This window comes from Apodemus sylvaticus, chromosome 16 (assembly GCF_947179515.1).
Source record: "Apodemus sylvaticus chromosome 16, mApoSyl1.1, whole genome shotgun sequence".
NCBI lineage: Eukaryota > Metazoa > Chordata > Mammalia > Rodentia > Muridae > Apodemus > Apodemus sylvaticus.
In genome coordinates, this window is record NC_067487.1 from 85702143 (window position 1) to 85987239 (window position 285097).

Below are 285097 nucleotides of genomic sequence, written 5' to 3' on the forward strand. Positions count from 1 at the left end.
GGAATTGTGAGCAGGAAAGATTTGCCTGAGCGTGAGTACCATGGGTCTAGGGGCATGGATACTGTAAGAGGAAGAAGGTGTGAAGAGACAGGCATGCCCAGGTAAGGATGTAACCTGCAGTGGAGTGGAAGGAAGCAGCACAGTAGGTGAGAGGTTGTGACTGCAGATGGCGGCAGTGATTCATTACCATTCCATTGCCCTTGCTGTAAGGTAGAACCCAGCTACCAAAGATTACCCACCCTTCTGATGTAAATTTGCAAGCACAGAATGACAACTTATATGCTTCCTTAACTCCTATTTCATAAATAAATGCATCTCTTTTCAAACACGCAGAGGGTGATGAGTTCTTGAGAGGCAGGCTGCTGAAAGGGAGCAGGACTGCGGAGCGCCTGCGCACTGTCCCGCTGCGCACTGTCCCGCTGCACAGACTTTTCTCCCTCTGTTAGATCTTGTTATAGAGCCATGACATTTTCTACTTCTTCGGTAGAATGTAGCTATTTCATTTTCAGAAGGTATATGTACACATGACAAAAGAGAATCTGAAAGGACTGGTGGACTGACCGCTATGTCAGGAGGCAGGTCTACTTCAACAGTCTAAGAAAGAAATGAGGGGAATCTATTAGCTGTCCGGGAATTTGAGGGATGTTGAGTGTGCTACAAACCCCAAGTTTAATTCTGTGCCACAACTACCATTCTTGTGGTTTTGAATTTGTTCTGTAATTTTGGTTTTCTCATGATCAAATGGGACAGTAATACTGCACCTGCCTTGAAGGTTACTGAAAGATGACAAAGAACATTTTGCCAGGGATTAAAAACTGGTCAAGGAAGTCTAAATGGATTCATGCTAGATACTAATCACAACAGAGAGATCAAACAACTTATTAGGTCAGTTTACTAGATGAAGCCAGGATTTTAACCCACCAGTCCAGAAAACTTACTTTAAACAGCAGTTTTTATTTTTTTTTAAACACAAGCAGATCACCTTCCATTAGAGTCTTATCTAGTGAAGACTAGACATTTACTATTAATAAACAGTATTTGACTTTCCCAAGGAAAGACAGGACCATGGCACTATTTATATAGCCCAGACTCATAAAGAATATCTGTGCTTCAGGACCAGATGGTTTCAGTGCAGAATTCTATCAGACCTTCAAAGAAGACTTAACACCATTACTCTTCAAACTTTTCCACCAAATAGAAACAGAAAGAACACTACCCAACATCATCTTCGAAGCCACTATTACGCTGATACCAAAACCACACAAAGATCCAACTAAGAGAATTTCAGGCCAATTTCCCTTATGAATATCGATGCAAAAATACTAAATAAAATTCTTGCCCACCGAATCCAAGAACACATCAAAACAATCATCCACCATGATCAAGTAGGCTTCATCCCAGGGAAGCAGGGATTGTTCAATATAAGGAAATCCATAAATGCTATCCACTACATAAACAAAGTCAAAGAAAAAAAAAACACATGATCATTTCATTAGATGCTGAAAAAGCATTTGACAAAGTTCAGCATCCTTTCATGCTAAAAGTCTTGGAAAGGACAGGAATTCAAGGCCCATATCTAAACATAGTAAAAGCAATATACAGCAAACTGGTAGCCAATATCAAACTAAATGGAGAGAAACTTGAAGCAATTCCACTAAAATCAGGGACTAGACAAGGCTGCCCCCTCTCTCCATATCTTTTCAATATAGTTCTTAAAGTCCTAGCTAGAGCAATTAGACAACATAAGGAAGTCAAAGGCATACAAATTGGAAAGGAAGAAGTCAAACTATTACTATTTGCAGATGATATGATAGTATACTTAAGTGACCCTAAAAACTCTACAAGAGAACTCCTACAGTGGATAAACAACTTCAGCAAAGTGGCTGGCTACAAAATCAATGTAAGCAAATCAGTAGCCTTTATATACTCAGAGGATAAGCAGACTGAGAAAGAAATTAGGGAAATGACTCCCTTCACAATGGCTACAAACAGCATAAAGTGACTCTAACCAAACAAGTGAAAGACTTATATGACAAGAACTTCAGATCTCTGAAGAAGAAAATCGAAGAAGATCTCAGAAAATGCAAAAATCTTCCATGCTCTCGGATTGGCAGGATTAATATAGTTAAAATGGCCATCTTGCCAAAGGCAATCTACAGATTCAATGCTATCCCCATAAAAATTCCAACCCAGTTCTTCATAGAGCTAGAAAGAGCAATTCTTAAATTCATCTGGAATAACAAAAAACCCAGGATAGCTAAAACTATTCTCAACAGTAAAAGAACTTCAGGGGGATTCAGTATCCCAGACTTTAAACTTTACTACAGAGCAATAGTGATAAAAACTGCATGGTATTGGTAAAATGTGAGGCAAGCGGATCAATGGAATAGGATTGAAGACCCAGAAATGAACCAACACACCTATGGTCACTTGATCTTCGACAAAGAAGCTGAAAACATCCAGTGGAAAAAAGATAGTCTTTTCAACAAATGGTGCTGGTTCAATTGGAGGTCAGCATGCAGAAGAATGCAAATCGATCTATTCTTATCTCCTTGTACTAAGCTCAACTCCAGGTGGATCAAGGACCTCCACATAAAATCTGACACACTGAAGCTAATAGAAAAGAAACTGGGGAAGACCCTTGAGGACATGGGCACAGGAGAAAAGTTCCTGAATAGACCAATAGCTTATGCTCTAAGATCAAGAATTGACAAATGGGACCTCATAAAACTACAAAGTTTCTGTAAGGCAAAGGACACTGTCAAAAGGACAAAACGTCAACCAACAGATTGGGAAAGATCTTCACCAACCCTAAATCTGACAGAGGGCTAATATCTAATATATACAAAGAACTCAAGAAGGTAGAACGCAGAGAACCAAATAACCCCATTAAAAAGTGGGGTATGGAGTTAAACAAAGAATTTTCACATGAACAACTTCGGAGGGCTGAGAAACACCTTAAGAAATGTTCAACATCATTAATCATTAGGGAAATGCAAATCAAAACAACCCTGAGATTTCACCTCACACCAGTCAGAATGGCTAAGGTCAAAAACTCAGGAGACAGCAGGTGTTGGCGAGGATGTGGAGAAAGAGGAACACTCCTCCACTGCTGGTGGGATTGCTAGATGGTGCAACCACTTTGGAAATCAGTCTGGCGGTTCCTCAGAAAACTGAGCATGACACTTCCTGAGGACCCTATTATACCACTCCTGGGCATATACCCAGAGGATTCTTCAGCATGCAATAAGGACACATGCTCCACTATGTTCATAGCAGCCCTATTTGTAGTAGCCAGAAGCTGGAAAGAACCCAAGTGTCCTTCAACAGAGGAATGGATATAAAAAGTGTGGTATATTTACACAATGGAGTACTATTCAGCCATTAGAAACAATGAATTCATGAAATTCTTAGGCAAATGGATGGAGCTGGAGAACATCATACTAAGTGAGGTAACCCAGTCTCAAAAGATCAATCATGGTATGTACTCACTGATAAGTGGATATTAGCCTAGAAACTTTGAATACCCAAGACATAATCCACATATTAAATGATGTCCAAAAAGAATGGAGGAGTGGCCCCTGGTTCTGGAAAGACTCAGTGCAAGAGTATAGGGGAATTCCAGAACAGGGAAGTGGGAAGGGGTAGATGGAGGTACATGGGGAGGGAAGAGGGTTTATGGGACTTATGGGGAGTGGGGACCCAGAAAAGGGGAAATCATTTGAAATGTAAATAAAAATATATCAATAAAAAAATAAAAAAAGAATATCTGTGCTTACAAGACTCATTTAAGTATGAATGAAAAAGAAAATACTTCAGCTCTTACTAATCCTAGCAAAGGAGAGAAGTATAGAGAAAACAAAATAGACATTTCTTCTGGATGACCTGCTGATGAAACTATTTCCTAATTTTAGAAGCAATTTCTTGGGAGGATGGTTTAACAGTTGAAGAGGCATTATATACATTGTTTCCATAAGCTGCTAATGCCAAATTGTAAGACATCTTGTTTTCTCCTTTAACAAACTCCATCAAGAGGAACACAACAGCTCTTATGTCAAGTAGCAGCTAGCCAAGTATCCAGTTAGCAGATGCTTTTCCAGAGAAGTTATACATTGTGCTCATAAGACATGTGTCCAGGGATAGAGTTCAATGGGCAGTGCCCACATGGTACTGGACAAACCCACACTTCTGCAACCCAACCACCTCTGGATCATGGACTTTTTTCTCTCTCTTATACAGTCTAACACTTAAGTGTTTTAAATAAAAGATTTGCACACCAGAAATGTGGACGGACAAATAGAAGAATAATGAGGTGGGGAACACACACATCAGCACTGCAGTGCAAAGACCATCCAACCAGTCAAGTGCTTAGGTCCTACACGATGGGGCTCAAAAGAACAGACCATAGGAATAAGCTAGAAAAACACAGAGAAGAATAAAGTCGATGAGGTCACCAAGGAGTAAATGAAACAACCTCCTTGCTTTGGCCTTCATTTTCTATAAAGTTCGTCTATATTCTATATCACTACATAAATTCACATTTACTAAGTGCCCTTGGAGGGCATGGCTTTCCTCTTCATGTTCCTCTCTGAAACTCAGGTTGTGCCAAATGGCTATGGTACATTCTTAATACAGTTTGTTAGGATAACAAAGGCAGACCCCCCCCCCCCACACACACACACGTTTCTTTTTACAGCAGTGAAGAGAAATAGCTGCCATTACAAATGGTCTTTTAGATAGATTCTACTTGCCTAAATAGACACATTTAAAGGTGAGCCTCTCTGATCCTTTTTGTTTCCACTCTAAAGAAGGAAAATGTGCTGCACAAAATGATGTGAGATTAAAAGAGTTTGGCACACAGTAGGAATTCAATCTATTTCTCCCCATAAGTTCTAGGGTACTAAAGGCCTGGTGGGAAACAGCTAATGCAAAATACTCATGGCTGGAGCTAATGACTGGCTACTATGTCAAGATACTATATCTTAATTCAGTTTTTCTAGAAGCTACTTGACTTTGAATAAGCACAAAAACATATTACTGGCTATTTCTTACTATTTACGTATTATTCAGCATTTCTCGTTGTGAATAGGAGTCTAGAGCGCTTACTTTAGAAAAGGCAATGACTTGCACAGCACTTGTCCCAAGGCTCTGAAGTGTGATTCCCTCCCTCCACCTCACAGTAGTGCTTTTTGTCAGGTCCAAAGTGTGCCCTGCCCCCAAGATAGCAGCGCTGCTGACAATGTCCTCAATGACAAGATGGAATCAGCCCAGGCTGGACTCGGACCAGATAAACAGAAGGATCACTACCAGATCAAACCTACTCAGCATTCCTCACAAACATTATAACGCAGGCAGGCAGGTTTCTGTTTGTGAGGATAAGCCTTTACTTCTGTATCCACATGTCCCCTACATTCAACTACCTCCAGTAGGGGCATCTGGTTTCCAATTAACACAAAGAGACCAAAGTCCTCATGCTAGTTTCTAGGGTGTTCTGGCCTGCACCCCACTCCCCTATTCTCTAACTCCCAGGCTGTTCTGGCTCACATGCCCCCCGCCACTACCTGTCCCCTTAAAACTGGCAAAGCTCATTCCCATTTGTTGCTCTTTATTTTTGAGAGAAAGTCCAACAGTCTGGATCCACAATAAACCTTTCTTCCTAACTATCTATGGAGTGGTCCTGTTTAATCTCATTGTACGTTGCTTACACATTATCAATAAAAATTTCTCTCAGCCAGTGTCTCCCCTTCCCCCTTTGTAACTTCTTTCTCCATGAAAAACCATCTGCTCCATCTGGGTTCTTCCTTGTGCCCAGACAAATTTGTATCACAAACAAGAGAAATTAGCACTTCCAGAAATGTCTGTACTCAGAAAAATATGTAATGCGGTCTGTAAGATAACCCTTTCTTTTCCTCATTGCCACCTGGCTTCGTCCTAATTTCCAAACTTCCAAGCTCCATGTTTACAAAAACTATCTCTTCTTTTATTTTCTAAAAACATTAAATACTGCAGATCAATTAAATCTTTTAAACTAGTGTATAGAAGTTTTCCAAAACAGTCACCACTGCCTATTATACAGCATGTTTTTCTATATAGAGATCAGTGACTAAAATTTTTTGTGATCAAAGGGAGGAAATGGCATTAAAAATGTAGGGGCTTAGAGACTTAAGTTATTTAAGATTTACAAAACAATGCGAATGGTCTATTTAATGTGTGTGATTTTGTAAAAAGCACAGTCTATTTTGGCATATTGCAAGAGTAAGCATATAATCACATTCAACCATTCATGGATGGTGGCTTTTGTGAGTGAGGACAATTTTCTTTCCTAGTCTTAGATTCAAGACCACTCCCCTACCTATTTCTGCCTTATAATAAAGGGTTTATCTTCTAAACTTTATAGGCACAGGGGTTGCAATAGTTTATTCTAGTATTTTGTTTCATTCATTTTGGCTTAGAAAACTTCAGGGCCCTCATTCGAATGTCACCATTAGAAATCTAGCTAAGATGCAGAATTTATAAATTCATAGACAATTAAAAGGCCAAAAAAAAAAAAAGTAATCGCAAATCTAGTCAATAATAAAACAGGCCTTAAAACCCGAGAATTTCATAGTGCATACCGTGCGTTTTGATCCTATTCTTCCCTCCCCCACTTTCTTCCCTAACTCCTCCCAGAAACCTTTGGAAGGACACACCAGGACCAAGTTCTCAGGCCACTGGAGAGTTGTTTGCCCTAGAGGGACGAGGGGCAGGAAATAAGAGACAAAGAAAACAGAGGACTGGGGAGAAGGAAGACGGGGAAGGAATATTCCTCCTGGAGGGACGAAGAACGGATTCTGGATAGAGAGGCGGACTGGAGGCAATGGCAGTTTATAAAGAGAACAGGGAATGTTAGGACGGGGTGTTTAATTCTGATTGAACATGTTAATTAGTTGAGCCAAAAGGAGTGCTTTGGATGCTGGACTTCAATACTTTGATACCTGGACCTTGGTGGTCAGCCTTGGGTGAACAACATAGTCCATAAGGGGACAGACTTGGCTGCTAGCTTTAGGAATGACTATATTGGCCATTAACTGGGGGGACAGGGAGGGGGCAAAACCTGCCGGTGCTGTGCTGCTCGCCATGTTTGGGCCTGCTAGAACCCTTCAACTGTCAACAGTCAACAGTACCTCAGCTAGGTGGGTAGAGGCTTGAGAAGCCCTTCTGGCTCCTTGCTGGCCTGCTCGATGGCTAGGTTGTGTGTTGGCAGCCACAGCCGCTGTGAGTTTATGAGAGTAGTGGTCCTGCCACGTCCAGAAGATGCTGGTATGCTCAGGTCGTCCCCAGCCTCCCTCCTGCTCTTAATGTCTTTTGACTCTCTCCCAACGTGGCCCTGATCCTTGGGAAGAGATATGTTCCATCTGGGCCTGAGTAATCCAGATACTTGTTCTCTGTATTTTGTGAATTTTTATATTAGTCTTATCCACTGAAATTTCTCTGTTGAGTTCTGAGATCTGCACTAATTTATAGATATAGAATAAGAATTTAAGAGGTTAGTTTGACACTTAGCAAAATATTACCGGTAGGTTCATCCCTTTGGTTTCAATCCATGGGATGGTTTTTGGCTAGAATTACAGCACCCCTTGTGGAGTGGTTCTTAAATCCAATCAGAAAGGTGTTGGTTACTCCAATAAAAATTTTGGTAGTATTACACGCATGGTTGTATCTTGCCATATTTATTGTATGTCACAGGCATCACAACTGGGTAAGATGATTTTCCCTCAGCAGCCTACCTAGCACCTTCCAGTACTATGAAAAGTAGCCAGGAAACCTCCTGTTCAGTACCACCTCGCATTCTCTAAGTCCCTTGATTAAGTGTGTGGTGTCTTCAGCAATAGCATCAGCCATCTGGTTCTGCTGGGCAAACAAGAGCACTGCCAACAGTCTGCACTGTTGGGGTTGCCCAGGGCCCTCTGACCAACAACTTGAAGGGAGGATTTTCATACCTGGCAGCTGAGTTTGTTAAGTGGCAACCTATGGCATCTGGGAGGTGCATTATTCCTTATGTAGCAACTCCAATCAAGTCCTTTATATAAACAATGTGTGTGCATATTTGGAAATTTTATGAAAATTACTTCTGTGTGCACAGTGATGTGTATATGTGGGGGCACATGCTCTGGTGCACCCGTGGAGGTCAAACTGTTAGGTAGGGAACCTGGGGTAGCAGTCCCCTATGACTGGATGGCTTTCTGAGCTTGGTGCAAAATGGAGGACTCCTTTACTTAGCAGGGTTTCCCTGACTCTGCTTTTGCCTGGAGTGTCCCTGAACACAGGTCATGTCTAAGAAGTCACCTTGTACAGAGCTAGGGCAGCATAACTCACACTGTGGCTTCCTGCCTGAATGATAATTTGGTGCCCTTCCTGTTCACTTGATATTATCAATTAACTCTTTCCACTTATACCCATAAAAAAGCCCTCATAGACCATATCCCTAAAACAACAAGTTAGACTCGTTTGATTGCGGCAGTCTGATTGGCAGTTTGATTGGGGTCATTCCGTCTGTACTCGCCGCCGCCTGAACTCTGCGCTCGCTCTCTGCTCCCTTTACCTTTTCAGGCTCGTGGCCAACGTCCTCCAGGGAGAAAGGTGGGAGTCACAGGAGAGGACAACTGTGAGGAGTTGGTTCTTTCCATTCAACTCAAGTTTCACAAATGTAATCCTGGTTGCTGGGTTATGTGAGTATAAATTAATGCATTTTAAAAAGAGAATGAGACAGAACTACTTATTGGCGAGGCTAGTTCACTTAATATAATTTTCTGACTCATTCATTTGGCTGCAAATTTCATTTTTCTTTACAGCCAATGTGTATATGTGCCACACTGCCCTGTACTTTTACTTAAATATTACCATACCAAAAAAAAAAAAAAAAAAAAAACCCAAAACCCTACAGCACATGACAGCTCAACACCAGGAGTTGTCAGTTGTGGTTATTTTCTAAACTAAAGGGGGTCGGGGTCATATACTGTAAATGATAGTATGAGTATTAATCAAGGGTAGCTAAATGGTAGGTTAAGAAAAGCAACAACAGAAAACACGCTCTAATCAAATATAGGAATAACAATGAAGTACTGAATATTAGTCCTTGATGAAATTAGCTTTAATTCATTTTTTCCACAGCTTTGTCATTCTGGTAAGTTTCAAAGTGCCTTGCTTTAAGAATTTTGTTTAACACCAATATTAAAGGAGAAGGTAAATGATCCCAAGTTTAGTACAAAATAACCTGCACACTCACATTCTAAATGCAAAAAAAGAATGAACTAAATGGTCATTGAAGACATTTTTTACTACCCTGATTTCCAGAAAACTCAGGGCCTTGGAAGCCAGAACTGGCAAAAGAATCCAAAGGTCATTGCTTAAATTTGTCAGACCTCCTCAGGCTCCATCAGAACGCTGAGTGCTGAGCCCTCCGCCCACCCTACGGTTTCTGATTGAATAACTATTAGTGATTATAATGTTCCAGCACAAATGGAAAAAAAACGAGGTTACAGTTGTGTCTAGGAGAATAACCTCTGACATACAGTTTAATTAAAGGATATTACCAATTCACGGGATTTTACAAAATAATACAATGAGCCTTCTGGCTGAGGAAAAAAACACATACAAGATTAATTATACTGCCACATACTCTGCACAATAAATGTTTATATCTGAAAAAATTTATTGAGACAAGATCTCACTACACAATTCTGGCTGGCTTGGAACTTTCTACATAGACCAGGCTAATCTTAAATTCAGAGATTTGCATGTCTCTGCTCCCAAGTGCTTTTGATCCCAAGATCAAAGGCGTGCACCACAGTGCCCACTGAAATATTTAAAATCACAATCGAAAGTGAGTGACATATAGGTTACTTAAATATATAAATTACATTTTGAAAAAAATAGGTAACTCTGCTTTTACGTTTTAAAATCTGAAACTTAAAAACTAGGTTTCATATTAATAATATGAAAAAATAAGACACTGATTTTTGTTTCATTTCAGTTCATGTCTTTTCATCATGAGCAAAAAAATTGCAGGAATAATTAAATATTATCAGCATTATTTTCCCCAAATTTTCCATTAATGTGTTTTTTAAATGCAATCACATAACTGAGCATTCTGAACTTTACAGGTATATCCATTAGCAGTCAAAATCTTACAAACATTCATATTATGCTTCTTCAATAGGATCTGAGATGGAACTAGCAAGACAGAGTACAACAACACGTAGATTTCACCAAGACTTGGTCTGAAGAATTCTGGGATTAAAAAAAAGAAGAAGAAGAAATTTTACTTTTTTATATCATTTGTAAAATAGCTACAAAGGTTCTATTGTAAGAGGCAACCTCCAAAAAGTACCCCATTATATCATACAAATGTAAAAACACAATAGTTTGTGCCGGGCCATTGTGAAACATGCCTTTAACCCCAGCACTCAGGAGGCAGAGGCAGGTGGGTCTCTAAATTCAAGGCCAGCCTGGTCTATAGAGAGAATTCCAGGGCAGCCAGGGCTACAAAGAGAAACTGTGTCTTGGAAACAAATAAACAAACAAATAATAGTTTGTAAGTAACTGTTAAATAATGAAGAATCAGGGTATTAACTTTCATTATGGACCAAGGCAGAGGTTTCAGGTTAAAAGCAGATCAAGGGTTTACTAGAAAGTTCACCCATAGCTTCACAACTTCAGTGTCTATAAAGGAAAAAATTAAAAAGGAGGGAAAGCAATGGATGATCAAAACTGTAGCTTTAAATTTCTTTGTTTTTATTTTTTATTCTTTTCAAGTTGGGAATTCATCATGTACAGATGGCTGGCCTGGAACTCACTGAGATCCACCCAGCTCTGCCTCCCAAGTGCCGGGGTTAAGTTGGTACAACCCCACACCCGGCTGATACAACTATAATTTTAAAATATGCTGTTCTGGTGGAACTCTTGGTTCATTGCCTCATCTGAGTTTTCTTCAGTTCCTTACTCAGGCCTCCCAATCCACAATCACTGTGCTGACAGCTTCCGGTGCAGCTCCAACATTCTTTTATCACCGTGAGTCTCAGCATGCCTCACCAACACCTGTGTGAAATCATACAGAAGTGAGGATGCAACTTTTAAAGCGTAATGCTGACTACATTGATGCAACTGTTCACGTTTGCTGTAATGAACTACTCAGCTAAAGTCAGCATATAAGCACTGTGTATTTGTAAAACTGCTGATACCTTGACTGCTCAAATGATCAGTTGTGCATAAAATCAAGGGCATTGCTTACACCTCTGTCACCCAGAACCCTGACCCAACATGCCAGCTTTCTGCAGAGTTGTCCCAACAGCAGTGCCTGCTCTAAGCTGTGGCATAAGATCTAGGCCCTAGGTTTCAGGTTTTGTCAGGAAGCTTGTCTTACTTCCGCCAACTCCACCTGATCAGTTGTTTTCTGTTTGTCGTCAAGCACTGAAAGAAATGCTCTACTAGCAAACTAATAAGATAGTATATAGCAATGTCAAGATTCTGCCTGATGACACAGGACTGCAACCGACCGCAACAGACAACTGGCTTCATTCATAGTGGTGCAGCTAGTGCATTGGGCAAGCTAGCTGGTGCAGTGCTCGAGAGCTTGCCCTTGTAGTGTGGGTACAGGAGAGCTGGTGGGCTGACCACTCAGCTGCCGCGCAGGCCCAGATCAGGGCTTTGAGTTGGCCCACCCAATATCTACCTCATCTATAAAGTGCTGAAGCAAGTGAAGGGGACAGTATTGATAGTATAGGAGAAGCCAGAGGCCTTGAAGCAGACCAGGGACTCATTACAATGGTCATTTGCAAGTGAAGAAGTATGGATGAAAGGGTATACACTGGGACACAGTGACACACTGCATTTTCCACAATTTTTGTTTGTTTGTTTGGGGGGTTTTCATTTTTTAGGGGGGAAGCTGAAGGGGTGCAGGGCAGGTACAAATGGACAGGAGACGAGTGGGTCTGGGTTGGATGATGTTCATAAAGACTAGAAAGTTGAATGAAAGTTGAATGAAATAGCCTGTAAAAAAAAAAGCCTGTAAAACTACACTGATAGACATGAAGGCGAGGATAACTTTTCATTGGTTGTTTAGGTTACCTTACACTTCATGCTCCAACATGGCTAACAATTTCATATTGCTACAGTAACAGAACGAAGGAAGTCATATATCAAAACACTCTTAAAGTAAAGTGATGGAAGTATATTTACTATTTCATGTGTGGGGAGGGATGATTGTGGATACATTCACAATAAACTCTTGATAGTCTGTTTTTCCTTGCGCTGTACGCAGCAGGGATCTAAGCCAGCTTTCACAGCAAGACATAGAGCATCTCGCTAGTTCCCATGAAGTTCTTTAGAACACATATCATAAGTGGTCTTGACAGAAGACTTTGAAAGCAATGCCTTTTATCATCAGGGTTAGACATTAGTTTGGACTTTGGACTCCAAAATAGCTATTCTCAAAGATAACTTCATATGACTTCCTGTTGAATCTACACTAAGCTAGTTTTAAGCATAGCTTCATATCTTAGTGTTTCATGCCAAAGAATCCTAGCTTCCAAGATGGGAATTTTAAAACAAATATATGTAAAACACTAACTACAATTTAACCTTCAAACCATGTATATAACTCTTTCTGTACTTTGAACGGATGTAACACTAACTGTATTTTCACCAAAGAAACTGATATTCATCTTTTAAAATTTCAATAATAATACAGTAAGTTTGAAAAGATAACTAATATTTGAAGTGAAGTTAACAGCTTACATCAATTAGTTCATGGTCATCTTTTGCATAGAGGTGTCGTAGGAGGTACCAACGAGCAGTTGATACAATTGAGCTGGGGTATCCAGTCTGGTACACTACTCTCTCCAAAAGCCTCCGTGTTTCTCTAGAAGAATAACATGTACAATTACGTCAAGCATGTAAGTCATTATGGGAGATTTCACGTACTAGTCTCATTCATACATTACTTTTCTCATTTGTTTAAATATCTTAGCTGATTATGATCTTTACTCTGATAAGAACAATAATTATTTTATTGTACATATTATATATTACTATTATTATTAAATGTTTACTATGACTATGCACAGAGCACTATGGCATTTAATCATACTTAATATCACATTTTCATACTTAATATCACAACCTTATGCTGTTTTTATTCCTACTGCAGACATGCAAATTAAAGCTCATTCAAAATACAACGGAAAGACTCCAAATTATATGAACACTCTGGGTATTCAACCTGGGATCTTTCTGACAAAAAAATTTTACAGAGAAATCAGCCAGGCATGGTGCAGCATGCCTGCAGCTCAGATCTAAGGAGGAGAACGGAGAAGCCTCCCAGGCCCAAGGCCTCCTGGGCTATACCATAAGACCCTATCTAAAAAGTCCACAGTGAGAAAAAAGTTCTTAAACAAGTAACTAACCAACCAACCAGCCAATAGCAGCCATGATCTACAGTGGACAAGAACGTTTATTACTGGCACAAGAAGCCATATTAGTAAAATCAAGCATTTAGTGTTTTCAAGGATATGTTCAATATGTGAACTCAACTCACATAATTACAAAATGATTTATAGTTAGTTATGTTCTGATTTGTTTCTCTTCTATCTTACTAACACTTATGATTCTCAAAACTCTTTAGTGGTAGAAATAACATAAAATAACTAACTTCAGAACTGCTAAGCAAAACAATCAAATAAATAGCGATTGGTTTGAGCAGGAACTAAAGTTGTCTTGAAAAAGTCCATGGACTGTGTAATATCATAAGCACAGTTTCTTCCTAGAGGGCATATTTAGGGTCTAATTTTTGGAAATGCTCTCAATGGTAAGAAGTATGGCAGAGCCACATGAGAGCTAGTGTTCTCATGTCCCTGGTGTGCACCAGCAGAAACAGCTCGTAGTTTACAGAGAAAGCATGTCTCTGCGAAGCCGCATCCCACCCGACCACAGACAGAGCCCCCTGCCAGGTGCGTATTATAAACGGAATTGGTGAATCTTGTAGAATTGCGGGATCTTAATTCATCATTCATTCTTATTTGTGCGGCTTGGCTTTTTGAGGGGGAAATGTTTATATATAGTGAGCTCTATTTCTATAAACCTATTCTATATTCTGTGTCAGCAGTGTTTATTTCTAAGTCGCTGGTTTAAATAGAGTTGACTTATTAGAACCAGATGCTATTTTTAACACTTTTCATCTCCATATATGACATCTACGTAATGCTCTTCACATTTGGGATCCCCATCCCCAACCTGTAATAAATAATAAAGTTGTGTTTTAATCTCAACAGCCATTGACGTTTCTAGACATGAATGTACATATTTACAAATAGGTTTATCTTTTCAATATTTGTTAATTTTTTCAAGCTTGTTAAATTAGCAACATTTCTATTAATATAATCTTGAGCCAGAACCATTCTGATTTTGTCTGCTTCTAGAACCCATATTACATTATAGCCTAAAATAGAAAATAAATTTTAAAAATCTCAAGGGCACCTTCTGGTGAAACGCTGACATGCCAAATCTGTCATATTTATATCTATGCATCATTTTTTGTTAAATAAATAAGAAATGTTTTATGCTTCACTGTAATACAGAATGAGATGGTCCTAAAGTAGAGACATAATATCCCAAAGCTTGATACACTAGTTTATGTCATTATAAATCTTTCTCATTTCATAGGAGACTTTATATCACCTGGAATTTCCAAGCAAACCATGAACACAGATGTTTAGTACCTTAACCATGAACACAGACGTTTAGTACCTTAACCATGAACACAGATGTTTAGTACCTTAACAGTGAACACAGATGTTTAGTACCTTAACCATGAACACAGATGTTTAGTACCTTAACCATGAACACAGATGTTTAGTACCTTAACAGTGAACACAGACGTTTAGTACCTTAACCATGAACACAGACGTTTAGTACCTTAACCGTGAACACAGACGTTTAGTACCTTAACCGTGACCACAGATGTTTAGTACCTTAACCGTGAACACAGACGTTTAGTACCTTAACCGTGAACACAGACATTTAGTACCTTAACCGTGAACACAGACGTTTAGTACCTTAACCGTGAACACAGATGTTTAGTACCTTAACCGTGAACACAGATGTTTAGTACCTTAACCATGAACACAGATGTTTAGTACCTTGCTCCCATTTTATGGCTGAACTGTAACAATGCTTGCAGGAAGACAGCCAGCGGACTGAAGCAAACCTTCAAGGCCTCACTTGTGGCTTCCTGAACCAAGGATGACCAGTGATCACCTGAAACATTAGCCTAAAAAATGCAAAATAAGCATTAAACTCTAAGTTTTGACATGTTCACTTTAAAAATTGGGGTCGGTCCCAGCACTGAAGAGGGAAAGTGGACATGATGAGCTCCTATCTCTAGTCCAGATGCTATCTCCATCAGCTTGCTTAGGAAACTTCTCTGGGAACACTACTCACACTTCAGGGCAGACCACGTGCCTAGGAGTATAAGGCTACGACAGGAACTCAATGGTGTTTTCATAGACTTTTTGTCTCATGTTGTTTTGTCTAAGCATTTTTTTTCTTACTGGTATTTTGCTTGTAAAATATGGTTTCCAATTTTGTTTTCTTTTGAGTTTTATTTGTGTGTGTTTGTGTACCTGAGTTTCTTGTGTCTTTTAATTGTTTTGTTTTACTTGCCTGTTTCTTCTCTCTCTCTCTCTCCCCCCTCCTCTCTGTCTCTGTCTCTCTCTGTGTCTCTCTCTGTGTCTCTGTCTGTCTGTCTCTGTCTGTCTCTGTCTCTGTCTCTCTCTCTCTCACAGTCCAGTCCTTCCAGTCCTTATCCCCGTCTTGGTCAGCCCTCGAGGGTTAGGTGAGGTCAGACCAGGCAGTCCTCTGCTGTATATCTGTCAGGAGTCTTGGACCAGCTAATGTATGTTGCCTGTTTGGTGGCTCAGTGTCTGACAAATCTCAGGGTTCCATGTCAGTTGAGAATGTTGGTCTTCCTATGGGGTCACCCTCCACCTCTTTGGCTTCTTTCATCCTTTCCCTAATTAACTACAGGGGTCCCCGGCTCCTGGCCATTGGTTGGGTGAAAGTATCTGCATTTGTCTCAGTCAGAGACTGAGGCTCACCAAAGCTACAGTGGCATGGTGTTCCTCTACTGTACACACGTTCTTTCATGAGAACTGTATTTCTAGGTCCTGAGCAAACTTTTGGAAGTTTATATTTGGCGAGTACTATAGTAAGAAGTGACATGGAGCTCTCCGGGCCTGAGAGATTTTAAAGTTGTTTTCCTTATGATTGCTTTCTCAGAGACTTTTAACTTCAGGAGCAGGTGCCTATCTGCCACACAACACTCAGGTCTCAGTACAAAATACAAGTGTTCAGAATTATTAACAAGTTTAAAGATGGCAAGTATAAATGTACCCCTATGTGGGGTAACTGTTTCTTCATTTGCTCCAGAACTATTTATTGGGAACTGATCACCCATCCACAAAGCATTGGTAAAGCCTAGGAGGGAAACAAAACATGGCCCATGTGTCTACAGCAACTCCACCAATAGGATTCACTCCAAAACTCTTTTCTTTCTTAATCAAAATATATAAAGTGAATTGATCATATTTGCCTAGAATAATTAGGTAAAAACAAGCTATTTCAGGCCTGCACAGGACAATCTTTTCTTTCTTTTCTTTTTGTTTTTCTTTTGGTTTTTTTTTTTTAGAGACAGGGTTTCTCTGTGTAACTCCAGCTGTCCTGGAACTCACTCTGTAGACCAGGCTGGCCTCAAACTCGGAAATTCGCCTGCCTCTGCCTCCCAAGTGCTGGGATTACAGGTGTGTGCCACCACGCCTGGCTAGGACAGTCTCTTCTAATCATGTAAAGTAGAAAGAAGAATAGCTCATCTTTTAACCATGAATTATATGAATATGATAAATATTCAAAATACTATCAAAGTACTATCAAAAGATATGATTAAAAAATTCTTCCTCATCTCTAAAAGCCCAGTTCTGCTATTCAAAGGAACTGTCATTCCAGTTTTTATGTATCTTTCCATGAATTGGTACCTATGCACTTCCATGCTTGTATATCTACAAACACACATAAGTATATATCCTGATTCTTAAATATATTATACCAAATACAAAAGTGCTCAAGTAGGATTATAGTATATAAATTGTTCTGCAGGTTGACTTCATTCTCGTGTACATGCTATCCTTAAAAATTTTCTCTACTGGCAATAAGACTTTTTGGTTAATACATGTAAAACTGGCATCAGAAAATAAGATATCAAGTCATAGGTCGCTAGAAATACCTTGAGGAATGCCAAATTGATTTAAAAAAAAAAGTTAAATACTGGCATCTTTGCCACAGTAAGTAGCAGACTTGAATTCTTAAGTTATCAAGAATATACTCGGTATGACTCAACTTTTAAAATTACAATCTTAGAGTGTCTGTAAACAATGTTCAAATTCTGTTGTAGTCTGTGGGTTTCTATTACTCTATGTTTCTCTAGAGCTCAAGGTACAGTTCACAAGAGACCACAGCAAAAGGCAACAAAACAATGGGGAAACACCACAGAGTATCGCTGTGTGAATGGTTGTGTAATTAAAAGGAACGGGTTTTGTGAATGCATCGAGTTTTCATAATTATAATAATTACAGCATGCTTACCATGCACACTTCCAGTGCAAGAAGGGCTAGCCTCAATAGACTCGAGAGCTTCCCGCTCCAGTTGCCCTGTTGGGAGGCCACTTGGAGACTCTTCCTGTAACACATCTCTGCAGCACCCATCATTCCTTGGGACTGATACACCTGTGCCAACCACTAAGGGGCAGAAAGGAAGACAGACGTAGAACATCTGAGCTTAGTACAGAGTCTACATTCCCTACAAATTCAACAAACTCTAATAAACTTAATTTTTTTAACTCAATTATTGGTATGTCCCATGTTTCCAAAAAGAAGGAGCATAGTTTAATCTGCTAGCAATACTTTCATAGTCCTACAAGCTGAAGTCTAAATGTCTCCAAAGATAAACTATGTAAACGCTAATCAAAAGAAAGTTTGTGCAGCTGTAGCACTATCCAACAATGCAGTCTTTGGGACAGCAACATGGAGAGAATAAGTTGATACTGTAACAGTACTCCTTCTACATAGGCATTTCTACATTTGCAAATACCTAACAACAGAATTCAAGAGAAAAGGATGACAGAAACCAATAGTAAACACGTTCCCAGGAACAGGTGATTTTAACATGCCTACTTCAGCATTCATATTAAGAAACACAGACACACACACACAAAGTAAAATAAGAATTCAGCATGCAGACAAAAGAGACAAAAAATGACAAGCTTGGTTACTCTACCTACTTAAAGATACAAACAATGATAAACTTGGTTTGCACTACTTACTTAAAAGACTAACAACTACAGAACACACGTTTTAAACTACACATGCAGGATTTACCAAATACGTCTTAATGTTGGGTTACAAAACAAATCTCAAGCCAGACATGTTGGATCATGCTACAAAGTCAGCACTCTGAGGCTGAAGCTGGAGGAGCACAGGACCCAGGAGGACACCCTGGGCTATTAGTGAGCCCCTATTTCAAAAGACTACCACAGAGACTACATTTCAACAAATACCACCAGCCTGAAATAATAAAATTACCATCTAACTAAATGAAATTACACTTGAAATTATTAACAGAAAAGTATCTAATATACTTTTATATTAGAAATTTTCAAAGCTTCAAACAAATTCCAACGATAAACAGCATTTTGAAATAACTGGTAATGGAAATGCTACACTAGAACACAAATTAGACAGCAGGGAAGCACTTGTGATGCAAGTAAAGACTAGACTTCAGAACCGAGCCATGTGGGCATAAATGGCACACTGGTAATCCCAGTGTCCAAGCAATGGAGACAAGAAACACTCAGAGCAGGCTGGCGTGTCGTACTAGCCAAAACAGTGAGCTCTGGATTGGGTGAGAGACAGAGCAACTGAGAAAGACAACCAACATCAATCTCAGGCCTCCACATCCATGTGCATACACACACATGCTCACATACATGGGCATCCACATACACAAGTGAAACTACCACAAATGGGTGCGCGTGCACATCAGCGCGTGTGCACACACACACACACACACACACACACCTGCATACCATGAACACATAAATACTAGGAAGGGGGAAAAAAACCCATGTTAGAATAACAAATTTCTGCCTCATGAAGTTATGGCAGGAAAAGCTAATCAACAGATTAAGATGAAATAAAACACAATGAAGAAACAGCAAAGAGAAAAAGCTAGTAACATGAAAAGGAAGCAGAACTAAAGACCAACACAGCAGGACATTAGTTTTCAGAAAATAAAGGACAAAGAATTAGGACCACAGATAAAAGTACTTAGCAACGAACTTACAGGAAATCAAAATTACAGCCTAGTTTCTCTTATGACTCCAGGGTCAAAAGCTCTACACATGAAAGCTGGAAACAGGCTTAGCAATTAAGGGCACTTGATACTCTTGCAGAGGACCTAGACTCAATTCCTAGCACCCACACAACAGCTAACAACCCAATGCAACTCCAGTTCCAGGGACCTCAGCAGCACAAGACGCACACAGAGCACGCACACATGCAAGGAAAACACTCTCAAACAGAAATATTTCTTAAAAAAATCTAAACATGGTATTTGAAAATGACAAATCACGCTGGGTGGTGGTGGCACGCGCCTGTGATCCCAGCACTCTGGGAGGCAGAGGCAGGCAGATTTCTGAGTTCAAGGCCAGCCTGGTCTACTGAGTGAGTTCCAGGACAGACAGGGCTACACAGAGAAACCCTGTCTTGTAGAAAAAAGAAAAAGAAAAAAAAAAAAAAGAAAATGACAAATCATTACATTACTGTGTCATGACTAAGTAGGACTTAAAAAGATTTGTTTACTTATTTTTTTCTCTCTCCTCTCTCCTCCCCCCCTCTCTTCCCCCCTCTTCCCCCCCCCTGTAATATGCATGCGTTCATGCTGAGGAGGGGGTACACACATAGAAACAGAGATTAACTCTCCGGTGTCTCCCACAAACACTCTCCACCTGCTCTGTTGAGCCCTGGGCCTTTTGGAGAGCAGTGACTGGCTGACTGGCTAGGGAGCCCCAGGAGCCTCCTGTCTCCACCTCCTTTTGTGTGTGCTGGGAATCCTGGCTCCAGTTCCCGTGGTTACACAGCAGGCACTAGACCCACTGAGCCACCTCCCCAGCTCAAGATTCATTCACTCTAAAGAAACAAACAAAAAACTCTCACTAAATTCAGAATCTGCTTAATGAAATGATTCATCAATATTAAAAGTTGGCATAAAATAGCATTCTAACAAGAGCCAAAGATGTGATGATATACATATATGTGTATATATGATATAAACTTCTAGAATGCAATTGCGTTTGTAAAATTTGATAAATTCCAGTAACTCATAAGTAATTCACTTATTAATCTCCTTAAGAAGGCAATTGAAAACTTATAAAAACGTGCGTCACAAAGAGTGTTTGAAATGTCTGTAGCATTTGAGAAGTTGCTCAGCATCATTAGTCATCAGGGAAATGAGAGTCAGAACAACCAAAAAATACTATTACTTACATAGCTAGCAAAAGATGAGAGAAACAACAATCTAGCAACACCAGCACATGGAGTGATCATGTGCATATAAACAGGTACACGCATACGGAAAAGTGTTTGACAAGATCTGACACACAAAATAAGACATCTAAGACACTCATTGTTCCACTACACACAATAACTCAAAATAACAACAAAATGAGATGAAGAAACATTCTGGCCACATGAAACAACAAAAGGATTCTCCCATAAATAATATTAAATTAAAATAGACAGATACAAATGAGCATTCCATTTTTATGAAATTGAAAACTACTTAAAGCTAGATAGAAATGAAAAAAGTTAGAATCACAGCTTCTCTTTTAGCATGAAAGAGTGCAGATGTGTGAGGCTTGGTCTTTTGCTATACATTGTAATGCTAAATACTGGTCTGCAAGGCCTGGTTGCCTTTTAGTTGCTCTTTATGCAAGATGGCACCTTAGCCAGGTAGGTCTGGGCCTGCTACCCTTTCTTTCCTTGCAGGGTAAAGCAGGAGGAGTCTCCCTGATGGCCCTAATCACCTTCATAACTAGAACCTCTCTTCTACCAAGTACCTTGGCTGTAACACTAAAGCTTTCTAGAGTACCTTTTCTTTCCAAACTGCTCATTTTGTATTTCTTTCTGTCCACTTGTTTTTTTCTTTATAGATCTGCAAGGAGTAGATTAATAATAACCATTCCACTGACTCAACATTATAAAGTATTGAAATTCTCTGCATTAATAAAATTAGTTAATCCTTCATTAATTTTTCATTTGCATCCTGAAAGTTCTCAGGACATGGGCAGAAAATAGCTGGATAATTTGCAAAAATGCAACTGAATGATCACTAACCCAGTTGCTAAGGCTGTTCCCCCCAGAAATCTCCCCTATACTCTGCTGCTAAGAAATGCCACCCAGTTTCACTTCTATAATTTCACATGAATGGCATCTTTAACTGCACTCATGTTCAAGTTTGTGGGGCAAACCCCACCCAAGTGTAGTGCGTTATCTTTCTTGTGCTGTTGGGTATACATGCTGAGGTTCTGTGATGAATTTCCTCATGGATGCTAGAGCTGACACTCCTTAGTCCTTTTCTGTCCTTGGAATGTCTCTGGCTTTATTTAGTACTGGAATAAATCTGGCTTCATAGATTATATTCAAAAGCATTTTCATCTCTTTGATTTTCAAGAAAATCGTGAATAGAATTGGTGGTATTTTTCTCCTTAAATGTCTGTGCTTTGGGTCAGTTTCAGCACTCCATCCTTCCAGACTCTTACTAGGATGGCCCTGTATGATCTACTTATAACATTGAAAACCCTTTCCAAAGTCCTGAAGTCTTCCACAACCCTTTACAAAATCCATGATCAGGTTCCTTTAAGCAACTGCCCGCACTCTGGTAACAATGTCTGTGTTAGTTACTTTCTGTTCTCGTGCTGACACACCATGACCCGCAGTGACTGCTGGAATGGAGTGTATTTGCTGTGCAGTATGGCAGGGATTGTGGCAGCTGGATGCAGGCGTGGCAACAGGAACAGGAAGCAGAGAGAGCAAACCAGAAATAAGCCAAGGCCACATAATCTCAAAGCCAACCCCTGAGACACATTTCTTGCCTCAAGACCGCATTCTTCAAACATCTCCAAACACTGCTATCAACAAGGGACCAGACTTGGAAAGGGTCCCTGCAGCATCCACCATCTTTGCTCCTGGATGGACCACACAGGCAACACCAGGTACACAGAGATATCCCGAGTTTAACATCTCCCAGGATACAGCCTGCCAGGCTTCTGCCTGTGGCCACGGCCTGGGCAGCTCTGCGGGTCATATGGGTGCCAGTCCTGACCTGGGATATTTGCCCTGCAGAGTGATCAGCACGTGGAAAGGCCCCCACAGCATCCGCCATCTTCGCTCCCAGAAGGACCAGACAGGCAACATCAGGAACACAGAGACAACCTGAGTATAACATTGCTTGGGGCAAGGCACACCAGGCTCCAAGGGAACCCAAGAGTAGGGCAGCACATCAGCAATCTGTGCCAGAGGAAACCCAGTCATCAAGTGGTGCAGAAATAGCCTTACAGTGGGCTCACAGGAGGTTCAAGCACCAGCCAGTGACAACAGGACCAACTAATGCCAGAGATAACCAGATGACAAAAGGCAAATGTAGGAACTTTACTAACAGAAATCAAGGCAATATGGCAGCATCTGAACCCAATTCTCCAACAACAGCAAGTCCTGGATACCCCAACACACCAGAAACACAAGATTTGGATTTAAAAATCACAGCTCATGATGCTGTTAGAGGAACACAAGAAGCTCTTAAAGAAATACATGAGAACATGAACAAGGTAGAAGCCCTTATCAAGGAAACACAAAAATCACTTAAAGAAATTCAGGAGAATATGGGTCAACAGATAGAACCCAATAAAAAGGAAACACAAAAATCCCTTAAAGAAACGCAGGAGAATTTGGGTCAACAGGCAGAAATCATGAAGGAGGAAACACAAAAATCTCTTAAAGGGAGGGCAGCAGTAGCAGTGGCAGTGGCAGCGGCAACAGCAGAGCAGCTTGTCCAGAGGAAGGGCTATCAGCAGTGGAACCAAGGTGACAGAGTCCAGGAAGGCCCTGCGCCCACTACCAATGACCATCACTGGCCAGCCGGACTGCAAGCTATGGATTTACAGCACCTTTCACCGCACAGAAGCCACATCAGAAATCTGCCTCCCGCCAGTCAGTTATGAGAGACTCGCCTCCATCTTGGTTCTCTGATGCCAGAGAAATCAGACAGTCTGAGGTACGCAAACATAACCCGAGGCCAACATTGCGGGGGGGGGGGGGGGGAGAGGGGGTCTAAGCCCGACAGGCATTGGCCTGAGCCCAGGCCCTGGGCTGTTCGGGGGGCCATCAGTGTGCCAACCCAGCCAGGAGGGTTTTTGCCCAGCCCGCCATTTTGACTATGGGATGCCAGAGAGTTCTAGCAGGCAAAGCCAGCTAACAGTCATAGCCCGAGGCTAACATAGCGGGGGTCTAGGCCCAACAGGCCCTGGACTGCCCCCAGGACCTGGGCTGCTCAGTGGGCCTTCTGTGTGCCAACCCAGCCAGGAGGTTTTGTTAGCCCAGCAGACTCTCCCAACACTTTTAGGGAGGGCAGGCACGCCCACCATCCTGGCCACCTGACAGAACCAATTAAAAGTCATAGCCCAAGGGGAACTTTGCTCAGGCCTTAGCCTGCCAGGCTTTTGCCTAGAATCTGGGCCTGAGCAGCTAGGCTAGCCTTGTGTGCACCAACCCAGTTGGGAGATCAGCTGCCCAGCAGTGATCAGCATGCGGAAAAGGTCCCCTTAGCAAACACCCTCAGCACTCCCTGAAGGAGCAAACTGGCACCGCCTGATTCACACAGACAACCTGGAGCAAGGCACACTAGGGCTGCAAGGGCACCCAAGAGGAGGACAGCACATCAGCAATCTGCAACAGGGGAAACCCAGCCATCCAGTGTTGCAGAAATAGCTCTAGAGCCTCACAGGAGGCTCAAACACCAGCCAGAGACAAGACCAACTAACTCCAGAGAACTAGATGGCAAAGGGCAAATGCAGGAACACTACTAACAGAAATCTAGGCAATATGGCAGCACCTGAACCAAACTCTCCAACATCAGCAAGTCCTGGTTATGCCAACACACCAGAGAAACACACCCAGGATAGCTAAAACTATTCTCAACAATAAAAGAAATTCTGGGGGAATCAGTATCCCTGACCTCAAGCAATACTACAGAATAATAGTGTTAAAAACTGCATGGTATTGGTACAGTGACAGGCAGATGGATCAATGGAACAGGATTGAAGATCCAGAAATGAACCCGCACACCTATGGCCACTTGATCCTCGACAAAGGGGCTGAAAACATCCAATGGAAAAAAGATAGTCTTTTCAACAAATGGTGCTGGTTCAACTGGAGGTCAGCATGCAGAAGAATGCGAATTGATCTATCCTTGTCTCCTTGTACTAAGCTCAACTCCAAATGGATCAAGGACCTCCACATAAAGCCAGACACTCTGAAGCTAATAGAAAAGCAACTGGGGAAGACCCTTGAGGACATCGGTACAGGGGGAAAGTTTCTGAACAGATCACCAATAGCGTATGCTCTAAGATCAAGAATTAACAAATGGGACCTCATAAAATTACAAAGTTTTTGTAAGGCAAAGGACACCATCAAAAGGACAAATTGGCAACCAACAAATTGGGAAAAGATCTTCACCAACTCTACCTCAGATAGAGGGCTAATATCCAATATATACAAAGAACTCAAGAAGTTAGACCACAGAAAACCAAATAACCCTATTAAAAATGGGATACAGAGTTAAACAAAGAATTTTCACCTGAAGAACTTCGGATGGCTGAGAAGCATCTTAAAAAATGCTCAACTTCATTAGTCACTAGGGAAATGCAAATCAAAACAACCCTGAGATTTCACCTTACACCAGTCAGAATGGCTAAGATTAAAAATTCAGGAGACAGCAGGTGTTGGCAAGGATGTGGAGAAAGAGAAACACTCCTCCATTATTGGTGGGGTTGCAAATTGGTACAACCACTCTGGAAATCAGTCTGGCGGTTCCTCCAAAAACTGGGCACCTCACTTCCAGAAGATCCTGCTATACCACTCCTGGGCATATACCCAGAGGATTCACCAGCATGTAATAAGGATACATGTTCCACTATGCTCATAGCAGCCCTATTTATAATAGCCAGAAGCTGGAAAAAACCCAGGTATCCCTCAACAGAAAAATGGATGCAAAAAATGTGGTATATAAACACAATGGAGTACTATTCAGCCCTTAGAAACAATAAATTCATGAAATTCTTAAGCAAATAGATATAGCTGGAGAACATCATACTAAGTGAGGCAACCCAGTCTCAAAAGATCAATCATGGTATGCACTCACTAATAAGTGGATATTAACCTAGAAAACTGGAATACCCAAAACATAATCCACACATTAAATGAGGTACAAGAAGAACGGAGGAGTGGCCCCTTGTTTCTGGAACGACTCAGTAGCAGTATAGGGCAAAACCAGAAGTGGGAAGTGGGAAGGAGTGGGTGGGAAAACAGGGGGAAGGAAGGGGGCTTATGGGACTTTCAGAGAGTGGGGTGCCAGAAAAGGGGAAATCATTTAAAATGTAAATAAAAAAAATATATCGAATAAAAAATACAAAAAAAAAAAATCTCTTAAAGAATTACAGGAAAACACAAACAAACAAGTGAAAGAACTGAGCAAAACTGTCCAGGATCTAAAAACAGAAGTAGAAACAACTAGGAAATCACAAAGAGAGACAACTTTGGAGATATAAAACCTTGAGAAGAAATCAGGGGTCATAGAAGCAAATATCAACAACAGAATACAAGAGATAGAAGACAGAATCTCAGATGTAGAAAATACCATAGAATATTGACTCAACAGTCAAACAAAATGCAAAATGCAAAAAGCTTGTAACCCAAAACATTCAGGAAATCCAGGATACAATGAAAAGATTATAGGTATAGGTATTATAAGGATTATAGGTATAGATGAGAGTAAAGATTTACAATGGAAAGGGCCAGCAAATATCTTCAACAAAATTATGGAACATCCCTAACCTAAAGAGAGAGATGCCCATGAATATACAAGAAGCCTACAGAACTCCAAACAGACTGGACCAGAACAGAAATACCTCCCATCACATAATAATCAAAACCCCAATTGTACTAAACAAAGAATGAATATTAAAAGCAGTAAGAGAAAAAGGCCAAGTAACATATAAAGGAAGACCTATCAGAAGCACATCAGATTTCTCACCAGAGACCATGAAAGCTAGAAGATCCCGGGCAGATTTCATACAGACTCTAAGAGAACACAAATGCTAGCCAAGACTACTATACCCAACAAAACTTTCAATCACCATATATGGAGAAACCAAGACATTCCATGACAAAACCAAGTTTACACAACATCTTTCCACAAACCCAGCCCTACAAAGGATAATAGGTGGAAAATTCCAATACAAGGAAGGAAACTACACCCTCTAAAAGCAAGATAGTAACCTTCTTTCATCAAACCCAAAAGAAGATAACCACGCAAACATAAAAATAACATGAAAAAACAGAAAGTAATAATCATTATTTCTTAATATCTGTTAACATTGATAGACTCAATTCCTCAATAATAAGACCCAGACTAACAGACTGGATATGTAAACATCACTATACATTTTGCTGCATACAGGAAACACACCTCATTGTCAAAGACAAACACTTCCAATAAAAGGCTGGAAGACAATTTTACAACAAATGGTCTCAGGAAACAAGCTGGAGTATCCATTCTAATATCAGATAAAATTGACTTTCAATCTAAAGTCATCAAAAGAGACAGAGAAGGACACTTCTTGCTGGTCAAAGGAAAAAAATCTACCAAGAACTCTCAATTCTAAACATCTATGCTCCAAATACAAGGGCACCCGCATTCATAAAAGAAACTTTACTAAAGCTCAAAGCACACATTGCACCTAACACAATTGTGGGTGACTTCAACACTCCACTCTCCTCAATGGACCGATCAGGAAAACAGAAACTAAACAGGGACACAGTGAAACTATATGAAGCTTTGGACCAATTGGATTTAACACACACACACACACCATTTCATCCTAAAGCAAAAGAAAAGGTGCTTTTTCTCAGCACCTCATGGTACCTTTTCCAAAATCAACTACATATTTGGTCACAAAACAGACTTCAACAGATATAAGAAGATCAAACTAATCCCATGCCTCCTATCAGATCACTATGGAGTAAGAGTGGTTTTCAATAGCAACACAAACAATAGAAAGCCCACATACACATGGAGGCTGAACAATACTGTACTCAATGATACCTTGGACAAGGAAGAAATAAAGAAAGAAATCAAAGTCTTTTTAGAATTTAATGAAAATGAAGGCACAACATACCCAAATTTATGGGATACAATGAAAGCAATGCTAAGAGGAAAACTCATAGCCCTAACTGCCTCCAAAAAGATAATGGAGAGAGCATACACTAGCAGCTTAACTGGACACACCTGAAAGCCCTGGAACAAAAAGAAGCCAATTCACCCAGGAGGAGTAGAAGATCAGAAATCATCAAACTCAGGGCTGAAATCAATCAATCAAACAAAGAGAACCAAACAAAGAATCAACAAAAGCAGGAGATGGTTTTTTGAGGATAGATAAACCATTAGCCAGACTAGCAAGCGGGCACAGAGACAGTATTCAGATTAACAAAATTAGAAATGAAAAGGGAAATATAACAATAGAAACCGAGGACATAAAAAAAAAACATCAGATCCTACTACAAAAGCCCATACCCAACTGGAAAATCTGGAGGAAATGGACAATTTCCTAGACAGATACCAAATACCAAAATTAAATTAGGATCAAATAGATCATCTAAACAGTCCCATAACCCCTAAAGAAATAGAAGTGGTCACTGAAAGTCTTCCAACCAAAAAAAATCACAGGAATAGATGTTTTAGTGCAGAATTCTATCAGACCTTCAAAGAAGAACTAACACCAATAATCTTCAAACTATTCCACAAAATAGAAACAGAAAGAACACTACCCAACTCATTCTGTGAAGCCACAATTACACTGATACCAAAACCACACAAAGATCCAACAAAGAAAGAGAACTTCAGACCAATTTCCCTTATGAATATTGATGCAAAAATACTCAATAAAATTCTTGACAACTGAATCCAAGAACACATAAAAATGATCATTCATCATGATCAAGTAGGCTTCATCCCAGGAATGCAGGGATGGTTCAATATACAAAACTCCATCAATGCAATCCACTACATAAACAAACTCAAAGAAAAAAAAAACACATGGTCATTTCATTAGATGCTGAAAAAGCATTTGACAAATTCAGCATCCTTTTATGCTAAAAATCTTGGAAAGAACAGGAATTCAAGGCCCATACCTAAACACAGTAAAAGCAATATACAGCAAACAGCAGCCAATATCAAACTTAATGGAGAGAAACTTGAAGCAACCCCACTAAAATCAGGGACTAGACATGGTTGGTCCCTTTCTCCATATCTTCTCAATATAGTACTTGAAGTTCTAGCTAGAACAATTAGACAGCATAAGGAGGTCAAAGTGATACAAATTGGAAAGGAAGAAGTCAAACTATCACTATATGCAGATGATATGATAGTCTACTTAAGTAACCCAAAAAACTCTACCAGAGAACTCCTATAGCTGATAAACAACTTCAACAAAGTGGCTGGTTTTAAAATCAACTCAAACAGAGCAGTAGCCTTCCTAGACTCAAAAGATAAGCAGGCTGAGAAAGAAGTTAGGGAAATGACACCCTTCACAATAGCCACAAACAATATAAAGTATCTTGGTGTGACTCTAATCAAACAAGTGAAAGATCTGTATGACAAGAACTTCAGGTCTCTGAAGAAGACTTCAGAAAATGGAAAAATCTTCCATGCTCATGGATTGACAGGATTAATATATAAAAATGGCCATCTTGCCAAAAGCAATATAAAGATTCAATGCAATCGCCATCAAAATCCCAACTCAGTTCTTCATAGAGTTAGAAAGAGCAATTCTCAAATTCATCTGGAATAACAAAAACCCCAGGACAGCCAAAACTATTCTTAAAAGAAAAAGAACTTCTGGGGGAATCAGTATCCTGGATCTCAAGCAGTACTACAGAGCAATAGTGTTAAAAACTGCATGGTATTGGTACATTGACAGGCAGGTAGATCAATGGAATAGAATTGAAGACCCACACACCTATGGTCACTTGATCTTCGACAAAGCAGGTAAAACCATCCAGTGGAAAAAAGATAGCCTTTTCAACAAATGGTGCTCGTTCAACTGGAGGTCAGCATGGAGAATGCCAATCTATCCATTCTTATCTCCTTGTACTAAGCTCCACTCCAAATGGATCAAGGACCTCCATATAAATCCAGACACACTGAAACTGATAGAAAAGTAACTGGGGAAGAGCATTTAGTACAAGGGCACAGGGGAAAAATTTCCTGAACAGAACATAGCTTATGCTCTAAGATCAAGAATTGACAAATGGGACCTTATAAAATTACAACACTGTCAATAGGAGAAAACTGCAACCAACAAATTGGGAAAAAATCTTCACAACCCTACATCTGACAGAGGACTAATATCCAATATATACAAAGAACTCAAGAAGGTAGACTCCAGAGAGCCAAATAACCCTATTAAAAAAATGGGGTACAGAGCTAAACAAAGAATTTTCACCTGAAGAATTTCGAATGGCTGAGAAGCACCTTAAGAAATGTTCAACATCTACATAAAGCCAGACACAATGAAACTAGTAGAAAATAAGTTGGGGAAGACCCTTGAGGACATGGGCACAGGGGGAAAGTTCCTGAACATCATCACACCAATAGCTTATGCTCTAAGATCAAGAACTGACAAATGGGGACCATAAATTTACAAAGTTTCTGTAAGGCAAAGGACACCATCGAAAGGACAAATCAGCAACCAACAAATTGGGAAAAGAAAATCTTCACCAACCCTACATCTGACAGAGGGCTAATATCCAATATATACAAAGAACTCAAGAAGTTAGACCCCAGAAAACCAAATAACCCTATTAAAAAATGGGGTACAGAGCTAAAGAAAGAATTTTCACCTGAAGAACTTCGGATGGCTGAGAAGCACTTTAAAAAATGTTCAACATCATTACTTTTTAGGGAAGTGCAAATCAAAACAACCCTGAGATTACCTCACACCAGTCAGAATGGCTAAGATTAAAAACTCAGTAGACAGCAGGTGTTGGCGAGGAGAACGCTACTCCACTGCTGGTGGGATTGCAAGCTGGTACAACCACTCTGGAAATCAGTCTGGTGGTTCCTCAGAAAACTGTGCACGACACTTCCGGAGGAACCTGCTATACCATTCCTGGGTATATACCCAGAGGATACCCCGGCATGCAATAAGGACACATGCTCCACTATGCTCATAGCAGCCTTATTTATAATAGTCAGAAGCTGGAAAGGTTCCAGATGTCCCTCAATGGAGGAATGGATACAGAAAATGTGGTGTATTTACACAATGGAATACTACTCAGCAATTAAAAACAATGAACTCATGAAATTCTTAGGCAAATGGTTGGAACTGAAAGATATCATCCTAGGTGAGGTAACCCAATCACAAAAAAACACACATGGAATGCAGTCACTGATAAGTGGATATTAGCCCATATGCTCTGAATACCCAAGACACAATTCACATAGCAAATGATTCCCAAGAAGAAGGAAGGAGAAGGAAAGGCTTGATGCAGCAATGAAGGGGAGTACCAGGACAGAGAAGTGGGAGAGGTTGATTGCAGAATGGGCGGAGGAAAGAGGGCTTATGGGACTTATGGGGAGGAGAGAACTGGCAAAGGGGAAATCATTTAGGATATTAACAAAGAATATAGAAAAGAAAAAAGAAGAAAAAGAGAAAAAATATGAAGTACAAACTAAACAAAATAAAAAAAATAAAAAAGGGACCAGGTGTTGAAAGACACTTTCATTCCAACCACCCTGGAGCCATGAGCCAACACAACCCTCCTCCCCTGTGGTCAAGGAAGCAGGAAAAGTACTAAGACAGTGGCCTTATTATAAAACCGAACATGCAGTTTGGTTACATCAACTCAAAGTAAAAGACAGGGTTCTGCCATCGTTTTCAGCTGAGGAAATTTACAACCAACAATTAAGAATGACTTAAAACATTACAGAAATAGATCCTACACCAATATTAAATTTCCAAAATACTCCAGATTTAGAAACTGGCAAATACAGTCTACCAGCAGGACTTAAATACAGATGGAGGGCACTCCTTACCTAGCATCACAGCGCATTTTGAATTAGGACTCACATGAGCAAGCAGAACACTCACCTGCCACGCTGGGACAGAGGACGAGTTGGACATGACTGTTTTTTGCAGTTCTTCCAGTACAGCATCGGGGAGGGGCTTCTGTGACTCCAGGAGTGATGTACACTGAACTTGTCTCAACAGTAAGATAACAGCTGGCTGATCAGGGTTATTTTTTAAATTCTAAAAAATCACAAACAGAAACATATTAAATAGACTCTAAACTGAAACAAGTAAAAGGCAACTACAACGTGCTCCAAGCTAAAACATTCTTTTCCCCTTAATTTAAAACTTTTTTTTGTCTATACAAAAAACAGGCTCAAAAGTTAAATAAACAAAATTCTACACAGCCTGAAAATACCAAAAAGTATACCAAAGCATACATACGTTTAAATAATCTTTCATATAAGTAATAGTGTTGTAATGCTTGCATCACTTAGTTTCGATTTATTAGGACTCATTACGTCAGGTTAATCTTGGGTGTTATAGTAAGGTTCTGAATGTAAAACTCACCCAAGAAATGTAAAAAGTAAAGGTTATCACTATTTCAGTGGAACATACCATACTGTATGATTAACATAAGTATGTGTTTACTTATGAAGTATAGTGCCATAACGTAGTACATATATTATGATCATATCAAAATAATTATAATTTTCATCTCAAATGTCAGCTCATAGGCTGGCAAACTCCCAACTCTTCTATACTCAACTCTTCTGTGCTGTTCCTCTTCACAGAATGCTTATCTATTTTTTCTAGTAGATCGCAGTCCAACATATATCTAAAGTGTATTTATAGGCTTTATTCTAAGAGAGACTAAAACTATAAAATGAAAAGGACAGACTCACAAGGCATTCCACATTCTAGCAGAGAAGACATTACAACTGCTAAATTATGTTTAGTAAGCATCCACAATACAGTTAACATACTGTCCTGGACTTAGACCAGATAGACTCCACATAAAAGAAAAAAAATATTATTCTGCTTTTCAACGAATTAAAGGACAGGAGTAAAAGTGTGCCTTAGGAAATGCAGAGAACACCCTAGAATAAGATCACTTGGGACTCAGTCTGCCAGGGCCCCACCTACACCCAGGAGCTGGGCAGTGCCATAGCCATCTGTGCACCTTTCCTGCAAGGGGACATCTGCCCAGCAGAGAGTCCCCCAGTTAGAGGGAGTCCTGAGTTTAGAGGTGAGGCCACCATCTTTGCTCCTGTGACTGAGCAGACAGGTGCAGCCAGGAAAGCAGGGAACACCTGAGTGTAAGATCTCTTGGGACTCGCTTAGCCAGGGTCCCATCTACAACCAGGAGCTGAGCAGCCCCACAGCACTCTGTGCCAGAAAGAGCTGGTCACCCAGGGGCACTGAGACAGGCTTGCAGGCACACAGGAGAGAAAAGCACCAGCCTGAGACGGCAGGACCAACTAACACCAGAAATAACCAGATGGAAAAAGGCAAACATAGGAACATTACTAATAGAAATCAAGGCAACATGGCACCATCTGAAGACAATTCACACACAACAGCAAGTCCTGGATACCCCAACACACCAGAAAAGCAAGATTTGGATTTAAAAATCACAACTCACTATGCTGCTGATAGAGGGCTCCAAGGAGGATATAAATAACTCCCTTAATGAAATACAGGAGAACACAAGTAAACAGGTAGAAGCCCTTAAAGAACTACAGGAAAGCACAACAAAACAAGGGAAAGAATTGAACAAAACCATCCAGAATCTAAAAATGGACGTAGAAACAATAAAGAAATCACAAAGGGAAACAACTCTGGACAGAGAAAACCTAGAAAAGAGGTCAGGAGTCAGGGATGCAAGTATCAACAACAAAATACAAGAGATAGAAGAGAGAATCTCAGATGCAGAAGATACCAGAGAAAGCACTGACACAACAGTCAAAGATGCAAGATGCCATAAGCTCCTGACCCAAAACACCCAGGAACTCCAGGACACAGTGAGAAGACCAAAGCTAAGGATTATAGGGATAGAAGAGAGTGAAGATCTCCAACTTAAAGGGCCAGTAAATGTCGCCAACAAAATTATAGAAGAAAACTTAACGAACCTAAAGAAAGAAATGCCCATGAACATACAAGAAGCCAAGAGAATTCAAAATAGATTTGACCAGAAAAGAAATTCCTCTTGTCACATAACAATTAAAACACCAAATGCACTAAACAAAGAAAGAATATTAAAAGCAGTAAGGGAAAAAGGTCAAGTAACATATAAAGGCAGACCTATTAGAATCACACCAAACTTCTCACCAGAGACTATGAAATCCAGAAGAGCCTTGGCAGATGTCATACAGACCCTAAGGGAACACAAATGCCAACCCAGGCTGCTATACCCAGCAAATCTCTCAATTACCATAGATGAAGAAACCAAGGTATTCCATGACAAAAACAAATTTCAACAATATCTTTCCAACAATTCCAGCCATTCAAAGAATAATGAATAGAAAAAAACAACAGCAACAAAAGCAGGGAAACTACACACTAGAAAAAGCAAGAAATTAATCTTCTTTCAAGAAACCCAACAGAAGATAACCACACAAACATAAAAATAACATCAAAAAAATAACAGGAAGCAAAAATCACTATTTCTTAATATCTCTTAACATCAATGAACTCAATTCCCCAATGAAAAGACTGGATACATAAACAGGACCAAACATTTTACTGCATACAGAAAACGAATTTCAGTATCAAAGACAAACACTACCTCAGAGTAAAAGGCTAGAAAATATTTTCCAAGCAAATCGTCCCAAGGAAACAAGTTGGAGTACCCATTCTAACATTCAATAAAATAGACCTTCAACCAAAAGTCATCAAAAGAGATGCAGAAGGACACTTTATACTCATCAAAGGAAAAAGCTATTAAGAAGAACTCACAATTCTGAAATCTATGCTCCAAATGCAAGGGCATTTAAAGTTTAGAAACTTTACTAAAGGTTAAATTACACATTACAGACCACACAATAATTGTGGGTGACTTCAACACCCCACTCTCCTCAATGGACAGATCAGTGAAATATAAACTAAACAAAGACACAGTGAAACTAACAGAGGTTTTGGATCAAATGGATTTAATAGATATCTACAGAACATTTCATCCTAAATCAAAAGGATCTATCTTCTTCTCAGCACCTCATGGTACCTTCTCCAAAACTGACCATATAATTGGTCACAGAACAGACCTCAATAGATATAAGAAGATCGAACTACTCCTATCAGATAATGATGGAGTAAGGGTGGACTTCAATAGCAACAAAAACAACAGAAAGCCCACATACACATGGAATCTGAACAATGTTTTACTCAATGATAATTTGGTCAAGAAAGAAATAAGGAAAGAAATCAAAGACATTTTACAATTTAATGAAAATAAAGGTACAACATACCCAAATTTATGAGACACAATGAAAGCACTGCTAAGAAAAAACTCATAGTTCTGAGTGAGTACAAGAAGCTGGAGAGAGCATACACTAGCAGCATAACAGCACACCTGAAAGCCCTGGAACAGAAAGAATGTAATGCACCCAAGAACAGTAGAAGGCAGGAAATCATCAAACTCAGGGCTGAAATCAACCAAAATGAAACAAAAAGAACTATACAAAGAATCAACAAAAGCAGGAGCTGGTTCTTTGAGAAAATCAACAAGATAGAAAAACCTTTAGCCAGACTAACCAGAGGGCACGAGACAGTATCTAAATTAACAAAATCAAAAATGAAAAGGGAGAAATAACAAGAGAAACTGAGGAAATTAAAAAAAATATATCAGATCCTATTACAAAAGCCTATACTCAAGACAACTGGAAAATCTGGAGGAAACGGACAAATTCCTAAACATATACCAAATGCCAAAGTTAAATCAGGATCAGATAGTCCACCTAAACGGTCCAAAAACCCCTAAAGAAATAGAAGCAGTCATTGAAAGACTCCCAACCAAAATGAGCACAGAACCAGATGGTTTTAGTGCAGAATTCTATCAGACCTTCAAAGAAGACCTAACAGAGATACTCTTCAAACTATTTAACAAAACAGAAACAGAAGGAACACTACCCAACTTGTTCTATGAAGCCACAATTATACTGATAGCAAAATCACACAAAGATCCAACAAAGAATGAAAACTTCACACCAATTTCCCTTATGAATCTCGATGCAAAAACACTCAATAAATTCTTGCTAACAAAATCCAAGAACACATCAAAACGATCATTCACCAAGTTCAGGTAGGCTTTATCCCAGGGATGCGGGAATGGTTCAATATATGGAAACCCATCAATGTAATCCACTACATAAACAAACTCAAAAGAAAAAAAAAACACATGGCCATTTCATTAGATGATGAAAAAGCATCTGACAAAATCCAGCATCCTTTCATGTTGAAAGTCTTGGAAAGCCAGGTGGTGGTGGCACACGCCTATAATCCCAGCACTTGGGAGGCAGAGACAGCCAGATTTCTGAGTTCGAGGCCAGCCTGGTCAACAGAGTGAGTTCCAGGACTGCAAGGACTACACAGAGAAACCCTGTCTCAAAAGACTACAAAAAAAAAAAAAAAAAAAAAAAAAAAAAAAAGTCTTGGAAAGAACAGGAATTCAAGGCCCATACCTAAACATAGTAAAACCAATATACAGCAAACCAGTAGTCAACATCAAACTAAATGGAGAAAAACATGAACCAATCCCACTAAAATCAGGGACTAGACAAAACTGCCCTCTCTACCCATATTTATTCAACATAGTACTTGAAGCTCTAGCTAGAGCAATGGACAACAAAAGGAGGTCAAAGGGATACAAACTGCAAAGGAAGAAGTCAAACTATCACTATTTGCAGATGATATGGTAGCATACTTAAGCGACCCCCGCCAAAAAAAAAAAAAAAAAACCTCCACCAGAGAAATTCTACAGCTGATAAACAACTTCAGCAAAGTGGCTGGATATAAAATTACCTCAAACAAATCAGTAGCCTTCCTATACTCAAAGAATAAACAGACTGAGAAATAAATCAGGGAAATGACACCCTCCACAATAGTCACAAACAATATAAAGTATCTTGGTGTGACTCTAACCAAACAAGTGAAAGATCTGTAGGACAAGAACTTCAAGTCTCTGAAAAAAGAAATCGAAGAAGACCTCAGAAGATGGAAAGATCACTCATGCTCATTTATTGGCAGGATTAATATAGTAAAAATGGCCATCTTGCCACAAGCAATATACAGATTCAATGCAATCCCCATCAAAATCCCAACTCAATTCTTCATTGAGTTAGAAAGAGCAATTCTCAAATTCATCTGGAATAACAAAAACCCCAGGATAGCTAAAACTATTCTAAAAAGTAAAAGAACTTCTGGGGGAAATCAGTATCCTGGACCTTAAGCAGTACTACAAACCAATAGTGTTAAAAACTGCATGGTATTGGTAGAGTGACAGACAGGTAGATCAATGGAATAGAATTGAAGACCCAGAAATGTACCCACACACCTATGGTCACTTGATCTTTGACAAAGGAGCTAAACCCGTCCAGTGGAAAAAAGATAACCTTTTTAACAAATGATGATGGTTTAACTGGCACCTAGCATGCAGAAGAATGCCAATCGATCCATTCTTATCTCCTTGTACTAAGCTCAAGTCCAAGTGGACCAAGGACCTTCTCATAAAACAAGACACACTGAAACTAACAGAAAAGAAACTGGGGAAGAGCATTAAGCACATGTACATAGGGGGAAATTTCCTGAACAGAACACCAATAGCATATGCTCTAAGATCAAGAACTGACAAATGGGCCCTCATAAAATTACAAAGTTTCTGTAAGGCAAAAGGACACTGTCAATAGGAGAAAACAGTAACCAACAAATTGGAAAAAGATCTTTACCAGAGGGCTAATATCCAATATATACAAAGAACTCAAGAAGGTAGACTTCAGAGAGCCAAATAACCCTATTAAAAAATGGGGTAAAAAGCTAAACAAAGAATTTTCTCCTGAGGATTATAGAATGTCAGAGAAGCACCTAAAGAAATGTTCAACATCCTTAGTCATCAAGGAAATGCAAATCAAAACAACCCTGAGATCTCACCTCACACCAGTCAGAATGGTTAAGATCAAAAACTCAGGAGGAAACAGGTGCTGGCGAGTATGTGGAGAAAGAGGAATACTCCTCCACTGCTGGTGGGATTGTAAGCTGGTACAACCACTCAGGAAATCAGTCTGGTGGTTCCTCAGAAAACTGGGCATGATACTATCAGAGGATCCTGTTATACCACTCCTGGGCATATACCCAGAGGATTCCCCAGCATGCAATATGGACACATGTTCCACTATGTTCATAGCAGCCCTGTTTATAATAGCGAAAGCTGGAAAGAACCCAGATGCCCCTCAATGGAGGAATGGCTACAGAAAATGTGGTATATTTACACAATGACACTACTCAGCTATTAAAAACAATGAATTCATGAAATTCTTAGGCAAATGTTTGGAACTGGAAAATACCATCCTAAGTGAGGAACCCAATCACAAAAGAACACACATGGTATGCATTCACTGATAAGTGGATATTAGCCCAGAAGCTTGGAATACCCAAGACACAATTCACATATCAAATGATGCCCAAGAAGGAGGAAGGAGTAGTCCCTGGTCCTGGAATGGCTCAGTGCAACAGTGTAGAGGGATACCAGAACAGTGAAGTGGGAAGGGGTAGATGGGGGAACAGGGGGAGGAAAGAGGGCTTATGGGACTTAGTGGGGGGGGGGGCAGGAAAGAGAAATAATTTGAAATGTAAATAAAGAATATATCCAGTAAAAAAAAAAAATGAGTGGGGGGTGGGGGGAAGAATTGAAGAACAAAAAGGATCATGAAAGACCATTTTTATCTCTCTGTAAAACTGGTTTCTCGATTAAACCATTTCTAAGAAAACAACATACTTGCTCTGGTATCTATGAAACAAAAGCATTCAGAAAAAAAGTCACGTTTAAAACTCTTCTTTCTAGCAGGTCCATGAAATCTCTAACTGATTAACTAATTGAATAAATATTTATTGAGTCATTCTATATGGCAGGAAAGATGCTAACAATCTACCCATAAAACATGTAAAACATGCCAATAGAGAGCCACACAGTCCTAGCCCAGGGTGATAAACATGTAGGTTCAGTCACCAGTAAGCAATCTCCAGTCATCTATTGCTTCAGAACTTGGAAAAGTGAACACATTCTTGAGAACAGTATTCTAAAAGGAGTGATCAGAAAGCAAAGTAATGATACTCTAAGTAAAATAAACAGTCTGTCAAGTCCAGGAGGGGGCTGGGAAGATGGCTCAGTGATTAAGAGCATACTGACGTTGAAGACTGAAGTTCAATTCCCAGCACCCATACAATGCAGCTCATAACTGCCTATAATTACAGCACCAGGATATATGATTCCCCTATGACCTCCTCATACACTGATACACATATACACAAATGAATGAATGAATAAATAAATAGAATAAATAAATAAAAATATTTCTTTTGCCAAAAAGAAACTATGATGGTTTTAGAAGCAGTATAGTAGTAGCAATATACTTCTAGCTGCTGTGAGCTTCTGGGCAAATACTTAACAAAAATGTATTTTCTCACTCATAAAAACACTGACAATCATAACCACATACATCATTGATTGTTATGAAGCCAGAAAAAATAATGCTAAATGGAAGGACTGACTTACAGTAAGCAGGAATGAATGTTGCTTGCTATTACCACCACCCTACACTCTATGAACTACATGCGAGAGTTTTACTTAAGACAGAAAACCTTGAATTTCAATGTATAATTCCACAATAGTACCTGTGTGCACAGAGATTCAGCTTCAGATGATTTTCCTGTGTCAATCAAACCAGTGACAGCTTGTTTGAAAGACCACTTTTCAAGCAACTGGTTGTAATTTTGCAAAATTTCTTTTTCCTTAACTGTAAAACAAACAAAAAAGAGATCAGTGCTACTATCTTCTGCCATGTACACTGGGCGCTCAACGGGAAGGATACTGGCTAAGATTTTCACAGGTACACTTTACATACGTTTTCTTAGAGACAGGGTCTATATAGCCCAGACTGACTTCACACTCACATTTCTGGAATCTCTTAATTACCACTACACCCAGTGCCTGGCCACCAGAACACCACAGATTTACTATGAATACTTCTGATTGATATTTTAAGTATATACCCTATATAAAACAACGAATATTCACCGAAAAACAATGAACAAGTTCCATAGTGTAACTAAAATAAAAGCAGCTGCTTGCACTCTGAAGAGTTCCTACTTATACACTGGCAGACAAACATCGCAGCAGAGCTAGGACTCAAGGCCACCATTACAAAAGCCCTCGCCTGTCCCTGTGTAAGCTCACCCAAGCTCCCTTAGCCTCTGCTGCTGGGAAATTCCACTCAGTTTCACTTCTATAATTTCACATGAATGGCATCTTTAACTGCACTCATGTTCAAGTTTGTGGAGCAAACCCCACCCAAGTGTAGCGTGTTATCTTTCTTGTGCTGTTGGGTATACATGCTGAGGTTCTGTGATGAATTTTCTCGTGGATGCTAGAGCTGACACTCCTCAGTCCTTTCCTGTTCTTGGAATGTCTCTGGTTTTAGTACTGGACTAAATCTGGCTTCATAGATTATATTCAAAAGCATTTTCATCTCTTTGATTTTCAAGAAAATCTTGAACAGAACAGGTGTTATTTCTTCCTTAAATGTATGGTAGAATTCATCAGTGGCGTCATCTAGTCTTACAGTTTTCCTCATGAGATTTCAGTCTCGATATCCTTAGTAGACATGTAGCTATTAATTTATTTCTGCTTTAGCAAACTTTGTGTCTTACAGACTTTCATTACTTTTTCTGAATTGTCAAATGTCAGGAAAAAAGTTGCTGTTGAAATATTAACATGTTAATAGCTGCAGTGACATACATTCATTCAAAGACTAGTTTCCTGTCTTCTTTTTCTTTGTGCATATACTGCAGATTTATTAACTGTACTACTCTTCTAAAAAAAAAACACATTTTCCTACTCTATTGATTTTTCTTTGTCTTATCTAACATATTCCTATCTTATCTTTCTCATTTCTTTATGCATCTTACTTTGGGCTTATCTTTTGTTTTTAGATTCCTAAGACAGAAGCTATTCTCCAATATAACTACTTAATATGATAAAACTCCTCTAAGCTATGCGTTAGTCATGTTCTACAGTTCTGACACTGTGCAAACTTTAACTCACTTAAAAATATTTCCTGGGCTGGAGATAGTTCAGCAGTTAAGAGCACTGACTGCTCTTCCAAAGGTCCCAAGTTCAAATCCCAGCAATCACATGGTGCCTCACAACCATCAGTAATGAGACTGACTCCCTCTTCTGGAGTGTCTGAAGACAGCAACAGTGTACTTACATATAATAAATAAATCTTTTAAAAAACTTCCTAATGTTCCTCAGGACTTGTTATTTGGTCTAGGTTATTCAGAAGTGTGCTATTTAGTTTCCAAATATTTAAGAATTCCCAGTTAAAAGTCTGTTATTTACTAGCAAAAGATGGGGAACTTAATTAGCCTTCCACTAAAGACTTACTGTGTAGAAGACAAAGATAGCCAGTTCAGCCACTGTAGGCAGCCTGTTTTGGCAAAGTGAGGGTAAAGGGCAGACTCAGAAAGCATGGTGATGCTCACAGATCAGTCACAGGCTCACTGAGACTGAGACAGCCTCCTCACAAGGCCAAAGAATGCATTCTGTATGCCACCACACCACCATGCCACCAAAGGTTTACAGCAGCTACATTAGCCTCCTCACAAGGCCAAAGAATGCATTCTGTATATCACCACACCACCATACCACCAAAGACATTGTGAAGGATGCTGTTTCTCTACTTTCTTTCTCAGCCCATTTATCATTTGTATAAAGGAATGCTACTGACTTTAGAAGTTCTCTGATTGACTTTTTGGGGTTGCTTATATATACAATCATATCATCTGCAAACAGTGATAACTTTTGTTGCCTTATTACTGTATTCAGAACTTCCAGAGTATATGGCTGTATATTGAACTACCAGAACTTCCAGAGTATATATTGAATAGATATGGGGAGTGTAGACATCCTTGTCTTGTCCCTGATTTTAGAAGAACTGCTTCAAGCATCTCTCCATTTAATTTTATATTGGCTGCTGGTTTGCTGTATGTTGCTTTTGTTACATTTAGGTATGGGCCTTGAATTCCTAATATTTCCAATACTTTTACCATGAAGGGGGTGTTGTATTTTGTCAAATGCTTTTTCAGCATCTAATGAGATGATCATGTGATTTTTTTTGAGTGTGTTTAGTGGAGAAATATTCCATGCTCATGGATTGGTAGAATTAACATAGTTAAAAATGGTGATCCTACCAAAAGCAATCTATAGATTCAATGCAACCCCATCAATATCCCAACACAATTCTTCAAAGATATGGAAAGAGCAATTCTCAAATTTATCCTAAAAACAAAAAAAACTCAGAATATCAAAAACAATTTTTAACAATAAAATAACTGCTGGGGGAAATCACCATCCCTAACCTCAAGCTATACTACATAGCAATAGTGATAAAAACTGCACAGTATTGGTACAGAGACAGACATGTTGATTAATGGCATAGAACTGAAGACCCAGAAATAAAACCACACACTTACAGACACTTGCTCTTTGACAAAGAAGCCAAAAATATTCAATGGAAAAAAGAAAGCATCTTTAATAATGGTTCACGTCTAAGTGGCTGTCGGAATATAGAAAAATGAAAATAGACCCATATTTGTCACCTTGCACAAAGCTCAAGTCCAAGTGGATCAAGGATCTCAATATAAAACCAGATACACTGAATCTAATAGAAGAGAAAGTGAGAAAGAGCCTTGAACTCATTGGCACAGGGAGAAATTTCCTAAACAGAACCCCGATGGGTTAGACTCTGTAAGGCAAAGCATAGTCAATAGGACAAATGAACAACCTACAGATTGGGAAAAAAAACTTCACTAACCCCACATCAGATAGAGGGCTAATATCCAAAATAAATAAATAAAGAACTCAAGAACTTATCCATCAAACAAAATAACCCAAGCCAAAAAAAAGTATAGAACTAAAGCAAGAATTCACAACAGAGGAATCTCAAATGGCTGAGAAGCACCTAAAAAAATGTTCAGTCTTTAGTGATCTGAGTGTGGTGTATGAACATTTGAATGTATATATGTCTATGCATATTTGCCTGTATAGAACATCTTAATTCTTCTCCTTTCCTTCCTCTCTGGTTCACAAAGAACCTTAGCCAGAGAAGCTTCTGTTGACTTACCAAAGAAAAGAGTCCTAGCGATAAATCTTTTTACTTTATCTGCTGTTTTACTTTGAGGTACTAAATGCCAGAGACTCTTGGTTTCTGCCCTCAGAGGAACTCACACAGGTCAGCTACCACTGTAAAGTAACTTAGACTTAAGACAGGTAAAGGGTTTATTATAGAAAAGGTGACCCTAAATATCTCACAAGACCAAATCTTGCCATGCTGATGCTCTTCCCCTTGGCTACCTTCAAGAGAGAACCCGAAAGAAGAACAACAGGGGCCCTCGGCAATTAATAAACTATACTAATAACAATCTACTACTGCTGCTGCTAAATGTACACTTCAACCAAATGACTCCTAAAGACATCACTATATCCATAGATCAGTGTGTATCATTCAACCCTCACCAAAGAAGCCTCTTCTTACAGTAGATAGTACTTAGTACTGAGACCCACAACTGTACACTGTAAGGGACCTTGGAGCACGCAGCTCCTAATGAGATGCCCTTATCAAACTCCTACCCTCAAGGACCAGAGATAATTGCAGAAGGGAACACAAAATGATTCTAAGAGCTAGAGGCAATAGATAGGATCAAGGAAAAGTGTCTTCTAAACCAGACAGGGCTAATGAAAATATGAATTCAGTGACTATAATAGCATGCACAAGACCTACACAAATTCAAGTCAGATCAAGACCAAATTCACAGGGCAGAGAAGGGGAAGTAGGCACCAAGTCTCACCCCTAACCACAGAGCTGTCTGCAACTGATTCCTACGGGAGAATCGCTTTCTCTAGTGCAGCGGCGTTGGCTATACCAACCACACTCCAGGGTAGGCCTCAGGCTCAGGAACAGTTGATCAAGACAAAAATGGACTCCATGTTTTTTTGTTTCCTTTTTCTTTTTTGTTGTTGTTTGGTGTTTTTCCCCTTTTTTTGTTTTTATTTTAATTGGTTTTTGTTTTGTTTTGTTTTGTTTTTTTGAGAGAAAACAAAGTTGGGTGGGTAGGGAGGAAGGGAAAATTTGGTGAAGGAAAAGAATATGCTCAAAATATATTATATGAAATTACAACATTTTAAATGTAAATACGTAAAAATAAAACTTACGTGAAGCAGCAACAGCAGACTGCAATGGCAAGTACAAATCTATCCTCTTTGGCTGAGTGTTACGGACCAAAGCCAATTTATCATCTGCATAGCAGGCAGCCATCAGCCCGGCCCAGACAGCAGGGTCATCTAAACAAGGAGAATAGTTAGAAGCCTTCTTCCTATCAACATGCTGTTGTAAAACTATCATAAATAAAAATTTATCTTTTCCAATAAAGTTAATTATATTTTTAAAAAATTTCATGACCTAAAAGGAAAGCTAACTTGTTTTCCAAAAACAAACTGGCATAGTTAACCTTCAAGATTTGTACATTTCTGAACATCTCATGAAGGAACTAGTTGAATAAGTGAGTCCCTTCCTGTGTGCCCCATGGCTGGCTGGCTCGGTCCCTGAAGAACTGTTATTACGGAGGTGCACACACTCACTAGACACGGAGGACAAGCTTCAGTGAGACACTCCTCCTTATTACTCTGCTCCTGTTTGAAAAGCTAGGTTTAAGGATAAACAATAAACACATTTTGACTCTGGTTTTGGATTTTGGTTCTTAAGAAAAGTGAAACTCAGAAAAAACTCAACACTGAACCTATGTTCTATCAAGAAAGCAGGAGAGAATGTCATGTGCCAAGCGGGTGCTGCATGTATGACTGCATGCATGTACCTGCGAAAGACAGCTGTGTGATGCTTCATTTCATCGTTAAGACAAAAGTATAAAACTCTGCTTTGTAACCCCACAAACGATGACCTTCTAACCTTCTAACATTTCTGGGAGTTAACAATGGAAACACACCTGAATGGCAATATTTATTTCTCCTTACCTGTATGGTCAACAGCATAAACATGGCACAGCCTGCTAGAATTAATAGTGTGCTAAAGTGAGGCTATCCATTTCTGACAGTCACCATGCCTGCCAGTTAGTCTTGCTAACTTGATAGGACTTAGAAACATCATGTTAGCAGTCCTCTGCGTATGTCTCTGAAGGTGTTTCCAGACATATCTACTTGATAGGACTTAGAAACATCATGGAACCGGTCCTCTGCGTATGTCTCTGAAGGTGTTTCCGGACATATCTATTTGAGGAATGGTCTACCCTGAATGCAGCAGAGCCATTGTGTGGGCTACGTTTCCAGTCCAACAGAAAGAGAGTGCAAGATGAGTGGCAGACTTCATCGTTCCCTATTCCTGACTGAAATGGATCACGATGGCCGTTCCTCCCCAGCACCGTGCCTTCCCCATCTTGTTAGATCGCTTGGACTCTCAAATCATAACCCAAAATAAACCCTCCTTCCTTTAGCTGCTTTCTCAGGTATTGTCACAGACACAGGAAAAGAAACACACTATACACATCGCATCCTAACCTTCTAGAGTTAACCACACACAAAAATACTACTTTAAGTATTTTAGTACGTACAGATAAACCGTACTAGACTAGACTGATGGAAAATTGAAATAAAATAGCCTGAAAATGTTATTCCTATTTTTGGTAATGAGAAGTAATGCCTGTGGGACCTCAGCCTTTCCTCTGGCTTACCATCTTTAGGGTACTAATGCATCCTGCAAAAAGGGAACCTTCCCCAAACACAATCCTGATGCTTCCCACCCCACCCCCAGCACGCTTCCCTAGCATTCCCCCCTTCTGCCTTCCCCCAGATGGACCATAAATGCCAAAGGGTTATTTCTATCCAGAATTGCCTAAGAGATAAGATACCCTCTGTGAATTGTACTAGATATTCTTTTTACAGCCTCCTGCTCCTGTGTGGGGTCAAAGATTAACCGAATTCCATTCTCCACACAAAAAGAACACTCCCCGATAAAACACATTAAACTCAGGAAACTCCAGGCAGATTTGAAGGTTAATGGTCTATAGATGTTAGCCAATGGGTTTTTAGTCACAATTTGATTGATGTATCCTGTACCTCTAAAAAGTATAAAAGCTGCCTACAATGTAACTTTGAGGTCTCCTCTGCAGCCTGCAGGGTGGCCACAACAATAAACCTCATATACATTGTAGCGATCTCAATCCCTTTGTCTTTGTGAGAAAGGATGCCCAGGAAACTAGCCCCTTTCAGGTCCAACAGGAACATAAAATCAAATATCTCTATGAAAACATTCTCATCAGTCTGTTTAAACAATTAATATGTTATAATTAACAAGAGTCACATTCAGATAATCAAGTAATATGCAAAACTTTAAAATACATTCTTACAATTTCTTATATCACGAAAATACAAACTTTCTTCTTTTAACCCACAAATGTAAGTTTGATGACATCCAGATTATTAAAATGGGTAGGTAATATATTCACCTGGAGAGAGGAAGGCTGCCTTCTGAATGGTCTTTAGAGCAGTATTGCTTTCATCTTCTGCTGTACTGCTTCCTATGGCCAACTGGTTCACTGCAGTATACAATAATGCCTTCTAGATAAGAAGACAAGGAGGTGTGTTTATCAATTCTCTTCACAGATCCCTCTTTCCAAAAGTAAAAGGCCTGTATTTAGAATGATATAAACCCTAAAGCAATGAGGAGCATTTTCTGACTCATTAATACCATTTAACAAGTTAAATATTTCCCTTGTATGAGAGTAAAAACTAACCTTCCCGTGATTCAAGTCCAGAATGTGAGCCACACTGCCAGCCACAGCACCTCCCTACAACAAAACATATCATTTACACAAATGCAAAGCTTTTCATGAAACCAAGACTAATAAAATCTTCCCTGCAAACCATTTGGGAAGCTCAGTTTTCAGTAAATTTACACTTGTAAATTCTGCAAATATCAATATATTATTAGAGCTTTAATAAAGAAATTCTGTCTATTTTGGTCATTTCACTTTTGTTATTATAATACTAAAAGTTCAAAAGTAAGATGATTTTGTAGGGGTACCAAGTAAATGCATGTGCTGCCTAACAATATAAACACTGAAAGAAAGAGCGGCAGAAAGGGGGTGAAGGGCACGGAATACCAAGCAGCACAGCTCACTCCTCGAAAATACAGAGCTGCAAATCAACAAACTGATAATAAAAATGTGATAGATACATAGATAAATGGGTAGACAGACAGACAGACAGACAGACAAATGATGTAATGGAACACTGCTTAGCTCTCAAGAACAATGGATTACAAATTTTACAGAAAAATGAATGGACTTAGAATGAATGCCATTCAATCTCAGAAAGAAAAAACATGTTCTCCTGTGTATGTGCACCCTAGCCTGCAATGTACACATATGCATGTAATCAAATGTACATGCGTGTAGAGTAGACCACACAGAAGGGAGAAGCTGGATGCTACCAGGTGTGAGACAGGTCAGAATAGAGGACAAGGACCTCGAGCAGGAAGAAGAGCAAAAAGCTAACTCTTTTATACCTTTCACTCTGTCATTGAATTTTCACATTTTTGTGGTGGATAAATGCACAAAAATGCAATCAACAGTGAAGGAGTGTGTGCTAGCTGGTTTGATGTCAACCCGACACAAGCAAGAGTCATCTGGGAGGAGGGTAGAAAATAGATCATATGGCCAACCAAATAACATGGCCACCATGAGATTAGACCATAGGAAAGCCTGTGGAACAGTTTCTTGATTAGTGATTGCTAGGGGAGGGCCCAGCCAGCCCACTGTGGGTAGTTCCATCCCTGGGCTAGAGATGCTGGGTTCTGTAAAAGAGAAGGTTGATCAAGCCAATAAAAGCAAGACAGTAATGAGCAAACCCCTCCAAGACCTCTGCACCAGCTCCTGCCTCCGGGTTCCTTCACTGCTCAAGTTCCTGCTCTGACTTCCTTTTCAATGACTAAAAACTAAGACAGAAAACAGGATTCTTCAAACCTCTATAGTTCTCAATACTAAATGTTCCTATGTGAGAAAGCTCCTTACTGTTTCAATAAGCAAATCAATTACTAAAAATAATAATAATAAAAGTAAATTATAAGAATGATTTTGCCAGATGTGGAGGCTCATGCCTGTAATTTTAACACTCACACAAAAGAACTGCCATCAATTCAAGGCCAGCCTGGGCTGTAAGAGGAAGACTGTCTCAAAAATATCAGCAGCAAATGCAATGGTTTCATCACATGTATTTTACACCTTAGATTTTATATTTCATGTGCACTGGGCTTCACATACAGAATGCTGAAATAAAACTTTAGAGGTATGTGAATATAAAATAAAGGTGGATTAAGAAAAAAACAGCATAGCAGAGTGTGGAGATTCCAGAGTTGGAGTGGATTGAAAACCACCAACAACCAAAATTTTCACAAGTTACTTAAACTCAATCTTCCTTCTGTAGAAAGTGAATAGTCATTACAGAAACTTTATACTACTGTTTAACACACACACAAGTGTACCAGAGTAACTCTCATACAATGATTAGTTTACTCAGTGTCCAATGCATCCTATGAAAATAGCTTAAAGCTATTCATAGTGGTCTATGAGTCAGGAGCATAGGCATCACCTGGGAGGCCGTTAGAAACATAGACTCTCAGCACTGAGCCTTGCTGAATTACAATCTGCAGTTAACACTACTAGGTGATGCCAACACACAGCCTGCAAACGTCCGAGAAGCACTAAGAAATACTTTAAAACGTGTTCCTAAAAGTACTGAATAACTGACAAGCTACTAGGATTTATCAAACTCAAACTGAGAGTTTAAAGGGGCAGAATCTAGTAGAGACAGGGAGATCATTTATGCCATTTGCAGATCCCAATACTGAGGCTCATCTGCAGTGGGCAAGCCCAGAACTCATACAGTGGATGTCTGTAGGAAGCCTTAGGAGCTGATGAACCTGTTCAGGGTGACGAGACCCAGGCACAGAAGAGCCTGGTTAACACAGAGCCCCAGTTATAAATGTGGCTGTAACACATCTCACAGAAACACGTACAAACTCTTTCATAGGAAGCTATTTTAATCCTGAGGTTCAAATTAAGTCTGCAAATAATGTTGCAGAAGATACCGTCAGTGTAAGACATAAAGGCACTGCGAGTGAATATCAGAACAATGGACAATAGAAACACATCTACGAAGACCCTGGATATCAACGTTAGTACTAAATATGTTTTCAAAACAAATTGGGTGTTGCTATTGTTTGCCAGCCACTTAAATGAAAAAAAAAGTAAATATTAATAGCAGAAAGTAATATATATATAGATACCTTAGGATAATGACTAAAATATATAAGTACTTACAAATGCCAGTGATTTCATGCTTATATTGAGATTTTCAGATATTATCAATGCTTTATTATTCTTATCTTTAGACAGTTTTAAATAAAATCATCTTTTAGAATTTAAAAATACAATCCCTAATGCCTATTTGTTATGCATGTTACTTACTCATATAGGCATTGAGATAATCTGTGTATTTTCCAAACACTTTTAGGCAAAGAACTTTAAAGGCATAGGATGAGCTACACTGCACAGCTCTAGAAGAAACTCCTCCTTTGTAGTGCTCATAATGTTCACAACAGCTTGTGAGTACATGGACGGTACTCAAGCTGGTATTCGTGCAAATCATCATTGATTAAGTGATCATGTTTCCTTCATTGTACTTACAATTTTTTAGTAAAAATGCTGTATTTTAAGAATATATTTAAGGTGGGTGTGGATGCGATGGCTGATGGCATTAATTCCAGCACTCAAAAAAGAAAGGTAGGCAGACTCTGAATTCAGTTTAGTCGACACAGAAAATTCCAGCCCAGCCACAGCTACACAGTGAAGCTTGCTCTCACGCTCCCTTGAGCTACCCCTGTGTGTGTGTGTGTGTGTGTGTGTGTGTGTGTACACGGTATGGTCTCTGTGTATATATCACACACACACACACACACACACACACACACATCTGTATTTGACACACCACTGGCTACTTGTCAGAACTGTAGGCATTACTCACCTTTGCACTCTGCTGAGTGTACTGAGCAACAATTCGAGACAGCAAAGACCACAGAGCAGGATCAGCAGGGTTACTAGAGGGAACATAAAACATAAACACCCTGCCTTAAAGATGGGAGTTACTTTAACCACAAAAAGCACAGCAAATATTTTAGGTTTAAAGTGTTTTAGACACTGAAGCAAGAGCAGATTGATTGCCCATATTTAACTAAAAATACCTTAAACTTTAGAAAACAAACTGTGTTTTCTATACACTAATCGTTCTTATATTCTTAAAATAAGAAGGAAAACAGTATCATGGTGGCAAAATTATGAAACAAAAACAGTTAAGGAAACTCAGCATGCATGCTCAGAACTGCAAAGAACGTCAAAGGCATAGGATGAACTGTATTACAGAGCAGGAAGATGGTACTCTAAGAGAAATAGTTCATAAGGAATACACTTCATGTTAATTCTTTTAGTCCAGCCATAGAGATGGCTCAGTGGGTTAAGACACTTAACTTAACCTGTGATTGAGGCTCTCAACCCTGTCATACAATTCCTCAGGGTGCAATGACCCTCCCAATAATAAAATTATTTTGTTGCCACTTTAAATAACTGTAAATTTGGTGTTATGAGTCTTACTGTAAACATTTTTGAAGACACAGGTTTGCCAAATTGGCTGTGAGCCATAGGTTGAAAACCCCTGATGTATGGAATCCACTGGGAACCATATGGGTTAACCATATGAGCTAAGAGAGAAGTGAACCCACAAATTGTCCTCCTATCCTCACAAGTATATGCTACGTGTGTGTACCCCACTAACCCCCTCAAAAATAAACATATCCAATCATCAAAGGTTATTAATATGAATATATGAAGAAATGAAAATAAACCTACAATATATTAAAATAAAAATAATTCCTGTTAAATATCATTTTGGCTTTTTTTGTTGTTGCTGTTGTTTATGTTGGTTCGTTTTGGTTTGTTGAGTCAAGGTCTCTCTGAATAGCCTTGGCTGTCTTGGAACTCTCTCTGTAGACTAGGCAGGCCTCAAACTCACAGAGGCCAGATGAGTCTTCAGATATGTTAATGAACTGACAACATTACAAACATAGGAATTACAGACTTTTATATCAAAATAAGTGGAACTTCTCTCAAAAATAGGGAAAACTTTATCAACTGATCAAAATAACAAGCAGTTTGATTTCCAAAACAAGACAAGTATTTCATTCTATTATCATAATAAAGCCTAAAAGTTGGACACAATCACATCAAACACAATTAGTCCCCAAATGCACACTCACCTGTGCACAGCCTTGGCCACCTGTCTTTGCACTGCCACACTCTGGCCCTGGAGTGCATAAACTGCTGATGTTAGAAGGCACCTGTGATAATCGTTTTTGTGTTTGATATGCTTCAGTAACTCCTTCAGCGCTGCTTTGGACAGTGTAGCATCCTGCATTGCCAACCCTAGAGCACATAGTGCTTGAAGACTTTGTGCAGTTGGTTCCTTTAAAATAGAGCTATAAATAAATATTTAGTAGTCTGTTAGCCTTTAGCACAGTGGTCTAATATCTATCAAGGGGTTTTTACTTAATACAAAAAGCTATTTACTTAAACACTCATTAAAATAAGCCAATTTTGCACTTATATAGCAATGGTCTTTCATAGTATAAACTGAGAAATCTCACTTCAAGTCATCATGTCTATGTTTTAGAAACATATAAATTGGCCTCTTCGAGTCTCAGTATTGGGAATATAATGAGAATAATTTTAGTAAAATGTTTCATTTTTAGTAAAATTCTATTTAATTAAAGGAAGATCAGAAGATGCAGATTAGAGACGCCAGCACACGGCTTTGTCTCCCCAGACTGAGCTAAGGAGGGAGCTGCTCTGTGGTAGGACAAAGTGTCAGGTAAGCACCGCAGTCCCACAGCAGTGCAGGGAGCACAAGCACCAGAAGCACCAGGTTTTAGTACACCATGGGTCTGGTGAGTGGCAGGTAGCAGGACGCTCTCCCTGACAGAGGAGCTACAGCTGAGAGACTGAGGGTGCTCCCTGGTCTCCGCAGCACAGAACCTGACCTAGCATGCTTCTAGTTTAAGAAGAAAGGAGACCCAGGGCCCACTAGGCTGGCCCTAGAGAATGAGTTCTCAGCACCTTCCCAGTGAAGTCACACAAGGCTGTGACTGGAAGCCATTTTCAGAAGGTCTTATCAATTTCCCTCACTGCTTAGAGGGCCGGAAGCCACTCCGTTCCTGTATATACAGCTCCAAGGGCCTTTTCTCATCGTGGCACGTCAAGCAGTCAGGACAGTGCCAGCCAGGGAGGAGACCTCCAGTGTAGCAGATGTTCCTCCCCTGGGGACTGAGGGCCAGCTATGGAGGCAATGTGTTGTTCCTTGTCACAGAAACCAATCTATGTATGGTAGTGGACCCCTAAGCTTCCTGAAGTGGGGAGGGACCTTCTGTCCTACGAGATTTGTACCACTCAAAAGACCAGCGAACCTGGTAAGCACTTTCTAATAGCCTGTATTAACCCTCTACTGCTCCTGAAGAATTACAGCCAACTTTTTAAAATAAAACAAACAAGCTTTAAGAACTCAACAACTACTGTATAAATAACTCCATTATCACAGGCTCTCATCTTGTTCTGAAACCAGAAGTATGTTATTTCTACAGGTATCTTTAAAGATACTTTAAATGAACCTTTTCTCCCCTCAGATTAACTTGAAGAGAAGAAAGGGAGGAGGAGATCCTCTTTGAGGATCTCAGCACCCGAAGAGTCAGCTCCATGATTCCTTTTACTAATGATTTAAGGTCCATGTGGTCAATTATTCTTGAAAATAAATAAGCAATATTGGACAGATACAAAGCTATGAATTAAGCCATGATATTTAATTCCACCTGTGACTGTCAGTTTAGAACAATGCAGGTCCAATTCCTGCCATGTACTTAAAAATTCCTAAAACATTTAAAACTTAATTTATATTATTCAAATCTGATCTCAGAGACTTTAAGGATCTGACTGGTAAGGGTTGAAGCCAGCTATACACACCATTTGAAGAGGAATGACTTGGCTGCATCCATTTTCCCCTGTTTATATTCCGTTATTGCAATAGCTGTCAAGATGTGAGCTCTGTCTTGCTCTGATTTACATACAGTCAAGGCTCTCTCATAGGCTATTACAGGGAAGAGGACAAGAAGCAAAATATAAAAGAGATTCTAACTAACAAAACATGGCCTGTTCCCCTCCCTAATCCTACTTCTCAAAACAGATGAAACAAAATATCCTTCTTCCTGGTTCTCTAGTTTTCAAGCAGACAGAATAAAACCCTACCATGGTTTGGCTATTCCAAAGTAACTCTGAGGAGACCTTTATGTTTGTTAGGTGACAATCCCTACCTTCTGCTTGCAGAATATACTTGGAGGTGTTAGTCACCTTAGGTAGAAAAGGAAACTAAGAAACACCAATGTCTGATCACATTCCTAGTACAGATCATCACCTTTATCAACCAGATAATATTTAAGTGTACAGTATACATAGCAGCAGAACCCATTTTTATCAGAATTTCTTCAGTTAAAATTTTTAGAAAAATAAAAATATATTACTAACAAAAGCTGAAGCTTTTGCTTATCAAAAAATTTCATTTAAGCAGAATAGAATATTATCTGTTTTCAAATGCTAACTAACATATCAACAAAGACTTGTGCCTCAGTCTCCTCAAATGTCCAAAGGATGCTCACTTTGAATTGTTCATTAGCATTATTTATCATCATCTCACACTAATAACACTTGAACAATGTTTTTTATGGCTCCTAACTCACAGTCAGATTTTAGTAAACACTGCAACCCCAGCACTGGAGATATGGCTTGGCAGTTAAGAGTATTGCCTGCTCTTCTAGAGGTTCAAGTCCCAACATGCAGACAATAACTCACAACTGTCTACAACTCCAGCTGTTCTCTTCTGGCCTCCAAGGACATTAGGCATACAATCATGAACTAACATACATGAATCTATACATATATATGTTTTAAATTTCCACTTATGAACTAAAATCCCACAACCCTATAACAATCTCATTATCGTGTTTCTCTGAAAAATTTCAAGTGACGTGATTACTTGCCTGAGCCGCTCTCCTTAAACAGGCCCTTCATAAACAATGCTAGTGCAAACCCGATGATGTCCCCCAGCTCTGCAAGGGGTGTCGACTTAAAGGCCTGGATAGCTCTGTCATAGTCACCAAGGGAGCTAAGAAGGAAGCACAACTTACTTTTAAGATACAAATGTTAATTTTGGTTTTACAAAAGTATACAGACTTACTCATTCAACTAGGTTTAATGACTTATCTACATGACCTTTTTTATAGTAATTTGGCAAATAAAATATATTATTGCTCAAGTTATAAAAAAGAATTAAAGTAGCAGGCACACATAGGTAGAGAGACTCTGACTGCACATTTTTCCTCGTGAATTACATGTAAAAAGGAATGGCTCTGCCAAACTCAAGTTATTCTCTTAAACACTGTTTCGTCTTAACAAACATTACTTAAATCCCATTATAACAATATCAGGTTGGCTTTATTTTTTAAAAAATCGAATTTTTATGTTTACTATGTTAGTTAAATATTACCCTAAGAATATAGATCTGGACTCTTAAGTAAGTTATAAATATTTAGTCAAGAATGGAAACCTAGCCTTCCCATAAACAATTTACCTATACACTTATTCTTCGGATGGCATATTGATACAGTAAGATTCTGAGAAAATTTTATTGTTTGGTGTTTCAATATATAGTCAGAAAAACTACTATGCATTACGGATGACAATAGTGAAATAGCTGGCTGTTTATCGTCCATGAATTCACATAAGGTCACTTGACATCACCTAATGATACCTCTCATTTATACATTTGTGTGTCTGTCTGTGTGTTTATGTCACATGCATGTGAGTGCCAGTGGAGGCTGGAAGAGGGCCTCAGATCCCTAGAAGCTTGAATTACAGATGGTTGTGAGCTGCCTCACACAGGAGCTAGAAACCAAACCCAGGACCTCTGGAGAAGCAGTGAGCCCTGTAACCTGCTGAGCCAAGTCTCCCGCGCCAGCTGTTATCTAAATTAATATTTCTGAGACTCTTCTACTATTTATCACTATAATCCAAAAGTTTCTTATATCCAAAAGTTTCTTATAAATGTTATAGAAATATTTTTATAAAACCCTATTGATCTTTAAAACTATAAATGGAAGTTAAAAGTCCAAGTAACCTTTGCTTAGAATATTAGTTTTATAAAGATGAAAAATATAAAACTAAGGTCTAATTTTAAAAGAAGGCTATCCTCTGATATAGTTAAATTATTTGTGTGTGTGTGTGTGTGTGTATACATATATATATATTTCTTTAAATGAAATATATTTCATTTATATATTTCATATATATATATATATATTTCTTTAAATGAAAATTTTCAGAAATGTGTCGGGAGAAAAGAGTACGGGAAGGAAGAAGGGACATTAGCTTTGTCTTTGAAACGGGAACTTGAAGCAAACTGACAGAATATTAACGTGTTACATGAGTGGTGGCTATTCATCAATTTACATACTATAGCTTACCATGAGCATCTGTGTTCAAGATATTTCAAAATAAACCAAGTGGGGGCTGGAGAGATTCTCAGGGTCAAAGCACACACTACTCTCACAGAAGACCCATGTCAGGGCCTAGCTCCCTCACTGGGTGGCTCAGGAGAGTCTGTTAACTCAGGTTACAAGGACTCCAAACCCTTTCTGACACCTCTGGGCATCAGACACACATGTTCCACACACACACATACATACAGATACTCACATACACACGTGAAATAAAAATAAATAAATATTTTTAAAAGAAAAGAGATGGCCAATTTTTTATAGAAGGTAAAAGTTTCTCCAAAGATATTTAGTCTATATAAAACATCAAACCTAAGAAGATGAAATGCTAGTTTCTTATTCTATGTATCCGCTGCTTCAACAAAACCCTGAAATTAACAGAGTTAATTCTACCAACTACTAAAATATAACTGCTTAAACAACTTAATAGGCAACCAGGAAAATTTCCCATGAATGGACTTGCCTAAGGTAAGGCAGGGACAGGAAGGACTGGCTACCTCATGCCTCCATGTGCAGCTCCTTAGAGACTAAAGACAGACCCGAAAGCACCAGGCTGCAATGTAATGTACTTCAAAATAGACCATTCAAATTTGGGGCAATTATACATCTAAGAAATCAGCCATGAGTCACAAACCCTCCGCAGCCATCTGTGCTCTAGCTAGGGGGTCTAGCCTCAACCCCTAAAGCAACTGTCTGCCTGCCCTTCTCAGTCAGAAGACTTAGAGAATCTAAGGGAATCCTAGCTCCATTGTCCTGAACTTTTTGTACTGTATCAAAGGAGCTCCTAGGCCATAATATTTATTTCCAATTTAAATATATAACCAATTTGAATGAACCCAATTCAACTAGCTAAGTAAGCGTCTACTAGAGAAGCCCTCTATCCAGTCCACAAAACCTAGGCTCTGACAGTCCCTCCTCACAAGGCACACTCAGGCCAGTCTTTAAGAGCGCAGAAAGTCATTCTGGCACTTGGGGTAAGGTATCCCAGCGCACGCGCGGGATAGTAGTCCCCACATCTGTAGGGACAAAATTTTCCCTAAGATATAGATACATAGAATTAATGAGGAAAAACAGCCTTACCATAACAATCTGCCCCAGTTTCTTACTGTAGCATTGTAAGTATGTTGGTCTTCCACAGAATGTAACAATGCAGCTGCCCTAAAAAAAGAAAAAGAAAAAAAAAAAAAAAGAAGGAAAAAAGTAAAAGGTATTTTTGAATTCTGTATGAGCAACATTTTGTTTTACACATTCCTCCTGAGCTATATCCACAGATTTATATTCATTTGTTTCAATTCTACTAATTCTTTACTGCTATTAATGGCCACTTATTCATATTTCAGTAAGTTCATACCACAAACGCACTTAAATATACTTAAATTCTAGGTTGTCAGTAAAAAATAATCTACTTACTCTTTTTTTACAAGTAAAGAAAGCATGTATTACTGCATGTGAGTTATAAATATTCTAAAATTTGCAATCCAAACAGAGGCAAAACCATATCCATGGTATATTTTGACACACCGATATTTACAATATATGCTCTTGAAAATATTCATGTAGGAAGGTAGAAAAATTGAATGCTTTCATGTGCTCTGTGGCTGCCCACACAGAAACACTAAAGACGATGAGCTAACAGAAAAGATGAGAGGCCCTGCTGGGCTTCGAATACATTTACCAAGAGCTAAAGGCAACTTTTTTTTCTCCCACTGTGTTCTCTGTAGGTTAGGAAAGAAATGTCCTAAAAGCTAACCTTTATTCTTCTAATGATTTCTTTCTTTTCTCTTTAAAGAGGGTCTACTAGGAGAAATATCAAGAAAGGTTTTTTATTTACTTGATGTTGCATGAAAAACAACTTGCTCAAGAAGCATAAAATGCTACAAGGATTAAAACTACACTTCTGGTTGAATTTACATACTATTTATGCTTCAAGCCTCAAATATCACAACACATAATGCAGTTGCTGTGGTCAGTCAAAAAGGCGTGGTACGTATCCACGTGAGTGAAGTACGGTGATGTCAGAGTCAGCAACATCTACAATAACAAGAGTACAGTAGAAAAAAAAAGGCAGCAGACATCGTAAGCTGTCTTAGTTTTATGTGTTAACTGTTATACTCTATGTTTTATTTACTCTAAGTTTACTGACATTGTAAGAAGAAAATTGTGGCGGTTTTTGTTGTTGTTGTTTTTTAGTAAACCTTCCATCAATTGAAAAAAATAACTTCATTGTATAGCCTCCAGTACCATCTAGTGATTATTCCTTTGAACTACATGGGAATCCAAGGATGTAGTTAAGTATGTGGGATACTTAATTACACGTAACTGGACATCTTGTTAATATTTACTTACATCTGAAACAGTGGCATGCCTTAAAGCTAGGCAACCAGCTCTTTTAGTAGTTATTTAGTAGTTACTCGTGAGATGAATAGCTATTTTCATGCTGACTTAACCATATAACCATTTCCCACCAGTCTCTAGGATAGTCATTACAGTCTTGTACATGGGTTTTGTTTGTTGACAAACTCCTTCTACTTGGGAGTACTTGCTGTCACTCGATCTAAAATGCATCTTCTCATTTCTCTGACCCTAGGCCCTAATTCTTCCTTAGCAACCATCTGTAAACAGATATTATTAGCTTATTGAGTATCTCCCATTGAGGAGTTCTATGAGAACAGGGCCTCTGTTTATTTTAATTCTCTGATAAATTTTTCATGCCAAGGAGACTACTTGGCACATAGTATCCAACAAACATTTATTTACAGTAATAAATATGTGACAGATAATAAGGTAAGTCAGGAAAATATTCATGTTGTTATTTCCTGTTTGACTACAGGGGATAACTTTTTTAAAGCAGAATCTTTGAGGATTTCTTCTGTGCCCTGATCTGACCCACCCCCTAGCCAATGGGACCCAAAATACAGCTGAGAACTTGGCCCTGCAGCTTTTCACCTTCCACAAGGCAGGTGGAAGGACCAGGAAAGGCGACAAAGATCGCATTAGTTCTTTTGTTAAGAGCCGGAACATTAAGCGTACTGACAACACGGTGAGTGGGCAAGGGGCACAGCTTACCTCCGGTAAGCCTCAGCCGCTTCGCCTTTCAACTGCAGATGCTCGTTTAGATAACCCAACATTGTGAAAGCTGGGGCCGAATTCTGAATTCTTTCTGGAAATTCACAAATATCTTTAATTTGTTTATTCATGTTGACTATATTCATAAAAATAACAGTTAAATTCTTCTTGTTTCAGTATCTCAAAATAGATTACCCACTGAGATTGATGGTATTATTAAGAAAAACTGTCTAATTTATCTTGAAATACCAGTGATCTTTGATAATTCTAAATCACTTAATAATATTGAAGCTTTACATGAGGTTTCTAGTTATATTTATAATGTAAACGTGTTTTCTTTAAGTCCTTGAAACACAGAGTTCTGAGATGTCTCCATCAGATACTATCACTCAGAGCTCAGAGAACCAAGTAGAAGAAGAGGAGAGAGTCTAAGGGCCAGAGAGGATGGAGGACACCAGAATGAGGCACTCTGGATTAACTAAGCAAGGCTCACAGGAACTCAGCAAGGATGAAGCAGCAAGCTCAGGGTCTCTCTCTCTCTCTCTCTCTCTCTCTCTCTCTCTCTCTCTCTCACACACACACACACACACACACACACAGACACACACACACCAGGTTTTAGCTTAGTGCCTGCTCTTGGGGCTCTTTTTCTTCTGTTGGATGGCTTTGTCCAGCCTCTGTGTGAAAGCTTTTGTTTTATCTTAATATATTTTATCTTGTCATGTTTGGTTAAAAAAGTAAAAACAAGTTTATCATAAAGTAAATTATTTGAAATTATAACCCGTTAAAACCAATTCTGACATTAAATTCAGGATTTTTACAAAATTTTTATTAGTTCTTATAGAATTTTATACTTTTTTGAGGGAGCGGCTAACCAATTAAACCTCTTATGATTTAATTTAACAATGATTTTTCTCTTGGTAGCTCTATTCCAAACTATATGTTATAAAAAAATAATTCAGTACTTCACACCGGGAACAGAGAAATGGATATATGCACTTTCAATACCATATTTTCCAATTTTAATGTTGAAAGTACACTGCATTGGACAAAGAAAACATTACCTTATCTAGTTTACTTGAAGGTAGTATTGAAGAACAGGTTTTTATATCCCCTATGTTGTTTTATGAAGTAAAGGTAAGTAAGAGTCTTACATGGTGGGTGGGATTTTAATATCAGAGGGAACGCTGACAATCATAGTCATTCTCTAAATCCCTAAGGTCACTCTACAAGATCACGACACCATAGGAAGGAGTTAGAAGCTCTACGCTGTGTCATGTGAACGCAGCAGGAAAGACTGGGATGGTCTACACACACTCATCATCTTCTCCCTTTGTTCTACTTCTCCTATGTGAGTGCTTCAGGCCGAGCACACAGCATCTACACAAGCCTATGAAAATAGTTCCATGTGTTAGAATCAGCTGTGCACATTTGTTAGAAAATTTTGTTCATCATTTTAGATATCTGCATTTTATTAAGAGATTTACCTCTTTATGTAAGTCCTTTAAGTTGTTTTAAAGTAAGGAAAGTGGTGAATAAGATTTCTAAGTTAACACTTCCTTATCTCTGGGGACTTAGCCGGCTCCTTCCTGTCACACACTGCAATAAATGACAGCATCCCAACGATCTTATGCCTATGAACACAGTACCCTCTGCACATACTAAAGGCACCAGGGAACTGACTGTCGATTCTTAGGTAGAACTGTTTTCTCTCCTGTGTTTTATTTCATGTTATTCTGCTGCTGCTTTCTATTATGACCATTTCTGCCAAGTGCCCAGCCTAACACTGTGTAGTACTCTGTCTCTGAAATCCTAAGTAACAGGTACGTTCCCTTTCCTATCACAGGCAAGAGAGCTGAAATGCAGCTGTATAGTCTGCCTAAGGACTCAATAGTGAATACTAAGTAGTGAAGTAAAGATAAAAAGCTAAGTGGTCGTTTTATTTTAAAAACGGGAAATTATTACTAGGTAAAGATAATAAACTTTACCACTCTGCCAGTTTCCTAAATCTAAGTGTATGTTTTCCAACATTTTACAAGATAATCAGGAGTCAGCAGGAAAAGTTAACGTCCCTGGGTGTGGGTTCGGCAACTCCTATACATTACCTTTTCTAATTCTCCTAACTATACCTAATCAACTTGGGAAGTATGATCTTTCTCCTCAATGATGAAGTATAAGCGAAGGGAAGTAAAATGTCTGGTACCCACACTGAAATGGACTAGAGGAAAGACAGCAGCAGAGACTCAGAGCCATTAACCTTCAGGACACTTCCATTAGTATGAGGACATCATCAGTCAGAAAGTAATAAAGGGGGTTAATCACTTTTTCAAAGGCATTACTTTGATTTAACAATTGTACTCCTTCCAAGTAGCAACAGTCAGCTTAGCATCTGAATAACACTAACATTTAACATAGGATGGGTGAATTAAAAAGAATTAAGTCATTTCAGGAGTGTGATACTGCACCATACCCAATCGGTGTCTTACCTACATATTTACACAGAACGCCTTGTGCCGCAGGGACAGCATTCATCTGGAGGATGTTGTACTGATATAGCTCTGTTTCTCTGTTGGTTTTGTCTTGTAATGTTGTACAAACCCAATATGCATAACCTATTGCTCCTTCAGTCTTAAAAAAAAAAAAACAATTGAGCTTAGAATAATAAATAATTCATTAAAAGTAAGAAATGAAATAGTGAACGTCAATAACAACAGTATCATAGCTTAGTTTTCCTTAAGTGCCTTTAACAGAAGATGCCATGGGGAAAAAATGGTTGAGATCAATTTAAAATCACTTCTCTAATCCTGAGGAAAATCAAATGCAATAAAGAATAAAAAACAGAGGCTTGCCAGATGGGCTGATTTTCCACTTTTTGGATGATTTCCACAGGTTAAACAAAACTAACTCAATGTATTTCCAGAGTCTAGTTATTAACTAAAGCCATCATGCCCATCCTTTCTTATAATCTCAATTTCTTTTCAACATTACTCTTATTATATGTGATAAATCTCAACGTGGTGGCTGGAGACACAGCTCAGTGGTTAACACTGGCCGCTCTTCCACAAGAACCAGATTCAATTTGCAGCACCCACATGATAGCTCACAACTGTCTGTAACATCAGCCAGACGACCTCCAATGCCCTCCTCTGGCCTCCATGGACACCAGGTATGCACTTGGTGCACAAACATACAGGCAGGCAAAACCCCCATAAACACAAAAATAAATCAATAAAACAAATGTAATCTCACTGTCATTTTTTTCACCAGCTTGAACACTGAAGACAAAAACAATACTTCTCATAAAGACAGTTTATCTACATTAAGACAGAATAAAACCAATAGCTTTCGTTAACATTTTATACCACTATGCCACTATTTATTTTGTTTATTTTACTTTTTATTTCTGGTTTTGGTTTTTTGCAACAGGATTTAATGTAGCTCAGGCTGACTTCACACTTGCTCTGCAGCTGAAAATGACCTTGAATTCCTGATCCTCCAGCCTCCACCTCCAGAGGGCCACTATTCCCAGACTTATTCATCTTGTTAACAAGGGTAACATGTGCCAAGAAGCGCGGTGGGTTCTTACGTGCATGCTGAGCTCGGTAGTGTGCCTGAAGAGATCCATGGCGTCGTAACTTCCAACTCTCTCTGCGATAAGAGCCTAGGAAAGAAGTGTTAAAAGGTTTTAATTCATTCCAGAGAAATAAAAATGGTGACAATAAATGCTTCTAGAAGAACCAGAGATTTACAAGGCAAGCTTCAAAGCAAAGTTAAGCTTCACTTCCATGCTACCATTTTTAACTAAGCCTGTGAGTAGTATCCTGAGATAATTATTTTAGAGAACAAAATACTTTCAAAATATGAAACATTTACCATGTAGGTAACTATGCTAATACTTATTAATCTAGAGTAACACACCATACCCTGGAACAATCTCATCGGAAAATTGACATCCAGCAGAAATGTAAATCCCAGGGCTCCCTGTCCAGTACCTGACACAGATGACAGCACAAAATGCACTGCTCCTGTGTGCTACTGTACTTAGTGAGTAGAGGGAACTGGAAACTGCCCTGCTATCTCTCCTCGAATCAGACTGCTTGAATTAGACTAAGGTACAAAAGCACAGTAGAGACAAACCTAGTCTTTAATTAACAGTTTCTGATACATGTGGTGTTCCATTCAGCAGCTATTACAGTTCAGACAAGCCATCCTTCAGTGATGTGATTAACCTAGCCAGCAACAGATCCAGCCTAGTGACAATTAACGGCAGTACAAAAGCTAAGCTTGGCCAAAGAGAAAATACTCAGAAGTGCACATCCCAATATGAAGATTTTATAGAAAATTAGAAAACAATAACATTTACAAAGATTATTGTAAATGTGAATAATCCTTGCAAATGCAGGCTTATTAATAGTTCTAGGTTGATTTCTCAGGCAAACTAATAATCACATTTATGGGATTCAAAATTTAATAACTAGGACACAATATTTACAGCATCTGAGTTTAAATGTCTACATCTTTAAAGAGTATAACAATAACCACACCTCAAAGAAATGACAACAGATAAACTAAAGTTTTGTGTTCAAAGGTGTTAGCACAATGATTGGCATGCAATGAGTTATCAAATGCTTCATGTACTATTATCAACATTAGCACTTATAGGAGGCTATTTTATATTTATAAGTTTGTTAGTAATTGTTGTATATCTTACCTGTCCAATCCAACACAATAAATAAGATGGATCAAGGGACTGAGCCATTTTGAATGCTTCATGGGCTTGCTAGGCAAAAAAAAAAAAAAAAAAAAAAAAAAAAAAAAAAAAAAATCACATCAAGCAATTTTATAAACTTTAATGGTTTAAAACACATAAAATAAGAAAATTCAAAACTGTCATAAATATACATAAATACAAAATTCCATTATTCCATTAAAGCACAACTAGAATTCAATGTTTTAGCTACAGTCTTAGAATAATTCTGTGTACAACAGATTCCTCTACAGGTGAAGAGCTCTGGTCCCCCGCAAAGTGATAATACTGTAGGACTCTATCTGGATCTCAATCTCAATCTTGAGATCTCTATCACCTAGTCTGCAGAACTTTCAATACCATGTGCTAACTATGTGTAAAATAAATGATTAAGTAAGGCTGAATCTAGTCCCCCTTATTGACGGAATAACCCACACAACCAAAGAAGTAAAAACATGGCCTGTTCCAGGAGAAAGAAAGATGAACACCACAATCCTACAACAGGCAGTCAAGGCACATTAAAGACACCCCTTGGACTGTAAGTTCATATGTTCCCTGGCCCCTGCTTTAAAACAACAACTCCATATTGCTTTCTGCTGTTTCTGGATATTCCATGTGGTGTCAGGAAAGACTTTTTTTTTTTTTTTAAAGAAGAAAGCTCATAAACAATTGTGCCCAGTAGACATCAGACTCAACCTAGAGCCTTGCCCACACTGAGTGCGTTTTCTCTCACTGAGCTATATCTATAACATTTACATATGTCAAAATCTAATTTATTAAAGTATTTCAATTTACAATCTTACAAAGCTGATTATTGTTGCAGTGAGTGATTAGATAGAATCACTCACTTAAAAGAATATTACAGAATTTTTTTTCTGTCAAAGGACTAGATTTAGCACACTGACTATACTAAGAAACAGTAAGATGTGGCACTTCCGTAGACTTCTGAAGACTTCCCACATATGGTCTATATCATGATTCCAGGTACTCCGCTCCATAGGATCAACTGGGAGGAATTTCACTGGGATATTTAATGGCAATAACATTTGCTAAAGCCAAAATCTAAATTACAACATCAACAGTTAAATTTAAGATATTAAAAAATACTAATTGTCTCTCTTATATTTACTCACCCAGTCTAAACATGCTATACAAACAAACATCTCTTATATTTGTTACCATTGTTTTCATCTATAAAAACTACCTAGCAAGCCTGAATGAAGTAAGAGAATGGTCACTACACAGTGAGTTCAAGGCTAGTGTGGACTACATAGAAAGACACTGTCTTGGAGGGGAAAAGGTTTTATATAAATATAAAATGAGAGGTTTCATGAGTTTCAAGAAAATCAACGTATTCATTATTCAACATAATAAAATGCCACCAATTAACTAGGATATTTGACATACTGGATAGATAATACATATAGGATTTCTCACAACTGATAATTATACCTCGATGTTTTCAGTCGCAAGGTATAACACTCCTAAGTTGGTCCATGCAGCAGCATTCTAAAAGACATTTAAAAACAAACAAGTCTCATTCAGAGAAGCTTCTTTTTACAGTGGACAGCAGGTAATAGAGATTCGCAACTAGTCAAAGTGGTTAAAAAAAAAGTGACTGTTCACTGTTCAGCCCTAAAAGGAGCTCCACCCCAGCTAGGGAGCTCACAACTAATGGAGAACTGGAGGTCTTTTTCTGCAGTGGTGTAGCTACTGTTAACGTGTCCATACTCCACAAACAACCCTGCATCCATGCTCACACAAGCCATCCAATTAAACTTGGGAGTTCATTTAGAGAAGAAGAGAAGAAGAAAAAGGAGGAGGAAGAGGAGGAGGAGGAGGAGACAATGACCAGAAAACAGGAAGGGGACTTGGGAATGAAGGTGTCAGTGGAGCTTACAAGACAGAGAAGCCACAGTTAGAGACAGCAAGACCAGCTAACACCAGAGATATCTGGATGGCAAAAGGCAAACACAAGATCATTACCAACAGAAACCAAGGAAAAATGGCACTATCAGAACCTAATTCTCCCACAAAAGCAAATCTTGGATACCCCAACACATCGGAAAAGCAAGAGCTAAATTTAAAATCATATCTCATGAAATTGCATTTGAAATGTAAATGAATAATATATTCAATAAAAATATTTAGTATTTGAAATGTAAATGAATAATATATTCAATAAAAAATATTTTTAAAAAAAACTAGCAAAGAATAAATTAAATTCCTCAACATTGTCCTGACGACCACATTTACACAATTACACACAAGGACACATACACACACACACACACACAAAATAAATATAATATTTTTAAAGTGAGAGAGACCCTTCCTCAACACAGCAGAAGGTGAGAACCAACTCCATCCTAAAGAAATCTTCAGATGTCTACAGGCATACCTGCACACACAAAATGAATTAATTTTAAAAGCAAACTAATACATCAAATTTTGCAGTTGTATTTGTAAACACATAGAGCACTTACAGTTTGTTCTGCCTGGATTGATTTGATGAAGCAGTGCTGAGCAAGAGCATAATTTCCAACTCCTGAAACACAGAGAACTTAAAGTTACTGAACTTCGTTGCTTGCAAACAAACATCTTGTGAAATAAAAAAAGTGTTACTCAGTTCTCACCATGGTAACATGCAACCACACCAAGGGCGTTCCAGTGTGAGTGATTGTGACTGTCCAGCCTCACGGCCTTTTTCAGACACTAAAAAGAAGTGAAATTAATTTATTTCTTGAATATCAGCATATATATAAATAAATGTATCTTAGTGTTAAAAGCAAAGTATTAATAACATCTTTCCTAAAAACACATGATTTTTTTAGTTCATAAAAAACTTTTCATACATGCAAAGATTTCTCCAGTAACTCAGTATAATTCATGCTGCTGCCTGTTTCTGCTAGATGTTGTGCCTGACGGTAATAATTAATTCCAAGATCACACCATGTATTAGATGTAGACATCAATTTTAATGCACGACCATAACACCTGCAGAAAAATAAAAATGAATGGTAGAGGTGTTTTTAAAATCTAATGTTCAAATTCAACTCTAATGCCAATGACTGGTAATCTCTGTAAGTCACCTTCCTCCAAGATGCAGGAGCTCATCTTTCTTTAAGACTTCTTGTCCTTCTTGCTGGCCAAGAAGAGCTCCTGAGACATGAACATGTACTTTAGAAGGCGAAACAGGATGTAGACAGGTACAGGCATCTCCCACAAGCTTCCAAAGACAGGACACATCAGCTCGAAGCTGCAGGGCCCTGCCAGACAAACAAAGGCTTTCAGAAGTGTGTCCGAAAGCCTGTGGCTCCGGACTTTGTGTCCTAGGAACAGGAAAACCGAGAGCAACGCCAGGCCTCACGTGTCTCCCAGAACCACGCCCTACTGTCTCTTTACTAGGAGAGAAGAGATCTAGAAAACAGCAAGGTGGCAGACATTCATTATTTTATGTGGCAGGAAATTTTGCATGATCTTTTCTTCACCATAACTGTTAAAAATGGCCGAAACAAAAAAGAAATCATTGGCAACACTCCAGAATTATTTTAAGGCAGTTCTGTTACTGCCGTTTCAGTTTAGTGTGTTAGTATTAGGGCTCTAAAGTGTGCCTTTTTGTCTGCTTATCAATAATTAAGGCAGTGAGTCTTTTATAAAAGCCCCAGACTTTTGACTTCCCCTTAAAAGACTAGAAAATATATCAAACTATATCTGTACCGATTATATTTGGTGGTACAAAGGACTTTTGCCGACTACAAAATAACAAAGCTCTAACCAGGAAAACAGAGTCTACATTCAGGAGCAAGTAAGAGCAGTCTGAAGAAAGACTCAGAAAGTAAACAGAGGTATTAGGAGAGATGGGAACTGCTGGTTCCTTACAGAATGGAATCGGAGCTACAGGTTTCTCTCCTCCCTTCTCAGAGAATCTCAGTTTAGGGCAAATCCCAATACCCAGCGACTACAAACTGCTGTGCTACAGCAGATGGATAAGCAGAAGGAGCGTTTTCATAGCCTTTCCTACTCCACGAGTCTACTCAGAATCCATTTCCCAATGTCTTCCTGAGAAGTGTTCCAGTCACCCAGCGTAAACCCTGTGAAACTCAGAAGGAAGGACATCATTCCTAAGTTCCTTTAAATATCTTAGTCAGACTTCCAAAGTTGACACATGAAAGGAAAAAAGAAAACAGCATTCTTTTTTAAACAATAAACCAACACAAATTCTTTACCATTATTTTTATTATTATTATTATTATTATTATTATTTTGGTTATTTTATTTATTTGCGTTTCAAATGTTGTATCCCCTTCCTGGTCTCCCTTCCATCAACCCCCATTTATCCCCCTCCCCTTTGCCTCTAAGAGGGTGCTCCCCCACACACCCACTCCCGCTCTACCTACCCCTCTAGCGCACGCTGAAGCATCAAGCCTCCACGGGACCAAGGGCCTCTTCACAGCCCAAACTCATATCTTTTCAACTTTATTTTTTACAAAAATAAGTTTTAAACTGAGTGCCTTGGTGCAGTTGCTCCTGAGGTCCTACTGAGGTGTCTCTGAAGCTCCTCTTTTCTTGCCTTTGCTCCCTACGTGGCCTGGATTATGGCGTGCAGCACTGTGCCCAGGATAATCTATAGACTTCTTGCTGCTGCCTCCGTGTGTGTCCCAGTAAGAGTTTCTTGGGCTCGGCCTCTCAACACGGCAGAGTTAGAGGCACATGTGCAGACACCCAGCAGGAGGCTGGGAACTTAAAATCAGGTCCTCATGCTTGGCCAGGGACTGCTCTGACCTCAGAGCCATCTCCCCAGTCCCCACCTAGAATGTGCACTTTTTAAAGTCATCTAACACAAATAATACATTGCACTTCAATAACATTCTAGAGTTAAATTACCCCAATTCTTTCTTATTAGATACACCACTTTTGTCTTATAGCTTCTCTCCAGGATTAATCAGAAATCTTGTTTTTTCTTTACCTTTGGCCCATCTAAAAACAGGAGACACTACCAATGAGTGCGAAGCATCTCCAGACAAGAAGCCCCACTCCTCTATCAGTGCAGCAGACAGCCACCAAGGAAGAGTCAGGAGGAGAGCTCTCTCTCACACACACAGGGCTGCAGAGTCAGGAGGAGAGTTCTCTCTCTCTCTCTCTCTCTCTCACACACACACACACACACACACACACAGGGCTGCAGAGTCAGGAGGAGAGCTCTCATATACACACACAGGACTGCAGAGTCAGGAGGAGAGCTCTCTCTCACACACACAGGGCTGCAGAGTCAGGAGGAGAGTTCTCTCACACACACACACACACAGGGCTGCAGAGTCAGGAGGAGAGCTCTCTCTCACACACACAGGGCTACAGAGTCAGGAGGAGAGGTCTCTCTCACACACACACACAGGGCTGTAGAGTCAGGAGGAGCGTTCTCTCACACACACACAGGGCTGCAGAGTCAGGAGAGCTCTCACACACACAGGGCTGCAGAGTCAGGAGGAGAGCTCTCTCTCGCTCACACACACACACACACACACACAGGGCTGCAGAGTCAGGAAGAGAGCTCACACACACTCACACACACACACACACACACACACAGGGCTGCAGAGTCAGGAGAAGAGTTCTCTCTCTCTCTCTCTCTTACACACACACACACACACACACACACACACACACAGGGCTGCAGAGTCAGGAGGAGAGCTCTCTCTCTCACACACAGGGCTGCAGAGTCAGGAGGAGAGCTCACACACACACACACACACACACACACACACACACACACGGCTGCAGAGTCAGGAGGAGAGCTCTCTCTCGCTCACACACACACACACACAGGGCTGCAGAGTCCGGAGGAGAGCTCTCACACACATAGGGCTGCACCACTGATGGCAGCTGCTTCCCTCCTTTGTAGCACAGCAGCCACTACCAAGAGTACAAAAAAGTCTCTTTCTCCACGTGTAAAATTCATTCAGTTTGTATGCTATAGAATTAATAGGCCAGTTTGTGATTCTTTATGTTTGAAAGTCTGAATGACTGCTACGTCTAACAGCATAAACATAAAATTATATTCTAAGTTTAGCATTATTATACTACCAAGCAAGTAAGAGTGCCAAACAAAGATGGTACTAACCGGGTGAAATATCCCAGCGCTTTTCCCACATAGTCCACTGCTTTTCCGTCCAGAAAGTCCACTAAGGCGGCCTTCCCCAGCATCAGGTGGCACTCGCCCAAACCTGCGGTCAGGGGAAGTTGCATACCATTAAAATATACAAACGGAACACTTAGAATAAACTTGTAATAAACCTGTTGTTCTTTTAAGAATATTTCCCAGAAAACAAGACAGTGTTATTTTATAAAATTATCTCTAAATACAATCTTGATACATTAGAAAAGATCTCAAATGTCAAGCTTCTCTTGTAATAAAAAAAAGCACTAAAACTCTGAGGAAGTTATCTGTACATAGTTGCCGTCACTACAAATGCCAGCTTAAAAACAGCATTTGACCTTTTATATTAGAATCTGTGTAGCAAACTATACAGTAAAATGTAAATGAAACTGTAAATTCCTCAAGTGCCAAGAAATATTTCATAAATGTAAGCTCTTTCTTTATCTTCAGGAAAGTTTTATAAATGGCAAAAGGGAGAGAGGTGAGAGAAGAAAAGACGACTGACCCTGCTGCACGCCAACACAGGAGCCGAAGAAGAGGTGCGCAAGTAACAGCTTCAGTTTATGAACAGGCAACATACACTTTCACAGCCTTAAACGCTTACTGCAACTTATAATATGATTTTTCAAAATGGGTTAAGATATTCTGGGAGTACAGAAATACCAGAACATAGTGTGCTGGTTTGAATAAAACTGGCCCCCAAAGGCTCATAGGGAGTGGCGCTATTAGGAGGTGAGGCCTTGCGGGGGAGTGGTCACTGGGAGTTGGCTCTGAGGGTTCAGATGTTCAGGTTAGGACCGGTGTTACTCTCTCTCCCTACTGCCTCAGACCCAGATAAAGAGCTCTCAGCTATAAGTCCAGCACCGTGGCCTACCTGCTACCACGAAGACAATGAATTAAGCTCTGAATTGTAAGCCTCTCCCAATTAAATGTTTTCCTTTATAAGAGATTGCTCTTCACAGCAATAGAAACCCTAGCTAAGATACATAATACCAGAGAAATTTGTTTGGAAGATATATTTGGGGTTCAATAGTTTTGTTCTATTTGTCTAAAATTTAAATCTCTACCATATTACCATTTATGAGCTGTTGAGAAAACAACACTTGATCTTTTTATAATGAAAACAAATCAAAAAATTCTTAATAAGCAATTTTTTCAGATACTTGCTACTGACTTTCACATACTTGCTATTATTTTCAAGTTATTTAATACAGGTAGGTAGAAAATTTACTTGGAGGTTTTATAGTTCAGTATAAAAAAATTACTAAAATTTTTTTTAAAAATCGAAGTTTTAAAAAGAAATTACCTTTTAAAGCAGGTACATAATCTTCTTTCTTTTTAAGGATCAGCTGATACTGCGCAATGGCCTCCGAGTACCTTCCCAGGATCTGCTGTATCGCTGCCACCTTAAACACACTGTATGTGGAGTCTGGGTTGAGCTCGCTGGCTCTCGTGAAAGACTTCAAGGCTGTTGTGTAGCCACCTCTGCTTAAGTACGCTTCTCCCAATGACTCCCAGCAGTTGCTGTCCTTTGGGTCTGCCCTCAGTGCTGCCTGTAAACTTCAACAGTTAAGAAACAGTGAAAGAATTATACGTGACAGAACTACATGCACAACTAAAGGAATATATAAAATAAGCAAATCTATTAAATCAGCCACACATCCTCTGATGTGCAAATGTGGTACTCAAAACAGTCTTCCCTCTTTCTTTTACAATTTGAATGTTTTTAATAATAAGAAGACTTTGTGAAGTAATTTTTAACAAATAAGAACAAAATACTCTTTTGGGAAAATGCTGACCATGGTGTCTTTTTCATTATTATCTGACAGAACTCATTTTCTAACGTACCAGGATAAGTGGACATTTCATTTGCCTGTTAGTCTTCCTACTAAATACCTGAAATACACAGGACTAAGAGGGATGCGTATACTTCTAATCAATTTGCATTCTTATAAAAAAAATCAGATTATTTACACTCTAGAAATTAACATACATCAGAAATGATTTCTCTTCATTCAATATTTTTACCCTGCAATACAATTCAAACCAAATGACTAAAATCAATCACATATGAGTCTCTCCACAACACCCTTCAAGGTCTCCCTCGCCTAAGCCAACAAGTATCAGTGTAACAGCAGAGATCTCAGCTTTCATTGCTGAAATGTCTTCTGAGGGACATACTGCACGATGATGCCAACAAAGACTTAACTGGCTAACTCCTCAACCAAGTGCAGGCCTTGGCCACGTTCAATTCTACTGCCCTGCAGACAATAAGCACCCAATTAATCATAGTAAATTTTGTTACCTTTCCCTCAAAATGCATATTGGTAAGAAAGCACTTATAAAAGGTCATGTGGTTAGCAAAGAAATTTAAGCAAGCACTACACTGTTTAAATATAAGTATAATAAGATACTTTACTCAGCCACTGCTTGAGAATGTTGACCAGCTTTCAAATAGTACAGGCCTCTCCTCAGCCACGCCCACTTGGCTGCCCCAGCACTGGCCTTCTGAGTTACTGCTGTCAGGATGGCTAAGGCAGTGTCCTAGTGAGAAAGTATCAATGTCAGGGATGCCAGACATAAGACACAGAGCAATTACACACAAGGTACAGACACAGTCTCAGTTCAATTACACACAAGGTACAGATACATTCTCAGTTCCCAGTTCTAGTTTTTTAATTTACAATGAAACATGTAAACTAATTTTAATAATAAATGAGAAATCAGAAAGTTAGCTAGAACAGAAGGACCTGAGGCCAGATCTGTAGGTCTCATGTGAAAGCTGGGGGTGGAGAGTGCTCCTGTAACTGGAGCACTGTGGAAAGGGGATGGGGACCAGACAGAGCCCTGAAGCTCACTGGAGGTTAGCCGGGCTGAACCGGTGAGCTTCAGGTTCAGACAACAGTCTACTCTCAAAAAGTAAAAGAGGAAATCGATCAAGGAAAGACGCCTGACAATGACCTCAGGCCCACACACTCATGAATGCCACACATCCATGTGCAGAGTCATGTAAAAGCATACAGGAAAAACTGACAAGTAATTCAGTATCTACCAATGAAAGGAAAATGTATTTTATAAACAAGGGCAAAGATATTTCTATTTTACCTACGAAGAAAAAGAAAATGATAACTAATGACAACTTTCAAGTAAATATATTATAAAAACCATTTCCATTTATATCCTGTGGTAAAAAGTAAGAGACTTTGAAGTGGTCTGAGACAAACCGTGTCTTCAAGCTCCACGCTGAGATCCACCGCAGCAGCTCCAGAGGCAGCATCGCTGTCATCTAATTCAAATGCTTTCCTGTAACACCCTCGGGCTCTCTGTTTATCTCCAGCCACATCTCGGTAATAATGGCCTAGGTAGCAGAAAACTTTACCCATGTGTGCATCCAGTTTCGCAGCCTTGGAAATAAACATCAACAATGCGGTGTTCAAAGTTCATCTCAATGCATATAGTATATATGCACTGATATAGCATACTAATTAAAGAAAGTATTTTATTAAAAGTATAGAATTATGCCAAACAATCCTTTACTGTGACATTTAAAACACAAGTGAAAGCTGACCCACAGTGCCTACAGAAAATAGACACAAACTAACAGTTCTTTGGTAAAACAAACGTAAAATTAAAGCCATTATCAAATTACTATACCCTCCTGAGAAGATCAGAATTTAAGACATAGATGCTAAATGTCTATAAAAACAGGAAGCTAAAAATCTAGACTCATGGACCACAAACTACAGAGTCATCCGCTAAAACAGAGTTTCTTCCACAGTCACCATGGTTAGACTTCTATAACAGATTTCTGAAACAGACACTTTTATACTTTCAGGACTTGAATTTTTACCTAGAAAAACCCACATAATACTCTCACAAAACCTCTTCTATGAGCCATGAAATGAAAAAAAAAAAAAAAAACTTCAGTAACTAGTCATATTAAATAACTAATCTGACACCATTTGATTGTTTCACAAATCTCCACTCTAACCAAAACATTAAGCAGTAGTGCTGATTTACCTTCAGAAAGTGGGTGAGAGCCTTCGTTCTGTCTCTTTTTGTTTCTTCACCCATGAACCAGTATGTCAATCCAAGCTGGTAATGATATTCAGCAGCTTCAGCATCTTTCTCAAGGGCTCTTTGGAAACTAAGTTACCGAAGGGAAGTGAAAAGTATTAAATGTGCAAACGTGTGTGTGTGTGTGTGTGTGTGTGTGTGTGTGTATGTGTGTGTGTGTGCGCGCACGCGCATAAAAGATTCCAAATTGTATGTGTACATGTGTGTGCATGTGTGCATAAAACATAAGAGACTCCAAAATAAAACAACCAAGTTAAGTGATTCATGAATCCCAAATGTGGGAGCTAAAGAGACAACTCAAGGTTAAGAGTACCTGCTCTTTTTCCAGGGGACCTGGGTTCCCAGTACTAACATGGAGGCCCAAAACTGTAACTACAGGTTCAGTGGATCTGACACCATAATCTGAACTCTGCACTACCTGGCACACATATCATACACATATATACAGGAAATATACCCATATGCATAAAATAAATAAACAAAAAAGTTCCCAAATCTAAAATATGTTACAACTCTAGAATTTAGACTATAATAAGCAAAAATTATGTTATTGAAAAAGCTTTTAAGAAGCACAGGGCCAGATACTAAAATGGCTAACTGGACATTATGATGAGCTACATTAGAGGTCCATTACAGAAAAATTTATAGCTCCTATGCTACAAGTGAAATTAAACACACACAAGCTCACACACATGTGCCACAGAAACCTAAAAAGACACCTTCATCATGCCCATTTCATGCCCATTTCAAGTTTTTGAGAGTAAGCAGGCTATCACTGGAGCAGAGTCTTACCTCATTTCTGCCTGCACATAGTCCTTCTTAATGAAATGCACCCGAGCCTCAAGAGCGTGAGCCTCAGCTAGATCAGGGTACGAGGTTACAAGGTCTTCCATGATCTGAGGAGGAGACACTTGTCAGTTCCATAGCCATTAAAAACAAATGGGGGCTAGAGACATGGCTCATGGGTGAAGAGTACTGGTTGTGCTTCCAAGAATCCCAGGTTCAATTCCTATACCCACATGGTGGCCTATAACCATCAGGTATCCCATGCTCCTTCCTAACCTCTGAGGGACCCAGGCCACACACATGGTACAAGGACATACTTGCAGGAAAAATACCCAAACACATAAAATTACAACAAAATATTTTTAGATGGCTTTTGAGTTTTATTTCTTAATTGGGTGTTTTGTTTAGTTATTTTTTTTTTTATTTTACATTTAACATACTCTATTTTTTGTTCTTGGGACCAAATTTAGTGCCTTACACTTTGTAGACAAATACTGTAACACTGAACTAAAACCACAAACACTCTTTTTGACTTCAAATAGTTATCTACTTGAATGAAAAGCACAAACCTTTGTAGCCTTGTCTACAGCGCCTATGTTGAGACAGGCCAGGCCTTGGAGAACCAGCAGTCCTGGGGTATTATCTGCATCAGAAACCTAGATGGAAAACAATGGATATCTGTTTGCTCTACTTAAGGAACCACAGAAGAGCAAGGTCTGCCAGGATTTAGTCAAAGGATAGTCCCATCACTCTGCAGAGTCTCAGTCTTTGCCATTCCATTGGGGAAACTTTAAATACCCACGAGAGTTAAGTACAGCAGCCTGGCATTACCTGCTATCCAGCCACACAATTATAAACTCAGACGCTTTCTTTTCCCATGAATCTAATATACCCACGTTATGCCATAGCCCTCAGATGAATTTAAAACAAATGTCAGGTATTATAACTTCTGGTCTGTGATATTTCAGCACACATTTAAGACACTGTCATGTGTAAATGGCAGCCTTACTACCATGCTCAAATATGAAGCCACCCGTACAGCTCTCTGAGCATCAGATTTCCCAGTTGCATCAAGAAGAATTTGAGAGACTTAACTTGAGTCAAAATTCAACTAAGGTAAATACATCTCAATTAGATGACCATTCTTTTAAGTAACTTGCAAAGAACAGAGTTCCCTTCTGCTCTTCTGCTCTCTTCCTCACTATTTACCTGTGACGATGCAGACGGTTTCCCATAGTGTCACACTGTTGTTTTGTATGAGGTATATCCTCGTGCTACTTGACATTCTTACTTCTTACATTCTTACTTGACATTATCAACACATAGGGCTGGACCCCCGACCTGATACAGATCTGAAGTTCTGATGACAATGTGCTAGGATAATTGTCATGGTTGTGGTCAGACTATCTTTTTTTATCTATGGAAGCCACTGATCCGCAACACCTTCATTTCTTTATTCCCTAAAGATTATACAATGGAGATTTCTAGTCTATCATAGCACTTTTCCTTATCATGCAGAATACTTAAACCAAGAAAAAGTTCCCCTCTCTGTTTAGCTATATGAGGAGTAATTCAAAGAGAGGCATGACTAATGCTTTCAAACTCTACAGTGTTTTCCTTAGCATCAGCCAGTGATGTTTTCAGAAAGCTGTTCTGATTTTTTTCTTTGCGGTAGCATTACACACACTGGAACTTAAACATATTTAAATATGGTTCCCCTCAGTACATACACTGTTGCCCTCTGTGACCAGCTTCAATCCTATGTCTCCTTAGTGTGGTTCTTTTATAGATTCTTTGTTTTCTAGCACGACATTATGTTTTGTGCTAAACAAGTTTTCTGTTTCAGATATGAACTCTTACAATTTTTAAAGGAACTTTCCATTTGTTTTTTGAAAGGGTGGGAAAGGTACTGGAAAGATATCTATAAAGCATCTACACAAGATTCATACTAAGGAAAGACAAGGACAGTATAAGATGCTAGGTTTTCTTTTGTTTGTTTTTTTATTCAATATATTTTTTATTTACATTTCAAATGATTTCCCCTTTTCTGGTCCCCCACTCTCCGAAAGTCACATAAGCCCCCTTCCCTCCCCCTGTCCTCCCACCCACCCCTTTCCCACTTCCCTGTTCTGGTTTTGCCTTATACTGCTACACTGAGTCTTTCCAGAACCAGGGGCCACTCCTCCATTCTTCTTGTACCTCATTTGATGTGTGGATTATGTTTTGGGTACTCCAGTTTTCGAGGCTAATATCCACTTATTAGTGAGTGCATACCATGATTGATCTTTTGAGACTGGGTTACCTCACTTAGTATGATGTTCTCCAGCTCCATCCATTTGCCTAAGAATTTCATGAATTCATTGTTTCTAATGGCTGAACACTACTCCATTGTGCATATATACCACATTTTTTGCATCCGTTCTTCTGTTGAGTGATACCTGGGTTCTTTACAGAATCTGGCAATTATAAATAGGGCTGCTATGAACATAGTGAAGCATATATCCTTATTACATGCTGGGGAATCCTCTGGGTATATGCCCAGGAGTGCAGGATCTTTTGGAGGCATGGCATTAGTTAGATCTTTTTATATTTGTTAAGGTCTGTCTTGTGACCAATTATATGGTCGATTTTGGAGAAGGTACCATGAGGTGCTTAGAAAAAGGTATATTCTTTTGTTTTAGGGTGAAATGTTCTATAAATATCAGTCAAGTACAATTGGTCCAAAGCTTCAATTAGTTTTATTGTGTCCCTGTTTAGTTTCTGTTTTCTTGATTAGTCCATTGAGGAGAGTGGAGTGTTGAAGTCACCCACAATTATTGTGTTAACTGCAATGTGTGCTTTGAGCTTTAATAAAGTTTCTTTTACAAATGAGGGTGCCCTTGCATTTGGCACATAGATGTTCAAAATTGAAAGTTCTTCTTGGTAGATTTTTCCTTTGACCAGCAAGAAGTGTCCTTCTGTATCTCTTTTGATAACTTTAGGTTGAAAGTCAATTTTATCTGATATTAGAATGGCTACTCTGGCTCGTTTCCTGAGACCTTTGGCTTGTAAAATTGTCTTCCAGCATTTTACTGTAGTTTTTGTCTTTGACATTGAGGTGTGTTTCCTGTATGCAGCAAAATGTAGGGTCCTGTTTCCTTATCTAGTCTGTTAGTCTATGTCTTTTTATTGGGGAGTTGAGTCCATTGACGTTAAGAGATATTAAGGAATAGTGATTATTACTTCCTGTCATTTTCGATGTTATTTTTATATTTGAGTGGTTATCTTCTTTTGGGTTTGATGAAAGAAGGTAACTATCTTGCTTTTTCCAGGGTGTCGTTTCCCTCCTTGTATTGGAGTTTTTCTCCTATTATTCTTTGTAGAGCTGGGTTTGTAGAAAGATATTGTATAAATTTGGTTTTGTCATGGAATATCTTAGTTTCTCCATCTATTGTGATTGAGAGTTTTGCTGGGTATAGTAGTCTTGGCTGACATTTGTGTTCTCTTAGAGTCTGCATGAGATCTGCCCAGGATCTTCTAGCTTTCATGGTCTCTAGTGAGAAGTCTGGTGTGATTCTGATAGGTCCTCCTTTATATGTTACTTAGCCTTTTTCTCTTACTGCCTTTAATATTCTTTCTTTGTTTAGTACATTTGGGGTTTTGATTATTATGTGACGAGAGATATTTCTGCTCAGGTCCAGTCTGTTTGGAGTTCTGTAAGCTTCTTGTATATTCATGGGCATCTCTCTCTTTAAGTTGGTAAAGTTTGCTTCCATAATTTTGATGAAGATATTTGCTGGCCCTTTCAGCTGTAAATCTTCACTCTCATCTATACCTATAATCCTTAGGTTTGGTCTTATCATTGTGTCCTGGATTTCCTGGATGTTCTGGGATACAAGCTTTTTGCATTTTACATTTTCTTTGACTGTTGAGTCAATGGTTTCTATGGTATCTTCGGCATCTGAGATTCTTTCTTCCATCTCTTCTTGTATTCTGTTGTTGATATTTCCATCTATGGCCCCTGATTTCTTCTCAAGGTTTTCTATCTCCAAAGTTGTCTCCCTTTGTGATTTCTTAGTTGTTTCTACTTCTGATTTTAGATCCTGGATGGTTTTGCTTAGCTCCTTCACTTGCTTGTTTGTGTTTTCCTGTAATTCTTTAAGAGATTTTTGTGTTTCCTCTTTCATGACTTCTGCTGTTTGACTCACGTTCTCCTGCATTTCTTTAAGTTTTGTTTTTTTGTTTGTGTGTGTGTGTGTGTGTGTGTGTGTGTTTCTTCTTTATTGGCTTCTATTTCTTGAGCCTATTCTCCTGAATTTCTTTAAGTGATTTTTGTGTTTCCATTTTACGGGTTTCTAGCTTATTCATGCTCCCCTGTATTTCTTTAAGAGATTCATTTATGTCCTTTTTGTGTTCTTCTAGCAGCATCATGAACAGTGATTTTAAATCCAAATCTTGTTTTTCTGGTGTGTTTGTGTAACCAGGACTTGCTGATGTTGGAGAGCTTGGTTCAGATGCTGCTATATTGCCTAGATTTCTGTTAGTAGCATTCCTGCGTTTGCCCTTTGCCATCTTGTTATTTCTGGCATTAGTTGGTCTTTTCTCTGGCTGGTATTTGTGCTTCCTGTGAGGCTCTAGGGCTATTTCTGCAACACTGGATGGCTGGGTTTCCCCTGTTACAGATTGCTGATGTGCTGTCCTCCTCTTGGGTGCCCTTGGAGTCCTAGAGTGCCTTGGCCCAGATTGTCTGTGTGAACCAGGCAGTGCCCGTTTGCTCCTTCAGTGAGTGCTGATGGTCCTTTTCTGAGTGCTGGTCACTCTGCTGGGCAGCCTATCTCCCAACCAGGTTGGTGCACACAAGGCTAGCCTAGCTGCTGAGGCCCTGAGTTTAGGCAAAAGCCTGGCAGGCTAAGGCCCGTGCAAAGTTCCCCCCTCGAGCTATGACTGTTAATTGGTTCTGTCAGGTGGCGTGCTCCCTGAAAGTGCCGGGAGAGTCTGGTAGGCTAACAACCACCTGGCTGGGTTGGCACACAGATGGTCCCTGAACAGCCCAGGGCCTGGGTGCAGGCCAACGCCTGTCAGGCTTAGACCCCCGTGATGTTGGCCTTGGGTTATATTTGTGTACCTCAGTCTGTCTGATTTCTCTGGCGCCCGAGATCCAAGATGGTGGAGAGACTCTCATAACTGACGGGTGGGAGGCAGAGTTCTGATGTGGCTTCTGTGGGGTGAAAGGCACTGTAAATCTGCCACCGCTAGCAGCCCGGCTGGCCAGTGAAAGTCAGTGGTAGCGGGTGCAAGGCCTGCCTGGACCCTGTCACATTGGTTCCACTGCTGATAGCCCTTCTGCTGGACCAGCTGCTGCTGCCGCCGCCTTCATGCTAGGTTTTCTAAGACAGGGTCTCAGTGTAGCCCAGGCTGGCCTGGAGTTCATAATGTATCACAGGTTGGCCTTGAACTCATGACCACCCTTCTGCCTGGGCCTGTGTGTTGAGGTACCAGGCTTGAACTAGTCACATCCCGCTACTTAAGGAGTTCTTGAAGGAGGCCAATGGCTGATGTCACTTTAAAGAAATACAACATAGATTATCGTGTGATTTTTATTGAGTTTGTTTATATAGTGGATTATACTGATGGATTTCCATATATTGAAACATCCCTGCATCCCTGGGATGAAGCCTACTTGATCGTGGTGAATGATGGTTTTGATGTGTTCTTGGATTTGGTTTGCAAGAATTTTACTGAATATTTTTGCATTGATATTCTATAAGCGAGATTAATCTAAAGTTTTCTTTTTTGGTTGGGTCCTTGTGTGCTTTAGGTATCAGAGTAACTGGCTTCAGAATACTTCAGTTAGGTAGTATTCCTTCTCTTTCTATTTTATGGAATAGTTTTAGAAAAATTGGTATCAGGTCTTCTTTGAAGGTCTGGTAGGATTCTGCACTAAATCCATCTGACCCTGGGCTTTTTTGGTTGGGAGGTTTTTAATGACTTCTATTTCCTTGTGCAATATGGGCCTGTGTAGATAGTTTACCTGCTTGATTTAAACTATATTGAAGTTTAGTATTGATATAGTTTGGTATGTGATAACTGTCTAGAAAACCATCCATTTCATCTAGATTTTCCAGTTTTGTTGAGTATAAGCTTTGATAGTAGGATTTGATTTTTTTTTTTAATTTCCTCTATTTCTGTTGTTATGTCTCCCCTTTCATTTCTGATTTTGTTAATTTGGATACTGCTTCTCTGCCCTTTAGTTAGTTTGGCCAGGGGTTTACTATCTTGTTGATTCTCTCAAAGAACCAGCTTCTTGTTTTGTTGATTCTTTGTACTGTTTGCTTTTTGGCTGATTTCAGCCCTAAGTTTGATTATTTCCTGCCTTCTGCTACTCTTGGGTGAGTTTGCTTCTTTTTGTTCTAGAGCTCTCAGGTGTGCTGTTAGGTGATTAGTGTAAGGTATCTCCAGCTTCTTTATCTGGGCACTAAGTGCTATGAATTTTCCTCCTAGCACTGCTTTCATTGTGTCCCATAAGTTTGAGTATGATGTGTCATCATTTTCTTTAAATTCCAAGAAGTCTTTAATTTCTTTCTTTATTTCTTCCCTGACCAAGTTATCACTGAGTAAAGCATTGTTCAGTTTCCATGTATATGTGGGTTTTCTGTAGTTTTTGCTGTCTTGAAGACCAGCCTTAGGCCATGGTGATCTGATAGGATACATCAGAATTTCAATTATTTCAATTACAAGAAGATTATTTTACTCTTCTTGTATCTGTTGAGGCCTGTTTTGTGACTGATTATATGGTTAATTTTGGAGAAGGTATCATGAGGTGCTGAGAAGAAGGTATATTCTTTTTTGTTTTAGGGTGAAATGTTCTGTAGATATCTGTTAAATCTATTTGGTTCATAACCTCTCTTAGTTTTACTGTATCTCTGTTTAGATTCTGTTTCAATGATCTGATTGTAGAAAAATAAAAATAGACCCATATTTGTCACATTGCACAAAGCTCAAGTCCAAGTGGATCAAAGACCTCAATATAAAACCAATTACATCGAATCTAATAGAAGAGAAAATGGGAAAGCACCTTGAACTCATTGGCACAGGGGGAAATTTCCTAAACAGAACTCCAATGGCTCATGCACTAAGACCAAAAATTGATAAATGGAACCTCATGAAACTAGAAAGCTTCTATAAGGCAAAGGACATAGTCAATAAGTCAAATCAGCAAACTACAGGTTGGGAAAAAAATCTTCCCTAACCTCACATCCAATAGAGGGCTAATATCCAAAATTTATAAAGAATTCAAGAAGCTAATCACCAAAAAACCAAACAACCCATTCAAAAAATGGGATATAGACTTAAACTGGAATTTCACAACAGAGGAATCTCGAATGGCTGAGAAGCACCTAAAGAAATGTTCAAAGTCCTTAGTGATCAGAGAAATACAAATCAAAACGACTCTGAGATCCTATCTTACACCAATCAGAATGGCTAAGATCAAAACCACGGGTTATAGCACATGTTGGGAAGGATGTAGAGAAAGAGGAACACTCCTCCATTGCTGGTGGGATTACAAACTGGTACAACCACTCTGGAAATCAATCTGGAGGTTCCTCAGAAAATTGGAAGTAAATCTACCTGAAGACCCAGCTATACCACTCTTGGGAATATACCCAAAAGATGCCGCACCATGCCACAGGGGCACATGTTCCACTATGCTCATAGCAGCCTTATTTGTGATACACAGAAGCTGGAAACAACCCAGATGTCCAATAACAGAAGAATGGATACAGAAAATGTGGTTCATTTACACAATGGACTAGTACTCAGCTACTAAAAATGAGGACATCCTGAGTTTTGTAGGCAAATGGATGGAACTAGAAAATATCCTGAGTGTGGGAGCTCAGATCCAAAAGGACAAGCATGGTATGCTCTCACTAGTAAGTGGATGTTAACAAGTACAGAGTACCCGAGATACAGTCCACAGAACTCAAAAAGGTCAACAAGCTGAAGTGCCCAAGTGAGGATGTCTCAGTCCCAGCTGGGAGGGAGAACAAAGAAATCACAAATGGAGAGGGAGGGAAGGAGAGACCTGGGATGAAAAGGAAAAAGTGGACAGGGGTGGGCAAGGGGTGGGAGGGAGTAGGGAGAGAGGGGAACATGATCTGGTTTTGGGTGAGAGAAAAGGATTGAAGCCCTGAGAGCCAGCAGAAAGAATGGAAACAGGTAACTTCGGGAGATAGGAGACCGGGGGCGCCCTCCAGAATATACCAGAGACCTGAGAGATGAGAGACTCTCAGGACTCAAAGTGGAGTAACCTTAGATGAAATTCTAGACACTAGAGAGAGGGAACTTATAGAGCCATCTCCAGCAGGAAAATAGGCCATCAAGTGAGAGGGAGAGGGACCATTCCAGTCACAACTCTTACCCATAACTGTTCCTGTCTGAAAAAAAAAATTACAGAGATGGAAATGGAGAGGAGCCTGAGGAAAAGAAGGTCCAGAAACAGGCCCAAAGTAGGATCCAGCTCAAGGGGAGGTCCCAAGGCCTGACACTATTCCTGAGGCTATGGAGCACTCACAAAAAGGGACCTAGCATGACCACAATCCGGAAGACCCAACAAGCAGCTGAAAGAGTCAGATGCAGATATTTGCACCCAACCAATGGTCAGAAGCAGCTGACCCCTGTTGTTGAGTTAGGGAAGGCTGAAAGAAGCTGAAGAGAAGGGCGACCCTGAGGGGTACCTGCTGTCTCATTTAATCAGGTCCCCCAAGGTCTCTCAAACCCTGGACCACCAAACAGGCAGCACACACCAGCTGGTATGAGGCCCCCAACACACATACAGTAGAGGACTGCTGGGTTTGTGTTCATTCAGAGATGATGCACCTAACCCTCAAGAGACTGGAGGCTCCAGGGAGTTTAGAGGTTGGGGTGGAGGGCGTGAGGGGTGGGGACATCCACATGGACACAAGGGGTACCGAGGAGGTACCGGATATGGAACACTCAGAGGGAAGATGGAGGGGTGGGAGGGAATAAAATATGGAGTGTAAAAAATAAATTAATTAAAAAAAGAAATGACATTAAATGCAAAATCCTTTGAAATACACAAAGCAATGATTTAAAAAACTTTACAATAACTAATATATCCAATAAAGCACTAAAAGAAGCAGTGTTGATAAAATTCATGATTTGCCCACTGTGTTCTCACTATCACAGGCCCACTGTGTTCTCACTATCACAGGCCCACTGTGTTCTCACTCACTATCACAGGCCCACTGTGTTCTCACTCACTATCACAGGCCCACTGTGTTCTCACTATCACAGGCCCACTGTGTTCTCACTATCACAGGCCCACTGTGTTCTCACTATCACAGGCCCACTGTGTTCTCACTATCACAGGCCCACTGTGTTCTCACTATCACAGGCCCACTGTGTTCTCACTATCACAGGCCCACTGTGTTCTCACTCACTATCACAGGCCAACTGTGTTCTCACTATCACAGGCCCACTGTGTTCTCACTATCACAGGCCCACTGTGTTCTCACTATCACCTGCCCACTGTGTTCTCACTATCACAGGCCCACTGTGTTCTCACTATCACAGGCCCACTGTGTTCTCACTATCACAGGCCCACTGTGTTCTCACTATCACCTGCCCACTGTGTTCTCACTATCACCTGCCCACTGTGTTCTCACTATCACAGGCCCACTGTGTTCTCACTATCACAGGCCCACTGTGTTCTCACTATCACAGGCCCACTGTGTTCTCACTATCACAGGCCCACTGTGTTCTCACTATCACCTGCCCACTGTGTTCTCACTATCACAGGCCCACTGTGTTCTCACTATCACAGGCCCACTGTGTTCTCACTATCACAGGCCCACTGTGTTCTCACTATCACAGGCCCACTGTGTTCTCACTATCACCTGCCCACTGTGTTCTCACTATCACAGGCCCACTGTGTTCTCACTATCACAGGCCCACTGTGTTCTCACTATCACCTGCCCACTGTGTTCTCACTATCACAGGCCCACTGTGTTCTCACTATCACAGGCCCACTGTGTTTCTCACTATCACCTGCCCACTGTGTTCTCACTATCACAGGCCCACTGTGTCTTCACTATCACAGGCCCACTGTGTTCTCACTATCACAGGCCCACTGTGTTCTCACTATCACCTGCCCACTGTGTTCTCACTATCACAGGCCCACTGTGTTCTCACTATCACAGGCCCACTGTGTTCTCACTATCACAGGCCAACTGTGTTCTCACTATCACAGGCCCACTGTGTTCTCACTATCACCTGCCCACTGTGTTCTCACTATCACAGGCCCACTGTGTTCTCACTATCACAGGCCCACTGTGTTCTCACTATCACAGGCCCACTGTGTTCTCACTATCACAGGCCCACTGTGTTCTCACTATCACCTGCCCACTGTGTTCTCACTATCACAGGCCCACTGTGTTCTCACTATCACAGGCCCACTGTGTTCTCACTATCACAGGCCCACTGTGTTCTCACTATCACCTGCCCACTGTGTTCTCACTATCACCTGCCCACTGTGTTCTCACTATCACAGGCCCACTGTGTCCTCACTATCACAGGCCCACTGTGTTCTCACTATCACCTGCCCACTGTGTTCTCACTATCACAGGCCCACTGTGTTCTCACTATCACAGGCCCACTGTTTTCTCACTATCACAGGCCCACTGTGTTCTCACTATCACAGGCCCACTGTGTTCTCACTATCACAGGCCCACTGTGTTCTCACTATCACAGGCCCACTGTGTTCTCACTATCACAGGCCCACTGTGTTCTCACTATCACCTGCCCACTGTGTTCTCACTATCACAGGCCCACTGTGTTTCTCACTATCACAGGCCCACTGTGTTCTCACTATCACAGGCCCACTGTGTTCTCACTATCACAGGCCCACTGTGTTCTCACTATCACAGGCCCACTGTGTTCTCACTATCACAGGCCCACTGTGTTCTCACTATCACAGGCCAACTGTGCTCTATCATCTCACTATCATCAATGTCTGTAGATGAGACAAACATTACATTTTTTAACATGAAGCTATTAAGTCATCAATTGATCAATAATCTGTAAAATTTTAGTCCTAAATTGTTAATAACCAAGTAGTGCTATTTCAAAAAGACAGAAACAAGATGAAAGAACAGGCACTAAAACAAATTCTTCACAAGTACTGAAGTATTTAACCACAAGGCACACAAATAGCAAGGAGTTTCAAGAGTGTGAAAGATAGACACTACATTTGTGTTTATAACTCAAAATGTATGGTGGCAAACGTGAATGGGAGAGAAGGATGGTACCCAGCGCCTGAAAGTTGAAGCTGAGAGCGAAGGCTCAGACCACGTACCTGAGCAAGCGTACGAACTGCCTCCTCCGAAGACGCACCATCTGAGAGTTTAAGCAAAGCTTCTGCTTTCAGACGAAGACAAAGATTCTTCCGGTGAAGACTGCCGCCTGACGCACCGAGGTTATCCATGGTCTTCAGAGCTGGCAAGATGAAGGACAGAGGACTCTAGCTCTAGTGACTCAGTTGCTCGCTTTGTAAGACTGGCATGGAGCCAGTGAGACAGCTTCAGACCATGGTCTTGCCAGCCTCCCAGCCTGACTGCAGTGCCCAGGACCGCGTGGTAAGAGAGACAGACGTCTGTACGTTATCCGCTGACTTCTACACTTACGCTACGGCATATGGACATGCATACTACACACATAGAGAGGGAGGGAGGGAGGGAGGGAGGGAGGAAGGAAGAAAGGGAGGACAGCATATGGACATGCATACTACACACATAGAGAGGGAGGGAGGGAGGGAGGCAGGGAGGGAGGGAGAGAGGGAGGAAGGAAGGGAGAGAGGGAGGAAGGGAAGGAGGGAGGGAGGGAGGGAGGGAGGGAAAGACAGAGGAAGGAAGGAAGGAAGGAAGGAAGGAAGGAGGGAGGGAGGGAGAGAGGGAGGGAGGGAGGGAGGGAGGGAGGGAGGGAGGAGGGAAGGAGGGAAAGACAGAGGAAGGAAGGAAGGAAGGAAGGAAGGAAGGAAGGAAGGAAGGAAGGAAGGGAGGGAGGGAGGGAGGGAGGGAGGGAGGGAGGGAGGGGGGGGAGGGAGGGAGGGAGAAAGGAAGGAAGGAAGGAAGGAAGGTGGGCTAAAAGAAAAATTTTTTTTAAAGAATGACATGACAGCTCTGCAGTTAAGAACACTGGCTGCTCTCCCAAAAGGCCTAGGTCTGATCTCCAGCACCCACAGGGCAGCTGACAATCACCTACAGTTCCTGTTTCAGGGGGTCCTATGCCCCTTCTTCTGCCCTCCACAAGCAATGCATGAAATGATGAATAGACATACATGCAGTCTTTTCCACACACATAACATAAAGTCAATCTTCTATAAAATTTTCTTTTTAAAAAAATAGCATAATATATTGCACATATACAGAGCAAAATTCCTAACATAAACATATAATTATATTACATATAGAGAAATAAATAATTCAAACACAAATAAACTCTCAAATTCTCCTAGAAAAACCTGAATTTAAAACTAAACACATGAATTTAAGACCTCTATCTTCACATGGTATGCAATAAAATTGAAAATGCTTAAGAATAACAAAGGCTACTAGTCTTCTGAAACTAGCAAATTCAGGGCAGTAGGAAAGAAGAGAAACTGAATTAGAATCCACTGTCAAATGCAGAAGTTTGCCAACTAACTGGGTCAAGAACAAAGAATTATCTCTCGTCTATATCTATGACATGAAGAATTCATGAAATTCCTAAGCCCAACCTTAAAGATAAACATACTAGCAGACATGCGGACAGATGTAGCATTGATTTCTCATTCTCAGTGCAATTTAAATCAACCACAAATTTAAAATGAAAAAAAAAAGTCCATCATTGTAACAATAGTATCTTTCTCAAGTTCCAAGTTCCAACAAGGCAAATGGCATTGTACAGGCACAAAGTCCACCAGGAATACCTTGATTGCAAGAAAGAATAGCTTCCTTAGGTCTGTGCACTTTGACTTGGGCTTCTGCTAGATGACACCACCCAGCTATGCAGAGAGGGCTTTCCTTCAAGCCTAGAAGGACGAGGTAATCACAGATACCATGGGTTCCAGGGATCAAACTCAGGTCCACACAGGCACAACAAGCGCTTCCTAACTGATCTACTTCCCTATCCCCAGCTGTCTAAAACCACAAATCACAGTATACTAATGTTTCTGTGCTTAGAGCTTCCTCAGCACGCAGTGTAAGCTTTTTAACAAAGCTGGCTAGGCTATGGACAACGCCACTTCTTGTCCCTTCCCGCGCATTCCCATACCCCAGCCTTACAGACCTACCCTGAGCAAGTTTTCTCCTTCGCTCTGCCTGTCCATAAACACACTCCTTGACCTCACTGTCTCTCTCTCACACAGTTCACCAACTTTCCTCACCCTGTCAGGTATATCCCAGCTTGAATGCAAGTTTACCCAAAACACCACACCTACCTACCATGACAAAGTTAAGCCTCTCTACTTCTAAGGCTTCCTCAAAGTTTCTCTATTGTACAAAAGAAATCACTGCGAAACATAAAGTTGAACTTTTCTACACTTTTCCACTGAAAAATTGAAATTCAAATCTAAGAAACCGGTTCCAGAATATGCATATATATTTTCCTATGAGTTTATCTCCTTACATGAGGCTAACAGTCCCTACAGACTGACTACCCACGTGCCATAGTAAATGCTACACACTGTACATTCATTACCTTCTGTTAGATGGCTAATAGCATCTTCATACTTCTTGTCTTGTAAAGCTGTAATGCCTAAGCCAATAAGACCTGGACCACTTTTTGAATTCATTTCCACTAGCTTACAACAATACTGGTGTCCCTCATCTGTCAGGCTCCCTGAAAGGAAAAAAAAGCATCATGAACATGCATGTACACATACATGCGTGTGTGTACAAATGAGTATATACGTACTACTACCAATATCTATATACATAAATGCCATACTTCGTACATACTTTACCAAGTCCTGAGTTAAGGAACTAAAAACATAAATAAAGCAGCAAAAACAGAAAACATTAATGCCTCATTAACACTTTTAAACACTGGAAGTAAAACTACTTTACATACATACTCTGAAACTGAATTCAGGATCAGGAGGATTCAGAAGAGAAGCTTATGGCTCCTGGTACGTGGACTGTCCCAGAGCCAGGGCTTGCCAGGCCTCTCCCCTACTCAACATTCAGCAGCATTACAGATTTACAGAAAAGAAACAGAGAACCTTACTGGTTCCCTGAGGGAATAATTCATAGCCAGAGGCACAGTACTGGACTCTGGTCGACATCTTTTGCATCTTACTATCAAAAGACACTGCACTAGATTTACAACACTGAGTACAGACTTGGTCACAGTCTCCTTAGGTATACATACAGAGCAATACACTGCACATATGTTTTAATCAAATGATTTTTGTCTATATAATAATTGTATTAATTATACAATGCTGTGGCAATCTTTATTTTAGTAAAACAATTTAGGTTAGAAAACATATATTTTGGTATAGTTCCATTCCAATTTCTAGAAATTCATACCAAAAAGAAATAAAAAGTAATTTATTTTTACACTTAATGAGGAGCATTCAACACCTTAATAAACTGTTTAATCACACAGGGAAGTTCTTAAGAAGTAACTAAGACACACAAAACAGTACACATGGGGAACAAATAAATATAATTAATATTTTAACCTGCTGTTTTAACATCTATTATAAAATAACATCCCCAAACCATATATGGAATCAACTGACTCAATCAAAGATAGTAAAAATAAATTATTAGCATAATACCATTATATTTCAATATAATCCATATCATGTGCATATCAATAATCTCTAAGTAATGTTATATAATGATTTACAACTTCAAGTTAACATAAGAATAAACATATTCACAATAGCAAAAAATTAAATATAAAATTTTTAAAAAATTTTTTAAAATACCATATGATAAAATATAAAACCAAAGTGGAAGAAGTATCACTTTGATTAGTTATTATGTTTCCAAACATGATTACCCTTCTGTCAAGGTCACTTCACTATGCCTCTACAAATATAAGTTCCAAAAACTGACACAAGTAGTGCCATGCCCCCAATATCCTCCTTTGTAATGATGTGGCTAAACAAGTTCTACCCTGAGCCATCTCCCTGGGCCCAGAACACATAAGCCTTAATGAAGATGTTTTCTGCTTGAATTTAAAGAAACAAGAGCCTCCTTGTCTTCTTGTATTTCAGTTACAAGGCAAAACAAAAAATCAAAAGAGTCATTTAGCAAATACACACACAAAAATTCCTTTTGACAAATGGCAACTCGGAAAGTTGTTCAAACTGTTCCATGAAGCTTGACAAATGAGTCACACTGAAAATGAGTCTTGAGGCTCAACCCACAAAGCGAGATGAAGAAGGACTAGATGCACATGACCTTGGGGGAGAGGACACAGCGATTAGCTGCTGTGAAGCGGCAAACGGGGAGGGGAGTAAAGTCCTCTGGGGGGAAGGGTGTGCTACTTTTAGCAGATTTCCAGGTTTCTAGAAGTTCTATATTTTCAGAGTATGTAGCTTGGCTCAGTATGACAAAAAGAGAAACCATGCATAACTCTGCACTGTCCTGTAATAACTGGAGTGCGTCAGCCCAGATTATTAGAACAACTCACTAGAACATAAACTCTCTGGTCTCACCACACACAAGCATCTACCCATCCTGTTTCCATGATACAAACCGCCCATTCAGTTCTACTCAATACCTACCCATAAACGCGCTTCAGGAATACTTTGTTCTGTTAAGACTGAGTCTTATAGAATATACTCTTCAAACTTTTCCACCAAATAGAAACAGAAGGAACACTACCCAACTCCTTCTTCGAAGCCACTATTACGCTGATACAAAAACCATACAAAGATCCAACTAAGAAAGAGAATTTCAGGCCAATTTCCCTTATGAATATCGATGCAAAAATACTAAATAAAATTCTTGCCCTCCGAATCCAAGAACACATCAAAACATCATCCACCATGATCAAGTAGGCTTCATCCCAGGGATGCAGGGATGATTCAATATAAGGAAATCCACAAATGCTATCCACTACATAAACAAACTCAAAGAAAAAAAACCACATGATCATTTCGTTAGATGCTGAAAAAGCATTTGACAAAATTCAGCATCCCTTCATGCTAAAAGTCTTAGAAAGGACAGGAATCAAGGCCCATATCTAAACATAGGAAAAGCAATATACAGCAAACCGGTAGCCAACATCAAACTAAATGGAGAGAAACTTGAAGCAATCCCACTAAAATCAGGGACTAGACAAGGCTGCCTCCTCTCTCCATATCTTTTCAATATAGTTCTTGAAGTCCTAGCTAGAGCAATTAGACAACAGAAGGAAGTCAAAGGGATACAAATTGGAAAGGAAGAAGTCAAACTATCACTATTTGCAGATGATATGATCGTATATTTAAGTGACCCTAAAAACTCTACTAGAGAACTCCTACAGCTGATAAACAACTTCAGCAAAGTGGCTGGCTACAAAATCAACGCAAGCAAATCAGTAGCCTTTATATATTCAAAGGATAAGCAGACTGAGAAAGAAATTAGGGAAATGACTCCCTTCACAATAGCTACAAACAGCATAAAGTATCTTGGGGTGACTCTAACCAAACAAGTGAAAGACCTATATGACAAGAACTTCAGATCTCTGAAGAAGGAAATTGAAGAAGATCTCAGAAAATGGAAAAACCGTCCATGCTCATGGATTGGCAGGATTAATATAGTTAAAATGGCCATCTTGCCAAAGGCAATCTACAGATTCAATGCTATTGCCATAAAAATCCCAACCCAGTTCTTCATAGAGCTAGAAAGAGCAATTCTCAAATTCATCTGGAATAACAAAAAACCCAGGATAGCTAAAACTATTCTCAACAGTAAAAGAACTTCAGGGGGATTCAGTATCTCAGACTTTAAACTCTACTACAGAGCAATAGTGATAAAAACTGCATGGTATTGGTACCATATCAGGCAAGCGGATCAATGGAATAGGATTGAAGACCCAGAAATGAACCAACACACCTATGGTCACTTGGTCTTCGACAAAGGAGCTGAAAGCATCCAGTGGAAAAAAGATAGTCTTTTCAACAAATGGTGCTGGTTCAATTGGAGGTCAGCATGCAGAAGAATGTGCATCGATCCATTCTTATCTCCTTGTACCAAGCTCAACTCCAAATGGATCAAGGACCTCCACGTAAAACCTGACACACTGAAACTAATCGAAAAGAAACTGGGGAAGACCCTGGAGGACATGGGCATAGGGGAAAAGTTCCTGAATAGAACACCAATAGCTAACGCTCTAAGATCAAGAATTGACAAATGGGACCTCATAAAACTACAAAGTTTCTATAAGGCAAAGGACACCGTCAAAAGGACAAAACGTCAACCAACAGACTGGGAAAGGATCTTCACCAACCCTAAATCTGACAGAGGGCTAATATCTAATATATACAAAGAACTCAAGAAAGTAGAACCCAGAGAACCAAATAACCCCATTAAAAAGTGGGGTACGGAGCTAAACAAAGAATTTTCACATGAAGAACTTCGGAGAGCTGAGAAACACCTTAAGAAATGTTCAACATCATTAATCATTAGGGAAATGCAAATCAAAACAACCCTGAGATTTCACCTCACACCAGTCAGAATGGCTAAGGTCAAAAACTCAGGAGACAGCAGGTGTTGGCGAGGATGTGGAGAAAGAGGAACACTCCTCCACTGCTGGTGGGATTGCAAGATGGTGCAACCACTTTGGAAATCAGTATGGCGGTTCCTCAGAAAACTGGGCATGACACTTCCTGAGGACCCTGTTATACCACTACTGGGCATATATCCAGAGGATTCTTCAGCATGCAATAAGGACACATGCTCAACTATGTTCATAGCAGCCCTATTTGTAGTAGCCAGAAGCTGGAAAGAATCTAGGTGTCCTTCAGGTGGAGGAATGGATACAAAAAAATGTGGTATATTTACACAATGGAGTACTATTCAGCCATTAGAAACAATGAATTCATGAAATTCTTAGACAAATGGATAGAGCTGGAGAACATCATACTAAGTGCGGTAACCCAGTCTCAAAAGATCAATCATGGTATGCACTCACTGATAAGTGGATATTAACCTAGAAACTTTGAATACCCAGGACATAATCCACAAATTAAATGATGTCCAAAAAGAATGGAGGAGTGGCCCCTGGTTCTGGAAAGACTCAGTGCAAGAGTATAGGGGAATTCCAGAACAGGGAAGTGGGAAGGGGTGGATGGAAGAATGGGGGGATGGAAGAGGGCTTATGGGACTTGCGGGGAGTGGGGACCCAGAAAAGGGGAAATCATTTGCAATGTAAAAAAAAAAAAAAAAAAAAAAAAAAAAGACTGAGTCTTATGCAGCCCAGGCTGGCCTCAAACTCGGTATGCAGATTAACCCCTGCTCCTACCTCACCCTACCAAGTGCTGAGATTACAGGCATGCACCACCATACTCAGCTTTTAAATCAATGTTTTCTCATCAGTCAGGATAATCCTTTCACTATGCCTTTATTATCCTTCACACACACACACACACACACACACGCACACGCACACACACACACACACACACACACACGCGCGCGCACGCGCGCACGCACACACGCACACATGCACACATGCACGCACATATGCACATAGTCATCTCCTATTCCCCTCAAGCCTCCATTTTAGCAGAAAGCCCAGGCCTCTTGCAAGCTACACAACGACTCCCCTTACCAATCTGCTACCTTTCTAAATGCCCATAGAATGGTACTGGTTTTTATTTTGTTTGATAGTCGGGGTTTTACGGCATTTAATTTTTGTTTCTGCTCTATCCAATTTACTCTAGAGCAAATTCTAAGTAAAATCTCAAATCCATTTTATTGCAAATCTGAAGGAATGCTAGACAGGTATGCACTTTGATGAATCTTATGTTTGAAAATGTCTCATTTGTTTCTTACCCTATAATTCACACTGATTGAGGAAGGAATAGACCCTATCAGAGAGATTACGAAATTTACATGTGAAACTCTGCAGATGGACTTGATTCCATTTCTTCCTGCTGTTTTACACGATACCAGAATACCAGACCATGTTTATGCAAAAAAAAAAAAACAAAAAAACAAAAAAACACCATATTATAGGCAAATTCATGCTTACTGAGGAGGCACTCAGTCAGTTTTCCAACAGAAACGCCCCAAATACTTCCCTACAGCATTTGGAGCAGACAGAGGAAAAAATGGTGCTAAGCAGAACTGGAAAGAAAGTAACCCTGGTGACTAATTCCCACCAGCAACTGTGACAGCCACAAAGGCCACATCCCTGTGTCACACACGGGGCCTTATGCTACACTCTGAAAATACTGGATGATTTTGAAATAAGCTTTCCTATGAGATGAGAGACAGAAACGTGTATCTCCTTGTGCTGACAGATGCCTTGTCAATCTTGTCTTCCAAGGGCTTAACACAGCATTTGTCATGTTCAGTCTGCCCTTCCTGCAGTGGTCCAGAGAGAAGACATCACCACAGTCCTCCTCCTGCCCCTCTGAAAGCTTGCGGCTCCATCACAGGGCTTTCCTTCCTCTGCTTTTCCCACGGATGCAGTTAGTAAATGGGTCCTTCGAAAGTCAGTTGGATGGTGTTTGCCAGAGCAAACACGTGAAGGAACATTGCGTTAAAGGGGACACGGGTGTGGGAAGCTAAGGCTTCTCCTGAAGGAGCATTTGCTGAAGCAGACACAGGAAAGAAGATGTTCTGCTAAAGTAAGCATGTGTAAGGACATTCGATGAAGGATTCTTTGCTAATGACACGCAGATATTGGTCTGCCTAACACTGCATAGTGTCCTGCGGTTTCTTGCCACTTCCATGGACTGATACGCTACGCACGCTGAGGCACGTGCTGACACAAGGCACATGGAGGACACGTGATGTTCAGAAGGTATAAATCGGACTCCATGAAGTGATAGAGCTTGGTGGGCTAGCACAGCTAGCTGTTCAATGCTTGTGGGTCTCATGTCTTCACTGATCGTCACTTCCCTGAGAGGCACGGCTGAGAACTTCTCCTGGTGTTCCTGTTGGTCCCTGCTGTTGACGAGTCGAGCCAAGGCTGAGGCCTGGCTGTCTCTGCTAGGTCATGTCACAGATGGTGCTAACCCAACTGGACTGAACTAGACTGCTCGTATCTGTGAAGTGTTTGCGAGTGGATCGAGCTACCAGAGCCGACCTGTGAACTGAACTGCCGATTTTCAGACAGCACAGACGGGAACTGCTCCAAAGAACCTTTCTAAACCAGTCCACGTCACCCTCTCCCTGCCCCATATCCTTTCTTTTCCACTATCTCCAGTGGGTGATGGACTACAAGGGAGAGTAAAGCACTTAAGAACCATCATTAAAAATAGGTTTTGAAAAAAATTAAAGTTACAGGAAAATTCCTCAGTTACCTTTCTTCATAAACTTCTAACTACTTCAATTTTCTCCGTCATTATTTCAATTCAATTACTTTTATTTAAAGGCCTTAATAGTAGATTTTTCACTCATAAAATCAGTTACTCAGTCTATCATAACGGTCTACAACATATTCCTTTCTGAAATATTCTTTCCTGTCTTCCCATCAGCCCCCCCTCTTGATCTGCAGCCTTTTCTTCCTCTTCTCCGGCCAGACAGCCCTGCCCAAGAGCCATCCTCAGTCTTGTGCCCTCGGGCTTCTCTGATGTCAGCCTCTCCATTTTACTTTCCTACAAATGATTTCCAAGCTACATGTATAGCTTTAGTTTGCAGATTTCCCATTTACAAATGATTGATGGGTTTTAACTATTTTGAAAATAACGTTGTCCTTTCCTATAAGACACTGAATACATTTTCCATTCATTGTTCCTTTGTATCATGAAATCATATTCCAAGTTCACTCACTCATTCCTGATGTCACCTGGTTTAACCACTCTAGCGTAAAGTTAACCTAAACATTTTTAGCTTAAGCCCTTGTACTTCATAAACTAATTCACTCTGATACTTTTGGTGCTTTTTCATGATAGTTAAAAATACTCTTTGAAAATAAGAAAAAGATCTGCTTACTTGTTGGTGGAAAATCCAAGACTAGAAGTACAATCATCTGTCCTCATACAGACCAGGAGGACTTGAGGAAGGGTAAGGAAGGAGAGCAGAATCAGGCAGAAGCAGAAGAGGTACAAGGGCCAAGGCCTACCCGGAGTTCCCCCTTAGTTTCCTCCAGAACTCAGCCATATTTCCTGAGTACCCCAGACAAAATGTTCTAGGCATTCACCAATTTTGCATCCAAGTGAAGAAGATTCTCTGCACCAGGAAAGCTCTGCGGTCATCACTTAAGGGACTGTGGTCAGGTCTCGTCACTCACGTGTGTGAACCTATCTGTCTCAAGTGAATAAATGCATGCATACAAGTGTACTCCAGTCAGCACACACCATGCTATTCAGCACAAACACTGAGGACAGAGGCCAAGGAGAAAAACCACGACAATCAGTCTGCACAGAGACCAGCCTAGATCACAGACAGACATGGCTTCCGATGAGTCGGTTCCTATAACCCAGCTGAGAGCAGTCAGCTCTCTCTACCAAGGAAGTCTGAGAAACAAGACCACCAAGCCACACTTTCCACCTTGAGCACGCGAGATCACTTACAGACCATCAGTTCCTGATACTGAAGACAAAAACAGACCACCACTATGGCACTAACATCAACACTGTGAAGCCCAGTGTTCTGACAAATCCTTTTCAGAGTCCTCGAGACCTCGTTAAATAATCCAACCTATTCAGTCAGAGAGGTTTCCGTTACTCCTTCTGTATCTAGTGCCACAGCTTTACACCTGACATCTGGACTACCTGTCAGACCTGCTCCATCTAATGTCAGAGAAAATTCAAGACATCCTCCAAGTCCCACCCCCTAAAGGACGTCACTGAATTAAAAATAAACACATAATAAAAGAACTTCACTGATGAACAAGTAGCTTTATAACCCACAAATCCTAAATCACTCTACTTTCCTGTATTTGTCAGACTATCTATAAATAGCAACATTACACAACTGTATTTCTTTTATGTCCAGAAACAGCAACGTACTATTTTATACATAGTAAGCAGTGTTTAATTGGTTGCAGTATCACACTTATATAATCACACATCTCTGGGAAGCAAGATAACAAACTTACCTGAGTCAATTAAGTACAAGCAGAGCACTTCCAGTGGGTACTGCACAGTAGGGTAGACAGCTATCATCCCTTCACAGGCCTTCCGTAACCTATTCGTCTCATGAGGAAACTTGAAAATATAAAAGCATAATAAAGTGAATCCCGTTGGCAGGAAAGCTTATGTGTGACCATTTGCATAACTAGAAATACATGAACGTCACTTACTTTAGACAGACACTGAATAAAATTCCTGTAAAGTACTTGGTGATCTTCACTGGGAATGTTATCTGCTAGGTCCAGTGCATTCTCAAATGCAGTTAAGAGCTGAAACAAACCAAAAAGCTATTGTGTAGCATACTTAGTGAAAACTGTGGTGAGCACTAAAACGAGCTTCAACTCCTTTATCAGAGCTAGAACTTCAACTGTCTGGACCTCATAATTCTTTCACTTGGTTGATTGGTTGGTTTTGTAAGGCCAGGGGTCTCGGCCAGTCGTCCTGGCGAACCCCGAGCTTGTGGAAATCCTCTTGCCTCAGCCTCCCAACTGCAGGGGTTACAGATGGAGCCACTGGTTGGTCCCGACAGTGCCACGCACCTGGGTAGGTGCCTGCAACCCAAGCACCCGCCAGGTACTCTTTATAAAAGCACATGTAGTCACACCCATAGATATGCTATGACCTCAGTGTTTCTTAATCCAATCAAGTTGACAAGATTGGTCACTACAACCAAGCTCCACTTTCTGTCACCTCAACATGTCATCGATGGCAACTATAAATACAAAATGTATAAAAAATACGTAAAATTTACCTGTTCAAATAAGGGTAATGATCTCACAATAAAGGAAATTCAACTTAAAATTATATATCATAGTTAAATTTTTCAAATAACAAAGCAAATATTCTAAATGGAAAAATACATGACAGATTTTTCTGAGCACTAAACTTCATCCCTTTTCTTTTTAATGATTTATCTGCTTAATACTTAGAAATAAATTCTTTTTTTTTTCTTTTGGTTTTTTGGATTTGATTTTTGCCAGACAGGGTTTCTCTGTGTGGTCCTGGCTGTCCTGGAACTCACTCTGTAGACCAGGCTGGCCTCAGAAATCTGCCTGCCTCTGCCTCCCAGAGTGCTGGGATTACAGGCATGCGCCACCGCCACCACCACCCGGCAGAAATAAATTCTTAAAACTCTATTACTGCCGGGCTGTGGTGGTACATGCCTGTAATCCCAGCACTCTGGGAGGCAGAGGCAGGCAGATTTCTGAGGCCAGCCTGGTCTACAGAGTGAGTTCCAGGACAGCCAGGGCTACACAGAGAAACCCTGTCTCCAAAAAACCAAATCCAAAAAACCAAAAAAAACAAAAAAAAAAAAAAAAAAGTACTCTGTCATACACACACACAATAAATAGCTTAAAAAAAACTCTATTACTAAGGACAAAAAAAGGAGCTCTAGAGAGAGCAGCAGTGTGCAGGTGATGTGGAGGGAAATGGGAAAAACAGGGCTGGGTTTGATTAGGGAGGAAAAGAGAAGAGTGGGAAGAGCGAAGAACATTAAGAAAGCAAATTGTTTTTTATTTATCAAAAATTACATATAGTACATATAAATATATATATACATACATAGTTTAAATGAGTAAAGCTGACAGTGCTCCCCTCAAGAGCCATACGCTATCTAACTAAAACCCTAATAACAGAAATGATAAACTAACTCCCTTTCTGTATGGTACTGCGGGGCACTGCTATTGTCCTTGGCTGCAGTCACTGCTGTTGAAGACACCACGCACTTTGGATATAAGACTTGGAAGATGAGAACTTGGTTTGACTTGAAAGTACCTTCCCTGAATGCTAAGTCTCCTGAAGCCTAGGAATCCCACAACAACAATAGCAATACATCCTAAAGATGCAATGGTGGCGCTCATGCCTTGCTGGTAGCCACCATCTGCCTAAGTGGACTTAAGGACTGCTCAACAGGAGGGAAATCACACCTAGTACTGGAAACCTAGACTGCTTCTCAAGGCCAGTGAAGTATGGATCTTAGAAAAGATCCAGCACAGCTCACTCTCTACAAAATATATACAGTGTGACCCTCACTAGAGAAGCTTCTCTTGTAACAGAGACCATTAGAGAACGCCACCACTGGTCAAAATGCAGAGAACAGCTGAGCCTGGGGTTCCCAGCCTAAAGAGATACCTCCCTTAACACAACTCCTGCATCTGAGGCTCAGAGAAAATTGCAGAAGAGAGGATAGAAAGATTTAAGTGCAAGAGGACTAGTAAATCTGCTGTGAAACTGTTTTCTCTAAGTTACAGGGAAGGACGTCTATGATACCTCAATAATATGGCTGCTGAGAGAAGACCTGAGTGAGGAAAACCATGTGAACATGGAAGAGGGAGTCTCACAGCCCCATCCCAGTCAAACAGCCATAGGGGACTAAATACTGAGAGTAGGAGCGGGCTTCCCCAGGAAGGCGTCCCTAATTAACAGTTAAACAATTCAACACCAAGTGCTCAGGCCTTGAAATCATACACATGCATGCAACACTGAATGGCCTCAGATAGGTATAAATGTGTGTATGTGCATATGTATTCTATAAGAATTAACATCTATGCATTTACATATGCATGGAGGGGTTGGAGGAAAGAAAGAAAAGGAGAAAAATGTTGCAATTAATTTTTTTAAAAGGATTATGAAAAGTATAGGAGGTAAGGAGAAAGAATAAAAGATGGTTGGATATGATCAATGAATGTTTTATGTGTGAATGTCATAAATATGCATGGTTAATACATGTTTATTAAAAATTGTTAGATACTGTGATACACTTCTGTAACCCTTAGTATGCAGCAGACTGAGGCAGAAGGATCAAGCATTCCAAGCTAGCCTAGAATGCAATGAGACACTATCTCAAAATCAAAAACAAAACAAAGAAGCAAACAACAAACAAGTGTGTGTGTGAGTGTATATGTGCATGTATGTATATGCATATGTGAGTTTTTGTGTGTATTGTGTATTTGTGTGTATCTGTGTGTGCATGTATGTATATGTGCATGTGTTTATGAGTATGTATGTGAGTGTGTCTGTGTTTATATGTGTTTATATGTGTTTATATGTGTTTATATGCATACATGTGCCTTTGTGTTTGTGTCTCTGTGTGTGTGTGTGTGTGTGTGTATTAACTGGAGACAGAATAGAAAGAAAAGGTGGAAGAAGAGATAATGGGGGAAGGAAAGAAGAAATGAAAAAGGAAGAGAAGCAGGAGGAAGAGAAGGAAGGAGAGTGAAAGGGGCAAAGAGGAGGACAGCAAAAAGAAAGGCCCAGCCGAGCACACAAGCTCAGTTCAGGGCCAGCCCAGGCAACACAGCAAAATACTACACTTTTCTTTAATGAATTGAAGTATAAATAAATCAAAAATATACTTAATTTGGTGTGGTTGATACTCTGTTAACTTACAGTATTTCAAGAAATATAGTAAAGCTATATTATGTAGATAGAGCTTAAGAGAAATTGATGAGCTGCCCAATTTGTCACTACTAGATTTCTTCCACAACTGCTTACACACAGACAAGTCATTATTATTGTATGCTAAAATTTGGACCTAAACATCTTTGAAAGCCATGGGTTGAAGGGTTTGTTGCCAGTAGTGTTCTTGGTAGGTGGCAGAAGCTTCAGACAGTAAGGCTGAGTGAAGGGAAGGCAGGCCCTTCCTTCGGCTCTTTCTATCCTAGCCAGCACATGTGAACAGCTCGGATCTGCATGGGCTCCTGGCCTTGCTGCAGCTCAGATCTGCATGGGCTCCTGACCTTGCTGCAGCTCTGATCTGCATGGGCTCCTGACCTTGCTGCAGCTCTGATCTGCATGGGCTCCTGACCTTGCTGCAGCTCTGATCTGCATGGGCTCCTGACCTTGCTGCAGCTCTGATCTGCATGGGCTCCTGACCTTGCTGCAGCTCGGATCTGCATGGGCTCCTGACCTTGCTGCAGCTCTGATCTGCATGGGCTCCAGACCTTGCTGCAGCTCGGATCTGCATGGGCTCCTGACCATGCTGCAGCTCTGATCTGCATGGGCTCCTGACCATGCTGCAGCTCTGATCTGCATGGGCTCCTGACCTTGCTGCAGCTCTGATCTGCATGGGCTCCAGACATTGCTGTAGCTCGGATCTGCATGGGCTCCTGACCATGCTGCAGCTCGGATCTGTATGGGCTCCTGACCTTGTTGCAGCTCGGATCTGCATGGGCTCCTGACCTTGCTGCAGCTCTGATCTGCATGGGCTCCTGACCATGCTGCAGCTCTGATCTGCATGGGCTCCTGACCATGCTGCAGCTCTGACCTTGCTGCAGCTCTGATCTGCATGGGCTCCTGACCTTGCTGCAGCCTGATCTGCATGGGCTCCTGACCATGCTGCAGCTCTGATCTGCATGGGCTCCTGACCATGCTGCAGCTCTGATCTGCATGGGCTCCTGACCTTGCTGCAGCTCTGATCTGCATGGGCTCCTGACCTTGCTGCAGCTCAGATCTGCATGGGCTCCTGACCATGCTGCAGCTCTGATCTGCATGGGCTCCTGACCTTGGTGGCCTCCCACGCTGTACACACAAAGCAGCAGGCAGATGGTCAGCATACTCTCAACCTCTGCAGATGTGAACCCTTCCTTCTTTTAAGTGGGTTTCTTATACAAACACTTAATATTCAACCCTTTGGGGACTGCCTGGCATACAGTACATTCTCAACATTATTTTCTGAACTAAAAGCAAATTACTAAATAAACAAGTAAACATATAAAAAATTTTCATTGTGTAGTTTGTAACAATTTTTTAAACTGCACTCAATTTAACAAGTATACACTGAGTAGCTACTTGTTACAATAAAAAATTAAGTTATTATATGTAAGAGATATTCCCAACTATGGATTAAAAACTAATGTTTTATATTTTAAAAATCCTTTTAATGACTTGGAAATCAATACACTAAAAAAGAACATTACCTAATATAATCTAACTATGTGTATGTATATATATGTGTGTGTGTGTGTATGTATGTGTGTGTGTATATATATATATTCCAATTGAATTATTAAGTATTAGCTAGCAAGTATAAGGAATAACAGCAACAGAGTAAAACTTTCTACAAGTTACAGCAGTTTTGTGAAAGTCAGTTTTTACATATTTCCCTTTCTACAGTGACTAAGTTAATGATCTACTGGATTCTTATGAATACAAGGGCCTGAAATTCTAATATTCTAAGACCCAAGTCTGCCCCTTCAAATTACATGGGACTGTAAGCAAAGGTTTCTAATTTTATCAGCAAAAAGAACCTCGAGGAATTGCAAGCCGAGCACGCATAGTGCTCACTGTGCTAACACACAAAACTTTCCTGTGTCACTGTGTTTCCACTTTCTAATCTGAATTAGGTTATGAGCACAGGGTCCCCAACGGAGGAGCTAGAGAAAGGACCCAAGGAGCTGAAGGGGTTTGCAGCACTATAGGAGGAACTACAATATGAACCAACCAGTACCCCAAGAGTTTCCAGGGAGTAAACCACCAACCAAATACACATGGAGGGACCCACGGCTCCAGCTGCATATGTAGCAGAGGAAGGCCTTGTTGGACATTAAAGGGAGGAGAGGCCCTTTGCCCTGAGAAGGCTCCATGCTCCAGTTTAGGGGAATGCCAGGACAGGGAAGCATGAGTGGGTGGATTGGCGAGCAGGGGTAGGGGGTAGGAAGTAAAGGATTATTGGGGGGGCAGGCAGGAAAGGAGATAACATTTGAAATGTAAATAAAGAAAATATCTAATTACAGAGGCAGATGCTAGCAGCCAACCATTGGACTGTGCGTGGGGTCCCCAATGGAGGAGTTGGAGGGCAGACTGGAGGAGCTGAAGGGGTTTGCAGCCCCATGGGAAGAACAACAATGTCGGCCAACCAGACCCTCCAGCGCTCCCAGGGACTAAGCCATCAACCAAGGGGTACACAGGGTTCCAGCCACAATTGTGGCTGAGGCATGCCTTATTAGGCATCAGTGGGAGGAGAGGTCCTTGGTCCCATGAAAGCTCAATAGATGCCCCAACGTGGGGAAATCGATGGGGTGGGGTGTACTTGGGAGGGGCTAGGTGGAGGGTCATCTTCTTGGAGGCAGGGGGAGGGAAGATGGATTGGGGCTTTTCTGGAAGGGGGAAAACCGGGAAAGGGTATAATATTTGAAATGTAAATGAAGAATATATTCAATAAAAAAAAAGAAAATATCTAATTAAAAAAATGAAAAAAAATAAACTTAAAAAAAAAGAATTAGGTTATGAACGTTCATGACATAGAACCTGAGAATCAACCCGGACAATACCATCTGCTGGGTCTCATTATTCTGATCTTCTATATTTTCAGCTAGCAACTGACTCAATTTTCTCCACAGCTCATAAAGCTCTTGTCTGTCTGCTCCGTCTTCCTGCCGTGTCTTTATCAATCTATACCATGTCTGAGCCACCTGGTGAAAAGAAAATTGAAATAGTTATGTTACCATAAACTTAAAATGTTAAACCTAATGATCAAGATTATTTTGTCTATTAACACGTAAAAATACCAAAAGTAATATACCACATGCTATATGAACTCTGACCCGAAAAAGAAAAAAAAAAAAAAAAAACTTGACTAGGCAAATTTCCAGAGCCCTTCTACCAAAAATATCACTAAGACACAAGACAGATGACCACACCGCAACCTCCACAACTCAGAAGGTCACAATACAGCTCACTAAGCTACACAGGGTCATGACTTAGGAAACTTAAACTACTCTCAAAGTTTCGAAGTTAGGATATCCTAAATTTGAATTTTTTTGGGGGGGGGAGCGTTCAAGATAGGGTCTCTCTGTGTAGCCCTGGCTGTCCTGGAACAGTCTGTAGATCAGGCTGGCCTCACAGAAATCCACCTCCCAAGTGCTGGGATTAAAGGTGTGCGCCACGACCGCCTCGCCTAAATTTGAATTGTAATTCAGTTTCTAAAACATTGTAATTTAGTTCTCAAATTTCTGAAATCATACTGCATCTTAACTTTTAGCTTTCATTAAAGCTGGATGAAAGTGTTTTGCTAACATTTCTCTGAGAAGAGGCTGAGAACCCTGCCCACCTCCAGGTGTCTCCTCTCCTGGTGATACAGGTCCACGAGCTTCTTACACACGTCACACCACTTCTGTCTGTCAACACTTAGGTTCAAGAGAAAAAGAAAAAGAAACTTTCATTTGATAGCAGAAACCAAAGACTTAAAAGCTTGAAACAACTGATACTATAGTATATTTTTACACAACAAACCTTATTATCTTGATCAGAAATTTTAAAATTCTAAATTGAGTCAATCATCTTAACCTTTCAGTCTATTTCAATCACAAAACAAAAATTGTGACAAACTTGTGGAAGATAACTGTTTCTGAATTCCCAGTAAATGTTCCTTCTATCTCTGTGGTGATTATTTCTGGATGTCAAATTAACTATATCTGGAATTAACAAAAAGCGAAGCCACTGGGGCAGCTGGGAGGGATTTTTCTTGACTGAATCATTTGAAGTAGGAAGACCTGCCTTCAAACCTGGACCACATCTGCAGGGGGCAGTCAACACAAAGGACTTAAAGGAAGGAAGGTGCTCGTGTCTGCTTTCCCTGGCTCTGCTCAGTCCTGTCCTTGACGGGCAGTAGCACCTTCTCTGAAATTCCTCAGTTTGCCAAAGACCATTTCACTGAGCTTCAAGGACTGCCCACTGTTGGAAAATGGACTTTCCACTGTCCATGGATTACATGGACTTTCCACTGTTGGACCACAGCCTGTCAGCCACTCTAATAAATCTATGTATATATGTAGACTCATTCTATCAGTTTTCTTCTCTAGAGAGGCCTAGCTAACACATGTCAATGAATAAAACTATTCCAATTCAAACTTGTAAAGAGACTTGCCTTTCCCCACATATTCCTACCTTTCATAGAGATCCAACAGCTTCCGGTAAACACCAGGTAAATCATCCTTAGCATTTATGTGATTACACTTCTCATACAAACTTGCTAGCCCCTAAAACAGGAAGTGGCAATGATTATTCTTAGCAAAATTTCATACATCCCGAAATTTATTTATTGTGTGAAATAATGTACTAACACCTACAAATTAGCATACTTTACAGATGGCATGTGTGTGGAATTACCCTCCAAGTACGCTAAAGGTGGTAGGGAAACTCTATAGTTCAAGTCTTTATATTTAAAAATAATCTACTAGGTAGGAAGTTAAACAGTGACTAAAGTTAGATTTGTCATCTAAATCTAACTTTAAATTAAAAAAAATTAATTTTGTTCATGAGACGGGTTTAAGTACTTATTTAACACTGGAACTTACATTTTGAACAATGGCAAACAAGCACTCGCCCTATAGTACAGACCACAAAGCCCGCCCCCATACCTGCCAATTACAGACTGCAAAGCCCGCCCCCATACCTGCCAATTACAGACCGCAAAGCCCGCCCCCATACCTGCCAAGCAAGGAGCTGCTCGGGCTCGAGCTCTGCTGCTTTCTTATAGGCGCCCTGGGCCTGATCAGGCTGTTCTAGCTCCGCTGCAGCAACACCAATAAAAACCCAGGCATTATAGTTATTTTTCTCTTGTTTTAACACTGTCTGATTAAAAAAAAATTAAGAGTAAGTCATTACATTTTGGAAACTACTTAACAAACAACAAAACAATAGTCTGTTATGAATCTGCCACCAACAGAGAGACCTTAGAATCATAGCTAGCCAGGTACTGTAAATGAAAAACTGTAAAGGGTTTGGAGAATGAGGTGTTTTTCTGTAAAGTGCTCAACAGATCTTGATACCTATATCAAATGTCTCGTCCACCCATGAGAATGCTGGGTAGAAGAGAACAGTAATGCCCAGCCCCGTTCCGGTCATCAGCACTTCATCCAACAACAGTTTCTTTCCCATAATAATATTTTCCCATAGTAAAGATGGATTCTTCATGGTAGCTATAAGTCAGTTCATCCTAATATCAATACACCAAACATGTTCAAATACACAATGGCGGTAAATGTTTAAAACATACAAGCCATCTAGAACAAAGAACTGAGATGATGCTTTCAGGAATTAGAGCACCTGCTAAAGTAAAGTAAATAGTTTAGGGCAACAATTAATATGTTCTAGGGAAAGAAAAAAAAATCCAGAAGCCTCTCAAGGTTTTGCATATTCTAGGGACAATCGCCTTTCTATGAGTTGAACTTCTCCAATAATTAGGCTTTTGTGCATTCACACACTCTAAGCAATCTGTCACCGGTGTACTGTCAAGCTAGACTCTATCCAATAATGCGCCTCCTACAAAACTCAACCAGGTATCTGCCAAAGTGAAACCCTAACACTAGGGCTTGTTCTGCTCATGTTCTAAACACCAAGTACAACTGCTGACACATAACTGCTTATCACCTACACAGCTACGTGTCGGCTGCCAACCACTAATTACTGTCTGACTAAAGATCAGAGCTTCAGTATCCAAGATACATTTTAAAGGAAACAATCACATACAAAAGAAATGTGGTGAACACAAGCAGAAAATTCTGAGGGGACACAGAGAGAAAAGTACCTAACTATATGTACACAACCTAGAGCCAGCTTCCCCAAAGGAATGCTTATACCATGCTATATGAGACAGAAGCACAGCAAATACACTCTTGGGTAGTTTTTCTTTAGTGTCAACCAGTTCTGGGTTACCATAGATAAGAGACGCCTCTCATTGCTTTGTTCTCCACTATAAATTATAAGCTACATGATGAAATTCATGTCAAAATTTTACCAGAAAGCTAGCCATGCTAAGTAAGTGCAGGAACATGGTAGCCGGATGGCTCCGGGAGCCGTCCAGGCTTACAGGACTAAGTGCAGGCCCTGAAACTCAACGCAAAGGTGGAAAGAAAACTGGCTCCACAGAGTTGTTCTCTGATCTCCACATGTGTATGCCCCATACCATGCACATATACGTCACACACACACTAGCATATAACAGTAACTATGTGGACACACAAACATATGAGCATTATCAGAAAAGCTCCGTGCTGGAGGAAACGGTTCCTCTTATATATCACACATACTGCATCCTCCATCTGAACAGACTGTTCACCTTTTGTGCCAGATTAGCACCATCTTGACTTTAGATGTCTGCTAATCTTAGTCATCAATAAATTCTCAAGAATATATCTCTTACATCAGAGAGGCTGGTACCTTTGCTGAGTCTCACAGCCAAGTAATTAATAAACCTTGAGGCCACTAAAGAATTAGGATCAAATCAGGTGTGGGGACGCACACTTAGGATCTCAGCACTCAGGTGTCAGAGGCAAGCAGACCTCTGTTAGTTCAAGGCCAGTCTGGTCTACAAAGAGAGTTCCAAGGCCAGACAGAGCTATACAGAGAGATCCTGTTCTCAAAACAAACAAGCAAACAAATAAATTAAACAAAGCAAAGCAAAACAAAAATGCTGCTGCAGATTTAGCCTGTTTAACCTGCCTTTAGGAGTACAATGTAACAAACAACCTTACCATGTTACACAGCTTTAATTTTAAACAGCATATTCTTTCATGTTCCTGATTCAAAAAATAATGCACATGTGTCTATATGTCTGCTATGATAAACATTTGCTGAAAACAGCATCCCGGACAAAAGTGTCCTTAAACAAATAGCCACCATAAACACTGGAAGCAACATGGACATAAGGAGTATGTTTGTTGAGGCTTCACTGTCATGTTTGCTTTTTTGAGTGTTCTGACCAGTAAAGTTCAGTCCCTTTCAAACTCAAAGAATGCTTTCCCTTTGTGATGCTTTCTATGCTGATCAATAAGGCTTAGCAAAAGCCCTTTGTGAGGGACAAACTCACAAGACAGCATTCAGGCAGGCACAGACAACTCCAGAACCATAAATTACAGACAGAAGGGTCGGTCACAGGGAAAGAAGCAGGGAATCAAAATTGGGCTTGTTCTTGGCCAAAGTAATCCAAGAGGAAATGCTTTGATGTCTTCCCCAGAAGTGCACCAGTGGCTCTGGTGCCTCTGAGGTGATCTCCACTGTTTCTGACACGCCCACCCAACCAATTAGTTATTGTAATGGTCTCATTGTAACAGCTCTGGACATTGGCCTCGGCTTCCTACTCCTGTGGCTTCATCCTTCCTTAAGATCCACCACTGCCACACCACCTCCCGCCTCCCCTTCCTGCCTCCTCTGCCTCTCTCCTCATCATTCTTAACATCCATAACTGAACTCCATCAGTCACAGAGTTCACTTAAGTAGCACAAATCTTTAAATGGGCCCTTATGTCACCAAAACATAGAAGCCATCAGAGAGAAAATGGTCTTATTTTCCCATTGTCCAGTATGTTATCTGCACCTGTCTTTTTCCTGCTCAAACAGAAGAGGAACTAAAGGCCTCCTCTCAGGATATGGGCTGCATCCTGTCACCCCCCTAAGGACTTCGCTTCTACCACCATCCTCTCTCTAGCAGTCAATTTCTCTTTAACAGGAACATTCCCAAGAGCACACAAGAAAGCTTTGGAATCTTGATTCTTCTACCCACAGGTCAGATAGAATTTAGAATGTCAAATACGTTCAAATAATAAAGATGCTGAGTGGGCAAGGAGGCCAGAAGGTAAGGTGCCTGCTCTCAAGTCCAGCGATTGGAGTTCAAGCCCCGGTACCCACCTGGGAGGAGAGAAGTGATCCCTACAATTTGTCCTCTGACTTCTAAAACCATGATACACACAACAGACACATTTTAAAATACAGTACAAGCATAATAACAACAACAACACTAAAGTATAGTAACATCCCATAATGCAAGGTGCTTATGATACTTCTGCCTTCGACAACAGGGCTTTGATAATTCAGCAACCGAGACTATCAAGTGCAGCACTAGAAGCCTACCCCACTTCCAAGGAGAGAAGAATCTTCAGGTCCTACCACTTAACTAAATATGGGCAGTACAAGACTTACAGCTACAAATAACCCATAAACTGGTAATGTAAATTACCCAAGAAACAAATACCCTTTACCTTGCAATGTTTCAAAGCTTCTTTGTACTCTTTGTTTCTGATTGCATCTCTTGCACTTTTTAGAGCAGTCTTCACTTCTTTGCTGGACATTCTATCAAGACAAGAAGCTATAGTGAATCCACAAGAATATCTCCCTAATGATAAGAGTCCCAGTAACTTAATCGTCTGAAAAAGAAAAATCTAATTCCTTCTCTCTGGAATATGCTTCCCCTTCTACTATAAACACAGCTCATTCCCTCAATTCTTCAGATTTCTACAAATGTCTCCTAACGTTGGACCATTCCCTGGACGAACTTCCTAAGATTTTTAATCCTTCCCTCTCCTACTTAAAAACTGCCCTGTATGCCGTTCCCTTGCTTTATTTTATTTCCAAGGACTAACACGTCTCCTGTGCCATATAGTCCACATCTCTACCATGTGCGGCCGAGCCCTAGCAGAGTCTAAGCTCTGTATGAATATGGTTTTGTCTGTTACTGTTTTTCTAGCTGTAGGACTTAGTATGACAAGTGCAGGTGAACAATAATACATACTGAAATGCAGCTGTATTAGAATCACATTCACTCTCCACATGTTTAGCTAAAATACAGATGATCTTATGAGCAAAGACCTACAATATATAGTAATCCCAAGTCAATTTTAAAGCAAGATCCAATAAAATAATCTCAAGGAATTCAAGGCTAACCTCTGCTACATAACAAGTTCAAAGCCAACCTTCCCTATATGAAACCTAATACTTTGTACAAACTTTTGATACTAATAATACTTTGTAATAATTTTAATTTTTAAAAATTATTTCAAAAATTTTAAAGATATTTTACATTATAGGAAATGTATTTCATTTAATATTAAAGTACATTAATTTAACTTTATAGTAACCCACATTAATATTTTATAAGTAACCGACTTACCCAAACCAAATGCAATCACAACTCATTGTTTTTAATAATATAATTCTTAAAAGAGAGAAACATTTGCATTTTCTGCTGACTTGACCTCTTTCTATTCTCATCATAAAGATAAAACAAAGTTAAATACTAAGGAGGTCCAAACTCCAGATATTCAAAGTAACAAACTCCCACAGTATACTATCATAGTATTTAAATACAGTAAGGGAACAGAGTAACTACTCTCCCACTGTAACGTATTTCACAATCCATTAACATAATACATGAACACAGTAGATTAATACATAATATACAAACACTGTATATGAACACAGTACATTGACACTTTATGCAAACACAATAATACACTAACACAATACACTAACACAGTACACTAACACTGTACATAAAATATATTAACACAATACACTAACACAGGCATTAACACAATATACTAATATAGTACTCTAAAACTGTACAATAACACGATACACTCATGCAGCATACTAATGTAGTACACTAACACAACATACTAATATGGTAGGTACATTAACATTTTACACAAACACTGTATATTAACATTTTACAGTAACATAATACACTCATGCCATACACTGACAGTATACACAAATACAGTATACTAGCACAATACACTAACAGAGTACACTAATTTAATATACTAATACCACACACTAACATGTAAAACTAATGCAGTATACTAACATTTTAATTTTTAAAAGTTATTTCAAAAATTTTAAAGATATTTTATATTATAGGAAATGTATTTCAATACTACATTATTGCATGTAGTATCACGCTAATATAATAAACTAATACATAACTAATGCACTAATACACTAATGCACTACATAAACACAGTATACACTAACATGCTACACTGATGCAATGCACTAACATGGTACACTAACATAGTATACTAAAACAATACACTAACAGAATACTACCAGTATATTCTGGTCAAATTGAAATGCACAAGTATGAAACAAAAGAAATCTAAGAATTTACAGACTTGTAGATAAGGTTGCTTTAACTTAAAGAAAGCCAATATTCAGTATAATATAAAACTTACAACACTATAAAATCAGTTTATCTGTGATACATTCAGATTTCCCAAATATAAGATCTTGTTGCAATAATTACTTAATTATATATCACACTATGTCATCTTTGAATGACTACCTTACCTGAAAATATCTTGATATTGATTTAGAGGTGAACTAAAGGGGAAAATGCTTTTAGTATATGAGTCTTAATGACAGCGGTTAACAAAGTTTAGCATTGATTTCACATTAGCTTTCTCAAGCCACGTTCCTTCTGCAGGTGACCTGTAGACTAAAAAGAAAAGCACAGTGAGGATAACCGACCCAGACAAATAGAGAGATCCAAGTAAAAAATAAAGAAGCCCTTAGGTGGGCACATAAACAAGGAAAAAACAAGAGACAATCTCCACGTGGGCACCAAGCTCTCCAATGCGAAACAAAATACAAAAGGCCCTGCTACCCTGAAGAATACAATCTAAATCAGGAGAAACATCTATGACTTCATATGAACCCTTAGAGAACCAAATGACAGAGTAAAGGTGAAACAGGCAGGCACAGTAGGAGTTCAGAGAAGACACACTGTATGAGGTAATAAACAACTATGAGGAGAAGACAGGCTGCAACAATGGAGACAAGAAAGAACATCACTCCAGTCAGAGACATTGCCAAAGGAGAAAGGAGAGAACAGGAGAACAAGAAAGGAAGCAAGAGAGGATGAGAAGATGACACTGAACAGACCACAGTAGATACACAAAATACCAGAAGCAGATCAGAGTTAAGTAGAGCCCCCAAAGATTACACATCTCGAGAGTCGGGTAGACAAGCTTACACTACGGACAGCTGAAAAGCATCAGAGAGTGGGTTACATCTGAAGCCCGCTAGAAATGCACAGTTTCGTGACAACAGCTGCCATATTCAGGACTTTCCACCTGTAACTTTACCCTGCGATGGAACCACCTGTTCTCTTCCAATTCCTTCTTCACTCAGCCCTAGGATGCAGACTCTCATGCACTCCATCCTTCTAACACATATGTACATAAACAGAGTCATTTGTCCCTGAAAGTAACTATTTTAAATAGGACAAGAAGAGGCCTAGTAACCATTTTTTAAAAATAAACATTAGAAAACTGACCACTAACTAAGTAACACTCAAAACCTTTTTCTTTCATAAAAAACCATTATCTGAAATTATTCCATGTACCCCTATGCCCTCTATTTTGGATATTTCCCTCGATTCTAAGCATTTCCCAGACTCTAAGTACTTCAAAAGGCTGCAGTGTTATTCCACAGTTCTACTAATACTTTCCCTAACTCCTCTCCTCCCACTGTTTGTCTTTCCTCCCAAGTTAAAACTCAGCATACTATACTAAAAGATGCTGAGCACAATAACTGGTTACCAAGAGAAAATATATACACTTTTCCATACTTTTATGCATTGAAAATTTTCCAACTAGCAACTTCAAAATATTTTACTTAAACTAAACTTAAAAGTAGCAATAACTGCATTTTCAAAGAGTTAGAAAGTAACTCAAAAAGTAATAAATAGTCTAAAGGTATTTTTTTTCACCTGTAGTATAATATAAAACACGATCCATCACTAGTCCAGCTGCTGAAGGGATGGATCATTCCATAAAGACAAACCGACTGCCTGTGATTTAGCACATTGCTCCCCTCTTACCTGTTACCACGCCTGCATCTTCTTCCTGAACTGAATGTCAAGTTGTTCCTTACCCATTTTTCACCTAAATTAAGTAAACACAAGCATGACATAGTGATATCCAACACCCAAATCCTTCCATATTTTTTTAAAATTAAATTCACCATGACCATAATTTAAAACATGAAAAATCTATATGATTTTCAGTCTTTCATCTTTTGGAGAGCCACTAATCTTCATCTCCAAAGTTCTGAACTGGTTTAAACCAGGACTTAAGTTGTTCCAATCATGCCTCCTTATGAGTTTTAACTTGGGAGGAAAGACAAACAGTGGGAGGAGGGAGTCAGGGAAAGTATTAGAACTGTGGAGTAGCACTGTAGCCTTTTAAAGGATTTATTACACAACCCCAAGGACAGAGGCATAGAAACAAAGGTAAGCAATCAATATGACAGCAAATCATAAATTCATTTTAAAACAATTATTTGGTATACACATAATAAATTAAAGAGCCAGGAAATTTGCATAACAATGAAATTAATGTTTACTCCTACATAAAGAATTAAATCTTGGCTGGGTATTTGATACAGCACAATACACAGTATCTTCAACAACTTTCAGAACTTTCAAAATCATTACTTTGATTTTGGATTGTCAATGATAAGAACACTTACTCCTTCCCATACATACAGAGCAGACAGTGGCAGAAGTGACAATAAGGGTCATTTCAAAAACTGTTGGATATCCTGTCCTCATCCCAAATTCAAAATAATACAACCATAAACAGAACCTGAGAGTGACAGTACCAGCTGAAATGCCAATATGGATGCTGAAAAACCTCAAAAACCTCCACCTCTAGATGAAGAGTTATAAACAATCAATGGCTGCTAGGAGATTTGAGAACACTAATTGGTTATCCAATACCTTGTAGTCAGCCCCAAAACACATACATGAGCAACAATAAACTGACTCAGCAGGTTGTATTTATATATTCATTTCTGTATGTGTGTGTGCATGTGCGTGTGTAACAATAATAATTTTTAAAGAGCAGTTATGAATTTGAGAGGAGCTACTTGTAGGAAGACATGAAAGGCACCAGAAAAAATTGGGGAAATGATGTAAATAGAGTTTTGTAGAAAGCAGGCTGAACAAGCCACGGGGAGCAAGCCAGTAAGCAGCCCCGCTGCTCCAAGGACTCTGCATCAGCTTCTGCCTCCAGGCTCCTGCCTTGTTTCAGTCCAGTCCTGACGTCCTTTGATGATGAAATGTGATGTGGAAGTGTAAGCCACATAAACCTTTTCCTCCCCTGGTTGCTTTGGTCATGGTGTTTCATCACAGCACTAGTAACTCTGACACAATCCGGTTGAGTAGTATACAACTAGCTTCCAACGTCTAGATCACCAAAAGGCATAAGTCAATATTCACGTCACTCTTGCAGAGCCCTCTACTATTCTAACTGTGCATCTCTGCTTCTCCCAACTGTTCAGCCTGCTTACTCTTACTTTTGCCTAGTCTCATGTTACTCATAACCAGGCCAAGTTGAAATGTCAAACATACAACCTGCACCATACCAAATTCACACCAGTCTGATCCTGTAACATGTATGATCTATACCAGCATTTCCAAAAACAAACTCCAAAGAACATGCTTAAAGGCGTTACTACATGGTGCGGGAAATTTGTGACTCATACAGATCTCAGTGTCCTATCACAATGTATACTGGAATCTTAGTCTCTGGAAAATCCAAATATCCAAACACAGCTAAATGCAGCAACTGTAAACTCTGTCATCACAGAACACTCAGCTCAGAGAAAGCGAGCTGACATTCTGAGAACATTAGCATGCTCCAGAATATAATTAGGGATATTACTGCTTTTGAGGAGGAGGTTGTATTTTTTTTTCATTCAACTATTACCTATGCTTTTTAATGCCTTTTCTAGTCTTAGACTTTTAGAAGTATGTATATCTATGTGTTTCCTGGAAACTGACTGGAAGTTCTTTGGGAAATTCTGTTGTTATTTTGAATATTAAAAGCCCTGCAGAGGCTAGACTCAGAATGTTCAACTGAACACCTCTATAACTTCTTAAGAATTTTTTCCTAAAGCAACCTGTTCCTAACATGGAAATCACTAGCTGATGATGTAAACCTGATAGACATAGACAGAGATCTGAGCCTGTTGTGGGTTAACTGTATCCTGCTGTGTTATATAGAAATTTCTTTCAAATTAAAACATTTCATCCAGGTGGCAGGCTGCTTACGACTCAAAAAATAAAGTTTATAAGGCTCAAGAAATAAACAACTCACAAGTCTCAGAAAGTACCTGAAACTGACATGATTTACAAGGCTCTTCTCTCTAGGTAAAATAAGCAGTAACAAAATAAGCAGGATACTCTCAGCAAGTGGTTATACAGGGAGCCTCAAAAACACAGCCTTCATGAATCATGGCCATGTCGCAATGGCTTTTCAGTGACGCAGCTACGTTTGAGTCACCCATATTCCCCTAAGTAACCCCACACCCATGCTCCGTAAGCTCATTAATTCAGCTTGCTTGTTCATGTTTCCAACACCCCAAAATTCATACATCATTTGTGAAAGAACTTCAGAATACAACCGTCTTTTTTGCTAAGTACAAAGCCAATGAAGATTAAATCAGGTTACATATGAAGAGCCCAATCCAATCTGTCACACTTAATAGAAGAAATCTAAACATACTAAGATGCAAATACACAGAATAAAGATCAGGTGGCACGTAGTGAGAATAACACTGGCCTCAGAAGCAACCATACTTAACAAATCTTTGAATTTGGACTTCTAAACTTCAGAATTATGAGAAAATAGATTTCTGTCGTGGTATTTTATCAACCCTTGTGAACTAAACCACAGCCCCTATCCTGAATACTACCTCCCCCATATGAACACATGCACACATAAAAGATCCTCTGCTCACAGAATAACTTGGTGATTAACAAAAATCCAGGACAGCCAGGATTTGTTATCCAGAGAAATCCTTGTCTTGAAAAACCAAAAAAGGAAAAAGAAAAAAGAAAAATTAAGATGCGCCACATTTTTTAATCCATTCTTTAGTTGAGGGACATCTGGGTTATTTCCAGTTTCTGACTACTATAAATAAAGCTGCTATGAACATAGTAGAGCATGTGTCCTTGCGGGATGGGGGATCATTCTCTAGGTATACACCCAGGAGTGGTATAGCTGGGACTTGAGGTAGAACTATTCACAATTTCCTGAGAAAACACCAAATAGATTTCCAAAGTGATTGTACACATCTGTGCTCCCATCAGCGACCACATCTCCTTGCCCCACATTCTCACCAGCATGTGCTGTCTGTCGCTTGACTTTTTGATTTAGCCATTCTGATGGGTGCAAAGATGGAATCTCAGAGCTGTTTTGGTTTGGATTTTCCTGAAGACTAAGGATGCTGAACATATCTTTTAAGTATTCCTCAGCCATTAGAAATCCCTCTGCTGAGACTGACAATTTGTCCTGCCTACCAGATGTACAGGAGTAAAGATTAAGCAGAAACTGAGGGAATGACCATAAAATGACTGAAGCAGCTTGAGACACGCACCATGAGAGAGAGAGCCCACCCCTGACACTATCACTGATATTCTGCTATCCTTGCAAACAGAAGCCTAGCATAACTGTCATCAGAGGGGTTTCATCACCCAGCAACTAATGGACTCAGATGCGGAGACTCACAGCCAAACATTAAGCAGAGCTTATGGGATACTGTGGAAGAGGGGGAGAAAGAATTGTAAGAGTCAGAGGGGTCAAGGACACAAGAAAACCTACAGAAACAACCTGGGCCCATAAGGGGTCCACAGAGACTGAACCCCCAACCAGAGAGCATGCATGGGACAGACCCAGGTCCTTGGCAAATATGTAACAGTTGTACAGCATGGTCTTTGTGTGGGACTCTCCAACAGTAGGTGCAGGCCATCTCTGACTCTGTGGCCTGTCTGTGGATCCCTTTCCCCTAACTGGGCTGCCTTGTGTAACCTCAGTAGAAGAAGATGGAATTTCTAGTCCTGCGCCGATTTGATATTACCAAGGCCTGTTGATAACCATGGGAGGTCTCCTCTTCTGATGATAAAAGGAGGGATGGGGAGAGTGGAGAGGCAGGGAGAGGGTGTGTACAGTAAAATAATTAATTAGTTAATTAAATTTAAAGGTTAAGATTTCAGGAAAAAAGTGAAGCAACCTGAAGTAAAGCGGTAACTAGCTGAAGACTAGTTAGCAAGACTGAGAAGACAAGTATTGGAGAAGAAATGGGAAGATGGGCTTTTACCCACGGAAAATCAAAGTATAATGAATTAACAAGTGGCTAAAAGTAGAAGACTGACTTCAGCTCTAAATCAGAACTTTTAATACTTAAACCTCCACAAGTATAGAAGGAGCTGCTCTGTGGAAGGTTTCCCATCAGGGAAGAGGAAGTATGGACTGGACAAGCCAGCAGGCAGGGCCATCACGTGACCAGTTAATGCCAGATGAAACGTACTAGAAACCGTTTAGGTTCTAGTAACACTTTGAAACTGAGTCCCTAAAATACCTGTCTCACCAACCTGCTGCTGCAGCACCTGCTCTCAATGACACAACAGTTACAGGAGAAGAAGAAGATGTGCTCCTTCCTCAGACCAAGAGCTGCAGAAACAAAGCCTTTAAGGATAATTAGTGCTCAGATAATCATTACTATACCAAAAAAAAAAAAATTACCAAATGTAATTTTTATAAAACTAAGCACCAGTTGATATTGTTTCTGTAATTATGTTCTACATTCCAAATTAACTCAACACAGTTCTGGTGAGTGTGTCGTGTTTAGGAGGCAATATACTTAGATAAGTTTTCTCACCATCGAAAAGTTATTTAACCTCTCTGTTTTCCTATCTGCAAAGTAGTCCAAGTGAAGACTACAGAGTGTATTCTACATAAAAGCATGCTACACAGTAAATATACAGCACAGCTTACCAGAACAGTAAGCACACACCTCTCTGTATTAGATGTGTAAGGTATTTCTTTATTACAATTAATCTGAACAAAAGGCTGCCAGATATGAGAGTTGAGATTTTAAATAAATAGCACTTCTTCTCCTTTTCCTGTCAGAAAATCAAAATAACTGGTGTAATGTACAATTATATATACCTGAAACTTATCAGTGAAGAATTTGACTTGAAGATACAAACATGCTTCTTCCAGAATTCTCCAAAGAAATCTAGCAATCAAACAGCTGATTATATTCTATACCCAACAATGTGTACTCCGAGCATACGTCAATTAACCGCACACTTCACACAGCCCACCTCTGTTCCTTTTACAACCGGTTCCTTTCCCCTCCCATTTTGCTACTCCAAAGGCAAAGAACAGCTAAGCTTTTCTGGATCTGGAACCTGAAACTTAGGCCGGCTCTTCACCCCATATGAGCACAATCCTTACAGGCCAGCAAAAAAAGGAAATCGATGAGGCAGGCTTCATGACTAGGGTTCTGGAGCGCAGCGGAGATCCAGCCCACTATCCAGACCACACCTGAGGTGACCTAGCCTACGGTCCTATAGGGACACAGCCCCATCCAATTTAAGTGACAGAATCGCTGCCACCTCATCACCGCCAAGTTCACTATGTCAACGAACATTCAGCTCCGCACAAAAGGAAGACGAAAGAGCCTTAACATCACGCCCATGCTCAATATTTTCTCCCCCTAAATACCATTTCAACTGCCTTTAGATTTCAACTTCTGCCAAAACCGAAAGCAATCAGAACCCACCTGGGCATATGGGACTGCCACAAAGTACAAGTCTGGGCAACGCATGCGCACTTCCCTAGGCATCGCTTGCGTGAGAGGAACTGGCAGAACAATCATTAGCTCGAAATTTGATTAAAACGGTCTTTACATGGGCTAAGAGCGTGATTCCTTTTGCGCATGCGCCTGTTCTTGGCCTGATGGGAGTTGTAGTTTCTTGGTGCCATCCATATTTAATTCCGTATTTGTAACCCAACTACTAGTTTTAGAGTCCGGTCCCTGCTCATAACTGGAGATCAGGCCATAGGAGACCAGCTCAGCAGCTGCTTCTGAACGCCCATGTCCGCGATGCTGCTGTTGGTGGTGTCCATGATCGCAGCGTTAGCTCTCGCGGCACCGGCCCCCAGAACACAGAAGAAAAGGCTGCAAGCGCCCAACGTTGTGCTGGTCGCCAGTGACTCCTTCGTAAGTACCCAGAGGACTGGGAGCAGACACCGCCCACAGCCTGCGGAGAAAAGTCACAGGGAACCTGACACTGGGGTTGAGAGGTCCCGCAGGCGCACACCTGCAGTACCTTTACATGTACATACTAGTAAAGTAGTAGTTAGAAGCCGGTCTCTAACTCCTGGGTTCTAACTATCCATCTGCCTCAACCTCACCAGTAGAGACTACCACCTCGGCCACAAATTAAGCGTTTTTGCCATTACTAATATTTAGCCAATATCCGGGTTCAATTCATTTTTTGAAGGGAACCGCATTGTGCACTTCAATAAAACTGTATTCGTTTTTCACAGACACATGTCAGTCGCCTACATTTGCAAAAATTAATACTTGGTTGAGAGATGAAAGAAATTTAACTTTATTCTCTAGACCAGCAATTCTCAACCTGTGGGTCTCAATCCCTTGGGAGGGGTCGAGTGACCCTTTTGCAGGAATCACCTAAGACCATCGGAAATATCAGATATTTACATTACAACTCACAACTAACAAAATTACAGTTATAAAGTAGCAACGAAAATAATCTTATGATTGGGGGACTCACCAAAACAGGAGGAACTGTATTAAACTGTTGCAGCATTGAAAGGTTGAGAACCACTAATCTAGACAGTTTATAGTTGTGTTAGCACTGATTTAAGGAAGTTATACGTACATGCATAATCTTAAATTTGAATTAAATTCATATGGAAAAGAAAGGACCTCGAATTGGGAGAAAAAAAACCATGAAAAAGAAGACAGATTAAGAAACTTTTAATTTCAAAATTTAGGGCAAAGCTACAATAACCACAAATGTATTTTTACAGGCATAAATATTCAGACCAGTAGAATAGATTTAAGAGTTCAGAAATAGAGTCTTATAAACAAGTAGTGCTGGAAAACTAAACATACACATGGAAAGGAACAAAGTTGAGGCCGGCCTGCCTTCACCATGTGTAAAAAAAAAAAAAAAAAAAAAAAAAAAAAAACTTAAAGGGGATCAGTGATGTAAATGTAAAAGCTAAGGCTATAAAACTTCACGACAATGGAACTGTAAATTTTCATAATCATGGATTAGGCAATTTAAAATGAGCCAATGATTTGAAAAGACATTCCCACATAAATATACACAGATAACCAATAAGCCCATAACAAGAAGCTTAGATTCATTAATCATTAAGGAAATGTAGATCAAACCAATTGATCCCCATAAGGATAGCCAGAATCAAAAGGCTTAATAAAAACAGGAGAAGGTTGTATGAGAAGATATGGGGAGAGCCAAGGGAGTGGGGAGCTACTGTAGAGGTAAATATGATCATAGTCCCAAACTGCTGCGGTTAGCCTGTTACTTTTTACAGCTAATATAGAAGTCCTTCAGTACACACACATACATCATAAACAATAACCAGAGTTAGCGAGACTATGAAGGAATTAGAATCCTCATACACTGCTGTTGAGATGCTTTGTAAAGTGGTGCAGCTACCTTGGAAACCCATTTGACCATTTTTTTTTACACTGTAAATTACTGTAACTGTAGAGTTACTATGCAATGGATCGATTCTAGTCCTAGGTGTGTCTGTCTGAGTTTGTCCAAATGAAGGCAGCTATGTAGCGACAGACAGCATGCTAGTACTTACCTCAGTTTTAAATGAGTCCAGGGTGATGGCTAAGGGTTCTTCTAAGGGAATGATAGGTGGGAATGATAGGTGTTCTAAATGACTTTCTGATACACTAAAAACCATTGAGTTGCACATTTTAAATGTGTAAGTTGTTTATAAATTATGTCTGGATAAAAAGCACATCAGCCTGGGCCTTAAAGGGCAACCCGAACACCCCTGCTTCCACACACTGTGCCGCCTCACTGTTGCAGCCACACTGGTTTTCATTTGATGAGGTTTCAGAAGTAAGTAGTGGGACAGGAATGTATACTGCAGAATCTCCCAAGGAAATAACTTGGCGTGCGTGGAAGATAAGTCTTAACAATACGCTAAGGCCTTGCCATAGCAGATAAGTCATTTTTTGACTCCTTAAAAGGATAATGCTTTTGCTAGTTAGCTTTAATTGTCAATTTGACATAGCCTAAAGTTATCAGAGAGGAAAGCCTCAATTAAGATACTGCCTAGATCACTAGATCACACTGACCTATGAGCATGTCTGTGGGGGAATCCTAATTAGTATTTCTATTCTTGTGATAAAACATTGTAACTGAACACATGCTAGGGAAGAAAGAGTTTGTTTCATCTTTAGTGTCAGGTCACACTACATCCAGTCAGTCCAGGAACTTAAGGCAAGAACTGAAGCAGAAGTCTCACAGGAAGACTGCTTACTGGCACTGCCCCCCTGGCTTCCTCAGCTGGCTTGCTTATACAACCCAGGACCGCTGCCCAGGAGCACTGTGCACAGTTGGGTGAACCTTCCCACACCAATCAGTAATTAATCCCATCTCAATCAAGAAAATGTTCCCCAGACTTGCCCACAGGCAATCTGATAGAGGCATTTTCTCATCTGAGGATCCACTTCCCAAGTAACTCCCTGCTTGTGTCAAGTTAAAAAGGAAGAAGAGGAAGAGGAAGAAGAGGGAGATGACCTTGATTATTTGTTGATACTGGAGAGCAGGAAGCATTGTGGGCATCACTAGCTCACAGCCTGTCTAGGTGATTCTGTGCTGTACAAGAACACTAAGCATAAGACTGTGAGTGAGCTAGCCAGAAACCAAGCCAGCACACTATTCCTCCATGGTTTCTACTCCTCAAGATCCTACTTAATTCCTGCCCCAACTTCTCTCAATGATGGACTGTAGCCAGAACTAAGAAATCTTCCATAAGTTGTTTTGAGTCATGGTTATGGTTGTGACAACAACAGAATCCAACTAGAACAATAATTGAAATCTAAGCTTTTCCTCTGACCCTCCTTGGCCCAGAATGAAAAGGAACTAAATGTCATGCCATAATTCAGAAACAGAAATTAGAATTTATTGAAATTCGTAGCTGTATGTGGGATGCAGCTCACTTCTTACATGCACAAAGCCCTGGACTCAGTTCCCACCACCACACAAAGAGGGCGTAGCAATGTATGCCTATGATCCCAACACTCAGAAGGTAGAGTCTGAGAATCAGAAATTCAAGGTTGTTATAGCAAGTCTGAAGCTGCATGAGATACATGAGACCCTGTTTCAAAGGAAAAGGTGTATATGCATGCACATACACAAATAATTATACACATATAATTCTTGTAAGTATTCAAATATAGTGGTTTGAATAGGTATGGCCCCCATAGGCTCACGTGTTTGAAAACTTAGCCTATGGGGAATGGCACTATTAGGAGGTATGGCCTTGCTGAAGTAAATGTGGTCATGCTGGAGGAAGTGTGTCACTGTGGGTGTGATCTTTGAGGTGTGCTATGCTCAAACTCCACCCTGTGTAGAATCCAGTCTCTTCCTGGCAATCTTAAGATCAAGATGTAAAACTCTCAGCGCCGTCTCCAACACCATGCTGGCCTGTATTATGTCAAGCTTCCTACCATGATGATAATGGATGAAATCTCTGAAACTGTAAGCCAGCTCCAGTTAACTGTTTCCCTTTGTAAGAGTTGCCTTGGTCATGGTGTCTCTTCATAGCAACGAAACCCTAACTGAGACCTCAAAGTTAATTTGCTACTGTTCTTTTTTTTTTTTTAAATCTCTGCTACAAGGTATAAGTTTTAGGGATATGAAACTATTTTAACTCACCAATGTATCCTTAGACTTGGTACCTGATACATAAACACACAAGTCAAGTATTTGATGTATATTAATATAATTTTAAAATTATTTCTTTATCCTCCAAAACAACTTTCCAAGAAGTTCTTTAACTTAATTTTTGTAAATGTATCTGACCATAACACTTTCAATTTTTATTTGAGCACTGGATCCTTAATTGCATACCCCTATGGTTGCTTTTTATTCTTTTTGAGATTTTGAACAAATATGCTGAAGTTTTTTGGGTTGTGAATTTTGTGTTTAAAATTGAAGGAAATAGTTTTTTGTAGCATAATGAACAGTGGTTGAATTTCTTTATTGCAGGATGGAAGACTAACGTTTCAACCAGGAAGTCAGGTAGTAAAACTTCCCTTCATTAACTTCATGAGAGCACGAGGCACCACCTTCCTGAATGCCTACACTAATTCTCCCATCTGCTGTCCATCACGTGCAGGTATGAATGTGCCTTTACTGTATCTTCTGTGTTTTCATTTAATGTTAATGGAAAAAGTCAGATCCCTAAAAGTACATTCATGTTCAAAATATCATATGCAAAAACCTATTGTAAAGTCATATTTCATACCTAATAAAAATGCCTTGGTGTAGCTGGTGTGTTCCAAGATGAATGTTGGGCTCATTTTGGATTTCTAACTTGTTTTTACGAAGAAAGGCTTTTTCTTCCCTGGAATGCTGTCTAGTTCCATTTCATTTTTTCACTTACCTATCAAAGCAGATGGACAGGCACTCATAAGTCAGAGAGCTCTGTTTCCAAGGAAGTCTTTCAGTGAGAGTTTCAGAAGGACTGGAACTTATACCACAAAGGTGTCAGCAGGCTCTCTGGAAGATCCTTCCCAGGCAGACCTATTCATGTTTATCTAAAGTTTTCTAAATGATTTCAGATTGTGTCCTTCACCTCATTCTCTTCTGTCTCAGCTTACATCTATCACCGAACTCAGTGCTCCCCTTAACAAATAGGCGCAGTTTTGCTGGTAAGCATGTCATTGAGCATAAACTGTAAGTTTAGGAAATGAACACTTGCTTTTTAGACCCTGGTCTGGAAGTCGCTCTCCTGTGTCACTGCCCACACAGCCTGTGGTCATTTGTCATGGAACCTATAAATAACAGGAACAGTTTGGTTTCTCTATGAGCCAATAGAGCCAAAGAGATCATGTGTAAAAATGTGTTTGCTAATTTCTATACTGTGTTGAGTAGGATGAACCCTGAGCTAAAGTAAGGTGATTCTAAACCTCAGTGCACCCTATCATGGAAGTAGCCCCGTTTCCCCATCTACAGAATGCTAAATGTGCTGAATCCCTCACAGCAAACATGGTTGACAATTGGACTAGTAAATGAGAAAGTAGTTAATTAACTCTGAAGGTCTCACAAAAATAGTTTTCCTAGAAGAATCATATGACAAGGAATAATAGTGGTGCAAATGATTCTTATTATAGTTGGTAATATTCTTCTAATATTTATAAGTAATCCTCATAATTCCATGAGCCCAAATTTACTGTTAATAGCCCAATTTGCAGAAGAAAACTAAAACAAAAAGGTTGAATAACATCAGAGAATATACCAGGACTGTGGTTACTGGGATTCATACCCAACCTCTCAGATCAGAAGAGGGGCTTGGAGTATGGTCATTTTCTAAAGTGCTTGCCCATGGTCATGAGACCTGACTTGGAGTACCCAGCACCCATGTGTTTAAAGCAACAATAATAAGCGGAGTGTGACAGTGTGTGCATGTAACGCTACCACTCAGAACCCAAGGCAGGAAGAGTCCTAGGGCTTATGGACTGGCCGCCCAAGCCAAACTACAGGGTTCAGTGAGAGGGTAGAAGGATAAAGGGGAGAAGAGAGGGAGGAAGGGGGGAAGGGATACCATTTCTCAAAAACTATGTAGGAAGACACTCAAAACATGCACATTCACACACACAGAAAAGAAGGCCTATCCAGCCTACTGTGTCTGCACACAGAACAAGAAAAGGAAAAGAAATGTTTATTATATGTTTAGAAAATGAAAGGGAACACATAGCATCCTTTCTTCTTAGAAAACCCTAGCAAAAAGATAATTACCAGGAAAGCCCTTGCGGATACAGGGAATCAAGGCCTATACTTGTCAGTGCACTAACTTATGGTTTAAGAAAAATTAGAAAAAAAATACTTAAATATAGCCTTTATGATTGAAAAATGCAAATGACGTTTAAGCCCTATATATAATCCAGCCATAAATCCAACAAATACCTTAAATCAACTTAAGGTCTAGCCTTGGTGGGTCCATATGAAGAATAGATATACTAACCCTTGGCAGAACTTTCCCTCCAATAAAGTGAAGTAGCAATGAGGAATGTCTGTGAACCACCCAAGCTGGTGGCATTTCTTATTCCAGATGACAGACTCTAAAACAGCCAGCCATGCTCTCCGAGTAATTCCCCTTAAACTTGAATTGTTAAATTTTACCTTCAACAAGGAGATAAGAATAGATCAATTTGCATTCTCTATATGGTAACCACCAGTTGAACCAGCACCATTTGTTGAAAATGCTGTCTTTCGTTCACTGGATTATTTTAGCTCCTTTGTCAAAGATCAAGTGCCCATAGGTGTGTGGGTTCATTTCTGAGTGTTCAATTCTATTCCATTGATCTTCCTGCTTGTCACTGTACCAATACCATGCAGTTTTTATCACAATTGCTCTGAAGGACTGCTTGATGTCAGGAATGGTGATTCTGCCAGAAGTTTTTTTATTGTTGAAACTAGTTTTCATTATTCTGGATTTTTGTTATGCCAGATGAATTTGGAAATTATTCTTTCTAACTCGATGAAGAATTGAGTTGGAAATTTGATGGGGATTACATTGAATCTGTAGAGTGCTTTCCAGCAAGATGGACCTCCACATAAAACCAGATATATGGAAACTAATAGAAAAGAAAGTGGGGAAGAGCCTCATGCACATGAGTACAGGGGGAAGTTTCCTGAACAGAACTCCAATAGCCTATGCTTTAGGATCAAGAATTGACAAACAAGACCTCATAAAATTGCAAAGTTTCTCTAAGGTAAAGAACACTGTCAATAGGAGAAACTGGTAACCAACAGATTGGGAAATATCTTTGTGAATCCAACATCTATAGAGGGCTAATATCCAATATATACAAAGAACTCAAGAAGTTAGACTCCAGAGAAGCAAATAACCCTATTAAAAATGGGTTACAGAGCTAAACAAAGAATTCTCAACTGAGGAAACTCGAATGGTTGTGAAGCATCTAAAGAAATGCTCAGCATCCTTAATCATCAGGGAAAGGCAAATCAAAACAATCCTGAGATTCCACCTCACAATAATCAGAAAGGATAAGATCAAAAACTCAGGTGACAGCAGATGCTGGTGAAGATGTGGAGAAAGAGGAACACTCCTCCATTGCTGGTGGGATTGCAAGCTGGTAAAACCACTCTGGAAATCATTTTGGCAGTTCCTCAGAATAATGGACATAGTACTACCTGAGGACCCAGCTATACCACTCCTGGGCATATACCCAGAAGATGCTGCAACATGTAATAAGGACACATGCTCCACTATGTTCATAGCAGCCTTATTTATAATAGCCAGAAGCTGGAAAGAACCCAGATGTCCCTCAACAGAGGGATAGATACAGAAACTGTGGTACACTTATACAATTGAGTACTACTCAGCTGTTAAAAACAATGAATTCATGAAATTCTTAGGCAAATGGATAGAACTAGAAAATATCATCCTGAGTGAGGTAACCTAGTCACAAAAGAACACACATGGTATGCACTCACTGATAAGATGATATTAACCCAGAAGCTCATATTACCGAAGATACAATTCACAGACCATAGGAAGCTCAAGAAGAAGGAAGACCAAAGTGTGGATACGTCGATCCTTCTTAGAAGGGGAATCAAAATACCCATGGGAGGAGATACAGAGACACAAAGTATGGAACACAGACTGAAGGAAAGACCATCCAAAGACTGCACCACCTGGGGATCCATCTCATATATAGTTACCCAAACTAGACACTATTGTGGATGTCAACAAGTGCTTGCTGACAGAGCTGTCTTCTAAGAGCCTCTGCCAGTGGAGGTGTGTGCTCCTCTGTATACAAAGTCCCCGATGGAAGAGCTAGAGAAAGGGCCCAAGATGCTGAAGGAGGTTGCAGCCCCATAGGAGAACAACAATATGAACCAACCAGTACCCCCAGAGCTCCCAGGGACTAAACCACCAACCAAAGAGTACACATGGAAGGACCCATGGCTCCAGCTGCATATGTAGCAGAGGATGGCCTTGTTGGACATCAAAGGGAAGAGAGGCCCTTGGCTCTGAGAAAGCTTAATACCCCAGTATAGGGGAATACCAGGACAGGGTAGCAGGAATGGGTGAGTTGGTGAGCAGGGGGAATGGGGGATGGGATGGAGTGTTTTCGTAGGGGAAGTCAGAAAGGGGATAACATTTGAAATGTAAATAAAGAAAATATCTTATAAAAAATTTACCTTATTTCTTTTATTTTTATAGTTTTTATTTTTTATTCTTTTTTAAATTTTTATCCTTATTTTATTTTTATTTTTTTATTTCTCTTTTCTAACCCCCAGCAATGTGGAGTGGCCTCTTCACTCACTTAACTGAATCTTGGAATAATTTTAAGGGTCTGGATCCCAATTATACAACATGGATGGACGTCATGGCGAAGCATGGCTATCAGACTCAGAAGTTTGGAAAAGTGGACTACACTTCAGGGCATCATTCCCTTAGGTAAAGATTAAATCAACCCCACGCTGTCCTGTCGAGCACTCATGGGCTCTTTTTGACCAGTAACTTTACCACAAAGCTGAAATTAAATCTCGTAATCCCTCAATTATGCTAATTTGACTAAAACTTAAGTTTCTTTAATCTTCTTAAAATATTAAAGTTGCTAATATTCTGTTAGGTTTTTCTTTTGTAAAACATTAACATGTATAATTACTGGATTTTAGCAGCCAAGCATTGGTTGGTAGGTGACTTTAGTCCCAGCATTCTGTGAGTTCCAGGACACCCAAAGTGACACAGAGGAAACCGTGTCTTGAAAAGAAACCAAAAAAAATTAATGGATTTTAATATTTATAAAATAGTTTATCTCATGAGTCATTATGTGACTTTCTGTTACATAATAGTGTGTTTTCCCCATTTTTCATACTCCTGCTATTTACCTTTGACAGTTCTCTAGAACTGAAAGCTCTTGTAACTTTTTTCTCATTTGAGTAAACCTTCAGAAGTCAGGCAGCCATCTTGGCTAGTAGTTTGGCTCAATGATAGAGAACACACTTGGCATGCAGAGGCTATGGGTTCTTATCTACCACACCGCAAAAGCAAATGAGCATCTGGGCGTTGTGGTGAAGAGTGAAAATCTAAAACCAGATTTCCTAATTTGAATTCTGGTTTCTCTACTGACAACTAAGTGTGTGGTTGTGTAATCTTGAACACACCTAAGCTCTTCGAACTTTGGCTAATGTGACAACTAAAGTAGATAATTCATGCAGGTGTGCATACCTGAAACTTAACTTAAAATATCTGCCTACCCACATGATTGGCCCTAGCTGTTTCTGGGGAACTTGGGTTTTAGGGGTACTTTCCCACCATTCTGTAGGTGGTAATAGAGGCCAGGAGTGAGTGTTTGTCTAGTGTGGTTTATGTTGACCATTCAGCTTTCTTCAGCGACTTCAGAGTTTTTGTATGGGCTAGGTCCAAGGTGCCCATATGATTAGCCCCCAGAGTGCTGACTCTCCAGTTTTATTCAGGATAATACCACACACGCATGGGCTAGAGACAGCACTTCACACCTGTAGTCACACTTGTGTAGTAAAAGAATCTGGCATATCCTGAGCACTCTACTTGCACATTTGTGCCTGTCTGTCGGCCTTCAACCTAAGTACCTTTCATTGTGCTAATTTTGCTTTGTGCACTTTGATGTAAAAACATCTTCCATGTCCTAGAGTTCTTCCTACAAACATGGCTTTGGGTACCCTAACACTTGAGACTCACAAAACAAAAAAACAAGACAAAAAAAAAAAAAACAAAAAACAAACAGTTAAGACTTTAGGCAGCACCTTGTGCCTCTCAAGAGCTAACTGAGTAACTGTGATAGTGCTGCGGGATGATAAGCAAGAGAACTGGAAACTAAACGCCACAGACAGCAGTCAAGAGGGGTGCACTGAACAGCTTTCGACCCAGGCTTCATGAGCATGGAAACTTCACAATGTGATCTGATTTGGAAATAGATCCTATCTGTAACTACTTACTGGCCGCAAGGTGACAAACTTTGGACTAGGATAAGCAATAAATGTAGTGACTTCTGCTCTTATTGGGAGAAAGGGAAAGGCACAAATGCACAGGGGTGACAGTTAAGGTTAGAAGCAGAGATTGGGGTAACACAGGGGCAAGTCAGAGAATATGATGGAGTTCCTGGAGTAATCATAACCAGGAGGAGACACTGACCAGTCTTCCAGAGAGCCTTGAGGAGAGACAGCTCTGCTGGTCTGTTAGCTTCAGGCTTCTGCTGTCTAGGGGGTGGAAGAGCACACTGCTGTTTTAAGTGACTCATTTTGTGGTAACTTATTAAACACATCCTAAGGAGCTAATGCTGTGAGTTTGCAGTTAAACCAATACTAAAATAATCTGAGTATTAATACTAAAATAATGTATTAGTTATGCTGTTCTTTCTAATATTGAATTTCTCTGTTTTTCTGTTTTTAAAATATAAACTACATTCTGAAGTCACCTCAGCACCCCTCATCTCCACTCCGTCTCTCATCACTGAGTTTTCTCTGTTCTTAGCAAAGTTACTAAAATGGCCTCTAGCCAGACTCCTCAATCTGACCATTTTCTAAGGCAGCAACAGTGATCTTCTTTAAATATACACCTAATTAATCACATGACTGACATGCTTTGAATCTATGAGTTAATTTACACTAATTTCATTAGACTGTCATACCCACAGCATAGTTTATAAGGTTTTGCCTGCTTACAGTCTGATTCCGTGCCGCTGTCTCCTACAGTATCCACCTACTATTACTAAAATGTCCGTCATGTGCTTTTCACTGGGATCTTCTGTACCAAGTGGGCCTTCTGGGCAATGCCTCTCCCTCTGTTCGTTCTTTGAGAATATAACAGAATGAGCAGAGCAGGGAGCGCACACAGTGAGGGGAGCAGGGTTAGACACTCTGCTTATATCCTGCTCACCTTGAGCAAGTTACTTCACTTCTCTTAAATTTCAGATTTCTGTATATGATTTGGAATGAAATACTGCTCACTGAACACTTGAGTTTTATCTGGGTTGACATAAAAATGCTGTAACAGGAATACATGAAATAAAGTGTGTGTCAATGCCTGGCACAGAATAAGCATCCATTGGATGGGGAGAGGTTAAAGTGATGTAGGGTCCAGTCAACAAGCCTCACAGCTCAGTCGTTAGGTAACTTCTGCTCTCCTGGGGTGGTTCACCTTTCTCTTATCTCATGGAACCATACGAGTTTCTCATGAAAATATGCATCTTTATTTTTAAAGAGAAAACATGCTTATGTTTAAGGACATCTGGGTTCTTTCCAGCTTCTGGCCATTATAAACGAGGCTGCTATGAACATAGTGGAGCATGCATCCTTGTTATATGTACCAATCCTACATCTGATAGAGTGCTAATATCCAAGATATACTAAATCCTCAAGAAGTCAGACTCCAGAGAACCAAATAACCCTATTAAAAAATGGAGTACAGAGATAAACAAAGAATTCTCAACTGAGGAAACTCAAAGGCCTGAAAAGCACCTAAGGAAATGTTCACCATCCTTAGTCATCAGGGAAATGTAAATCAAAACAACCCTGAGATTCCACCTCACACCAGTCAGAATGGCCAAGATCAAGAACTGAGGTGACAGCTGATGCTGGAGAGGATGTGGAGAAATAGGAACACTCCTCCACTGCTGGTGGGACTGCAATCTGGTACAACCACTCTGGAAATCAGTCTGGAGGTTCTTCAGAAAACTGGACATAGTACTACCCGAGGACCCAGCTATACCACTCCTGGGCGTATACCCAGAAGATGCTCCAACATGTAATAAGGACACATGCTCTACTATATAAAGACTTTTTAAAAGTTGGACTAAATGCATTTTGCTTTATGATATGACCACAGGGTCTGGAGGCCAGGGAGTAGTAAAATGTAGTATATTGAATGCAAATGTCTCTCCATAAGCTCATATATATTAAAACTCAGTCCCTTTTGGTAGAACTATTTGAGGATTAAGAAGTCTGGCCTTGGAGGTAGTTGTCACTTTTGAAGTTTCAAAAGCCTATATACCATTCCTAGTTAGCTCTCTCTCTCTCTGTCTCTGTCTCTGTCTCTCTCTCTCTCTCTCTCTCTGTCAGCTCTCAGCTACTGCTCCAGCATCATGCCTGCCTCCCTGCTTCCATGCTAGGCAGGGTCATAAGCCCCTGAACTTTTAAGCCCCAAATAAGTACTTTCTTTTAAAAGTTACTTTGATAATAGTATTTTATCACAGCAATAGAAAAATAACTAAGACACTGTTCTTACTTATGGAATGCCATAAAAGGTGTCTATAAAATGTATATGATGTATAATACACAAATACTGGCTTGCCTCTATATTAGTTTCTTACCTCCTTGTGATAAAATGCCTCCATGAGCAGCTGGAAGCAGGCGGCGGGGCTGGCTGACTGACTGACAAGGCTGAAGGACCGTTAGCTGTATCAGCAAAGTCACGGCAGCCAGAGCTCATAGCACGAACTCTTCAGTCAGACATTGAAGACAGCTGGATTCTGGTGCTCAGCTCCCCTCCTCCGGTTATTCAGGACAGGACCCCAGCCCAAGAAATAAAGCTGCCCCTCCATCGTTAGCTGACCTCATCTGGAAAGTTCCTCTCAGTAGTGTAGCGTCCTGGGGGTTGCCTCCTAGAAGGTGCTAGATCCTGTCCAATTGACTTGACCATCACTGTCTCTTCACACATTTTTCATGACAAAACCTTTCAGAGTGTTTCTAAAAATTTTTTCTGAGATGCGTGATATATATCTACCTACCACACCACATGATAGAAGCTCAGGGTGTCTTCCTCTGGCTGTGGCTTGAGACATTGTTAAATAATGTTGATTAGGGTTCCCCATCCGTTAGTGTATGTTTCTCCACCACATTCTCCTCAGGCTGCCAGAGCCATTAGAGGATTCTCAACCTCCGGAAGGTCTACTTTGTCACTTTTCCTAGGAGTGAGACCATGTCATACTTGTCTTCTGTGCCTGGCTGGTTTCACTTAATGCCGTAACTGCAGATGTCCTTTTTCGTGGCTGAGCAATCTTCCACTGTATACCTATCATGTGTTCTTTATCCTCTCACTGATGGATGGATGCTTAGGTTGTTTTGGTACCTTATCTATGTAAACAGTGTTGCACTGTAAATAGACATGTAGGGTGCACATGTCTATTTAACAAACTCACTTCATTTCTTTCAGTTATGTATTGCATGTAGCAGAGCAGGATCATACAATGGTTATCTTCTTGGCCTTTACAGCAGCATCCATATTGTAGCCTTTAGAGAGCTGTACTAATTCATATTCTCAACAACAATTTCCTCTGCCTCTGCCCCAGCACTTGTTATCTATGTTATCTTTTTAACTACAGTTGTTCTGCTGGAGTGAAGTGATATCACATACTTTTGATATTTATGACCTGATGACTGCTGATACTGTGTATTTTTCATGTATTTATTGGTCATTTGTGGGTTTCCCTTTGATAAATCTCTGTTTGCATCTACTGCCCACTTTGAGGAGTATTGCTGCAACTTTCCTGCTGTTGGTGTTCACCTGTTCCTTGTATATTCTGGCTGTTAACTCTATAGCAGAGCCAGCTTGCAAGTGCTTTCTCTCATCTGTAGACTGCCCTCATGCTGCTACTTCCTCTGCTCTGTAGAATCTTCTTGTCTTGATATAGTCATACTTTTGCTTCCTTTGCTGTTGGCATCATCATATTAAAGAAAAGGAGAGAGCTTGGAGGTTGGAGAGAGGCGTCAGTGGTCAAGAACATGTATTGCTTTCCCAGAATACTCAAATTCAAGAAATATATATATATATATGTACATATACATATACCTATAGATAGATAGAGAACCAGCAAGCCTCAACAAGAGCATGTTTTATTTTTAAGGTTTTTAAGGTTTTGAAATAGTCTAAGTTCCTCATTTTGTCCTGTAAAATTCTAAAATCTGTAGAACCAAAAAAAAAAAAAAAAAAAAAAACCAAACAAGTAAATGTAATATAATGTTTTAAATACCAGCACAAGAGTAGCTTGCAGCATACTTAGGAAATGGAATAGGAGTTTCAGTACTGTTCGTGTGAGTGCTGTATGTCACTGGGCCAACACAGGGGCCAGGGCTTCTTTTAATAGCATGTCTGAAAAGGTTATATGAATTATGACATTCAGATCTTTCTATGTAAGTTTACAAATTACTTTGAGGAAAAAGTCTCTTGATATCAAACTTCATAAACAGAGGCATTCAAAGTTGCTGGAAATGTCCACTTTGCCTGTTTCTGAGTGTTAGGGAAGAGGTAAGGGATTAGCTTTTTGTTAAGAGTCCAAGCTGGCCTTGAATCATATTCTCTTGTCACTACCAGGCCTCATTCGTATGTGGCCACTTCTGAATGTCCATACATTACCAGCCTGCAATGTAAATTTCTTTATAATTATAGTGCATCTGTGCATCTGAAGCCCTGACTGATGCTATGTGTAATAATATACAAGTGCATTTGGTAGTGGTTTTCTATGGCGTCTGGTTTTCTAGGGTCATGCTAGAGATTGATGCTCTTGTCTTTGGACAGTTCTGAATCAGATATTGGTAGGAATAATTGTTAAAATACCTCTTGCTATAAGACCATGAACAAGCTATTTATCTCCTTAGAGTACCTGATCCAACAGTTGTGTTTACATTGAATAACTTTGGGCTGATAAAAGGGATCCGTGGCTAAGGGGACTTGCCCCCATGCCTGATGATCTAGTTCAGCCCATCAGAGCCTCAATAGCAGGAATAGAGAACTGACTCCCACAGTTAGCCTCTGACCTACAGACATACCTTTACTTGTACATGTATATACACATACAATTAATAAGCTTTTTAAAAATTTTAGACATATTCAAAAATATGTGTAAATAACATTAAAGTTCTTTTACTCAGAAGTGCTTTGAAATTTGGGGATAATTTTGAAGGCGTTTCACTAAGTGACTTATTAATCATCAGTGCTTTATCTGTACCCTTAACACTGCATATAAATATACTGCATTGCTTATATTAGGTTTCAATTCAAATTTGCTGTTTGTTCTTCTCAATTAAAAGATGTTCGTACTTTATTCACCATATGTTTTTGTTTTTGTTTTTTTAGATTAACTGTCTTATCCATATATTACCAATATCTAAAATGATGGTTCTTAGCCAATGGCATTTTTCTCTGCTGGCTGATATTTCACAATGTCTGATTAACACTCTTGAGAACTGTTGCTCTGATCTGGCCTTCATTGTTGAGGATGGTGTACAGTAGAGAGCATAGACCCTCTATGACAGATTGTCTCATCCAGTATCAAGAGGGTAGACAGTGAGGAGCCATGTCTAATCACGAGTTTTGTGCTCACCACTACACTCTCAGAAATGTCATATTTAAAGTGATTGCCAACATCTTAAATCTGAAGTTTATTCTAACATATACTAAAGTATCAGGTCCTCAGGTATGTATATGGTGAAATTCAGTCATCTTCACCCCTATTTCCTCCCCCGCCCACATCCTCCTGTTTCAGCCCATTTTCCCAGCAAGTTCTTTCCTACTTTCATGTCTGTTTGTGTGTGTGGCCATTAAGTGTGGGTGCGGCTTTGTTTACTGGAGTGTAGGCATGATATCAGTGGCTACACCACTGAAGAAAGAGTCATGTTTTTAGAGATCTTTTAGGGTTAAAAAAAAATCAAAAGGAGGTGGAACAGCTAGGACTGAAGTCTTCCCGCCACCATTTGCACCAGGGAGCCAGGCAACTCCACAGCCTTCTGGGCACAGCCCACCAGGAGAGAGTGATCTCCCAGCAGTGCTTTCATTTCTGAGCTCAGAGGTGAGATCTCCACCTCCTCTTTGGAGAGGAACAGCTAGGAGTGTAGGAGTGCACAGGGCATATGATCAGTGAAGCAGCTAGGACAGAGGTCTTCAGGGTGCCATTTGCACCAGGAAGCCAGGTGGCTCCACGGTCTTCTGTGCACTGACCCTGACAGAAGAGAGTTGGTCTCCCAGGAGTATGGACACAAGCTTACAGGCCCATAGGAGGGAAAAACTCCAGCAATACATCAATACTGACTAGCACCAGAGATAACCAGATGGCAAAAGGCAAGCATAAGAATCTTACCAACAGAAACCAAGGCTACTTGGCAACATCAGAACCCAGTCCCCCCACCACAGCAAGCCCTGGATACCCCAACACACCGGAAGAGCAAGAGTTGGATTTGAAATCGTATCTCATGATGCTGATAGAGGGCTTCAAGAAAGACTTAAATAACTCCCTTAAAGAAATACAGGGGAATATCAATCAACAGGCAGAAAGCCCTTAAAGAGGAAGCACAAAAATCCCTTAAAGAATTACAAGAAGACACAAACAATCAAGTGAAGGAACTGAACAAGATCATCCAGGATCTAAAAACGGAAGTAGGAACAATAAAGAAATTACAAAGTGAGACATCTCTAGAGATGGAAAACCTTTGAAAGAATTCAGGAGTCATATATGCAAGCATCAACAACAGAATACAAAAGATAGAAGAAAGAATTTTGGGTGCTGAAGATACCATAGAAAACATTGACACAAGAGTCAAAGAAAATGCTAAATGCATAAGGCTTGTAATCCAAAACATCCAGGAAATCCAGGACAAATGAGAAGACCAAACCTAAGAATAATATATTTCAGCTAAGATTTACAACTTAAAAGGGCCAGTTTATATCTTCAACAGAATTATAGAAGACTACTTCCATAACCTAAAGAAAGAGATGCCCATGAACATACAAGAAGCCTTCAGAACTCCAAACAGACTGGACCAGACCAGAAACTCCTCCCAGAACATAATAATCAAAACACCAAATGCACTAAACAAAGAAATAATATTAAAAGCAGTAAGGGGAAAAGGGCAAGTAACTTGTAAAGGCAAACCTATCATAATTACACCAGACTTCTCACCAGCGACTATGAAAGCTAAAAGATCCTGGGCAGATCTCATACAGACCCTAAGAGAACACAAATGCCAGCCCAGACTACTATACCCAGCAAAACTCTCTATCACCATAGATGGAGAAACCAAAATATTTCATGATAAAAATCAAATTTACACACAATTTATAATCCTTTGTTTATCTATCCACAAATCCAGCCCCTACAAAGGATTAGATGGAAAATGCCAATACAAGGAGGGAAACTACACCCTAGAAAAAGCAAGAACTTAATCTTCCAGCAAACCCAAAAGAAGATACTCACACAAACATAAAAATAACATCAAAAAACAACAATCACTATTCCTTAATATCTCTAAACATCAATGGACTCAATTCCCCAATAAAAAGACATAGACTAACAGAAATATTTTTCATGTAAATCTTCAATTTTATCAGAAAATGTTTGTAATTCCTCTTTCAGTTAATTTAGTAATTTTATGTCTACCATTTTACCTGCATTATTTTTCATGATAATCTTCAATTTTAACATATTTTTCTATATATTTCTATTTTATCAGAAATGTTTTCCATGTAAATATCTGATTTTATCACAAAATGTTTTTAATTCCACCTTCAATTAATTTAGAAAGGTTTTTTATATCTACCATAATTTTCCATGAAAGTCAATTTTAACATGTTTGTCTATATATTTCTTGAATTTTATCAGAAATATTTTCTGTGTAAATCTTCAATTTTACCTGAAAATATTTAAATTCCACTTTAAATCAACTTAGATTTTCATGCCTACCATTTTATATGTATAATTTCCATGATAATCTTCAATTTTAACATGTTTTTCTATATATTTCTCCAATTTTTTCAATTTTCTATGTAAATCTTCACTTTGTCAGAAAATCTTTATAATTCTACTTTCAATCAACTTAGGAATACTTTTATGCTAACCTTTATTATAACTATATAAAATTTTCCATAATAATCTTCAATTTTAACATGTTTTTCAACATTTTTCTACAATTTTATCAGAAATATTTTCCACATAAATCCTCAAATCTATCATAAAGTGTTTCATTTATCAATTAATTTAGCAATGTTTTTATGTCTAACACTTTACTCTGTAATTTTCCGTGAAAATTGTCAATTTTAACGTGTTTTTCTATATATCTCTTCTATTTTATCAGAAATATTTCCACATAAATCTTCAATTTCTTCATAAAATGTTTTTACTTCCTTTTTCAATAAAGGAACATGCTTTTCAAAAAATCAAAAGGAAATATTGTTTTGTAAGTGTATAGATTTGGGTGATTAATTTTATAGAGAAACATTTAAAGTTGTTTTTTTTTAATTTATTTATTGACTTTATGTCCTGATCCCCCTCTCTCCTTTCCTCTCAGTCCCACCCTTATGAACCCCCCATTACTCCCTGTACTCAGGGAAGGGGAAGCCATCCTTGGGTACCACCCCACCCTAGGATATCTAGTCCCAGCGGAACCAGACTCATCTTCTCCTTCTCAGGCCCAACCAGGCAGTCCAGTTAGGAGAAGGGGATCCAATGTCAGGTATCAAAGTCAGAGACGGTTACCCCTCCAATTGTGAGGAGACCCACATAAAGACCAAGTTATACATCTAGTCCAAATGTGTAGGTTGCCTATGTCCAGCCCCTACATGCTCTTTGGGTGTGGTTCAGATTCTATGAGCCCCTATGGACCCAGGTTAGTTGACTCTGTAGTTCTTCTTTTTGTATCTTGTCAAGTTGTCTTGCTAAATTCTATCCCCAACTCTTTCGCAATACTCCCTGACCTCCACCTGGCTGTGAGTCTCTGCCTCTGTTTCCATCTACTTCTGCTTAAAGCCTCTTAGGAGACAGGTAAGCTAGCACAGCAGAGGTTGGCTCTCTCACATGGAATACTGGTCTCAAGTTTGGGTAGTCACTGGTTGATCATTCCCTCAGTTTCTGCTCCATTTTATCCTTGTGCATCTTATAGGCAGACAAAATTTTGGTTGAAGGTTTTGTGGATGGGTTAATGTACCCCTCCCTCCACTGTATGCCCCACCTGACTACAGGAAGGTGCCATATCCCTGCTGGTAGGAATCTCAGTCTGGCCACTCCTATAGGCTCCCCAGAAATCCCATCCCAGGTCTACAACTAGTCCCAGAGTTCTCCCCTCCCCCACTAATTTCCATTCTCCCTCCTAGCTCTCTCCTGCTCCCCTCTCTCCACATCTGATCCCCATCTCTGTTTCCCTTCTCACCCCCTCTCACCTAGTTCCCTCTCCATCCATCTCCAATGACTATTTTGATTTCCCTTCTGAGCGAGATTCAATCATCCTCCCTTGGGCCCTCCTTATTTCTTTGGATTTGTGGATTATAGCATTATATTAGTTTGGGTTCTCTAGAGTCACAGAACGTATGGATAGTCTTTATATAGTTAGGGAATTTGTCAATGACTTACAGTCTATAGTCCAACTCCCGAACAATGATCAGCAGCAGCTGTGGATGGAAGTGCAAGGATCTAGCAGTTTCTCAGTCCCACAAGGCAAGCAGGCAAGGAAGAGTGAGAGTGAATCTTCCTTCTTCCAAAGTCCTTATATATCTCCAGCAGAGGGTGTAGCCCAGATTAAAGGCTGTAGGCCTCCAACAGAGGGTGTGGCCCAGATTATTGGTGTGTGGGTCTCCAGCAGAGGGTGTGGCCAAGACTAAAGGCCTGTGCATCCGTGCCTTTAATCCCAAATGATCTTGAACTCGAAGATCTCCTTGTCTTAGCCACTATGTTTCAAGGTCTCCATGCCAAGATCCAGGTCAGAAACTTATATCTCTGAGCCTCCAAATTAGGATCATAGGTGAGCCTTCCAATTCTAGACTGTAGTTCATTCCAGATATAGTCAAGTTGACAACCAGGAATAGCCACCACAAGCATGGTTATTTTGTACATTATACCTAATGTCCACTTATAAGTGAGTATATACCATATGTGTCTTTCTGGGTTTGGGTTACCTCATTCAGGATATTTTCTAGTTCTATCCATTTGCCTAAAAATTCATGATGTACTTGCTTTTAATATCTGAATAGTATTCTACTGTGTAGATTTTCTTTATCGATTCTTCAGTTGAGGCACATCTAGGTTATTTCCTGTTTCGGCTATTATGGATAAAGATGCTGTGAACATAGTTGAACAAGTCTCCTTGTGGTTTAGTGGAGGATCTTTTGGGTTTATGCCCAGGATACAGCTGAGTCTTGGGATAGAAGTGTTCCCAGTTATCTGAGAAACAATCAAATTGATTTCCAACATAGCTGTAAAAGTTTGCACTCCCACCAGCAATGGAGGATTATTCCCTTTGCATGATGTCCTTGCCAGCATCTGATGTTTTGATCTCAGCCATTCTGACAAGTGTAAGATAGAATCTCAGAGTCTTTGGATTTGCATTTCCCTGATGAATAAGGACACTGAAATATTCTTTAAGTGCTTCTTGACCATTAGAGATTCCTCTGTTGAGAATTCTCTGTTTAGCTCTGTACCCCATTTTTAATTGGGTTATTTGGTTTGTTGATGTCTTATTTCTTGAATTCTTTATATATTTTGGACATTAATCCCTCTGTTGGATATATAATTGGTAAAATTTTTTTGCAATTCTGTAGGCTTCTGTTTTGTCCTATTAATGGTGTCCTTAGCCTTACAGAAACTGCAGTTTCATGAGGTCCCATTTATTAATTGTTGATCTTAGTGTCTGGCTATTAGCCAATGTGTTCAGGACATTTCCTTATTTTTTTTCTATTAGATTTAGTGTGTCCAGTTTTATGTTGAGGTCTTTGATCCACTTGGACTTGAGTTAGTGCAGGGTAGTAAATATGGAACTGTTTTGTTTGCATTCTTCTACAAGCAGACATCCAGTTAGACTAGCACCATTTGTTGAAGATGCTTTTATTTTTCCATTGTAAAGTTTTGGGTTTTTTGTGAAATATCAAGTGTTCATTAAGTATGCCCGTTTAATTCTGGGTTTTCATTCTATGCCATTCATGGACATGTCTGTCTCTGACCAATACCATGCAGTTTTTATTACCATTGCTCTATAGTACAATTTGAAATCAGGGATGGTTATAACTCCAGAAGTTCTTTTATTGTACAGGATTGTTTTAGCTATCCTAGATTTTTGTTTTCCCATATGAACTGGATAAGCTCTCTTCCAAGGTCTGTAAAGAATTGTATTGGAATTTTGATGGGAATTGCATTGAATCTGTAGATTGCTTTTGGTAAGATGGCAGTTTTTACTATTTTAATCCTACCAATTCATGTGCATGGGAGAGCGTTCTATCTTCTGAGATCTTCTGCAATTTTTTTCTTTAGAGACTTGACGTTCTTTTCATACAGGTTTGCTGTGGTGGCCCAGTAAAGTCTGTAAACATGATATTTTACCGACAGAGGCGGAAAAAATGTCTCCTGGGAATAACAGACCTCTCTGTATATGTAGAAGCTGAAAATCTCACTTGGCAATTTCCTAAACTCTCCTCTTTTCTTATAGCAGGGACATAGTATTACCAAGCAAATATAGATATGTAAGAATTCATCTTGTAGCCAAAAAATTCTCCTTTGCTTTGTTCCAACCATTTATGTTATTATGGCAGAAAAGGCATTCCAGAAATTCCAGTCACAAGTTCTTTTTTTTTGGTTTTCTAGTCACTGTCTTTCAGGGCAGGTATATTCCAAACAATAACCCAGACTAAGGATATTTACATCTGAAAAATCTTAAGAGGTCCCTGCCATACAAATGAATATTGGACAAGGAAGAAAGAATTTACATTTGAGTTGGTTCCGTAGCTACCTTCACCCACAAGTTAATCCAGTTCTGCCTTTAACTCTTGATTTTGCTTGCAGGCAGGCTATCTCAGGCCCGCCTAAATAGCAAGGGAAGTTTATGAGGAACTGGCCTTTCGTGTTACAGGCCGCACCCAGGGAGTCCTTGAGCAAAACCAACCTTTCTTGGCTTGTCCAGATGTGATTCAAGATACTGTATATACTTAATACTCAAGAAGACTCAATTTAGACTTAGAGAGAGACAGTGGATACTTTTTACTCAGAGAGGCAGTAGATTTTCTCTCTTAGAGAGACTCATAAGAGGAATGAGTTAGTTAATTGATCAAGCTGAGGGCTAGAGGCTGGAGCCGATCCAGCTGAACGCCCGGGGCCTAGAGTGGCCCCTGGCTGAGGCTAGGGACTGCATGAACTCATCGCCCGGAGCCTAGAGTGGCCTGGCTGAGGCTAGGGACTGCACGAACTCATCGCCCGGGGCCTCGGAGGACCTACGGTGGCCCCCAGCATGGCACAGAGAAACATACAACAAGCAAACTAGGCAAAAGTACTCTTGAAAGACAGCACGAGCCAGGCAGCTTCCCAAGCTCTACAATGCTGTCATTTTCTCCAGGAGACTAGGCACGGGAACCATCCTACTTCAGCTCCCGGGCCAGCAAGACATCGAGACCAAGATGAAGAAGCAGTTTAGCCACATGCGCCCTGGACTTTGGGTAAACACCCTATATTGCCTGAGAAAGCCTAGCTAGCCTTTTACAGATGTATGTGATGTTTAATTTGAGATGTTAACTTGACTGGACTTTAGGAGATACCCAAAAAATACATTCAGATTTTGTAAGACCCCCACAAAAACCGAGGGTGTCCCAGCACCCCACACCCCGGAAGGCAACACCCAAATCACTCGTGAGAAATGGTCTCGATGCAATAGCATGAGGATTTCTTTATTCCAGAATTCTGGGTTCCATAGCCATGCACCACGCAGGGTTAGAGGGCTATGGACCCCGAGTGCCAAATTGCGACAGCTTTTATAAGTTTACGACAAAGCCTGCGAATCACAAACCAATCATTTCTTAGCATGGAGAGCCCACGAAATGCGAGCCAATTGATTTATACCACTCCATAGTTTTTTAGCCAATCAGTTTAAATTATCGGAGCCCGCGCTCAGTGGACCAATTAGTTTCCTATAATTTCTACAGCTGCATGAACTCCTGCTTAGGGGTAATGGCGTAAGTTTACAGAAGATAAGCTTAGCCCATTTCCAGTTACCCTATGGGGCCAGAATCACCTATTCAGGGCCTTTCTGCTAGGTCTAAACAAAGGGCAGGCTCTGGAATGTGACCTTTTACCTAGTTTCTAACAAAGCGAGATAGCATTTTAAACTCCTGATTTATTGGGGTCATTAGAGTTAGGCTGTATTATTTTCTGTCCTTTCAATTTCAAACCACCTCTGTGGTCATGTCAGTTTGTCACTTTTCACCAGACCTATCTCTTCCTGGACCAAAGAATCCTGGTTATCCCACAGCAGACCCACAGTCTGTAACACACGTTTTTCACTTGCTTGGTTGGAGTTACACCAAGATATTTTATATTATTCATGACTATTGTGAAGAGTACTATTTCCCTTATTTCTTTCTCAGCCTGGCTATTATTTATATAAAGGAGGTCTACTGGGGTTTTTTTTTGTTTGTTTGTTTGTTTTGTCTTGTTTTGTTTTGTTTTTTAGTTAATTGTATCCAGACACTTCGGAGAAGTTGTTTATCAGCTGTAGGAGTTCTCTGGTAGAATTTTTGAGGATGCTCATATACTCATATCATCTGCTAGTAGTCATACTTTGACTTCTACCTTTCCTATTTATATCCCCTTGATCTCCTTTAGTTGTTTTATAGCTCTAGCTAGAACTTCTAGTACTATATTGAGTAGAGAGGGAGAGAGTTGGTAGCCTTGTCTTGCCCCTGAATTTAATGGAATTGATTTGAGTTTCTCTCCATTTCATGTAATGTTGGTTATTGGCTTGCTGTATATTGCTTTTATTATATTTAGATATGGGCCTTGTATCTCTGATATCTCCAACACCTTTAACATAAAAGAGTATTGGATTTTGTCAAAGGGTTTTTCAGCATCTAATGAGATAATCATGTGATTTTATTTTTTTAATTTGTTTATATGGTAGATTACCTTGATGGATTTTCATACATTGAACCATCCTTGCATCCCTGGAATGAAGCCTATTTGATTCAGGCAGGTGATGTCTTTAATATGTTCTTGGATTCAGTTTGCAACTATTTCATTAAGTATTTTTGCATCAACATTCATAAGTGAGATCCGTCTGAGGTTCTCTTTCTTTGTTGAGTCTTTGTGTGGTTTAGTTATCAGGATGACTGTGGCCTCATAGAATTGATCTTGGCAGTGTTTCAAAAGTGAAAATTTTGTGGAATATTTTCAGGAGTATTGGTTTTAGATCTTATTTGAAAATCTGGTACATTTCTGCACTAAAAACATCTAGTTCTAATCTTTTGTTTGTTTGTTTGTTTGGGAGGCATTTAATATCTGCTTCTATTTCCATAGGGGTTATAGGACTATTTAGATAGTTTCCTGGATCTTGATTCAACTTTGGTAAGTGGCATTTGACTAGAAAATTATCCATTTCATTTAGATTTTCCAATTTTGTGGAGTAAAGGCTTTTGAAGTAAGACCTAATAATTCTTTGAATTTCCTCAGTGTCTGTTGTTATGTTTTCTTTTGCATTTTTAATTTTGTTAATTTAAACACTATCTCTTTTAATTAGTTTGGCAAAGGGTTTTCTATCTTATTGATTTTCTTTAAGAATTATCTCTTGGTTTCATTGATTTTTTTTTTTTATTGTTCTTGTTGTTTCTAATTGATTGATTTCAGCCTTGAGTCTAATTATTTCCTGCCATCTACTTCTCTTGGATGTGTTTACTTTTTTTTCTAGAGCTTTCAGATGTACTTTTAAGTTGATAGTATAAAAACTCTCCATTATCTTTATAAAGGCACTTAGTGCTATGAACTTTTTTCTTAGCACTGCTTTCATTGTTTCATATAAGTTTGGGTATATTATGCCTTCATTTTTATAGAATTCTAGAAAGTCTTTAATTTCTTTGTTTATTTCTTCCCTGACCCAGTGATCATTGAGTGAAGAGTTGTTCAGATTACACGAGTTTGTAGGCTTTCTTGTTTCTGTTGTTGTTGAAGTCCAGCTTTAGTCCATGGTGATCTGACAAGATACAAGAAGCTATTTCAATTTTCTTGTATCTATTGAGGCTTGCTTTGTGACCAACTATATGCTCAATTTTGTAGAAGGTTCCATTGGTGCTAAGAAGAAAGTATATTCGTTTGTGTTTGGGTGAAATGTTCTGTAGATATCTCTTGGGTCCATTAGTCGGTTAGTTTCATTATTTCTCTGTTTATTTTCTGTCTCAGTCACCTGTCCATTGGTGAGAGTGGAGTTTTGAAATCTCCCACTATTAATGTGTGGTGTTCAATATGTGATTTAAGCTTTAGTAATGTTTCTTTTTCAAATGTGGATGCCCTTGCATTTGGAGCATAGGTGTTTAGAACATCTTGGTGGATTCAATAAGTATGAAGTGTCCTTTCCCATCTTACCTGATTAATTTTTGCTGAAAGTCTATTTTATTAGATAGTAGAATGATTACTCTAGCTTGCTTCTTGGGTCTTCTTGGAAATGGCCCTTTATTCTGAGGTAATGTCATCTCTTTGTTGTTGAGTTATGTTTCTTTTCTGCAGCAGAATGATGGATCCTATTTTTTAATCCATTCTGTTAGCTGTTCTTTTTATTAGGTAATTTGAGTCCATTGATATTGAGAGATATTAATAACCAATGATTGTTGACTCCTGTCATTTTAGAGTGTGGTGTGTGTGTGTGTGTTTGCGCGCGCACACACACACACATTTCCCTTATTTTGTTGCTATGGAATTATTTATGTCCTGTATTTTCTTGAATGTAGTTAACCTCCTTGGGTTGAATGTTTTCCTTGTGGTATTTTCTGTAGGACTGAACTTGTGAACAGATTTTGCTTAAATTTGTTTTTGTCTTTGAATATCTTGTTTTCTCTGTCTGTGATGATCGAGAGTTTGGCTGGGTAGAGTAGTCAGTTTCTGAGAGGCTGCAAGACATCTCTTCATGCCCTTCTAGTTTTAGAGTCTCTGTTGAGAAGTTGAATGTAATTGTAATAAGTCTGCCTTTGTATGGTATTTGGCCTTTTCCCCTTGCAGCTTTTAATATTCTTTCTTTGTTCTGTAGATTTTGTGTTTTAATTAGTACGTGGCTGGAGGAATTTCTTTTCTGGTCTAATCTAATTGGTGTTTTATAAGCTTCTTGTATGTTTATAGGCATCTCTTTCTTTAGGTTTGGAAATTTTTCATCCATGATTTTATTGAAAATATTTTCTGGTCCTTGGTTCTCAGTCTCTTCACCTTCTTCTATTCCTATTAGTCTTAGGTTAGGTCTTTTCGTGGTTTCCCAGGTTTCCTAGATGTTTTGTTTAAGGAACTGTAGATGCAACATTTTCTTTGGCCAATTTATCAATTTCTTCTATCATATCCTGTATGCTTCAGATTCTCTCTTTCATCCCCTACACTCTATTGGTCTTGTTTCTGTTGTTCCTGTTCTCTTTAGGTTTTCCATTTCCTGAATTCCCTCAGTTCATGGTTTGCTTTTTTTTTTTTTAATTGCTTCTGTTCCCATTTTCAGCTATTAAACTATTTTATTAATTTCCTTAACTTGTTTGTTTTTCCTGTGTTTCTTTAAGAGATTTATTCATTTCCTCTTTAAAGATCTCTATCATCTTTATAAGATTATATTTAAGGTAATTTTCTTATGGTTTGCTGGTATTAGGATATCTTGGGCTTGCTATAGTAAGATAGTTGTACTCTGAAGGTACCATATTGCTCTCCTTTTGCTGAGCGCCTTCTTATGTTGGCCTTTAGCCATTCTGTTGTTGCTGAGTGTTCCTGAAACAGCAGGGCTCTGGTGGGCAGCCTTGGGCTGGAGAAGGGACCTCAAGGAGCAGTGCATGTCCCTGAGCAGCTGAGCATGGCCTGAAGGACTTGATGGGCAGGGGATGGTGCTCTAGGTGTTGATACATGCCACTCAGGGCAGCTGAGTGTGCTCCTGGGGACTCAGGTTCCAGACTGAATAATAGGAGACAGAGTTGAACACAAACATGTCTTTCTCTCTCTCTCTGCTTCCTGATACAATATGACCAGCTGCCATGGTAAGCATGACTTCCCTGCCAAGGTAGATACTCGAAAACTATGAGGCAGAAGAAACCTCTTTTCCCCAAAGTTGCTTTTGTTTGGATATTTTATCACAGCAACTAGACGATTATTAAACCATCTAGTGCTATCAGAAATCAAATCAAACAAACTGCTATGTTGCTTGACTATCAAAAACTATAAATCAAGTCATCTGTCATTGCATCTTATAACTATGTATTTTTTTCTGCTCATGAAGAGATTTCCTTTAAATATGTTCAGGAGAAACATTTTCTTAATCCTTCCAAACAAATGAAACTAGAGGGCTACTTCCCAAATGAAAGAACAGATACGTGCAGGACTCTTATACTTGAAACTTTGGTAAATAGCATAGAAAGCACGGTGCTCTCTTTACCCTCCAGACCAACACAAAAAACTGTCCAGAGAGAATCAGATGGGAACAAAGCAGGTACCACAAAACGCAGAACACTGACCAGAAAGCCCTCTGCCACCTACAATTCCAGTGCCTAATGAATAACTCTGTTTATCTCATCTCTACCTATTAGGATTTTGTAATCTGACATGGTATTTGTTATATTTTTAGATGGCTTCTCCACAATAAGGTTATTAAGATGAATGCTTATTACTTTCCTTTAGGACTCCCCATTTTACTGTTTTTAAAATTTGGTATCCAAAAGAATGGTACATTGTCCTAAGTATACTCTCAGCATCATCGTTACAATAGTGAAAGATGTTTTGAGTTTTTGTTTGGTTGGGTTTTTGTTTGTTTGGTTGGTTGGTTGGTTAGTTGGTTGGTTGGTTGATTGGTTGGTTGGTTGGTTGGTTTTGGTCTGGTTTTATTACCCAGAATCCTTCTGGTAGCTAGAACATGTGCAGCTGAACAGGCTCAAAAAATCCAGAAGTTTCATCTTCCATGTCTCAGGTTGTTGCTTTGCTTTATTGGTGGTATTGAAACCAGGCCTCATATATGCTAAGCATACTCAGCTAAATCCCCAGCCTCCCCACAATTCGTACCTTCAGTCTCAGAAGCACAGATATAATACTTTTGAGCCTGTAAATGCATTACAAGTCTTAGGGTTATTTAAAATTTTTATTCCTAAGGTAAAATAATAATTGTAGCTATATATGGTAAATTTTAGGAACTTCAAGTTCAATTAAAATCTGTTATATAGTCTTCACTATTTTCTGAATGGCATGAGTATTTATGTCCTATAATTAATGATATTTTTAATTCAATAAACTCCGAAGTAGACCATCAATAGGTACAAATAAAGAGCAGGAAGGAGAAATGTCTTAACAAAGGCAACCAATTAGGTGCAAACAAACCAGTTGGAGGGCATAAGAGGAACCAGAATTCCTGTAACACAAAACAGAGAAGTGAGGCTCTAAAATTACAAGGAAGAACTTGACTAATAGACCAAAGCTACTGTCAGAAAATAAAGTTTATGTTTTATTAAATAGGTTGGATTTGAGATCTCTGGAAATATTTTGCTCTCTAAAAGTAATAATAAACTTTGAATAATTCCTTTGTACTCATCATACTAGAACCTACTTTTTTTATTCTCTAATAGAGCCCCATAATGATTTCTAGTGAATTGTTTTGTTTTGTTGGTTTGGTTTTGCAAGACAGTTTTGGCTCTCCTGGAACTCAATCTCTAGATAAGGCTAGGCTCAAACTCAGAGATCCACCTGCCTCTGCCTCCCAGTGTTGGAAATAAAGGCATGCGCCACTATGCCTGTAAGGTTAGTGATTGTTTTTGAGAGTCCATTTAATTTTTTTACTTCTGCATGTATGTAGAGTCAGGGCATGCACATATCCACATGCCATGGCACATGTTGAGGTCAGAGGACACCTTTCAAGACTCAATTCTCTTCTATCATGTAAGTTTTGAAGAATGAGCTTAGATCCTAAAGCTTGTGCAACAAGCACTTTTATCTGCCGAGCCATCTGCTAGCCCCCTTGTCATTTATTGGTTGATCTAATTTGCTCTCCCTTTAGGGTGTCCTGATTTATTCTTTGCATCTTTATATTTGTCAGTTTTTTATCTACATTGCATGGTAGTTAGCATGAACAATAGTATTCTTTTAGTGTCTCTTTCAGAAAAGAAGGTAGAAATGTTAAAATTTCAAAAGTAAGGTGTATACACAATATGAGAACTCTCAGACTTTTACAATTTCAAATCAAGGTTGAAATATGTAAAGGTGTATGTGTGATCTAGTGTTCATAATAGCAGATGGAGTAGCAGAGGCATCCTTCACAGTAAAACCTTAACAACCTCCAAGCATCCTAGACAACATCATGTGCCTTTTAGAAGTCTTTTTCAAAACTGCATGGGCTTAGCAGCTTTTATAATTTCACACATTAAAAACTGGTATTAGTTGGCAGTGTGTTAGTTCTCTGAATATGATAATTATTTTCATAAATTTCCTTGCTTTACTTTGGTTTTTGTAGGTATTGTGTATGCAACACAAAACCTCATGCATGCTAGCAAAGTGTTTTCTGCACAGACCATTAATGAAATTCTTTAAGTTGGGAGAATATTGAAGCCACCTCTACAATACTGGGGTTTGCATGCATTGACGAAGAATCAGATGATCAGTCTGTGATCAGGCCTGGCACACGCTTCTCTCAAGTCATGGAACTAAGAAATAATTTTGAATCCAGTATGGATTTAATGGCCTCAGTGTCAGGCAATGATGGTACTAAATCTTCAGCCGCATTTATCATCACATGATTTTCTGATCCTCTCTGGGCCTTGGTTTTTGTTTTACTTTTTAACTGTGTCAACTTTCTGCCATGACCCCACTTGGTTCTGACTCCATGTCCTTTGTGACCCCCCCTCCCCCTCAGAGTTGCTTTATGGACATAGTTAGATTTTTTTTTTCTTGCAAAATTAAAATTCTGTAAAGTATCATAAGTCCAACTCACACTTCATGCTAGAATTTTCATAATTGCTGGCCAGGCTAAGAACATAGAGATTTAGTCTATAGTTATGAAAATATTAAACTAAGATCAAATGTGAAGTTTAGTCATAATGAGAGAAGTGTTCAATATGGGGTAGTGAAATTTTGTAATATAAAATTTATAAAACCTGTGTAAAATTTTGCACGGGCATTTGTAGAACTATTATTTTTATGCAAAGAATTATTGTAGTTTCGATAGTTTTAACCAAACAATATGAAGGAGAAGAACCACCAGACCTATGGAAGTCTAAGCCAAGAGGCTTCCTGGGTGACTTAGGAAGCCACATCACTACTTCATATCAGATGAAAATTCATTTCTCATAATTGATCTTAATGTGTGATTTTTCCTCAGAAGTACTTGTTACTATGTAAATTAATTCTTGGTATTCTGGAAAAATACCTAGTGTTAATAGTAGGAGAGCTGGCACAGAAACCTCACCCAGCAATGGCACACACGCAAATTCATGCAGTAATTCATTGGCAGTGTGTTAGCTAATTTTATTTTCCATTTGTATTAGCAAGGAATAAATCACAGTTTAGTAAAAGGTGAGAATAAAGTCAAATTTTAGAGCTGGCTGTGATGATAAAGCTAGGCCAAAACTGACTTAATTCGAACAGTTTTACCATTAAGAGGACCATGTTAGTAAGATTTCCATTGCTGTTCCTTTTTTTTAACTTTTGTATCGAATATATTCTTCATTTACATTTCAAATGTCATACCCTTTCCCGGTTTACCCCCTCTCACAAAACCCCCAACCCATTCTCCTAACCCCTGCCTCCAAGAAGATGCCCCTCTACCCAACTGACTCCCACCCCACCCTTGATTTTCCCATGCTGGGCATCAAACAAGCCTTCATAGAACCTAGGACCTCTCCTCCCAACGATGCCCAACAAGGTATTACTCCACCACAATTGCAGCTGGAACCCTGTGTACCCCTTGGTTGATGACTTAGTCCCTGGGAACCCTGGGGCATCTGGGTGGCCAACATCCTTGTTCTTCCCATGGGGCTGCAAACCCCTTCAGCTCCTCCTGACCACCTTCCAACTCCTCCATTGGGGACCCCATGCCCAGACCAATGATTGGCTGCTAGCATCTGCCTCAGTATGTGTAAGGCTCTGGCAGGGCCCTCAGGAAACAGCCATAACAGCCTCCTTTCAGCAAGCACTTCTTGTCATCCATAATAGTGTCGGGGTTTGGTGACTGTTTATAGAATGAGTTCCTAGGTAGGACAGTCTCTGGGAGGCCTTTCCTTCAATCTCTACCCCACACTTTGTCTCCATAATTGCTCCTGTGAATATTTTGTTCCCTTTCTCAGAAAAAACAAAGTATCCCGACTTTGGTCTTCCTTCTTCTTGAGCTTCCTTTTGATCTGTGAGTTGTATCTTGTTTATTTTGAGCTTTTGGACTAATATCCACTTATTAACGAGTGCATACCATTTGTCTTCTTTTGTGTTTGGGTTACCTCAGAATGACACTTTCTATTTCCATCCATTTGCCTAAGAATTTCATGAGTTCATTGTTTTTAATAGCTGACTAGTACTTCCTTGTGTAAATATACCACATTTTCTGTATCCATTCCTCTGTTGAAGGACATCTGGGTTCTTTCCAGCTTTGGCTATTATAAATAAGACTTCTATGAACATAGTGGACATGTGTCCTTATTAAATGTTGCAGCCTCTTCTGGGTATATGCCCGGGAGTAGTACAGCTGGGTCCTCAGGTAGTAGTATGTCTAATTTTCTGAGGAAGCACCAAACTGATTTCCAGAGTAGTTTTACCAGCTTGCAATCCCACCAGCAATGGAGAAGTGTTCCTCTTTCCCCACATCCTCTCCGGCATCTACTGCCCCCTTTTTCATCTTAGCCATTCTGACTAGTGTGAGATGGAATCTCAGGGTTGTTTTGATTTGCATTTCCCTGATAACTAGGTATGCTGAGCATTTTTTTAGGTGCTTCACAACCATTCTAGTTTCCTCGGTTGAGAATTCTGTTTACTCTGTTCCTCATTTTTTTAATAGGGTTATTTGGCTCTCTGGAGTCTAATTTCTTGAGTTCTTTGTATACATTGGATATTAGCCCTCTATCAGATATAGGAATGGTAAAGATCTTTTGCCTATCTGTTGATTGCCAATTTGTTATATTGACAGTGTCCTTTGCCCTACAGAAGCTTTGTAATTTTATGAGGTCCTATTTGTCAATTCTTGTTCTTAGAGCATAGGCATTGAACAACTGGTGTTCTGTTAAGGAAATTTTCCCCTGGGCCCATGTAGTCAAGGTTCTTCCCTACTTTCTCCTCTGTAAGCTTCAGTGTATCTGGTGTTATGTGGATGTTCTTGATCTACTTTGAATTGAGCTTTGTACAAGGAGATAAGAATGGGTCAATTTGCATTTTTCTACTTGCTGACCTCCAGTTGATCCAGCACCATTTGTTAAAAATGCTGTCTTTTTTCCACTGGATGTTTTTAGCTCCTTGTCAAATATCAAGTGACCATAGGAGTGTGGGTTCATTTCTGGGTCTTCAATTCTATTACACTGACCTTCCTGCCTGTCTCTGTACCAATACCATACAGGTTGGTTTTTTTTTTTTTTGTTTGGTTTGTTTTGTTTTGTTTTGTTTTGTTTTTTTATCACTATTACTCTGTAGTAGAGCTTGAGGTCAGGGATGGTGATTCCCTCAGAACTTCTTTTGTTGTGGAAAATAATTTGCACTATCCTGGGTTTTTTATTATTCCAAATGAATTTGCAGATTCCTCTTTCTAGCTCTATGAAGAATTGATTTGGAATTTTGATGGGGATTGTATTAAATCTGTATATTACTTTCAGCAAGATGGCCATTTTTACTGTATTAATCCTGCCAATCCATGAACACAGAAAAATCTTTGCATCTTCTAAGATCTTGGATTTCATTCTTCAGAGGCAAGAAGTTCTTGTCATACAGATCTTTCACTTGTTTGGTTAGATTCACACAAAGGTATGTAATATTATTTGTGATTATTGTGAAGGGTGTCATTCCTCTCATTTCTTTCTCAGCTTGTTTATTCTTTGAGTAGAGGAAGGCTACTGATTTATTTGAGTTAAATTTATATTCAGCCACATTGCTGAACCTTTAGAAATTCTCTGGTGGAATTTTTGGGGGGTCACTTAAGTATACTATCATATCATCTGCAAATAGTGATATTTTGTCTTCTTTCTTTCCAATTTGTATACCTTTGACCTTCTTTTGTTGTCCGATTGCTCTAGCTAGAACTTCAAATACTATATTGAATAGATAGAGTGGGCAACCTTGTCTGGTCCCCGATTTTAGTCAGATTGCTTCAAGTTTTTCTCCATTTAGTTTAATGTTGGCTACTGGTATACTGTATATAGCTTTCACTATGTTTAGGTATGAGCCTTGAATTCCTGATCTCTCTAAGACTTTTAACATTAAGGGATGATGAATTTTGTCAAATGCTTTTTCAGCATCTAATGAATTGATCATGTGTTTTTTTCTTTGAATTTATGTAGTAGATTACATTGATGTATTAAATATATTGAGCCATCCCTGAATCCCTGGGATGAAGCTTACTTGATCATGGTGAATTATCATTTTGATGCATTCTTGAATTCAGTTGCCAAGAATTTTATTGATTATTTTTGCATCAATGTTCATAAGACAAATTGGTCTGAAGTTCTCATTTCTTGTTTGATCTTTGTTTGGTTTAGGGATAAGCACTATTGTGGCTTCATAAAATGAATTGGATAGTGTTCCTTGTGTTTCTATTTTATAGAATAGTTTGAAGAGTATTAGCTCTTCTTTGAAGATCTGATAGAATTCCCCACCAAACCCATTTGGTCCTGCGCTTTTCTTTTTGGTTTGGGAGACCGTTAATGACTGCTTCTATTTCCTCAGGACTTATGGGACTATTTAGATGGTTTAACTGATCCTGTTTTAACATTGGCATATGATATGTGTCTAGAAAATTGTCCATTTCATCGAAATTTTCAAACTTTGTTGAGTATAAACTCTTATAGTAGGGTCTGATTATTATTTGAATTTCCACAGTTTCTGTTGTTATATCTCTCTTTTCATTTCTGCTTTTATTAATTTGGGTAGTGACTCTGTGGCCTCTGGTTAGTCTGGCTAAGGGTTTATCTATCTTGTTGATTTTCTCAAAGAACCAACTCCTGGTTTTGTTGATTCTTTGTATAGTTCTTTTTGTTTCTACTTGGTTTATTTCAGCCCTGAGTTTGATTATTTCCTGCAGTTTACTCCTCTTATGAGTATTTGCTTTTTTTGTTCTAGAGCTTTCAGGTGTGCTGTTAAGCTGCACACCTAAGTATATGGTCTCTGTAGTTTCTTTTTGGAGGTACTTAGAGCTATGAATTTTCCTCTTTGCACTGTTTCATTGTGTCCCATAAGTTTGGATGTGTTCCGCTTTCATTTTCATTAAATTATAAAAGGTCTTTAATTTCTTTTTTTCTTGAAGACTTATTTATTATATGTAAGTACACTCACTCTCTGTGGCTGTCTTCAGACACTCTAGAAGAGGAAGTCAGATCCTGTTGTGGATGGTTGTGAGCCACCATGTGGTTGCTGGGATTTGAACTCAGGACTTTCAGAAGCACAGTTGGTGCTCTTAACCACTGCGCCATCTCTCCAGACTCCAGGTCTTTAATTTCTTTCTTTATTTCTTCGTTGACCAAGTTATCATTGAGTAGGGCGTTGTTCACCTTCCATGTGTATGTGGGCTTTCTGTTGTTTTTGTTGCTAATGAAGACCAGCCTTAGCCCATGGTGAACTGATAGGAGGCTTGGGAGTATTTCAATCTTCCTGTATCTGTTGAGGTGTGTTTTGTGACCTAATATATGGTCATTTTGGAGAAGGTACAATGAGTTGCTGAGAAGAAAGTATATTCTTTTGCTTTAGGATGGAAGTCTCTGAATAAATATCTGTTAGATCCATTTAGTTCATAACTTCTGTTAGTTTCACTGTGTCTCTATTTAGTTTCTGTTTCCATGATTTGTCCATTGCTAAGAGTGGGGTGTTGAAGTCCACCACTATTATTGTGTGAGGTGCAATGTGTGCTCTGAGCTTTAGTAAAATTTCTTTTATGAAAGTGGGTGTCCTTGCATTTGGAGCATACATGTTCAGAATTGAGAGTTCATCTTAGTAGATTTTTTCTTTGACCAATATGAAGTGTCCCTCCTTACATTTTTTGATGATTTTTGGTTAAAAGTCAATTATATCCAATATAAAAGTGGACATTTCATGTGCAAATAGTGGTAGTTTGACATCTTCCTTTCCAATTTGTATCCCTTTGACCTGCTTTTGTTGTCTAATTGCTCTAGCTAGAACTTCAAGTACTATATTGAATAAAAAAGGAGAGAGAGGGCAACCTCGTCTAGTCCCTGGATGAAATAGACAATTTTCTGGACCAAATACCAAAGTTAAATTATCCAGATTTTCCAGTTGTGTTCAGTTTAGGCTTTTGTAGCAGGATCTGATGATTTTCTTAATTTCCTCCGTTTCTGTTGTTATATCAACAACAATAGTCACAAACAAGATAAAGTATCTTGATATGAATCTAACCAAATAAGAGAAAGAACTGTATGATCAGAACTTCAAGTCTCTGAAAAAAGAAATCAAAGAAGACCTCAGAAGATGGAAAGATCTCTTATGCTCGTGGATTGGCGGGATTAATATAGTAAAGAATGGCCATATTACTAAAAGCAGTCTACACATTCAATGCAATCCCCATCAATATTCTAACTCAATTCTTCATAGAGTTAGAAAAAGCAATTTTCAAATTCATTGGGAATAACAAAATACCCAGGATAGCTAAAACTATTCTCAGCAGTAAAAGAACTGTTGGAATCAGTATCCCAGACCTCAAGAATATATTACAGAGCAATAGTGTTAAAAACTGCATGTTATTGATACAATGACAGGCAGGAAAATGAATGGTATAGAATTGAAGACCCAGAAATGAACCCACACAACTCTGGTTACTTAATCTTTGACAAAGGAACTAAAACCAGCCAGTGGAAAAAAAGATAGCCTTTTCAAAAAATGGTGATAGTTCAACTGGCAGTTAGCATGCAGAAGAATGCAAATCAACCCATTCTTATCTCCTGTACAAAGTTCAAGTCCAAGTGGATCAAGGACCGCCACATAAAACCAGACACACTGAAAACCGCCACATAAAACCAGACACACTGAAACTAATAGAAAAGAAAGTGGGGAAAAGCCCTAAGCACGTGTGCACAGGGGAAAATTTCCTGAACAGAACACCAATAGCTTATGCTCTAAGATCAAAAATTGACAAATGGAACCTCATAAAATTACAAAGTTTCTGTAAGGCAAAGGATACTGTAAATAGGACAAAACAGCAATCAACAAACTGGGAAAAGATCTTTACCAACCCTACATACCACAGAGGGCTAATATCCAATATATACAAATAACTCAAGATGTTAGACTCCAGAGAGCCAAATAACCCTATTAAAAATGGAGTATAGAGCTAAACGAAGAAGTTTCAACTGAGGAATATTGGATGGTTCAGAAGCACCTAAAGAAATATTCAACATCCTTAGTCATCAGGGAAATGCAAATAATCAAAACAACCCTGAGATTCTACCTCACACCAGTCAGAATGGCCAAGATCAAAAACTCAGGGTGCAGCAAATGCTGAAGAGGATGTGGAGAAAGAGGAACACTCCTCCACTGCTGGTGGGATTGAAAGCTGCTACAATCAATCTGGAAATCAGTTTGGCGGTTCCTCAGAAAATTGAGCATAATACTACTGGAGGACCCTGCTATACCACTCCTGAGCATATACCCAGAGGATTCTCCAGCATGTAATAAGGATGCATGCTCCATTGTGTTCTTAGCAGCCTTATTTATAATAGCCAGAAGCTGGAAAGAACCCAGATGTCCTTCAACAGAGGAATGAATATAGAAAATGTAGTATATTTACACAATGGAGTACTACTCAGCTATTAAAAACAATGAATTCATGAGATTCTTAAGCAAATGGGTAGAACTGGAAAATATTATCCTGAGTGGGGTAACCCAATCACAAAAGAACAAGCATGGTATGCACTCACTGATAAGTGGATATTAGCCCAGAAGCTTGGAATACCTATGACACAATTCACAGATCAAATGAAGCTCAAGAAAAAGGAAGAACAAAGTATGGATACTCTGGTCCTTCTTAGAAGGGGTAACAAAATACACACAGAAGGAGATACAAAGTATGGAGCAGAGTCTGAGGGAAAGACCATCCAGAGACTGCCCAACCTAGGAATCCATCCCATATACAGCTACAAAACCCAGACACTATCATGGATGCCCACAAGTGCTTGCTGACTGGAGCCAGATATAACTGTCACCTAGGAGGTTCTGCTACTGTATGACAAATACAGAAAGGGTCACCCTCAGCCAGTCATTGAACTGAGCACAGGGTCCCCAATGGGGGAGCTAGAGAAAGGACCCAAGGAGCTGAAGGGGTTTGCAGCCCCATAGGAGGAACAACAATATGAACCAACCAGTACCCCCAGAGCTCCCAGGGACAAAATCATCAACTAAAGAATACACATGGAGTTTCCCATGGCTCCAGATGCATAGGCAGCAGAGGATGTCCTTGCTGGACATCAAAGGGAGGAGAGGCCTCTGGTCCTGGGAAGGCTAGATGCCAGCCACAGTATAGGGGAATACCAGTACAGGGGAGCAGAAAAGGGTTGATTGGGGAGCAGGGGGAGGGGAGATGGGTTATGGGACTTTCGGGGGTGGGAGGACCAGGAAATGGAAAAACATTTGAAATGTAAGTAAAGAATGTATCTTAAAAAAAGAAAAAAGAATGGCCACTCCAGCTTGTTTCTTGGGATCATTTGCTTGGAAAATTGTTTTCCAACCATTGACTCTGAGGTAGTGACTTGTCTTTGTCACTGAGGTGTGTTTCTTGTATGCAACAAAATTCTGGGTCCTGTGTACGTGTATATTCTGTTAGTCTGTGTCTTTTTATTGAGGAACTGAGTCCATTGATGTTAAGAGATACTAAAGAGAAGTGATTATTACTTCCTGTTATTTTCATTGATAAAGGTGGAATTCTGTTTGTGTGGCTATCTTCTTTTGGGTTTGTTGAAAGAAGATTACTTTATTGCTTTTTCTAGGGTGTAGTTTCCCTACTTGTGTTGGTATTTTCCACTCATTATCTCTTGTAGAGCTGGGTTTGTGGAAAGAACTGTGTAAATTTGGTTTTGTCATGGAATGTCTTGTTTTCTCCATCTATTATAATTGAGAGTTTTGCTGGGTATAATAGCCTGGGTTGACATTTTATGTTCTCTTAGGGTCTGTATGAAATCTACCCAGGATCTTCTAGCTTTCATAGTTTCTGTTGAGGGGTCTGGTATAATTCTGATAGGTCTGCCTTTATAAGTTTCTTGCCCTTTTACCCTTACTGCTTTTAATATTCTTTCTTTGTTTAGTGCATTTCGTGTTTTGATTATTATGTTCCAAGAGGACTTTCTGGTCTGGTCCAATCTATTTGGAGTTCTATAGGATTCTTCTATGTTCATGACTGAGCTTTCAGAAGCTTTAGTCCATGGTTCAATGGCTTTGTTGTCCTGGGTCTATAATGAAGCAGAGGATCATGGCAGGTCTGTCCAGAAGGGAACGCCCACTCACATCACAGAGGTCAGGAACAAAGAAAGAGAGAAAAGAGACAAGGTCTCCATGTTTCATGAGCATGCTCCAGTGGTCTCACAGATGCTCTCTAGATTCTGCTTCATAACGGGGAAAAGATACAGCCAGCTGGGCTTAACAGGTTTTATAATTTCACCAAAAAAAAATGGTATTAATAAAGTTAATCAACAGAAAGGCTAATGATCTTCCTGAGTGAATCGTAGGTTAACTATGATATGAACTCAGAATGCTGCAAATGCTTGTCCACACCTGAGCCATTCCAAAGATGACCAGCTAGTTCCATTGCATTACCTGTTTGTTCCTTAGTAATTTCTCAGTAATATGTCCTGTAGAATACTGCTAAGTTAACCAAAAAAGTACTTTGCTTCCTCACATCACACATCACAGTTGCTTCTCTTGAGATCCTTGGACTTTACTCCGAATACCAGTGATGTTATGCATCTAGTATAGGAACACTTCATAGCATGGTACAAACAAAAGACTGAGAAGCTAGTGTCATATGCCTTATAGTATGGGAAGTTTTTCCCAGAAATTCTAATTTTGGAGTCTCACATCTGTTAGAATTAGTTATAATCTGTTAGATGCAATTCTGCTAAAATTCAACTGTTTGATATTGTTATTAAAGCATATTAACTGTGTGCTATCAAACATATTTTTATTATAGCTGCTTCAATTTCTTTGTCTATCTTCAATGATCAAGTAGGGGGGAAAGGAGAACTTTTTATTTGTGCTCATTATCCATGAGCCATTGGTCATTTTCTGGTCTGAAATTTCTTCTAAGTATTATGTTTTAACATGAAATATAATATTGCTGGAGTTATTATCTAGATTCTTAAAAAATATTTCTCATCTGATAGAGTACTTTAAAGGCACTTACTAATGGACTCCATAAAACAAGTTTCTTGGAAATGCTGACTATGCGCCTTAAATATCAGCTTCATAAACTGGGACATTTCTTCAAAATAACTCTAGCTTGTGTCAAATTGACCTAAGACCAGCTAGCACAATTAAATATTTTTCTCTTAAAAAGTTAACTACTCTTAAGTAATTTGTCTTAATCTTAGCACAAATAAATAATCATTTGTTGTCCATAGTTCTTAAATCTGTAATACTCAAATGCTTTTTAACTGAGATGTGCTGCAGTTATCTAAACACTTCCGCAGAGGAGTCTTAAAACCGTTTACCCTGTTGCTTTGCAGCATTTGTTTAGCCAGTTTCTAAAGTTGCATGCATGTTTTCTGACACACCTGTCTTCTTACACCCTCAGTAACCGTGTGGAAGCATGGACAAGAGAAGTTGCATTCTTGCTCAGACAAGAAGGCAGGCCCAGCGTTAATCTTATCCCTGATAAGAACCGGAGGAGAGTAATGGCCAAGGACTGGCAGAATACAGACAAAGCAACCGATTGGCTAAGACAGGTTAACCACACCAAACCATTTGTCCTTTACTTGGGATTGAATTTGCCACACCCTTACCCTTCGCCATCTTCAGGAGAAAACTTTGGCGCTTCTACATTTCAAACGTCTCTTTACTGGCTTGAAAAGGTAAGTATTCTGTGTGTGTTCAAAAGTAGGCACTGGCGTGCAAAGCCACCTGGCATTAGCTCATTCTCACTTTTATTATTTTTATGGAAAAATTGGGGGCTTATACTTTTAAACTAAGCCTGTAATGAGTTTGTTCAGAGGATAATATTTTTTAAATAAAATGTTAGAGCTTGCTAACTATATAGATGTGCGTGTGATATGTCTATAAAAAGGAACTAAAAGACATTATCTTTGGAGTACAGGCAGGCCTCACTTCCACCAGTTCAGGATGACAAAAATAACCACACAGAATGAAACTGTGAAAAACAAACTTAGTTGTCAAAGGAAAAGATTATCATTTTTTCTAGAAATGTTAAAAACATCTGTCAAAATATTTAAAATTTTGCATTGGGTTGTCAATAAAAATAGAAATAGCAAAATGTATTATTTAGTATACTGTGCTGAAAACAGATGTTCTTAGGATGAGTTGTGTAGAAAGCACACAAGGTCCAGTGTGAGCAGGGCCTGCCTTTCCCTGTGCAGCTGATCTGCAGCAAGCATCTTCTGTTGACTTGGCAATTTGTCATATGTCTTTCTTTATTTGGATCACCTCCTATATTTGGCTTTTTGGCTTCCAATGTAGATATATCTGCAATACGTTCTTTAAGGTGAACATTTTTACCAGTGCCTCTCCTGTTTGAATCTTGATCCTTTCCAAACTGGTTTACCTGCTTAGATAGGAGTCCTGTCCCTAACTGCCTCAGACTGTGAATCTGGATTCTTTGGGATGGCAGCACTGTAAGCATCTGATTCCAGCCTTTTCTTCTATAATTTCATATGTGAGTGATCTGAATTCACTTCATTCTTAGTGTGCTTCCGTTCTTTGGTGAATAGTCATCCTCGTTGACTCTTCTTTCATTCCACTTTTGTGAAGTGTCTCATGGAGTTATCACTGAGAGACAAATCTATTCTCCTATTAATCTTTAGGAAAGCTAGGGAAAATCCCAAACACTGGGCCCTGCCAGAGCCTTACAAATACAGAGGCAGATGCTAGCAGCCAACCACTGCACTAGGCGTGGGGTCCCCAGTGGAGGAGTTGGAGGGTGGTCCAGAGGAGCTGAAGGGGTTTACAGCCCCATGGGAAGAACAACAATGTAGGTCACCCAGACACTCCAGGGCTCCCAGGGACTAAACCATCAACCAAGGGGTACTCATGGTTCCAGCCAAAAATGTGGCAGAGAAATGCCTTGTTGGGCATCAGTGGGACGAGTGGTCCTTGGTCAGGTAAAGGCTCAATAGATGCCCTAACAAAGGGAAATTGAGGTGGGGAGGGGGAAGTGGGAGTGGGTTGGATGGAGGGGCATATACATGGAGGCAGAGGATGGGAGGAGGGGTTGGAGTCTTTGGGGAGGGGGGAAATTGGGAAAGGTTTTACCATTGGCAATGTACATGAAGATGATATTCAATAAAAAGAAGAAGAAGCCGGGTGCTGGTGGTGCACGCCTGTAATCCCAGCACTTGGGAGGCAGAGGCAGGTAGATTTCTGAGTTCGAGGCCAGCCTGGTCTACAGAGTGAGTTCCAGGACAGCCAGGGCTACACAGAGAAACCCTGTCTCAAAAAAACAAAAAACAAAAACAAAAAAAAAGAAGAAGAAGAAGAAAAAGAAAATCCCCAACGCTCCTGCTCCAGATAGTGTAAATATGTTTTAGTCAGCCCATTGCTAACTGGGAGAATTGTCATGCTTCATAGCCATTCAAGTTTCTTTTTGTTTATTTAACTTTATACTTTTATTTATTTTTGTATTTGATAATTTATTTATTTACATTTCACGTATTTCCCCGTTCCAGATCTGCCCTTCAGAAACCCCCTATTCCATCCTCCCTCCGTCTGCCTCTATGGGGTGCTCTTCCAACCATCCACTCATTCCCATCTTTCCACCCTGGCATTCCCCTACCCTCAGGCCCAAGAGCCTCTCCTATCACTGATGTCCAACAAGGCCCATATGTAGGCATAGCCATGGGTCCCTACATTTGTACACATTGGTTGGTGCTGGATTCCCCGGGAGCTCTGGTTCTGGCCCTTTGACACAGTTTCTCCCTCCATGGGGCTGCAAACCCCCTCGGCTCCTTCAGTCCCTACTCTAACTCCTCCATTGGGGACACCACTCTCAATCCAATGGTTGCCTATGAGCATCTGCCTCTGTATTTGTCAGGCTCTGGCAGAGCCTCTCAGGAGACAGCCATATCAGGCTCCTGTCAGCAAGCACTTCTCAGCATCCACAATAGCATCCTGGCTTGATGACTGGATGGATCCCCAGGTGGGGCAGTCTCTGGATGGCCTTTCCTTCAGTCTCTGATCCACTCTTTGCCTCTGTATCTCCTCCCATGGGTGTTTTGTTCCCACTTCTAAGAAGGACCAAAGTATCCATATTTTAGTCTTCCTTCTTTTTGCGCTTCATTTGGTCTGCGAATTGAATCTTGGGTATTCTGAACTTTTGGGCCAATATCCACTTATCAGTGAGTGCATACAATCGGTTCTTTTGTGACTGAGTTACTACACTCAGGACAATATTTCAAGTTCCATCCATTTGCCTAAGAATTTCAGGAAGTCATTGTTTTTAATAGCTGAGTAGTAAGTACTCCATTGTATAAATGTACCACATTTTCTGTACCCATTCCTCTGTTGAGGTACATCTGGGTTGTTTCCAGCTTCTGGAAACAACCATTATAATTTCCATTATAAATATGGCTGCTATGAAGATAGTGGAGCATATGTCCTTATAAAATGTTGGAGCGTCTTCTGGGTATATGCCTAGGAGTGGTATAACTGGGTCTTCAAGAGTACTAAGTCCAATTTTCTGAGGAACTGCCTGACTAATTTCCAGAGTGGTTGTACCAGCTTGCAATCCCCTCAACAGTGGAGGAGTGTTCCTCTTTCTCCACATCCTCGCCAGCATCTGCTTTTACCTGAGTTTTTCATCTTAGGCATTCTGACTGGTGTGAGGTGGAATCTCAGGGCTGTTTTTATTTGCATGTCCCTGGCAACTAAGGATGTTGAACATTTCTTTAGGTGCTTCTCGGCCACTTGAGTTTCTGCAGTTGAGAATTCTGTTTAGCTCTGTTCCCCATTTTTAATGGGGTTATTTGGTTCTCTGCAGTCTAACTTCTTCTTTGTATATATTGGATATTAGCCCTAGATCAGATGTAGGATTGGTAAAGATCTTTTCCCAATCTGTTGGTTGCCGGTTTGTCCTATTGACAGTGTCCTTGGCCTAACAGAAGCATTGCAATTTTATGAGGCCCTATTTGTCAATTCTTGATGGTAGAGTATAAGCTATTGGTGTTCTGTTTAGGAACTTTTCCCCTGTGCCCCTATGTTCAAGGCTTTTCCCCAGTTTCTCCTCTATTAGATTCAGTACAACTGGTTTTATTTGTTGAAAATGCTATCTTTTTTCCATTTGATGGTTTTAGCTAATTTGTCAAAGACCAAGTGACCATTTCTGGGTCTTCAATTCTGTTCCATTGATCTACCTCCCTGTCACTGTACCAATACCATTCAGGTTTTATCATGATTGCTCTGTAGTACACCTTGAAGTCAGGGATGGTGATTCCCCCAGAAGTTCTTTTATTGTTGACAATAGTTTTCATTGTGTTTTTTGTTATTCCAAATGAATTTGCAAATTGCTGTTTGTAAGTCTATGAAGAGTTGGGTTCGAATTTTGATGCATTGCATTGAATCTGTAGACTACTTTTGACAATATGGCCATTTCTACTATATTAATCCTACCAATCCATGAGCATGGGAGATCTTTCCCTTCTGAGGTCTTCTTCGATTTCTTTCCTCAGAGACTTAAAGTTCTTGTCAAACAGATCTGTCACTTATTTGTTTAAAGTCACACCAAGATATTTTATATTGTTTGTGAATATTATTAATGTTATCATTTTCCTGAGTCTTTATCAGCCCACTTATCCTTTGAGTAGAGGAAGGCTACTGATTTGTTTCAGTTAATTTTATATCCAGCCATTTTGCTGAAGTTGTTTATCAGCTGTCGAAGTTCTCTGGTGGAATTTTTGGGGTCACTTAAGTATACCATCATATCATCTGCAAATAGTGATATTTTGGCTTCTTCCTTTCCAATTTGTATCCCTTTGCCCTCCTTTTTTTGTCCATTACTCTAGCTAGAACATCTATATTGGATGTACTATAAGTACTATAAGTGTCCAAGTACTATATTGGATAGTGAGAGTAAACAGCCTTATCTAGTCCCTGATATTAGTAGGATTGCTTCAAGTTTCTCTCATTTAGTTTGATTTTGGCTACCAGTTTGTTGTGTATTTATTTCACTATGTTTAGATATGGACCTTGAGTTCCTGATCTTTCCATGAATTTTACCATGAAGGGATGTTGAATTTTGTCAAATGCTTTTTCAGCATTTAAATAAATGACTATGTGGGTTTTTTTTGTTCTTTGAGTGTATTTATGTATTGGATTACATTGAGGAGTGGCCCCTTGTTCTGGAAAGACTCAGTGAAGCAATATTCGGCAAAACCAGAACGGGGAAGTGGGAAGGGGTGGGTGGGAGGACAGGGCGAGAGAAGGGGGCTTATGGGACTTTCAGGAGTGGGAGGCTAGAAAAGGGGAAATCATTTGAAATGTAAATAAAAAAATATATCGAATTAAAAAAAAAAGATAGATTTCCATATATTGAGCCATCCCTTCATCCCTGAGATGATGCCGACTTGATCATGATGAATGAACGTTTTGCTGTGTTCTTGGATTCGGTTTTTGAGAATTAATAAAGTATTTTTCTGTCGATATTCATTAGTGAAATTGGTCTGAAGTTCTCTTTCTGTGTTGGGTCTTTGTGTGGTTTTGGTATAAATGTCCCTTCTGTTTCTATTTTGTGAAAGAGTTTGAAGAGTATTGGTATTAGGTCTTCATTGAAGGTCTGATAGACTTCTGTACTAAACGCATCTGGTCCTGGACTTTTATTGGTGGGAGACTTTTAATGATTGCTTCTATTTCTTTAGAGGTTATGAGACTGTTTAGATGGTTTATCTGATCCTGATTTAACTCTGATATTTTGTACCTGTCTAGAAAGTTGTCCATTTCATCTAGACTTTCCAGTTTCATTGAATATAGGCTTTTGTAGTGGGATCTGATGATTTTTTAAATTTCCTCAGTTTCTGTTGTTTTATCTCCCTTTTCATTTCTGATTTTATTAATTCAGATACTGTCTTTGTGCCCTCTGGTTAGACTAGCTAAGGTTTTATCTATCTTGTTGATTGTCTCAAAGAATCTACTCCTGGTTTTGTTGATTCTTTTATAGTTCTTTTTGTTTCTACTTGGTTAATTTCAGCCCTGAGTTTGATTATTTCCTGCAGTCTTCTCCTCTTGTGAGTATTTGCTTCTTTTTGTTCTAGAGCTTTCAGGTGTGCTGTTAAGCTGCACACCTAAGTGTATGGTCTCTCCAGTTTCTTTTTGGAGGCACTTAGAGCTATGAATTTTCCTCTTTGCACTGCTTTCATTGTGTCCCATAAGTTTGGGTGTGTTCTGCTTTCATTTTCATTAAATTCTAAAAGGTCTTTAGTTTCTTTATTTCTTTGTTGACCAAGTGATCATTGAATAGGGCGTTGTTCACCTTCCATGTGTATGTGGTCTTTCTGTTGTTTCTGTTGCTATTGAAGACCAGCCTTAGTCCATGGTGAACTGATAGAATGCATAGGATTATTTCAATCTTCCTGTATCTGTTGAGGCCTGTTTTGTGACCGATTATATGGTCACTTTTGGAGAAGGTACCATGAGGTGCTGAGAAGAAGGTATATTCTTTTGTTTTTGGATGAAATTTTCTATAGATAACTGTTGAATTCATTTGGTTCATTACTTCTATTAGTTTCACTGTGTCTCTGTTTAGTTTGTGTTTCTATGATCTGTCCATTACTCAGAGTCGGGTGTTGAAGTCTCCCACTATTATTGTGTGAGGTGCAATGTGTGCTTTGAGCTTTAGTGAAATTTCTTTTTTGAATGTGGGTACCCTTGCATTTAGAGCATAGATTTTCAGAAGTAAGAGTTCATGTTGGTAGATTTTTCCTTTGACCAATATAAAATGTCCTTCCTTATCTTTTTGGATAACTTTCCGTTGAACATTGATTTTATTCTATATTAAAATGGCTACTCCAGCTTGTTTCTTGGGACCATTTGCTTGGAAAATTGTTTTCCAACTTTTTCTCTGAGGTAGTGTCTGTCTTTGTCACTGAGATGCATTTCCTGTATGCAGCAAAATGCTGGGTCCTGTTTACGTATCCAGTCTGTTAGTCTATGTCTTTTTATTGGGGAATTGAGTCCATTGATATTAAGAGATAGTAAAAAAAAATAGTGATTGTTATTTCCTGTTATTTTTGATGTTATTTTATGTTTCTGTGTCTGTCTTCTTTATGGGTTTGTTGAAAGAAGATTACTTTCTTGCTTTTTGTAGGGTGTAGTTTCCCTCCTTGTGTTGGTGTTTTCCATCTATTACCCTTTGTAGGGCTGGATTTGCAGAAAGATATTGTGCAAATTTGGTTTTGTAATGGAATATCTTGGTTTCGCCATCTATGGTAATTGAGGTTTTTCTGGGTATAGTAGCCTGGGCTAGCATTTGTGTTCTCTTAGGGTCTGTATGATATCTATCTAGGATCTTCTAGCTTTCATAGTCTTTGGTGAAAAGTCTGGTGTAATTCTGATAGGCCTATCTTTATATGTTACTTGACCTTTTCCCCTTACTGCTTTTAATATTTTTCTTTGTTTTGTGCATTTGGTGTTTTGACTATTTTGTGACACGAGGAATTTCTTTTCTGATCCATTCTATTTGAAGTTTTGTAGTCTTCTTGTATGTTCATGGGCATCCCTTTCTTTAGGTTAGGGAAGTTTTCTATAATTTTGTTGGAGATATTTACTGACCCTTTAAATTGAGAATCTTCACTCTCTTCTATATCTATTATCCTTAGGTTTGGTCATCTCATTTTGTCCTGGATTTCCTGGATGTTTTGGGGTTAGGAGCTTTTTGCATTTTGCATTTTCGTTGACTGTTGTGTCAATGTTTTCTATGGTATCTTCTGCACCTGAAATTTTCTTTTCTATCTCTTGTATCCTGTTGGTGATTTTTGCATCTATGACTCCTGATCCCTTTCCCAGGTTTTCTATCTCCAGGGTAGTCTCCCTTTGTGATTTCTTTATTGTTTCTACTTCTATTTTTAGATCGTGGATGGTTTTGTTCAATTTCTTCACCTGTTTGGATGTATTTTCTTTTACTTCTTTAAGAGATTTTTGGGTTTTATTTAAGTGCTTCTAGCTATTTATCCGTGTTCCCCTATATTTCTTTAAGGGAATTATTTATGTCCTTCTTAGAGTTCTCTATCATTATCATTATGAGATGTGATTTTTAAATCAGCATCTTGCTTTGCTCATGTGTTGGGGTATCCAGGACTTGCTGTGATGGAAGCTGGGTTCTGATGATGCAAAGTAGCCTTGGTTTCTGTTGCTTATGTTCTTTCCCTTGCCTCTCACCATCTGATTATCTCTGGTGTTAGCTGTTTTTGCTGTCTCTGCCTGTGGCTTGTTCTTCCCGCAAGCCTGTGTGTCATATTCCTGGGAGACCAGTTCTCTCTGGGAGGAATTAGGGTGTGAAGAGCTTTGACACAAGGGTCAGTTACAGAAACAGATGGAAACCAGAAGTATCCTGTTCCAGGCTGCTCCTAGGTTCCTGTGTCCTAAGGGCTCCAGGCAGGTCCCTCAGAGCAGAAGTGGTGGCCTTACCTGTGCTCACAGGTATGTCTGCTCTCCTGGGAGACCAGCTCTCTTCTGGTGGTATTTGGGTATAGAGCACTGTGTCACAGAATCAGCTCTGGGCTCAGAAGGAAACCAGAAGCCATTCTTTTCAATTATTCTATGTAGGAAACATTTTGAAGTTCACCACAGATACTCATTGGCAGGAAAGGATATTTTGATTTGCAAATATAGAGCTTTTTCTTCTTCCTTTTCAGGTAGATTATGATGCAATCAAAATCCCAAAGTGGCTGCCTTTGCCACAAATGCACCCTGTGGATTATTATTCCTCCTATACAAAAAACTGCACTGGGAAGTTTTCTGAAAATGAAATTAAGAACATTAGAGCATTTTATTACGCTATGTGTGCTGAGACAGATGCCATGCTAGGTAGGTGGCATAATTAATAAGCAATTTCATAAAGAAAATATTTGTCCAATAAGTTGTGATTGTGCTAGTTGGGGCATGCAGGAGCATCCTTAGATAATTCTTAAAGCAGTTGCTTAAATATCTAAGACTTAGAACTTTGAGACTCTTGACTCACAAAAATACCTTGATAACAGAATAAAGGGCCCTTCCTATTTTAATTATTCATAATTCTCAGATTTGTTCATACATAGAAAGCTGTTTTCTACTTGAAACAAAATACAATTGGCCTTAAACAGGTCTGTACTTTGTTGAAAACAGGTGTGTGGCAGGTAATTATAAGGCAGCTTAGTTCCAAGAGATGAAGAGTTTAACATTCCAAACCCTGGAGGAGAAGAATCAATTTGGTGATTTATGACTGTGAACTCCTTGTATGGAACCTGAGGATTGCTGAGTGGTCCTCAGAAGCCCAGGGGTAGACACAGGGGTAGACAAGAATAGAAAAATCTCTTGAACTTTTCTTCAAACATGTTCTGTTCTTATACATGCTTTATATCATTAGGTGTCAAGTAATATTTTTATGTGAAGTTAGAAAATATTACTTGCTGATGAAAGTTGTAGATGAAATTATTTCTATAAAATCATTCATATGTATTAAAGTGAGAAAATTCCAATACAAATCTTATGATTACTGGGAATGTTAGTCTTAGGAGTGAAGCAGATGGTAGGTTAAGATGTTTTGGAAAGAGGTTAGCACTAATGTTTACTTCACTGAATCATTTTAAACATGTTTAAAACAGAAGCTGGTGGTATAGCATAGTAGTTGACAGTAACTGCTGCTCTTGTAGAAAACCCATAGGTCAATCTATAGTTCCAAAACGTTCTGTTTTTAGTGTCAAGCCAGGGTTAACAGACATCCATGTCTGTTTCCTGCATCTTCTCACTCAGAAAGATCAGCAGATGTCTAATCAGCATATATATAGTATCCTAGAAGAAAATGTTAACACTCTTAAAGGCTAAGACTCATAGCTAAGAGGACAAGAAATATATTACCACTAATTTATAAGTCAAAATTGGAAATCTATTATCATTAAGATGTTAAATAATATAAACAGATTAAATATAGTCTGAGTAATTTATGAGATCGGTGTGTTTTTAGCTAATCTCCTTATTAGTTCAAATATGTTCACTGTGTAAAAAATATGTTCAGTTTAAATAATTAACACCTCAATATTTACTCTCTTGTTGGTTTTACTGAATATGTACCAGTCTCATTTTAACACCTCTAATAATTTTTTTAGACAGAGACTTCTTTGTTAGTGTTTATAAACTGTGTCTACACTTGTAGTACCTACATACAAGTTCATTCTCCCTAGATCCTTTAGAGTGAGGCTTACCCACAGCTCAGGTCCATTTCTTCTGATGCCTACTTTACTGGGTTTCCTGATGCTCAGGCTCAAAGGCATCTGAGATGAGCCTGCCTCTGTAAAGCGACTGGGGAAGGGTTCCCGCCATTGACTGGAGTTCTGTTCCTAGTTCCTACTGAAGAAACCTCATCTTTAAAAACAACTGTTTTAGCTGGGCAATGGTGACGCCGCCTTTAATCCCAGAACTTGGGAGGCAGAGGCAGGCAGATTTCTGAGTTCAAGGCCAGCCTGATCTACAGAGTGAGTTCCAGGACAGTCAGGGCTACACAGAGAAACCCTGTCTTGAAAAACCAAAAAAAAAAAAAAAAAAAAAAAAAAAAAAAAGAAAAAAGAATAACCATGCAGTGTTGTTTGAAATACTCACTGAGTAAATAGAATGTAGGAGAAAGAAAAAAGAAAGGCTAATCAGTGTAAATGTGAAAAAGTAAAAAGGGCTTTATAGTTTCTCAGTGTGGGGGGGGGGGGAGAGACAGAGGGGGGAGGGGGAGAAAAAGATATATAGAGGTAGGGGCTGTCAGAGTGTCGTGTTGCCCAGATTAACCTTGAATCTGCTATGTAGCAGAGGCTGGCCTTGAATTCCTGATTCTTCTGCTGCTGTCTCCCAAGTATTAGTATCATTACATACCACCACACCTGGCTCCATGTTCTCCCTCATTAAGGCAGTAGGACAGTAAGATTTTAAGTGGGAGAGGTGGCTCAGCGGGTAAGAGCACTGACTGCTCTTCCAAAGGTCATGAGTTCAAATCCCAGCATCCACATGGTGGCTCACAACCATCCATAAAGAGATATGACACCCTCTTCTGGCATCTGAAGACAGCTACAGTATACTTACATATCATAAATAAATATTAGAAAAAAAAAAGATTTTAAGTGTTTCTTTAGCCATACCTCCGTCTGACAGTTGAGTTGTATTTCATTGATATTTCCTGGCACTAGGGAGTATTTAGTCATCTGCATCTTCAAATTGCCTTCAGAAGTCTGCAAGTGCATCTCCTAGAGTGAAATAGTGTATACGCAGTGCTGCTGTAGGGATGAAATAGTACATGAAGCGTCTTCACAGAAAAGAAAATTAGTCGAGGCTCGGAGGTGAGCAGACTGTGGTAAATGTGATGTAAATAGTGAAAGGTATAGATGAAAGTAAATGGTGAATTTTCTTATTTTAATTTACATAGAAATAATTTCATCCACAAATTTTATCAGCAAGTGACTTTTTTTCTTTACATTTACTTTTTTTCCTAATAGAGTACCTGGGGTAGATACTTCTGAGAAGATGCTTTGTGAGGCAAAAAACGGAGGGAAAGGTCAGCCATGTAAATAGGAAAAAGAAGGGCATCCTAGGCAGATGAAGCATAAATGATAAAGGCCCTGGGCCAGAGAGGTAATTGTAATGTCGTAAATTAATGTGTTATTTCTTTTTTAGAGAGGACATGAATAAGATTTTAATATAATACCCCTTATATTTTTAACTTTATATGCTTTATAATTTACAATTTTAATGCCTGTACATTAAGAAAGAAATACACAGAAAGAATATTATTTGTTAATAGTATTCATCATATTGCCCAATTCAGTGCCTGATAGCTCAAGGTTCATCAGACAAATACAGTGCAGCCAGCAAGATGGAGCAGTAAAGTGCTTGTCACCAAGCACATGGAGGAAGCAAAGATCCACCTCCAACGTTGTCCTCTGACCTCCGATGCTGTGGCTCATGTCTGCATATAGATGGGCGTACATAGAGATAACACCAGGCAGTTGTAAACAAACCGTAGGGAGCTTGGAGAACAAGTGACTGGGTGTGGAGGAGCAGAAAATGTAAATGTGGCTTTTATTTCCTCAGAGGCCAGATGTAAATGTAGCTTTTATTTGCCAGATGTTGTCTCAAAGGCTTCCTGCTGAATGAGCTCACCCTTTCTGCCTTTCTGAGCTCTGGCTGGCTGGATCAACTCAGTTGTTCTGACTCAAATTCTCTCCAAGTTGGCTGATTCGATCTGGCTTCTCTCAGCTTCTCACTGAATTGTTCTGCTTGGCCTCCAGCTAAGTCTTGAATTCTGTTCTAATCTTCTGGCTCCTCATTCTCTGGTTCATTCTGTCTTCACCTGCAGCCTGTCAGTGTAAAACTATCCTGGTTAACCCCCCCCCTCTGTCTCTCTGTCTCTCTGTCTCTCTCCCCTCCCCGTGTGTGTGTGTGTGTGTGTGTGTGTGTGTGTGTGTGTGTGTGTGTGTGTCTTTCTCTCTGCTGTTCTTTTAAGTCACCTGGCTTTTCTGTGGTATTTTTGTGAGAGTTGGACATATCCTATCCCTGACTGATCCTGTCAAGCCTTTCATCACTTTGTCTGCCTCTGAATTAGACATCACTTTCAAACATGGTTGCTTTCTTCTAGAAACTAATCTTGCCTACATTATTAGTAATTAAAAGTGTGTGATGAGGGCATGTCTGTATTTCAGCCAGAGGGATTAAAGGTGTACATTAAGAACATACCTGTTGGGCTGGAGGGATGGTTAAGAGCACTGACTACTTTTCCAAAGGTCCCAAGTTCAAATCCCAGCAACCACCTGGTGGCTCACAACCGTATGCAATGAGATCTAATGCCCTCTTCTGGGGTATATGAAGACAGCTGCAGTGTGCTTATATATAATAAATAAATAAATTTTTGGGCCAGAGAAAGTAGGGCTGGCAAGAGAAGGAAAAGTGTCTGAAGACTTACATATAATAAATAAATAAATCTTAAAAAAAAAAAAAAGAACATATCTGTATTCCACCTGGATCACACCAACCTAGGTCTTTGTATATGATTCCTCACTCAAGAAGCCATACTGCTGGATCAAATTTCCTCTACAAGAGGTATCACCAGCTAATACTTGAGTTTGCCCACAAAAGAAGGGTAAAAACATGACAAGTGTAGGAGAAAGGGTATTCACACAGAGGCAGACAGCATAATCTAATACACTTTTCAGGGCATTCTGTGTGGTCTAGGACACTAGATTTATCAAATAGTTGTGGATGCTAAGTATAGAGAACTTCAGATAAAGAACTTGTGTGCTGCTAAAGAATTAGGCAGAGGGAAGCTGTAGAGGTCTAAGTGCAAGGGCACACTCCTCAGAACATGCCTCATATTATCTGAAGTTTTAATTAATCATGTGAAAAGACTAGACTATCAGATTTTTTTAGGAATAGGATATCCAAAAAGAAAGAAAGAAAGGAAGGAAGGAAGGAAGGGAGGAAGGGAGGAAGGAAGGAAGGAAGGAAGAAAGAAAGAAATAGGATATCTATTGGGTATATAAGGAATACTGTTGAATGAAAAGAGGAATGTGGTGGGGTTGAGACCTGGTGCTCTGTAGAGCATCACACCTCAACTCTTACTGGACCTACAATATGTATATTTAATATAGACCTTTATACCCCAGAACTCAAGATCTACCAGAATGAAGATAATTTTTCTTTTGTTGTGATTCTCATAATTCCAGTGAGGAGCAATTTCCAAGTCAAGGAGACAAGGCTTCTCTCTCAGAATGTTACTGCTCAGCTAACTAAGTCATGGCTCGTGCTGTCTGGATGGCTCACCCTTCTTCAAGGGTGGGATATCCATAACTTTAAGCCAGCTGAAGGAGCAGAAAAGGGCAGTTGCATACAGGGCTAGGAGCAAAGGGAACAGGAAGGTTCTGAGTGCTCTTAACCCCTCTTATTGTGCAGAAATTGTAGGCCAATAGTGATATTGATCTTCATTGACATCTGAGTCATGTATGGTAGTGACTCCAGACTTGCCTGTATTTCCTTATTTGAAGCACCAAAAGGAAGAAGACCCTTTAGCCTCAGGTGTTTTTTGACAGGAACATAGAACTCAGGACAGCATGACATCAGGTAGAGAAAGCAGCTGAACAGATGATCAGATAGATACTGTCTGCCCTTCTTCCTCTCTCCAGTCTGTCAGCTGAGGAGAAAGCATGTGCAAACTGTAGGTTTTATTCAGATGGTAAGAAGTATCCCAACAAAGTTGGTCCAGTTGTGTGATGAACTAAAACACAAACTAAAGCTAATTTGTCTTGATTTTTATGATAGGTGAAATTATTTTGACTCTTCACAAGAAAGGTCTTCTTCGGAAAACTATTGTTATATATACTTCAGACCATGGAGAGATGGCTATGGAACACCGCCAATTTTATAAAATGAGTATGTATGAAGCTAGTACTCATGTTCCTTTTCTGATGATGGGACCAGGAATTAAGGCCAACCTACAAGTACCAGGAGTTGTTTCTCTTGTGGATATTTATCCTACTATGCTTGGTAAGTACTAAGGTTGTGTTTGTAATACTGAGAAAAAAAACACAAGGAAAGTATTCAGAATCCTCCTGCCTTGAGCATCTCATTCACAGAGTCAGAATCATTCTCTGAAAGGCAAGGATGATGGCCCACAGATCTATGGCCTTCACCATATTCTCTTCAAAAGATTCACAATCAGGATATGACTATAACTTTATTTTATTTACTTATATACAATATTCAACTTTCTGCCACCACCTCCCTAAAACATAAGTATTTCCACTATGGAATCTTTGTCTACTTTTTACAGGGTGTATTGTCTCATTTCTGTTGCTGAGACAAAGCACCTTAGCCAAGGCTACTTTTAAAAGAAAGCATTTAATTGGCTTATTTTTTCAGAATGAGAGTCTGTGATGGTGGAGCACAGACACAGTATAGTGACAGGAACAATTGAGACATCTCGACCCACATCCATGAGGCAAAGAGAACACGCTGGGAGCCATATCTCAGGTGTTCTTTGACAGAAACATAGAACTCAGGACAGCTAGACATCAGGTAAAGAAGCTGAAGAGATGATCTAGTATATACTGCCTGTCCCCTCTCCTCTCTTTCTTTTGAACGTTCAAAGCCTACCTCCAGTGACACACCTCCTCCAACAAGGCTATACCTCTTTTCCTTTCCTCTGTGTAGCCCTGGCTGTCCTGGAACTCACTCTGTAGACCAGACTGGCCTCATATAAAGTAATTTTGACTGAGGGCCCTTGTGTGCTAGACACTGTTCTCGAATTTCAAGTTAGCTAATTTTCAGCAACACTGAACATTTCAGATAGAAGAATACTATTATTATGTCTCTGGCAGAAATGAGGAAACAGAGGAGTTACTACCTCGCTCAGGCTGCATTATCATGGCGTGAGCGCCTCAGTCTAGAAAGTTGGGTTGCAAATCCATACGTGATCTCTAGTCTGCAACCCTTAGTGATGGGAAAATACAGAGGATGTTTCTGAATGTTTAAATAACTCCAAAAAGAATTAACACAAAAACAAAACAAAACAAATCAAAAACCACTTTCCCTTTGTTTTGAAGACATTGCTGGGATCACTCTGCCTCCAAACCTGAGTGGATACTCCTTGTTGGCACTGGCATCAAACACATCTGCAGATGAACAGGCATTCAAAGACCTCCATCCACCTTGGATTCTGAGTGAATTCCACGGATGCAATGCCAATGCTTCCACCTACATGCTACGAACTGGCCAGTGGAAGTACATCGCCTTCTCTGATGGCGCCTCCGTGCAGCCTCAGCTGTTTGGTAAGCTGCTGGGCACAGCTGGAGTGCAACGAGCTGATCTGCACCGCACGCCTGGCAGTCAGGAGCTGTTTTTGAAATAAATGAATGCTTGTTGCTTCTCAGGCCGGGATAGTCTCATGGTTTAGAGTGTTTATCGAGATTAGTCTCAGTTTATAAAACCCACATGCACTCTCTAGTCTGTGACTGCCGACGGTGGCATGGGCTGTGAGTGTTCAGTTAATGAGAGAGGAGCAGCTGCTCACACATCAGCACCTGAAACCAGAGCCGGCGCAGCGCCTGCTATCCAGCGTTCATTCAACCCGACCGTGTTTCCTGGAACAACCTTCCGGTGCCTGTTGTCTCTCCGTCATGAGTCACCATTCTCAGTACACCTACGTTTCATCGATTCTGGAGGATTGATGCCTAGCTCTTGGGAAGTGCACACATTCTAACTACGTCATTTAATGTCACCACAGTGCTAAGAGATTACATCTTTCTTGCGGGTCAGGGAAAGTCTGACAGACGTATAGTGCCTTCGAACTAAGAAGTCACAAAACTCAAAGTTCACAATCTCCTCCACCCTCTGAATAGCATTTTCTAATTTATTGTTTTTCTTATCTTTTCTCCCCATGTTGTACATAAAACAGGGTCACGGCCATCATTAATATTTACTGCTTCCTCAGTTTGAATCATAGTCACAAATATAAAAATTATTAATTAGAAATAATTCTTTAGGGGCCAAAATTCCTTAAGTTTTAAGAACCGGGGTACCTAGCTTCCAACAGAGAAACTCGTGCACATTATGCTGTTGTTAAATGGAACAATGCTTTCTGCAGTTGTTGTTGCCTCCAGATTGAATTCTTCTGAGGATTCTTTATTCTGATTTAAAGGATCCTCCAATCTCTGTCCTATGTCCTCTAATCTAGCATTTAATTGTTTAATCTTCTTGTTCTCTAAGTCTGATTTATTCTGATTTTTCTTAAAGAGGATATAGAAAATTGGAATCATTACTGAACATATAGTTAATTTTGTGTTGACAGTCAAGACAAAACTATATGGGATCCAAATGCCTTTTTCTATAGTGTTTTCCATTTTTTAATGTGGAAAATATTTTTAATGTCTCTAACTCTCTCCTTCGGGGGAGGGATGTAGTGGGTAAGAATTAATAAGAGCCCTGCCCCTCCAGGCCTCTGCACCACGCCTTCCAAGTATCTGGTAAAGCATGACTCTTAAACTTGAATAGTTAACCAAATATATTTATGTATATAAAAGTCCCAATTACATAATGCCAATTTACAATGATAAAGTCTTATCCCAATATTTCTAACCTCTCCAAAACATCAGAAATACAACTGAAGCCATCTGGATATCCGCATCTCATCTCCCGCTCAGCTCTGCTCATCTGGACCTTCCCTCTCTCTCCCTCTCCGCCCCTCCCTTCCCTTAGCTCCTCCTCCTCTCCACCTCTCCCTTCCCTTAGCTCCTCCTCCTCTCCACCCCTCCCTTCCCTTAGCTCCTCCTCCTCTCCACCCCTCCCTTCCCTTAGCTCCTCCTCCTCTCCGCCCCTCCCTTCCCTTAGCTCCTCCTCCTCTGTCCCCTGGAATCACTGGCCTCTCACTGCCTCAATGTAAAAGGATAGGAAATATCTTGCAACAGGGAAACCATACTTTTGTTCTCTTTCTCCTTTCTTCAGAAACTTTATTTTTCCTTTCTTTCTCCTTTCTTTGGAGATTATTTTCTTTGTGCATTTATTTATTTTACTTATTCTCTAAGCTTATTTATCTTTTTTTATATTTGATTTTCTCTAAACTCTTTCCTCTGGGGAATTTTTTAAATATTATTTATTTAATCCTGTCTTTAAGGATTTTATTTTATTATTTTCCTTTTTTCTTACATTTTTTATTGAGTATATTATTATTATCAAACTAATATTTGTTTCTGTTTTATTGTTTTCAAACTTACACATTGCCAGTTCAGAAAGTCCCACCAGAGCTTTAACAGAATGCTCCTTCTGCCCTTCTGTGTGTCTGCAGGGTTCTCAGGCCAGCTTGTGACTGTGGCATCTAGCCCTACCCCCACACACCCCCACACCCCACACCGCCACACCTCACACACCCCACACTGCCCCACCCCACACACACACCCCACAAACACCCACACACCCCACACACCCACACCCCACACACCCCACACACACACCCACACCCCCACCCCACACTGCCCCATTCCACACACACCCTCACACACACACACTCCACACACACACACCCACACCCCCACACACACCCACACCCACACCCCCCCACACCCACACATCCCCACACACACACCCACACCCCCACCCCACACTGCCCCATTCCACACACACACCCCCACACACTGCCCCATTCCACACACACACCCACACACACACTCCACACACACACCCACACACCCCACACACCCACACACACCCCACACTGCCCCACCCCACACACACACCCCACAAATACCCACACACCCCACACACCCACACACACCCCCCACACACACCCACACTCCCACCCCACACCCCACACACCCACACACACCCCCACACACCCCCACACCCCACACCGCCACACCCCACACACCCCACACTGCCCCACCCCACACACACACCCCACAAACACCCACACACCCCACACACCCACACACACCCACACCCCACACTGCCCCATTCCACACACACACACCCACACACACACTCCACACATACACCCACACACCCCACACACCCACACCCCCACCCCACACCACCCCATTCCACACACACACACACACCCACACACACACACACTCCACACACACACCCACACACCCTACCCCATCTGCCTCAGCTCTGGGAAGTGTTTCACCGATGGGGAACAGCAGGAAGCTGGAGTTCCCCACTTGCTGCCCCCTGTTCACTCTCTCTTAAGGGGATTTAACCTCCCTCCCAGCTAGGAAACTGCTCTGGGAGATATTTTAGGTGAAGGCACCTTCACCTTGGGGCTTTCAAATGTCTGAATGTTTTGTTCCAAGCTTGGATTTTTAGCTAGATTTGGATTATATGTCCCACATTTGGCGCCATTTGTAACCACACTTTTCTCTGAGACTTAACTATTTATTTATGGTAAATGCCTAAGCCATAAGCTTAGGCTTGTTCCCGGACTAGCTTGTAACCTATACAACCTGTTGGTTCTATTTTACGTGTGCCAGAAGGCTGGCTACCTGTTCACAGTTTCACGTGTCCCTCAGAGTCCCAGTGGTGAACCCACCCTCCTCTGACTCTTTCCCAGAATTCCTCTCTCTCTCTGCCAGTGTCCCACATTCGAATCCTACCACAGCTCATTTCTGTCATCAAAGAGAACACATAAAACAAACAGAGTGGCGTAGCAGAATGATTACATTGAGACATGTGTTCATTCATCAACAACTGTTTCACGTCTAGTATGTTATCCATGGCAATTCCTTGCTTCACAATCATTGACCTAATACATAATGAGTCATTATGAGATACTTGTTAGGAGAACATGGTTACTAATGTGGTGTGCTGCTAATGTGAATGCATACTGCCCATCTTACACCAAGAAGAAAGAAAAATGAAAATACATCCTAGTATGTTATTTGTCACAGTGATATTCTAACAAAACCATTTTAGCACATAACTGTTTTATTTCTTTTCTTTCAGATCTTTCCTTGGATCCAGATGAGCTAACAAACATTGCTACAGAATATCCAGAAATTACTTATTCTTTGGACCAGAAGCTTCGCTCTATTATAAACTACCCTAAAGTGTCTGCCTCTGTCCATCGATACAATAAAGAGCAGTTTATCATGTGGAAACAAAGCGTAGGACAAAATTTCTCAAATGTTATAGCGCACCTTAGATGGCATCAAGATTGGCAAAAAGATCCAAGGAAGTATGAAAATGCAATCCAGCATTGGCTCGCATCCCAGTCCAGGCCGGCGGCTCGCAGCCCACACCCCTCTTCTCCACTCCACTAGTGGCTCGCAGCCCACACCAGTTCTCCAGCGGCTCGCAGCCCACATCAGTTCACCAGCGGCTCGCAGCCCACTCCGCTCCACCAGCGGCTCGCAGCCCACACCAGTTCTCCAGTGGCTCGCAGCCCACACCAGTTCTCCAGCGGCTCGCAGCCCACTCCGCTCCACCAGCGGCTCGCAGCCCACTCCGCTCCACCAGCGGCTCGAAGCCCACTCTGCTCCACTCTACCAGCGGCATGCAACCCTCTCCACTCCGCTCCACCAGCCGCTCGCAGCCCACACCAGTTCTCCAGCGGCTCGCAGCCCACACCAGTTCTCCAGCGGCTCGCAGCCCACTCTTCTCCAGTAGCAGTAGACAGTAATAAAACTTTCTCAAGCTATATATGATGAATATGTTGGTATGTATTAAACTGAAACAGACAATTGCTAATTTTACTTGCTTTCAAAATATCTTCTATATCTTAAGTGCCAATGAACACAGAACTCCTATTTTTAACACCATACTAAGACCTTACTGTTGCAGAGCTCTGACACTTTAACATCAGGAGTATTTAAAGAATACAAGCAAGCATTCTTGTTGTTTTCCCGGATAATACAGAATATGACATATTTTAACAACCACCAGTTGTTATTTATGAATCATGATGTCTCATGACTTACTAGGTTTTTGGTGAAACTCTTTGGATATATTTGATGTGTTAGAGCTATTTAATGGGACATAGACCCTAGATGTAGTTGATTTTATTTTGTTGTTGTTGTTTAAAAAAAGAAAAAAAAAGAATGTGAGGCTCCCCTCCCTTCCTGGTGAGGTCCCTCCAAGGCACAATCACCTTTCTTGTATCCTTTTGTGGGCAAGCACCAATATATTCATTTAGTCCCCAACCAAATGAATGTATTCCTTACACATACATGCAGGCATACACGCAATTGATAATGTGCTATGTAGTGTTTCTTCTGGCATACTGTGCTCTGGCTGTTATTTTCTAGTTCCAATTAACAGTAGATGTTGAGAAGTAAAATTGCTGAACAGTAATTTATAAAAATTTCTGTAGATTTTTCCCAAGTTGTTTCTAAAGAAGTTCTAGCGATTGTCATTCCCACCAATAGATAGCAAATATTTTATTTTTATTTATTGTGAATACTGATGTTTTTTTTCATAGATCTAATAACCACTAAAATTTGCATTAACATGACCTTCCCTGTGTCTTTTGGCCATTTTCTGTATAGGTTGTTAGCATTGTTTTTCTTTTACACACAGACTTTTAGATATTAGCCTTTTGAAAAGCAAAAGGGAAAGGGACTAGAGAGAACATTCTGTGGTTTAGAGCACTTGTCACTCACCAGAGAACTAAGATCCAATTATTGGCATCCACACATTGGCTCACAACTTGTGTGTATCTCCAATTCAGGGGAGCCAATGCTCTTTTCTGGCCTCCAAGGGTGTCAGGTAAACATGTAGTGCCCAGACTAAATGTGGGCAAGACATTCACATAAAACTTTAAAGATAATAAACATTTTAAAAATACTGGAAATAATATTTTTCTAGTTTGTCTTTTGATATTGACCTGGAGGAAATATGTATTTTCTTGTAGCATATTTATAAATCATTGTACCAAATAAATATTATGATTTTTAAAATTAAAATATTCTTTAAAATGTTTAAAAATCTTTATTTTGTATCTTTTAGAATTTGTATCCTATTTAGAGTGTTCTTCTCTCTGATGTTCATAAAGTTTTGGTTTTAGCCCCTAAATCTTTGATCCATGTAGAATATTTTACACATTAAAGACCTAACTTTAGTTTTCAGTGTTGCTGTTTTCTTTAGTTTTGTTTAACTGCTAAGCAACTAATCTTTTATTGGGTCAACTGTACCTTCTCCTACTGCACTTCATTATATAACGTCTTAGGTGGAATCGTCATCTTTCCTCCGCTGGTCTGATTGATTATATCAAGGTCCCATCCGTGAGTATGTCCTTTCTGAGTCTTTTGCTTCGTATATGTGGATGTCCTGTTAATCTGGGACCCAGTGCCACATGTAGTATTCTCTTTTGTCCCAGCTACTCTTGTTTAATTTTTCCATACAAATTTGGACTAATTATCAAAATGTATAATCTTTTTCTTTTTCTTTTTTATTGTTTGTTCATTTGTTTTGTTTTGTTTTGTTTCTTGAGACAGGATTTCTGTGTATGGCTGTGGCTATCCTGGGACCTGACTTTTTAGATTAGAATGGCTTTGAACTCAAGGATCTGCCTGCCATGAGGTCCCTTAAAAATCCTTTTAAATAAGGTAATTAAATTTATAGCCTAATTTAGAGAAAATGGAGTTCTTGATAACAGTCATTCAGAATATAGTCTACTTTCCTTCTTTGTTTACCCCTTGGCGTAGAGGCCAGCCTGGGCTACTGAGACCTTGTCTAAAAAGGGAAAACTAGCACAAGGATGCCTGAGCACTGTCTCACTGCAATGTCCGTAAAGCCCTCCTGTCAGTGATCCCAGTGCGAAGCTGGTGTGAATTTATTCCTAGTTGTTACATTATTTATTCTGTTTTGTTGTGAAGTATCCACCAGAGAAGACTGGTTAGACATGAGTTTAAGCCATTGTCAGACACGCAACTACACTAGGTGTTCAAAACCCCAATACAGCTCCAGGCCTTTCTCAGGGTGAGCATTTAAGCACCATAGATAGATAGATAGATAGATAGATAGATAGATAGATAGATAGATAGATAGATAGACAGACAGACAGACAGACAGACAGACAGACAGACAGACAGACAGACAGACAGATAGATAGATAGATAGATAGATAGATAGATAGATAGATAGATAGATAGATAGAGTAAATAAATAAAAAGGCTGTGTCCTAGGTTGACATACTTCAGTAAACAAGAGCAGAGCTACAGAAACTGAACAGCAAGATTAATGCATTTTGAGAATTTCTAAGCACTATGGACTTTAATGGATTAGCCTTGGTTTTAGTTTTGGAAGGCGGTGCTGCTGTTACAGACTAAATGGTACTGCCGTCATGGAAGTTGTGCTAAGGTCTCTGAGCCTACTAAGTCTGTGGCCTGTTCAGTCTCTCCCTCAATGGACCAACCATGCTTTGTCTCCTGCTTTGTTGTTGTCTATGTAGAGTCTGTGTCCCTTTCACACTGAACCCTTTTACTGTTTACATTCACTTTCCCTTTTTTTGAGTGTGTGTATAATATTTGTGAACATGTGTATAGAGGCCAGAGGACAACTTGGGATCCATCTTAAGGGAGGCTCCAAGGCCTGACAACTGTTACTGATGCTCCGGTGTACTTACATACGGGAGCCTAGCATGGCTGTCGTCTGAGAGGCCCAACAAGCAGCTAAGTGAGACACAAGCAGATACTTACACTCAACCAATGATCTCAAGTCGGTGCCCCCTGTGGTTGAATTAGGGAAAGGCTGGTGGAAGCTAAGGAGAAGGGGGCAACCCCATGAGACCAGCAGCCTCAGCTAAGCTGGACCTCTAAGACAGCATGCACTAGCTGGTCCAAGGCCCCAACACATACACAGCAGAGGACTGCCTGCTCTGGCCTCAATGAAGAAGATGAACCTAACCCTTGAGAGACTTGAGGCCCCAGGGAATGCAGAGACTTGGTCGGGTGTGGGGACATCTTGGAGACAGGGGAGGAGGAATGGGATGAGGAACTGTCAGAGGGCAGAGCAGAAGAGGGGTAACAACTGGGCTGTAAAAAAAGATTAAAGATAATATGTTTAAAAAATAAAAGGAGGAGGAGGATGTGGGGGAGAAGACAGGGCCATCTCGTCCTACGGTTTTGCATGAGCGCAACTGATTCTGGCAACCCGAGGGCAGTGGTTGCCATTTTCCCTGGAAAACAACTATTTTTTAAAATTGATATTTTTATCAACTCTTTCTAAGGTTTGATGGAATAAACTTTCAGTGGTAGAATCTTGGTATATAGTTTAGGAGAACATTCAAACAAACTATAGAATTACTTTGAGAACTGACATTTGGTAAGGCAGTCAAGGGCTGCTAGATACTGCTCAGAAATGAAAGACTGGAGCACATGGTACCCAGAAACTAACTCTCCGTTGTAGCCACTGTTCCTCTTCCTTCATATTCCAGCAAAGAAAGACATCAGCATACACACACCCTCAGACCAGTGGGCTCTTCTAGATAACACTGGCACCAAAGGCATAAAAAGCATCTTATGTGACACATTTATAGTCAAGACCAGAACTTTGCTCAGAGTTATCTGATATGCATTATATTGGTACTAATTCATCAACTGAACACATATTGACTGATATCTGCCACATATCAGGATCAATATGAGGCGCTGGATAGATAATGAAAGTGACAAATGTCTCCAGCCAAAATGGTAGACCTTAGAAAAGGAGATTCCTACAGAAACCCAGCAGGTTGATATGTTTCCTACCAAGTCCTCCTAACTCATGCATCTGTAGGTTGCAAACATTACCACAGCCTGGGAAGTGACAGACACCCACACCTCCCTGGCCCAAGACCAGGAAATACACGAAATTCTACTTTCACCATGAATAATATGATGGGTGCACAAAGACAAACTGATGCTTCCAACAGGAAAACTAAAATGTTTGTGAAATGAGGCTAAAAGTGGCAGCATTACATCTAAACCATTTCCTGTGAGCTGGATTTCTTTTTTAAAAATTGGCCACCATATCGTTTTCTTAGTCACCTTTTCCCTGGGCTTATTGGAGGCGTAGTCCCTCCTAGCAACCTCCCATCTGCTGGAAAAAGAGAAAGAGAAGCCCACGTGACACAGTGCTCGATGGAAGAAAATACTAGGGGGACTCAATACATGAACCATCATTTGTATAAAAACCTGTTGGTGCCCTCTTCAGACTGACAAAGTGAGTTTTGTGTCACGGAGAAGAGAGAGCAGCTGCCATCCCCTGATTCTAGTAAAGGGAGTCTTGGAAAGCGTCTGCAGATTTCTCTGTTCCTAACCACTGGACAACAGGAAGGCCCTTAGTTCTCACCAATTAAAGCACTTGTGCTGCAGGCAGAGGAAGGTATACCCTATCAAAGGCTCACCTAATGACTCTGCTCAAAAAGCTATTGGAACTATTGGAACTGAGTGTCATTCTGTGGTAGACTGCTTGCCCAGCAAGGTCACACACAATTGTGCGATTGCCCAGAGAAATACAAGGGCACAAGAAACCAAGCAGGGTTCCTCTATTTCCTTGTATTTCTCAAGCTAGTGCAGACGTTTGGCATTACAAAATGCTTTTTTTTTTTCCTTTTTTTTTCTTTAAATCCAAAGTAGTATTTGCAATTTTTCCTGATAGCAATCACACAATTAATTGTTGGGGGAGGGAGTACTATCTCAGTCGGGAACTTTCTATCTCATAATTGGTTCTGGGTTAACATTAGCCTTTGCAGTGGTCACATACACAGCTTTCTGTCTCCCTATATGCCACAGGGCAAAATTTCCAGAGCCTAGAGGTCCATGGATCCCTCTGAGGGAGGTGGCTGTGTGGATTAGAAGATGCTCTGCTGGGATGGGGGAGGGAGCGAAAAGCAGAGAAGGTGGAGAATAGAGATCATGTGTGTTCCTCGAATGTACAACCCACATTTGAGTGACAAATACCGAAGATAAGCTATACAAACAACTACGCTCAAATCCACCCATATTCATCTCGCCCTAGGTGGGTGTGCTTTTTCAACTAACTTTGGGAAGTCACAGAGATCCAGCGATGTGACCCGCGCCACCTCTCCTACACTTGGCCTTTTAAACGTTATCTCTCAGCGGTACCTCCGGATTAAGGATGGAAGATCCCTTCAGCCCCTCAACTCTATCTCTGTCACCCAACCTCTCCGTACCCATTCGGCCAAGCTGGGGTCTCAACCTGACTTCTGGGCAGGGAGCCTCTATCCCGGGACCGCAGCCGCCTCCAAGCGGGCCAGCTAGCCACCGGATCCATCTGGTTTTCTTGGGGATCATCCTGGTGGCCGCGGTAGCTGGCAACACCACGGTGCTCTGCCGCCTGTGCAGCGGTAGCAGCAGGCACTGGCCGGGTCCCAAGCGTCGCAAGATGGACTTCCTGCTAGTGCAGCTAGCAGCGGCTGACCTGTATGCGAGTGGAGGCACCGCACTATCGCAGCTGGCTTGGGAGCTGCTGGGCGACCCGCGACCGGCTCTGGGCGACTTGGCTTGCCGCCTTTCCCAGCTGCTGCGGGCATCGGGGCGGGGCGCCTCCGCCCACCTGGTGGTGCTCATTGCCTTGGAGCGCCAGCTCGCTGTGCGCGGTCCTCAGGGGCCGCAGCTGCCAGCACGCGCCCTGGCTGCCCTGAGCTGGCTGCTGGCTCTGTTGCTGGCGCTGCCACCGACCTTCGTGGTGCGCTGGGACGCTGCTCCATCTTCAACCGTCAGCTTCTGGCCGGGGGAGCATCGCTGCGGGAGCATCTTCGCGCTCCTACCGCGCTGGCACCTGAAGATCTACGCGCTCTATGAGTCTATCGTGGGCTTCGCCGTGCCGGTCGCTATCTTGGGTGTCTCTTGCGGCCACCTGCTGTGTGTCTGGTGGCAACGTGGGTCTCAGGCTCCAGTGACTGGGATGCCCTGGTCACCTAGTATGGCCCGAGCCTCCTTGCCCAGAGCGCTGCCCCGAGCCAAGGTGCAAAGCTTGAAAATGAGCTTGGCGCTGGCACTGCTCTTCGTGGGCTGCGATCTTCCCTACTTCGCCACTCGCTTGGCAGCCGCCTGGTCATCGGGGCCCACGGGTGACTGGGAGGGAGAGAGCCTGGTGGCGGCAATGCGCGTCGTAGAGGTGGCCAACAGCGCCATCAACCCTTTGGTCTACCTTTTCTTCCAGGCGGGCGACTGCCGTCTCTGGTGGCTGCTGCGGAGGCACCTAGGAGTTCTGTGCTGTGTGCGGGAGGAAGAAGCTGATATCAGCATAGGGGCTGGAGACCACCAGGCACTCCAGCGCCATCGCTGGCCCCACCCTCATTATCACCACGCCCGGCGGGAGGAGCGGGACCAGGGCTGCCTGCGCCCACCTCCGCCACGCCCCAGACCGCTGCCCTGCTCCTGTGAAAGTGTCTTCTAGGAGCTGCTGCACAGACAGGTCGTTTGTCTTTGTGGCACAGTCTTCAGATAACACAGGGTGTAAGTGGTCTGCCTAAATCACCAAGAGTGGAACTGTCTGCAGGAACCACAAAAGCTGCCCGCATCCTGTATGCAACAGTTATTTCCTTCTAATAAGGACATGGTTTTCACTTCCCGCTAGTTTTCTTCCCTCTGGTTCCTCTCATAATGCCCATTTTGAGGAGACCAGACTCTTAGAATGATGTAAAAAAAAAAATCTGAGTTCCAGAGTTAATATTTTTTGCAATTCTCTTTTATATTCCCACTGTGTTCTAGACAAGACCATCCATTTTAACTAAATTGCCAAATTCGTTGCTATTGTGTTTTTAGTGATTTTGAATTGTGTTTAAGTCAAGTGCATCTTTGGGGAGCAGCAAATTTGCTGTTCCTTTCAAAAGGAAAATAAATCCCCATAATGCCCTTCCTGGGGAAATCTGGAGTCCTGCTAGCAATACTGTAGGAGAGTAATCATGCTGTCACTTAAGCAACAGAGCATTTGAAAAATAAAAGCATTTCCCACATAGCAGCTAGAACATGTTTTTTAACGTGGTGATGTGTTTTCTGGGAAGAAGATAGGTGTGGCTTTTATTTCCAGTCCAACTTTCACATCAATAAAAACTGAGATTACAGAACGAGAACATAAGCTTCTTTTAGTCCTTTCCAAGCATGCCTGTATTCTGCTGAATACCAGCTCCTAAGCCTGTCCACATTAAACTCCTAAGGACAAAGTCTTGAGACAAAGTGTCAGTTCAAGTCAATGGGCATCTTACTGTTCACGTGCTCCAAGATCTGCAGGAGAAAGCTCTCAGTCCAGCCTGTGTAGGTAGAGAAATGTTTAAAAACAAACCCAAATAGGTGTAGTAGAGGCCCTGCCAAGTGATCCCAGCATCCAGGCAGGAGTGTTGTCTTGCATTTGAGGCCAACATCAGTTAAGTAGTACCTTCTAGAATAGTCTGTACTACACTGTTAGACTCTGTCTTAAACAAGCAAAACAATGTCTAGCTTATTCATGTAAGTTGGAGAGAATTAAATCAGGGAACAGTTGATGCATGACCTCCTCCTCTTAACCATTCTTGCTTCTAGGGGAAGTCACAGCATTTCTGAGCACTACACAACATCCTGCAGCTGAGAACTCACAGCTTTCATACAACTTGAGTTCTTGTCCATAAGTAAATGTGCCACTAAGAGGCAGAGGGGAGGGGACTGGCTAAAGCTTTTTATACAAGTAATAATCTCTGGGGATTGTGTTTTGTTTAGGATTATATTTATAAACTTCTACAATGTGTGATACATAGGAGCCACTCAATGCAGATTTATGGCATAGTTTAGCAAGACTAGGTATAGGTAGGTTACTTAAAAGATAAGCTAAAGGAAATCTACATTTCTCCAGAATACATTTTCTGAGAGGATGCACCAGTTTAGCCCATAGTAAGTCCTACGAGAAGGGACCCAGGTCTGTCCTCCTCTGTCCCACTTGGATGTTTGGAGCCTGGAGGTTGGCATCATCTTCCCCCCGAGAGGCTAGCTCATCTAGCTGAGACCTGCCAAGAAATGGCAAGTGTGAAACTGCAACCACTCCAGGTGCGCTTAGCCTGCCCGCCCAACCCAGCAACAACCCAACAGAGCCAGGGCTTCACCTAGCAAGAATGTGTCTTTGCATCAGCTCTCCGTGGACTCAACATCATTTCCCCTACTCTCTTGCCTCTGGAAGGGACCTTGATATAACAGAAAGAAGTCTGTCCGAGGAAGGTCTGGAATGCTCAGAAAACTGTCTCTAAGCACTGTCTAGGTGAGCTAGGTGGACCTGTTGTTGGAAGCCACGCAACCTTGTCTTACATGAGGACATGGATTCTTCTATCTAAACTTGGATTGAATTTGGCTCTGAGTGTTTGATTCTTAATCTTTCCCACTGAAGGTCAGCTATGCAAAGCATGTGACAGTTTGGTCAAAAACGACCCTCTAGTATATTCCTCAAGCTTCCTCTGCACCTTACTGCTCTGTTCAAAATGTCAGAAGTGAGAATGTTACTACAGTCTTGCTCTGTCCTTCCCCAGTTTTCTAGCATTGTGATCCACGCAAAGTGAGGCACACTCAGTACAAGCAGATGACAGGTGGAGTCTATTACAAGGTAAAGTGGGTTCTTGAGATCTGAAAGAGCTCAGTGGCCTGGGAAACCACTGTGGGGAAAACATTCAACAGATGAGAGCAAGCAAGGGCCTAAGAGACCATCAAGAACGGAAATACTGTCAAAATGTGAGAGTGGACAATGGACAGAGATAATTGTGGAAAAAGTGTGCTCAAGGGGAGAGAGTGGACAGTGAAGATAAAGGCCATTGTTCCATCTTATATTTTAAAGCAGGCTTTATACCATGTCTAAATCAGACTGCTTCCTAAAGGGCATCTTCTTGTCCAAATGGCTGATAGGCCCTTTGGACTAACTCTTAAGGGAAAGGACAATAATTAGCAATCAAGACAATGTCATACCTGTTTTTTCTTTTACCAGAAGTCCTTCCACTAGATAGTAACCTTATAATCTTCCTGGCAGTTTAGAATGTTATTTCTCTGCCAAAGACCAGAGATAAAACTCAGATCTCATTATATTTACCATTAATCAAAGCCCTACAGTTCCTGTTCCTGGGTTTAGAAGCTGCTGACTAAAATGGAAGGGCCAATCCTAAAGAGCTTTCAAGACTTAATATCTGGCTAGCAATGTGACAGCAGGGCATGACACAGGTCACTCTCTAGCACATAGAACCCTTCTTTACAGCCATTTCCTGCCCACAGGGTCAACCTCCCCTACTGAGTGCTATGCTGGTAGAGTGGAGATTTAGAAAACTGGTGCCCCTGGTTGAGGCCAAAGGACTCCTGGAGACCCTTTTTCTTCCTCCAGAATATGGAAAATAAATGATACTGAGCAGCAGATGGTCCTTTCTCTCTTTGATCCTTCCCATTCTGATGAATATGTTATAGTCTGAAAAATAGAATAGACCAGCCAAAGAGAGAATTCAAGCTTTTTTACAATCCTAGCCTGGTTTATAGCTGTTAGAGTGCAAGAATCACTGAAAAAAGATCCCAGACTCAAATAGTATGCAAAGGCAAAGAACATTTATTCTGAAGAAATTACTAGCATGCAGGGGTCAACCATTTATCAAAATGTTCATGACCAGAGGAGCTCTTAGGCTCCCTTTTATACAGGAATAGGGGAACTCTTCTTTTCTAGAAGATTTAGGTAATCTCTAATATGATTGGTAGGGGACAAAACAGTGACATTAGTACAATTTTGAATGGTTGCTATGTTAGTTCTATTATAATTGGTGATAGCTTGAAGAATTTTGGAAACCAGCTCAGATCTGGCCATGTTACCTCTTCCAGCTGAAGAAGCCGATGTCCCAGAAGCTGACTCAGCTCCAGGCTTACCCTCCCTAAGTCAGGGCCGTCATCAATTAAAATGCCCATTGTCAGTGGCTCCTTCTGAGGAGCCCAGAATGTGTCCTGGAGAATTGAAAACTTTTATTCCCAAGGTTTTTGGGCATCTCAAGAGTTACTTTTTATTCATTAATTAATATTTATTAATTATTTTATGCCAGGAGATATGCTAAGCATCGGAAACATTAAAATTAACAACATACTTTTGCCTCAAGAGACAATATGGGCAGATGTAGGAGACAATCTGACAATTATAATTCAATGCCACATGTTTTTGATAAGTTATTTTCATCCAGTATTCATATACTCTGATCTCAAGCCAGAGGGGAAGGAAAAGAGAAAGTGGGCACACAGAAAAAGAGAAAATTCAGAGAGGGAGAGAAAGAAGAGAAGAGAAGAGAAGAGAAGAGAAGAGAAGAGAAGAGAAGAGAAGAGAAGAGACCAAAATGTCTGGATTATATAAGAAAGAGCTTCTGGGGAGGGGAAGCCCAGCCCCTAGGCTAGAAAGTTCAGAAGAGGGAGGGAGGAAAAGTTCTTGAGAGTTCACCTGGAGAATAAAAGACCCTAAATGTAAGTATTATGGGATATTGGATGGGAGGTAGCCAAGTTAGGGGATTAATATACATCAATTAGCTGCCCAGGCATTAAAGTGAAACTTGAAAATAAATATTGGTCTTTCTAAGTTGTTATTGGAGAACTAGCTAGGATAAAGACATACAGCTGCTGCATTAATTTACTGTATACACTTATATTGAAGTTATACTTTACACACCACCTTAACGGTAGTTTAGAAGAGGCTCAGCTGTGATGGCTAACTCAGCAGTGAGTTGACTCATGGACTCCTCACTCATGTCACTGAAAGGAAGGAGAGGAATGTTGGTTGATTTGAATGTTCAATGTCTCTCCCTGGTTCAGGTTTTGAATACCAATGTTGGTAATTATCATCCAGTTTACTAAGGACCTATTTGAGTAAAGCAAGAAAACACAAAGAATGGGCATATTAATCTAGTCTTCTCTGGAATTGAAATATCAGAGCCTGCAAATCTTGGGATTTGCTCCCCTCCCCCAACACATCTGGTTCTCAAGCATTTCCACTTTGAAGTGATATATACCACAGGCTTTCTTGCTTCTCTGGTTTTTACACACATACTATGGAATTGTCAACCTCAGTAGACATGACATTCAGGCCAGTTCCTTCTGAGGTCAGTAAACGTTCGTACCACATTCAGATCCGCACCCTCTGGCTGTGCTTAGACTGCTCCTCCCTTTTTTCACTTTCCATAAGAGACATTCCTTAAGAGTAGCACTCTTCTATATAGTTTATTAGCACTGCATCATGTGCTGGCTTTCTAAGAACTGCCAAAAGTCCTTTGTCCAAATTCTGGAACCAAGTTACTCAGTTTCCCATGTCCCATCCCCCACCCTTCACCACCCACCCCACCTCAATGACTCAGCACCAATAGTCCTGCCATCACTAAGGGCCAATGCAATTAGGATATTCCAGTTAACTTATTTTCCCTACGGGCATGCTCCATAGCCACTATAAAGCTGGCCATCATGACCTGGCCTGTCAATGACAGTCTCCATTCCCTTTAGAGGCTGGGAAAAAATTCCATTTTTCCGTTCTCCACCTCCCCAGTAAGTCTGTTGCATGTCGCATGTTTTAATTTTTTTTTGTGACATTCTTGGCCTTAATCCCTGAGATACTCTTTGGCTGCATAACCCTTTCAGTGTGTCTCTAGCTAGACCTGTAATTGCAAGGGAAACAGAGCGAGCGACCATTATTTGCATGAGACAAAGAACAGTGGATGGGTACTACATGGAACAAAGGATGGGAAAGTAGCTTCTACAACAAAGAAGAGGAAATGTGTTTTAGAAAAACAAGGTTAAACTTTTTAAACTGTAAAAGTCTTGAAAAGGGTGAGCCTCACAATTCCAAGATGAACTGATTGCCCACTATAGATTTTGAAATTCTCCAACAAGGATAGAAATATAGACTACCAACTAAAAAAATCAATTTGAAGACGTATTAAACTGTTATTTGAATTTTACAGAAGATTTAAGAACAATTCATACAGAGATGCTTATAATTAAGTAGTTTCTTCTAATTTTAACTAGATCTCAAATTTTAATATAGATCTATGCAACTCAATTACTACTCCTGGAACTATTTATAAGTTAATAGAATTGAAGCATTTTGTTATCTTGGCTATCTGTCATTGTTAGACCAACGAATTTGAAGTGAGATTTAATTGTGTCCTAATATAGCTTGAGTAAGAGTGGTGCTTATAAGCTCACAGAGTTGAATTGGTCACTAGGGAGTGGCATTATTTAAAAGGTGAGGAGGTGTGGCCTTGTTGAAAGAAATGTTTCACTAGGGTTATGCTTTGAAGTTTCAAAAGGCCAATCCAGTCCTGGTATTCCTTTCTTCCTGCTGCCTGCAGATCTGGATGTAGAGCTCTCAGCTGCTTCTCCAGCACCAGGCCTGCCAGCCTGTCAGCCTGCCCCCTTGCTCCCTGCCATGATGACAATGGACTCCAGTATTTAAGGGCTTAAGCCACTATGATTATGGTTTCTTAGAGTTCTGAGGTTTGATCAGCAGGTCTACAGCTTTGTCCTTAGTTCACATGTGTGGATACATCCAACTGGAGGGTCAGCAAGAGGCTGCATCCTGCTGAAGTTACTGAGTGACTGAACCTCTCCTCTGGTGCAATATTTTCTTCTGGAGTTCTTCATAGAATGGTGAGCCCTTCCCCCAGCCCTTGAGCAGGAAATTCAGACCTCAGTGCTAGAAATTAGCCACAGCCTTCCACCTAGGGTGGAGCTTTCTGACCAAGGTGAACTCTATTGTTCTTCCAGATTTGCAGTTTCCTGCACTAAGCTGCTGACCCAGCTCTAGTCCCCTGCTGAGCAGCTTAACTCGTTCTCTTGAACAGACCCAGGAATTTGGGGGGGGGGGGGAGGGGGTAGAGTTTTTTTTTTTTCCCACCTTTAAATTCTAAGTCAGTCATTAAAATTCCGGCCTTGATCAGCAATAACATTGTCGTGGTCTCAATCCTTTCTTGCCATCCACCCCAGCTCCCTCTCCAGGTAACCCATTCGATGTAGCTTCAGGCAGCTACAGAATGATGGTGTCAGGAGAATTTCTCAGAAGGGGCATGCAGTCATCCACGTACAAGTATTTATCAATCATCTGGTATGTGAAACATATGCTTGTATCTCCTTCTCTAAAACATATCACATGAGCAAACCTCGTCTCAGTGTGGGCTAAGATTATAGAGTGGAGACTGTTATGGGGGTGAGTCTCTATGAACCATTACTGTAATGATCTATTCCTGCATGTTTATCATTGTCATTTCTGACTTGGGTATGGAAAAGGATAGCAAAATAAGTTTACAGCTAAAAGGTTAATTTTAAATGGAGCATATGTCTGTGATAATTTTTAAGTATCTAAGCATTTTCGATACAATTGTGTAGAGGTTTTCTTTGCTCTTGATGCAATTTAAATAATAGCAAACAATTACCTAATAAATCAATGCAGTTCCCAATGGAAAGTGCTAGGAAGGATCACAGGATCACAGGATCACAGAGACAGTTGGACTCTGAGGAGTTCTGACACAACAAAGATAAACGGAGGGACAGGCTCCAGTCAGAGATAGTGAGTGCAGGTAGCACTAGAGATAACCAGGAGTCAAGAGGCAAGGGCAAGAACACAAATAACAGAAACCAAGGTTACTTGGCATCATTAAAATCCAGTTCTCCCACCATAGCAATTCCTGAATACACACACCATCAAACCAGAAAAGCGAGATTCAGATTTAAAATCATTTCTCATGATGATGATAGAGGGCTTTAAGAAGGACATAAATAACTCCCTTAAAGAAATACAAGAGAACACAGGTAAACAGGTAGAAGCCCTTAAAGAAGAAACAGAGAAATGACAGGAAAACACAACCAAACAGGTGAAGGAATTGAATAAAACCATCCAAGATCTAAAAATGGAAGTAGAAACAATAAAGAATTCACAAATGGAAACTACCCTGGAGATAGAAAACCTAGGAAGGAGATCAGGAGTCATGGATGCAAGCATCACCAACAGAACACAAGAGATAGAAGAGAAAATCTTGGGTGCAGAAGATACCATAGAAAACATTGACTCAACAGTCAAAGCAAATGGAAAATGCAAAAAACTCCAAACCCAAAACATCCAGGAAATTCAGGACACAAAGAGAAGACCAAACCTAAGGATATAGAAGGTATAGACGAGAGTGTAGATTCCCAACTTAAAAGGCCAGTAAATATCTTCAATAAATTATGGAAGACAACTTTCCTAACCTAAAGAAAGAGATGCCCATGAGCATACACATACACGAAGCCTACAGAATTCCAAATACACTGGACCAGAAAAGAAATTTCTATCAGAATTACACACAGTTTCTCACCAGAGACTATAAAAACCAGAAGATCCTGAACAAATGTCATACAGACCTTAAGAGGGACACAAATGTCAGCCCAGGCTACTATACCCAGCAAACTTTACACAATATCTTTCTACAAATCCAGCTCTACAAAGGATGGAAAACGCCAACACAAGGAGAAAGCAATCCTAGAAAAATCAAGAAAGTAATCTTCTTCCAACAAGCCGAAAAGAAGATAGCTACACAAACATAATTCCACCTTTAATAACAAAAATAACAGGAAGCAACGATCACTTTTTCTTAATATCTCTTAACATCAATGGACTCATTTTCCCAATAAAAAGACATAGACTAACAGACTGAATATATAAACAGTACCCAGCATTTTGCTGCACACAGAAAACACACATCAATGACAAAGACAGACACTGCCTCAGAGTAAAAGGTTGGAAAACAATATTCCAAGCAAATGGTCCCAAGGAACAAGCTGGGATCAAATAAAATCAACTTTCAACAAAAAAGTTGTCAAAAAAGATAAGGAGGGACACTTCATACTGGTCAAAGGAAAAATCTACCAAGATGAACTCTCAATTCTGGACATCTATGCTCCAAATGCAAGGGTACCCACTTTCATAAAAGATACTTTACTAAAGCTCAAAGCACATATTGCAGCCCACACAATAATAGTGGGAGACTTTAACACCCAGATCTCAGCAATGGACAGATCACGGAAACACAAACTAAACAGAAACACAGTGAAACTGACAGAAGTTACAAACCAAATGGATTTAACAGATATTTATAGAACATTTCATCCTAAAGCAAAATAATAAAACTTCTTTTCAGCACCTCATGGTATTGTAGGACCTCCTTTTGGGGAGACCCCCACTCCATTCTCGGGATAGCGTACACCCAAGGAAACACGAGAGACCGACTTGATGCAAATGCATGAGGTAGTTTATTATCAGAGCTCTGGATCGACACGTATCTCACACAGGAGACAGAGGAGTCGACCCTGAGGCTCAAAAGTTAGGGGTTTATATAGGAAAAGTCAGGGGGAGGTTGGCGCGGTTACACATGATTTGCTGATTCAAACATTGGCGGGGTGATTCTGGCGCGCAGGGTGGGTTTTTTTTTTTTTTGGCATACGTGCAGATTGGGCCGCCAGCAATGTAGGAGGGCGGTTTATTTTTGTTAGTAGGAAGCTCATTTTAAACTGCATCCAAGGACAGGAGACAGGAGACTCCAGTCCAGATAGTGTCTGACCCATAGGAGTTTTCCCAGGCATGCCCCTTATCTTTTATGGCCGGTCTGTTTGTGGAATGGCTCAACCACAACCTTGCTTCAAGCTTGTCCAGCGTGCCCCGGCTCTAGTCTGCTTGCTGCCTCAATTATGGATTCTGAAAAGTCCCAACTCCCTTTAGTATCTTCTCTAAAACTAACCATGTAATTGGTCACAAAACAGGCAACAATCACTATCACCACTATGAGACCACCACAGACTAAGGCTGGTCTTCAATAGCAACAAAAACAACAGAAAGCCCAAATACATGTGGGAACTGAACAAGACCCTACTCAATGATTTCTTGGTCAAGGAAGGAATAAAGAAAGTAAAGACTTTTTAGAATTTAATGAAAATGAAGGCACATCATGCCAAAATTTATAGGACACAATGAAAGCAGTATAAAGAGGAAAATTCATAGCTCTCAGAGCCTCCAAAAAAGAAACTGGAGAGAACATACACTAGTAGCTTGACAGCACACCTGAAAGCTCTAGAACAAAAAGAAGCAAATACCCAAGAGGAGTAGACTGTAAGAAATAAACTCAAGGATGAAATCAACCAAGTAGAAACAAAAAGAGCTATATAAAGAGTCAACGAAATTAGCAGCTGGTTCTTGGAGAAAATCTACAAGATAGATAAACCTTTAGACAGACTAACCAGAGGGCACAGAGACAGTATCCAAATTAATAAAATCAGAAATGAAAAGGGAGGCATAACAACAGAAACTGAGGAAATTAAATTATCAGATCCTTCTATAAAAGCCTATACTCAACAAAACTGGAAAATCTGGATGAAATGGGCAATTTCTAGACAGATACCAACTACCAGACTTAAATCAGGATCAGATTAAACCATCTAAATAGTCCCATAACTCCTAAAGAAATAGCAGCAGTCATTAAAAGTCTCCCAACCGGAAAAAAAAAAAAAAGCCTAGGACAAGATGGTTTTAGTACAGAATTCTATCAGACCTTCAGAAAAGACCTAATACCAAATCTTTTCAAACTATTCCAAAAAATAGAAAGAGAAGGAACACTACCCAATTCATTTTATGAATCCACAATTACATTTATACCTAAACCACACAAAAGCCCAACAAAGAAATTGATCTTTAGACCAATTTTCCTTATGAATATTGATGCAAAAGTACTCAATAAAATTCCCTAAAACCAAATCAAAGAACACATCAAAAGGATCATTCACTACAATCAAATAGACTTCATCCCAGGGATATAGGGATGATTCAGTATATGGAAACCCATCAAGGTAATCCATAAAATAAACAACCTCAAAGAAAAAATACATGATCATCTTATTAGATACTGAGAAAGCATTTGACTAAATTCAACACCACTTCATGGTAAAGGACTTGGAAAGATCAGGAATTCAAGGCCCATACATAAACATAGTAAAATCAATATACAGCAAACCAACAGCCAACATCGAACTAAATGGAGAGAAACTTGAAGCAATCCCTCTAAAATCAGGGACTAAATAAGACTGCTGCTCTATCCCTATTCATTCAATATAGTACTATTTATCTATTCAATGAAGTCCTAGCCAGAGCAATTCAACAAAAGGTCAAAGGGATACAAATTGGAAAGAAAGAAGTCAAAATATTACTCTTTTCAGATGATATGATAGTACACTTAAGTGACCCCAAAATTTCCACCAGAGACCTCCTAAACCCGATAAACAACTTCAGCAAAGTGACTGGTTATAAAATTAACTCAAACAAATCAATGGTCTTTCTCTATTCAAAGGATAAAAAGGCTGAGAAAGAAATTAGAGAAACAACTTCCTTCACAATAGTCACAAATGATATAAAATACCTTGATGTGACTCTAACTAAACAAGTGAAAGATCTCTATGACCAGAACTTCAAGGCTCTGAAGAAAGAAATTGAAGATCTCAGAAGATGGAAAGATCTCCCACGCTCATGGATTGGCAGGATTAAAATAGTAAAAATGGCCAACTTGCTGAAAGCAATCTACAGATTCAATGCAATCCCCATCAAAATTTCAGCTCAATTCTTCAGAGTTAGAAAGAGCAATTTGCAAATTTATTTGGAATAACAAAAATACCCAGGATAGCAAAAACTATTCTCAACAATAAAAGAACCTCTTGGGGAATCACCATCCCTGACCTCAAGCTGTACTACCAAGAAAGGGTGATTAAAACTGCATGGTATTACTACAGTGACAGGCAAGCAGACAAATGTAATAGAATTGAAGACCCAGAAATGAACTCACACATCTATAGTAACTTGATCCTTGACAAAGGAGCTAAAACTATCCAGGGGAAAAAAGATAGCGTTTTCAGCAAATGGTGCTGGTTCAAATAGCAGTCAACATGTAGAATGCAAATTGATCATTCTTATCTCTCTGTACAAAACTCAAGTCCAAGTGGATCAAGGACCTCCACTTAAAACCAGATACACTGAATCTAATAGAAGAGAAAGTGGGGAAAAGTCTCAAACACATGGCACTCACAGGGGAAAAGTTCCTGAACAGAACACCAATGGTTTATGCTCTAAGATCAAGAATTGACAAATGGGACCTCATAAAATTGCAAAGCTTCTGTAAGGCAAAGGACACTGTCAATAGGACAAACCAGCAACCAAGAGATTGGGAAAAGATCTTTATCAATCCTAATCTGATAAAGGGCTAATATCTAATACAAAGAACTCAAGAAATTAGATGCCAGACAATCAAATAACCTTATTAAAAATGGGTACAGAGCTTATATGTTTTTAGGTATGACCTTCAGTATGACCTAGTAGGGGCTTGTCCACGGGGAAAGCCGACTCTTCCTCGTTAATCTCTGTAGCTCTTGATCTAGGCGTGGGGCCCCGTGAGATTTTCCTCATTCACAGGTCAACTCGTATTGTCAATGTTCAAATTCTGTTTAGGCTACAATATTGCTGAATATTGAGTGTGGCCTCCCTGTAAGATATGGACAAGTTAATGGCCTGATCCACTGGCTGTTACAATGCTTCTAGCCCCTCTTCTCCATTTTCCTTCATTTGGGTTAGGGTTGCTTTGTGCTGGGTGCATTGCTTGAAGCTGGGCACCTGCAGTCAGTTGCTCTTTGTATTTTTACTAATCAGGGCTTTCTGTCATGGCTACAAAAAGAAGCTTCTTTGATGAGGGGTGACAACTCCAGCTAGTGAGCATAAGGGTAAGTGTTTCAAATGCAGCTAGAGATTATCCAGTGTAGGGAAGGGGCTAAGCTTGAAAATGCTAACTATTTAAACTTTAGTTCTTAGTATTATTTTAATAGTTACAATTGATTCCAGGAAACAGGCTTTGTGTTTGCCATTTCACAAGCACTAACTCAGAAAAACCCCATAACAAGCTGGAAGGCACATCTTATCATCACCTCCAGGTAAGGAACTGGAGCATATCTCTTTGTTGCCGTTTTCCCCCCTGAAAATATGATAGGCAAGCATTTTGTAGGGTTTTGTTTGTTTGTGTTAAGATACAAGCCTTGCTTTGCAATAATACATGCCCTCAGGAAGATGCTGGGAGGGAAGAAGTTAGATAAACAAAACCAAAACAACAACATCAAATCCTGACTTGCTATTTAAGGAACAGAATCATATTTAGGACAACCAACATATGACCATGAGGATTTCTCATCATCTCAGCTTCTAAACAGGTCAAGTAAAGAATTTATTTTCTGGATGAAGAAGCATACCATGTAGTCTATCAAATCTAATCTTCTTATACATGCCTGCTCAGCCAAAGACCACATCTCTAAGCTCTCTTTTGCTCCTAGATATACAGCACGTGACTCAGTTCCCGGCTGTGGACTGTGGCAGTAGCAACATGTATGCCTTCCAGGCGTGGGCTCTGCCACGTGCCTTCTTCTTTTGAAGTGGCTACAACTCATGGTGGGACTCAGGTTCATCCATGTGGATAAGTAAACTGAAGAACCAAACTGCATCCACCTTATGCTTATGTCATCTTATAGTAAAGACAAACCAAGTTCATTCCTGTTTATGACTAAGCTTCTGTTTTTCAAAGATTGGGCTAAGCCACACCTATGACCTTAACTACAAATTAATCTGTATCTCCTGCTCCAGGAATGGTAATAATGTCTTTGTTTCAGGAGGCCATTATTGCCAACTTGTTATGCTTATGTCCTGCTCCTGTAACCTTGCCTATTTTGTAAGCCGAATCCCCCCCTTGGAAACCTCCTATCCCTGAGCTACAAAAACCTTGTCTTTTTCATGTCCAGGGTTTCTCTCCAAAATGCTGATATTGAATGAAATAGTTATCTGGCCAGAACCAGTGCACCTCTAAAATAAAGCTTGTTTTAATGAAATAATCATGTCTTTCTCTTACAATTTTCAGGTTTAAAAGAAACATTCTGGAACATGGGAGAGTGCCAATAGGATTGCAATCTGGATCTTTTGGAATCTTGAAGTACAGAGGCAGGCCAGTCTAGGCTGAGGATCATATGAGATTGTACATCTATCATCCTTAAACCACTGCATTTGGTGAGTTTTTGTTACAATAGATAAACTTTTCCTTTACATAGAATTACAAGGTTCTACTAAATTAGACAAAGATATAGCTCATCCTTCAGCTTTCTGCTCCAGGGGTTCTCTGATTTCCAGGACATGCTGGTGTGACTTACTTGAACCCAAAGTTACACTGACACTCCTTACGGACTTAAGGATGATCTAGAGCTTGACATGGGAAGTATCTATGGGAATTTGTTCTATTTACCCCAGAGGATGTCCCTTAATGTCAGCAGAGACTTTGTGTCCATCCAAGAGTGTTAAAGGAACCTCATTCTCAATACAAGAGGAGCAGTCAGATACAGCAGGCTGTGGTACCCATTGTTAACCCCCATGCCTCTCCTGTCTTGTTAGCAGAAGCTGGTTTTATTCAGGATCAACATATCCATATGTTGTTGTTGAGTAACAAAATACCTCAAACCTTATGGCATAAGATAACCATTATTTGATTATGTTCATAGATTTCAGAGCTGGAGTTCAGACCAACTACACCAGAACGACTTGTCTGTGTGAAGATTCACCTTGGAAGGAAGAAATGGAAAAGGCTATAATCACCTAAGAGTTTCTAACTGTACAAATAGCACCTTGGATACTCAAAAGCTGGGCTCATCAGGATCTGATGACTAGGGTACTCACATGTTCTTCCAAGTGGCCTCAAGAGAGCCAGACTTATCAGTCTTCACAAAGATGACATCCTACTGATAAAGCAGAAGCAGCATGGCGTTGCATCATTGCCTCAGAACCCAGGCAGCATAACTGGCCCTGTGTTCTACTGATCAAAGCAGTCACACACCTGCCAGATGATTATAGATGTAAATACAATCATTTCTCCTCATGGAAGGAGCATCAGAAAGGCTGCCATACAGCCATCAGGCTGCTAAGCCAGCCTTCACAGAGAGGAGCTGAGTCCCAGTCAGGGAGGTGGCTAAACAATTGCTATGGTCTAGATAGGACTTGAGTGTGTTTCTCAAAGAGTCCTGTATACAATGTTTGTTTGCATATGTTATCACCCTCAGCTAACATTTCACTTAGAAGTTGTACTTAGGAAAAATATAGGAAATATTCCTAGTATCTTCCTTATAACCATTCAGGAGTTGTTTAACAACAAATGTCCTCTCCAACTGGAATAAGGTAAATTAATAAAATAAATAAGGTAAAAAAGGTCCTTGAAATTAGGAAGTCCAAGAACACAAAATAGTTTTGGAAAGAGCTGGATGGATCCGGATGCAGAAAATACATCACCAGAAACATCTGTTCTTCCCTTTAGCTCTCCCTTTCTTAGATTGTTTCATTCTGAGTTTCTGTCCCCATAAAAACTAAGGGCTTTCTAACAACATACAGTTGAATGCAGACAATGCAAAGACACTGTCTTATATTATTTAAAACCAGCAGAAATCACAGGATCAACATGGACATGTGACAAAATTTGGATTATGTGCACATGCTTTTTTTTAAGGACAATGAATATTGGGCTTTCCTGGGGCTTCTGGCAGGAGAGTTAATCTGCATCATAGTACTTGAAATAATACTAAATAAAGGATCTGTGTAATGACTACTAGCCATTCAATTACTAGCTTTACTATTCTGACCACTGTGTTAACTGCATTCAACTGACTCTTCACCCACAGATTTTCAAAATACATTTTGAATTTCTAAAACAACTTTTATTTTTAATGAGCATTTTCTATTATTTTATATCTACTATATTTATATATTATATAAATATAATATACATACTCCATGTAGTAAATACTAAATACACTATATATAATATATAAGTAATATATAAATATATATAATCATATTATATATAAATATTATATATTTAAAATGTAGATGCCAAAACCTTACTCTATGCAAGAACATTCTAGAGTACACCTCTCTGAGATAATGCTGTGGCCCTGACATTTTGAGGAGAGAGAAAGTATTTCATAGTCATATGTTTGGAACATTAGGTTAAAGAGATTTTTCTCCTTTTAAAGCTTTTTATTATAAAATATACAAAAACACTGAGAGTGTAATACAAAAGAACACCCACACATCCAGCACTGAATTGCAACAGTTGTTAGCATTTGCTGTGTTTGCTTTCCTGTTCATGTCTCTGACAGGGATAAGCTGAGGCTCTGCAGGCATCACGAACTCACCTCATTACACTTTGTCTCTGCCTCTGAGCACACAACTGCTAAAACATTCTTATGTAACTCCAAAAGCATGATCGTGCTTCAGGAAATTAGCAAGAAGTTTTCCTGATAATTGTTACTTTTTACTGATTCTTTGCGAGTTTCACATCTTGTACCCCAGTTCTACTCATCTCCCCATCCCCTCTCATCTGCCCTTGCAACTCCCTCCAAAAGAAAATAAAAACCCCAACAACAACAACAAAACAAAGCATAGAAAACATCTCATGAAATCTGTAGTGTGTCACAGTGTGTCCCACAGAATAACAGTCTGCACATATCATCACTTGCAAATGTTCATTGCAATGAAGTCATTGGTATGGTCTGAAGCCTCTGGCTTCTCCCGATGACCGTGCAGTTGTCCTGTGTCGTGGATATCCTGGAGCTTTGAATCTGCCCAGCAGTACATAGGTGAGGTAGATGTTGATCCAGCTCAAGCCTGGATCTGTGCCTGGGTGGTAGCTGAGCTGGTCAGCTTCCCAGCTCTCCCACATGCACACCACCAGGGCAAGTTTTCCAGCACCACCCCAGTTAGATCACCCAATGCCACAGCTGGCAAGGCATGGGACCGACTCACCTGAGTAAACACACCTTTACTGCTTTACTGTGCTGCCTAGGAGAGGTACAGGGCCAGCTCTCCATACTGCTGTAGCCACTGAGGACGAAGTCATCTCGGCACAGCCACTGGATATCTGTATCGTCTCTGGAGGCAGCTCAGACCAGGGATGTCTGCATAGTCTTCAGTGGTAATATGAGCCAGGGACATTGACACTGACCCCGGCTGCTGTATGGCCACAGACCCAGTCATGTCCCAGCACAGGCTGGGACTCGACCATGGGGGCAGGGCAGGCCACTCATCACAGGCCACCCTTCTCCACACTCTTGTCCCCAGAGTCACCTCTCTTCGTAATACTCAAACTGTTCCACCTCTCCTTCTCTCTCATCTGTCAACCACATTCTCATTCACTGTAGTGGCTCCTGCTGCAGGGGACCCATGAGGCTGGATGGTGGTCTCTGGGTGTCTTCAACTCTCAAGCCATGACTAATAACTTTTATACTCAGTTCACAGACACATGTTCTCTGTTGCCAATATAGCTTGAATTTTTTTCCTTTGAACTCAAATCTAATTGCAATTCATCCACTTAATTATATTGTTTTATTCAAAAAAAATCATTTGACCTCTTAAAAAATGATGCTATCTATTTAAAGGATCTAGTTATCTTGTGAGTCTTTTAAAAATCTTTCTTTTATATTGACCTGTTTTGAGTGTGTGTGTGTGTACCTATGTGTACGCGTTTGTAAATAGGCACTTATACAGTGTACCAAGGACCTTCTGTGGAGGACAGAGGACATCTTTCAGGAGTTAGCTCTTTCCTTTCACAATATAAGTAGAAGACACAGAATTCAGGTCACCAGGCTTCATAATAAGCACTTAACCCACTAACCCATCGCACCAACCCAACAGCACATTCACTTGTTGCTAAAACATCAGCTTGCACCTTGGCATGGGCACACCAGACAAATCATTTAGTAAACACTGGGAATATCTATAAAGCATATAAACATATCCTACTAAGAACTACATTTATGGAACTCAGAGGCAGCCTAGGACTAGAGCCTTCCAGTGTCTGTCTGCAGCTGGAGATGATTCTCTGCCACAGGGCTCCATATCAGATTTCCCTCTGTCTCCAGAGCTGATCCTGGGCCACAGAGCTACATACACAGATACCTCCAGGAGAGAGCTGTTCTCCTAGGAGTGCCTACACACCTAAGAGCACAGAGCTGACACTGTACCACAGCTCTCCATTCCTAAATTCCTAGCAGAGAGAACTGGTCTCTCAGGAGTACTGACATACAGGTTTGCAGGTCAGACAAGCCACAGTCAAAGACAGCAAGACCAGCTAACATCAGAGATAACCAAATGGCAAAAGACAAGCACAAGAACACAAGCAACAGAAAACAAGAATATTTGGCATCATCAGAACCCAGTTCTCTACCTCCAGCCAGACCTGTTTACCCCAACACACCAGGAAAGCAAGACTCTATTTTAAAATCACATCTCATGATGATGATAGAGGACTTCAAGAAGGACATAAATAACTCCCTTAAAGAAATACAGAAGAACACATGTAAACAACTTGAAGCCCTTAAAGAAGGAACAGAAAAATCCCTTAAAGAGTTACAGGAAAACACAACCAAACTGGTGAAGACATTGAACAAAATCATACAGGATTTAAAAAGGGAAGTAGAAACAATAAAGAAATCACAAAGGGAGAAAACCCTGGAGATAGAAAACCTAGGAAAGAAATCAGGAATCATAGATGCAAGCATCACCAACAGAAAGAAGAGATAGAAAAGAGAATCTCAGGTGCAGAAGATGCCATAGAAAACATTGACAGAACAGTCCAAGAAAATGCAAAAAGCTCCTAATTCAAAACATCCAGGAAATCGGGGACACAATGAAAAGACCAAACCTAAGGATAATAGATATAGAAGAGAGTGAAGATTTCCAATTTAAAGGGCCAGTAAATATCTCCAACAAAATTATAGAAGAAAACTTCCCTATCCTATAGAAAGAGATGCCCTTGAACATTGCCATCTGGTTGTCTCTGGTGTTAGCTGGTCTTGCTAACTTTGACTGTAATTTGTATGCTTTATAGATATTCCCAGTGTTTATTAAATGACTTGTGACTACAGAACTCCAAATAGATTGGAACAAACAAGAAATTCCTCCTGCCACATAATAATCAAAACACCAAATGCACTAAACGAAGAAAGAATACTAAAAGCAGTAAGGGAAAAAGGTCAAGGAAAATAAATAAAAATAAAAAAAAAAAATAGCCAAACTATCAGAATTAGACAAAACTTCTTGGCAGAGACTATGAAAACTAGAAGATCCTGGGCAGATCTCATACAGATCCTAAGAGAACACAAATGCCAATGCTCGCTATGATACCCAGCAAAACTCTCAACTACCATAGATGGAGAAACAAAATATTCCATGACAAAACCAAATTTACACAATATCTTGCCACAAATCCAGTTCTATAAAGGATAATAGATGGAAAACATCAACACAAGGAGGGAAACTACACCCTAGAAAAAGCAAGACAGTAATCTTCTTTCAACAAATCCAAAAGAAGATAACCACACAAACATAAAAATAACATAAAAAATAACAGAAAGCACTAATCACTATTCCTTGATATCTCTTAACATCAATGGACTCAATTCCCCAATAAAAAGACATAGACTAACGGACTGGATACATAAACAGGACTCAGCATTGTGCTGCATACAGGAAATGTGCCTCAGTATCAAAGACAATCACTACCTCAAAGTCAAGGCCTGGAAAACAATTTTCCAAGCAAATGGTCCCAGGAAACAAGCTGGAGTAGATAAAATCAACTTTCAACCAAAAGTCATCAAAAAAGATAAGGAAGGATACTTCATACTCATCAAAGGAAAAATCTACCACAAACTATCAATTCTGAATATCTATGCTCTAAATGCAAGGTACCCACAGTCATAAAAGAAACTTTACTAAAGCTCAAAGCACACATTGCACCTCACATAATAACTGTGGGGGACTTAAACACCCCACTCTCACCAATGGACAGATCATGGAAACACAACTAAACAGACACACAGTAAAAATGACAGAAGTTATGGAACTTATGGATCTAAGAGATATCTATAGAACATTTCATCTTAAATCAAAAGAATATACCTTCTTCTCAACACCTCATGGTTCCTTCTCCAAAACTGACCATATAATAGGTCACAGAAGAGGCTTCAACAGACATAAGAAGATTGAAATAATCCCATGCATCCTATCAGATCACCATGGATTAAAGCTGGTCTTCAATAGCAACACAAACAAGAGAAAGCCCAAATACATGTGGGAACTGAACAAGACCCTACTCAATGATTTCTTGGTCAAGGAATAAATAAAGAAATTAAAGACCTTTTATAATTTAATGAAAATGAAGCCACAGCATACCCTATGGGACACAAAGAAAGCAGTGCTAAGAGGAAAACTCATAGCTCTGAGTGCCTCCAAAAAGAAACTGGAGAGAACATACACTAGCAGCTTGACAGCAAGCACATCTGAAAGCTCTAGAACAAAAAGAAGCAAATATACCCAAGAGCAGTAGACAGCAGGAAATAATCAAACTCAGGGCTGAAATCAACCAAGTAGAAACAAACAAACAAACAAACAAAAAGTTAAACAAAGAATCAGCCAATCTAGGGGCTGGTTCTTCAAGAAAATCAATAAGATAGATAAACCCTTAACTAAATTAACCAGGGGGCACAGAGACAATAACCAAACTAACAAAATCAGAAATGAAAAGGTAGACATAACAACAGATACTGAGGAAATACAAAAAAAAAAAATTGTCAGATCCCATTACTAAAGCCTTTACTCAACAAAACTGGAAAATCTGAATGAAATGGACAATTTCTTAGACAAATACCAGGTACCAAAGCTAAATCAAGCTCAGATAAACTATCTAAACAGTTCCATAACCACTAATAAAATAGAAGCAGTTATCAAATGTCTTCCAACCAAGAAAAGCCAAGGACCAGATGGGTTTAGTGCTTAGTTTTATCAGACCTTCAAAGAAGACCTAATACCAATACTCTCCAAACTATTCCACAAAATAGAAACAGAAGGAATATTCCACAATTTGTTTTATGAAGCCACAATTTCTCTGATACCAAAACCACACAAAGGCCCTACAAAAAAAAGGAGAGCTTCAGACCAATTTCCCTTATGAATATCAAAGCAAAAATACTCAAAAAAAAAAAAAATCCTCACAAACTGAATCCAAGAACACATCAAAATGATCATTCACCACGATCACGTAGGCTTCATCCCAGGGATACAGGAATGGTTCAATATAAGGAAATCCATCAATGTAATCCACTACATAAACAAACTCAAGGGAAAAAAAAAAACACATGATCATTAGATGCTGAGAAAGCATTTGACAAAACCCAACACCCCTTCATGATAAAAGTCATAGAAAGTTCAGGAATTCAAGGCCCATACCTAAACAAAGTAAAAGCAATATATAGCAAACCAGTAGCCAACATCAAACTAAATGGAGTTCAGAAACATGAAGCAAACCCATTAAAATCAGGGACTAGACAAGGTTGTCCACTGTCTCCATACCTATTCAATATAGTACTCAATGTCCTAACCAGAGGAATTAGATAACAAAAGAGGTCAAAGGATACAAATTAGAAGGGAAAAAGTCAAAATATTACTATTTGTAGATGATATGATAGTATAGTTAAGTGACTCCAAAAATTCCACCAAAAAACTCCTAAAGCTGATAAACAACTCAGCAAGTGGCTGGATATAAAATCAACTCAAACAAATCAATGGCCTCCCTGTACTCAAAAAACACAAAGACTGAGAAAGAACTTAGAGAAACAACTCCCTTCACAATAGTCACAAATAATATAGCAATATATAGCAAACCAGTAGCCAACAGTTTAGTGTGACTCTAAACAAGGGAAAGATCTGTATGACAAGAATTTTAAGTCTCTGAGGAAAGAAATCTTAGGCGATCTCAGAAGCTGGAAAGATATCCCATGCTCACGGATTGTCAGGATTAATATAGTAAAAATGGCCATCCTGCCAAAAGCAATCTACAGATTCAAACCAATCCCCACCAAAATTCCAACTCAATTCTTCATAGAGTTAGAAAGAACAATTCTCAAATTCATCTGGAATAACAAAAAACCCAGGATAGCGAAAATTATTCTCAACAATAAAAGAACTTCAGGGGGGAAAATCACCATCCTGACTCTCAAGCTATATTAGAGAGCAAAAGTGATAAAAACTTCATGGTTGTTGGTACAGTAACAGGCAGGTAGATCAATAGAATAAAATTGAAGACCCAGAAATGAACCCACACACCTATGGTGACTTGATCTTTGACAAAGGGACTAAAACCATTCAGTGGACAATGATATAGCCTTTCCAACAAATGGTGCTGGTTCAACTGGTGGTTAGCAGAGGAAGAATGCAAATCGATCCATTCTTATCTCCTTGTACAAAGATCAAGTCCAAGTGGATCAAGGACCTCCACATAAAACCAGACACACTGAAACTAATAGAAACGAAAGTGAGGAAGAGCCTCAAGCACATGGGAACATGAGAAAATTTCCTGAACAGCACACCAAAAGATCAAGAATTGACAAATGGGACCTCATAAAATTACAAAGCTTCTGTAATCCAATACATATAAAGAACTTAAGAAATTAGACTCCGGAGAAGAAAATAACCCTATTAAAAATGGGGTACAGAGTTAAACAAAGAAGTTTCAACTGAGGAATATTGAATGGTTGAGAAGCACCTAAAGAAATGTTCAGCATGGTTAATCATCAGAGAAATGCAAATCAAAGCAACACTGAGATTCCACCTCTCACCAGTCAGAAAGGCTAAGATCAAAAACTCAGGTAACAACAGATGCTGGTATGGATGTAGAGAAAGATGAACAATCCTCCATTGCTGGTGGGATTGTGCACTGGTATATCCACTCTGGAAATCAGTTTGGTGGTACATCAGAAAATTAGGCATAGTACTACTGGAGGATCATGCTATACCGCTCCTGGGCATATACCCAGAAAATGCTGCAACATGTAATAAGGACACATGCTCCATTATGTTCATAGCAGCCTAATTTATAGTAGTTGGAATCTGGAAAAAATCCAGATGTCCTTCAACAGAAGAATGGATACAGAAAATGTGGTATTTACACAATGGAATACTAATCAGCTACTAAAAACAATGAATTCATGAAATTCTTAGGCAAATGGATGGAACTAGAAAATATCATTCTGAGTCGGGTAACCCAATCACAAAAGAACACATACATGGTATGTATTCACTAATAAGTGGATATTAGCCCAGAAGCTTGGAATACCCAAGATACAATTCACAGACCAAACTAAGCTCAAGAAGAAGGAAGACCAAAGTATGGCTACTTTTGTCCTTGTTGGAAGTGGGAACAAAATACCCAAGGGAGGAGATACATAGACAAAGTGTGGAATAGAGACTGAAGGAAAGACCATCAAGAGACTGCCCTACCTGTGGTTCCATCCCATATACAGTCATCAAACCCAGACACTATTGTGGATGCCAATAAGTGCTTGCTATAAGGAGCCTGACATAGCTGTCTTCTGAGAGGATCTGTCAGTATATGACAAATGAGGTGGGTGCTCTCAGCCAACCATTGGACTGAGAACAAGATCACCAATGGAGGAGGTAGAGAAAGGACCCAAAAAGCTGAAGGAGCTTACAACCGCAGAGGAGGAGCAATGTATGAACCACCCAGTACCCCCTTGAGCTCCCAGAGAAACCAAAGAGTACACATTGAGGGACCCATGGCTCCAGCTGCATGTGTAGTAGAGGATGGCCTTGTTTGACATCAAAGGGAGGAGAGGCCCTTGGTCCTTAGAAGGCTCAATGCCCCAGTATAGGTGAATACCAGGACAGGGAAGTAGGAGTGGGTGGGTTGGTGAGCATAGGGAGGCAGAGTGGGATAGGGTACGTTTGGAGGGGAAACCAGGAAAGGGGACAACATTTGAAAGGTATATACAGAAAATATCCAATAAAAAAAAGAAAAAACATGCACTTTGGGGCTAAAGAATAAAAAATGGGGTACAGAGCTAAACAAAGAATTTTTAACTGAAGAATATTGAATGGTCAAGAAGCATCTAAAGAAATGTTCAACATCCTTAGTCATCAGGGAAATGTAAATCAAAACAACCCTGACATTATTCCTTACACCAGCCAGAATGGCTAAGATCAAAAACACACGTGATAGCAGATCCTGCCTAGAATGTGGAGAAAGAACACTCCTCCATTGCTGGTGGGATTGTAAGGTGGTACAATCACTCTGGAAATCAGTTTGGTGGCTGCTCAAAAAAATTGGTCATAGTACTTCCTGAGGACCCAGCTATACCACTCCTGGCCATATACCCAGAAGATGCTCCAAGATGTAACAAGAACACATGCTCCAGTATGTTCATAGCAGCCTTATTTATAATAACCAGAAGTTGGAATGAACCCAGATTTTGCCCAACAGAGGAATGGATACAGAAAATGTGGTGCATTTACACAACTGAGTACTACTCAGCTATTAAAAATGATGAACTCATGAAATTCCTAGGCAAATGGATGGAACTAAAAAATATCCTGAGTGAGGTAACCCAATCACAAAGAACACACATGGTATGCACTCACTGATAATTGGAAATTAGTCCAGAATCTCAAATACCCAAGATACAATTCACAGACCACATGAAGCTCAAGAAGAAGGAGGATGAAAGTGTGGGTGCTTTGATTCTTCTGAGAAGGGGAACAAAATACTTACTGGAGTAATTATGGAGATAAAGTGTAGAGACTGAAGGAAAGGTCCTCTGGAGACGGTCTCACCTGGGGATTCATTCTATATTCAGTCACCAAACCCTGGCACTATGGATGCTAAGAAATTGCTGAATGGTGCCTGATATGGCTGTCTCCTGAGAGGCCCTGCCAGAGCCTTGAAATACAGAGGAGAATTCTCACAACCAACCATTGGACTGAGCACAGGGTCACCAATAGAGGAGTTAGAGAAATGACTGAAGGAGCTGAAGGTGTTTGCAACCTCAGAGGAAAAACAACAAAAGCAACCAACCAGACTCCCCAGAGCTCCGAGGACTAAACCATCAACCAAGGAATATACATGGCTCCAGCTGCATACGTAGTGGAGGATTGCTGTGTCAGGCATCAATGTGGGGAGAGGTCTTTGGTCCTATGAAGTCTTGAAAGATGCCCCAGAGTAGGGGAATTGAGGGCAGGGAGGTGAGAGTGGTGCAGGAACACCCTCATAGAAGCAGGGCGAGGGGGGATGGGAGAGGTTTCTGAGAGGGGTGGACACCAGGAAAGGGGATAACATTTGAAATGTAAATAAAGAAAACAACCAATAAAAAAAGGGAAAAAAAGACATGAGATTTCTAGTGTCCCCTCCTCCCTCTCTCTGCCATCTACTCTCAGATCAATACACAGTTCTCAACGTCTTGCCCCCACCCCTGAACTCCTGCTTCATGAACTTTCACCCTCTAAAATTGTAAGTCAAATTAAGTGTGTTCATTTATAACCTGGCTTGGTCTTGGTGTTTTATACAGAATAGAAAAGTAGCACAGTAAGACAGATACCCTCATTTTTTTGTACATCTGTGTGGTTTACTTCACAAGAGCTATCAATGTTTTGTTTTGAGTTTGTAGGAAATCCAGACTGGTGAATATTTTTCAAATCTCCCTGTAGTAGTGTAGCACTCAGCCTCCACCAGCTCACCAAACTAATGATGGTAGTGTTTAAGTTTTGGAGGGGTGTGGTATCTGGAAATCTGCTTAAAAGCAGCCTGCTACTCAGTACAGAGGGCTTGGAGTCCCCAAAGTTTTGAAGAGACACTTGAAACTGCCTCAGAATACAGGACGCAGAAGAAAAGTCACTGTGTTCTGATTTCACAAGCACCACTGGGTGTCACTAGTAGACTAAAGTTAGAAACATTGGATAGTACCATGACACACACACACACACACACACACACACACACACACACACACCAAGATGGGGAAAAATGTAAATCACGTCCAAGAAGCAGAGAGTCCCTCAAGATGGCCACAGGCAGAACTTAGAGGGAGCAGCAGGAGCCTCAAATTCTGCTCAGCTGTAAAGACTTTCACACAGACTTAGGGATGTGCTACTACCTAGTGTACATGCCGGTGCACACATGATTTTGTGTGTTCATATGTTTGCACCTGGTACGTAGAGAGAGGTGATTGATTCTATTATCCACTACAACTTTCCAAGCATTTAATATTAATACTTTCATCGAGGTATAAGAAAAGTTTCTCTTTATATAGGTGTGTTTACGGGAGTGTTGAGTTGGAAACAGATTGAAAGACAATGGACCTAAACTATGTATCCCTTTAAAAAATATCAGATTCTGGGCTGGTGAGATGGCTCAGTGGTTAAGAACACTCACTGATCTAAGGAACCTGGGTTCAATTCCTAGCATCCTTATGGAAGCTCCCAACATCTGTAACTACAGTCCCAACTATATGTCCTCCTTTGGCCTCCTCAGGAATCAGAAACATATATAGTACACTGAAATACATGCAGACAAAAGACTCATATATATATAATGAATTAAAAAATTAAAAAAGTCAGATTTGGCTAAGCAAACAAAAAAATATTTTATTTCTAACTGAAATCCTCATTTAATCATTTGGTGACACAAGCTGGATGTGTGCTCTATGTTTCACAAACAGAACTGGGCACAGGGTCTGAAGAGAGGTTCTCTCTTCTAGGAGTTCATGCAGAGGACTCAGGTTCAGTCTCAAAACACACATAGTTGCTTAAAAACACTTGTAATTCTGGTTTCGGAGGCTCTAATGCTCTCTTCTGACCTCTGACGATGTCTACATGCATGTGGGTCACAAAAATATATATACAGGTATACAAACAGACATAAAAATAAATATTTTCAGAATTCAAGACTACGGGTGGATAAAGAAAATATTATTTAAATTTTTAATACTTTTTAAAGTGATAATTACCCTGTGTTTGATCAGTGATGAAAAGGAGCCTTGTAGTGCTTTGATATGCTTGGCCCAGAGAGTGGCAATATTAGCCTTGAAGACACTTGTCCTAGCTGGCTGGAAGCCAGCCTTTTACCTTTGGATGAAGATATAGAACACTCAGCTCCTCCAAACTCTTGTCTGCTTGGACACTGCCATGTTCCTGCCTTGATGATAGTGGACTGAACCTCTGAATCTGTAAGCCAGCCACAGTCAGGTGTTCTTTATAAGAGCTGCCTTGGTCATATTGTCTGTTCACAGCAGTAAAACCCTAACCAAGACAAACATTGTTCTATAAAATATCATTGGTTATCCTAAAATATATAGTGAACAGAATAGTATAAAGGAAACTAACACTGAGCTATTATTCTGGACTGTTGTACTTGATGGGGCCCATTTTGTGTGTGTGTGTGTGTGTGTATGTGTGTGTGTGTGTGTGCATACATATACATATATATCTACATATATATGATTTATTTATGTGAGTACACTGTAGCTGTCTTCAGACAGTCCAGAAGAGGGCATCAGATCTCACTATGGATGGTTGTGAGCCACCATGTGGTTGCTGGGATTTGAACTCCTGACCTTCGGAAGAGCAGTTGGTGCTCTTAACAGCTGAGCCATCTCTCCAGCCCTGTAAATATTTTGATAAGCCAGATATGGTAGCACACACCTGTAAGTGCTGTGACTTGAGAGACCTTGGAGGGTAATTTGAGAGAATCATTTGAGCTCACAAGTCTGAGACCAACCTGGATAACACAGCAAAACTTTGTCTTGAAAGGAAAAAAAAAAATGTATGCAACACACCAGGATAAATGAACAAGAACCCTGAGTCTCAGGTTCCCCAGTCCTTTGGGACAGTGAAATCACTGTGTAGTATGCTAAATACAGGCACTGGGCAAAGCTGTTTTATTGTTGTTGTCATTGTTTGTTTTTAATTCCTAGGCAAATCTAAAGCCTAGCCAAGGTTTTTAGCTATTGAATCAAAGGATCATTAATTTTAAAAATCTTTATTATTCTGTGTGAGCAGGGACATGCATGCTACAGCACAGTTTGTGAAGTCAGTTCCTTCATCATTACATGGGCTTTGGGCTACAACTCAGGATGTCAGGATTACAAGTGCCCTTACTCCAGCTGCCCAACCCGCAGCTTCAACTGATCCACCTCAGCCCCCGCAGTCGCTGGCTCTAGAAGTGCTTGCCCTGGACCAGTTTACAGAGAACGCTTGCAAACCCGTGAGACTCATTTAGCTTTCGCCTCTGAGCATAAATATAAGGAATTCTTACTGTGTTGCTCTTAATACCAAAAGAGAAACAGGCAGTTAAAAACTTGAAATTAAAAACACACCATCTCCCCTTAAATCTATTTTTTAAAAGCTTTAGTATAGACATATAGTTAACCTATTTGTATCTCAAGCAATAAGAGAGCACATTACATACGGGAACCTGTATGTGTATGGAACTGGACCCTAGGGTATGCAGTCTATGGCTGTAAAATTTTCCTGTGTTCTAGGGATTATTTTGCTTAGGCATGAGATTGCTGAGTGCATTTAAACTTTGGATAAATTTAGAGTGAGTCCAGTAATTGTTCTTTTTTAAAAAAGAAAATGATGCCCCTTCTGGTGGAAGAGCAGGGTAGGCTGTCTGTCACCATCAAGCCAACTCATATCCCGCCAGAGCCAGAAAATCCCAGAAACCGGGAAGCAGCCCGATGGGAAGAGGAGAGCCAGTATTTCCTATCACGTGACATTTGCCCCGCCTCCTCAGAAACTCGCCTCGCGCAGGCGCAGGACACAGGGTCTGCGGGAGCTGGGTATAGAGGGCGGGGCGAGAACCCCAGCACTGTGAGTTGGGTTCTCGCGGTGCGGGGAAATGGGTGCGTGGGAGGGGGCGGAGCTTTCTGGCACTCTGCTTCCGGTCGGGGCTGGACTTCCGGCGGCCACTGGCGGCGTTTCCGCGTCCTTGCGTGTCTGAGCTGGCAGCGTTTGGTCCCTCGTGGGCTGCCGTTCAGTAATGGCTCGGCCTCCGGAGAGAGCCATAGTGAACTGTTGGACAGTTGGGCCACAACCGCGACCTGCAGCTACTTAAATACAATTTCCTGCTCTTGTGCACGTAAACTATGAAAGCTTCTGACATCCCACGCACCCCAGATGTTCTGGGGCGGCATCGGCACTGCTGCTGGTCGCCTTGCTGTCCCTGGCGCCTTTCAGTCTAGCAGCTGCGGGCTGTCTTCTTAGCAGATAAAGCTGATCAGAACTGCAGAAGCCATGGGAGTGGCACCCTGCTGTATATAGTAGAGGTGCATTAACGTGGTTTTCCTCTGCGCGCCGAATGATACTGGCCTTGATGAAGCATTACGGGATTCAGACCCAGGCGAAACTCTTATACCAGACATTGGCAATAATTTGCTCAGCTGCACGGCTTCATTAAATTGGGCAAGTGTTTTACTTTAAATATTTGTGAACACGGTCTTGTATATTAGCATCCCTAGGTTTAAATTCAGAACCATCTTTTCTGATACATGTATGCATTGCGAATATAAATCTCTCTATTCATTTTTGCTGAACGGTTTTTGTGGCTTTCAAGATTATTTTCTTTCAGGCCACATGTTTTCTCTTTTATAAATCGCTGGCTGCTAGTAACACGAAAGTTACACCAAGCAACAGATGAGTTTACGAATATTTAATTTTGTGAGGAGTAATGAACATTTACATGCAAAGTGTCCAGCAGTAGTGAATGTAGCTTAAGTATTTATTATCATCAAATTGCTATTGACAGGGATGTTTTTCCCTTCCCTGAGCCTAAAAGCAGGGGTGTCACCCTGGAGATAACTGATAATGTGAGGGCCAAGTCCCCACCCCTAAGAGCCCCTTAGTCATTGCTCAAGAGGAGTGACTGTGAGTGTGAGTACCTTTAATTTCATGTCTTTTGTCTCCAGTGAGACACTTTTTTTCTCACTTTAAGAAACCTAATTTTAGGGAACAACAAAACATTTTTTTTTTTTAAGAACCGAACTACATTTTTTAAAGAAGGAAATCTTCTATTCCTCAAATTGGGTAGTTGTCTAATTTTATTCTTTTATTTAGTTAAGGGAATCTTTTTATCTTAGTTCTATTGTGCACATGGTAATTATGGTTAACACTATTTTGTATTCTTGAAAAACTTCAGTGCATGTAAAATGTTCTTATCACAATGTTAATTATGTATAGCAACTCACTTTTCAATAAGCTAAATTTAGTCATTCCATAATGTATGTGTATGTCGGGTTGTATGCTATAAATACATACAATTTTATGTCAGGGTAAAAAAGCTATACTTTTAAAAAAGATTCTACTTTTTTTTTTTTTTTTTAAGAAAATAGAGGAACTATATGTAGGCATATTAGGCATGCCTAAACAGTTTATCAGAGTAACAAAATTTAAATTTTTAAAGATGAACACACAACTTCATTGTCTGAATGGATTGTAATATTCACAGTATTTAATTAAGAACACTATGGGTGTTAATTTTAAATAATTATCAATATCATAAATGGTACTACTTATGATACAAAAAGTAAACTATTATTTAACAAGTAATACTTTCCTAAGCATGCATGTACAAGGCTCTGATCTTACTTCTCTGACCTGTTATCAGTAGACAGAGCCCTCTCTGGTCCTTCCTTATCAGCCCTTTCAAAGCTCTCTATAGTTTTCTTGGTTGGAGACAAACCTTTTAAATGTCCTATGTTCAAACACTGAAATTTGAGGGAAGTTTGTATTTTCTTTTATTTGTTTTTTTGTTGGGAGTGGTTAACTTTCAGAGTTAGTCTACATTTATTGGATTTTTGTTAGTTTTTGGTGTGGGCTGTGGGTGGCTAACTTCTTATCTAGGACTAAGTTTTCATATAAGATATACAAAATTCTGAAAGAGTTAATTCTTGATCTGTGTGCAGGTAAATGCTCTAATATAAACCTCTATTTTTCTTGAGTTTGCAACTAAGACATATAAAGTAGTAGTCAACTTAAATACTACAAAGAATAACTTTAAATATAAGAATAAACAACATTTTTGAGGCCTTTAAGAATACTTTTAGTATTCTTGCTTTTCTCATTAGTTTATCCTATTCGTATGTATTCATAGGTAAATACGCATTCATAGTGCTCAGCAGTTAAGAGCACTTGTTGCTCTTCCAGAGGACATGCACTCGATTCCCAGCACCCACATGACGACTTAAAACTGTGACTCCAGCTCTGGGGGTCTGATGCCCTCTTTGAGCCTAGTATGGCACCTAACATGCATATGGTGTACAGACATACATTCAGGCAAGATAGCAAGCTTAATAAAACAATAATGAAAATATTTTAAGAGCATGTATTCATAAATAACATTATTTGGTTTTATGTGCTTTTGCACATGATTAAAAGTGAAAGTTTATGTTCACACTTTAAAATGAGTACATTTCTACTCCTATACAACTTTCCATTGAGTGGATATACAAATTATTCATCCCGCTACTAATGGTCTGTGTTTCCTGTCCTTTGTTGGCATAGTCATTCTTCAGTGTTCCTCAAGAGGAATATTGGCTTGACTAGTCAGCTGCCCCGGGTGAATCTTGCGTTGGCATTAGCTTATGTCATCAGAGGTGGTCATGTCATATTCTTGTCAGTCTTCTATCATTTTTTTGCTAGTCTGCTGGGTGGAAATATTCTCACTTGGGATTTGCTTTGCATTTTCTTTCACTTTTCTGATGAGGTTAAACATATTCACATGTGACTATTGGCCAGGAGGAATACCTCATCTGTGAACTGTTTGGTCATGTCTTCTGTCCATTTTTTCTTTGCTTAAGAGGCATTTCTTACTGTCCATAGGAGTTCTTCATATATTCTGCATCTTATTTTATAGGGTGTATGTGTAGCAAATTTAATATGATTTCTTTCCTTTTACTTCAGCCTATTTCCATTTCCTCTACTTGCTTTTGTTGTTGTTGTTATCATTTGGTTTTGTGTTCTTTCCATGAAATCTGATAAGGCTGGAGATCAACCTTTGAAGGTGAATGTGCCCATTAGAAATTTGTATACTTGACCAAATCAAGCAAAACCAGATGACCAGAGAAACAGGAAGTTCCAGCTTCCTGTCAGCCACAAATAACCTCCCCCTGCCCCCCAAAATGATGGTAATGTCCCCTTTACCCTTTTATTTATTTTTTATTCTTTATTGAAAAAGAAGTAAAAACATTTATGATAAAATTGAAGATTTACATGGAAAATATTTCTGATAAAATAGAAGAGATATTTTGAAAAACACATTAAAATTGACAGTTCATGGAAAATTAAAGAGTAAAGTGGTAGACATAAAAAACATTGCTATACTGATTGAAAAATAAAATAGAAACATTTTCTGATCGAATTGAAGATTTACATGGAAAATATTTCTGATAAAATAATAGAAAAAATTTAGGAAAACATGTTAAAGTTGAAGATTATCATGGAAAATTTTATATAAATATAATAATGGTAGGCATAAAAATATTCCTAAATTGAAGATTTACATGAAAAATATTTCTGACAAAATTGAAGAAATATATAGAAAAACATGTTAAAATTAAAGATTATCATGGAAATTATACAGATAAAATGATAGGCATAAAATAATTCTAAATTGATTAAAAGTGGAATTATAAAATTTTTCAGGTAAAATTGAAGATTTACATGGAAAATATTTCTGATAAAATTCAAGAAATATATAGGCAAACACGTTAAAATTGAATATTTCATGGGCAATTTTACAGATAAAATGGTAGATATAAAAAACCTTTCTAAGTTAATTGAAGATGGAATTAAAAACATTTTGTGATAAAATCAGAGATTTACATTGAAAATTTTTCTGATAAAATAAAAAGACATAGACTAACAAATATTTTTCATGTAAATCTTCAATTTTCTCAGAAAATGTTTGTAATTCCTTTCAATTAATTTAGTAATTTTTTAATGTCTACCATTTTTTCTGCATTGTTTTTCATGATAATCTTCAATTTTAATGTTTTTCTATATCCTTTTCTTTTAAGACAGAGTTGTACTATATATCCCTGGCTGGTCTGGAAATTACTATGTAGACCAGTCAGTCTAGCCTTGAACTCAAAGATCTGCCTGTCTCAACCTCTGAGCGCTGGGATTAAAAGGTGTATGCCACCACAATGGGCCCCTTGCATTGTCTGTTAAAATTGCTTTTGCTGTCCTATTGTAAAAAAAAAATGTTTTTAAACAGCATATATCTTAGTTTTTCATGTAACAGTTGTCTTAGTTTGGGTTTTATTGCTGTTCAGAGACACCATGACCACAGCAACTATAAAAGAAAATATTTAATTGGGGCTGGCTTACATTTAGTCCATTATCATGGTGGGAAACATGGCAGTATGCAGTCAGACATGTTGCTGGAAAGGGAGCTGAGAGTTCTACATCTTCATCCACAAGCAACAAGAAGAGACTCCTACATTAGGCCTAGCTTGAACATATATGAGACTTCAAAGCCCACCTCCACAGTGACATACTTCCTCTAACAAGGCCACACCTATGCCAACAAGGACACCCATCCTAATAGTATCACTCCCTGCGATCCAAGCATTCAAACATTTCAGTCTGTGGGGGCCATTCCTGTTCAAACCAGCACAACAGCTAAATGCTAAGTTACCTTACAATCCAATGTGGTAGGGGTAGAACTTGCGGCATGTGCTAGTCTGCCCATTCTTTACCACCGAGTGGCATCGCAGCCCAGCTAATCAGTGCAAGGGTTTGCTGTGAATTCCACAGTAGTTCCTAAACATGTGTAAAGTCTATACATGGAATGAAAGCTCTTTCTTCTCAAAACCATATCAGGACAGATTTCTCCTTGCATTCATGCATGTTTTAGAACCCAAGCTTGTGATGCTATCAGATATCCTATTTTCCACCTGGTTTAGCTGCCCATATTGTTACAGTACCTGGTGAATTCCTTTTTTTTAAAGCTCCCTTCTAATAAACTCAGAGGGTTTTATTCCTAAGTAAATGTTTTCTGTTTTTATAAAATTTCTTTTAAGTGAGTCATAGTTTTTCCTTCCTAACATTGTAAGGTTTATGGGTTGGAGCCATATAATCTAGATCCAAGTTCTCCTTTAAACAAGTTGGATATGTGGGTATATGTACACAAAATGTTAACCTCAAGCTGAAATTATCCAATATGGTAGCTTCCTATGTGGTCAAGTAAAAGGTGTGCTAAGTGCTTATGGATGTGGTAGTATCAGTGTAGTTTAGAAGGTAGATTGTAAGGGTCATCTTTGTACAATTGGAGTATTTGAAGTTAACATGTGATTCGTAGTACTTTCAATTTTAGACATATATATATGTATATATATATATACATATACATATATATATATATTTAATACTAGGAGCATTTCACAGTACACTTCTTAGTGTATTTAATAGCAGTTTATGCTGATAATGCGGGACATCATTTTTACTTCATTTCCTTTCCATATGTAATACTTTATCTTGCATAAGGCAAAGTTGTAAACCTCATACTGTAGTAACAAATTCATACAATTGTAAAATTGCTAAGATCAAATTGAAAGGGGCTAAAGCAATGGCGCAGTGGTTTAAAAGCACTGGCTGTTTTCCAGAGGACCCAGGTTTGATTTTCAGCCCCCACATGGTTAATGCAGTCCTCTGTAACTCCAGCTCCAGGGATCTGATACTGTGCTCTGGCCTCCTGAAGCACCAGCCAAGTAGGAACATGTGGTGAACAGACATACATGCAAGCAAAACACCCATACATATAAAGTAACTTTTTAAAAGAGGGAATAAAAAAAAATAAAACATAGGATTGCTTCAAAACTTTAGAATTATTTCATTTTGATTTGGAAAGTTTTGTCCGATATAAGAGGATCAAAGAATTATTTGGGTATTGAAAGCGCACACATAGCATTTGGTGCTAGAGAGAGAGAGAGCTTAGTTGTTAGGGTTCGTACCATGTATGCACAGCGCTCTGGATTTTGATCAGGTTAAGCACTGCATAAACCTGGTGTGGTAGCTAAGGCCTGTAATATTAGCGCTAGGGAGATGGAGACAGAAAGATCAGGAGCACAAGACCAGACAAGACACATGAGACCTGTCTAAAAAACAAGCACACCTTGTAAATATCTGTGTAGCTTTGCATCTTGAAGAACATCTGCTGAGTGGACTCAATGGCTATTTTTGAGTGTGGTCATAGCAATCGCCCTTGAGACTGTCTCTCTGAATAATACTGAGTAATGTCTTAGCCCTGATTTTTTTCTTCACATATTAACTTCTACATTTGGCCCAAAAAGTGAAATTCCAGACAAAACTTAGAAATTTAGGCAAAAGAGAGTTTAAAAAGACTGTTATGGATATAAACTTTTAGTTAGATTATAACCAATATTTGGTTTTGGAGAGGTATAAAACAATACAAAAAAGTTTACAAAAGGGGGGCAGGATAGTTTGCGCTTTTTCCTAATGGCCAGTTTTAGAACACTGCAGCTTCAGTTTTTTCACATATCATTTAGTAATTGTTGCCTCATTGTTGCCTTTATTTCTCTTTGCTTATTACCTACCTGTATTTGAGGCAGGTGAAAGTGTAAAGAATGAATTAGCTGCACATGCATTGCGTGTGGCCTTCCCTCTCTGCTGGGCTTGCCTCTCTTGGTGTCTTCCGCTTGTCCTCTAAATGGGAGGGGCAGTAGGGATCGGTTATTCCTCCCACATCAGAAACACTCTGGCCAGTCACCCTGGCTCTGGTGCTGGCTGTGTGGAGCAGCTTTCTCTTGTCAGGACTTTTATACCAGCCCTGTTACCGGCAGCGAGCCTGGAGCACTGTTTTTAAAGGGGGACCATGTAAAACTTCCTTGCTGTACATCAGTTAGTGACTTCCCAGTGCTAGAAATGTCTTCCCTCTCTCTACCAACTAGTTTTTACCTCTAGCCAAGTGTTAGCCAATTTTATATAATGTTTGCCAGTTTATATTCTATTCATTCCTCAGGTTAACCAAGCTTGCTCTTTCTTCGGTATGAATTCTCTTCCACCAGTGCATCACACATCTGGCTCGTTTTAGTGTAGGGATTTCAACTTGATTATCTCAGTGACCCTGCAGTCCCTTCTTTACAAAATGTCCTCATCCTGTCACTTTCTTTCACAGGTCACCCAATGTAATTTCATCATGTTTTACTTTAATGTGTCATTCATATTTATATATTCATTATCAATCATGCCATGAAGAACACAGTCCTTAAGAGGGCAGAAGGCTTGCATGTGGTAACTCCAAAAGTACCATTGATCAGAAAGCATTCATAAAATGTTCATCTCTAACAAGAAGAAAACTTTGAAGGAGAATCTGAGGATAGTTTATTAGTAATTCTGTGATGGCTTTTGGAAATAACCTTGGTCATTCTTCAAGAAATCTCTCTGTTAGTATTGTGAATGGTTGTGATTAGATGTTACCATGACACTGTCACCTCTGTCATCTGTCATAAGCCTTGAATTTTCTCACATAATAAAGGAATTGTCTCTGCTTTAAGGTAACAGTCCAGTACCTGTAGGAACCTGTACTTTAGCATTTTCTGTTAGTGGGTGAGCTTGCTTTGTGAAGTCACATAAGGGGTCCCGAAACCCCAACAGTGATGTGTCAAGATGGTTCTTCTCACATGGGGTCAGCAGAGTGTGAATATAGTCTTAAGGTATACATGAGCCACTGAGTCACTTTCTGGTTTAAAAAAATAAAGGCTGAATTCTAGGGAAAAAAAGTGCATGACCCCTAATCCTCTTGTATAACAGGGGGTTGGGGGGAAATCCTCTTAGTGTCTGTCTGTGAATGTGGAACAATCTATTCACACTGCTCTCGTACAGAGTAGTTACCTAGTTGGATACATGAAATGGCTGTGTTCATACACTCAGCTGAGCCACTTCTGCAGGGCATTCTTGGGACTCCTTTAGCAGAGTACGTGCAGAGAACAACTGGATGCTCTTTAGCATTGAATTTGACAAGGAATGGAAGTGCAATGAAGCCTTAGTCTCTTCATGCTTATGTCTATGCCCCAAAATCTCCTCCTGAGTATTGAAAGTAACGTATGTCTTCCCTGACAGCGGGGAGTCTTCCGTGATTTGGTGGATGTTTGGTCTCTAAATCAAAGTAAAGAACAACAAATATTTTGTTCTATACAGCTATAGAAAAATACATTCCTTAATTTCAGGAAATCCAGACTAGAAAAGAGCACTTACAGTGTTTTCCTCCCCCTCCTTCCTCCACTCCGCTCCTCAGTAAAGAGCATGGACCCTGGAACCTCTGAACAAGATGAGGAAAAGAAGAGATACGTTTCTGTCTGTGTTGGCAGAGAGGAGGACATTAGAAAATCGGAAAGAATGACAGCTGTTGTCCACGACAGAGAAGTGGTCATTTTCTACAACAAAGGGGAATACCATGCTATGGACATTCGCTGCTACCGTAAGATTTGTTTTCATTTGTAGAATTTGTACTTGTTTATCACAAATTTCAACATTCAATTTAGTGACTCAATATATCAATTCCTTTTCAGATTCTGGAGGGCCCTTACACTTGGGAGAAATTGAGGTATGTAAAATTAAATTTAAACTAACTCAAATGTTTCCTACATTCTAATTATTTTATTTTATTCTTAATTCAAAGACTGATAATTTACATTCAGTTCTGCTTCAGTACTTTCAAGATGATTGCCATTATTCTTACCTATTCATACCTTAAAATGTAAAGAAAATCATTTTCCAGACAAATGACAAGTATGTCCTTTGAACTAGCAAATATGTTATCTACTCTGTGAATATAATTGCACAAATGTTTGATTATATACAGGAAAAGCTTGTTGTAGTATCATTATAATGGAAAATTTAAGATCATCTCATTAACAAATATATTATAACATAGCCATGCTTTGGAACATTGTACACCCATTAAATTAATGAAGCAGGCCTATCTGTGCTGGTATGGAGGGGTATTAACAATGTGTTTGTGAATATTAAGAGCAAATGGAGTAGTTCTGATAAGCTTGCATTTCTAAAACATTCATTTTTATTTATATATTGTATACTTTGAAATTTATGAGTATTTCCAATATACTAAAGGCAATTATTCAGTATATTATATATTATAATATTATATTATAATAATATTCACTATAATAAAAAGTTTTCAGAGTATTTGAAAAAAGCAACTTTTGTTTTTGTTTTGTTTTTTGTTTTGTTTTGTTGAAATATTACCTGAAGAGTTAGGGAAAAGTGGCTTTGCTGTTTTGTGTCCTGAAACTAGTCGTCTAATTTCTGTCTTCCATTTGTTTTTTTCGTTTTGTTTTGTTCTGTTTTGTCTAATTGCTATGAAGTACAAGCCTGCATGGTAACCATATATGTTCCTGTTCCAAATACAGAACATGTATGTGTTATGAAAATGTCACTATTTGCTGATACCTCTATGGGAACCCTTATCAGTTACCCTTGGTTTCTGGTATAGTGGACTGCAAGCACCTGTTGACGAGAATTCCATTGCATTGTCTCGAGCATTGCAGGCTATCAGCGTGTGAGCCACAGCCTAGCACTCTTGGCATGTTGGAGCCTCTTAGACGTGCAGAATCCTAGTCCCCCAGTGCTTACTGAATTTAAACAGACAGCTGTGTTTAAAGCAGATCCAGGTGCTGCCCATGTTCCTTAAGGCTTGGCACCGTTTCATTAAGACGTTAAAAGTGGGGATCACAAATTGCTTGTCTGTTAGCCTTGCATGCATGCCTTTAGTAATGCCTAGGCATTACAGTTCTTCTGGAAGCTAGTGAAAAGTCCTCTGGAGCCACTAGAAGGCCTGTCCCCTTTCTGCCAAGGAAGTGACTTTAATGTAGATATCTGCTGGCTATGAGGCAGTGAGGTCTTCTGCCAGACAGTCCTCACCTGCTGGAGCTCCAGCTCACAAACTTCTAGCTACAGAAGGGGCCTGATTGTCCTCAGATTAGGTTTGCTTTGTGATAAATAACTTGTAGGTAGGAGGAGAGACAAGGCCTTCTGTCCATTTGTTCTGTTTATCTATGTATTTGTGTGTGGGGACAGCCTTGTGGAGGATGCTCTCCTGTCTGTGGGTTTCTTGGGCTGCAATCACAGCGTGCTTTCACAGAGCTCTCCCACTGGCAGGCTCCTCTTTGTTTATGAGACAGTCTCATGTGTGACTACAGGCTGGCCTCAAGCTCAAGAGCCTCTTGCCTCAGCTCCCGAGTGAATGCTGGGATTACTAGTGCATGCTGCTCCTCTTTGTGATGTTCTGTTCTCCTGCATTAGATTAAATCTGACATCTCTCCTAAACATTTTAAAGTCAAGACTATTAAATCTGTAATTTTTTCCCCTTCAGGATTTCGATGGACAATCATGTATAGTTTGCCCCTGGCATAAATACAAAATCACTTTGGCCACAGGAGAAGGATTATACCAGTCTATAAATCCTAAAGATCCATCAGCAAAACCCAAGTGGTGCTCCAAAGGAGTAAAGCAAAGGATTCATACTGTGACGGTGGATAATGGCAATATTTACGTGACACTTTCTAAGGAACCTTTTAAATGTGACTCTGATTATTATGCCACTGGAGAGTTCAAAGTGATTCAGAGTTCTTCCTGATAAAAAATGCACAGCAGCAAAAAAATGTGTGTATGTTTGAAATTATTTTAAAGTAATTTTGTTTGAGTACCAAAGATGTATTTTTTTTCCAGCATAGGCTCATGTTGGGGGCTGGAGAGACGGGCCAGTGGCTAAGAGTGCTTGATGTTCTGTCAGAGTGCCTGAGTCCACCCAGTTCCTCGCTCCCATCCTGTGATCTGTGACTTCCGCTCCAAGGGAGCTGATGCCCTCCCTCTTCTGGTCTCTGTGGGCACCTGCACATACAAGTCATCTTTACACATAAAAATAAAAGCAGATATTTTTTAAAGTCTTAAATTTGAGAAGTTTAAAAGCACATTTACTTTAGAATGATTTCAGGGCCCCTACCCAGGTCAGCAGAATACATTCCATCTTTCTCAGGACTGATTGGAATCTGTACATTATAGGCTTGAGATGATCAGTTTAAGAAACATAGAGATAACTTAGAGTAAACTCACTTGATAACAGATAAAGTACAAAACAGGAAAACTGTAAATGCGGCAAAGACATGTTTTCCCAGTCACAGCATGTTTTCTTTTGGAAGGCTTTCATAATTCAAACTCACTCCCATCAACAGTTCCCAGCAGTCTTATGTTCCTCTTGCGTTGCTGTGTCCACAGATTGCTGACTTTCTGTATTTAATTATGCTTTTTACAACTTTAAAGGTAAAATTTAAACATACTGAGATCCTCGAATTTTAGTTGTATATTATACTTTTGCTTACAAATGTTTAGCACATGTTTTACATGTTAAAACTGCCACCATATTGAGGCCAATGTGTATGTAGAACTTAAAAATGAGAAACTTAAAGCTAGTTGTGGTGGTGCACACCTCTTAATTCCAACATGCTGAGGTGTAGGTAGAAGGCTCTCTGTGAGTTAGAGGCTAGCCTGGTCTACATAGTGAGCTCCAGACAGCCAGCACTACATAGAGAGAGCCTACCAAGAAGCCTGCTGGGAAGTTGTGAGGACCCAGGAAAACTTAGCTTGACCTGTCTCTGATCAGGGCTGATCCTTGATGTTAAAAAGCTACGCACGTGACACCCTAGCCAAGACATATATAAAGTCTCCTATTCAACAAACCAAAGAACTTTACCTACAGGAAACTTTCAAATAAAAGTTTAAAAGAATTTTAGAGAACATGTGTATGTGTGTGCAGTTTCCCATAAATGTGTAGACACAGTAGTATTTTGTTCCTCAGAGTTTACTGCATGTTCTCTTGGTACCCCTGTTTTAGTATATCAGTCAGTTGTTGCCAGTACTGATCTGGCTGCCTGGGACCCACATCATACTTGTTATTCAGGATTTAGAGTAACACCCTGGGTATCTGTCATGCAGAACTTAGTACTCTGTAAATGTAGGCGTAAATGGGGCCAGAAAGGAGATGTAGATTATAAATTCAGGATGAAGAATGTTAAAAATAGAACCAAATCTCAAAGCACAGCAATTTTCATGATGTGGGGTGAATTAAGGACTTAACATTTCAAAGGACTGTACCTGGGCTCTTGATTAATTGTTGAAAGGATCAGGGAGAGGCTGGAGAGATGGCTCAGGGGTGCAGCACCTACTGCTCCTTCTGAGAGGACTGTGCTTTGGTTCCCAGCACCCACATTAGTGCCTCACGTGTGTTTGCACCTTTTACTGTGTAGTAGTACATTTCCTTTTCTTTGGGAATATGGATGACATAACAGGAGATATTTGTTACTTATTTCTAAAAATGTTAATGAGCCAGGCTTGGACTTTTTCAAGTGTTTACAATAGCAATTAGTTAGTTACTCATGAGGTTCAGAAAATGTGTCTCTGAGGGAATTCATACCAGCCTATTATTTCTTGAATGGCCACAAAATCTTATGCATTAGAATGATAAGTGCCTTGAAGAAACTAAAGTCATTCCTTTAGGCAAAAACTAGGACCTTGGGTTATAGGGCCAAGTACAGCAGCATTTCTGTCAGGAGCCAGTGGCAGGGATGACTAATATGGACTGGGTTTCCTGCTCTTAGTCTGTGTCTTTAAATTTGAAAGTGAAAGTGGTCACTCTGCCAGGTTCTGCGGCAGGAGCCCACTAGTCTTGGCTTCTCAGGGGGCTGAGGAAAAAGGATCATTTGACCCAGGAATTCAGAGTTAGGATGAGGATATAGCCACGCTCCATTATTAAAGAACAACTCCCACCTTCTTACATCCTGTCCTAACATGCAGAAATCTTCCCTTCAGATTTGCAAGTAACATTTTGCTTTTACAAATTTATGGTATCTATAAATGTCAAGTCCTTCATAATTTCTCAAGTCAATTATAAAGTCATCAGCAGGAAGACTCAACTCTACAGCCTGCAAATAGAAATATATTCTTACTGCCTCTGAAAAAGATGTGCCTGTATATATGTGCACCACACTCATCTGGTGCCAGCCGAAGAGAGTGTTAGATCCCCAGTGACTGCAGTTACAGAGTTGTGAGCTACCATGAGGATGCTAGGAACCAAATCTCGGTTCTCTGTAAGAGCAGCAAGTGCTCTTAACTGTTGGGCCATCTCTCCAGCCCAAAATGCATAATGTTTTGTTACAAAAATTTCCTTTACAGACCAACATTCAATACACTTCTTAAAATATAAATGAAGTATGAGCAAATCCATATTATAAACACAATGTAAGTTCTAACACAACAAAATATGATTTCTCTTATTAAAATTCTGTATGGTCAGGGCTGGGGGCATGGCTCAGTAGTTAAGAGATGTTCTGCCCTTCCACAGGACTTGATTCAATTGCCAGCATCCATGCCCTAGAGATCTGATACTCTCTTCTGGCCTGTACATGTACCTGCACATAAACATAAGAAAAATTAAAAAATACTGGATGGCGTCCGGGCTTGGCGACTGTATATGTAATGGATCCCGAACGTGCTTGCTGACAGAAGCCTGATATGGCTGTCTCCTGAGAGGCTCTGCCAGAGCCTGACAAATACAGAGGCAGATGCTCACAGTCAACCATTGGACTGAGAGCGGGGGTCCCTGATGGAGGAGTTGGAGAAGAGACTGAAGGAGTTAAAGGTGTTTGCAGCCCCATGAAGGGAGTGACAGTGTCAACAGGCCAGACCCCTGGAGTACCTGGGAACTGGACCACCAACCAAAATGTGCACATGGAGGGACCCATGGCTCCTGCTGCATAAGTGCAGAGGATGGCCTTGTTGGGCATCAGTGGGAGAAGCCGCCCTTGGGCCTGAGGGGGTTTGATTGCCCAGTGTAGGGGAATGCCAGGACAGAAAGGCTGGAACAGGTAGGTGGGTGGAGGAGCACCCTTAGAGGGGGAGGGGGAGGGGCTAGGGGGTTTCTAGAGTAGAGACCTGGAAAGGGGATAACATTTGAAATGTAAATAAAATATCCAGTAAAAGGGAAAAACAACAAAATACTGCATAGCCATACATATATTATACATCAAGATTAATTTATTTTCTATGCCATATAGATACAAGAGGATGATGTCATAGTTTTCCCTACCCTGCCCTTCTTAAAAGAACTTTCAGCTTATGTAAATTGGTCTTCTAGTATGTCTGATGAAATTTATCTGTGGATAGATAACTATTGAGCTCTCTAAAGGTATTTGTATTTCTCATTCATTCAGTTCAGCCGATTGATCAAACACGGAATGTAAAACCTGGATCTTGTTACTCTGCTTGCTGGCAGGAGGCTTGGGTTGATCTAGAAGGTTGTCTGTCTTCTCTGGCAATGACCTGTAAGGCTTTGCTTTGATTTCACCTTCAGAAAACATGGGCTGCGGGAGCACGGGCTCAGAGAAGGCTTTCCTAAAATTCTCGCTCTCTCTATTTTGCCTTATGGATTCTTCTTCTTGGAAAATCTTCTTTATCTTTGCCAGAACAGCATTAACACAGACTGCCTGTACCACAATCCAAAACAAAATAAAACAAAAATGTTGAAAAATAATATTTCCTTTTAATGTACTATCAACCACAGACAAAAAGTAACATGTCTAACATATTCATTCTACATATTCTAATTTGAAAAGCCCTTCCTTTGAAGAAACCCTGACTCATGGCAAGTGATAGATTGACTTCTTATCCTAAATATGGAAAGGTGTTTAAATAAAATGTGTGTTAAAATAACCTCAGAAGTGAAAAACGCAACAAGTTTAATCATTGAACTTACTCTGCATCACTACTGATGCCAAGGACCACCAGGAGAGAAGGGCAGCAGCTATCCCATGAAGCTAAAAGGAACTACACTAGTTTGCCTTGCAGAAGAACCGCCTCAAGATGACATGTGGGCAGCGAACACTCAGGCCTTCCTCTCTTTCCAAGCACCTTACTTTTCTGTGATTGTGAGAGCCCTCTGGCCGCGTGCTCTTCCATGGAGCTGTCACAGTGATGCTCCATGCATGCATACTGCATTGCACCTTAATCTTGCCATCCTCACACCAGTCCCTTGCCCTTCCCTAGTAATCCTTCCACTAGCTTATGTCTTTTTAAAAATCATTCACGTTTCCACACAATGACACAAAACACACTATACTTTTCTTTGTGTCTTTTGTATTCTCCTAAATGACCTCAAATTCCTTTAATGTTTTCCCAAATGTTATAATTTCATTTCATAGGTTTCCTTTGCATTGGTATAGATGATCATGACATTGTTGCCTTAAATCTATTCAATAATGTATTAAATATATTGGTTTACAAATGTAAATCCATCTTACCATCCCTGAGATGAAGCTGACAGTTGTGATGATGTTTTTAATATATATTTCAATTTGTAAGTATCTTATTAAGGATATATTCACCTAAATAATTTCAAAGATAATCAAGTAATATCAAAGATTATATTGGCCTATAGTTTTTTCTTCCCTCCCTTTTTTTCCTTTATTGTTTTTTATGTTTGTAAACCTTGTATTAGTGACTTAAAATATGTTTTGAAAAATTGTGTTTTGAGTGGTGATTAAAAGAATGTGTGTTTTGCTACTGTTGTATGGAATATTGTGTAGACATTTATTAAATCATTGACTTTTAGTGTATTTAATAAATGTTTGTTGATATTTTTGTCCCGATAGTCTGTGTGCTGGTGAGAGCAGGGATACTGAAGTCACCCACTAGGACTGACACAGTGGTATTATAGTCTTAGCTCTCCCTGTATGCTGTGCAGTATTTGTTTAACATGATTGAGTGATCCAACCCTCGGTATATATGGATTTATAACCATTATATATCAATGGATTGTTCCTCTTATGGTTTGGATGTGAAATGTTCTCCACAGACTCATGGACTGAAGGCTTGGTCCCAAATAATGGACCTATTTTGGGAGGTACTGGTAACTTTTGGTGATAGTACTTCCTATAGTAAATAGTTCATTGGAGGCATACTCTAGGGGTCCAACCTTGCCTTGTCCACCTCTCCTCCCCTGCTGCTTCTCTGACATTGAATGGTCAGCTTCGGCCACCTGCCTCCACTGCTGGGCTTTGGTTCCACTGTGAAAGCTAGCCTTCACTGACAGTTCTGACACCATGAGCTAAAATCAACCTTGCCTTCTTTAAACTTGTTTTGTTCAGTTACTTGTTTCAGTAATAAAAAGCTGCCTAGTACCGTTCCTTTTGCTAATATTTAGTGATCTTGCTTTTCATTTTTTCTGAATATTTTGGCTTGATCTCTGATTTTTTTATGTGAATATAGATTCTCCTGCTTGGCTTTTTATTTAATTTTTTTAGAATATATTTTCTGGTATTTCATTTTTAGTTTTTGTATGACTGTGAGGGATGTGAGTTTCTTGCAGGCAACATTTCTTAGATCTTGTTTTATATTCCAATAAATCACTTTGAAATTTTGTGTGCATTTGTGTACTTGTCATGTGTATGTGTGGTATGTATGTATGTGTGTAGGCATGTGCACATATGCATGGAGTTGAGAGTATTTTGGGCATCTTCTTCAGTCACTCTCCACCTTGTCTTTTGAGATGGGTTAGCTTACTGAACCTAGACTTAGTTCACCTACACTGGCTTGCAATAAGGTTTACTTGTCCCTCCTCACCAACCAACAACCAATGTTCAGGTTCTCACTGTGTGACATACACAGCTTGTTTTGTATATATAACGGATCCAAACTTTTCATTTCTGTCAATTCTACTTGGTTCTAAATCCTTCTTTCACTAGGAACATATATAAAGTTTTCTGCTGTTATTTCACTTACAATAAGTTTCTCTGTGTCTTCTATAACTTGGCTCATTCATCAGTTATTCATAAACATATCCTTCTAACCATGTCACTCTTCTTAACCATTTATACTGTTCATAACTTATCTTTTGCTCCCTCTGTCTTTTATATCTTATACTGTGCCTTCCAGTTGACATTGTTTATTGGTGAGGCTTGAATGAATTTTCCTTTTTCTAGTTTGTTTTATTCTTTTTCTGAGTTTCATCTTATTGCTTATATTGGTTTGCTTGTTTTATTCAACTGTTGGTTTTTATTCTATTCAAACTCATCATTTTGAAAAACAGTCTTTGAATTCTTTGGCATTTATATGCTTCAGTATCTTTGGGTTCATTTATAAACTGTCAGAGAAGTGGTGCTGCCTTATTTTCTTCATAGTTCTTGTATTTCCACATTCAGATTTGTACATCTACTAGAATGGATATCTTTTCTACCTTATGCAAGGGTCTTCTTTTTTTTTTAAATTTTTTTTATTCGGTATATTTTTTATTTACATTTCAAATGATTTCCCCTTTCCTAGCCCCCCCACTCCCAAAAAGTCCCGTAAGCCCCTGCAAGGGTCTTCTTAATGAGAAGCCTTCTGAGAGTTTTGTATGAACTATCACTCAAAGATGAAAGTAATCCCAGTAACAACAGGAAAACAAACCTTCTGAACATAGAAATATAGCAAGCAAATAATAAGCAAAACAGCAATACCACCACCAATAGCAATAGAAAAGAGTCAGAAGTAATACAGAATAAACTAAAGAACACTAAGAGCAGTAAGATAGACATTTTACAATCCAATTAAAAGGAAAAGTAAAATTAGATGCAAGAAAAAAATAATGAAAGAAAAGAAGTAAACACTAAACACTTCCTCCTAGCTGAGGTCCATGGATTGAGAAAGCTACCTTCTTTGTCCTCTGTTCTGCCAAGTATGGTTGGTAAGGAAGGGGGATATTAGACACAAACAAGGCCTGTGGTCATTAAATTTCTCTCCTAACAGGTAGAGCTGTATACTCACTGAGCCTTATTCTGTAGTGCCTTGCATTTTCTACTTGGTTTGGTCAAGGATATGCCTGTGGCATAGCTGTATTCATAGCAAAGGCTTTCAGAATGCATGCTATAAGAAGCCATCATGCCCCAGCAGTGTTAATGGGGCTGATTGGACACTCCTCCTCTCTTGAAGTTTGGTTCCTTATGAACCCCAACAATCTTTGATAGGTGAATGCTCTCTTACTCCAGATGTCTTCCATCTCTATCTCCCAGGGCATTGGCAAATGTCTAAATAAAAGTGTATCTTTAGAGGCCCAACAGAGTGTGGGAAAGAGACTACTAACCTCTGACTGGTGACAGGATAGTGGGGGAATGGGGGTAGGGAGAAACCTGTGGGACGTGTTCTACTGCCCTTTCTCTGCGCACTTCTTACCCAGCTCCTATAGTAAAGTGCTTGCTCTTGTCCTTCCCTCAGAGAAAGGTGCCACTGACCACTGTGCCCTGCAGTTCCCACTTTCCAGTGCCTCTGAGTTTTGACCATTCTGTGTAGCCTGAAATCCAGAGTAGTTTAGTCTTTAATAATGCCCTTCTCACCGTGAATCCTGGCTCCAAACTCTAAGTGTGAGGAATGAGTCCCCTTAAAACAAAACAAAACAAAACAAAAACAAAAACAAAAACAAAAACAAAAACAAAAACAAAAAAACCCACAATACTAGAAATGTAAGGCTTGCATGGGCTATGAACTTTCTCCACTGCTAAGACAGGCTGATGGTAGCACAGTGACTGTCTGCACTCTGCCTTCTGGGTATTCTGGCATGGAGACAGCCCCTCAGCTCTGTTGGGGCCAAAGTTGGGAGTTTACAATTTTTATGTGCTTTTCTCCAAGTTGCCTTGCTGTTTCTTTGTGCTTTTTAGCTCTTCTTCACCTGCCTTGATTCCTATAGCTTTTCCCTTTTCTTTTCTCAGAATATACTTTGTTGTACTGACTCTTCCCATTTGCATAGTCATGCAAAGGACACTTCTGTTCCACCATCTTCTTACAGAAGGCATCAATGCAGTGTTTTGAAGGTGGATTCAGGTCTGATTTTCTTGAAAGGATAACAGCAAAGGTTTGAGGTCTCCAGCTGCTCACCTGTCTACTGATGTCCTGCTCCTCATTGTAAAACACAGCAACACATATGCTCCCATTGTTCCCTTCAGTTTTGACCCTGCCTCCTCTATCTCTTGCTTGCTGGGATTACAAGTTGCACAACCATGCCCAATTCATATAGTCATATATGCATTGCTTGGAACTAAACCTAAGACTTTTGTGCACAGTAGGTAAGAACCCTACTAACTGATCTGCATTATATTTCCAGCTCTCCCTGGCCAATCTAGAAGCAGCTAGTCAACTTACACACACACAAACACACACACATACACCAGCTGTTCAGTTTTTAATTTGGACTACATTAAATTTATAGGTTGTAGGAAAAGTTTAATACTATTATATGTCATAATATGATAAAAGTTAACAAATGTATAACAACTATGATGAAATCTTAAAAATTGTTAAGAGAAATTTCAAAAGGCCAAAGTTAACAAAGGATATGTCATGTTCATAGATTAGAAGAATTTACCCTACCAGTTATAAAGACGTTTTTATGAAGGTCCAGAGATTCACAACAAAACTGGTCTAAGAATAGACAAAGCAGCTAGACATAGTGAGTTTATAAACAAGCCTACACGCAAAGAAACTTGACTTATGACAAAAAGTTCCTGATAAGCAAAGGTAGATTAGCTGGGTACCATTGGGATAAGTGTGTGTCTCTTAACTCACACCAATTTCCACATGGATTATAAAGCAATAATATAAGTGAAAAGCAAAATAATATAGCTTCTGGAATGTAACAGATGAGAATGTTCTCATCATCTTGGGTGTAGGTCATAATTTATTTAAACAGGAAAAAACACAATATAAATGAAAATATTAGTAAGGTTAAACTATATTAGAATTAAGAAATTGTACTTTAAAAGATTCTGCTATCCAAGTACACAAATCATAGGATGAAAAAAATGAAATTTACCCGTATGATATCAAACAAGAATATCTTGAAATATATTTTCAAAGCAAAATCAATAACTTAGATATCTCTCAGAAAAATAAAAGACAAGTGTTAGATGACACCATAGATATAGTGCTGTCTTCAACAAGGCATGAAATACATTTATTTCTACAATCTAGCAGACAACTTACCAAATAAATTAGCGCTGCATAAGAAGCATACATTATGCTAGTTAAGGCAGTTTTTGCTGGAAAAGAAATTATTTCAAACAAAGAACCCCTTCTGACCTGTAAAAACAGAAAAAGTTCATTAAAATGAAAAACAAGGTTTCAATGTTCTATTTCACAATATTATCCTCAGAATTTTAAAATTTTTATTTTAAATTCTTCTGTATTTTGGCTATTTGTGCTTTTTTACACTATGAAAATATATTAATTCCTTCTTTTAACAAGAAGATGATTCCTTTTAATAATAAAAACCTGTGGCAAATCTACACAAATCTGAAGTCTCTATTTCTGGAACCTGAACTATTTCGTTTTAGCTGTGAAAAGTGCTTGCTAAGAGGTGCTCCTTGAGTATTAGAAAAATTCTTTGTCTTTTCTTAATACTCATGTAATCATTCTTTACTAAATTATCCACAACCTCAATTAAGCAAACAGCAACCACAATACTAAGCATTTGTTGGAGATTAGTGACCCATTTGGAAATGTTAATCACGGGGCTGCTGGGGGCAGCCTCAGCCTTACAAGATCACTAAGCCTCAGGCAAGTCTCAGTGGATGCCCAGCCTGCTACCCTGAAGGTATGCCTCATTATGCTAATAATGAATTTGCCTCTCACTTGTTTCTGGTAGCAGATATTGTTGCCTTAAACCTATTGGTATAACCTTCACTTTAAGGGGTTCATTCCTGTGGGCCACTTCTGTTGCTTTGAACAGACTGAAATGAGGGCCTTAGGATAAATATTTCCTTCCCTCCAGCAGTAAAATGGCTGTTAGCCATGCTCCTCTGAAGTAAGAGCCAAGCCACACAGCAGCTTCAGTGACTGTTCAATGACAGGGCTGTAACTAATAAAGTCATAGAAATGCACAGTGGATCATGCACACATGCTAAGAACAGTGTGTGCACTGCCCTTAAAATTACAGTGCTGACACTGGAGCTTCAGCTCAACGGGAAAGTGCTTACCTGGCAAGCACCAGGTTGAGTTATTCCCAGCATCACCAAAATTAAAATAAAATAAAATTATCTACACATAAGAGTACATGTTCCAGCTATGTGGGGACTGAGGCAGGAGGATTCCTTACACACAGCAATCTGAGGTCAGCCTGGGCAGTATAGGAAGATCTTACTTTGCAAAGTTTATTTACACCATCCTCCTCCCCACTCCCCTAAAAAAAAGCCAAAGTAATTACTGATAGTGGAAAGGTTAGGAAAATGAAATCTAACCAATAATATATTCTGCAATCTTTAAGAACATGCTGACGTGTATATGATAACATTTTATTGAATAAACACTTCGTTCTGTTACAGTTGTCATGCTGCTCGCTGTTTAAGCTGACATGGCAGTACGGGCTGATTGTCCCAGCTACTCAGACCAGCCGGAAGGTACAGAACAACCCTAGCTCAAGTAAAACAGCAGCAAAGCCAAATGTGTCCTTCATAAACACTCAATTTTATCCTTAAAACACCTCATAAAGGTGGCATTTTTGTTTTTCCCATTCTACTGAGAGCCAGGAGAAAGGAGACAGCAATGACCCTCCTGTTGTGACACAGCTGCTGAAAGGAAAGTCAGGCTCCAGCGAGGACTCCCAGGCCAGCTCTGAGCGCTCATCAGACAGTGGGCTGTGCTGCTGGAAGGCTCTGCTGCTCACTGGCCGGGATCCGGCTCTCAGCAACTGCTCCAAGACCACACGTGCTTGCTGCCATGCTCCCCAGCACGATGCCAGACCAAGTTCCCGACACTGTAAGCAAGTCCTAATGAAGTGCTTTCCTTTAGAAGACCAAACCCTTGGTCATGTGTCACTTCACAGCAATAGAACACTGCTTAAGAAACATGCACTGCATCTTTTTTACATCATAAACATCTTTCTTCATTTCTGCCTGTTAGCAGGAACAAGGTATGGAAAAATTATAAACAGGGAATATTTGGAAAAATACAAGTCTTTATTTACATTTTCTTGGTCTGTCTGAAATATTTTACCTTAAATTTGTTTTATTAATTTCATTTATTTATATATTTTTAAAAAGTATAGTATCAATGCCATGTCAATATTTTTTAGTTTGGTTTGGTTACATTAATATCGCACAATATATACATTTTGAGACAAGGAAAAACTTCCATCTTTAAATTCCATTCACATAATTGACTCTCTCGTCTCATAAAGAAGCACCTGTCTTCATTTCCTTTTCACTAATAGTGACATAAATTACAAGAAAGCCACGTTTGAGCAGCCGAGAAAATAAAGATCTGATTATATATAAGTGGCAGAGTGAAGAAGGACCAGGTCTCACTTCTCTCATGTTGTCCACAGTGACCTTGCTGAGGGACAGGGACAGCTCTCACTCTGTGACTAACAAACAAGTGCAAGGCGTGTGATGCTGTACAGGCAGGCCCAGGAAGATGAGGCTTCATGCAAGTTGGCAATTTGTGGCCAGGCCTTTGCGTAACTCACCACAGTTGTGAGTATAAGACTCCTAGCACTCCACGGTACAGAAAGCTTTGATTAGCATTTTGTTGAACATTATTCCTGAGAAAGCTTTTATTTGAATGGTCCAGCAGAGGTCAGATGCCCTAACTTTTTGGCCAGCTTGGAGTACTTTGAGATGTTCTCTCTTTGGGGAAATGCCCTCTTTCCCTAGGTCTGAATGATGCCTCCTAGGGTAGGTAGTGTTGGGCCAGGCCATCAAGAACCCACGAAGTCCTGAGATTTGTACTTTAAACTCTTAACTGGCGTTCACACTGAAGGCTGCAGGGAAGGTGGTAGTGAGGGAGGCAAGAGAGTTGGTTTTAGAAAGCTCACCTAAACTAGTTATCAAATGATTTAGTTAATAGCAAGTTAATGGAATACCTACATCACATCCCTCCTCCTGTGGCTCAGAGATCACCAAGGAAGAGAGGGAGAGAGGTTAAAAGAGCCAGCTTTTTTTGTGATGCAGGGGATGACGGTAGCGGAACTGTTTCCCAGTTTCACTATTACAGAGTTGTCGCACATACGAATTGATAGGGGCTGTGACTACATCCATAAGACTTGTGCAGGATGGAACCAGGAAGCATCCCAGCGTAGGAGGGGAAGGTGGCGGGGAAGCCTCACTTCTAGCTGAAGACCGATCAGCAACTGATGGCTGCTGCTGGGAGGCTGAGTCGGTTCTTCAGGCTGCAGCCTGAGAGGCTCCCATGATCCAGCAGACGGTCCCACAGCCATGTATACTGTCAGCAAGACACGGACTCTGTGGACGTAAAACAACTCAAAACAAAACAGAACAAAAGGAACTGGCATATGAAATCGGGGGACAGGGAGATTGAGGAGCTGGAGAAGGAATTAGAGGGAAGGGAATGGGGTCAGACTTTATCAAAACACATTCCATGCATGAGTGAAGGTATCAATCAATAAAAAAGCATTCAAAACCAAAGAAAGAAAGAAAGAAAGAAAGAAAGAAAGAAAGAAAGAAAGAAAGAAAGAAAGAAAGCAAGCAAGCTCACCTAAACCTGAAAAGAGGCATGAGTTCAGTTGGCTTGAATGCAATATCCAGGAAGTACAGAACTTCAGGCTCACTCAGGTTTTGCTCCCATTTTACCTTGTGCCCCCATGATGCCTATATACAGTCATCTCATCTGGACCCAGAACAAGCTCTTAATTCTGGGGCCCACATTGGCTGGCCTTCCAGAATCAACAGCGATGTCTGGAGCTGACTTGTCTTGGCTGAAGTCAGTATTTCGGCTGATTAACTAGGTCACTGCAGCAAGAGCAGCTGCAGGCTTTGGTCAGCCAGGCAGCCTACAGGCTGGGTAGACACACCGCTCTGAAGCACTGGTGCTAGGGATGCCAGAAACCTCCAGATAATTCTCCACTCAGAGTTTTCCATTTCTGAGACTTAACACATTAGCTATTCTCCTATCACTGTAGTCTTAGCTCTGCAGAACCTGGAAGAACTTGAGAAGAAACATGACTCAGCATTCACGTCTCTGTAGAGTCAGATGCAAAGGAAATTTCTAACAAGATAGCAATGGAGAGGCCAAACCCCAACTCATGTACTTAACTCATGACTGTCCATTGCAATTCTTTAAGTAATGAGTGGATTGGGTCTTTGGGCAGCTCATGTATGTATTTTAAAGGCTAAGAAATACTCACATGCTCCAGATCCATACATGCTCCAGACTCTGTAAGACCCAGGAGTCTGTCTTAGGGGCTCTGGGTCATTGTTCTCTCCCCCATCTTAAGGAAACATCTTAGCTCTCCCTATGCTGCATCGTGGCTCAAACATCACTCTAGTTATTGTCAATGTCCTAATGAAAATGCATCTTTGTTTCCAGGTTTTACAGAGAAATAATCTGCTTTACTGGTATTTCATATTAATAAAAGAATTTAGGTAGAACTAATTAAATTGTTTCAGGTTAAAAAAATGCTTCTATAGGGAGAAAAATGGTACGGTATATCAAGGAAGGGTTGATTGATGATCATGAACAAAATATGTTGTATAAGACTGTCCTAAAATTAATGAAGTTTAAAACAAAACCTTGAAACTCCTATCTCTCCCCCCCCCCCTTACCCTGCTTTTATGAGACTCCTGCCTCATCACTCTAGCATTCTCCTGTACTGGAGCACAGAGCCTCCACAAGACCTAGGGTCTTGCTCCTACCAATGCCAGATAAGGCAATACCACACAGAAGAGAAGGAAATATAAGTAAATAAAAATAACCAATAAAATATATAAATAAAAAGGAAAAAATGCTTCTTTCTCTCATTGACCACTCTCAGATCAGAGACCAACAGGGCACTTGAAAACAATCTTTAGACCATGAAACATAGCTTCAAACTGGTTATAGGTCACCTACTTTTCCCACAGCCATGCTTACGTAACGTGATATCCTCCAGGTGGTCACACAGCTTGTTCCTGTGAACATTAATTCCAGCTATCACCACCTTGAAACTCTCCACCATAAAGCTTCTCCTGGAAGCAGCTGGGGAAACTGACTGTGAGTTGTTAAGAACGGACATGGCTTCTCCACGCCGTGACTAGTGTGGTGAGGCACACCCTGCACACCAGCCCTGTGGAGACTGTTCTCAGACTAAGCCTCCCTGAGCCTCCCATCTCAGCCTTCCCACTCATGCTTCTATACATGCCTTCACTAAGCCTTCAGGTTCTGGAATTTCAGGCCTCTTCTGGATCCTTCGACAGTGTACTTTGCACCCTTTGATCACACACTTGCTACATTCAGCTGACAGTATCTCCATGTTTACCTGTTAGCTCTGTGAGGCAAGGAAGAAATATCTGAATGCCTGCTGCTGAAACTAGTGATTTTATTTATCACTAGTTTTTTAATTAGAAACTAGTTTTTATTTAATATTTCAATAAATATTGGCTGAATTAATTGAAGGTTAACTTATACTTTACTTACTTCCCAAAAGAAATGTAGGCATTTTATGTTACATTGTAAAAGAAGATGGTAAGTAGGACTGAGAGAAAGATGGGTCCAGTAACATGTCAGGCTGAGCTAATGTGGAAACATTCACACAAAACCACTGACAAATTCCACTTAAAATTAAAACCCCCAAACTTCATGTAAGGCCAAACCTATAAAAAAGTAAGATAAATCCCTATGCTAAGAGCAAAGAAGCAACGCCAGGGTAGCTCGAGAGCTTGTGTCTCGGGCACTCTGGGTCCTTACTGGACCTCCAGATGAATTGTAGTACCCAGCAGCACTGGAGGCTCCGACAGACACACGGTGGATGAAAGGATTTGCCAAGCTGCAGCTTCAGGGAGAGGCAGACTCCAACTGTAACCAGCACAACAGGAAGGGAGGACGCTGCTCCCTACCTAGGGCTGGCATTTTCTCTTTGGGATAATACCTTAGAGAGCTGTCTGAGATTCTCAGGATGGTGCAGAAAATCCTGGACTGGACTGGAAATGCTCAAAAGCTAGTCCCAGGTTGTCCCTATGCCCCTGGGGCACTGGCAAAATTGTTCTGGGAGGGAGAGTTCTGCAGAAGGTTTTACTAATATGAACTCTGCTGGGGAAATTCCAGTTAAATAAAATCATAAAACATAAGGAAATAGTAGCACCTAATATTTCAAAGAATAATCATTTAAAAGACCATTACACACCAGTCCCAAGCGCTGCGGGAACCGGGGGTTACCATGCAGACATAGCCAAGTCCAAGAACCATACCATACACAACCAGTCCCGCAGATGGCACAGACATGGCATCAAGAAACCCCGGTCACAAAGATACGAGTCTCTTAAGGGGGTTGCCAAGAATCACAACAAGAAAGGCCTGAAGAAGATGTAGGCCAACAATGCAAAGGCAGTGAGTGCGTGCACAGAGGCCATCAAGGCCCTGGTGAAGCCTCAGGCCGTCAAGCCCAAGATGCCAAAGGGCTCCAGCCGCAAACTCAGCCGCTGGCTTTCCTCGCTCACCCCAAGCTTGGGAAGCAGATTCGAAGCTACGTGGCCAAGGGGCGTAGGCTCTGCCAGCCAAAGCCTACGGTTCAAACCAAGGCAGGGGCTGCAGCTCCAGCTCAGGCTCCCAAAGGTGACCAGCCCCCCGTGAAAGCCCCACAGAAAAGGCTCCTGCCAGTGCGAAGACAGATGGACTGCTGGGACACAACCACCCACACACTATTTGTGGATGACCAATATCCTGTGCTGTTTTTAACAGATAAACTTAGGCTAGATCTGGAAAAAAAAAAAGACCATACACACACAAATATGTTCAAAATTATTGGAAAAATTTAAAGGGAGAAAGCTCTCTAAGACTGGGGGTCAGGGCAAACAAACAAAAAGAACAAACAGAATCCTCAGAGAAAGAACCCACAGTTCTTTTCAAAGAACTTCTTGCCCCTTAATGTGGGGCAAGAAGGAGACAGAGATGATAACATGTTCGCCATACAAGCATGAAGCCTTGGGTTTAAAAATGTAAGGGTTGGTGGTACACACCTGTAATCCCAGTGCTGGAAACTGTGTAGAGTCCTGGGCTGTCTGCACGCATAATGACAGACTGTCTCAAACAAGTCAATGGCAAAAAATTGAGGAAGATTCTTTACGTCAACCATTGGCCTCTATATAGATAGCCACCTTTACTCACATACATACATACATATATACAAAAGAAATTAATATGTTTTAAGTTTAAGATACACTGAATAGGTAGAAGAACATTTTGGGCATATTTAATTACTCAAGTTGATTTTAAAAAAAGAAAGAGCCAGCCGCCATGGTGCACACCTTTAATCCCAGAATTTGGGAGCCTGAGGCAGGCAGATCTCTGTGAGATTGAGGTCAACCTGGTCTACAGATCGAGCCCCAAGCCAGCTACAGCTGCATAATGAGACCCTATGTCAAAAGACTTAGGGTGGAGGTGCACAAAAATAAAGATGTGTAGAGTAAAACAAGAGGGCAGGGTATAGCTCAGCAATGGAGTGCTTGCGGACATGTGCATGGTCTTTGTTTCTATTCTCAATACTACTATAAATGAAAAAATACAACAAAATTAAAATACATTTCACAGGCATGTCAGAAAAAGAGTTTATAGAAACTGACAGAGACATACTATTTGAACAAGTTTTTGCTGAGATTTTGCTGAGGATTTTCAAGAATTGAATTAGTTATTATCAGATTGAGAACTCAAAATTTTCTCAAGAAAGCTTTCACCCTTCCTGAAGTACAGTTTGAGTTAGTAAGAGTTGAAAATTCTACCTGGACACTCCTGGGCATACACCCAGAAGATGCTCCAACATGTAATAAGAACACATGCTCCATTATGTTCATAGCAGCCTTATTTATAATAGCCAGAAGCTGGAAAGAACCCAGATGCCCCTCATTCCTCATTCCTCTGAATGGATACAGAAAATGTGGTATATTTGCACAATGGAATACTACTCAGCTATTAAAAACAATGAATTCATGAAATCCTTAGGCAAATGGATGGAACTAGAAAATATCATTCTGAGTGAGGTAACCCACTCACAAAAGAACACACATGGTAAGCACTCACTGATGAGTGGCTATTAGCCCAGAAGCTACAATTAGCCCAAGATACAATTTACAGACCACATGAAGCTCAAGAAGAAGGAAGACCAAAGTGTGGATACTTTGATCCTTAGAAGGGGGATCAAAATACCCATGGGAGGAGATACAGAGACAAAGTGTGAAGGAGAGACTGAAGGAAAAACCATCCAGAGACTGCCTCCCCTGGGGTTCCATCCCATATACAGTCACCAAAACCAGACACTATGGTAGATGCCAACAAGCGTTTGGTAACAGGAGCCGGATATAGCTGTCTTCTTAGAGGCCCTGCCAGTGCCTGACAAATACAGAGGTGATGCTCTCAGACAGTAATTGAACTGAGCACAGTCCCCAGTGGAGGAGCTAGAGAAAGGACCCAAGGAGCTGAAGGGGTTTGCAGTCCCATAGGAGGAGGAACAATATGAACCAAACAGTAGCCCCAGAACTCCCAGGGACTAAACCACTAACCAAAGAATACACATGGAGGGACCCATGGTTTCAGCTGCATATGTAGCAGAGGATGGCCTTGTTGGACATCAAAGGGAGGAGAGGCCCTTGGACCTGTGAAGGTTTGTTGCCCTAGTGTAGTGTAATGCCAGGACAGGGAAGTGGGAGTGGGTGAGTTAGTTAGCAGGGGGAGGGGGATGGGATAGAGGGTTTTCAGAGGGGAACCGAGCAAAGGGAATAACATTTGAAATGTAAATAAAGAAAATATCTAATAAAAAAAAAAGAAAATTCCTCCTGGAGATATACACAAAGTCTTATGCATATGTACAGGGAAACATATAAAGCATGTTCACCAAAGCACTGTTTGTAAAAGAAAGGAATTGGAGGTTGAATTGTTCATTTATTAATAATATTAGACAAAAACAAGAAAATTTCAGTATGATGTAATCTATGTGAATGCTAAGCACACACAATAATACTATATAAATATATCCAAATGTAATAAAAAATGAAATTATATATAGAGATGTTCATTTTACTTTCATTGTGATCACTTCTGTGAGAAAGACAGAGAAAGCGCTAGGATGTGTTTCTTTTTACAAAGGGCCATTCTGAGGACAATGAACACACATTCGGACTTGCTTATTGTTATATGGGACTTCTGATAAACTATTTTTTGTGTTTTGAACTATTTCACTGATAAAATTTATTTAATGCTACATCATTAGATGGCTCCCAAAAGAAAAAATGTTATGTGTCATAAACTGGTGTCAAAGAAGACAATGACCCCACATTAGCTTTAGTCCAGTCACTCTGGCCTCAAAACAAGCTTCTAGAGTGAGCTAGCACAGACCAGCTGGTTATGTACTGTAGACTCCCATCATCAGCCAAATACATTGGGTTTTTTTAGGTTTTAGTGGATATAAAGAAACAAACAGTTTAGCTTGAATGCAAAGCAGTATTTTCTTCACTAAATTTTTATGAGTACAGAGAGCTTATTCTCCACAGATCTCTTATATTCCTATACAAACTGTCTTCTGAGCAAGGGACATGTTTGAATATCAAGCAGATTTAGAAGCTACAGCAAATGGATTTCTGTGGAGATACCTATAGATGAATCCCCCAGATATGTCAGAGGGCACACGAGATAATACCCTCTCCTTTTACATTCCAGACACATTCCAGAGTAATGGATGTGCCACCCCCTCGAGGAGAAGCTGAGTAGGTATTTCAGTGTCCCTGAAAAACCCTGATTATTCATTTCAAAGTTCTCTCCTGATACAACATTAAATATGTATGTACAATTAACAAAGGACCCTATAGCATCATCTCCTAGAAAGAATCAAAAGTAGGAACATTTGATTAGCCAGACATTGCTCTGGCTAATGCCAGAATACATGAATACAATCTGTTGTGGATTGATTCTGATGCTATTTGTATTAATTTGGCTCCCAAAATTACAGGGGAACCTGCTCATCTGCCTGTAAGACTCTGAGGGTCCCTGCCCCCCAGTTAGCTTCGATTGGTGAGATAAAGTTGCCAGTGGCCAATGATAAGAGAGAGAGAAAGAGAGAGAGACAGAGAGAGAGAGAGAGAGAGAGACAGAGAGACAGAGAGACAGAGAGACAGAGAGACAGAGAGAGACAGAGACAGAAAAAGACAAGAGATAGAGACAGACAGACAGAGAGAAATATAGATTTTAGCAGATTTAGATTATAGCAGAGATGAAATATAGATTTTAGTAAGAAATAATTCAAAAATATTAGAGGGGAGAGTGTGTTAACCACGGGGAGGTTTGGAAGGGACCTCGTTGTGGACCTGCTTAGGGCATCTTAAAGATAAGGTTTGTGTGTGTGTGTGTGTGTGTGTGTGTGTGTATGTGTCTGTATGTCTACAAAAGGAAAATGTGGTGGCTTAAAAGAAATGTAAAATTTCAGCTCCTTTGCATCTTTGATTCTGTAGAAAAAATGACAAAAGAAATGACAATCTAATTTGTAAGAAATACTTGAGAAATATTCTCAAAAGACATTTTACAACAACTCTATAAGAACTGCGGTTTAGGGACTGGCGTGCTCAGCTGTTAAGTGCACTCGTTGCTCTTCCAAAGGACCTGGGTTCAATCCCCAGCACCTATATGGAGGCTTACAATTATCTGTAACTCCAGTTCCAGAGGATCTGATGCCCTCTTCTGGACTTCATGGGCACTGGGCATTCGTGTGACACACAGACATTACACACAGGCAAAACATCCTTAGATAAAATAAAAATAATTTTTAAGCCTATGAATTTGACAAAATTCAGAGAAGAAATGGCTAGGCAAAACATTAGCTTTCCAAGGACATTTCAGAAGGAACTAAGATAATATTCAGATATTCTTTCAATGTTACAAAGATAAGGAACAAGGCTTGGAGTTTTAAAGAATTCATTAGTTTCAAATGTAAATATTTTTGAAAATATTCTTCAATATCAAGTATCTTGAAGAAACCTTTTATAAATTCTATCCTCAGGTGATGAATAATTGAAGTATTTGTTTTTTTCAAACGTAAATCTTTAATTAAAGATAGACTCCTACATATGAAATGTTTGTTGATTCTGCCTATCCAGCATCTACTCTGTCTGAGGACCTGCTCTTCCCACTCTGCCTTTAGGCCATATCGTCTCCATCAGCCTCTGACCCAGCTCTGAAGAGGAAGCAGGGGACCTGTCTTAGGCCATCTGATGTACCCACTTCCCTGGTTCAAAGGCAAGCACTGAGATGTATGCCAACCTCCACCTGTGAACCTGAGGAACACTGGCTTCAGGACTTGATTTTCTGCCCTAATTCCTTGAGCCTGGAAGGATGAAGACCCCATAAGCAGTGACAGGTCATGGTGGATAATCAAGGAGTGCAATGATTGAAGAGAAAAGAATGAAGACATGCAAAAGAAGAGAGGTAGGCATTGCTTTAGTGTCTCTGCAGCTGTGTCTGGGTGGTCTGTATAAGCTAACACTTTCGCTTTTCGTTTAACCCACTTTGACATGGTTTTCTTTTCTTTCAAAGTGTTTAAACTGATACACTCAGGGTGGAGATGCTGGCTCTGTAAGATTCTGAGTCTTCCTATAGTACAGAACAAGTTCAGATGCTCTGAATAACATCCAGATTGAAGTATCCAACGAACTGTGTCATAAAGTTTAAAAAAAAAAATGTTCAGGCTTGAAAATGTTTTAACAAAAAATCACAGAAGCTCTATGAAGCCATGCAGAAAAAAATATAGTTTGAAAGAAACATAAATATTAGAGGGTACATTTGAGTAAGTTTATAGCTAAATATGCTCAACTATCATTCCAAAGGTTATTTTGAAAACATAACAATATTCTGTGAGTAAGTGCAAAACACAACCCCATTGAAAATTCACTGTGGAATTCCCTCTAGGTTTGACACAAGTAGTCAGTGCTTATACTTACTTTGAACTATTTGAAATGGATAGGTTTATACAGCTCAAGTAAATGATAAGGTAGAAAAAGTCCACACCATTTCCCCCTTCAAATTCAAACAAGAAACTGTACTACATTCAGTTCTCTTATCCAATTTTATCCTTTTCAAATGAAGGAACCCCATCTTAGTCAGGGTTTCTGTTCCTGCACAAGCATCAGGACCAAGAAGCAAGTTGGGAAGGAAAGGGTTTATTGAGCTTACACTTCCACGTTGCAGTTCATCACTAAAGGAAGTCAGGACCGGAACTCAAGCAGGTCAGGAAGCAGGAGCTGATGCAGAGGCCATGGAGGGATGTTCCTTACTGGCTTGCTTCCCCTGGCTTGCTCAGCCTGCTCTCTTATAGAACCCAAGAGCACCAGCTCCAAAGGTGGAACCACCCACAAGGGGCCCTCCCCACTTGATCACTAATTGAGAAAATGCCCCACAGCTGGATCTCATGGAGGCACTTCCCCAACTGAAGCTCCTTTCTGTGTGATAACTCCAGCCTGTGTCAAGTTGACACACAGAACCAGCCAGTACAATTGACCCCTTGTCAACTTGATACACAAACACATCACTATTAAGCCTCAACCCTTACTTTCTTATTCATCCTCAAGATCTAAATTACTTTAAAAGTCCCACAGTCTTTACATATTAAAAGTTCATTCACCTTAAAATGTCCAATATCTTTAAAATTCAAAGTCTTTTAAAAATTCAAAGTCTCTCAACTGTGGGCTCCACTAAAATGCTTTCTTCCTTCAAGAGGGAAACATATCAGGGCACAGTCACAACCAAAAGCAAAACTCAAACTCCAATGGTTCAATGTCTGGGATCCAACTTATGATCTTCTGGGCTCCTCCAAGGGTATGGGTCACTTCTCCAGCTCTGCCCTTTGTAGCACACAGCTTGTCTTCTAGGCTCCAGCTGCCTGTACTCCACTGCTGCTGCTGTTCTTGGTGGTCATCTCATGGCACTGGCATCTCCAAAACACTGCTATCTTCCACTGTAATTAGGCTTCACCAATAGCCTCTCATAGGCTCTCTTCATGGTGACAAGCCTCTGCTCCTATGCATGACCCCTTCAAGTGCTGGGCCATCAATTGCAACTGAGGCTGCACCTTCACCAATGGCCTTCCGTGGCCTCTCACTGTGCCAAGAGCCTCAGCTGCTTTTCATGGCCCCTTCATGCCTTCAAAACCAGTACCATCTGGGTGACTCTTACACAGTACCAAGTCCAGCCACAGCACAAAATACAACTGTGGCTATCTCTGGAACACACTCTCTGTGCTCTCAGAAAATACTTCCAAGAAGATTTCATCTCAGTGATGCTGGTCTCTTCTTAATCACCACTAATTTCTTAGCTCCAGCTAACCAGCATCAATAGTCCCAGTAACACAAAGGTTTGCTTTAGTGGTTCTGGTATCTTTTTACTCACAGCTGATTCTTCAGCCCCAGCTAACCAAAACCACAGAATCTTCACAATCAAAACATGGCCACTGTAAGAGTCTTTAATCTTCCCTCTGAAATTTCACAAGCCAGGCCTCCATCTTTTGCACTGTTCTTAACATTGTCTTCCAAGCTCCTACAGAACTTTCCACCAAGCTCTTAATATTCTAATGGCTTTTCTAGCTCAAAGTTCCAAAGTCCTTCCACAATCCTCCCCAAAACATGGTCAGGTTGTCACAGGAATATCCCACTATGCTAGTACCAATTTATCTTAGTCAGGGTCTATTCCTGCACAAACATCATGACCAAGAAGCAAGTTGGGGAGGAAATCGTTTATTGAGCTTACACTTCCACATTGCAGTTCATCACTAAAGGAAGTCAGGACTGGAACTCAAGCAGGTCAGGAAGCAGGAGCTGATGCAGAGGCCATGGAGGAATGTTTCTTACTGGCTTGCTTCCCCTGGCTTGCTCAGCCTGCTCTCTTATAGAACCCAAGAGCACCAGCCCCCAAAGGTGGTACCACCCATAAGGGGCCCTACCCACTTGATCACTAATTGAAAAAATGCCCCACAGCTGGATCTCATGGAGGTACTTCCCCAACTGAAGCTACTTTCTCTGTGATAACTCCAGCCTGTGTCAAGTTGACACACAAAACTAGTCATTACAAACCCCAATCCATCACAGTTTTATTTTTAAATTAAAGAAATTTAACATGCTATTTATTCTTTCATAATTATGTCCAATATTGTGTACTTTAATCTTTATTCCCCATTTTTCTGTCTTATCCCTATTCCTCTCTCATTGACACCTTTTTTTCTCCTGCTTTCATACCTACTACAGGGAAGAGTGGCCTATTACCTTTAATTGGGATACTTGAATGAGCATAGGTTTGGGGCAATTTACCTGTGCCTGTCCCACTCGCCCTGCTCTAGCAGCCATTGACTGTCTATAGCCTTATGAGCCCTTCCCAGTGGCTGATGGAGTATCCGTGGGCTTAACCCTGTGGAAGTAGGTAGCCACTGCTGCGGCAAGCGCATGGGTGCAACTGGCATGTCTTGTCCGAAAAATGGGTTTCACTGCATTTCTTCCCGTCTTCTACCCAGCCCCCATGATGTTTCCTGAGCCTTAAAAGGGGTGACATAGCTGTTTAGGGCTGAGCGTTCTATGGTCACTTATTTCCAACCCGTGGGTCAACTATGAATCCTTAGGAAGAGTCCTCTGCTCATTCGCTGGCGCTTACCTGTACGCTGTTCAGGGGTTGCCTTGCCACATTCACTTCTCTCAGCAGCCGGTGAGATATGTTCCGCAGTTCTAAGAGTCTGCATGCCAGCTGTGGCTGCAGGAGCTTGGCTACTGATTTGGAGGAGCTGGATATGCTGTTCAACCCTTGAATTAACGTTCCACGGTTGATCTTGGCTAAAGCAAGGGCCATTCTGATCTTGGATGTTCTCTGTACTGGATCTTTTTTCTGAAAGAAAAAATCCTTGAAAAGAATCTGATATATGAATCTCTGACGCGTTATTAGAATCTCATGTAACCGAAACTGAGTATACAACTACATTGTATACTATGCCTTACATCTACTGAGTTCAACAATTACACCTCATAAATTCACTACCACCCATACTTAAAGCTGTGTATGAACACATTTATTTTTCCTTTCAATAAATATCAAGACTTGAATAAACCAAAGATAGAAAACTTTCATTTTCTTTCTGGGTTTATGTTGTTATTGTTTTTTTGAAACCGGGTCTCACTTATGTTGACCTTGTAGACCTTAAATTTTCTGTGTAGACAAGGTTGACCTCAAAGTCATAGAGTTGATCTGCCCATCACTACCTGCCTTGAGTGTTGGGATTAAAGGACATGTCACCACTGTGTCTGCCTGAGTGGGGGTATATGTGTGTAAACAATGATTCTTATCCAAGGATTACTCAATATCCTAAACATTCAAGCAATAGTACTTATTTTAAATGCTACAAATGTTTTTATAAATTTACTTTAAAGAGTTTTAGTCATAAACTAGAGCATATATAATATGTAGAAAGGATTTAAAGGAAACTAAAAAATGCCTTACATGCAGATCTATTGTGGGTCTAAGAAAATCCTATATGTCAAAACTTCAGAAATTCTAGTAATTTCTAACAAACCTGTAGTAGCATTATCAAAGCATATAATATGTGGTTTCCTTTGTGCTATACCCAGTAGTTAACCACAGAGAAACTGCACAGAATGTGGTTAGGCTGCCTCCAGACAACAGACAGGCAATTTCATCATTAATTCAAGCAATTCGGGGTCAGCTGGCCATAACTTAGGAAATATTGGTTAAGTGTTGGCTACAAAGTCTGCAATATTTTGCTAAACCTAAGTATACACAAACAAAATATCTAATAAATTGAATTGTTTAGTCTTGTCTGTAGCGAACATCACGTGTCTAAGAGGTAACATTTTGTATATTTACTTTAAAAAGAAGTATACATCACTATCCCTGACCTCAAGCTCTACTACAGAGCAATAGTGATAAAAACTGCATGGTATTGGTATAGTGACAGGCAGGAAGATCAATGGAATAGAATTGAAAACCCAGAAATGAACCCACACACCGATGATCACTTGATCTCTGACAAAGTAGCTAGAACTATCCAGTGGATAAAAAGGCAGAATTTTCAACAAATGGTGCTGGGTCAATTGGGAGTTAACCTGTAGAAGGATCCATTCTTATCCATTCTTATCTTCCTGTACAAAGCTCAAGTCCAAGTAGATCAAGGACCTCCACATAAAACCAGATACGCTGAATCTAATAGAAGAGAAAGTGGGGAAGATCCTTGAGCACATGGGCACAGGGGGAAAGTTCCCGAATAGAACACCAATAGCTTATGCTCTAAGATCAAGAATTGACAAATGGGACCTTACAAAATTGCAAAGTTTCTGTAAGGCAAAGTATACTGTCAATAGGACAAAATGGCAACCAACAGACTAGGAAAAGATCTTTACCAATCCTACACTCGGTAGAGGGCTAATATCCAATATATACAAAGAACTCAAGAAATTGAACTCCAGGGAACCAAATAACTCTCTTAAAAATGGGGTACAGAGCTAAACAAAGAATTCTCAACTAAGGTATACTGAATGACTGAGAAACGTCTAAAGAAATGTTCAACATCCTTAATCATTAGGGAAATGCAAATCAAAACAACCCTGAGAGTCCACCTCACACCAGTCAGAATGGCCAAGATTAAAAACTCAGGGGGCAGCAAATGCTGGAGAGAATGTGGAGAAAAACATTCCTCCATTGCTGGTGGGATTGCAAGCTGGTATACCATTCTGGACATCAGTTTGGCAGTACATCAGAAAATTGGACATAGTATTACCCAAGGTCCCAGCTATACCACTCCTGGGCATATATACCCAGAAGATGCTCCAACATGTAATAAGGACACATGCTCCACTATGTTCATAGCAGCCTAATTTATAATAGTTGGAAGCTGGAAAGAACTCAGATGTCCCTTAACAGAAGAATGAATATAGAAAATGTGGTACATTTACATAATTGAGTACTACTCAGCTATTAAAAACAATGAATTCATGAAATTCTTAGGCAAATGGATGGAGCTAGAAAATATCATTCTGAGTGAGGTAACCCAGTCACAAAAGAACACACATGGTATGCACTGGCTGATAAGTGGATATTAATACAAAAGCTCAGAATACCCAAGATTCAACAATTCACAGACCACATGAAGCCCAAGAAGAAGGAAGACCAAAGTGTGAATCCTTTGATCCTTATTGGAAAGTGTATCAAAATACCCATGGCTCACAGCCAACCAATAGAATGAACATAGGGTCCCAGTGGAACAGCTAGAGAAAGGACCCAAGGAGCTGAAGAGGTTTGTAGCCCTGCAGAGGGAACAATAATGTGAACCAACTAGTACCCTCAGAGTTCCCAGGGACTAAAACACCAACCAGAGTACAGATGGAGGGACCCATGGTTCCACCTACATATGTAGCAGACAATGATCATTTCTGACATTAATGAGAGGAGAGACCATTGGTGCTGTGAGGGCTCGATTTCCCAGAATAGGGGAATGCCAGTCAGGAAATTGGGGTTGGGGGAGGATGAGCATGGGGATAGGGAATGGGATAGGGGATTTTCAGAGGGGTAACGTGGCAAGGGGATACTATTTGAAATGTAAATAAAGCAAATATCTAATAAAAATATAAAATCATAAAAAAATAAACATGTGATTTCAGTATTTTCCTTTCTGTTCAGAATTTCTGGCCCATTCCTGAGGATTTTTTTTTTGTCCTGTTTTTGGTGTTCTAATGAGATTTGTTCTGTTAACTGTTTGGAAAAGTCCTATAGGAGAGTGGTCTTCGTCTCCCAGGCAAGAGCTGAAGAAGCCACTGCCATCTAGACAGTGGGCTGACCAAACTGCTAATGTCCCAAGCCATGTAGAGAAAAGCAACCTCAAAGCAGAAAGTGTGAACCAGCACGAAGGTGCAGTCAGTCACATGACACCATTTTCCTCCTGGCAGTGGTTGAAGGTCAGCCACTGAAGCCTCGCTACAGCCTGTCCTGGTCATGCTTGGATGTCTGCGGGTCCATTTCCCTTGCGTGATGCTGTACTCACCCTCCTCTACTCTTCCTCGGCGGGCACTTGGCACTAGCTTTATCTTACTTGTGATTTCAATTTACCTATGCTCTCCCTCACTGTTATTATTATTAAGAGTAGTCACCACATTGGCAGGACAAACAGGCACAGAACATGCGAAGTTTTATCTTACAAGCTTAATCTCCTTTTCAAGTGATCAGTGTTTGGGGACATTACCATGTTGGTAATTGTGAAATTATCATCTACAGATTCCTCTTCTAATTTTCTAAGTGTCTACAGGATCTTTTACTTTCTTCTGGTTTTTCTGAGACATAGTCTTGCTTTCTAAGAAAATCTGGTCTCATACTCATTATATGGCCCTGACCAGACTCTCTTCTCTGCCTCTGTGTACTAGTATACACTATCACACCTCCAGTTCTTTGCAAGACCATGCCCTGCAGCCACTGATTGTTCCTATCTGTTTCTTTTAAGCAAATTGGTGTATTACACCAGGGAAATCAGTCTAACTACCCTTCTACATTTTCTTTCTTGCTTTTCGTCTTTATATAAAAACAAGGTTGAGAGGTCAGCAGCTGCCATTTTGCCACCAGTAGGACGGGACAGGCGACCCCAGGTACTGAGAGTCTAAGACCTCTGGGGACGCAGACTGCCAAGCTGCTGGCTGCCACTTGCGCCCAAGACCTGGGCAGAGCAACGGTTTGTCTGTGTGACAGCCAGGTGTGGGTCCTGTGCCCTGCGGGATCCCTGCTGCCATCTTCACTCCCTGACACAGCAGACAGGCAGCACCGGGTTTGGTCCACAGAGACAATCCAAGTATAACATTGCTTGGGACAGGACACACCAGGGCTCCAACAGCACCCAAGAGGAGGGCAGGACATCAGCAGTCTGTGCCAGGGGAAACCCAGGCATCTACTGTTGCGGAAATAGCCTTAAAGGCTCAAAGGTGGTTGAAGCACCAGCCATTGACAACAAGACCAACTAACATCAGTGAGAACTAGATGGCAAAAGGCAAGCATAGGAACGTTACTAACAGAAATCAAGGCAATATGGCAGCATCTGAACCCAATTCTCCATTAACAGCAAGTCCTGAATACCCCAACACACCAGAAAAAAAGATTTGGATTTAAAAATCACTGGTCATGATGCTGTTATGGGAACACATGAAGGACATAAATAAATCTCTTAAAGAAATTCAGGAGAAAATGGATCAAGAGTTAGAAGCCCTTACAAGGGAAACACAAAAATCACTGAAAGAAATTCAGGGGAATACGGGTCAAAAGATAGAAGCCAATAAGGGGGAAACTCAAAAATCACTTAAAGAAATATAGGAGAACTTTGGTCAACGGGCTGAGGTCATGAAAGAGGAAACACAAAAATCTCTTAAAGAATTACAGGAAAATACAAACAAGCAAGTGAAGGAGCTAAGCAAAACCATCCAGGATCTAAAAACAAAAGTAGAAACAACTAAGAAATCACAAAGGGAGACAAATTTGGAGATGGAAAACCTTGGGAAACAGTCAGGAGCCATAGATGCAAATATCAACAACAGAATGCAAGAGATAGAAGAAAGAATCTCAGATGCCTAAGATACCATAGAAACCATGGACTCAACAGTCAAAGAAAATGGAAAATGCAAAAAGCTTGTAAACCAAAACATCCAGGAAATCCAGGACACAATGAGAAGACCAAACCTAAGGATTATACACATAGATGAGAGTAAAGATTTACAACTTAAAGGGCCAGCAAATATCTTCAACAAAATTATGGAAGAAAACTTCCCTAACCTAAAGAGAGAGACGCCTATGATTATACAAGAAGCCTACAGAACTCCAAACAGACTGGACCAGAACAGAAATACCTCCTGTCACATAATAATCAAAACCCCAAATGTACTAAACAAAGAAAAAATATTAAAGGCAGTAAGATAAAAAAGCCAAGTAACATATAAAGGAAGACCTATAAGAATTACACCAGACTTCTCACCAGAGACCATCAAAGCTAGAAGATCCTGGGCAGATCTCATGTAGACTCTAAGAGAACACAAAGGTCAGCCAAGGCTACTATACCCAGCAAAACTCTCAATCACCATAGATGGAGAAACCAGGATATTCCATGACAAAACCAAGTTTACCCAATATCTTTCTACAAACCCAGCCCTACAAAGGATAATAGGAAGAACACATCGATACACGGAGGGAAACTTCACCTTGGAAAAAGCAAGATAATAACTTTCATCAAACCCAAAAGATGATAACCAATCAAATATAAAAAATAACATCAAAAATGACAGGAAGTAATAATCACTATTCCTTAATATCTCTTAACATCAATGGACTCAATTCCCCAATAAAAAGACATAGACTAAAAGACTGGATACATAAACAGAATCCTACATTTTGCTGCATACAGGAAACACACCTCAGTGTCAAAGACAAACACTACCTTAGAGTAAAAGGCTGGAAGACAATTTTACAAGCAAATGGTTACAAGGCGGAGTAGCCATTCTAATATCAGATAAAATTGACTTTCAACCTAAAGTCATTAAAAGAGAATCAGAAGGACACTTATTAATGGTCAAAGGAAAAATCCACCAAGAAGAACTCTCAATTCTGAACATCTATGCTCCAAATGAAAGGGCACCCTCATTCGTAAAAGAAACCTTACTAACGCTCAAAGCACACACTGCACCTAACACAATAATTGTGGGTGACTTCAACACTGCACTTTCCTCAATGGACTGATCAGGAAAACAGAAACTAAACAGGGACACAGTGAAACTAATTGAAGCTTTGGACCTATTAGATTTAACAGATATACATAGAACATTTCATCCTAAAGCAAAAGAATATACCTTTTTCTCAGCACCTCATGGTACCTTCTCCAAAATGGATCATATATTTGGTCACAAGACAGACCTCAACAAATATAAGATTGAACTATTTCCATGCCTCCTATCAGATCATTATGGAGTAAAAGTGATCTTCAATAGCAACAAAAACAACAGAAAGTCCACATACACATGGAAACTGAATAATATTCTACTCAATGATACCTTGGTCAAGGAAGAAATAAAGAAAGAAATAAAAGACTTTTTAGAATTTAATGAAAATCACGACACAACATACCCAAATCTATGGGACACAATGAAAGCAGGGCTAAGAGAAAAACTCATAGCCCTGAATGCTTCCAAAAAGAAAATGGAGAGAGCATATACTAGCATCCCTGACACACCTGAAAGCCTTGGAACAAAAAGAAACTAATTCACCCAGGAGGAGTAGAAGGCAGGAAATCATCAGAATCAGGGCTGAAATCAATCAAGTAGAAATAAAGAGAACCATACAAAGAATCAACAAAACCAGGAGCTGGTTCTTTGAGAAAATCAACAAGATAGATAAACCCATAGCCAGACAAACCAAAGGGTACAGAGACAGCATCCAGATTAACAAAATTAGAAATGAAAAGGGAGGTATAATAACAGAAACCGAGGAAATTCCAAAAATTCATCAGATCTTACTACAAAAGCCTATACTCAACACAACTGGAGAATCTGGAGGAAATGGACAGTTTCCTAGACAGATATCAAACACCAAAATTAAATCAGGATCAAATAGGTCATCTAAACAGTCCCATAACCCCTAAAGAAATAAAAGGGCTCATAGAAAGTCTCCCAACCAAAAAAGTATGGGACCAGATGGCTTTAGTGCAGAATTCTATCAGACCTTCAAAGAAGACCTAACACCAATACTCTTCAAACTATTCCACAAAATAGAAACAGAAGGAACACTACCCAACTCCTTGTACGAAGCCACAATTACGCTGATACCAAAACCACACAAAGATTGAACAAAGAGAACTTCAGACCAATTTCCCTTATGAACATCGATGCAAAAATACTCAATAAAATTCTTGACAACCGAATCCAAGAACACATAAAAATGATCATCCACCATGATCAAGTAGGCTTTATCCCAGGGATGCAGGGTTGGTTCAATATACGGAAGTCCATCAATGCAATCCACTACATAAACAAACTCAAAGAAAAAAAACACATAGTCATTTCATTGAATGCTGAAAAAACATTTGACAAAATTCAACATCCTTTCGTGCGTAAAGTCTTGGAAAGAACAGGAATTCAAGGCCCATACCTAAACATAGTAAAAGCAATATACAGCAAACCGGTAGCCAACATCAAACTAAATGGAGGGAAACTTGAAGCAATCCCACTGAAATCAGGGACTAGACAAGGCTGCCCTCTCTCTCCATATCTTTTCTTTTTTTTATTCGATATATTTTTTATTTACATTTCAAATGATTTCCCCTTTTCTGGCTTCCCACTCCCTGAAAGTCCCATAAGCCCTCTTCCCTCCCCCTGTTCCCCCATCCACCCCTTCCCACTTCCCTGTTCTGGTATTGACCTATACTGCTATACTGAGTCTTTCCATAACCAGGGGCCACTCCTCTGTTCTTAGTGGGTGTCATTTGATGTGTGGATTATGTTGGGTATTCCAATTTTCTAGGCTAACATCCACTTATTAGTGAGTACATACCATGATTGATCTTTTGAGTCTGGGTTACCTCACTTAGTATGATGTTCTCCAGCTCCATCCATTTGTCTAAGAATTTCATGAGTTCATTGTTTCTAATGGCTGAATTTTTTGTATCCATTTGTACCACATTTTTTGTATCCATTCCTCAGTTGAGGGACACCTGGGTTCTTTCCAGCTTCTGGCTATTATAAATAGGCCTGCTACGAACATAGTGGAGCACATATCCTTATTACATGCTGGGGAATCCTCTGGGTATATGCCCAGGAGTGGTACAGCAGGATCCTCTGGAAGTGATGTGCCCAGTTTTCTGAGGAACCGCCAGACTGATTTCCAGAGTGGTTGTACCAATTTGCAAACCCACCAGCAGTGGAAGAGTGCTCCTCTTTCTCCACATCCTTGCCAACACCTGCTGTCTCCTGAGTTTTTAATCTTAGCCATTCTGGTTGGTGAAAGGTAAAATCTCAGGGTTGTTTTGATTTGCATTTCCCTAAGGACTAATGATGTTGAGCATTTTTTTAAGAGGCTTCTCAGCCATCTGAAGTTCGTTGGGTGAAAATTCTTTGTTTAGATCTGTGCCCCATTTTTTAATAGGGTTATTTGGTTTTCTCAAAAAAAATCATCAGATCCTACTACAAAAGCCTATACTCAACACAAGTGGAGAATCTGGAGGAAATGGACAATTTTCTAGACAGATACCAAATACCAAAATTAAATCAGCACCAAATAGATCATCTAAACAGTCCCATAACCCCTAAAGAAATAGAAAGAGTCATAGAAAATCTTCCAACCAGAAAAAGCACAGGACCAGATGGTTTCAGTGCAGAATTCTATCAGACCTTTAAAGAAGACCTAACACCAATTCTCTTCAAATTATTCCACAAAATAGAAACAGAAGGAACACTACCCAACTCCTTGTACGAAGCCACAATTACGCTGATACCAAAACCACACAAAGATCCAACAAAGAAAGAGAACTTCAGACCAATTTCCCTTAAGAACATCAATGCAAAAATACTCAATAAAATTCTTGACAACCGAATCCAAGAACACATCAAAACAATCATCCACCATGTTCAGGTAGGCTTTATCCCAGGGATTCAGGGATGGTTCAATATAAGGAAATCCACCAATGCAATCCACTACATAAACAAATTCAAAGAAAAAAACCACATAGTCATTTCATTGGATGCTGAAAAAGCATTTGACAAAATTCAGCATCCTTTCATGCTTAAAGTCTCAGAAAGAATAGGAATTCAAGGCCCATACCTAAACATAGTAAAAGCAATATACAGCAAATCGGTAGCCAGCATCAAACTAAATGGAGAGAAACTTGAAGCAATCCCACTGAAATCAGGGACTAGACAAGGCTGCCCCCTCTCTCCTTATCTTTTCAATATTGTACTTGAGGTACTAGCTCGGGCAATTTGACAACATAAGGAGGTCAAAGGGATACAAATTGGAAAGGAAGAAGTCAAACTATCATTATTTGCAGATGACATGATAGTCAACCTAAGTGACCCCAAAAAACTCCACTAGAGAACTCCTACAACTGATAAACCACTTCAGCAAAGTGGCAGGTTATAAAATCAACTCAAGCAAATCAGGAGCCTTCCTATACTCAAAGGATAAGCAGGCTGAGAAAGAAATTAGGGAAATGACAACATTCACAATAGCCATAAACAATATAAAGTACCTTGGTGTGACTGACCAAACAAGTGAAAGATCTGTATGACAAGAACTTCAAGTCTCTGAAGAAGGAAATGGAAGAAGACCTCAGAAAATGGAAATATCTCCCATATCTTTTCAATCTAGTACTTGAAGTTCTAGCTAGAGCAATTAGACAACATAAGGAGGTCAAAGGGATACAAATTGGAAAGGAAGAAGTCAAACTATCATTATTTGCAGATGATATGATAGTATACTTAAGTGACCCAAAACACTCCACCAGAGAACTACAGCTGATAAACAACTTCAGCAAAGTGGCTGGTTAGAAAATCAACTCAAGCAAATCAGTTGCCTTCCTATACTCAAAGGACAAGCAGGTTAAGAAAGAAGTTAGGGAAATGACACCCTTCACAATAGCCAAAAACAATATAAAGTTTCTTGGTGTGACTCTAACCAAACAAGTGTAAGATCTATATGACAAGAACTTCAGGTCTCTGAAGAAGGAAATCGAAACAGACCTCAGAAAATGCTCTTGGATTGGCAGGATTAATATAGTTAAAATGGCCATCTTGCCAAAAGCAATAGACAGATTCAATGCAATCCCCATCAAAACCTCAATTCAGTTCTTCACAGAGTTAGAAAAAGCAATTATCAAATTCATCTGGAATAACAAAAAACCCAGGATAGCTACAACTATTCTCAACAGTAAAAGAAATTCTGGGGGAATCAGTATCCCAGACCTCAAGCAATACTACAGAGAAATAGTGTTAAAAACTGCATGGTACTGGCACAGTGACAGGCAAGTGGACCAATGGAATAGAATTGAAGACCCAGAAATAAACCCACACACCTATGGTCACTTGATCTTCAACAAAGGAGTTGAAAGCATCCAGTGAAAACAAGATAGCCTTTTCAAGAAATGGTGCTGGTTCAACTGGAGGTCAGCATGCAGAAGAATGCGAATCGATCCATTCGCACTGAAACTAGTAGAAAAGAAACTGGGGAAAACCCTTGAGGACATCAGTACAGGGGAAAAGTTCCTGAACAGAACACCAATAGCTTATGCTATAAGATCAAGAATTGACAAATGACACCTCATAAAATTACAAAGTTTCCATAAGGCAAAGGACACTGTCAAAAGGACAAAATGGCAACCAGCAAATTGGGAAAAGATCTGCACCAACCCTACATCCGATAGAGGGCTAATATCCAATGTATACAAAGAACTCAAGAAGTTAGACCCCAGGGAACCAAATAACCCTATTAAAAAATTGGGTACAGATCTAAACAAAGAACTTTCACCTGAAGTATTTCAGATGGCCGAGAAGCACCCTAAGAAATGCTCAACTTTATTAGTCATTAGGGAAATGCAAATCAAAACAACCCTGAGATTTCACCTCACGCCAGTCAGAATGGCTAAGGTCAAAAACTCAGGAGACCAGCAAGAAGTGTCCCTCAGAGTCTCTTTTGATGACTTTGGGTTGAAAGTCAATTTCATCTGATATTAGAATGGCTACTCCAGCTTGTTTCCTGAGACCATTTGCTTATAAAATTGTCTTCCAGCCTTTTATTCTAAGATAGTGTTTGTCTTTGACACTGAGGTGTGTTTCCTGTATGCAGCAAAATGTAGGGTCCTGTTTACGTATCCAGTCGGTTAGTCTATGTCTTTTTATTGGAGCATTGAGCCCATTGATGTTACGAGATATTAAGGAATAGTGATTATTACTTCCTGTCATTTTTGATGTTATTTTTTAAATTTGATTGGTTATCTTCTTTTGGGTTTGATGAAAGGTTACTATCTTGCTTTTTCCAGGGTGAAGTTTCCCTCCTTGTACTGGTGTTTTCCTCCTATTATCCTTTGTATGGCTGGGTTTGTGGATAGATATTGGGCAAACTAGGTTTTGTCATGGAATATCTTAGTTTCTCCATCTATGGTGATTGAGAGTTTTGCTGGGTATAGGGGAAAAATTCCTGAACAGATCACCAATAGCTTATGCTCTAAGATCAAGAATTGACAAATGGGACCTCATAAAATTACAAAGATTCTGTAAGGCAAAGGACACTGTTAAAAGGACAAAATGGCAACCATCAAATTGGGAAAGGATATTCACCAACCCTACACCTGATAGAGGGCTAATATACAATATATACAAAGAACTCAAGAAGTTAGACCCCAGGGAACCAATTAACCCTATTAAAAATGGGGGACAGATCTAAACAAAGAATTTTCACCTGAAGAAATTCGGATGGCCGAGAGGCACCTTAAGAAGTGCTCAACATCATTAGTCATTAGGGAAATGCAAATCAAAACAACCCTGATATTTCACCTTACACCAGTCAGAATGGCTAAGGTCAAAAACTCAGGAGACAGCAGGTGTTGGCGAGGATGTGGAGAAAGAGGAACACTCCTCCACTGCTGGTGGGGATGTCAGATGGTACAACTACTTTGGAACTCAGTCTGACGGTTCCTCAGAAAACTGGACATGACACTTCCGGAGGACCCTGCTATACCTCCTCTGGGCATATACCCAAAGGATTCCCCAGCATGCAATAAAGACACATGCTCCATTATGTTCATAGCAGCCTTATTTATAATAGCCAGAAGCTGGAAAGAACCCAGATGTCCCTCAAAGGAGGAATGGATACAGAAAATGTGGTATATTTACACAATGGAATACTACTCAGCCATTAGAAACAATGAATTCACAAAATTTTTAGGCAAATGGTTTGATCTGGAAAATATTATCCTAAGTGAGGTAACCCAATCACAAAAGAATACACATGGAATGCAATCACTGATATGTGGATATTAATTAGCCCAGAATCTCTGAATACACAAGGCACAAATCGCATAACAAATGACTCCCATGAAGAAGTATGGAGAGGGTCCTGATCCTGGAAAGGACTGATCTAGCATTGGAGGGGAATATAAGGACAGAGAAAAAGGAGGGAGGTGATTGGAGAATGGATGGAGAGAAGAAGGTTTATGGGACATATGGGGAGGGAGGATCTGGGAAAGGGGAAATCATTTGGAATGTAAACAAAGAATATAGAAATAAAAATATTTTAAAAAAGAAAAAAAATGAAAAAAAAAACCTCAGGAGATAGCAGGTGTTGGCAAGGATGTGGAGAAGGAAGAAGACTCCTCCACTGCTGGTGGGATTGTAAGATGGTACAACCACTATGGAAATCAGTCTCGTGGTTCCTTAGAAAACTGGACATGACACTTCCGGAGGACCCTGCTATACCCTTCCTGGGCATATACCCAGAGGATTCCCTGGCGTGCAGTAAGGACACATGCTCCACTATGTTCATAGCAGCCGTATTTATAATAGCCAGAAGCTGGAAAGAACCCAGATGTCCCTCAATGGAGGAATGGATACAAAAAATGTAGTATATTTACACATATACTACTGGAATACTACTCAGCAATTAAAAACAATGAATTCATGAAATTTTTAGGCAAATGGTTGGAACTGGAAAATATCATCCTAAGTTAGGTAACCCAATCACAAAAGAATACACATGGAATGCAATCACTGATAAGTGGATATTAATTAGCCCAGAAGCTCTGAATACCCAAGACACAATTAGCATAACAAATGACTCCATGAAGAAGTAAGGAGAGGGCCTTGATCCTGGAAAGGCTTGATCCACCATTGTAGGGGAGTACCAGGACAGAGAAAAAGGAGAGAGGTGATTGGAGAATTGGTGAAGAGAAGAAGGCTTATGGGACATATGGGGAGAGGGGAACAGGGAAAGGGGAAATCATTTGGAATGTAAACAAAGAATATAGAAAATAAAAAAAGAAAAGAAATCAATTATAAAAAAAAACCAAGGTTAATTATCATTGATTATTTGGTCATGTCAAATTTCACATAATTTAGGTTGATTAAAACATGACATTTGATGAAAACAGTATTATTTCATGCCAGCCTGCATTGCAATAATGGCATATTTAGCTGCTGTGGTTTGAATATGCTTGTTCCAGGGAATGGCACTACTCGGAGTTGTGGCCTTATTGGAATAGGCGTGGCATTGTTGGAGGAAGTGTGCCACTTTGGGGGTGGGCTTTGAGACTCTCCTCCTAGCCATGTGGAAGTCAGTTTTTCTCCTGGCTGCTGTCAGGAGATGCAGAACTCTCAGCTCCTCCTCTACTATGCCTTGTGAGAAGCTGCCATGCTCCTACCTTGATGATAATGGTTTAAACCTCTGAACCTGTAAACCAGCCCCAATTAATGTTGTCCTTTATGAGAGTTGCCTTGGTCATAGTGTCTCTTCACAGCAATGGAAACTCTTAAGACAGATGTCATCATGAAATCCTAGCTGTCTCTGGGTCTTAACCTGTGCCTCATGACTATGATCTTTGTTTCCCTCTAATGCTTAGTTGTTACAATTTGAAGGTGAGCAGGTCCTGCACACATATTTAAATGCTTTCTTTAAAACAAAACAAAAGAAAACAGAAACAAAAAAACCTTTCTCATATAACTTCAAGGACTTATGCTTCCAACAACACAATGTTCTTGGCAAATTTTAATTTCCCTCCCACAAACCATGAAATTGCATTTTCTCAAGAAGACAATTTCCTTCCTCACAGGAAAATGATGTAGGAAAGCAAACCAAGGCAGAGAGATGAATGTGTGGTTCTCTCCTGCACTATATGACAAAAAGATGTCAGGGGGAAGCACCCACTATAATCTTTAGAGATGGGCAGCCATGCCTATGATTTCACAGCAGTAAACAAGCTTCTTAATCAGTTCTAACAGGGAAAAGGGGGTCTTCTTCACTCTCAGCTGCCAGCCACCCCTCCCCCATTTCTATTGCCTAGTCTATGTTTGTTTGCTTGTTTATTAAGCAGAGCATGTGTTGGGGTTTAAATATTGATCCCAAATGAGTGATCTTCATGCCTGTTTGCTGGTTTTCTCTTAGACTCTTAGCCTAAGCATTTCAGATGTGGTTACCAGTGCAAGGTGTATGCTCCTCTGGAGCCTGACCATCATCTGAGCATTCACAAATGCCAGGAAATCAATCACCCACCAAAGCCCTGGAGGCTCAGAGGCTGATAACTAAAGGAAACGTTGCTTCAGTCACTAGTATGGGTTCTGGAACTGTGCTCCAGATTCTGAACTGACCTTCTCCACTCGGATACATGCCGTGTATCCAAGAAGTGCCGTGCCCCTCCCACTTCTCCGGTCCTTCCCATAGCTTTGCTTTTAGCACTGAACTCTCATTTCTATATCACAGCAATTACTATCCCCCCTCTATAAACCAGTCTGTCAGTAAAGCTTATTCAATTCATCCTTTGAATAGTCCCAGAATGTGGCCCTTTCCTCCCACCCCTCCCCTATCCTAGTGTTCTAAGGCAACCATCATCATCTCTTCTATAGGTTAGTGAACCCACCTGAATAGCCTTTCTTCCAGTTGCTTACTCTCATTATTTCAACTGCAAAAAGCTGAGAGACCCAGTTAAAATCCATGTCAACGTCTTAGTTAGGTTTTTACTGCTGTGAACAGACACCATGACTAAGACAAGTCTTATAAAAGACAACATTTAATTGGGGCTGGCTTACAGGTCAGAGGTTCAGTCCATTATCATTATGGTGGGAACATGGCAGCATCCAGACAGGCATGGTGCAGGAGCAGCTGAGAGTTCTACATCCTCACCTGTCTGACTTCCAGACAGCTAGGATGAGATTCCTAAATCCCCACCCACAATGCAATGTCTACTCCAAAAATGCCACACCTACTCAACAGAGCCACACCTAACAGGGCCACTCCTGGACTAAGCAAAAACAAACCATCACATTCCACTCCGTGGTTCCCATAGGCTTGTTCAGACACATGAGTCTATGGGGGCCATATCTAGCCATAGCATAATAAAAATTACATTTAGTCCAACTTCTAAAGTCCACATAGTCCACAAAGTCCACAGCAGTCTCAACAAGTTAAAAGTCCAAAGTTCAAAGTCTCTTCTGAAATTCATCCAATCACTTAACTGTAATCCCCAAATCAAGACAGGAAACCAGCTAGACAAACCCCAAACTCTGCATCTCCATGGCTGGGGTCAAAGCAGTTTTCAGCTCTCCAGCTCCTTTTTCATCTTTGTTGACTGTAACAAACTTCTTTCTCCTGGGCTGGTTCCACTCCCTGTTAGCAGCTTTCCTCAGCAGATATCCCACAGCTCTGGCATCTGAACATCTTGACGTCTCCAAGGCAGCTTCATTGTTACAGCTTCTTGTTCCAATGTCTGGGATCCACACATGATCTTCTGGGCTCCTCCAAAGGGCTGGCATCACGTCTCCAGCTCTGCCCTCTGTAGCACTCTAAGCTCAGGTTGATCCGCTCCACTGCTGCTGTTCTTGGTGATCAGCCCATGGTACTGGCTTCTCCAGTAAACCAGGGTCTTCCTCTGGACCTAGACTTCACCAATAGCCTCTCACAGGCTCTCTTCATGGTGCCAAGCCTCAAATTGTTTACAGGACCCCTTCCATCCTGGCGGTCAACTATAACTGAGGCCATACCTTCACCAATGGCCTCCCATGGCCTTTCACAGTGCCAAGTCTCAGCTGCTCTTCATGACCTCTTCATGCCTTCAAAACCAGTATCACCTGGGTGACTCTTACACATTACCAAGTACAACTGCAGCATGAGTTACAACCTTGGCTATCCCTGGAACACAGCTTCTTTGTGCTCTCAGAAAACATTTCCCAGAAGATTTCACCTCAGTGATGCTGGTCTCTTCTTAATCACCATTAAATTTTTAGCTCCAGCTAACCAGCATTGTCCCAGTAGTCCCTTTTATTTTTCATTCTAAAGTCAGAGCCATGTGTTCAAAACTACCCAGTTCTTCTACTTCCTTGTGGCGGGAACATGATCTCCTTTATCATCTTACCAGCTTTCTGTTTGCCAACTCCGTCACTTCCTAAGCTTGGCTGTCCCAGAACTTGCTTTGTAGATTTCAGAGATCTGCCTGCCTGTCTCCAGGGATTAAAGGTATGTGCCACCACACCTGGATTTAAACTTTTCTTCACCTAGAACTTGCTCTGCCCTGCGCTAGCTTGGCTTTATCTCCTAGAATTAAAGGTGTGTATCACCGTGCCTGGATCTAAATTTAGCTGGGTAGGATCTTGCTCCAAAGCCCCATTTCCTTAATCTGTTATCTCCTACAACATAGGATTAGGCTCCATTTCACTTCTTGGTACCCCTTTAATACTTGAACCATATAGTATGTATTTTTTTATTTCTTAGCTTGCTATGCTTATTTAAATGATTTTCATAAGACTTAACCAAAGTCTATGATGGGCTTTTCTGAGACTTTCTCTGTCAATGCAATAAATCTTGAGTCTCTTTACCTTAGCTTTAGGCAGACTCTTCATACAAGTATATAAAGTAGCTACATTCTTTATCACAATACCACAAAGACAGTCTCTAGGCCACATATTGAAATTCTCCACTGAAACTTCTTGGGCAAGTTCTGCCCAATTCAAATCACTCTTAGTAACAAAGTCTTCCATATTCCATATTCTTACTAGGATAGCCCATTAAGCACCATTTAAAGTATTCTACCAATTTCCAAATCCAAAGTCCCCAAATCCACATTCTTCCAAACAAAAGCATGGTCAGGGCTATCACAGAAATACCCTAAATCCCTGGTGCCACCTTCTGTGTTAGGGTTTTACTGCTGTAAACAGACAGACACCATTACCAAGGCAAGTCTTATATATGACAACATTAAATTGGGGCTGCCTTACAGGTTCAGAGGTCCGTCCATTGTCACCAAGACAGGAACATGGCAGCATCCAGGCAGGCATGGTGCAGGAGAAGCTTCAAGTTCTACATCTTCATCTGAAGGCTGCTAACAGAATACTGGCCTCCAGACAGCTAGGGTGAGGGCCTTAAAGCCCACACTCACAATGCCATGTGTACTCCAAAAAGGCCATACCTATACAAACAGGGCCACACCTTCTAACAGTGCCACTCCCTGGGCTGAGCAAATATAAACAACTACAGTTAGAATCACATCTTACTTTGGCTCAATTGCAATTGAGCACTGTGTGAAAGCGAAGTGGGCACACGCCCTATGGGGATGGCAGCCTTCCCGCTCTGGCCCACCTGCCTTCCCTCCTGGTTCCTTTTCAACATCTGTGAAACTTTTTTTTAGGTGAGAAAAACATTACATAGCTATATCTTACATTGGAACAGAATTTATTTCATACAAATTTAAAGTTTTCAATGGTATAAATTTCTTATTGATTTAAAATTAGGATTAATATTGTTACTCTCACATAGGCATTGTGCCTGTCTAACACAGTGTTTTGTGAAAGCTGAACTTGTTCTTGTCAAATCCAGACAAGAGGTGAGCTAGCAGATTGGGAAGGGTTACTACTGAAGTGAGTGCTTCTGAAAGGACTCCCTAAAGGCTCAGGTGAGGTCTCTTTGCTCTGCACACAGCCTCTGCTTCGTACATGTCACACATATGAGTGGGTTTGTGTCACTAAGTTAGCAAAGAAAATGTTGAAAAAAAGAACCATTGATTTCAAAATGGGCAAAAGCTGTCCTTGTGTTCATCCATAAATGGCCTTAGTCTCATAAATCAGTAAATTAGGTGATAGAAACAGGACATGGAGCTCTCTTTAGGGAGTCAGCAGCTATGTATCTGAATAGAAATCATGGCCGTGGATCTGGTAACAATGATGCCATCAGAAGACAGACAGATAAAAGGGGACCTGCTCAGCCAGCCAACAGCAGCACACTGCCCAACTACTGCTCACCTGGGAGCCCATACTGCACCATAATCCTTTTCTCCCCAAAGAAGAATGGTTATTTTCTTTGTTAGTCTACATTCAGCTCAATAAGCTAAGTAGCTCCAATTTACAGCTCCACTGCCAGGATTAAACATAATGTGTGATATATCCCTTGAATCAAAATTCAACTTAAACAGTTTTATTATATTCTGTATCTCTGTTCTTCACATAGTTACATAATAGAATGATTATCCTTCCAACCATTCAAGAAATACAGTCTTCCTTGACCCTTGCATAGCCTGTCATGCCGCACTGTCAACTTTATGATATATTGAATATACTGCCAGTCTTTTTATTCCCAATATTCTTGGCAACAGTTTATAACAGAATCTTACTAGAAACTTTGCCACTATTAAGAAAAAATTATTCCTAGAGAAATAACTTGTTTTTGTGTGTGTGTTTGTGTATGACATATGCACATATCTGTGTTCATGTATGCATGGAGACCCCAAAGGACGGTTCCTGTGTCTTCTTCTATCATTCTACCTTACATTTTGAAGCAGGTCTGTCACTGACCCTTATTCTTTCAGCGAGGCTGAGTAGCCAGTGAGATTCCAGGATCCACCTGTCATTACTCGAGATGCTGGGTTTACAGACACACGCAGACATACCTGGATTTTATGTGAGTGCTGGAGATTCAAACTCTTGCTGCCACAGCAAGTGATCTGACCCGTTGAATCTCTAGCCCTAAGAATTATTTTCAGTATAAAAATTTTATGTCATTTCCATCCTCAAAATCATCTGTCATATGTTTGTGTTATAATTAAGACAATGATTAGCCTCTTTTATTGCATGACATCCAAGATCTTTATATTCTGGGTCCAGGTTAAATTACCTTATTAACTTTACCACTACAACCTTGTCTTCATTACATTAAACCCACTGACAAGGGACCATGTTATTTTTTACTGTCTCTATATCCTTTTCTGCCAGTTCCAAGTGATAGAGGGGTAATTTGGTAAATATTCAACAGTTGTTTATCTCCAGAATTGGCTAAGACCGCTCTAACACCTTTCCTAATGAAATGCACAGACTTTGTGATTACCATGTTGTTCAGGGTGCTTTTGGTATCTTTGTTTAAACTTTCTGGTTTGGACTAAACACTTGACATTGTCACAAGTCTGGCTTTTACAGTGTTATATAAAGTATATTGTACTTCAAAAGAGATAAGTTAGAAAAGATACCGCTTTTTCTTTTTATAAGCATCTTCAAAATTCCCTCTGCCGCCAATTTCAATAGTTTATCTTTTTCAAATCCTTTTTGCAACAGACTTTAAAAATACAGTGTATGCGTATTTTGTGTAAATTGTTAGATATTTGTACTTTCTTTTCACATTAGCACACACATATTTACACTGTTACTTTTCAGTATTAGTTTATCACAGTTATGTTTGTATTCAGTTAATTGCATTAGATTTTACCAAAGTATTTCTAACTATTTTACAATTTTACATTAAGTAAATCTTAAGTAAGCCACATCAGTTTCTAATTGAAAGACCTCCAGCTTTTAGTCTAATGACAAAATGATCATCTTTAATTATAACTAATCTATCTCACTCACTTCCTGGTCTATCTCTAGGACTTTTCCCAGGAAATAAAATTTGAAATTGGTTTTTCTGTGGACAAATTAGTATTTTTCAACTTTACTTACTTATCTCAGTATTAATGATTTATATCATACAAATAATAACATATTTTGTCTTTTTCTGAAGCTTATAAACCACATTACCTGGTTAGACTGTGATAATCTTAAAATGGTAGGGAGATCATCTTTAAACTCATCTATAAGGTCCATGAGTGCCTTCTGGAGTCCCTCAACTAAGAAAAGGAGAAATTAGAAAAAACATCCTGTGACATTTACAGAAATATGGAACACTGGCCCTCCTCCCAGGAACAGGGCACACAGGGAAACCTGTGGGATTTGTTCTCAGTTGTGCCCATGCCCATAGCCCCAGTTACAGTAGGATCAGCCATACATCTTCCAGAGAAGTTCTTCACCACCTGCCCGCAGATCCACCCGATAGGTCTGACTTCCATGATTAGCTGTAACTTGGTTCCTCGTGTTTAGGGAATTGCAGGCCTGGGATAGGATGTTCCCCATTCAGACCAGCAAGAACAGAACCTGCTGGCTCACTGGCTCGCTGCTGGGCTTCTTTGTTACTGCACAATAGAACCTCTGAGAACTTGTTACAGAACCTTATGAAGTAACTGTATTGGTGGGAGGAAGAATGTGTTTGGAGGCGAGGGTATAAGAGTGAGGAACCTGAAAAATGGATCACATTAGGAAGTTCTATATTACAGATTGAGTTTTGTCCTAAACTTTATAGTGACACTTAAAATTAGTGGATTACCTGAAAACAAAGCTCCCTTTAAAGTGAGTTGGAATATGGTTTAGAAGAAATACTATACAGTGTCAAGCACATACACAGACACATACACATAGAAACATACACACACACACACATTCACACACACACACACACACACACACACACACACACTCATTCACATACACACACATACTGTGGTTATTCATTCGAGTGGCAGGAAAGGCAGTGGCCTCCCTTTGTAAACTTTGTAAACCCTCCAGGCAGAAATGTGGCCAGTCCGTGGCCTGAGGGGCTCCAGGCCCCTTCCTCAGGTCTCTCACTGTCAAACTGGGGTTCTAGCTTCTGAAACTACACAAAGGTCATCTCCAGCCCCTCAGTATGACCCTTCCCAGATTAGGCTAATTTTAGATGAAAATCCACCTGCTCAGTCCTCACTCTGAAAATATCTGCTCTAGAGAGCTCTGCCCCTTTAGAAACCCTATATAAAGATTGTGTCTCCTCAGTTCCCTGCTATCTGCTCCTACTGTAAGGGTCCAAAATTCACTGAAGAAAGACCCCAAACTCAGATAATATGTAAAAACTATTTTTTCTGCAGAAACAACTAGCAAAGGGTCACCATCGTTTCAGAATGGTGATGCAGACAAAGACATTCAAACCCCTTTAAAACAGAACTATTTAATTGCTTCTGAGATAACAACAGACTTCTAAAACCTAGGGCACATCCCAAGGGGTTATAAAAACAATTAATTGAAGGTCATAATGAAGATATGCACCACGGGTGTAAAATTAAGAGAAAATATTGACTTGGTTTATCTATACAAAACTTCAAGGACAATTTAGTTATGGTTTTTAACTTTCCATGAAACATGTAACAAATGATGAATGTTTAGTCAGATAATTATTCTTAGTGGATAAGCATGTAAACATTCTCTGTTATAAACCTCTTACTTAAATTATGGACTGAATTTATATGCAAACTTGTAGTGAACTTTTTACCTCGTGATCACACTCTCAGAAAGTCATACAATTGCTGAGAACAAAGGGCAGAGACAGGCCTCTCTTTCCTAGAGCTTCCTGCTGTTTTACTATAAGGTGCTAACTTGGAGAGGTGCAGTCTTGCCTCAGAGCAACCCAGACAGGCAGATCAGATGTAGAAGTACCTTACAGCTAGGATGGATAGCAACTGGTTTATGGCCTAGTTTCTGAGTGGAGACAAAATGGGATGAAAAGGACTCTTTACCAGGAGTAAAGACAGCCATGTCTGGATTTAACTGTCCATATCCTAGACCCTCCTAATAAATCTCTTTTATGAGTTTTGCTGCCTGAGGTGACTCTCATGGGAAGCCAAGAAACAATGAAGAGAAGGGAAGAAGGGAAGTGGTTGACTAGTGAAGCTCCACAGCTCCTCAGCTCAGCTGGGGATACTCTTCCCCGGGAGCAGCTCCACCTGTGCAGACGAGGCTTCCTCTCAGAGCTATGTGGCTCTGGTGTCTCAGATATGCTTCCATTGGGATCCCTTCCTATCTCAGATCTGGGTGGATTCTGGCTCCGAGTCGCAGGGCACCTTCCCATTTGAACAGGAAAGCCAACACATATTCAGTCACTCACTTACACACTCTCTCACACACTGTACTGGCTGGTTTTGTGTGACAACTTCGCACAGGCTGGAGTTATTGCAGAGAAAAGAGCTTCAGTTGGGGAAGTGCCTCCATGAGATCCAGCTGTGGGGCATTTTCTCAATTAGTGATCAACTGGGGAGGGCCCCTTGTGGGTGGTTCCACCTTTGGGCTGGTGTTCTTGGGCTCTATAAGAGAACAGTCTGAGCAAGCCAATAAGAAACATCCCTCCATGGCCTCTGCATCAGCTCCTGCTTCCTGACCTGCTTGAGTTCCAGTCTTGACTTCCTTTAGTGATGAACTGCAATGTGGAAGTGTAAGCTCAATAAACCCTTTCCTCCCCAACTTGCTTCTTGGTCATGGTGTTTGTGCAGGAATAGAAACCCTGACTAAGATACACACTCTCATAAAACTCATACTCACATACTCATACACATTCACCCATAACACTCATACTCACACTCACCCATACACACTCATACTCACACTCACATACTCTTGCACACTCATACACACACACACACACACACACACACATACACATACCTCCCCACACAGTATTGAAAGAGGGTAATCCTTATGCCAAGGAAACTTACATCCAGTTAGAAATAGAAATGAGTCATAGTCTATTTCCTGAAAACCTAGAAAAATTCGACTTGCTCATATTTTTTTGATTTATTTATTTATTATATGTAAGTACCCTGAGGCTGTTTACAGACACCAGAAGAGGGAGTCAGATCTCTTTAGGGATGGTTGTGAGCCACCATGTCTGTGCTGGGATTTGAACTCATGTCCTTTGGAAGAGCAGTCGGTTACTCTTACCTGCTGAGCCATCTCTCCAGCCCCCACCCCCCAACTTGCTCATATTTTAAGATGAATGTTTCATTTCTGTATTCCTCAGTACCCGGAAAGGTGAACTACGCATGATATAAAACATTTCTCTAATTTAAAAGTAGACTTATGACCTAGAATGATGTCTTAGCAGTTCAAAATGCTGGCTGCTTTCCAAGGGACATGGGCTTAAATCCTAGTACCCACAGAGTGGTTCACAATGTTAGGTGCTAATATGTTGAATTACTTTTTTAAAGATTTATTTATTTATTTAATGTATATGAATACACTGTAGATGTCGCCAAACACACCAAAAAAAGGGTGTTGGATCCCATTACAGATGTTTGTGAGCCACCATGTGGTTGCTGGGAATTGAACTCTGGACCCCTAGAAGCTGCAATACCTGAGAGAAGTGGCCCAGGTATGGGAGTTGTGTATGAGTGTGGGCAAGCTGGCCCTGCCACTCATTTTCCATGGGGTGGCATGAATGGGGGAGAGGTGCCCTTACCCCTTCTTGCCTTCTGTCACCTGCAGCAGGTGGCAGACCTGGTCCTGGGGTCCTAAGAGCAGGAGAGCTGGCCCTAGACATGAGGTGGTACAGGTGAGCGGGTGAGTCACCCCAGGGCCCTGAGAGTGGGAGAGCCTTCCCAGCCTCTTACCTGCTGTAGCACTCTGGAGAGTGTGTCCTGGACCTCACCTGGGCAGCACAGTAGAGCTGTGCCTGACTCTGTGGGTGCAGATGAGCTAGTCCCATGGGCGTGAGAGCAGAAGACTGGCCCTGCCCCTTGCCGGTAGTGGTTCAACCAGAGCAGGGCTTGGAATTGGCCCACCCCAACATCTACTGCATCTGGGAGCTGCTGGAGTGCATGAAGGGGCAAGTCCTAGACAGCCGAAGCTACAGGATCTCCACTGAGTAGCGCAACCACAGGATACCCCAGAGGAGTTCTAATGAGGTTCCAGTATTGAGAGTGTAGCAGAAGCCAGAGGCCTTGAACCAGACCAACAACTTAGTGAACATTTGCAAGCAAGGAAGTGCAGACAAAAGGGTATACTGTGGGACACACTATGACACACTACAGCTTCCACAAGGAGATCTATTTTTCTCTTTGTTGGGGGGAGGCAATGTTGTAAGGGTGGATCTCAGGTATGAGGTGGGGAAGATGAGTGGGATTGGGGTGCATAATGTGAAATTTATAAAGAAAAGGTAAAAGGGTGTATTTATATTAGCCTTGAAAAACTTAATGCTAACAAATCTGCTTTAAATTCAGACTTTTTCTTTTTTTTAATATTGGATATTTTCTTTATTTACATTTCAAATGTTATCCCCTTTCCTGGTTTTCCCTCCCAAAACACCCTATCCTGTTACCCCCTCCCCCTGCTCTCCAACCTACCCACTCCCGCTTTCCTGTCCTGTTATTCCCCTATAGTGGGGCATCAAGCCTTCTCAGGACCAAGGGCTTCTCCTCCCTTTGATGTCCAACAAGTACACCTTCTGCTACATATGCAGCTGGAGCCATAGGTCCCTCCATGCATAGCTTAGACCCTGGGAACTCTGGGAGTACTGGCTGGTTCATATTGCTGTACCTCCTATGACACTGCAAGCTCCTTCAACTCCTTTTCTCTAGCTCCTCCATTGGAGGAGAACCTTGTTCTCAGTCCAATAGTTGGCTGGGAGCACCCACCTGTGTATTTGTCAGGTACTGGCAGGGCCTCTCAGGAGACAGCTATATCAGGCTCCTGTTAGTGAGTGCTTGTTGGTATCCACAATAGTGTCTGGGTTTGGTGACTGTGTATGGGATGGAACCCCAGGTGGGTCAGTCTCTGGATAGTCTTTCCATCAGTCTCTGCTCCACACTTTGTATCTTCTTCCATGGGTATTTTGTTCCCCCTTCTAAGAAGGACCAAATTATCCACACTTTGGTCTTCCTTCTTGAGCTTCATTTGGTCTGTGAATTGTATCTTGGGTATTTGAACTTCTGGGCTAATATCCACTTATCAGTGAGTGCATACCATGTGTGTTCTTTTGTGATTGGGTTACCTCACCCAGGATAATATTTTTCTAGTTCCATCCATTTGCCTAGGAATTTCATGAATTCATTGTTTTCAAAGTATTCCATTGTGTAAATGTACCACATTTTCTGTATCCATTCCTCTGTTGAGGGACATCTGGGTTCTTTCCAGATTCTGACTATTATAAATAAGGCTGCTATAAACATAGTGGAGCATGTGTCCTTATTACATATTGGAGCATCTTCTGGGTATATGCCCAGGAGTGGTATAGCTGGGACCTTGGGTAATACTATGTCCAATTTTCTGATGTACCACCAAACTGATTTCCAGGGTGGTTTTATCAGCTTGCAATCTCACCAGCAATGGAAGAGAGTTCCTCTTTCTCCACCTCCTCGCCAGTATCTGCTGTCACCTGAGTTTTTGATCTTAGTCATTCTGATTGATGTGAGGTGGAATCTCAAGGTTGTTTTGATTTGCATTTCCCTGATGACTAAGGATGTTGAACATTTCTTTAGGTGCTTCTCTCCATTCCAGATTCCTCAGTTGAGAATTATTTGTTTAGCTCTGTACCCCATTTTTAATTAGGTTATTTAGTTTCTTGAATTCTTTGAATATTTTGGATATTAGTCTTCTATTGCAGGTAGGGCTAGTAGAGATTGTTTTCCAATCTGTAAGTTTCCCTCTTGTCCTATTGACAGTGTCCTTTGGCTTACAGAAGCTGTGCAGTTTTATGAGATCCCAAAATTCAGACTTTAAAAAAAAAGACTTTATATTCAAGTATTTGCCTTTACTGGTCAAGTTGTGATAGCTTATATATGCTCAGTCCAGGGAGTGGCACTATTAGAACGTATAACCCTGTCTGAGTAGTGTGTTCCTTTCGGAGTAGGCATGGTACTGTGGGTGTGGGTGTTAAGACCCCCATCCTAACCTCCTGTAAGCCAATATTCTGCTAGCAGCCTTTAGATGAAGATGTAGAACTCTCAGCTCCTCCTGCACTTGCCTGCCTGCACAGTGCCATGTTCTGGCCTTGCTGATAATGGACTGAACCTCTGAACCTCTAAGCCATCAGCAATGAAATGTTGTCATTTATTAGACTTGCCTTAGTCACGGTGTCTGTTAACAGCAGTAAAACCTTAAGACAAAAGTTTATTTACATTTTTAATGTGTATGATTGTTTGACCACATATATGTATGTATGCTATATGTGTTCTCGATGCAGAAGAGGGGATTGGATATCCTGGAACTGCACTTACAGATGGTTGTGAGCTGCCATGTGTATGCTGGGAACTGAACCTGGGTCCTCTTGAAGAAGAGCAAGTGGTCTTTACTGCTAATCCATCTCTTCAGTCCCTCAATAAGGATTTTTGAGCAGCTAAATATCTCCTGAAAGGAGCCACCACCTCGAAACAGACAATCAATACCATTTCTTGAGTAGCAAATAAATATCAATTAGGTAAATTTTGGAATCTTGGCTTGTTAGGGATTGGTTCTAATGCTTTGCCTTAATTCAGCTCTAAAAATCACATGGGAATCTACATGTACAGATACTGAGGGCCCCTGTCCCCAATTGGTTTTTGATTGACCAATAAAGAGCCATCAACCAATGGCTAGGCAGGGGGACAAAGGTAGGACTTTTAGGATTCCCAGGCAAGAAACACAGAGGAGAGAAGGAGCAGATTTGCCATGATGGGGAAGCAGAGGGAAAGTGGCCCTAGCTGTTGGTACTAGGACCTCTGAAACCTGTGATATCACATAGGCGACAGTATGACCTGTACACCTGTTGCCAAGGCAACAGCCACCATATTCCCAGACTGCACTGGGCTCACCTTTACCTGTGACCATATCATCATCCATCTATATAAGAGGAGCACCCCCTTCCCCTCTTCTTTTTCTACATGAGGTTTATTGAGAAGGGAAAGGGCAAAGGTGGCAGTGGAAAGAGAAGGGAAGAGGGGGCTATTAAAAATAAAGTTTGCATGTGAGTGTCTTTCATTTGTGAATCTAGAGCTCTTGGGTGGATGCAGAGCCAACAGGAGCTCAAAGAGGGTTAACTACTTTACCACTACATATATCAACAGTACCTGGTATTAAGTGTGTACCCAATAAGTGCTAGCAATGATCACAATCATTATGATCTTAGTAAGCTGAAAAGCACAGTATTTTAGAAAATGTTTTCCAGAAATTAGTATGCAAAACATGCTGAATCAAGACACACTGAGTAACAAAATAAAAATGAAGTGCAATTTATACAAATGAGTTAGAAGGGAGAGATATAAGGGATATGAGAAGATAATGAACAATAATAATAAAAATATATACATGTGCCTGTGAGCGAAGTAAAGAAATTAAGTAATGGACATCAGTTCAAAGCTGTGAAGCCTTGGTGGGAGAATGGTAGAAATGGAGATACAGCATGACTGAGAAGGGCGAGCAGAAGGGAACGGTGGGGGGGGGACAGTTCTGGCACTGAAAACCCTTTAGATGCTTGAAAGCATATTCATTCATTTACTTACTTGCCAATATTTCTCAAAACCCTACTCGAGGTTAGATATCTCGTAGAGTTCAAGGGTAAACACTTATTGGTCTGAATGGGACATCAGAGATTGATGGGAAGATTGGGGTTTTCAGCATATAATTGGCTCCTGATACCACATCCTTTTGTCAGTTTTTGTTGTTGTTTTTGTTTTCTGTTTTGTTTTGTGGAGAATACCTGGATGACAAAAATCTATACATTTCCAGGACTTGGTAAAAAGGATGAGAATCAGGGACACGTTTTAATTTAATCCTAACTGTAACTCACAAATACTTAATTAGCACAACGATGCTCCATAACAGGTATTCATATTTTCAAGTTTTGTCTTAATTTCAGACCCACAGGAAATTGCAAAAATAGCCAAGATCTTAATTACCCTTAATCCAGATTTTACCAAAAATGACATCTTATAAACCATAGTACAATAGCAAATCCTGAACCATGACATTGGTATGAACACTAAGTTCACTGAGATTCCAAACAGATTTATATGCACTTATTTGTGGAATGTGTGTTTCATTTGATACCATGCTCTCACACATCTAGAATTATGTAACTTTTTATCCTTATTTGTTAAATTTTTTTTATTCTAGTTATTTATGTTTCATAGAGAAGTCATACCTCAGGTGCTTTTTAATAAAAATCATGAGATATAAATGCATTAAGTTTTATTGAAAGCATAAATAGTATTTGTAATTCTTAGAAACTTAATATCTTAAACATTATCAATTATTTGTCATTTGCCTGTTTACATTTAATTTTAATTACAAATTACTGTTGCCATAGCTACTACAACCTTATAAAATGCTTCTTGGCTTCTTGTTAGCATATTGTTAAAGCTTAACTGATAGAAGAACATTGATTTGCCTTTCAGAGAACTAAAGTCAACTAAAAAAATTATATTTCTTTTTCAATAGATTTTGTATATTTTGTTCACTTAGATGCCTTATTTAAATAACCTCCAAAATGTAACTTATTAAAATATTTTTGTATTTTACTGATATTATTTCATACTACAAAAGTCAATTGTAGCAAAGGCCATTCTTTGACTCAATGTATCGATCAATACTTTTCTGAGATACTCCCAACATCATCAGCACAACGAAACTTGCAATGTTTAATGTTCTTTCTAACCCTGATGGTCAACGATTCCAAAACAATAACTTCCAGGTACCTCAACGCCTTAAGACAAAGTAGAAATGTGTGGCAACTGCAACAGTATTTTGAGTTAGGGTCAGTCTTTTGCCTTAACAGGCCAGTGACCTGGGAAGCACAGGAAACCCTTGATCTGTTGTAGTAAGCAATACTCTGCAAGCGTGGAGGTCTTAACACCACACCACAGGTGGCTGCTTCCTGAAAGCCTGCAAACTTTAGGCTACAGGAGAGGAAACCATTACTAACTGCCCTAACAAAAGTAAGTTCTGTGTTTTAATGAAAATGTTACCCCATTATTTTTAATAACTAAACAAAACATTACTGTTTTAGCAGCATTTATCATTTAGCCATGAGCTTCATTCCAAATGAATTAAGTCAAGATGTATAATGCTCCCCTGTGAACCAGGAGAAGAAGTGTCTTCTGTGTCGAGAGAAAATAATACTGGGACAGCTGCCAAGTATTTGTAAACTAGGTTCTTTCCCCCAAAATCTGTAATTAATTAAAATAGTAAGAGCTTTTTTTTGCTTGAAAGTATGTTAGAAGATTCCCATAAGTCATATAAATGTGAGTAAATATTTTGGAACTGAGAGAGTACTGCTTTGTGAAGCCTGCCTGAACTATATCCTTAAACAATAAATAACATTCATATCTTGACAGTTTGCACGCTTTTACATATTGATAAAAACACACAGCCAGCTTAAAGCTAGAGTTCTAATTCAGTAATGTTCAAGAAGACCAAGAGCATATTGAAGCACGCATGATATTACTTTTTATAGGTGTGTTTGTGTGTATGTGGTGTCATGATGCCACACTGAGTGTGTGTGTGAAAGTCAGAAGATTTTTCCTTCCACATTGTCTGTCCACAGGGACAGAACTTTGGTTATAGCTTAGCAACAAGCATCTGTATCCACTAAGTCATCTTGATAGTCCCATGAGGTAACTTTTACTGAACAAAGTTAGTGAAGTATCTTAGTTACTATTCTGTTGTTGAAGTGACATCATGACTAAGGCAACTCTAATAAAAGAAGGCATTTAATTGGGGCCTTGCTTACAGTTATGGAGGATTAGTCCATAATCATCATGGCAGGAAACAGACAGGCGTGGTGCCAGCAGGAGTTGAGAGCTCTACCTCCCCATGCAACAGGCAGAAAGATGGGGGAGGGCTTGCTTGGGCTTTTGAATCCTCAAAGCCCACTTCCCGTGACACATCTTCTCCAACAAGGCCACACCTCCCAATCTTTCCTAAACAGTTCATCAACTGGTGACCAAACATGTAAATATATGGGTCTATGGGATGGGAGGAAGAATTCTCATCCAAACCACCTCATGAAATATATTTAAATCCTTAAAAGATTTTTAGTAGCTGTACCATTCTTAAATTATGCTAAGAATTTATCAAGATAGCATGATTCTCTAGAGGGAAAACTTAGAAACACACAGTATTTGCTTTGAGTCAACAGTGGCCTTTGGACCTGTGAAGGCTCATTTGCCCCAGTGTAGGGGAATGCTAGGACAGGGGAGTGGGAGCGGGTGGGTTAGTAAACGGGGGAGAGGGGATGGGATAGGTTGATTTCAGAGGGGAAACAAGGAAAGGGGATAACATTTGAAATGTAAATAAAGAAAATAATAAAAAATTAGCACATTAAAAAACATAATGGTAAAGAAAAAATACTTGCATTTTATGATATTGTCAACATTTTAACAGAGAACCTGATTTCTTCTGAAGATCTAGAGTGGGTTTGGTTTCATTTGTCAGAATAAAAATACCAGCTCAAAGCATCCAAGTGCTAGAACACATCCTGGACACTGCTAGCTGATCTTGGAGGCAAGCAGCCCTTTTCCTGATGGGCACAGGTGTTAGACTTCTACCTGTCGTCCCCAGCTACAGCAGGCAGAAAGAAAATAAAAACCATGGCTTTTTGACTAAAGATAGAGACCTTTTGAAAATGTTCATCTCTGATTACCCTGTTTCTCACTAGAGAGCCCTCACTGTTGAACACTAATTACTGGGCTCTGTTATATTAGGTACTTAATTTCCTCAACATTTTTTATAAAGCATCATCTGTATTAAATTAACCCTTTACCAGCAATTACTTTGTTGTTTAAAAAATGTTTGTTGGCCGGGAGAGGTAGAACATGATCTTTCCACTGGTGAGGCCCTGGGTTCTACCCCCAGTATAGCAAAATAAAATGGAGCATAAAAACTCCTAATTTTTATTGATCATTTTAAAAATATGATGTGTTCGGATCAAATGTACCCCCTCCAATTCTTTACCTATACTTTTCTCTCCCCATTTCATATTCTCTCTCTCTCTCTCTCTCTCTCTCTCTCTCTCTCTCTCTCTCTCCCTCCCTCCCTCCCTTTTTCCTTTCTTTAAATCTACTGAGTCCAATTAATGTTGCCTGTACACGCACAGGTCTGGGAGAATTTATTGGAACATGGGTAGCCTCTCAGGAACTACACCTCTGAAGAAAACTGACTTTCCCTCGCCGACCAAGCATCAGTCGCCTGTATCTCCTCAGAAGCAGGACTTTATGACCCCCTCCATCATGCATGCTCATAGTTTTAACTGGCTTGGTCTTGTAGGCTCATGTGTACCCTACGGTCTCCTAGCTCAGGAATGCTATTGGCTGCCAACAGCTTCTTCCCCTGGCTCTTAAACTCTCTCCATCCCCTCTTCCAAAATGATTCCCGAATCTTGTAGGGAGGGGTGTGATACAGATTTATAAATGAGCACCTCACAGTCTTTTTTTTTTTTTTTTATCATCGACTCTAAAAAGAAGGAAGCTTCTCTGAGGAGGGCTGATAGATATACTGATCTATGGGTATAACGTAAGAATATATGGGGCCCAGCATGTAATAAGGATACATGCTTCACTATGTTCATAGCAGCCCTATTTATTATAGCCAGAAGCTGGAAAGAACCCAGGTATCCCCCAACAGAAGAATGGATGCAAAAAATGTGGTATATCTACACAATGGAGTACTATTCAGCCATTAGAAACAATTAATTCATGAAATTCTTAGGCAAATGGATGGAGCTGGAGAACATCATACTAAGTGAGGTAACCCAGACTCAAAAGGTGAATCATGGTATGCACTCACTAATAAGTGGATATTAACCTAGAAAACTGGAATACCCAAAACATAATCCACACATCAAATGAGGTACAAGAAGAAAGGAGGAGTGGCCCCTGGTTCTGGAAAGACTCAGTGAAACAGTATTCAGCAAAACCAGAACGGGGAAGTGGGAAGGGGTGGATGGGAGAACAGGGGGAGGAAAGAGGGCTTATGGGACTTTCAGGAGTGGGGGGCCAGCAAAGGGGAAATCATTTGAAATGTAAATAAAAAATTTATTGAATAAAAAAAAAAGAAATGTTCAAAAAAAAAAAAAAAAGAATATATGGGGCTATTTGTCACTATGTTCCCTTAACAGTACTATGTCCTCTTCTAGGGCATATGACCTAGCTAACCATAGGCTTTTGCTGCAGTTAACTGTACAAGACATGTGTCCCATCTTTTGTAGCAGGCTTTCAATATAATCTGAAAGGAGCTGGTTACTCCTGTGACATTCACGCCACGATTTCACCCTGAGAACATGTCTTGCCAGATCAGACATTATTTAGCTCCCCAGGATCACAACTGGGTAGACTGGCTCATAACGTTTCTGCCCTGATAGTATGTTTAGAACTTTGCAACACTGTGAAAGCTAGTCAGTAGAGATGAAGTTTCCAGGTCATTACAAGTTTGTTTCTCCATATCCTATGACTCAGATATTTGGGTCTTATTGTCACGTTCTAGAAGGTAAGTAAACAAAAGTGTTCGCTATAGCCTGTAATGCTTGGGAAGGTGGCCTATAGGATTCCATTGACCAACAACTTGAAAAAAAGTAACTGATATCTGACATTTGGCTTTTGACTTGATAGCCTATGGTCTCTGGGGTAGGCATTGTTTTCCTGCTCTAGGGTAATATATTTGAACTCCTTTTATATTTGTGTCTGTGTCTGTATATTTTAGGAAGATCCTATAGTAGTGAATATCCATATGGTATTTTCAGAGCTTGTAGATTAGTTATTATCTTCCATACTGTCTCCTCTTCCCTGACCTCCCATTGAGCCCCTTGTATTCCATCACTCCTCTTTGCCTCTTCATACCATCTGAAATCTATTCCCCTTTCCTTGAAATACCCCCTGGCTCCTTATTAGTTTCTTATCTTGTATGAGTACTCCAATTTAACACACACACACACACACACACACACACACACACACACATCTAAAGATTCAAAGCCAACATCCACATACAAGGAAAAACATGCAGTTTTTCTGGGTCTAAGTGGCCTCATTAAGAATGATTATTTCCAGCTCCAGCCATTTACTTGCAAATTTTTTCTTAAGAGTTGAATTATCTGTTGTGTACGTGAACCACATTTTCATTATCCTTCATCTGTTGATGGCATCTACACTGTTGTCATTTTTTAGCTATTGTGAACCTAGTAGCAATGAACATGGATGTGCAAGGGTCTCTTTAGTACACTATAGAGATCTTTGGAAATATGTCTAGAGTAGTATTGCTGAATGCTATGGTGAATCTAGCTCAAGCTTTCTGAGAAAATTATACACCGATTTCCATTGTGCCTACCCCCATTTTTCACACCCGCTAACAGTACCCCCATTCCGGCGTCTAACCCAGTGTTTTTTATCACTTGTTTTACTGATCATGGCCTTGTATGCAGATGTAAATGAACAAGTGGGCCATGTTCAAGCCCTAGCAAGGAACAGAACTTGCCAGCTTCAGCCACGTGGTTTTGCCTTAGAGTCAAGGAGAAAAGAAAGGGGCTAGGGAATCTCCCTCCACCACTGAGGAAAGCTGCTGAGGCCGTGTGTGTGTGTGTGTGTGTGTGTGTGTGGCCGGGGTGTCCCTGGATGGAGGCCTAGAGAGGCCAATGAGTGAAGTTATGGAGATGAAGTCTGGATTTTCTTGGAGAACCCAGTTTTAGAGCTGTTGGAGATACCAGAGCCATGGGATACCTGCCAAGGGAAGCTGCAGACCAGATGTGGAACCAGCCTATGACAAAGACGGGTTTCAGTGAGCAAAGCTGAAAGGGGGGTGGAGATCTAGAGTGCTTTAACATCAGATGCGAAGATGCAAAGTTTGGGGTTTGCCCAGCTGGTTTTTAGTCTTGCTTTGGTCCATTATTTCCTATTCTCTTTCCTTTCCTTTGAAATTGTAATGTATATCCCGTGCCATTATATGTCAGAAGTAAGTCATCTGCTTTTTTCATTTTGATTTTACATGAAGTTAAAGTTAAGCGATTATCATGAATATCAGAAACTTTGAACTGTGGACTTGGGTTGATACTGTGATAGGCTATGGAAACATTTAAAGTTGGACTAAATGCTTTTTGAACTATGATGTGGCTATAAGCCTATGCAGACCAGGAAGTGGAATGTTGTAGTTTGAATGAAAATGGCCCCAGTAGTCTCACAGGGAGTCACATTATTTGAAAGGATTAGTAGGTGTAGCCTTGTTGACCGTGGCCCTTCTGGAAGAAGTGTGTCAGTCGCTGTGGTGCGCTTTGAGGTTTCAGAAGCTCAAGTCAGGCTCAGTAGCTCCCTGCCTGCACAACCAGATGTGGAACTCTCAGCTCCTCTCTAGCACCATGTCTGCCTGCGTGCCACCATGCTTCCGGCTGTGCTACTTACTCTATGGTCTGAGTTCATCTAGTGTTCAGTTTTATGGCCCTATTTCTTTAAACAATCTTTTTCTCTACCTCACACACTTAGGTATGGTTCTTTTTACTGAGAAGCCCCTGCTTGTATCAGTTCATGACAAACTCAATCAGCTGACTTCTGGGGACTCACTAAGGAAGGTAACTAGGGATGAAAAGTGTCCTATTTCAGTCAGCTCCTTCTGAGGTCTACAGCAACTGAGTTCACTGTAAGCCTAGGCTAGAGCAGGAACAGAAGAGCTGTGCAAATCTAGACAACAAGCACGCAGAGCAGGGTGGGGCAGAGAAGGAGGAGGAGATAAGACAGACCTTAGGAAACCTGACTATTATCACGACCTCAGGATGGCAGTCACCTCTAGAAGGATGGGAAATTTCATTTAAGAAGGATATAGAGGGTAGACTTATTGCCTTGATATGAATGATAGGCACAATAATTATTCATTAACCTATATACTAATATATAATTTTATAGATTACAACAATGTTGAATAGTAGGAATTTTATAGAATTTTGATTTTCAGTATTAATTTTTCATGAGAGCAAGTTTGCAACATTTAGAACATTTAAAATGCTAAAAACATGTGGTAGGAAAGTGTGAACATATTGGCAAGTGAAAGAAAGAATTATCTCTGAACTGAAAGGTATTTTGTTTTTCTTTTATTTAAAGTTGCTTCTACCCAAAAAGGAGAAGAATAATAGCCAGAGACGTTGTGTATTACCTGGCTTTTCATGACTATAACTGAGTCCTTAGGCAGGGTAAATACAGTCAGTATTCACTGTGTTAGCTTGATGGGCTCTAGAATCACACATGAGACAAGCCCCTGGGCACACCTGTGAAGGGTCCCCCACATCTTGATTAGGTTGATTGAAATGGAACCTATCTTAACCACCTAACCTAATTAAACCACCTAATTAAATCACCTAATTAAAATCACCTAACCTCTGATTTTAAATCCAAGTCTTGCTTTCCTGGTGTGTTGGGGTATCCAGGACTTGCTGTTGTGGGAGAATTGGGTTCTGATGGTGCCATATTGCCTTGATTTCTGTTATCAACGTTACTATGTTTGCCTTTTACCACCTGGTTATCTCTGGTGTTAGTTGGTCCTGCTGTCACTGGCTGGTGCTTGCCCCTCCTGTGTGCCTGCAGGCCTATCTCAGCAACCCTAGGTAACCAACTTTCCCCTGGCACAGTTCCTGGGAGCAGGTAGAGTCCTGGTGGGGTATGTCCCAAGCGATCCTCTACTCTGGTGATCCCTGCTTCCTATTCTGCCCTTCTACACAGTTACTGGAGCACAGATGGGGGGGGGGAGCATCTCCAAGTGCAGGACTTCCTCTACCCGCCTCCCTGCAGGGCATACGATTCCTGGTCAGGTAGGTGCCCAGCTGGCTGGTTGTTGTGCTGCCAAGCTCCTGGGTGCAGACAGAGTCCTGGCGGGGTGACCAGGACCCCAAATCACCCTCTACTCTGGTGATCCCTTCCTACCAATGTTACACAGTCACAAGAGCAAAGATGGTGGCTGAGACCCACTCTCTTGTAGTTGTATTTCGGTAAGTAGCTCTGTGGCCCTAATCAACTCTGGATGCAGGCTGGGCTGGCTGTCTCGTCAGTGCAGCTGGGTGTATCACTGGCTTCCTGAGCTACTTGGAGATGGTGCCCTGTGGCATGGGATGTTCCCAATCCAGAGGCAGAAACTGTGAGAAGTCTGTTCTACATGTAAGAGCAAAACCTTACCTTTGATTACCAGGCTACATGTAAATTTGCTGGCTTATGATGGAGAGGCATAAGGGAATCCTTAGCTGATGCTTTCTTCTGCTCTGCTGCATGGAATATGAAAGTGAATAAAGAAATATCAAAGACCGAGATGGGAAAAGATGTCTGTTCTACAGCTAAAAGCAAACACCTTTGATTACCAGGTCTCTACCGCATGCCACTGAAGTTAAGGACCATGCCATCATGCATACAAATTATGATTTTTTTTTGAACTATGGTGTTTGAATGAGAATGACTCCCATACACTCATATGTTTGAATACATCGTCCCCAGTTGTTCGATATGTTTGGGAAGGATTAGGAGGTGTAGCCTTATTGGAAGAGGTATGTCACTGGAGGCGAGCTTTGAATTTTCAAAAGCTTAGGTCATTTCCTTCCCCCTCCACTTAGGTTTGTGGATCAGCTACTGTGCCAAAACTATGCCTGCCTGCTTGTTGCCTTGTTCTCTGCCATGATGATCATGGATTCTAACCCTCCTGAACTGTAACCAACTTCCAGTAAACTTTTCTTTATAAGTTGTTTTGGTCATGGGGCCTTCTCAAAGCAACAGAAATGTAGCTAAAATAGAGTGATGCTTTATAACCCACATGTAAAAAGTCAGACACCTGCATGGATCCAGGTTTAGGTTAGGATGGGAAGGGGAGGAGGAAATAAAGAGAGACTGTGAGGATGTGACAAACGTACATAGCAAAGAAGATAAGAACAAAGGGTAGTGAAGA

General features: G+C 40.1%; 5 protein-coding genes across 12 annotated transcripts; 3 read left to right on the forward strand and 2 right to left on the reverse strand.

The window, feature by feature from the left end:
- Positions 1-9112: 9112 nt before the first annotated feature.
- Skic3 (SKI3 subunit of superkiller complex) lies at positions 9113-118026 on the reverse strand. Of its 4 annotated transcripts, none has more exons than XM_052159608.1 (44): positions 117939-118026; positions 112186-112249; positions 110652-110799; positions 108563-108653; positions 105016-105159; positions 104473-104564; positions 103637-103712; positions 102858-102998; positions 96756-96854; positions 96552-96660; positions 88035-88175; positions 87265-87366; positions 85654-85793; positions 74870-74956; positions 74307-74410; positions 73458-73584; positions 72662-72841; positions 71857-71981; positions 70744-70997; positions 69402-69504; positions 66373-66549; positions 66136-66277; positions 65917-65995; positions 65767-65828; positions 64733-64789; positions 63245-63313; positions 62120-62194; positions 61020-61161; positions 58534-58627; positions 56548-56625; positions 53953-54077; positions 52883-53006; positions 51130-51348; positions 49845-49917; positions 46556-46609; positions 46268-46379; positions 43965-44093; positions 39368-39489; positions 31565-31723; positions 17670-17822; positions 15174-15304; positions 12775-12898; positions 10982-11076; positions 9113-10269 (listed from the first exon to the last, which is right to left on the reverse strand). In XM_052159608.1, the coding sequence occupies exons 4-43, from the start codon at positions 108650-108652 to the stop codon at positions 11002-11004; spliced, it is 4689 nt and encodes a 1562-aa protein (XP_052015568.1). In that variant the 5' UTR covers position 108653; positions 110652-110799; positions 112186-112249; positions 117939-118026; the 3' UTR covers positions 9113-10269; positions 10982-11001. The 4 variants fall into 4 exon arrangements, with proteins under 4 accessions (XP_052015568.1, XP_052015569.1, XP_052015570.1 ...); XM_052159609.1 differs by lacking the exon at positions 117939-118026 and adding an exon at positions 117881-117931; XM_052159610.1 differs by lacking the exon at positions 117939-118026 and adding an exon at positions 117320-117370.
- A 109-nt stretch (positions 118027-118135) lies between these two features.
- On the forward strand, positions 118136-178511 carry Arsk (arylsulfatase family member K). 2 transcript variants are annotated; one of them, XM_052159754.1, is made up of 9 exons: positions 118136-118379; positions 122449-122578; positions 126730-126889; positions 158329-158605; positions 166607-166778; positions 172239-172463; positions 173522-173746; positions 177417-177684; positions 177891-178511. In XM_052159754.1, exons 1-9 carry the CDS (start codon positions 118254-118256, stop codon positions 178090-178092), a joined length of 1785 nt encoding a protein of 594 aa, XP_052015714.1. In that variant the 5' UTR covers positions 118136-118253; the 3' UTR covers positions 178093-178511. The 2 variants fall into 2 exon arrangements, with proteins under 2 accessions (XP_052015714.1, XP_052015713.1); XM_052159753.1 differs by having other exon boundaries at positions 118138-118379; positions 177417-178511.
- Positions 178512-183425: 4914 nt separating this feature from the next.
- Positions 183426-185042, forward strand: Gpr150 (G protein-coupled receptor 150). The gene has a single exon (XM_052159792.1). It carries the CDS (start codon positions 183531-183533, stop codon positions 184812-184814), a length of 1284 nt encoding a protein of 427 aa, XP_052015752.1. The 5' UTR covers positions 183426-183530; the 3' UTR covers positions 184815-185042.
- A 28197-nt stretch (positions 185043-213239) lies between these two features.
- On the forward strand, positions 213240-224057 carry Rfesd (Rieske Fe-S domain containing). 3 transcript variants are annotated; one of them, XM_052159561.1, is made up of 4 exons: positions 213240-213758; positions 221611-221793; positions 221885-221919; positions 223708-224057. In XM_052159561.1, exons 2-4 carry the CDS (start codon positions 221619-221621, stop codon positions 223969-223971), a joined length of 474 nt encoding a protein of 157 aa, XP_052015521.1. In that variant the 5' UTR covers positions 213240-213758; positions 221611-221618; the 3' UTR covers positions 223972-224057. The 3 variants fall into 3 exon arrangements, with proteins under 3 accessions (XP_052015521.1, XP_052015523.1, XP_052015522.1); XM_052159563.1 differs by lacking the exon at positions 213240-213758 and adding an exon at positions 214191-214226; XM_052159562.1 differs by lacking the exon at positions 213240-213758 and adding an exon at positions 216334-216478.
- A 3372-nt stretch (positions 224058-227429) lies between these two features.
- On the reverse strand, positions 227430-268437 carry Spata9 (spermatogenesis associated 9). 2 transcript variants are annotated; one of them, XM_052159560.1, is made up of 5 exons: positions 268377-268437; positions 268130-268218; positions 248013-248240; positions 233397-233492; positions 227430-227872 (listed from the first exon to the last, which is right to left on the reverse strand). In XM_052159560.1, the coding sequence occupies exons 1-5, from the start codon at positions 268435-268437 to the stop codon at positions 227588-227590; spliced, it is 759 nt and encodes a 252-aa protein (XP_052015520.1). In that variant the 3' UTR covers positions 227430-227587. The 2 variants fall into 2 exon arrangements, 1 of the variants encoding a protein (XP_052015520.1); XR_007973686.1 differs by lacking the exons at positions 227430-227872; positions 248013-248240; positions 268130-268218; positions 268377-268437 and adding an exon at positions 239840-239940 and having other exon boundaries at positions 233421-233492.
- Between the last annotated feature and the right edge of the window lie 16660 nt (positions 268438-285097).

Bases quoted from the DNA above. Each gene is read 5' to 3' on its own strand.
- Skic3 (XM_052159608.1), bottom strand. From the start codon at position 108,652: ATGTCCAGCAAAGAAGTGAAGACTGCTCTAAAAAGTGCAAGAGATGCA. The intron at 69,505-70,743 runs GTAATTTCTTTT...CCCTGACCGCAG, and splicing joins TTATGTACCTGCTTTAAAAG to GTTTGGGCGAGTGCCACCTG. The intron at 44,094-46,267 runs GTGAATATATTA...CTCCTTGTTTAG, and splicing joins GGCAGCCTTCCTCTCTCCAG to ATGACCCTGCTGTCTGGGCC.
- Arsk (XM_052159754.1), top strand. From the start codon at position 118,254: ATGTCCGCGATGCTGCTGTTGGTGGTGTCCATGATCGCAGCGTTAGCT. The intron at 126,890-158,328 runs GTAAAGATTAAA...TTACACCCTCAG, and splicing joins TCAGGGCATCATTCCCTTAG to TAACCGTGTGGAAGCATGGA. The intron at 166,779-172,238 runs GTAGGTGGCATA...TTTTTATGATAG, and splicing joins TGAGACAGATGCCATGCTAG to GTGAAATTATTTTGACTCTT.
- Gpr150 (XM_052159792.1), top strand. From the start codon at position 183,531: ATGGAAGATCCCTTCAGCCCCTCAACTCTATCTCTGTCACCCAACCTC.
- Rfesd (XM_052159561.1), top strand. From the start codon at position 221,619: ATGGACCCTGGAACCTCTGAACAAGATGAGGAAAAGAAGAGATACGTT. The intron at 221,794-221,884 runs GTAAGATTTGTT...ATTCCTTTTCAG, and splicing joins TATGGACATTCGCTGCTACC to ATTCTGGAGGGCCCTTACAC. The intron at 221,920-223,707 runs GTATGTAAAATT...TTTCCCCTTCAG, and splicing joins TACACTTGGGAGAAATTGAG to GATTTCGATGGACAATCATG.
- Spata9 (XM_052159560.1), bottom strand. From the start codon at position 268,437: ATGGAAGTCAGACCTATCGGGTGGATCTGCGGGCAGGTGGTGAAGAAC. The intron at 268,219-268,376 runs GTATGGCTGATC...TCCTTTTCTTAG, and splicing joins GAAGAACTTCTCTGGAAGAT to TTGAGGGACTCCAGAAGGCA. The intron at 248,241-268,129 runs GTAATGTGGTTT...TTTTTCTTTCAG, and splicing joins GATTATCACAGTCTAACCAG to AAAAAAGATCCAGTACAGAG.